We start from the raw sequence: 288,358 nt of genomic DNA on the forward strand, positions 1-288,358 counted from the left end.
TCTACATAGCTGCTTAGTGGCAGTAATTGACACTCCTTCCTGATTTCAGATTGCCTTCTATCCTGAGATTACCAGTACAGAATGGTATGCTATATGTGCAACCCACAGAGTATTGTACCGTTATACTTTATGACACATATGCATATATATACCTTTACATAGCTGCTTGGTGGTAAATGGTAATAATTGATTAAACTTTCTAGATGTTTGCTTTATGGGAATTCCAGAAACATGTGGATATGGAAAAATCCTATTCAGTGCCTCATACAAGATAAGCAAAGTATAACCTTCACTTATTTTTATAACTCTAAACATACATTTAATGAATGTAATAAATTATGTCCATATGTATGGTTCACATATCCAAACAAATGAATGGTACACATAAATGGGACATACTTTATCTGTTTGCAAGAAAAATGGAGAATATATAAGGTCAGACAGGAGAAATAATGTCACTTTTTGTTAGATACTTTGCAGAAGAGTTGCTTTGTAACAAACATTCATAATTTGTATGTCAAAAAAGAAAATTCCTCTATAGTAATAACTGAAATATTCCTTTATCAGCATTAACTTTTCAGCACATATGTGACTTTATATGCCAGTCAATATCTTAGAAGTTTTCTTTATGAATAGAATTTAACTGTAAGATTTGTCTATAAATCACTTTCCAGTATTTGAAGCCCATTTTATGTCCTTTCTAATATTTGTTTATGAGCATGTTCAAAGAAATAAGACAAATCTTGGACGTTGTACACATAACTTACATTTAAATGTGTTTCTCACAATTTTTCTATGAGTCTTTGCAAGACTATCCATTTTTTCTATGTAATCTTCATACGATTCATGCCCATTTTTATTGCATCTCCAAAGGGAGTGAGGCAGTTATAGTCTGCAGTGTCCTTGCAGACCAAAGAAAATTGAGCATAAGGGTACATGTATTGGCAAGTATTGCAAAGAATTGACCAGCAATCTGAAAAAAAAGGCACAGTAATACACTGAAAAAAATAAAAAATAAAAAAAAAATAATAAAAAAAAAAAAATATATATATATATATATATATAAACTGCAATGATGCAATGGAAATTGAAAAAACTTTAACCACTTGCCGACCAGCGCACGACGATGTACGTCGACAGAATGGCACGGGCAGGCAAATGGGTGTAGATGTGCGTCCCTTTAAATTTGCCGCCCTGCCATCGGGGGCGCGCCGCTGGCGGCACGCTCCCACGCTGGTCGGGACCCCCGTGAGTCTGGTCGCGGGACCCGCGGACTCGATCGCCGCGGGCATCCCCGCGATCGTCTCACGGAGCGGCCGAATGGAGAAGTGCCGTTGTAAACAACATTTCTCCATTCTGCCTAGCAACTAGTGACGCTGATCTCTTCTCCATGTGATTGGAGCAGAGATCAGTGTTCACTAAATGAAAGCCCAACCCCCCCACAGTTAGTAACACACCCCTAGGAACACTTAACCCCTACACTGCCACCCACTGGTTAACCCCTTCACTGCCAGTGTCATTTACACAGGAATCACTGCATTTATATAGCAGTGATTACTGTATAAATGACAATGGTCCCAAAAATGTGTCAAAAATGTCCGATAGGTCCCCCACAATGTCGCAGTCACAATAAAAATCGCTGATCGCTGCCATTACTAGTAAAAAAAAAAATAATAAAAAATTATTAATAAAAATGCTATAAAACTATCCCTATTTTGTAAATGCTATAACTTTTGCGCAAACCAATCAATAATCGCTTATTGCGATTTTTTTTTTACCAAAAATATGTAGAAGAATACATATCGGCCTAAACTGAGGGAAAAAAATGTTTTTTTATATATTTTTGGGGGATATTTATTATAACAAAAAGTAAAAAATAATGCGTTTTTTTCAAAATTGTCGTCTCTATTTTTGTTTATAGCGCAAAAAATTAAAACCGCAGGGGTGATCAAATACCACCAAAAGAAAGCTCTATTTGTGGGAAAAAAAAGGACGTCAATTTTGTTTGGGAGCCACGTCGCACGACCGCGCAATTGTCGGTTAAAGCGACGCAGTGCCGAATCGCAAAAAGTGGTCTGGTCTTTGACCAGCAAATTGTTCCGGTCTGAAAGTGGTTAAATAAGGGATGTAAGTTGCAAAGAATCTCAAGCTATGACATAATGATCATATACAGGCTGGAGGCTTCATTGAAAACATAACATCAATCTACACATGAACACTGCCAACTTCAGGCTGCAGTGGGATCTGCAATGCACAATGTTTAAAGTGAAAATTATGTGCAACCCTTTGCTGAAAAGATCCAGAGGGTGGCTGGAGATGCTAAAAGTAGTATTGTTACTCTGTTGGAAACCGACTGGAAGCTGTGAGTTTCCGCAGCTCAGACTGTCAGTTCTAGCTTGTGTACAATGAAGGAAGCTATACTTGCTCTCCCCTTCCTTTGTCTTCAGCCATTCACAGAAAGCCATGTATTTTTTTCAATGAACATAAGGCTTTTTTTTGAATAGATAAGGAGAGCAGTCACCTCTCACTCATTCACAGAATGCCCTTGATTAAGTGAAAAAACATGGCTTTCTGTAGTTAAAGAGAGAGGAAGGAGAGAGCTAGTGACACTATGGGGGTTATTTATGAAAGGCAAATCCACTTTGCACTGCAAGTGCACTTGAAAGTGCAGTCGCTCTAAATTTCATGCCCTGTACACACGAGCGGAATTTCCCACTGTGTGTATGCCCCATCAGACTTTTTACGTTGAAAATTCTGACGGACCTAGAAAGAGAACATGTTCTATATTTTTCCGACTGAACCAATTTCTATCAGGAAAACCGCTCGTCTGTATGCTGTTCCGACGTACCAGAAATTACGCATGCTCTGAAGCAAGTACGAGACGAAAGCTATTAGCTACTGGCTATTAAACTTCCTTTTTCTAGTCCCGTTGTATGTGGTGTACGTCACCGCGTTCTTGACGGTCGGAATTTGGTCTGATCACGCAAGATAGCTTGAGCAGAATTCTGTTGGAAAAAACTTCAGAGTTTATTCTGATGGGAAAACCGGTCGTGTGTACAGGGCATGTGGGGTAGATCTGAAATGAGTGGAAGCTCTGCTTATTTTATCATCCAATCATGTGCAAGCTAAAATGGTGTTTTTTATTTTCCTTGCATGTCTCGCTCAGGTCTACAGTGACTTTACTTTCAAGTGCACTTGCAGTGCAAAGTGGATTTTCCGTTACTAAATAACCCCCTATGATTTCTTATACACAAGTAGGGATGAGCTTCGTTTTCGAGTCGAACATACGTTCGACTCGAACATCGGCTGTTCGCCCGTTCGGCGAATTCCGAACATTATGGGCCGTTCGCGCCAAATTCGTGTGGCGTAACGGCCCACAATGCACTGCGTCATCGCAATGCATTGCTGGCTCATGATTGGCCAAGCATGCACTGTGACCCCGCATGCTTGGCCAATCACAGCGCCAGGAGCGAGGAGAGCCATGATTGGCCACAGGCAGGATGCCTGTGGCCAATCATAGCTCAGGCTGTGTAGTACACGCCCCACACTATATAAGGCCGCCAGCGCGGCGGCCTTGTGTAGTGTGTTAGCGTCTGAAGCAGTTAGTGGGTATTCTATGTACCTTCAACACAGTACACACCGATCGTTATCGGCCGATTTTCGATCTTGCTCTTCTGTAGTGGTTGTTGTCTGCTTGCCCTGACCGCAGTATACACCGCTATATTCACCTCACCTATATAGCTAGTGATCTATCTTTTATAAAAGAGCTTGCAGTCAGTAGTGTTAGGAGCTTGTGCGTGCTGTCTGCGTGCTCTGTACCCAGTACACACCGCTATATCCACCTACATAGCTCTTCTCTATTTGAGCCCACTTGCCATCTGCAGGAGTTATTGGAAGTTGTGTGTGCCTCCAGCACAGCACAGTATACATCTGTATATACCCCTTTTTCTCTGGTGTTCTATAAAAAAGACATCTGCAGGAGTTAGTGGGTGTTTTGTGCCTCCAGCACAATATACACCTGTATCTACTGTGGCAGCAGGCAGGTGAAGTCACCTGGTTGTATCCAGGATGGTAAATATGTGTGTCCTAGATTCAGGCTTTATGCAGACTTTTACAATTCGAGGGGAAGAGTTAATGAGCCCAGCTGAAGTAAGTGGGCTCATTAAGGCCTCTACAAAAAACCCCAGCATGCATAGGGAGATGCTCCATCCTGGAACCAGTTTTGTGTGTATAGACTGGGGAGTCTGAGATCTGTTCTGTGTGGTGAGTTAACGCCTGTGTGGCAAACCCCTACAATAGAGACAGGGACTGGGGCAGCACAAGGCTGTACCCAGTTGTTAGACAGGGAGTCTACGTGTGTAGTTAGAGGTCAAGCTGACCAGGATTTATTTTCTTGTTTTACTTTGTTTGGCTGTTATATGTATCACTGCATGGAGCATAAATAAACCGGATCTTTTGTTTTTTGAACCTACACCGCTGTCTGCTGTGCCTGACTTTGTGTTGTGAACCCATCCAGGGGGTCACACACACCCGCTGCCGAGCTAACCCCTCACAGTTGGTGGATAATTTTGGCACTTTTTTTTTGTTAAGGCCAGCATGGAGGAGATACTGAGACAGCTGGCTCTAGCAAATGCAAACCAGCAACAAGCAAATGCAAATCAGCAGCAAACAAATGCAGGTTTACAAAAGAGCCTTGCAGCCCAGCAGCAGATAAATGCAACTTTGCAGCAGAGTTTGGAAAATCAGCAGAAGGCTCACCAGCAGAGTTTGGAAGCTCAGCAACAAGCCCAGCAGCGATCTGAAGCTCGCTTCATAGACCTGTTGCAGAAGCAAGAGCAGAATTTTCAACAGAAAATAGAGACATTAATACAGCAACGTCCGCAGACCAATGAAGCAAGTGGTTACAATAATACCGCATCCTTTGGTGTGAGCCGTTTACTGACAAAAATGACTGGAGAGGATGATCCGGAGGTGTTTTTGACCACATTTGAAAGGACTGCTGAAAGGGAAAAGTGGCCTAAGGAGCAATGGGCTGGACTGGTGGCCCCTCTGTTAACTGGGGAATCGCAGAAAGCTTATTATGACCTAGAGCCTGACCAAGCAAAAGACTATGTGGTGCTAAAAGCAGAAATATTGGCACGGCTGGGTGTCACCCTGGCCGTCCGGGCTCAGCGTGTGCATAACTGGACTTTTCAGGTTGGAAAACCTCCCAGGTCTCAAATGTATGATCTCATTCACCTGAGCAGGAAGTGGCTGCAGCCAGAGACTTTGACTTCACCAAACATTGTGGAACGTGTGGTTATGGATCGTTTCCTGAGAGCTCTTCCTACTGCCATCCAAAAATGGGTAAGCCATGGAGACCCAGAAAATGCAGATAAACTTGTGGATCTGGTTGAGAGGTACTTGGCTACAGAGAACCTGACCACCTCTTCCAGGGACTCACGGACTTTCCCCCCTAAGACCAGATCATCCCCAGTGGCGGGTAAGATGACTCCAAGGCGTGAGGGTGGAGAGAGTGAGAGGGTGGGAGTTCTACCTAAGGTCTGGCGGGAGCAGCCCAGGAAGCCCATGCTGCAAGAGGCAGCGAAAAAGATTATTTGCTACCGCTGCCGGCAAGAGGGACATATTGCAGCCAATTGCCCAGTTGTGGATGAGCCTATGCAATGTGACTTTATAAGGGAGAGACGTCAGTCGCTGTTTGCGACAGTTGCATGCACTGCCATTCGGGGACCTGAGAAACATTTATGTAAAATGTGTATTAATGGTAGACATGTTGATGTGTTGCTAGATTCAGGTAGCCTGGTAACGTTGATAAAAGCTGAATTAGTTACTACAGAGGTCTCTGGGAAGAACAGGGTGGCTGTTATTTGTGTGCATGGGGACACCCGAGAGTATCCTGTAACTTCAGTGTTTTTTGAGACCCCCAAAGGTAACCTCTCTCATCAGGTGGGGTTAGTGGCTCACTTACCACATGATGCTATTGTGGGAAGGGATTTTCCAAAATTCTGGGAACTCTGGGATTGTCCTGAGGCCCCCATTGGTGCCCCTATAAACCAGGAAGATGACCAGAATTCCTCTGGGAGTGGTGAGGACTCTCCTGAATTTCCCTTGTCGGTATTGGCGGGGGAAACTCGAGAAACTGGGGAGGAGCCAACATCCTCAGATGAAAACATGCCGTCTGTCGAGTTTTCGGATCTTGAGGTTCACAGGGAAAATTTTGCCACAGAACAGTTAAAAGACCCCACCCTAATAAAGGCACGGGAAAATGTGGTGAAAATAGATGGCGAGTTAGTGAACCCAGATAAGACTTGCCCTTATCCTTACTTCACTATGGAAAGGGACCTGCTATATCGAGTGGCTCAAAGGGCAGAAGAAACCATTGAGCAACTTGTAGTGCCCAAACCTTACAGGAAGTTGGTGTTAGAATTGGCTCATGGACACATTCTGGGAGGTCATCTGGGGACAGAGAAAACCAGAGAGAGGGTACTGCAGAGATTCTATTGGCCTGGGGTCATGAAGGAAATAGAAAAGTATTGTTCCTCCTGCCCTGTGTGTCAGAAGTCGGCACCTATGCCACATTTCCGTAACCCACTGGTACCTCTTCCTATCATTGAGGTCCCCTTTGAGAGGATCGCAATGGATTTGGTAGGTCCAATAATGAAGTCTGCTAGGGGGCATCAGTACATTTTGGTTATTTTGGACTATGCCACCCGTTATCCGGAAGCAATTCCTCTCCGAAATACCTCGGCCAAAACCATAGCCAAAGAGCTATCTCTTGTTTTTAGCCGCGTGGGTATTTGTAAGGAACTGCTTACGGACCAAGGTACACCCTTTATGTCCCGGGTTATGAAAGAATTATGCAAGTTGTACAAAGTGAAGCAATTGCGTACATCTGTGTATCACCCCCAAACAGATGGGTTGGTTGAAAGATTCAACAAAACCCTAAAACAAATGTTAAAGAAGGTGGTGGATAGAGATGGAAAGAATTGGGATTGTCTAATACCCTATCTGATGTTTGCCATTAGGGAGGTACCCCAATCCTCTACGGGTTTCTCACCCTTCGAGTTGCTCTATGGGAGACACCCAAGAGGGCTGCTGGATATCGCCAAGGAAACTTGGGAAAATTAGAGTTCTCCTCACAGGAGTGTGATTGAGAATGTCGCCCTGATGCAAGATAGAATTGCACAGGTAATGCCAATTGTAAAGGAACATTTAACCCAAGCGCAGTTAGCACAGCAGAGAGTGTACAACCGTGGGGCCAAGACCCGTACTTTTTCCCCGGGGGATAGGGTCTTGGTGCTAGTCCCTACGGTTGAAAGCAAATTTCTGGCCAAATGGCAAGGTCCATATGAAGTAATTAAAAAAATTAGTGAGGTGAACTACAGGGTTAGACAACCAGGAAGGCGAAAGCCGGAGCAGATCTATCACGTCAATCTGCTGAAAGCCTGGAGGGATAGGAAATCCCTAGTCGCAGAGACTTTGTCACAAGTACAGCCTGATTGCTTAGTTCCTGAGGTTGGAATAGCAGACACCTTATCGAAACCCCAACAACAGGAGGTTAAAGAGTTTGTACTTCGTAACAAAGAGATTTTCTCTGAGCTTCCGGGACAAACATCTGGCGTAGAGCATGACATTATCACCCCGCCAGGAGAAAGGGTAAAACTAAAACCTTATAGAATACCAGAGGCCCGACGGGAGGCAATACGTGGGGAGGTTCAAAGGATGCTGGAATTGGGTGTGATAGAGGAGTCCCAGAGTGACTGGTCCAGTCCTATCGTACTAGTGCCAAAACCTGATGGGAGCTGGCGGTTTTGTAACGATTTTAGACAATTAAATAAAGTTACAAAATTTGACACCTACCCCATGCCACGTATAGATGAGTTGATTGACCGGCTGGGAACAGCCCGATATATGACAACTCTTGATCTCACCAAAGGGTATTGGCAAATTCCCCTGGCCGAGTCGGCCAAGGAGAAAACTGCGTTTGTAACCCCAGATGGGGCATTCCAATATAAGAGAATGCCGTTTGGGTTACAGAATGCACCGGCAACATTCCAGCGGAAAATGGATAAGATTCTGAGGCCCCATCAGAAATATGCTGCAGCTTACCTGGATGATGTGATTATCCATAGCACAGACTGGGTCTCACATTTGCCAAAAGTACAAGCAGTCCTAGACTCTATCCGGGAAGCTGGGTTTACGGCCAATCCAAAGAAGTGTACCATTGGACAGGAGGAGGCCAAATATCTTGGGTACACTATTGGGAGGGGGGTGATAAAACCCCAAGTCAATAAAGTCGAGGCCATACAGAGTTGGCCACGTCCCAACAGCAAGAAACAGGTACGAGCCTTTCTGGGAATCGCTGGCTATTATCGACGATTCATTCCCCATTTTGCTTCTCAGGCTGTGCCCCTCACCAACCTGACAAAAGGGAAAGAGTCGGTTATGGTTAAATGGTCCCCAGAGGCTGAGGAAGCATTTCAGTCCTTAAAAACAGCCTTATGTAGCCAGCCAGTGTTGTACTCACCAGACTTCTCTAAGGACTTTGTTGTACAAACTGATGCATCAGACGTTGGGTTAGGAGCAGTGTTATCCCAGGTCTGGAACGGGGAAGAGCACCCAGTCATTTACCTCAGCAGGAAGTTAAAGTCCCATGAGGTAAATTACTCCACGATTGAGAAGGAATGTTTAGCAGTGAAGTGGGCTCTAGATTCCCTTCGGTACTATCTGCTAGGTAGGCACTTTGACCTGGTGACTGATCACGCTCCTTTAAAGTGGATGGCTCAGAACAAGGAGACCAATAGAAGAGTAAATAGGTGGTTCCTAGCCCTACAGGAATTTAACTTTACAGTTAAGCATCGCCCTGGTGTTAAAATGGGGAATGTGGATGCTTTGTCTCGGATACATGCGTGTCTGACTGCTGGTGTTACAACCCCAAGGTTGAAACAAGAGGGGGGGGTATGTGGCAGCAGGCAGGTGAAGTCACCTGGTTGTATCCAGGATGGTAAATATGTGTGTCCTAGATTCAGGCTTTATGCAGACTTTTACAATTAGAGGGGAAGAGTTAATGAGCCCAGCTGAAGTAAGTGGGCTCATTAAGGCCTCTACAAAAAACCCCAGCATGCATAGGGAGATGCTCCATCCTGGAACCAGTTTTGTGTGTATAGACTGGGGAGTCTGAGATCTGTTCTGTGCGGTGAGTTAACGCCTGTGTGGCAAACCCCTACAATAGAGACAGGGACTGGGGCAGCACAAGGCTGTACCCAGTTGTTAGACAGGGAGTCTACGTGTGTAGTTAGAGGTCAAGCTGACCAGGATTTATTTTCTTGTTTTACTTTGTTTGGCTGTTATATGTATCACTGCATGGAGCATAAATAAACCGGATCTTTAGTTTTTTGAACCTACACCGCTGTCTGCTGTGCCTGACTTTGTGTTGTGAACCCATCCAGGGGGTCACACACACCCGCTGCCGAGTTAACCCCTCACACTACCCTTTATTGCTGTTCTCTAATAGAGCTATCTGCAGGGCTTAGTGGGTGTTGTGTGACTCCATTACAGTATATCCCTTTATCTCTGGTGTTCTATAATAAAGGCATCTGCAGGAGTTAGTGGGTGTTGTGTGCCTCCAGCACAATATACACTACCCAACTGCTGTTTTACCCAACTCCCTTCAGGCCATTACCATGTCTGGAAGGCCAGCAAGGAGAGGCAGACAGGCGCGAGCCGATAAAAGAGGGCAAGCAGGCTCTGTGTCTAGAGACAACAGTGCTGGTCGTGGACGTGGTGCATTGTCATCAGCACATGGCCATGGGACACGCTTGTCCTTCTTTTCGGCAGCTGGACATGTTGAGCCGCAACATGCCAACGACTTGGTAGAGTGGATGACCAAGCCCTCTTCATCCTCCTCATCCTCTCTCACCCAGTCTCAGGGTACTAGCAAAGCAGCTGCCAACGCATGGTCTTCCCTCGTCTCAATGTCATCATCAGTGACTCCTTCCCTAGACCCACCACGTCCTCCTGAGGAGTCTCCTGAACTCTTTGAGCAGTGTTGGGTACATGCTCCAGGAGGATGCCCAGGGTTTTGTAGGCTCTGATGATGACACTCAGCTAGAGGAAGGCAGTAGCGTGAATGCAGAGAGAGGTGATGTTCAAGAAGGACAGCAATCTGGCAGTCATGTTCCACAAGCTGCAGCATACTGCCACGTTTGCTACAGCGATGAAGAGGGAGGGGATGATGAGGGCACTGACTCCACATGGGTGCCTGGTAGGAGAGAGGAGGAGGAGGAGGCACATGTCCAACGAGGCAGGATGCCCTCCGGGGGCCAGCTTAGGGGCAGCACACCGACTGAATCACACCGCAGAGCTCCGCCTGTGCAGGGCGCTGCCTCTGCGCGTTATTCTAAAAGTTCTTTGGTGTGGGCCTTTTTTGAGACGAGTGCATCAGATCGCACCGCTGCTATTTTCAACATATGTCTCAAGCGTATCTCGCGTGGCCAAAACATCAGCCGCTTGGGCACCACATGCTTGACCAGACATATGTTGACCTGCCATGCAGCTCGTTGGCAAGCGTACATCAAAGACCCACACCAAAGAACAAAGCGGACCTCTCCTTGCTCCTCATCAGCTGGCATCTCCAACCCCACTAGACCTTCAGTCCTCTCTGAAACCTGCTCTGAGAGGAATGAAGGTGTAGAATTAGGTGTGTCACAGCCAAGTGCTTCCGGGCACTCTGCTAGCAGTACACCCACGTCCGATTATAGCAGGCAAATGTCCCTGCCCCAGCTGCTGGACCGGCGAAACAAGTTCACTCCCAGCCATCCACATGCCCAGCGGTTAAATGCTAGCTTGGCTAAATTGCTAGCACTTCAACTGCTGCCTTTTCAGTTGGAATGTGCGGTTCCTCAGTGGCAGGTCCCCAAACGCCACTTTTTCTCACGGAAGGCGATTCCGGCTCTCTACCGGCATGTGGAAGGCAATGTCCTTGCCTCGCTGGACAGGGCGGTCAGCGGTAAGGTGCATATTACCGCTGACTCATGGTCCAACAGGCATGGACAGGGACGTTACCTGTCTTTCACGGCCCATTGGGTCACTCTTCTGGCAGCTGGGAAGGATGCAGGACAAGGTGCAGTAGTGTTGGAGGTTGTTCCGCCACCACGCCTCCAAAATGCTACTATTGGTTGTGACACACCTCTCTCCTCCACCCCCTCCTCTTCTTCTTCCTCCATGGCCCCTTCCAGTGCTCTGTCCTCAGAACCAGTGGTGCTCCGTAGGCGTTCCAGGGGCTACACAGGTACGCAGGCAAAATGATGCCAGGCCGTGCTTGCGCTGGTTTGTTGCGGGGGACAGGAGCCACACTGGGGCGGATGTTTTGTCGGCTCTGCAGGGGCAGGCCGAGAGGTGGTTGACGCCACGCCAGCTTAAGCCAGGAATGGTGGTTTGCGACAATGGCACCAACCTCCTCTCCACCCTCCGACAGGGACAACTGACCCATGTGCCCTGTGTAGCTCACGTCCTTAACCTGGTGGTGCAGCGGTTCTTGGGCAGGTACCCGGGCTTACAGGATGTCCTGAAGCAGACCAGGAAAGTCTGTGTGCATTTCCGCCGATCATTTAATGCCTGTGCTCGGCTGGCTGAGCTCCAAAAGGAGTTGAACCTGCCCAAGAACCGGCTTATATGTGACATGCCCACCAGGTGGAACTCAACGTTGACCATGCTGCAGCGGCTGCACACGCAGCAGAGGGCCATCAATGAGTACCTGTGCGACTACGGCACCAGGACAGGGTCAGGGGAGTTCGGTTTTTTCTCACCACGCCAGTGGGGCATGATCAGGGATGCATGCACTGTCCTGTCACCGTTTGAGGAGGCCACAAGGATGGTGAGCAGTGACAGTGCATGCATCAGTGACACTGTACCTTTGGCCACCTCTTGGACCATACGCTGTGTGGAATAATGGACAGGACACTTGAGGCAGAACAGAGGCAGGAAGAGGAGGACTTCCTTGCCTCTCAAGGCCCCCTTTATCCAGACAGTGTTCCTGCTGTGCCACCCATCACACAGGAAGAGGAGGAGGAAGAGGAGGAGGAGGATGATTGTGTCAGCATGGAGGTGGAGGCTGGCACTCAGCATCAGCAGCAGTCTTGTAGGGATGATTTACAGTCCCAAGAAACATGTGGACTTGTACGTGGCTGGGAGGAGGTAGCTGCGGATCATGTTGTCCTTAGTGACCCAGAGGACTCCGGACCGAATGCCTCAGCTAACCTACGCTGCATGGCCTCCCTGATCCTGCAAAGCCTGCGGAAGGATCCTCGTATTCTTTGGATCAAGGAGAGGGACCATTACTGGCTGGCCACTCTCCTTGATCCACGGTACAAGGGTAAGGTTGCCGACCTTATCTTGCCATCGCAGAGGGAGCAGAGGATGAGACATCTCCGGGAGGCCTTGCAGAAAGGTCTGTGCAACGCGTTCCCAGAGACTGGGAGGTTACAAACTCCTGGTCCTGGACAACGTGTTGCTGAGGCATCGGTCAGAAGGAGCGGTGGAGAAGGTGGCTGTCTGACTGATGCTTCAGACAATTTTTTAGTCCGCAGCCCCAAGGTATGATCGGTTCCAGCACCCATCGCCAGCGTCTGATTTACATGGTGCAGGAATACCTAGGGGCAAGGTCAGACTTGGACACCTTTCCCACCGAAAATCCTCTGGCTTACTGAGTCTTGAGGATGGATCACTGGCCAGAGCTTGCACAGTATGCAATTGAGCTACTGGCCTGTCCTGCATCCAGCGTTCTTTAGGAACGCACCTTCAGTGCTGCTGGTGGCTTTGTTACCGATTACAGGGTGCGCCTGTCCACTGAATCAGTTGATCGACTGACCTTCATCAAGATGAATCAGTCTTGGATCACCCACAGCTACGAAGCACCTGAAGCTGATGTAACCGAATAATTTTTTTTGAAATATCACATCCCTTCAAGACTGCCTATGCTGATGCTGAGTGACTGTCCTGTTATGTTGATTGTCTATCCTCTTCCTCCTCCGCTGATATGTTGGAAGAACATTTCTGGTTCTGGGTGATGCCATCAGCCCAATTTTTCTGCCCCTGTTTAACAGGGGCATTTAATTACAATTTTTGATGCAATGCTTTGCAGCAGGGCTAATTCCTGCAATAAAAATAGAGTATATGGGAGAGGTTGCCGTGTCGTGGCACCAGCACCAGTGCCTAAGGCCCAATTTTTCTGCCCCTGTTTAACAGGGGCGTTTAATTACAATTTTTGATGCAATGCTTTGCAGCAGGGCTAATTCCTGCAATAAAAATAGAGTATATGGGAGAGGTTGCAGTGTCGTGGCACCAGCACCAGTGCCTAAGGCCCAATTTTTCTGCCCCTGTTTAACAGGGGCGTTTAATTACAATTTTTGATGCAATGCTTTGCAGCAGGGCTAATTCCTGCAATAAAACTAAGGTATATGGGAGAGGTTGCAGTGTCGTGGCACCAGCACCAGTGCCTAAGGCCCAATTTTTCTGCCCCTGTTTAACAGGGGCGTTTAATTACAATTTTTAAATATAAAAATATAAATAAATATTTCACAGGAGGGCCCGTTCCTGTGCCCACCCAGAGTAACTGTGAGGACTTATAGTGTTGTGGCACCAGCACCACAACCACCAAAGGTCAATTTTTCTACCACTGTTCAACAATGGCATGTAATTACAATTCTTGATATAATCGTTCACAGCAGGGCGCTCCAGCGCCCACCAAGAGTCACTTTCAGGGCTTACAATGTTGTGGCAAAACCAACACCTTGTTCCGCCATTTCTGCAGAGCATATAGGGCAGGCCCCTACTTTCAAACATCCAACTTACAAACATCTCCTACTTGCAAACGGAAGGAGACAACAGCAAGTGAGGTGAAAAAAGATGGACGACAAAACAAATTATACAGGGGTGATAACCCTTCCCTATGTTTTCCAAAAAGCTTAAAAATCGTTTTTTTGACTGGAGCTACACTTTAAAAATGTACCAGTTGAAAATTACAAACAGATTCAACTTAACACAACAAACCTACACAGTCCCTGTCTTGTTTGCACCGCCTGTATACTGCTGTTCTGAGTATATAGGGTCTGGGGGCCACACGCATTTCCTTTTTTTAATATGGGTACGGGGTTCCCCTTAATATGCGTACAAGACCCAAAGGGGCTGGTAATGGGCAGGGAGGGCTACCCATGCCATTTTTCTCAATGATTTTCAACCATATTGCAGGAACCAGATATAACATTAAAACCGCAAGCAGTTTTAAATGATGTTATTTCCGTTTAATGTCATTTTGTGTAGGGACTGTTCTAAACACGGGAAACACGTGGCACTTCACAGGCATACTACAGACACCCCCCAGGCACGATATTTAAAGGAATATTTCACTTTTTTTTCACTTTAATCGTCATTAAAATCAGTGCTCCCACCAAAACGGCAATTTTTAAAAACATTTTAGTCATTGACCCATGTCCCCTGGGGCAGGAGCCAGGTCCCCAAACCCTTTTTAGGACAGTATCTTGCATATTAGCCGTTAAAATTAGCACTTTTCATTTCGAACGTTTGAGTCCCATAGACTTCAATGGGGTTCCAACGTTCGTACGAATTTGGGGTCTGTTCGAAAGTTCTGGTGCCAACCGAACCGGGGGGGGGTGTTCGGCTCATCCCTACCCAGCAGTCCTTTTAAAACTTATTTTTTTGTGTGTCAGGTTCTGTTGCTGTGTTGTTGCTTTTTGTTATTTTAGGGTGTTTCTTTGCTTTTCTTAGTTTTTTCCTCAAAGGTTAATTTCACCTTTAGTAAAAAACAAAAACAAAAAAAAACAAACATAATTTTGCAGGTACAAAAAATAGCACCCATGATTACTGGATCCCGAGTGAAAGTCAGGCTCCTGCAAGTATTGCCGATAGCTCTCTGCCCACTGCCTATTGATAACTACAAGTGCATCTGCTGCAGTAGCAGTGACACCAGTTTTATATGTGACAATTTTATATGTGCAGTCCGTGAAATCAGGTGTCAGGAAATGCTCACTCTCCAGCAGGATGGGAATTCTTGTCAGTAAGCTGCCTATGCATACATGCAGGCGCATCAAAGTGCCCATGTCTGCACACACCGGTGATTGCCCACAGATGCCCAATATCAGGACTGGTGCAAAATGTATTATTTAAAGTATTGAGCTCCCTGTGATCATTGTTCCTGTGCTTCCTGGTTGTCCCTGGATATTTCCTTGACTCTCATGACCATGACCTCATCTTGCTGCTTGACTTCACTCCCGTTCGACCTCCCGTATATGACCTGGCTTCCCTCAAGACCCTGCTTTTGTTATCTGCTCTTCATCTGTGCATGACCCTGGCTTGTCACTGGACCCTGCCTCTGTTACTTCTGCCTACCTGTGTATGACCCCAGTCTGCCTACTGACTACATCTTCTCTCCCAGTTGTCTGAATGTGTACATCCTTGGCTCAGTTTTTAGACTATTTCTTTCTGCCTACTAATATCAGATCCTGACTAACCTGTCTACCAGATCTGCCTTCCGAGTCCTACTCTGCACTTCTATGCTACTAGTGCAGGGGCTGCCTATCACAATTGATCATGAGGTGTCCTTCTGCTGCATCTATCACCATCTCCACAGAGCATCTTTAAGGATAACCATCTGCTGTTCAGGTCTCTGGCACCCATGCAACCCTGAGCCCCACACTCCTGTTCTCACCTTCAGGTGTGCTTGAACAAGAGCTGCAAAAGCCCTAAATCACTTCTTATATATCACAGGATGTCAGATCACATTTTTACTTCCTGCTTCCTCCCTGTCCTTTGTGTGTGTTTTTGCATGGATTATCATGGCTGCATTGTCGTTTTTTTCTAGCTGCAGCCACAGCTACTGCTGCAGTTTTGCTGAAAGAGGAAGCAGAGGAAGAGGGACAGGAGAGGAAGTGAGGATATTGGGTGCATCCAGTGATTTCCAATAGGGAGCAGAATATGAAGCAATTCACATTTTTACCATTAACAGAGCTAATAAAGGGTCTGGAGAATATTAGTTATGAGGAAAGGTTGCAAGCACTGAACTTATTCTCCCAGGAGAAGAAACGCTTGAGAGGGGATATGATTTCAAATTACAAATACCGTACTGGTGACCCCACAATAGGGATAAAACTTTTTTGCGGAAGGGAGTTTAACAAGACAACATGGCCACTCATTAGAAGAAAAGTGGTTTAGCCTTAAACTGCGTAGAGGGTTTTTTACTGTAAGAGCAGCAAGGATGTGGAATTCCTTTCCACAGGTGGTGGTATAAGCAGGGGGCATCGATAGTTTAAAAAACTATTAGATAAGCACCTGAACGACCACAAAATACAGGGATATACAAGGTATTACTGACATATAATCACACACATTGGTTAGACTTGATGGACTTGTGTCTTTTTTCAACCTCACCTACTACGTTACTATGTAACTATGTCTCCTGAAGGTCAGCTGCCATGACAGCTAGATGCAATTGCATAAATAGACAAAATGAGACAGATAATCTTTACGTTGTGAATGTGCCGTTCATTTTTGAGTATTATGTTTGCGAATGATTTCAGGCTATGCGTATCTCTTTTTTTTTTTTACAAAAATGTGTATCAGAACTGAAGATAACATTTAAAAAAACAGCCGAATTTGGACTTGTGTTTTTCTTTTGTTTTTTTGATAATACAATTATTTTCACACATAGCAAGCCAGCTATAGTGGAACTACAAATCAAATGAGGCATTGCAAGGCTGACAGTTATACGAGGTTGAGACATGATGGGACGCCAATTATGCAGATGTGTCCTAAATTTCTAAACAAAGGGCTATTTAATCTCCTTCATTGAACAGCAAACAATTTGGGGTGTTTCGTGGCAAATTTGAAAGGCTGCGGAACACTTTGTACAAGTCTATGGGAGAAATCTAAAGTGCTAATTTTAAAGGCTTATATGCAAGTTATTGTCATAAAAAGGGTTTGGGACCTGAGTCCTGCCCCAGGGGACATGTATCAATGCAAAAAAAAGTCTTAAAAAAATGCAATTTTTTAGGGAGCAGTGATTTTAATAATGCTTAAAGTGAAACAATAAAAGTGTAATATTCCTTTAAATTTCATACCTGGGGGTGTCTATAGTATGCCTGTAAAGGGGCACATGTTTTCCGTGCTTAGAACTGTCCCTTCACAAAGTGTCATTACAGCAGAAAAAAAAGTCATTTAAAATCACTTGCGGCTATAATGAATTGTCGGCTCCCCGTAATACAGAGAACAGTCATTGAAAGTCATTGATAAAAATCCCTCCAGCGCAGCACATCCATCCTCTGTCTCCACCGGAGACACTGCGGGGATCCCGGCAGCCTGCCACTTCTTATATGAGGAGGGCGGGACCACCCATCACCTGACTCCGCCCCCTTTTGACGACGCAAGGGGAGAGCCCGGCTTCCCCAATGACGTGCGGGTGACCCCGCCCCCTCTGATGGAGCGGAAACCTGCATTACATCAGAGGGGGGCGGGGTCATCCGCACGTCATTGGGGAAGCCGGGCTTTCCCCTTGCGTCAGAGGGGGCGGGGTCAGGTGACGGATGGCCCCGCCCTCCTCATATAAGAAGTGTCAGGCTGCCGGGATCCCCTCAGTGTCTCCTCCAGTGGAGACAGAGGATGGATGTGCTGCGCTGGAGACTTTCAATGAATGTTCTCTGTATTACGAGGAGCCGACGATTCATTATAGCCGCAAGTGATTTTAAATGACTTTTTTTCCTGCAGAAATTACACTTTGTGCAGGGACAGTTCTAAGCATGGGAAACATGCTCCCCTTTACAGGCATACTATAGACACCCCCCAGGTACGAAATTTAAAGGATTATTACACTTTTATTGTTTCACTTTAAGCATTATTAAAATCACTGCTCCTGAAAAAATGTCAGTTTTTAAAAAAGAAAATTGCATTGATACATGTCCCCTGGGGCAGGACCCAGGTTTCCAAATACTTTTTATGAAAATAACTTGCATATTAGCCTTTAAAATTAGCACTTTTGATTTTGAACATTCGTGTCCCATAGACTTTAATAGGGTTCTAAAGTTCACACAAAGTGCAAACCGAACCCGGGGGGTGTTTGGTTCATCCTTAGTGACAACAATGACAAAAAAAGTGTACATTGGAACTTTGGCACATGCATAGGTATAGCCACTTACATTTTACCTCTGTCTGCTTCTTGGAAAATTAATTGTGGATAAAGCTCTTTTGCAGTTTTCAGCCATCCCTGGTCCCATTTTTGATGATCCTTGTACTGTGGATCAGCAGGACTGTAGAGGTATGGTCTTGGCCTCCTCAGGCTGAGAAAAAACTCAGTCTTCATCAAGTCTCTTTATGTAAAATGTGGAACTTCCTGGTTGTTCTCAGGGCAGCCTGGGAAGTTTGTTGTTAAGGGGAGGTGTTTGAGCTCAGGCTGGTTTAAAAAAATGCAAAATTAATCAAAAATCCATAACAAATGCATTACTTGCATCTTTGATGTGGTTCCATTCAGGTCTTTGGAACCAAAATACAACCTGCTGCCAACCTGCTGCAGGAAAAAAAGTCCCTGCCCCTTTGCAAAAATGCAGAGGCACAAAAAAAGCATAGATATGAACATATCTCATAGGAAACCATGTTAAATGGTCTGTAGTATGTTTCTATAAAAAGTATTAAAAAGATATAGAAGTGAACCAAGCCCAAATGTCCATACAGGCATAATAACTGTGGTGAGAAACTGTCACAATTTATCCATATTTAGTCTTTAAAAGAAGACAGAAATTGTAGATTCAATGGTGCAGTCTAATTTATGTTTCCAAAAATTGGTGCCTATCTGATAAAGGCTTAAAAGGTGTCTTTAAAAATAGTTACATTTTATGGTCTTCAAACTAAGAAAGCAGCTCTTTTTTATATGTCTAAACTGCTTGCTCTCTCCCTCTGGAATACTGAAATAACATAAAGGCTTCAAGAAGTCCACATGAAATCTTTGTAAGTGTTTAGGTTCAAGATCTGAGAGAAAAAAAAAACATCATCCCCCCACCACCACCACTTCCATCTCACTTAGGCCGCGTACACACGGGCGGACTGTTCGCCCAACCTTGTCCGCTGAACAGTGTTTGGGCGGACAGTCCGCTCGTGTGTGGGCTTTCAGCGGACAGTTTCAGCGGACAGTTGGACGGACAAAGTCTTTCGGAAATTCCGAAAAACTGTCCGCTGAAACTGTGTTTGCGCGAACAGTCCGCCCGTGTGTGGGCTTGTCCGCTGTACTTTTGAAATGAGCGGACTGTTCCCGCTCGGAAAGTCCGCCCATTTCGAGCGCGTGTACAGGTAGGCGGGGCCCGCGAAGGAGACGTCGCGGGCTCCGCCGCCTGGAATGGGCTTAAAGGGGAAGCCCAACGCCGAAAAAAATCGGCGTGGGGGTTCCCCCCAAGTCCACACCAGACCCTTGTCCGAGCACGCTACCCGGCCGGCCAGGAAAGGGGGGCGAGCGAGCGCGCCCCCCCTCCTGAGCCGTACCAGGCCGCGTGCCCTCAACATGGGGGGTGCCTTGGGGAAGGGGGGGCCGCGCGGCCCCCCCACCCCAAAGCACCTTGTCCCCATGTTGATGAGGACAAGGGCCTCTTCCCGACAACCCTGGCCGTTGGTTGTCGGGGTCTGCGGGCGGGGGGCTTATCGGAATCCGGGAGCCCCCTTTAAGAAGGGGGCCCCCGGATACCGGCCCCCCACCCTATGTGAATGAGTATGGGGTACAATGTACCCCTACCCATTCACCTGTGAACTAAAGTACAATAAAAAACACAACACAGAGAAAAAATATTTTATTGCACAGCTCCGGGGGTCTTCGGGGGTCTTCTCGCCGGACTCCTCCGCTATGTGTGTGTAGCTCTTTTGCTAGCGGAGGAGTCCGGCTTTCTTCCTCCCCGCCGCCGGCCTCTTCTCCCGACTTCGGGGGTCTTGTCCCCCTCTTCGGTTCTTCTGCCGGGCCACCGCGCCTGGTCCGGTGGCCCGGTCTTCTGTCGCCGTCTTCCGTTCTTCTGTCGCCGCCTTCGGTTCTTCTGCCGGGCCACCGCGCCTTCTTGTAGCTCTTTTACAGGCGGTGGCCCGGTCTTCTGTCGCCGCTGTCGTCGCCGCCGCCTTCCGTTCTTGTTCTTCTTCTTGTTCTTCTTCTTCTTCTTCTCCTGGAGATGTTGACTCGACGATCTCTCCGGCCGGAATGCCAGGGACACGCTCCGCTGCCACTTATATAGTGACAATGGGGCGGTGTCACATGGTATATGTCACATGGGTTGGTCACATGGGTTGATGTCACATGGGGACTATGACATCGTAAGGGGGCGGGGTCACCATGTGACCAACCCATGTGACATATACCATGTGACACCGCCCCATTGTCACTATATAAGTGACCGCACAGCGCGGCTCTGGCATTCCGGCTGGAGAGATCGTCGAGTCAACATCTCCAGGAGAAGAAGAAGAAGAACAAGAAGAAGAACAAGAACGGAAGGCGGCGGCGGCGGCGACGACAGCGGCGACAGAAGACCGGGCCACCGCCTGTAAAAGAGCTACAAGAAGGCGCGGTGGCCCGGCAGAAGAACCGAAGAGGGGGACAAGACCCCCGAAGTCGGGAGAAGAGGCCGGCGGCGGGGAGGAAGAAAGCCGGACTCCTCCGCTAGCAAAAGAGCTACACACATAGCGGAGGAGTCCGGCGAGAAGACCCCCGAAGACCCCCGGAGCTGTGCAATAAAATATTTTTTCTCTGTGTTGTGTTTTTTATTGTACTTTAGTTCACAGGTGAATGGGTAGGGGTACATTGTACCCCATACTCATTCACATAGGGTGGGGGGCCGGTATCCGGGGGCCCCCTTCTTAAAGGGGGCTCCCGGATTCCGATAAGCCCCCCGCCCGCAGACCCCGACAACCAACGGCCAGGGTTGTCGGGAAGAGGCCCTTGTCCTCATCAACATGGGGACAAGGTGCTTTGGGGTGGGGGGGCCGCGCGGCCCCCCCTTCCCCAAGGCACCCCCCATGTTGAGGGCACGCGGCCTGGTACGGCTCAGGAGGGGGGGCGCGCTCGCTCGCCCCCCTTTCCTGGCCGGCCGGGTAGCGTGCTCGGACAAGGGTCTGGTGTGGACTTGGGGGGAACCCCCACGCCGATTTTTTTCGGCGTTGGGCTTCCCCTTTAAGCCCATTCCAGGCGGCGGAGCCCGCGACGTCTCCTTCGCGGGCCCCGCCTACCTGTACACGCGCTCGAAATGGGCGGATTTGCCTCCGCCTTACGTGGGCGAGTCCGTTCATTTCAAAAGTTGAGCGAACTGTTTGCCCAACCTTGTTCGTCAAACAGTCCGCTCGTGTGTGGGCAAGTCCGCTCATGCACATTTTGAGCGGACTGTTTGATGAAACTGTTTGCCGAACAAGGTTGGGCGAACAGTCCGCCCGTGTGTACGCGGCCTTACTGTTCTATACAGCTCCATACAGACTTTCACTTAGATAGACAGGAAAAACTACAGCAGTGCCCCCAACCATAGACTTGAGTACATTCTGTATTAAATAAAAAAAAGTCTTACAAATGTAAAACGAATTAAAAAATAAAAAGATATTAACCTAACAGAGGGAACTTCTATAATGCAAAAGAACCATTCTACTGTAAAATGTCCTGCGTAGATATTCTAATGAATATGTAATATCAGTGGTGGAAATGAAGATGTTTCCATGGCAAAACAATAGGGACAACAGGACCCTACAGTCTCAGTACTAATGATAAATTAATTGCAAGTATGAATGTGTTTAATGTCATCTTAAAGCAACCAAAGGAATGAAAGTGCTCAGCCCAGTAAATTCACGTCACATTTAGATGGTTTCCACCAAACAAGCAAAAGTCAGTTGTATAATTTTCTGTATTTTTTTGCATCTTTAGCTGGTTGGTCAATATATGGGTGAATAGTTACTGTCTGTGCATGAATTGGTTTGGCCTACATATGTCAACATTTTGATACCTTATTTTAGGAAGAATGTATTATGGAAATTTAAAATTTTGTACTGAATCTCTGAAGAAGAAATTTGTTTCAACGCTGTTTCAAGAAAAGGGAATGAATCTAAAAACTCCCTCTCAGATGTTTCTTTGCTATCTGTGTGCCTTTGGAGAGATTTCCCTTTATTTCCTGTCCTATAAACACAAGAGGAATTAAGAGATACCTGTAAAGATTGAGATAAATTCCCTACTAGGCAGATTTGCCCGCTGAAAGATTTCCCCTCGACTTCTGTTCCAATGAGAGAATAAGCCCAACAAAGACACAAACAGCAGTAAAACTTGACAAGTGTTCTAAGCCCTCAACATTTTCTTCCACTATTGATTGCTAGCACGGTTCTGTATTCTTCCACTATGTATTTCGTTTTTAATATTTTTGCTATAAGCGATCAAGAGCATGTGAACATTGGTTTAACAGAAGCTATACTCTGCCTTGAAGTTAGTAGAGTTTTGATCTTCTCTGGAACAAATTTCTCAACTACTTTCCGTTCTACATTACTTCATTACACAATGTTCTAACCAAGTTAAATGAAATGAAGTACAATACATTTGGTTTATGTAAAATAAAAGCCAAGGGTATGTGTGACTATCTGTATTAAAGAACTGAATATAAACATCCAAGTGATTCCATCTGCTGCTGCTCATCCACTACGTGATCTCAAAAGCATTTAGTATTGTCACTTGAATACGTTGATCCTTATTATTTCCTGAAATAACCAGCAAAAACTTTTAAAAATTGAAAAGCATCTGTGAAAATGCTGGGACTGATTTTAATGAATACCAGCTTTTGAGCATTTTTTTGGCAGCTGTGCTGTAAAGGGGTTCCAACAATATCTGATTTTGCAAAAGTCCACAAAATCACTTTGATTTTCATAAAAAAGTACATTCAGCACTAAATGTGCAACAGCTTTGTTAAAAGTGTCATCTATTTTGCTGGAATGATCGTTTTTTTTGGTGAGTGGAATTAATCAATCGTTTAGGAGTTGTGGAGATCTCAGTAAGCTCCTGTTAAAAAATAGATTTTTTTTTCTTACTGTGACAGTTGTATGTCCCAAAGATTTATTTAACAAATTGTCATGGTATAAGAAACAAATCAATCGTAAAGTGTTTTTACAACTTCTTCAGAATATGTTAATACTGTACTTTGATATGCATTGTCTGGCCTCAGGTGATATGCAATCCCAGGTCATGTTTGATCGCATTGTTACATAGTTTAAAAAATGAAAAAAGACACAGGTCCTTCCAGTTCAACATGTGTGTGTTTGTGTAATTCCTATACATTCCTATAGCTTTAAGAGTAAAGAACCCTTTCTGCAATCTAACGCTAAACTTCCTTTTTTTGCACCTTAAATCACAATTGTGTGACCACTTCAGGGATCTTAGAGTAAACAGTTTATTACAGCTAGTGAAGTCACCTTTGATATATTTTTACATTCTAATCATATCTCCCTCCTCTTCAGAGTGCATAACTGTAAACCTATGCAATCAACCCTCATAGCTAATCGTCTTCACCAGCCTTAATTTTGTTGCCCTGCTTAAGCTCTTTCTAATTTAAAGTGGTTGTAAATGTAGAAAGTGTTTTTTTTGGTAAAAAAACCTTCTGTGTACAGCTCCCTCATGCCCATCTGCCCCTTATCTGTACCTGCGTCCCTTCTCAATTGAGCAATGTGCCCCAGAGCAGCAGCTCTCCGCTCTCTCTCTCCTCACATGGCATGTCCATAGGGTTAATAGATGCAGACAGCATGGCTTGTGATCAAGCCTGCAGGTGTACCACAATAAGAAGCGACTTTCTATAGTGGCACACTGAGAAGAGGAGGAGCCAAGTGCGACAGCCGGGGGCCCGAGAAGTGGAGGATCAGGGTTGCCCTGTGCAAAGCCACTGCACAGAGCAAGTAAGTATAACAAGTTTGTTATTAAAAAAAATCACTTTAAAGAAGTTGTAAATCCTAGTCTTGAAATTTGAACGGAGCACATACTGTATATCTGCTGTGTTTATTCATCTCTCTCCAAAGCTCTAAGTGTTGCTTTCCTCATGTGCTTTGTTCCTTTCCTCCAATCAGCTCTCACAGATGCAGAAGGATTTCATCACAAATCTGCACTTTTGAAGGGTTGTTGACAAGAAAACTCTGCAGATTAACAAGTATAATGTATGAAGGAGGATTTGTTTAATCTCTGTGTAGACATGTGCACTGACAAAAAATTTGTTCATTTTCATGTTCGTTTCATTCGTTTTTTTGCTTTTTTCGGAAATTCGGAATACTGAATCTCGTCTGCCACATACTGTAGTAACTCGATAAAGAATGATGTGGTCCAAAGCACCAAAAGTAATTGGCCTCCATCCCAAATTTTAGACAAAGAAAAGGGAAAGTGGTCAGCGGGACTTTAAATGAGGCTAATTACTGTATAAAGTAAACATGTAGGATACAAAACAGTGTTTCTTTTATGGGTTCCAACAAAAAAAGGGGGAATTTGAGTGAGAGATGTATACCAAAAGCAGTCTTGGCAAAGAACATTTTATTATATCATGTAAAATCATAGAAAATATATAAAAAGCTCAAATCCTAAAATCAAGAGTCCACTTATTATATATAGCAGTGCTTAAACATGCGAGTCTTGTTCAGAAGACCTTCATTCAGTGCTCATGAAATAATGGTTATTGGATACAATTCAGTTTGTGAAAAGGAGAGAGATACAAACAGATTCCACCTCATGTTCCACCTTTTGTGCTCCAAAACGAGAGCCCCCTTTGGGGATACACTCACCAAAATTCTAAAGCATTTGAGCCTTCATGATATCAAACAAATTACTCCTTGGCCGCTAGATGTCTCAGTAATGGGAGGTCCGGTGTTTTTCATATAAAAGACAAGAATGTACCACTCGCCATGAAATGGAAGCCTTTATCCAGCGTCTAGAACATGGTTTCCACAAGGAGATTCAATCTGTACATAAAGAGCTACAGGCAACTGGGGAGAAAATAACAGAAGTTGAACGTTCTGTAGACAAATTAGGGGAGCATGTACAATCTCATGAACAGCGTATAGATACCCAGGAGTCTCATATTCATACACTATTTCAATTATGGGAGGACCAAGACAATCGTAATAGAAGAAATAATATTAGGATTAGGGGACTGCCAGAATCAGTTAGAAATGAAGAGCTTGCTATAACAGTTAACCACATTTTTACCTCACTGCTGGGGAAACCAGAGGAATCAAATTTGGAACTTGATAGAGTACATCGGACAGTGGGACCACGTAAACTAGATCCAGATAAACCAAGGGACATAATATGTCGAGTACATTTCTATAAGGACAAGGAGGAGATTATGAGAAGGGCAAGAGAGAGGGGACGAATTAATGTTAATGGAGCAAATATACAATTGTTACAAGATCTATGTCAATTTACTTTGGAGAAGAGGAAGGCGTTAAGGCCTCTATTAATAATGCTGCAAGATCGTAACATTGTATATAGGTGGAATTTCCCCTTTCAGCTACAAATTAAGAAAGATGGCAGGTGGCTAAATTTACGTGATCCCTCTGATATTCCCGCTATACAAACTGCCTTGGGTTTACATGATCTTCCATTAATAACTTGGCCCAAGACTTATACACAGTTTAGAAGACCGGAACCCCGGGAGGACAATAGAAACAATCAATCAGAAAACCCAAAATCTAATTAGGCAGAGTAAAACAGCTGGCGAATTCAAGTGTTATTTGAGTAATAACTATTTAATCTAACAATGAATTGAGAATTGTCTTTTCTTGGATTATTATTATATTTGTTTATGGATGCCCATTGTTACTGTACAGAGCCTCCCTAAGTGCTCCATAGCTCTTTCCCCTTATAGGAATCACCGTCCCTCAGGTAGGGTTTGGTGTTTTTTTTGGGATAGATCCCATATTGGGTGGGGTTTTTTTTTTTTTTTTTTTTTGGTAATTTAGTTAACGTTCCCCTGGGTAACTTAGGGATCGGGGAGAAGGAGCTTCTCCAATTTTAGAGAGCACAACTCTGTAACTCTTGCGCCGGGGGTGTGGGGGTCTTTTTCTCTTTTTTTATCTCTCTCTCTTCCCTCCTGTTTCTTTTTCCATCCTTCTTCCTTCTTTCTTTAGTCCACTCAGAATTTGATATGGCAGCGATTTTTCCCTCGCCAGTATCACTAAAATTATGTACCTACAATATTAAAGGTCTTAATAATAAATCAAAAAGAGGTCAGATTTTATATAGTTTGCATAAAGCTAAGGTAGATATTATACTCTTTCAAGAGACCCACTTTCGAAGTGACAATATTCCTGTGTGTTCTCGTAAACACTACTCGCAATGGTTCCATAGCACTATGTCGAGTTCAAAATCAAGAGGGGTCTCTATTGCTTTTCACAAGCGCTTACCAGTTCAGAATTTGGAATATAGAGCTGATTTAAATGGAAGATATCTGTTTCTTAAAATCCGACTGTGGGATAAAATTTTCACGATTGCAAATTTTTATATTCCAAATTGTGATCAAACTAAGGCAATTGTGAGTTATCTAGGCCTTCTAGCAGATTTTGCAGAAGGTACGGTTATCGTGGGAGGAGATTTTAACTTAGTACTGGACCCTTCACTAGATACGTCAGCTCAACGATCAAATATTTCATATTCTCGTTTGCGGGCACTTAAAAACAAACTTTTTGAACATAGGTTGATGGATCTCTGGCGAACCTTAAATCCTAAAGATCGTAACTATACATATTTTTCTTCAGCGCATAAAACATATAGTAGAATAGACTTTTTTTTAACTGGTCCTAAGTTATTGGAATGGAACCCCTCTGTAGAAATCGGGTCATTTATTTGGTCCGACCATTCACCAGTATTCTTAACAATAGTACCCCCTCAGACTCAGGGTACTAATTGGTCGTGGCGTTTGAATGATACACTTATGCAAGATCAAATCTGTCATAAAGCAATTACAGAGGCGATTGATAATTTTATCTCCGACCATGAACAGGATGAAACTGCCTTACCCTTGAAATGGGAGGCTTTAAAGGCAGTAATACGAGGGGTGTTTATTCAACATGGTTCTCGTCTTAAAAAAGAAAAATCAAAAATTATCGAAAATACGTTATTGAAGCTCCATTCTTTGGAAACTCGACATAAAACCCACTGTTCTCCAGATATATCAGCCAATATTTTCTCTACGAGGATATCTTTACTACAGTTATTCAAATCATCTCAGAGCTCATACCAACAAAGACGTGCAGTGGGAAGATATAGATCTGAGAATAAGTGTGGGAAAATGTTGGCTGATATGTTACACCCACGTCAACCACAGACCTTTATACCAAGTATAAAAAAATCATCAGGGGAATTGACATCTGACCCATGTGAGCTTCAACAAACTTTTAGGGAATACTTCTCAGCCCTCTATAATTTGACCCCATCATCACTAGGGGAGGATGAGGGAGTTGGAGACAATATTATGGGGGAATATGTAAGGGAGAATGCTATTCCGACAATAGATAGTGCTACTGGGGAATCTTTGGATTCTCCATTTACACTTGAAGAGCTACTAGAAGTAATTGCCAATACTCCAACAAATAAGAGTCCAGGCCCTGACGGGTTTACATCAAAATTCTATAAGACGTTTAAAGAACATATAGCTCCGTTTATGCTTCAAGTGTTTAACTCTATTTCCTTTACGAACCAATTTTCAACACAGACTCTGGAATCTCATATAACTCTGATTCCCAAACCAGAAAAGGATTTGACACTTTGTTCTAGTTTCCGACCCATATCATTGATTGGGATAGATTTAAAGATATATGCTAAACTGATTGCACTCCGTCTTCAACCATTGCTTCCAAGCTTAATACATACAGATCAGGTAGGATTTATTCAAAGTAGAGAAGCACGTGATAACACGATTAAAACTTTTTTGTTGATGAACTATGCACAAAGGGCTAAAATTCCAGTATGCCTTCTCTCAGTTGATGCAGAAAAGGCATTTGATCGGGTGGGATGGCCCTTCCTAAAACATTCTTTAATGCAAATAGGACTGGGGTCAAATATATTCCATAAGATCATGGCATTATATACTAAACCGGTAGCTAGAATAAAAATTAATGGTTCATTAACAACAAGTTTTAATATACAAAATGGTACTCGTCAGGGATGCCCGTTATCCCCTTTACTCTATGTTATAGTAATGGAATATTTAGCGACGGCTATTAGACAGAACTCTTCCATTTCTGGAGTTCAGATAGAACAGAGGGAAATAAAAATGGCTTTGTTTGCTGATGATTTATTACTTTATATCACTAATCCACACATTGCAATTCCTTCTGTTTTGTCTGAATTCCAGCGGTTTGGGAAACTGAGTAATTTCAAAGTAAATATATCAAAATCAGAAATCCTTAATGTGTCGCTCGTACCCGAACAGGTTAAAATGTTGAGAGCTAATTTTAAGTTTAGGATTTGCTCTACAGCTGTAAAATATTTAGGTGTTAAAATCACCCCAGACTCAAACCATTTATACTCAATGAACTATGTTCCTCTCCTGCAACGTACCCTACAAGATCTAAAAAAATATGATGTTAAGCAATATTCATGGTTTGGGAGAATTAATATATTAAAAATGGATATAATACCGCGTTTTTTGTATTTTTTTCAAACTATCCCAATTGGTGTCCCCAGATCTTTTTTTTCCACTTTACAATCGGCTTTTACAAAATTTATTTGGGGACATAAAAAACCAAGATTACAAAAGAAATTATTATCATTACCAAAAACGAAAGGAGGTGCGGGTGCACCTGATCTATACTTCTACTATGCTTCGGCTGTTCTGACTAGACTGGTGGACTGGTTTTATTGTTTGGAAACCAAACAATGGGTAAAAATAGAACAAGGGTTGAATCAATTGGATCTAAAGGCATTGCCATGGTTAGACTTGTCTGATAGCAATTTAAATCGTGAGCTGTTAGAATCTATGCCTTCTCTCACATCTCATGTGTTGAATGTATGGGGCAAAACAGCTATAAAATTGGAACTTTCTTCTTATGTAGGACCTATGACATCTCTATTTGGCAACCCTTTATTTCCACCGGCATTAAATAGGACAAGTTTTCTTATATGGAATAGGGAATCCCATTATAGACTGAGTAATATTTTATGTCAGGGGACTATTCCGTCTTTATTAAATTTATTCCCTACTCAGCGACCAACACCTATGCAAATGTTGGAGTTTTGGCAGTTGCGGTCATTTTGGTGTACAATACGATCAAGTAAATCTCTGGGTAGAGATTTAACACAACTTGAAACTATCCTGACACAAGATCAAAAACCAAATCATGTTATATCAGTACTGTATAAGATGTTTATTATTAAAAATCACCCGGAGCCCCCAGAATACATAAGTAAATGGGTTAATGAGATCAACGCTCAAATTGAGGTTGGGGAATGGGAGAAGGCATTTAATTTTTCTCACTGTCTATCACCGTCGATTAAAGCACAAGAGACGAATTACAAACTGCTCTCAAGATGGTACTGGAGCCCAGTGACACTTCACCGTATATACCGAGAAAAATCGGATATATGTTGGCGGTGCCATAGAGAAAAGGGCACATTGCTCCACATATGGTGGGAATGCCCCCTAATTTTTAGATTTTGGGAAAAGCTTATGCAATTATTTACAACAGTCACTGGGGAGGCAATCCCGAATACACCACAAATCACCCTCCTCTCTATGTTACCAAGAACATATAAAAATGTTAAAAAGAATCTACTAGGATACTGGTTGACGGCGGCAAGAACTGTGATACCGCGGCACTGGCGATCAATCCAGTCGCCTACGATAAATGAATGGGCTCTAGAAATGGATAATATAGAGAGAATGGAGATACTCTTAGCACAAGAATTAGATACATATGAAAGGTGCCTCTTGGTTTGGACTCCATGGAGACAACATAGGAAATTGGTAAAAGATTAAGGAATTGGGAGGGGGGAAGGAGGGGTCCGTGGAGGAGAGAGAAGTGGGGGAGGGGGAGAGGTTAGATATACAATATCCCCCTTTCCTCATCTTTGTTGGTGTTCTTTTTTTTTTTTTTTTTTTTTTTTTTTTCTCCTGGGGAGGGAGGGGGAGGGAGGGTAGAGGAAATAAAATAATAAATGTGATTATTATGCATGTAATTAATACATATGTCTGAATATTGTTTAATTGTATGTAATGCTTTATAATAATTGAAAATAAAAATAGAATTGGAAAAAAAGAAAAAAAAGAATGTACCAACATAGAGTGATATTGCTTTAACCTTTTTATTAGAACCACCCATATAAATAAATTATGCGTACCAAACAGAATAGGAACAATCGCTTTAAAAAATGTGTACTGTGCCTTTTTTCCTTGTTTCGATATACCACAGCCACCGCGGACGTCCGCTCTATAGATTGGTTTACTTCCTGGTGCCTTGGTTATTCAAAACTCGGTGCATGGAACGCACACGTCACTTCTGGTGTGTATTACGCCCTGACGCATTTCGTCATTTCCGACTTCTTCCGAGGGCGCAAGGATGCCCATATGCGCTACGAGGCCCAATGACCGCACGCCACAGCTAGAGTGACAGGGATATGATCCAATCGGAATCACGTCCCTATTAGGGATGAGCTTCGTGTTCGAGTCGAACGTACGTTCGACTTGAACATTGGCTGTTCGTGCGTTCGGCGAATTCCGAACGTTTTGGCCGTTTGCGTCAAAATTCGAGTGACGCGCGCGCGGACCACAATGCACTGCGTTGGCGCAGTGCATTGCTGTCCGATGATTGGCCAAGCATGCACTGTGACCCCGCATGCTTGGCCAATCGCAGCGCCGGCAGCAAGGAGAGCCATGATTGGCCACAGGCATCCTGCCTGTGGCCAATCATAGATCAGACTGTGTAGTGCACGCCCCACACTATATAAGGCCGCCTTTAAGGCGGCCTCCTGTAGTGTGTTACTTTGCATCTGAAGCAGTGGGTGTTCTGTGTACCTTCAACACAGTACACACCAATCGTTTTTGGCTGATTTCCTATCTTGCTGCTGTGTAGTGGTTGTTGTCTGTGCCCTGACTGCAGTATACACCACTATATTCACCTCACCTATATAGCTAGTGATCTAGCTTTATCCACTTAACAACTGCCCATTGCCGATTAACGGCTTCAGGGCGGTTGTTTAACTCAAAGAGGGGCCGTTAATTAATGGCCTCCCAGAATTCTGCTCTCGCGTGCCCCGAGGTGTGCGCACTCGAGAGCATCCGTGACCGCCGGGTCCATAGGACCCGGCGCATCACGGTAAACGGCCGCTCATAGCGGCCGTTTACCACGTGATTGCTCCGTCAAATGATCATGTTATGTCGCCTGTTCCTCCCTCCCCTTTCTGTACCGATCGGTACAGCGGAGGGGAAAGAGATCGGTGTCAGCAGCGATGTGGGCTGCATCTGCAGTGCCCACATCGCTGCTCACCGAATTTAACCCCTCAATTCCCTGCCAATACTCTGCAATACCAGTGCATACTCTGCAGTACCCTGCCATTACTCTGCAGTACCCCGCCATTACTCTGCAGTGCAGTACCCCGCCATTACTCTGCAGTGCAGTACCCTGCCATTACTCTGCAGTACCCCGCCATTACTCTGCAGTACCCCGCCATTACTCTGCAGTGCAGTACCCCGCCATTACTCTGCAGTGCAGTACCCCGCCATTACTCTGCAGTGCAGTACCCTGCCATTACTCTGCAGTACCCTGCCATTACTCTGCAGTACCCCGCCATTACTCTGCAGTACCCCCCATTACTCTGCAGTAACCCCCATTACTCTGCAGTACCCCCCAATACTCTGCAGTACCCTGCCATTACTCTGCAGTACCCCGCCATTACTCTGCAGTACCCCCCATTACTCTGCAGTAACCCCCATTACTCTGCAGTACCCCCCAATACTCTGCAGTACCCGCCATTACTCTGCAGTACCCCCAATACTCTGCAGTACCCTGCTATTACTCTGTAGTACCCCGCCAATACCCCGCCAATACTCTGTAATACCCTGCCATAAATTGCCATACCCAGCCATACTCAGAGATACCCAGCCATACTCGGTGATACCCTGAAGTACCCAGCCATAGACGCCCCCCACCCCTCACCGCCCTCCGGTGCTTCTACCAACTCGCCAGTACGATCAAAGCCAGAATCTTTTTTTTTATTTTTTATTTCAGGCTTCCCAGCCTAGAGGTGAGATGTGGGGTCATATTGACCCCCCAGATTTCACTGTAAAGAGGACCTGTCACCCCATATTCCTATTACAAGGGATGTTTACATTTCTTGTAATAGGAATAAAAGTGATCAAAAATATATTTTTGGGAAAAAAAATGTCAAACTAAAATAAAGTAAAATGAACAATAAAAAAATAAAATAAAAATTAAAGCGCCCATGTCCCCATGTGCTCGCATGTGCCACACATGTGAGGTATTGCCGAGAATGTTAGAGCGAGAGCAATAATTCTAGTCCTAGACCTCCTCTGCAACTCAAAACATGTAACCAGTAAAAAAATATTTAAAGCGTCGCCTATGGGGATTTTTTAAGTAGCGACGTTTGGCGCCATTCCACGGGCATGTGCAATTTTGAAGAGTGACATGTTTGATATCTATTTACTCAGCATAACTTCATCTTTCACTTTATGCAAACATTGGGCTAACAAGTGGTTAATAATAGAGCTTGCAGTCAGTAGTGTTAGGAGATAGTGCGTGCTGTCTGCGTGCTCTGTACCCAGTACATACCGCTATAATATAGGGCAGGCCCCTACTTTCAAACATCCAACTTACAAACATCTCCTACTTGCAAACGCAAGGAGACAGCAGCAAGTGAGATGAAAAAAGATGGACGACAAAACAAATTATACAGGGGTGATAACCCTTCCCTATGTTTTCCAAAAAGCTTAAAGATATTTTTTTTGACTGGAGCTACACTTTAAAAATGTACCGATTGAAAATGACAAACAGATTCAACTTAACACAACAAACCTACACAGTCCCTGTCTTGTTTGCACCGCCTGTATACTGCTGTTCTGAGTATATAGGGCCTGGGGGCCACACGCATTTCCTTTTTTTAATATGGGTACCGGGTTCCCCTTAATATGTGTACAAGACCCAAATAGGCTGGTAATGGGCAGGGAGGGCTACCCATGCCATTTTTCTGAATGATTTTCAACCATATTGCAGGAACCAGATATAACATTAAAACCGCAAGCAGTTTTAAATGGTGTTATTTCCGTTTAATGTCATTTTGTGCAGGGACTGTTCTAAACACGGGAAACACGTGGCACTTCACAGGCATACTACAGACACCCCCCAGGCACCATATTTAAAGGAATATTTCACTTTTTTTTTTTCACTTTAATCGTCATTAAAATCAGTGCTCCCGCCAAAACGGTAGTTTTTAAAACTTTTTTTTGCAGTGACCCATGTCCCCTGAGGCAGGAGGCAGGTCGCCAAACCCTTTTTAGCACACTATCTTGCATATTAGCCATTAAAATTAGCACTTTCCAATTCGAACGTTCGAGTCCCATAGACTTCAATGGGGTTCTAACGTTCGTACCGAACGCGGGGGTCGTTCGCAAGTTCTGGTGCGAACCGAACCGGGGGGTGTTCGGCTCATCCCTAGTCCCTATCTACACCACCGCAACTGTAAACAATCAAGGACTCCGTGTGTCTAGTCATAAAGCCATCCACAAGCCTATCCAGGATATACAAATATAAAACTTCATATGATAACTATATATGATCCTAGGTAAAAATGAAAACATTTCATGTAAACATCTATAATTATACATATAGCCTATTCTTACAGGCAAAATTACAGAATGTCGGGCTCGCCACTGTTTATGCGGGAGCAATCCATTTAAAATCAATACAAAAACATATATTAAAAAATATATTACACCATGGTAATATTGACACCATGGTAATAGGGATAACATAAAGTAAAAACAAGTCCTGCACAACATGGGCCACTGGAAGGGCTGAATGATGTTAAAAAGTCTAGAGTAAAACAAAATAAGAAACATAAAATCATTTGTATGGACATCATACATCTATGTAAGCCCAACGTGTTTCTTTGGGGTATACCAACACTTCAGGGACGAATTCAATGGTGATCTATAAGGAAACATAACTATATGGTATAATATTGTAACTGAGTTATAGGAATAAATAATGTGTAAGGGACAGGATGGACATCCCTATAGGTACTCACATCAGCTGCATAGATGTAAACAGAGGATCAAAGCCGTTAAACAGGTCTGGCGTGGGGGCTGAGGTAGAGACATGTGGACAAGCAGGGAGCACTGCAGATTCACCAGGGTAAATGTGCTATTTTGGGTGATAGTGAGCCAAAACTTCTGTGAATTGAGATCAGTAATATATATTGAATGTATGGTATTTTATTGATAGAGTGTGAAAAGCCCATACACCAGGTCAGATGAAGGGAAGAACTAAGCATAGATGAAAAAAAGATACTCAAAAAACACCAAATGGGAAAGAGAAAAAAGGAAAAAAGTATGTAGAAAAGAAGGAGAAGAAAATTATATCCTTAGTAGTGATGAGCTTCGTGTTCGAGTCGAACATACGTTCGACTCGAACATTGGCTCTTCGTCCGTTCGGCGAAGTCCGAACATTTTGGTCCGTTCGCGTCAAATTCGTGTGGCGCTCACGGCCCACAATGCACTGCGATGGCGCAGTGCATTGCTGGCTCATGATTGGCCAAGCATGCACTGTGACCCCGCATGCTTGGCCAATCGCAGCGCCAGCAGCGAGGAGAGCCATGATTGGCCACAGGCAGGATGCCTGTGGCCAATCATAGCTCAGGCTGTGTAGTGCACGCCCCACACTATATAAGGCCGCCAGCGCGGCGGCCTCGTGTAGTGTGTTGGCGTCTGAAGCAGTGGGTGTTCTGTGTACCTTCAACACAGTACACACCGATCGTTTTCGGCCGATTTTCGATCTTGCTGTTGTGTAGTGGTTATTGTCTGCGTGCCCTGACCGCAGTATACACCGCTATATTCACCTCACCTATATAGCTAGTGATCTATCTTTTATAATAGAGCTTGCAGTCAGTAGTGTTAGGAGATAGTGCGTGCTGTCTGCGTGCTCTGTACCCAGTACATACCGCTATATCCACCTACATAGCTGTTCTCTATTTGAGCCCACTTGCCATCTGCAGGAGTTATTGGAAGTTGTGTGTGCTTCCAGCACAGCACAGTATACATCTGTATATACCCCTTTATCTCTGGTGTTCTATAATAAAGGCATCTGCAGGAGTTAGTGGGTGTTGTGTGCCTCTAGCACAATATACACTACCCAACTGCTTTTTTACCCAACTCCCTTCAGGCCATTACCATGTCTGGAAGGCCAGCAAGGAGAGGCAGACAGGCGCGAGCCGATAAAAGAGGGCAAGCAGGCTCTGTGTCTAGAGACAACAGTGCTGGTCGTGGACGCGGTGCATTGTCATCAGCACGTGGCCATGGGACACGCTTGTCCTTCTTTTCGGCAGCTGGACATGTTGAACCGCAACATGCCAACGACTTGGTAGAGTGGATGACCAAGCCCTCTTCATCCTCCTCATCCTCTCTCACCCAGTCTCAGGGTACTAGCAAAGCAGCTGCCAACGCATCGTCTTCCCTCCTCTCAATGTCATCATCAGTGACTCCTTCTCTAGGCCCACCACGTCCTCCTGAGGAGTCTCCTGAACTCTTTGAGCACAGTGTTGGGTACATGCTCCAGGAGGATGCCCAGTGTTTTGTGGGCTCTGATGATGACGCTCAGCTAGAGGAAGGCAGTAGCGTGAGCGCAGAGAGAGGGGATGCTCAAGAAGGACAGCAATCTGGCAGTCATGTTCCACAAGCTGCAGCATACTGCCAGGTTTGCTACAGCGATGAAGAGGGAGGGGATGATGAGGGCACTGACTCCACGTGGGTGCCTGGAAGGAGAGAGGAGGAGGAGAAGGAGGAGGAGAAGGAGGAGGAGGAGGAGGAGGCACATGTCCAACGAGGCAGGATGCCCTCCGGGGGCCAGCTTAGGGGCAGCACACCGACTGAATCACACCGCAGAGCTCCGCCTGTGCAGAGCGCTGCCTCTGCGCGTTATTCTAAAAGTTCTTTGGTGTGTGCCTTTTTTGAGATGAGTGCATCAGATCGCACCGCTGCTATTTGCAACATATGTCTCAAGCGTATCTCACGTGGCCAAAACATCAGCCGCTTGGGCACCACATGCTTGACCAGACATAAGTTGACCTGCCATGCAGCTCGTTGGCAAGCGTACCTCAAAGACCCACACCAAAGAACAAAGTGGACCTATCCTTGCTCCTCATCAGCTGGCATCTCCAACCCCACTAGACCTTCAGTCCTCTCTGAAACCTGCTCTGAGAGGAATGAAGGTGTAGAATTAGGTGTGTCACAGCCAAGTGCTTCCGGGAACTCTGCTAGCGGTACACCCACGTCCGATTATAGCAGGCAAATGTCCCTGCCCCAGCTGCTGGACCGGCGAAAGAAGTTCACTCCCAGCCATCCACATGCCCAGCGGTTGAATGCTAGCTTGGCTAAATTGCTAGCACTTCAACTGCTGCCTTTTCAGTTGGTAGACTCGGCCCCCTTCTGTGAGTTTGTACAATGTGCGGTTCCTCAGTGGTAGGTCCCCAAACGCCACTTTTTCTCACGGAAGGCGATTCCGGCTCTCTACCGGCATGTGGAAGGCAATGTCCTTGCCTCGCTGGACAGGGCGGTCAGCGGTAAGGTGCATATTACCGCTGACTCATGGTCCAGCAGGCATGGACAGGGACGTTACCTGTCTTTCACGGCCCATTGGGTCACTCTTCTGGCAGCTGGGAAGGATGCAGGACAAGGTGCAGTAGTGTTGGAGGTTGTTCCGCCACCACGCCTCCAAAATGCTACTATTGGTTGTGACACACCTCTCTCCTCCACCCCCTCCTCTTCTTCTTCCTCCATGGCCTCTTCCAGTGCTCTGTCCTCAGAACCAGCGGTGCTCCGTAGGCGTTCCAGGGGCTACGCAAGTACGCAGGCAAAACGATGCCATGCCGTGCTTGCGCTGGTTTGTTTGGGGGACAGGAGCCACACTGGGGCGGATGTTTTGTCAGCTCTGCAGGGGCAGGCCGAGAGGTGATTGACCCCACGCCAGCTTAAGCCAGGAATGGTGGTTTGTAACAATGGCACCAACCTCCTCTCCGCCCTCTGACAGGGACAACTGACCCATGTGCCCTGTGTAGCTCACGTCCTTAACCTGGTGGTGCAGCGGTTCTTGGGCAGGTACCCAGGCTTACAGGATGTCCTGAAGCAGGCCAGGAAAGTCTGTGTGCATTTCCGCCGATCATTTAATGCCTGTGCTCGGCTGGCTGAGCTCCAAAAGGAGTTGAACCTGCCCAAGAACCGCCTTATATGTGACATGCCCACCAGATGAAACTCAACATTGGCCATGCTGCAGCGGCTGCACATGCAGCAGAGGGCCATCAATGAGTACCTGTGCAACTACGGCACCAGGACAGGGTCAGGGGAGCTCGGTTTTTTCTCACCACGCCAGTGGGGCATGATCAGGGATGCATGCACTGTCCTGTCACCGTTTGAGGAGGCCACAAGGATGGTGAGCAGTGACAGTGCATGCATCAGTGACACTGTACCTCTTGTCCACCTCTTGGAGCATACGCTGCGTGGAATAATGGACAGGGCACTTGAGGCAGAACAGAGGCAGGAAGAGGATGACTTCCTTGCCTCTCAAGGCCCCCTTTATCCAGACAGTGTTCCTGCTGTGCCACCCATCACACAGGAAGAGGATGAGGAGGAGGAAGAGGAGAAGGAGGATGATTGTGTCAGCATGGAGGTGGAGGCTGGCACTCAGCATCAGCATCAGCAGCAGCAGCAGCAGTCTTGTAGGGATGATTTACAGTCCCAAGAAACACGTGGACTTGTACGTGGCTGGGAGGAGGTAGCTGCGGATCATGTTGTCCTTAGTGACCCAGAGGACTCCGGACCGAATGCCTCAGCTAACCTACGCTGCATGGCCTCCCTGATCCTGCAAAGCCTGCGGAAGGATCCTCGTATTCTTTGGATCAAGGAGAGGGACCATTACTGGCTGGCCACTCTCCTTGATCCACGGTACAAGGGTAAGGTTGCCGACCTTATCTTGCCATCGCAGAGAGAGCAGAGGATGAGACATCTCCGGGAGGCCTGGCAGAAAGGTCCGTGCAACGCGCTCCCAGAGACTGGGAGGTTACAAACTCCTGGACCTGGACAACGTGTTGCTGAGGCATCAGTCAGAAGGAGCAGGGGAGAAGGTGGCCGTCTGACTGATGCTTTCAGACAATTTTTTAGTCCGCAGCCCCAAGGTATGATCGGTTCCAGCACCCATCGCCAGCGTCTGATTTACATGGTGCAGGAATACCTAGGGGCCAGGTCAGACTTGGACACCTTTCCCACCGAAAATCCTCTGGCTTACTGGGTCTTGAGGATGGATCACTGGCCAGAGCTTGCACAGTATGCAATTGAGCTACTGGCCTGTCCTGCATCCAGCGTTCTTTCGGAACGCACCTTCAGTGCTGCTGGTGGCTTTGTTACCGATCACAGGGTGCGCCTGTCCACCGAATCAGTTGATCGACTGACCTTCATCAAGATGAATCAGTCTTGGATCACCCACAGCTACCAAGCACCTGAAGCTGATGTAACAGAATAATTTTTTTTGAAATATCACATCCCTTCAAGACTGCCTATGCTGATGCTGAGTGACTGTCCTGTTATGTTGATTGTCTTTCCTCTTCCTCCTCCGCTGATATGTTGGAAGAACATTTCTGGTTCTGGCTGATGCCATCAGCCCAATTTTTCTGCCCCTGTTTAACAGGGGCGTTTAAGTACAATTTTTGATGCAATGCTTTGCAGCAGGGCTAATTCCTGCATTAAAACTAGAGTATATGGCAGAGGTTGCAGTGTGGTGGCACCAGCATCAGTGCCTAAGGCCCAATTTTTCTGCCCCTGTTTAACAGGGGCGTTTAAGTACAATTTTTGATGCAATGCTTTGCAGCAGGGCTAATTCCTGCAATAAAACTAGAGTATATGGCAGAGGTTGCAGTGTGGTGGCACCAGCACCAGTGCCTAAGGCCCAATTTTTCTGCCCCTGTTTAACAGGGGCGTTTAAGTACAATTTTTGATGCAATGCTTTGCAGCAGGGCTAATTCCTGCAATAAAACTAGAGTATATGGAAGAGGTTGCAGTGTGGTGGCACCAGCAGCAGTGCCTAAGGCCAAATTTTTCTGCCCCTGTTTAACAGGGACATGTAATTACAATTCTTGATATAATATTTCACAGGAGGGCCCCTTCCTGTGCCCACCCAGAGTAACGGTGAGGACTTATAGTGTTGTGGCACCAGCACCACAACCACCAAAGGTCAATTTTTCTACCACTGTTCAACAATGGCATGTAATTACAATTCTTGATATAATTGTTCACAGCAGGGCGCTCCAGCGCCCACCAAGAGTCACTTTGAGGGCTTACAATGTTGTGGCAAAACCAACACCTTGTTCCGCCATTTCTGCAGAGCATATAGGGCAGGCCCCTACTTTCAAACATCCAATTTACAAACATCTCCTACTTGCAAACGGAAGGAGACAACAGCAAGTGAGATGAAAAAAGATGGACGACAAAACAAATTATACAGGGGTGATAACCCTTCCCTATGTTTTCCAAAAAGCTTAAAAATAGTTTTTTTGACTGGAGCTACACTTTAAAAATGTACCAGTTGAAATTTACAAACAGATTCAACTTAACACAACAAACCTACACAGTCCCTGTCTTGTTTGCACCGCCTGTATACTGCTGTTCTGAGTATATAGGGCCTGGGGGCCACACGCATTTCCTTTTTTTAATATGGGTACAGGGTTCCCCTTAATATGCGTACAAGACCCAAATAGGCTGGTAATGGGCAGGGAGGGCTACCCATGCCATTTTTCTCAATGATTTTCAACCATATTGCAGGAACCAGATATAACATTAAAACCGCAAGCAGTTTTAAATGGTGTTATTTCCGTTTAATGTCATTTTGTGCAGGGACTGTTCTAAACACGGGAAACACGTGGCACTTCACAGGCATACTACAGACACCCCCCAGGCACCATATTTAAAGCAATATTTCACTTTTTTTTTCACTTTAATCGTCATTAAAATCAGTGCTCCCGCCAAAACGGCCATTTTTAAAAACATTTTAGGCATTGACCCATGTCCCCTGGGGCAGGAGCCAGGTCCCCAAACCCTTTTTAGGACAGTATCTTGCATATTAGCCGTTAAAATTAGCACTTTTCATTTCGAACGTTTGAGTCCCATAGACTTCAATGGGGTTCTAAAGTTCGTTCGAATTTGGGGTCCGTTCGAAAGTTCTGGTGCGAACCGAACCGGGGGGTGTTCGGCTCATCCCTAATCCTGAGTAAAATAGTGAAGGAACCGAAGAGAAAGAAGAACAAAGTGCTAAAAGTATAGGTGAAACCTATGGTGATTTATCTTGTTGGTTCACAAGGAAATGAGGAACCAAAATCAACAGATGAATGTTTGCATATGAGGTGTTGCCAGAAAGACAAACACCAAGTGAGGTGAATTTAAATGCTCCCAGCTGATACAGCATGCCCAGTGTCAGCCTAGCTGGAAAGAAAAAACATCTCTTGCGGTGCGACATCAAAAGGTGTCACACACAGAGTGGTGACCTGGTGCCGATGCAATAGGGAGCATCCAAACCACCACCTCCATCCACTACAAATGGGGAGGAAGGGAACAGGTGAAAGAAGGAGTGGCGCCAAAAATCACATTGCAGCTCCCAAGGAACAGACGAGCAAATGGCCCAAAATTCCATGCACACTCTAAGCAAACCCTACCATGTGGAACAGGGTGATATAAGATATAGTGGATCGAAATAAAGTATAAAATATATATATATATGCATGAGTAAGTCATGAGAGTTGAGAAAATATAAAGTATAATAAAGCCACGATTGGGTCTATCATGGATTGCAAACATTCAATTGGAACATGCTTTGCATACTGCTGAATGGTTACATCCCTATAAAAATATATTAATAACATTTTAGAATTTGCCATAAAATGCATACACCCATGTGATTCTACCCCTAAATAGGAACAAAGAAAATGATAAACAGGGAATTAGTGGAGGCAGGGAATAGTGCCGTCCCTACACGGCGCAAGTGCGCCCCTGGGGCATATAAAAATATACCCCTGGTTCCCCTTTATGAGCCAAGTGGCAACAATTGGTATATGGTGAACCAGACCAGGATGTAGAGATGCTACAACCAATGCCTAATTCATATCCCTGAATAATTTGGCATTAAATTAATTCACTGAAACTGAACTCTTAATTCCAACCTCTATATCATTCATAAAAAAAAATCATAATTCATTCCTAAAAAAATTGAATAGCATTTGCCCCAACATAGAATGCTGGGACACATTCACCCACAACATAACTTTAGACCAGAGGTCTCAAACTGGTGGCACTCCAGCTGTTGCGGAACTACAAGTCCCATCATGCCTCTGTCTGTGGGAGTCATGCTTGTAACTGTCAGCCTTGCAATGCCTCATGGGACTTGTAGTTTCACAACAGCTGGAAGGCTGCAGGTTTGAGACCCCTGCTTTAGACCCTTTACAATGAGTTATTTATCACTGCTCTCTGGACCCATTTATGTAACCAGTTTTCTATTCATCTACATACAATTTCATCAACCAAGTTTTTTTTTTTAAATTAATCATTCATGTGGTACTGTATTAATTATTTAGCAAAATTTAGATAAACCAAGTTAACTGAACTTCCACCATTCAATTTGTCCCTTCCTTCCACATGGAATGATAACAGGTTGGTCTGATAATAACAACTTTGATAAATCTATGCTGGTTGTCACTTATGATATCTTAATTTCTGAATAGAGTCCCTTACCTTTCAATCAAATACTCTACATGCCATTAATGTTAAGCTGATTAGTCTATTGTGTGTGTAAGAAAATTAATAATGATAATATGTACATAAAAATTCTAGAAATATTATTCAACAATAAAGTTCACCTGTAAGTTTGAAAGGTTGTTTGTCGATAAAAGCTCCTTATCATTTATTCTTCTGAGCTAGTGAGGAGTAGAGGTGATCGCTTTACATTTACTATTGGTATCAGGACAAGCATGCACCTCATGCTCTGGAACAGAGGGATATGCTTTCCGTTCTACTTTGTGTGGTGCCAAAAGCAATATAGCAGGTCGCTGTGGAGCTGAATGAGGTAGAGTTATGAGTGTTAAATTGAGAATTGGCCTATTGGCAAATGCGCAGAATGGATCCTTTTGTTGTATTGTCTACATAGGAAATTGAGACTGAAAGCATTATTTTTGGGATGTCCCCAGGTTGAGGCTATTGCAAGACCATCCCTATCTGTGCATACCCTATAGTTACTTGAAAAAAAGCAATATTGCCCCACCCACTTAATGTCCAGCAGTGGAAATGTTTTTTAAGAAGGTGGAGGCAGATGTCTCACAATTTCTACTTGATGGGACTGTCTCAGAATAGCTGTCTTCCAGTACCTCCGATACGGGCAGGCAGTTACTCAAGGGCAGGAAAATCAATGGACTACGTGAGTGCTCACTAGTGCCCTCACAGTTTATTAGAACTACAAGCCATCAGCCGCAATGGCTAGTGTTACTTATAGTCTATTAATTCACAGATAACTGTTATTGAATGATGTGACTATGTGGGTATAACCCATCAGGGCCACTCTGTTTTCAAATTGTGACAGTGAGTTCAGGGAGAGGATCCCTCGACCACTGTCACAAGGGGAAGGGGGATCAAGGGGAGAGGGAGTGTGTCCTGTAGATGTCATATGTTACACCCTAAATATGGGTGTATTATGTAACATGTTTAGAAGGGTGAACGTAGCCTTTAAACTGCCTGGAAAAGCTTGGAGCTTTTACACTCAGAATCTGAATGGGAGAAGACCTCTGCTCACTGGTTCCGTTTCACCAAAGGTCTGGCCAGAGAGAATCTTATTCTGCTAGAGAGATGTGAATGTCTGTTGCAGCATAGCATTGGCTGAAAATGCAAAACACACATGCCTCTGTCATGAGGACACCGGAGCTTGTATCCAAAGTCTGCAGACACACCACTATTCACTGAGGGCTTCAGGGAGAGACTGAGGGGGGGGGGGGGGGTTTCTGAGGAGCACCAGCAAAAAACAACACTAATTGTCCATGCACAAGAAGAGTTTTTTTAATTAAAAATGTTTTAATACCTTTTAAAATGTTTGTTTACATTTTTTTTTATAAGAGTGTGTGTGTGTGTGTGTGTGTGTATGTATATTGTAGCAGGGTGACCCCATGTTACTCAGTAAATTGGTGGTTTACTCCAGATTTTGGGGGAAGCAAGCACACTGATGGCTCAGGTGTGTGCTGGCTTCATAATAGAGCCAGAGTTAGAGGTCAAGAGGCCACCCTCACTGTGTCTGAGGGAAGCCGTGTGAGATGCTGCCATGCATTAGGGTGTTCAGATTGAGCAGAGGAAGGTCCAGGCCTGAGAGGAAGTCCATGTAGGACGGGAGCAGCCAGGAAGCTGTAGAAAGATTTCAGGAAGGACAAGCACAGCTGGGGAGCTGCAAAGAAAGATACAGAGCTAAAGTAGTGTCTGCGCATAACCCTAGGATGTGTTTGATGGTTATCCACCCCGGGCCAATAATGCTGTGCATTTTGCAGGCCCCTCTATCCTGGAACTGAATCCTTTCCTATCCATGGTCTCTGGTGAGTCTTTTGGAATATCTTTTGATGCAGTACTTTTTCATGGTCTTAATCTTTGCTTTAGGTTCAGATTTTTCCACTGGCATACTTTACTACATCTAGGCATCCTTATATGGGGATGTTTTCTCTTTGAGCATATTTAATTTCATTCCTTGGGCTATTTAATATATAATGTTTTTGCAACTGGGTAAATTTACCATGTGCAATGCTTAGGCACACTTTTTTAACCCTATGCAGTGCTATGCTAGCTACATTTGTAATGACCTTATTGACTTAATGTGCCCCTTTAGTTGTTTGAAAGGACCATTAGTCCCAGGTTTTTGCTCAATATCCTTATGGTATACATGCTACCTGTGCTACCACATAAGAGCATTCCTGTGGTCAACTTCCAATTTACTATACAATTGTCTAAAAAACTATTTCTGTTTTGTTTTTATTTTTTTTATCAGACCGGGTCTGGCTTTCTTGCTGACTGTTCCTTGGCTGTGCTCCTCAGGAGTCCTTGTCTTGTACTCCCACATAGGTGCATGTGTGACAATGGTCCTCCTGACACTATGTTGGATGTCATTTTCGGTGTTTTTAATCTAGTTGGCTGATGTATACAGTCAGTATTTGTCAGGAAGGACAAGCCAGTAACCAAAATGTCAGAAGAACATCTGTGCTTGGATTTCCAGTAAGAAGAGCTTTGTTCCAGTCTTCTTTCTGTAAACATGGAAGCGATGTCACAACGTCACTTCCGGTTTACTCGGCTGCCAATGGTGCAATTTAAAAAAAAAACAACAGTATTCAGAATTGCTGTTTTTGGCAATCTGAATAATTTGAAGTGCAAAGGGTCTTTTAGACCCCCAATCCCTCCACAAAGGGTACCTGTCACCACTTATTACTGTCACAGGGGATGTTTACATTTGTTGTGGCAGCAATAAAAGTGATACTTTTTTTTAAAAGTGACAATGTAAAATAAATAAATAAATAAATAAAATAAATAAGAAAAAAAAATGTTTAAAGTGCCCCCCGTCCCAGCTAGCTCACTCAGCAAAGAAAACGCAGGCGTAAGTCACGCCTGCATATGTAAACAGTGTTCAAATCACACATTTGAGGTCTCGCCGTGATCATCAGAGTAAGAACAATAATACTAGCACTAGACTTCCTCTGTAACTCGAACCTGGTAACCGTTATTTATTTTTTTTAAATGTAGTCTATGGCGGTTTTTTTGGTACCATAGTTTGCCGCCATTCCATGAGTGTGCGCAATTTGAGAGCATGACATGTTGGGTATCTACTCAGCGTAACATCATCTTTCACATTATACAAAAAAATTGGGCTAACTTTACTGTTTAGTTTTTTTTTAATTCATGAAATTGACTTTTTTCCTAAAAAATTGCATTTGAAAGACTGCTGTGCAAATAGAGTGTGACATAAAATATTACAACAATTGCCATTTTTTTCTCTAGGGTCTCTGCTAAAAATATATATAATGTTTGGGGGTTGCGCTCCTAATATGTACAATAAAGTAGTGATTATAAATCAAATCGATAATACTGTGTCCAGTATATAACAAACAACCAGTATGTTCTTTCATAAAGTGTCAAAGTGCTAATCAAATATAACATGAAAAACCAATGTATATTACTACATAAAGTGCCAGTGTGCTAATAAATAAAAAGTGTCTAAAATATATTAGTGTATACACAAAAACCACATGCAAAACATATGTGGACAAGTATGGACTCACATATAAAAACGTAATTGTGTTCCAATCCTCAGCAAAGTAAACAGGTATAAACACTAATCGTCCAACAAAAAAATATATAAGAAAAATAAAAAATATATAAAAAATATAAATAAATAAAGTCCAGGCCAACAAAAGTGAACAGTTGTTCAATCAAAGTGCAAATAAAGTGAATATTTAAAACAGCAGCCTATGAAAAACGGTGATCACTACAACCAGGTGACAGTGTGATTTAAAATACTGGTGATCTTTCGGTGTCCACAGCACCCACAGGTATAAAAAATAATTACCTTACTGCTGTAAGGCAAACAGCATGTAGGGAGTGACGGGATAAGGACCCTTAAGGTGGACTGACTCCTGTGTAATCCTCCTATTCAGAAGGCTTTATGTTCAGGAAACCGTTTCCTTTCCTTCCGGTAGTAAATCTCGGGGGCTACATGAAATACTCATAGGAGAGGAATAGAGCCTTCTTCACCTCGCTCAAGCCAGCCTTACCGTGCTGACCCCAAAAATTTCGGTCTTTTTTCATTTATAGTGCAAAAAATAAAAACCCCAGAGGTGATGAAATACCACCAAGAGAAAGCTCTATTTGTATGAAAAAAAGGCCAAAAAATGTATTTGAGTACAGTATTACATGACTGAGTAATTGTCATTCAAACTGAATCTCCTCAAGGCGCTGCGAAGAGCTTAGTTGTCCATCATCTAGAAGAGGAAGGTCTTGAGTTTTTTTCTAAAGGCCAGATGGTTTTCTTCCAGGCGGATGTTGGTTGGTAGAGCATTCGATAGCCGAGGTCCTTGGACAGCGAATCTCCGATCCCCCTTTGATTTGTACCGGGATTTGGGAACGAGGAGGAGGTTTTTGTTAGATGATCGAAGACTGCGGTTTGGTGTGTAATGATTTATTTTCTCAATTAGGTACTGAGGAGCGTCTCTATACATGCATTTGTGGGTGAGGCAGAGGGTCTTGAATGTGATCCGATTCTTTACGGTTAGCCAATCTAGGTTCCTCAGGGAAGGGGAGATTGATTCCCAGAGTTTTTTCCTGTTATCAGCCTTGCCGCCGTGTTTTTTATAAGTTGTAATCGCGCAAGTTGATGTTGGAGTAATCCTATGTAAAGTGAGTTTGCGTAGTCAAATCGTGAATTAAAGACTGTTCCAACTACCACTGCTTTGTCATTCTTTGGGACAAAAGGGATGAGTCTGCGTAGCAGGCTTAGCAGATGGTGAGAACCACTGACTACTGCTCCTATTTGTGCATTCATTGACATTTGTGAGTCAAAAATGACCCCGGGACTCTTGACCTTGGTCTTTGGGGAGATGGTCTGCCCAAAGATGGCGGGTGGTGTCCAGGAGGTCTTGGTTACGGAATTATAGTTTGAGTGTAGCATAAGAAGCTCTGTCTTTGATTCGTTGAGTTTGAGGGAGTTGGTGTTCATCCAGTCTTCTATTAAATTGAGGCAATTTTCTAGTTGTTGGTGATGGTCTCTTTGTCCGGTGATACGGAAGTAAAGTTGCGTGTCGTCAGCGTACTAGTGGAAGCAGAGGTCTGAAAATCTGATGATTTGAAGGAGTGGGCGGATGTATATGTTGAAGAGGACTGGTGACAAGGGCGATCCTTGAGGGACACCGCAAGCGACGGCCCGGGATTCAGAGGAGAATTCTCCTAGTTTTACTGTCTGTGAATGATTTCCTAGGAAGGACGTGAACCATTGAAGATCTGAGCCTTTGACTCCTGCAACTTCTGTGAGACGGAAGAGTAGAGTATTGTGGTCTACTGTATCAAACACTGCACTGAGGTCTAACAGTACCAGGAGACATGACTCTCTGTCATCCGCTGCTTCAAGGGCGTCATCCCATATCTTGAGGAGGGCTGTTTCTGTTCCATAGCCCGGGTGGAAGCCTGATTGCAGCGGGTCCAGGAGTTTGTGTGTATCCAGGTGGAGTTGTAACTGTTGTACTACAGCTTTCTCCATGATCTTGGAAATGGCATTGAGGCTTGTTATTGGCCTATGGTTGTTTTGGTCCTGAGGGTCGAGGTTAGGTTTCTTTAGCAGGGGTTTGACGATGCCTTGTTTGAGGGCGCCAGGAACGATCCCTTCTTGGAATGACCGGTTTATGAGATGCGTTATAGTGGGAGCCACGATGTTGGAACATTCTTTCAGTAGTTTTGTGGGGATGATGTCAATTTGTGATGTATTGTCATGGAGTTTATCGATGATGTTTTTAGTGGTGTCCGCGGTAATTGGGGTCAGCGAAAACTTTGGCGGTTGTGGGATGTTGGTGTAGATATCCTCTTTTTGCTTTTGATGGCTGAGGTTGGCTGTTTTCTTCTGATAAATTGTTTTCCTGATGGTTTCGATTTTGTCGATGAAAAATTCTAACAGTTCATTGCAGTAATTTTGGTTTTCGTTTGCTGGGGGCTCTAGGCATACCGGGATTGATTGATTGACTATTTTAAAAAGTTCCCGAGGGCGGTTTAAGGCCATTGAAATCGTATATGAGTAATGATCCTTTTTAGCTTTGAAGATTGCTTTGTGATAATTTTCCGTGAGTCTTTTGTAGTTTGAGTGGTTTTCCTTGGTGGGATTTCTTCTCCATGTTCTTTCAGCTCTTCTGCGTTCTTGCTTTAGTATAGAGAGGGAGCCATTAAACCATCCCGAGTATTTTTTCCTGATGAGAGTCCTGCGTTTTGGGGCTACTGAGTCTGCCGATTGTAGTAATGCCTTGTTCAGGGAGTTGAGTGTTTTCTCTGATGAATGACTTAAATTCATTGTAGTTATCTTCTTGGATAAAGTGATTTTGAAGGTTTCAGAGTACAGTTTCTTCTGCGATCTGGTCCAATGCGTTGTTGTTGCAGGTTTCCATTTTTCGTGGGTGATGTTGGAGGAGATTTTGAATTTGATGGCGTGGTGGTCCGTCCATGGCAATGTCATGTTGTTGAGTATGTTGATGTCAATATTTTGTTTAAAGATGAGGTCCAGGGTGTGTCCTGACCCATGTGTGGGAGTCTTTATCAGTTGCTGGAGACCCAGTTCTTCCAGTTGATTGATGCAGGCGGTCGCTATAGGGTCTTGGGGCTCATTTGCCCAGAGGTTAAAATCTCAGAGTGCCAGGAAATTTTTGAATTTTAGGGTGTGTATTGCAATGAATTCCATGAGGGGTGAAAGAAGATTGGATTTTGGTCCCGGCGGTCTGTAGCATAGTAGAATGTGAGTGATGTCATGGGGTGTTGATTGAAGATGTAGCGTCAGTGTCTCCATAAAAGGCACTGGGTTCTCTGAAGATGGTTTGGTGAGCACCAGGTGAGATTTAAAGATCACTGCTAGGCCTCCTCCTTTTTTTCCTTTCTGGTGCTCGGTTAGGATCCAGGTTCTTAGGCACCAATTCGGTGAGGATGGTGTTGCAGTCAGGGGTTAGCCAGCTTTCAGTGATGAAGAGGCAATCTATGTTGTTCTCGGTGATGAAGTTGTGTACTTCCAGTCTGTGTTTGACTGCAGACCTGGTGTTAATCAAAGCGCATGCTAATTGTTGTGGTTGAGTAGATATCGTCCTGTGTTTGATGGTCGCTTGTTGTCCGGTCTTTAGTAGTTGTTCTTTTTTAAGGATTTTTTGTATGTAAGATGGCAATGTTGTGGTGGTATTCCTTAGTCTGTGGAGAACTTCTGCTGAGTATTTGAAGTGGCACATGGTCCGTGGATGAGGTTGATGGTACTAGGGGTCCTAAGATGATGATCCTGATCAAGGTTTTAACCTGATGTTGAGCTAGTTATCAGACTTGCCGCTGTGCTATGGCTATTAGTAAGTGTGCAAGTTGATCTTGGGTCGCCTGTGCGGAAGGAGTTTTTATATTTGGGTCGTGAGTTACTGGCTGTTCCAGCTACCTTTGCTTGAGGCGAAGATCCTCGCCCAGAAGAGAACCTGCTGGTGAAGCTGAATGGTTGTCCTAAAGAGGGTGTGAAATGGACACGGAGGAGATGGTGGAGGGGGGTATGGGCCTGCTAAACCTACTGCCCTCCCGTTGATCCAGAGGAAAACCCCAAGCTGTGCCGGCCAATCGCACCAGTGGGGAAAAAATTCCTCCTGACCCCCGGAGGTGGTCGGATGACAGCCCCTATATTAAACCACTGGGGGGATGTGAGCTTACCTGGTTGTGGTGACCCTGGTTGGATGCGAGGTGGTCCGGTTGTGGTGGTCCTGGCTTGCTGTATCACCTGGCGCCTCTGGGGAGCGGTCCAGTTGCTACATGCAGCGGAGTCTTTAGTATGGAGGGGCCCTTCGGCCTGCTGGGAGGATGGAGGTAGGGTAAGCCGGGAGGTGAGTTTGTGTGGGCTGGGGCTCAGCCGCAGCCTCCGGTCTACATAGTCTAGCTAACTAGAACATTGGAGGCGACCAAAGGTGGCTGCGGTGTTGCCCACCTTAAGACAGATGGGAAGGGGCTACCGGGTTTCTTTAGGATCTGCTCCGGGGGGAAAGGGGGTCCTGTAAAGTAAATTTGAATATCAGAGGGGCTGGGTGGACCAAGATGGCTGCCGGGCTAGGCCGGGAGCCCGGGCTAACCTAATCCCACGTCCCTGCCAGGCGGAGTGGTAAGTGAACCAGACTAGGCCGGAGCCACGGTGTTGCCTGAGCACCTGCCCGGAGCGGCTGGCAGGCAGGCCGCGGCGTAGGATTGAGGGAAGCAAGGGAGCGAGGTGGTTCGGGTGGCTAGGGGGATTGCTTCCTAGACCCCCGTGCCCGCTGGGCCACTATCCTTGCTATGATTGCCGGTACGGCTGTTGGAAGGTCCCAGGGAGAGCTGGGAGATCTGCGGGGAGAGCTGCGGCTGCAGAGGCTAGAGCTTGGGACAGAGCCTTTGTCAGCATGTCTGCACGAGAGGGAGAGACCTAGGTACCTGCTCGATGACCCACACCTGCATACCTTCAGTGGAACCCTGATGGTACTCCTTAAAGTGTCTAGGAATTGTTAAGTTGAGATTACTCTCTAACGATCTTCGGTGTACTCTGAACCTTTTCCTGAGTGTCCGGATTGTGCGAACTGCACCAATGCCCAGGAATGCAGCCACATCAGTGCCCAGGAATGCAGCCACACCAGTGCCCAGGAATGCAGCCTCACTAATGCCCAGGAATGCAGCCTCACCAGTGCCCAGCAATGCAGCCTCACCAGTGCCCAGGAAGGCAGCCACACCAGTGCCCAGGAATGTAGCCACACCAGTGCCCAGTAATGCATCCTCGCCAGTGCCCAGGAATGCAGCCTCGCCTGTGCCCAGGAATGCAACCTCACCAGTGCCCAGCAATGCAGCCTCACCAGTGCCCAGCAATGCAGCCTCACCAGTGCCAAGTAATGCAGCCTCACCAGTGCCTAACAATGCAGCCTCACCAGTGCCTAACAATGCAGCCTCACCAGTGCCCAGGAATGAAGCCTCACCAGTGCCAAGTAGTGCAGCCTCACCAGTGCCCAGACATGCAGCATCACCTGTGCAGAGGATCAGAGATGAGAGGAGAGCTGGTGTTCTGCCAAAAATGGTTGGATCATCACACAAACCCCTCAGCACACCTCTATACCCCTGCACACTTCTGTATCTCCAAAATAACCCCTGTACCCCTAGCAACACTTCTGTACCCCAGCACACCTCTGTACCCCTTTGCACATTGCTGCACCTCCTACACATACCTCTGCAGTTCCCAGAATCCTCTATACACCCATAGCACACCTCTGCATCCCCACACAGCTCCGCACCTCCAAGAATCCTCTTTATCCCTCAGTATGCCTTCACAAGCCCAGCAAGCCATTGTAACCCCCCACACATACACGTCTGCATCCCTCCAGCACACCATTGTACACTGCAGCAAGTGAACTTAGCACCCCACACACCCCTAAGGAACCTTTCACATGGGGCAGACTTGTCAGTGGAATCCATTTGCTCAGTGGGGGATCTCTCCCCTGATTACTGCTGAGCAAGTGGGTGACATGTCAATGTCCGCTCTGCTGATGCAGAGCAGACATGGACAAAGCAAGCCGCTCTCTATGAGGCTTTGGGATGGAAATGGATCACCTGTCCATTTCCATCCGACTGTCATTCAATCTGATCTGCCAGGATCAGATGGTGGCAGGTGTTAGAGGACACAGGTCCACCACTCCAAAGAGTGCTATGAATGGTCTGATCGGGTCTGCCTGAAAAATGGACAGGCATATCCAATCAGTCCACCAGTGTGAAAGGGGCCTAACATATCTGTGCTCTGTACCCACTCCACCTCCAACCCAAAGAACATCTCTATACCCCCCATTCCACACTGTCATCCCATGGTCACTCAATGGGAATGTTGATGAGAGTCTGTGGTCAGCATCTGCCCCTGCAGTGCAGATTACTAATATTGCAGTCAAGTATGCAGTGGGGGGAGGTGGAAAGGGGCGATCAGTAGCACTATGGTTACGGTACCCGTGGCCTGTGGAATCTCCCTGGGGCTATTGGTTCTCTTCTTGGGTTTATACAGTCAAGAAGGGAGGGAAACAAAACAAATCAACATGGGAGGAAAGTGCTGGACCAAAGAAATGAAAATGTGCCTCTAGTAAGTAAAGTATGTGTTTAATTCCATAGGTAATAGGGATGTAGAGAAATGTGGTAAACAGCAATCTACTGGAACACTCTTGCTGATACATGCCTGCGTCAGAGGTCCTTCCCATCTCCACTGTACACTCGGGAAGAGAACTACTAGTCTCAGGGAGATCCTGCAGCCTGCGGGTACCATAGAGCTGCCGATCGCCCCCTCCTACCTCCCCAGCTAAATACTAAACTGACAGCCAGAGGTGCAGAAAGAGATGCCCGGTCTTGGCCCCCCTCTGCTGCCCCTCCAATCCGGGGACAGAACTTGGGACAGACAGGCTTCGGGGACAGTGTCCTCATCTGGGGACTGTCCCCGTAAACCAGAGATGTGTGGTCACCCTAATGAATTTAAAGCAGAGTCTATCTGAAAAACACATTGAGAGCAACCTACCTAGCTATCCAAAATGCAATATACAGTACTTACCCTAAGGCAACAATGCTTGGTATACATAGATGTGAAATGGAAGTGTCACATATGGCTAATGGGTGCTGGATGGGGAGACATGTGAATAAAAGGTGCTATAGTTACTATATTTGGTATTCTTTTTTTACTATGCTGGCTTTCTTTAAGTGATATTAACCGGTTCCCTACCAGCGCAAAAAATAAAAACCGCAGGGGTGATCAAATACCACCAAAAGAAAGCTCTATTTGTGGGGGGAAAAAAGACGTCAATTTTGTTTGGGAGCCACGTCGCACGACCGCGCAATTGTCAGTTAAAGTGACACAGTGCCGAATCGCAAAAAGTGGTCTGGTCTTTGACCAGCAAAATGGTCCGGTCTGTAAGTGGTTAATAAAAAGCTATACTTACAGTATACATATGATATTTGTAATTGGGGGTACCTAAAAAGTCTGCTATTCCTTTATTTTGCATATTAATGAATATTGCGAATATTGTGAAAGTTCACATTGTAAATAAATACCCAATCACATTTTAGGAAATAAGAAATCACATTATTTTTGCTTGCACATGATTGGATGATAGAAGCCATTCACTAAGCTTAAGGAAAGTGTCATTGCAAAGTGAAAATTCCCTTCCAATTTTAACAACATGAGTTCGACTCGAACTCGAAGCTCATTCCTATCCTTGTCAGCAATTTCAGCCTTCCACACACTCGCAGCTCTCCAAGACAGGTGTATTCACCAACTTCTCCTCACTAACACACCTAACACTACTTCCTTTCTTTAAGAGCTGCTTTCTGGAGGCTCTTGATCCTGTGTGTGCTGGAATCAATGTAGTCAGGGGTGGAGACCCTTTCCCACCCGATTATCACTTCAGGGCCTCCAAAATTCCATGTCCCAAATATCTCTCTATTAATACAGAGAAAACTGCTAGTCACTCTTCTCCTGATTAAGGCTATTCCTAGGAATTCCTCACCCATCCTGGATGACCCCTGAATACTTCCATGCTTCCCTTAAAGGGACCATAACCCACATAGCATGGCATGGCATCCTGTACATATCCCCCACCTCTGCCTCAATGCGGAGGTGTTGGAGGCACCATTCGACACCATACAATGGACTCGGGAGAGGGCATCCTCATTCTGATGTTGTTTCCCGGGTCTGTGCTCTACCACAAAATTAACCTCCTGGAGAGAAAGGAACCACCTTGTCACCCTGGTATTGGTGTGCTTGTTCTGTCTCATTCAGGTCAATGGGGCATGGTCTGAAACCAGGCAGAACCTTCTGCCTAACAGAAAGTACTGTAGTAAGTCCAGAGCCCATTTCATGGCAAGACACTCCCACTCCACCACCGCATAGTTTTTCTCCGCTGTCGTCAGCTTCCTACAAAGAAAAAACATGGGGTGCTCTTCCCCCTCTTGAGATAGGACCGCTCCTAACCCCTTGCTTGAAGCATCTGTTTGCACCACAAAATCCTTAATAAAATCTGGAGCCATGAGCACCAGGTGCGGGCACAATGCCATCTTAAACTTCTGAAAAGCTTCTTTGCATCGACATTCCACTTTATCATCACTGACTTTCTACCTTTAGTCAAGTCAGTCAAAAGTGTAGCAATGGTGGCAAAGCTGGGGAAAAACCTCCAGTAGCAGCTAACTATGCCCAAAAACGCTCTGACCTGCTTTTTGGTTAGGGGACGGGGCCAGTCCTGTATGGCTTCTACTTACTCATTTGAGGCTTCACCAGCCATTTACCCACAATGTACCCTAGGTACTTGGCTTCCTTCATCCCAACTGCACACTTCTCAGGATTGATGGTGAACCCTGCTCTTCTCAAGGAGTCTACGACTGTCAGGGCTGGCTTAACCCTTCCTTCTCTGGGCTGGCTGCTCAGCTGTCGGCTAATTGCCAGCTCTCATCTCTCTCCACAGTTACCCAGCTGTTCCTGATCCTGCTCATCTGATCCGCCTACTTAAAGCTGTCCAGCTCACTTCATCTCTGCCTTCACCTTGGTCACATCACAAGAAACCATCTCCTGCGGTTCTGTTTAAAGACTGGTTTGCTGACATCCCTTCTGGCTCCTTATCCTGCTTTCTGTTGCTCCACTTGAATCCCTGACTTCTGGCCTGGCTGATTACCAGATCTGGTTACTGAACTTTGGACTGGCTGACTACTCGATCCGGTTACTGGACTCTGGCTATGCTTTGACTATGCTTACTCTATTTACCTTTTTATTTTTATTTAATAAACAAGTGGGATTTAATTGTACTTCTGTCTCGGTCTGACTCATGGTTTCTGACAACGACTGCCTGAACCCGGGGAAGATGGGACTCCCAATCAGTGCTGAAAATGACTATGACATCCAGGTAGACGGAAGCATATCGTTTTTATCAATGGCCCATTGGAATGTGGCGGGGGCAGAGTGTAGACCAAATGGCATCCTTTTGTATTAATGGAAGTGGCCTTCCCGGGAGGAGAAGGCTGTTTTCTCCTGGCTTCTTTGGTTAGAGGAATCTGCTAGTACCCTTTTGTGAGGTCCAGCTTGGTGATATACCTGGCAGGACCCAACCTCTCAATTAGCTCATCTACCTAGGGCATGGGATATGCATCAAACTTGGAGACTGCATTCATTTTTCTAAAGTTGTTGCAGAAGCGAAGAGTGCCATTGGGTTTAGGTACCAACGTGATTGGACTCGACCACTTGCTCTGTGATTTTTCAATGACTTCAAGCTCAAGCATTATTTTCACCTCTTCAGACACTGCCACTCTATAAGCTTCTGGGATACAATAAGGCTTTCACCGGATTTTACGTTGGGCTCAGTTACAATGTCATGCTCGATGAAAATGGTGAGACCAGGCAATTCTGAAAACATGTTCCTATTTATTTGCAGAAACTCTTTCGCTTGTTGGGTTTGGGGCCTAGACAGGGTAGCAGCAACCTGCACCAGGTCAACTCTTGCAGGGTCCCTTGACTGGACACCTACCACCACGGATACCGACTCTCTGTCTTTCCAGGGTTTTAACAAATGTATGTGATAGATCTGGTATGGTTTTCTTTTACCTGGCTGGTGTACCTTGTAGTTCACCTAACCCAACTTTTCTACAACCTCCAACGGGCATTGCCACTTGGCCAAGAACTTGCTCTACACCATGGGTATTAGAACAGCCACCTGGTCTCCTACTTGAAACTGTCTGACTTTAGCCGACTGGTTGCACACACTTCTTTAGGCATCCTGAGCCTTCTGCAGGGCAGGGAGTAACATATCCCAATCCTTCTCGCCTTTCTGGACCAATCTTTTTAACATGGATTTTAGAGTTTTATTAAACCTCTCAACTAGGCCATCAGTCTGCGGGTGAAAGACAGACAGCCGCAACTGCTTAATCTGAAACAGTTTGCGCAAGTCCGCCATCACCCTTGACATAAAAGGGGTGCCCTAGTCCGTCAGTATCTCTTTGGGGAACCCAGTTCATGAAAACATTTGAAATAATTTGCGGGAAATGGCCTTAGAGGAAGTTTTTCTTAAAGGGACTGCTTCTGGATACTTACCGTATTTATCGGCATATAACAGGCACCCCAAGTTTAGGAGGGAATTTAAAAGAAAAAAACTTTTAGGAGGGAAGTTTAAGGAAAAAACACTTACATTTAAATGCTCATCAATGCAGCCTTGTCAGTGTCATTTGCAGCCTTGCATTGCAGCCTTATCAGTCATTTGCAGCCTTGTCAGTCATTTGCAGCCTTCTATTGCAGCCTTCTATTGCAGCCTTGCTGTCATAGTTATGCAATAGTTTGTCTGCTTACCTGTTCCCATGTGTTCATCTAGAGACCAGCCGACCCTCACCTGTCTGCTTTTGTAATCCATCCTCTGGCATGGCTCCACCCTAGCTCCTATCAGGGAGCTCTATATTAACCTGTGCACTGCAGGCCAACCCTGCTGATCAACCTTTGTGTGTTAGCTTCCTGTTACCTGCCGTGTGCTCTTCTGTTGTTCCGTTACCGACTTTGGCGTGTCCTTGACTATCCCTGTTTGCCTGTGATCCTGACCTTTTGGCGTGTCCCTGACTATTCCTGTCTGCTTGTGGCCCCGACCTTGGCTTTGTCCCTCACTATCCCTATCCTCCTGTTGCCTACTGTGGGTGTGAGCTGGGGGACCCTGGGGGTCACGATCTGGAGCCAGTTGCAGCCAAGTCCATCCTCACCACTAGAGGCGCTGGTGAACACCTGCTCGCTCTTAGACTCCGCCCCCCCAGGTAATCTTACGCTCTAATCCCAGTGGGATCTGTCCCCCGTCTGCAGCAGTCAGCCGAAGGGTCCACAACCTTGCGGTGCACTCCTGATCCCTACGGTGTGCATCTGTCACCTCGCTTCAAGGTGACCTGACACTTGCCAGTCATTTGCAGCCTCGTTAGTGTGTTTGCCGTTTAAAAATGTCACCGCCGAGATACAGAGCGGATGTCCTGTGTATCTCGGTAGCGCTCGGTAGTTCTCGGCTGTTCTCTGCGGCCTTCAGGTATTTTCGGCCGCAATCGTCAGCTCTCTCCTATTTTCGGCCGTCCTCGCCTATTTTCGGCCGAAAATAGCCGAGAACGGCCGAAGATAGCCGAAAATACCCGGAAGCCGCATAGAGCGGCAGAAGGGATTGGAAACAGTGGGGGATCGGTGTATAACATGCACCCCCGATTTCCCCCCGATTTTAGGGGGGGAAAAGTGCATGTTATACGCCGATAAATATGGTAGTTGTGTAGTCTAGGGTGACTAATATATATTGGTGCCCCCTTGCTGACTTTACCAGGGGTCCTATGAGATCTATAGTGATCTACTCACATGGAACCTCAATAATTGCCAAGGGTACCAAGGGGTTTCTATAGTGAAACATTGGAGCAGTTAACTGGCAAGTGGGACAAGATGCACAATATCTTTTAACCTCGGCCTTCATCCCTGGCCAGTAAAACCAGTCGGTTATCCTGGCCTCTGTTTTTTCCACCCCCAGGTGTCCTCCCAGTGGGTCGTTGTGGGCTAGATCGAGTTGCATTTGCCTATATGGCTGGGGAACCAGCAACTGGTCTACGGTTTCCCTCTGCTTTCAGGCACTCGATAAACCAAGTCCCCCCCATGCAAAATGGGGAAACCTCTGATCTGCACCTGGTATTTGTGGGAATCCATCAATAACAGAGACCTGCTCTCGAGCATTGTCCAAGGTGGGATCCTGTAACTGGGCAGTGCCAAGCACATCCCTGGATAAAGCCAGGTCTGGGTACACTGGCCTTTAGGATGTTTCCCCTTCACTGTCCTCAACCAGGAACTACGACCAGGAGAGTTCCTCGTTATCTTCCCCCAGCATAACCTGTAATGGGGATACCCCACCCCCTCAGAGGTCAACTCGCTTTTGAGACCTGAAACAGGAACATTATCACCCAAATTAACATTTTCTGCAATGTCATTATCAATGACATGTATCTCCACATTAGGAGGGGTGTGTTGTGGGGGGTTCAAGCCCTGACACCTCAGACTCTGTCCCTTCCAGGCCCAGTGTCCCCAGCCCTCTTGGCTGTCCTGGCAGTCCACTCTGTGACTGATTTCATAGTTCATGAAACAGTGGACAGTCCCGCTCCATTATGATGTCATATATCAGACTTCTTACCAGCCCAACTTATTGTGTCACCGAGGTACAGCCATAGGAAATAGTCACCAGCACCATGGGGTACTCTCTGGTGTCTCCATGGATACACACTACCCGTAGAGTCCTACTTACTGGGCCGAGTCCAGTAAAGCCTTGGCAGGGAGGTGGTTCATCCACACTTCATACTCAAATCGTCCTGCAGCCAGATCCAGATGAGTGGCACATGCTCTTTGGACATAGAAGGAGCTTCTCCAACCAGTCCCACAATCCATAGGACAATCCTTGGGACAACAACCAACCTCTGTGGTTCTGCGGAAGATGATGCAGGTTTGCGGGTTCCAACATCTGGCAGGGCATCACTCCTAGGTGCTGTGGCTGGCCTTATTGCCCTTGGTGTGGGTTCCCGATGCTTGGCAGGCCCGAACAGTTCCTTCACCACTCTGTATCTTTCAACCAACTCTACCAGCTGGTCAGCGGTTGCTGGGTCTCCATGGCTTATCCAGCACTGTAGGTCATCTGGCAAGGACCACAGGTTCCAGTCCATCACCACCTGTTCCACCATTTGCGGGCCTGTCAACTTTTCTGGTAGCAGACATTTTTTAACCAGCTGTACCAGTGCGGGCATTTGGGTCCTGGGTGGTCGGTCAGGTTTGTATCTCCAGTGGTGCACCCACTGAGCCTGGACCGGTATGGTCACTCCCAGGCAGGCCAGGATCTCTGTCTTCAAACGTTCATAGTCGCTGGTGTAACAAAAGGGAAGATAATGCCAGCCCATTGATCACAGCCACCCCTCTTTCTCTGCTATCCTCTCAAAGGTAGTGAAAAAGGCCTCTACATCATCAATGGGTATCAGTTTTTGCAAGAAATGATTGACCTTCAGAGAGACTTGGTTGCCAGCGGTGACAACCGCTTGTCCTCGTCCCTGAGCCAGACGCTGTACTGCCTCCTGCAAGGCAGCCACCTGTGTTTGAGTGGACTCCTGCTGGGCAGTAAACTGGGCAGCTAGCAACCATGTGCTTTCCTGTTGTGCAGCTATAGCCTGTGCCTCGGTCTGCTGCTGCTGAGCCATCGCTTCCTCATAGCGATAGTTTGCTTATGTTGAGGCTTGCTGCTGGGTCACGGTGGCTTGCGTCAGTGCCTTGATGATAGGTACACTGTCTCTTTAAATGTCAGTTTTCATTTTTAAACGGCTTTAAACATTGCAGGACGTTCGGTAGGGTGTACACCTGCCAAACACCCTCTCGGGTGTTGGACGAACGGTCTGAGCAGCAAATGTTTGGCCCGGGCCAAACTGTTCATCCTGCACTAGTGCTTGGAGTCCTTGTGCTTACAAGCCAAGATTTTTTACCCAGCCTTTATTGGTGACCCATACACTGTATATTTTCTGGCTCAGATGTTTGCCCTTGAAACTCTCCCTGCAGCATTCACAAAATGGTTCCCCCTGCTGCTCCCTATGGTTAAGCAAGAAGCCCCTTTGTAAATAGATTTGTGCCAAACATATGTGCATCCAAGCAGACCTAAGGCCCTAAGGCCCAATATCATAGATCTAAAGTTAAGCATTTTCGTCCAACTGCTGACCAATAGATACTTAAAGGCAACTATCAAAAAGCTAATTACCAAGGATCTGAGGTTTTTAGCCATACCAGTCAACATTAGCTCCAGAACAAAGGGTCTCCTACTTCTTGAACCTGGTAGATGTTTTAAATGCTTGAAACCTATTTAGAATGTAATATTCATTGTAACTCTTTTAAAATGTGTAATTACATTTTTTCAAAAATAATCATTCTGAGTTTAGTTTAACACAAATATATAGTGATATTAAAGTGTTGTAGATATTTTAACAGTAAAAAATACAAATGGAACAGTCAAATTACAATGTTGATATCAGGGTTTAATCCTGCAGTCTCCAAACTTTACTAATGATTATTTATTATAGCCAGATATAGCTGTAAAATGAAATTCATCTTTAATATTACGGAAAACATTTGTGATTAATGTTACTGCATCTGCTGGAAACGCTGTGAACATTTTTTTAATGGGATGATTTTCTCTGAACCACAAGCTGAGTGGAAGGAATATTGACACATTAAGATAAACAAAAAACGCAAAGAAAAAAATTTGACTAACTTGATTAAAATGATGAATTTAGCTATAGCATACACATTCTTTGCGTAAATCACTTCAGTATTGATAATGCTGACAGTAATGAGCATGGCATTGAATTTTTATGGGGGATACCTTATTGTTGTATTGAAAAATATTTTTATGATATGCTCTGAAGGACAAAAATAACAAGAATTCAAGCACTGTTATTTGTTTCCATCAGAACTCATCCTTAATTACCTTGTGTTCCCTTCCACATAGCATACTAAAATAATAAAAGAAAACGATTTCTTACATTATAGATGTTTCTCAGAAGAAGACCTCATGACTTATTTCAAGGATTTTTCTACAATGTCAGTGTGAATCTGTCCCAAGGACATGCTCAGTCTCCTCTCAGTAACATACAATGCAAGAATCCAAGCCTCCTAACCCTTTGTTAGGACACAGTGTCCAAATCTGGGAACACGAAAAAAGAGAAGTATGGCCAAACATTTTTGGCCATACTTCTCTTGTGGGTAACAGAAATGCACTTTCTTGTGCTCTCCAGTGGTAGAGAAAAAGCCCACTGTCTGTTGATGTCACAGAGCAGCTCCAGGCTCTTGAAAGTTCCAGACCACATTGTCAGGATCCATCCAGTTTGACAGCTGTCTCAGCCTCTCAGCGCACCACTGAGAGCCTTAGCCAGCAGCTCCCACCCCCTCTCCAGCTCAGCACTCCAGTGGAAGCTGGAGGGGCAGAGCAGCGAGTGATGATTGGCAGTCACCACTCTCTGCTCTGAAAAGATTGAGAACTGAATGATCAGCAGTCATGTGATTGCTCAGCTCTTGGCAGGGAACAGCTACATATGCAAATTATGTTCTGTGCTAAAGTGCCTAAATAAAACAAAATTAAAGTAAAGTGTCCATTAATCAATATTTGAAAAGTGTTGCAAAAAGGAAGAATGCAATCTTCATTAAAATAAAGGAAGGGACTCAATTCTACTTACCAGTTAGATATGACTCTTTTGGGGATATATCTGGAGGGTTTTGGGGAAATTTGGATTTGGTCCATCTTTCACTGGTTGGATAAAAATGCTCTATGACAATCCTAGTGCCAAGCTTAGAATTAATAAGGAACTCTCGGATAAGATTGAGCTGGAGAGGGGGACGAGACAGGGGTGCCCATTGTCACCCCTGCTCTTCGCCCTCGTGATGGAACCATACTATTGGCCATCTTGATAAGATCAAACTCTGAGATAATGAGAAGAAAAAATTGCGTTATACGTGGATGACATCTGCTCTTCCTGGGGGATATGGGGCAGTCGCTGGCAAAACAATGAGTATAGTGGAGGAATTTGGTAGATTTACAGGGTTAGAGGTAAACTGGGAGAAATCTGAGCTCCTACCGGTGGACCCTATTAGAGACTTAAGAATACCAGGAATGTCACAAGTGGCAGTAGTGGATACATTGAGATACTTGGGGATATCCTTGACGAAAGACCCCAATCAATATATAAGTAAAAACCTAATACTATCACTGACCAAATTCAGACAAAAAATTAACATCTAGAAACGGTTTCCCTTGTCGGTTGCAGGCAGATGCAGTCTAATTAAGATGATGTGGCTGCCACAACTATTGTATTTATTGCATAACTCTCCAGTCTAGATATGCAATAAATGGTTCAACAAAATTTAAACCCTTTTCAGGGAGTTAATATGGAAAGGGGGACACACCAGAATCTGACTTCGAACAATGCATTTGCCGAAAGGGGAAGGAGGCCTGGCAGTACCTCATTCCAAGAGTAATTATCTATCGGCTCAGCTGCAACATTTAATGGGATGTGACATTCCAGGAAGTGGCACCCCTAATGGAAAAATAATGCTAACCGGAGCTTTACACAATACAATCATTGATGCGTTAGAGGCGGACTATTTCTGTTATAGGATTCCAACAATAAAAATTATTTTAAAAAAATGGAAAACGAACGGGGGCGTGGCTTGGCCAGCGGCGAGGATGGCGGCGCACTAGCTGAGCTCCGGGGAGAGAATCGGCAAAAGCCTATATTGTCCAGCACTAGCAGCCTGTCATGGGTCGGAAAACCCAGCTCACCCCTCACTCCAGTGCCCGGAGGAACCTGTCCAGTGGTACCGCACGGAATATCAAGGAAATCTTCCGTTCTCAATCTATGCAGAGACAGAGCGGGCCGGACCAGATGGCGCCGGAGCATGGCGAAGAGGAAGACTTCAGTGAGGATTCCCAATCCGCTACAGAAGATGCAGGTAGGAGCCTCTCGAACCCCTCCAAACCCCTCACATATGAACATATGTCTGGCTTTGCGGCGGACATCAAGTCCACATTCTCGGCTGCTATCACGGATTTAAAATCCAACCTGCTTGTCCTCACGGAAAAGATCTCAACGGCAGAGGCAGCAGGGAAGCGTAGAGACAGGGAGATACGGGCCTTGGAATCTGTGGCAGAGGCACACTCATCCCACTTTATTGAAATGAACCGCCATTTAGAGGATTTGGACAACCGGGGGAGGAGGAACAACATTAGGGTACGGGGGATACCCGAATCGGTAGAATCAGAACAGATAGTCCCAGCGTTGCAGAGACTTTTTAACAGCCTATTGGACCGACAAGAGGACACTGCAATAGAATTCGTACGTGCGCACAGGGCACTTAGGGCGATTCAGAGTTTTCCCCTCAAGGAGAATATAATGAGAAGAGCCAGGAGGAATGATCGCATAATTTTCAACGGCGCCTCCATTATGCTTTTTCAGGACTTGTCCCAAATCACTTTGCGCAACAGGAGAGCTATGCGCCCCCTACTGGATGTTCTCAGGGAAAGAGAGATCCGGTACTCATGGCGCTTCCCCTTCGCTCTGGTAGTCATGCATGGAGGTAAGCAGATCTCTCTTCGTACCCCCCAAGATCTTCCAGATTTTTGCGATGCCCTGCATATTGACTTGGTGCCCCTACCGGAATGGTATCAAGAATTTCAAGTGCCATTGGGCAACAGGTCACCTCCCAGCTCACCTCTATCTACCCCAGAGAAACGCATGACGAAGCGATCGAGGAACAACAAAGGCAGCCATCCCTCCATGGGGACTTCTAACGCCAGACCCACACCTTCTAGGCCCAGGGAGGAGGTCCAAGGCTAATTTACTTTCAGGTTCCATGATCTGTCACTAATCCTGGGGAACTACTTTATTGCCCATCTAAGTTACTAAAACTCGGGAGACTATGCCATATGCCTTTGAGGAAATAGGGCCTCATTGAGACACTGCAGATTTCAAGTTGTCGGCTCCTTTATCTCGGTTCTTGTTTTTTTTTTGTTTTTTTTTACTTGCTTAGAGGGTGGTCCAGGTGCTCTATACCAGGCAAGCTACTGTTAATGCGATAACGGCCACCGCCGAAGAGACCATCTTTGATGCTGGACTCAAGTCTTGAGCAGAGGACATGTAGCACCAAGATGCCTTTGACTTTGTTGGAGGTCCGAGAGAAGACATACCATGTTAATTTTCTTTCGGTAACTTATAATGCAAACCCAGGTGTTCAGTGCCCTGCAATTTTGGGCTGCTAAACTCATACTGTAGAACCTCTCCTTATGGGAGGTTATGTTTTGATGACAATCTTCTAATTTCATTATTTGGTTGATAATTGGCTGATTCTCTCCCCTATACCAGCGCAATTATAGTTGACATTTACAGGTTTTGTTGGTATTCTTGTACCTGTACTGTCTGGTTATTTACTGGATGTATTTTTCATTTTGGTTTGGTTGACTTAACAGCCGCAAATTCAAGTCAGCTCCGTGGATAGCACACTGAATGAATGAATGAAATACTTATATAGCGCACAATGCGAACTGAATCGCCTCTAGGCTACGCTACGCTATCTGGTCTGACCCACGCTCCTACCAAGCCTCTCTGGACCGGGACTCTCTCCGATCCTTAGGGAGGCTGATTTACCACCCTGTTAGTTGGGCTCAGCTGACAGAGGTTTTATAATAAGTTGCTTATTAACTGGGGACAGTCTTCTCCTTTCGGCTGTTCCTATCTCTCTTTTCCCTGCTACATCTCATCCTACCTAACTCCTCTTTTTTTTTCTTTCCTTTTTTTTTCTTTCTTTTTTCCCCTTCCTCTCCCTTATCATTCCTGCTTCTTTTTCTCTTTTCACTCTCTATCTGATTCGCCTCTTTTCTACTATTAGCTTTTTATGGGAATACAATACCAAGGAGTGAGATAGCCTTATTGAGGGTTGTGTAACTACCGATTTCCACTTGTCTTGTGATTTATACCGTTGTAGGTTGAATTTGTCTTGACCATTCTGGGGTGTCTCTGAGTCACACAGCTAATAAATGGCTTACGCAGCATTGGGACGCATGCCCATGGTAATCTCACACAATGTGAAGGGACTGAACATCCCAGAAAAAAGAACCGCAGTGCTCAGAGAACTGCAAAGGGGTAGGCCCCAATGTGTCATTTTACAGGAGACGCATTTTGTTTCTCGCCAGGCGCATAGACTGACAAATAAATTCTTCACGAGAGCCTTTCATGCAACGAATGTTCTGTCAAAGACAAAGGGTGTCTCGATCCTCCTGGGGAAAGACACCCCCTTTGTGGTGTCCGAGACGTTATCGGACCCGGAGGGTCGCTACATCTTCCTGAAGGGCTCCTACAGGGACAGACCCCTCACTCTAGCCAATGTTTATTTCCCCAACACGAATCATCTCCAATTTTGTAGGCGCCTGGTGAAGGAGTTACAGGGCTTCGCGTCGGGCTGTATCATTCTAGGAGGGGATTTTAACATCCCACTAGATCCCCTGGCGGACACTTCCACGGGGAGGTCATGTGTCACTTTCCAGGTTTTGAAGAAAATCAAACGTCTTTTACAAACCCTGCAATTAGTAGACGCCTGGCAACCTGCTTAATCCAGAGGGAAGGGATTACACGTACTATTCGATCCCACACAATAAATATTCCCGCATTGATTATTTATTTGTGACACAACGTGACCTGCCGGTGGTTAGTGCAGCCAAAATCGGTGCACAGGCCATTTCTGATCATGCCCCCATAGCGGTTTCTATGGATTTCAGCAGACGGAGACAGACATACAACACTTGGAAACTAAACCCTTCCCTCCTGACTGATCCTACGACTTTGCCCCTGATCGTGACGGCTCTCAAGGAGTTATTCGCAAATAATGACCTACCGGATACAGACCCTTTACTGCTTTGGGAAGCGCACAAATGTACTATTAGGGGGGTATTAATCAAGCTAGGGGCAATACGAAAATGCGAACGAGAGAAAGAGATGAAAGACCTTCTTGAAAAAATAGGCAGATTAGAAACATTCCACAAGCGCACGTTATGCGAGAGAACGGCCACAGACTTACTGAATACTAGGAAGCAGTTTCTGGATCTGTTGCATATGAAAGCTAGGCGAATGCTCTTTTTTAAGAAAAAGATATACTACGAAGGGGGAAATAAGGCAGGCAGGCTGTTAGCCAGAGCCCTGAGAGAACATAATTCCAGCCAGACCATAAACGGCATCCGTAATGCGAAGGGCTCCCTAGATGTGAATAACGATGACATTGCGGCCCATTTTCATAAATACTATACTGGGTTATATAACCTACCCCCTCAATATAGACCCAAAGGCCTAGAGGGAAATAGATCCCAAATTATTGGAGAATTTCTACGAGAGAGCGGTCTCCCCACTCTAGGAGAACAAGATTTAATATCCCTTGACGCACAGATTTCAGACAATGAAATTGAACGGGCAATAACTGACTTAAAGACGGGGAAAAGCCCGGGGCCAGATGGCTATTCGGCCATCTATTACAAAACTTTTTTGGATGTTCTCTCCAATCCCCTAAAAAAGGCTTTGAACTCCCTGTCCTCACCTCGGAAGGTCCCCCCTGAGTTTCTGTCGGCCCACATAGCGGTGATACCCAAACCTAATAAAGATCCGTCATCATGTGCGAATTATAGGCCAATCTCTCTCCTAAATCTGGACCTCAAAATCTTGACCAAGATCCTGGCTAACAGACTGAGCCCCCTTTTGTCGGAGTTGATGGGTCCAGAACAGGTTGGCTTTATGCCAGGGAGAGAGGCCAAAGACAACATTATTAAAACACTTTTACTGACGCAGGCGGCGGATGCGGAGAAGGCCTTCGATCGCGTGGCGTGGGATTACATGACGGCCACATGCAGACAGGTGGGGCTGCAGACCCGGATGATGACCTGGATCTCTGCTATATACCAAAATCCCACTGCTAGAGTGAGGATTAATGGCTCCTTGTCAGAACCAGTAAGCATTGCGAATGGAACCAGACAAGGTTGCCCTTTGCCACCCCTTTTGTTTATTTTATCTCTCGAGCCGTTCATTAGAGCAATCAATAATGATGGTTCGATAAGAGGATTCAGGGTGCGGGACAGGGAGTTTAAAGTTGCGGCTTACGCCGACGATTTGATGTTTTTTTGACAGATCCGCATACGACGATCCCCAATCTACTGAAAGCATTTACAAAATTTGGCTATATGTCTAATCTAAAAATTAACTATTCCAAGTCTGAGGCCTTGAGTGTGGATCTGACCCTGGAGGAATTAAATAGAACCAAGCAAAATTGCCCCTTCAAATGGGAGGCTGTGGCACTTAAGTACCTGGGGGTTTGGGTGTCCCCGGACACCAAAAAAGTTTTCGAACACAACTTTTCCCCACTACTGAAAACGATTGAAGGAGACCTAGGATCCTGGGGTTCGGGGTTGTTCTCACGGTTCGGGCGTGCGGCAATCCTGAAAATGTCGGTGTTGCCCAGGGTGATCTACTTGTTTAGAGCGTTACCAATTCATATCCCCAGAAGTTTCTTTCACAAACTAAATTCTTTGGCCCTACGTTTCCTATGGCAGAATGGGAGAGCGAGGATCAAATATGCTTTATTGAGGAAACCCAAGGTTATGGGGGGGATGGGGCTGCCTGACTTCAAGAAATACCAGTTAGCAGCACAAATTACAAGGATAATTGACTGGCACTGTCACGGGGCTGACAAGGACTGGGTAAGGTTGGAAGATATGCTAACAGAAAACAGATTGCGCTTTTCTCCATGGATTACTTTGAGCAGTCTTAAGGGCATGATCAGTTTGAATCCCCTGACGGAGACTACGCTAACAGTACTACACGCAAACACGAAACGGTTCGCTGTGACTACCCCCCTCAGCCCTTTAACACCGCTCCAAGACAATTCTGATTTTATTCCAGGAATAGGGAACGCCCTTTTTCATAATACAGACTCTGCCACCTCAAGACTGGTGAAAGATTGCTTAGCTCGAGGCAAAATGAAAGACTTAGAGACCCTTAGGAGAGACTGGGGGGAACCATCGTTTCCCCTATGGACTTACTTCCAGACCAGGAGCTTTGTTACCTCCCCAAAACACAAACAACACTTCACTAGACAGATGACTGATTTGGAGGAAGTCTGTGCGTCTGGCGAGAGATTACATAGGGCGACCTCAGTGGTCTACAGTTGGCTACAGAATATGACTGGACATGCGGATGATAGACACAGGAGCAAATGGGCTCATGGGCTCCAGAGGAGCATTACGGACTCTCAGTGGGGGGGGCGCCTGTGCACTGGCCCACAAGTGCTCTATTAGCACAAAAACACAGGAAACATGCTATAAGCTGCTGACACATTGGTACCACACCCCTGACAAACTGCATAGATGGTTCCCACAGGTCCCAGCAATGTGTTGGAGATGCCAAGGAGAGGTGGACACTCACGCATATTTGGTGGAGTTGTTCTAAGCTGGCGCCCTTTTGGGATGAAGTGAGAAATTTGATCACACAAATCACAGATACCTCGACCACTTTAGATGTGGCTTGCTGTCTCCTTCACATTGTTGACGTTCCCCTGAAGAGATACAAACATTCTCTGCTTAAACACCTCCTCAACACAGCCAAGACACTGGTGTCGTTGCACTGGCGGTCCCCCAGAGCCCCAACGGTGCTTGAGTGGTTGAATAGAGTGACTGAGACGTACACTATGGAAGAAACAGTGGCTCAAGCCAATGAATCAGTGGAAAAATGTCATGCTACTTGGACACCCTGGATAGTGTTCCGTTATTCCAAAAAATTTGCTGATCTTCATAGAGACAACTGAAATATAAGAGGCTAAGTCAGACATTCTTATCCTACCCTTTCCTTTTTTCTTTAGTTTCATTAATCTTTATTGTTTTCTCTCTTAGAACTCTTAGAACTCAACTGAGAATAATGTTAGAACAATGGCACAGTACATCTGAATGACATGAAGCTTTTGGCTTTGTTTTTACAGTTTGGTTAAAATATTCAAAACCTCATTGACCTTACCACCCCCTGTGATATATACTGCATTATTTCATAGTACGAGTACAGAAAAGAGATGGGGTATAGAAATGGTACTCTGTTAAATGTATTTATTTATGGATGTTCTCAGTTGTACTATTGTATTTCATGTTAATGCCTTTTCTTTAACTCAATAAACGCTTTTGATGTGAAAAAAAAAATGGAAAACTTAAAAAACAGATGGGATATACTGGGTTAACTGAATATACCCTTCTTTGGAACAATAGGAATGTGCAGGAAATCCTCCCAATAGGAAAGGCTAGAGAATAGGAAACACAAGGCATTAAAAGGTTGAGACAGTTGTATGATGGTAACAACTTAAAACAATTCTTGGACCTGAGACGGGAATTTAACATGCCACAATATTAATTTTACACTTATTTGCAGGTGGGGCACGCTCTTGAAGTCCAATTTAGGACACAGGCCTTAGAGTGGAACAAAATGCCATTCTTTCAAAATATACTCCAGGCAGGCACAACTAAGGGACTTATATCTGAATTATACGGTCAGGTAAGCAAAAGAGTTAACATCGGATTGAAATCCCGTAAGGAAAGGGAGAGATGGGAAGAGGATATAGAGAAAATAACAGCAGTGGAGGAGAATCCTAGAGATGGGACCGATGGTATCGGTCTCGCCCCTGCATAAGGTATCCCATCTGATGTTGATATACAGAGCTTATTACACTCCCAAGCGACTGTTTAGTATGGTAGAAGGTCAGGTGACAAATCTTCCAGATGCCAGGAGACCGGAGATCTTATACATATGGTATGGAGATGTCCAAAGCTGTTCCGATACTGGGAGGGAGTGCTTAACACCGTGGGTGAGATATTTGGAATAACCCTGGAGATGGAGACTGTACTATGTATACTGGGATATAGGAAGGAATGTGAGGAGAGGAAGAGCACCACAGTTGCAATTTTAAGATGCTTGTTCCAAGCCATAAAAATTATAGCAATGAGATGGCAGTCAACGACACCCCAGGCAGTGAGGTACTGGATTAGAGTAGTAAATGAGACCATCTGCAAAGAAAGAGCAGTTTATACAAAAAGAGGTAACCTCAAGGAATTTGAGAGGTTGTGGAGGCCCTGGTTGGAAAAAATTGGTTCCCTTTTGTAGAGCGGAAAATATACAGTAGGATTGGAGAACCATTAAAAATAGAGCACAATAGGAAAACTGTATATTAGACAATTTAGTTGCAACATGTGTTTTTTTTTTCCCAATAAGTGAAGATATGTGAAATGAAAGAACTGGTTGAGAGAAATGATCTATGAATTTAAAAAGATTGAGACTAATTGAATATCAATGGGGAAGAAGAGAGGGAAGGGGATAATGAGTATTGACAAGTATATAATAGTGGAACTAGGAGAAAATTTGTTTCCCTCCATCTTTTTATTTCTCTCCCTTTTTTTCCCTAGTTCTCTTTTTGCTGTGTTTTACTTATTGACTTTATGATGAAGGTAGTGGCTTATTTTGTTACTGAACTTTTAATATTCGAAAGAAAAATGAATAAAGAATAAATAAAAAAAGATATGACTCTCTATCTTTAAAAGTCATAAAACACTTAATGCATACAGGTCCACGATCCCAGCCTCCAATGTCTCCCTCTGCAAGAATGATTCTCTTTCCAGGGAATAGTGGCTCAGGGCTCAGCTACTGATCATTAGTAAATGCATGCAGGCGTATACAGTACCATTAAAGAGAGAACCAAAATTCTGAGTTACAAATAAAACTGTACACATCCGGTTCACTTCCACACTTCTCATTTGGATTTAAAACAACAATTATTTACCAGGGTGTTTTTTTTGGGATTAAACAAAAGATCAGTATTTTCTCAGATATGGACAGATCAAAGGGGAAATATGGTCATATCATATAATAGTAATTTAAACTGTCCCTTGCAACAAAACAGAAGATTAGTTTGGCACACAAAAGTAAAACTTGTTTAAATTACACATTTAATAACATGTTATGTCAGGCAAGTTTTTGTTAGTGTTTTACCTATGTTAATGTACTGTACTGGACACCCTATGCTTGAGCAGCGCAGAAGAACATTGGGGGGTTATTTACGAATGGCAAATCCACTTTGCACTGCAAGTGCACTTGGAAATGCAGTTGACGCTTTGCTCCAATCTAAGGGGTAGATCTGAAATGAGTTGACGCTTTGCTGCTTTTATCATCCAATCATGTGCTACCTAAAATGTTGTTTTTTATTTTCGTTGCATGTCCCCCTCAGATCTATAGCGACTTTACTTCCATGTGCACTTGCAGTGCAAAGTGGATTTGCCTTTAGTAAATAACCCCTATTGTGACATAGAGACTTCTTCACTGTTGGGAACCTAAAGACGTAGTAAATGGCTGTTTTTGTTTTGCTTTTTTTTAATCCAGTAAGGCAATGCCATAATGTGCTAGTATGCATTGCAACCGCTTGCAATCGCTAACCTCTCTATGAGTTTGTGTATTTATACCCCTAAAGAAGAATGACACTCAAAACATGCCAGGCTGCTTCTACATCAAGACTGTTACACTTAATTAAAATTTGAATTATTTATGCGGTTTTGTTCATCTATGGTCTAAGCCTTCAGTGTATGTTTTGAGAAATGGTTTTAAGTTTTTTAATAAATATGTTGTTTTTGTACATACAACATGTATTTTCTGTTTTTTAATAATTTTTGGTTCTGTCAGAGCTGGCTTAGCCCTTCCTCCTCTGGGCTGGCCACTCAGCTGTCAGCTAATTGCCAGTTCTCTTCTCTTTCCACAGTTACCAGCTGTTCCCGTTGATGCTCGTCTGACCTGCCTATTTAAAGCCTTCCTGCTCACTTTTTCATTTGCCTTCGCGTTTGTCACATCACAGGGAACCATCTCCTACTGTTTGTTTCAAGACTGGCTTGCTGACATCCCACCTGGCTTCTTGTCCTGCTTGCGGTTGCTCTCCTTGGATCCTTGACTTCCGGCCTGGCTGATTACCCGATCTGGTTAATGAACTTTGGACTGGCTGACTACCCGATCTGGCTACAGGACTCTATGCTTGACTACGTTTTTTTCTATTTACCTTTTTATTTTTATTAATAAACAAGTGTGATTTGATTGTACTTCTGTCTCAGTCTGTTTCATGGTTTCTGACAGTACGCGAAGGCCATGAATTCAGAAGATACAGTCAATCCACTTGTTGGTAATATTTTTTCCAGATTGGATGAGCAAGATCACCGCATTGATCAGTTTGCCTTGGCTTTACAAACGCTCCTGAATCGCACGGCTCACCTGGAATCCCCCACGGTGGTTGCTCCGGTACAACATGAGTCGCAAGCCATCCCAGCTGCTGCACCAGTCTCTGTGCAGGCACCCGCCTCGAGTATTACCTCTATAAGAGGTATGTCTGGTTCTGCTCCACTTCCCCAGCGATTTGGGGGCGATCCAGTTCAATGCAGAGGGTTTCTCAATCAGGTTGATATATTCTTCGAAATGCTGCCCCAGGCGTTTCCCACGGACAGAAGAAAAGTAGGTTTCATGATATCTTTGCTTTCTGAGAGAGCCTTGGCCTGGGCTAACCCTCTACGGGAGACGGAAAAACCTGTTGTCTTGAGCTACCCTAAGTTTGTGGCCTCCTTTAAAAGGGTTTTTGACGTTCCGCTTCTGCTGACAAGTGCCTCATGTCCATCAAACGGAGTACGAGAACTGTTGCCGACTACACCATTGAATTCCGTACTCTGGCAGCAGAGGTTGCTTGGAACAATGAGGCCCTCGTGACTGCTTTTTCTCATGGTCTCTTGGTTTCCATCAAGCATGAGATAGCAGCCCGAGATATACCCACTGAGCTGGAGAGCTTGATCTCGTTTGCCACCCTCATTGACTCCAGACTCAGAGAAAGACTTTCTCTTAAGGAGCGCTTGCGGAAGCCTCCTGTATATTTGCCTCTGAGCTTTGTAGTCCCACCCATGCCTCACTCACCTCCCATGCCTCCCACACCTCCCATGCCTCCTGGTACCGAGTTGGTCAGTGAGGTTGAACCCATGCACCTGGGCTTCACGCATCTCTCTGCGGATGAGAGAGCCTTTAGGAGGAGGGAGAGATTGTGCTTTTATTGTGGCCAGGCAGGTCACTTTTTGAAGTCTTGTCCTACCCGTCCAGGGTACACCCGAACCTTGAGGTCCTGTCATGGACAGACCTTAGTTGGCATTGTTTCGTCCCCAGTTATCCAGAAGGATAAGCCCCTAGTTTATCCTTCTGGTCAAGCCTCTGACTGATATGACCAGAAAGGACAGTAACCCACAGAGTTGGTCTCCGGAGTCCATTAAGGCCTTTGAGACTCTCAAGGCTGCCTTTGTTTCTGCTCCTGTGTTGGCACATCCTGATCCTACGTTGCCTTTTATCCTAGAAGTTGATGCTTCTGAGACGGGAGTTGGCGCCCTTCTGTCTCAACGTCCTAACTCTGAGAGCACTATGCATCAGTGTGGCTACTTTTCCAAGAAATTGTCACCTGCTAAGTGCAATTATGAGATTGGTGACAGAGAGCTGTTGGCGATCATTTTAGCCCTGAAGGAATGGAGACATCTCCTTGAAGGTACCACTATGCCCATTCTTATTCTTACTGACCATAAGAATCTTACATTCTTGTCTGAGGCTAAGCGACTCTCTCACAGAAGGGCGCGATGGGCTCTTTTCTTGTTGAGCTTTAATTACATTGTCTCATTCTTACCCGGTACTAAGAATGTAAGGGCTGATGCCTTGTCACGACAATTTTCCTCCACTTCCAAGTCGGAGTTGGTTCCGGTTCCTATGATTCCTCCTGATTGTATCTTGGCTACGTTTCGCACCAGTCTTACTTCTCCTTTGGGTAACAAAATTCTTGCTGCTCAGGTCCATGCTCCTCCTGATAAACCTTATGATCGATGCTTTGTTCCAGAGAGTCTCCGTACTGCAGTGCTCCAGACTTACCATTCTCCCAAGGCAGCTGGCCATCCTGGGAAAAATAAACTCATTTGGGCCATCTCCCAACAATTCTGGTGGCCTAGTCTATGGGCTGATGTTACTGCCTTCGTAGCTGCCTGTCCCGTGTGTGCTCAGAGTAAGATTTCACGACACCTTCCAGTGGGCCTCCTACAACCCATACCCAATGAAGAGAGGCCCTGGACTAGGGATGAGCCGAACACCCCCCGGTTCGGTTCGCACCAGAACTTTCGAACGAACCCCAAATTCGTACGAACTTTAGAACCCCTTTGAAGTCTATGGGACTCGAACGTTCGAAATTAAAAGTGCTAATTTTAACGGCTAATATGCAAGATACTGTCCTAAAAAGGGTTTGGGGACCTGGCTCCTGCCCCAGGGGACATGGGTCAATGCCTAAAATGTTTTTAAAAATGGCTGTTTTGGTGGGAGCACTGATTTTAATGATGATTAAAGTGAAAAAAAAAGTGAAATATTCCTTTAAATATGGTGCCTGGGGGGTGTCTGTAGTATGCCTGTGAAGTGCCACGTGTTTTCCGTGTTTAGAACAGTCCCTGCACAAAATTACATTAAATGGAAATAACATAATCTAAAACTACTTGCGGTTTTAATGTTATATCTGGTTCCTGCAATATGGTTGAAAATCATTGAGAAAAATGGCATGGGTAGCCCTCCCTGCCCATTACCAGCCCCTTTGGGTCTTGTACGCATATTAAGGGGAACCCAGTACCCATATTAAAAAAAGGAAATGCGTGTGGCCCCCAGGCCCTATATACTCAGAACAGCAGTATACAGGCGGTGCAAACAAGACAGGGACTGTGTAGGTTTGTTGTGTTAAGTTGAATCTGTTTGTAATTTTCAACTGGTACATTTTTAAAGTGTAGCTCCAGTCAAAAAAACAATTTTTAAGCTTTTTGGAAAACATAGGGAAGGGTTATCACCCCTGTATAATTTGTTTTGTCGTCCATCTTTTTTCATCTCACTTGCTGTTGTCTCCTTCCGTTTGCAAGTAGGAGATGTTTGTAAGTTGGATGTTTGAAAGTAGGGGCCTGCCCTATATGCTCTGCAGAAATGGAGGAACAAGGTGTTGGTTTTGCCACAACATTGTAAGCCCTGAAAGTGACTCTTGGTGGGCGCTGGAGCGCCCTGCTGTGAACGATTATATCAAGAATTGTAATTACATGCCATTGTTGAACAGTGGTAGAAAAATTGACCTTTGGTGGTTGTGGTGCTGGTGCCACAACACTATAAGTCCTCACAGTTACTCTGGGTGGGCACAGGAATGGGCCCTCCTGTGAAATATTATATCAAGAATTGTAATTACATGTCCCTGTTAAACAGGGGCAGAAAAATTGGGCCTTGGGCACTGGTGCCACCACACTGCAACCTCTCCCATATACTCTAGTTTTATTGCAGGAATTAGCCCTGCTGCAAAGCATTGCATCAAAAATTGTAATTAAACGCCCCTGTTAAACAGGGGCAGAAAAATTGGGTCTTAGGCACTGGTGCTGGTGCCACCACACTGCAACCTCTCCCATATACTCTATTTTTATTGCAGGAATTAGCCCTGCTGCAAAGCATTGCATCAAAAATTGTAATTAAACGTCCCTGTTAAACAGGGGCAGAAAAATTGGGCCTTAGGCACTGGTGCTGGTGCCACCACACTGCAACCTCTCCCATATACTCTTGTTTGATTGCAGGAATTAGCCCTGCTGCAAAGCATTGCATCAAAAATTGTAATTAAACGCCCCTGTTAAACAGGGGCAGAAAAATTGGGCTGATGGCATCACCCAGAGCCAGAAATGTTCTTCCAACATATCAGCGGAGGAGGAAGAGGATAGACAATCAACATAACAGGACAGTCACTCAGCATCAGCATAGGCAGTCTTGAAGGGATGTGATATTTCAAAAAAAATTATTCGGTTACATCCGCTTCAGGTGCTTGGTAGCTGTGGGTGATCCAAGACTGATTCATCTTGATGAAGGTCAGTCGATCAACTGATTCGGTGGACAGGCGCACCCTGTGATCGGTAACAAAGCCACCAGCAGCACTGAAGGTGCGTTCCGAAAGAAGGCTGGATGCAGGACAGGCCAGTAGCTCAATTGCATACTGTGCAAGCTCTGGCCAGTGATCCATCCTCAAGACCCAGTAAGCCAGAGGATTTTCGGTGGGAAAGGTGTCCAAGTCTGACCTGGCCTCTAGGTATTCCTGCACCATGTAAATCAGACGCTGGCGATGGTTGCTGGAACCGATCATACCTTGGGGCTGCGGACTAAAAAATTGTCTGAAAGCATCAGTCAGACGGCCACCTTCTCCACTGCTCCTTCTGACCGATGCCTCAGCAACACGTTGTCAAGGACCAGGAGTTTGTAACCTCCCAGTCTCTGGGAACACGTTGCACAGATCTTTCTGCAAGGCCTCCCAGAGATGTCTCATCCTCTGCTCCCTCTGCGATGGCAAGATAAGGTCGGCAACCTTACCCTTGTACCGTGGATCAAGGAGAGTGGCCAGCCAGTAATGGTCCCTGTCCTTGATCCGAAGAATGCAAGGATCCTTCCGCAGGCTTTGCAGGATCAGGGAGGCCATGCAGCGTAGGTTAGCTGAGGCATTCGGTCCGGAGTCCTCTGGGTCACTAAGGACAACATGATCCGCAGCTACCTCCTCCCAGCCACGTACAAGTCCACGTGTTTCTTGGGACTGTAAATCATCCCTACAAGACTGCTGCTGCTGCTGCTGCTGATTAGGGATGAGCTTCGTGTTCGAGTCGAACACATGTTCGACTCGAACATCGGTCGTTCGTGCGTTCGCCGAATTCCGAACGTTTGGGCCGTTCGCGGCAAAATTCGTGTGGCCCACAATGCACTGCGATGGCGCAATGCATTGCTGTCTCACGATTGGCCAAGCATGCACTGTGACCCTGCATGCTTGGCCAATCGCAGCGCCAGTAGCGGGAAGAGCAATGGTTGGTCACAGGCATCCTGCCTGTGGCCAATCATAGCTCAGACAGTGTAGTGCACGCCCCACACTATATAAAGCTGCCTTTCAGGCGGCCTCGTGTAGTGTTTGTTAGCATCTGAAGCAGTGGGTGTTCTGTGTACCTTCAACACAGTTACACACCAATCGTTTTTGGCTGATTTACTATTTTGCTCTTGTGTAGTGGTTACTGTCTGTGCCCTGACCGCAGTATACACCACTATATTCACCTCACCTATATAGCTAGTGATCTAGCTTTAATAATAGAGCTTGCAGTCAGTAGTGTTAGTGCGTGCTGTCTGCGTGCTCTGTACCCAGTACATACCACTATATACACATACATAGCTGTTCTCTATTTGAGCCCGATTGTCATTTGCTGGAGTTATTGGAAGTTGTGTGTGCCTCCAGCACAGCACAGTATACAGCTGTATATGCCCCTTTAACTCTGCTGTTTTCTTGTTATTGTCTGCGTTTCCTGACCGCAGTATACACCGTGATATTCACCTCACCTATATAGCTAGTGGTCCATCTTTAACAATAGAGCTTGCAGTCAGCAGTGTCACTCAGGAGATAGTGTGTGCTGTGTGCCTGCTCTGTACCCAGTACATACCGCTATTATCCACCTACATAGCTGTTCTCTATTTGGGCCCGATTGACATCTGCTGGAGTTATTGGAAGTTGTGTGTGCCTCCAGCACAGCACAGTATACAGCTGTATATACCCCTTTAACTCTGCTGTTTTCTTGTTATTGTCTGCGTGCCCTGACCGCAGTATACACCGTGATATTCACCTGACCTATATAGCTAGTGGTCCATCTTTAACAATAGAGCTTGCAGTCAGCAGTGTCACTCAGGAGATAGTGTGTGCTGTGTGCCTGCTCTGTACCCAGTACATACCGCTATTATCCACCTACATAGCTGTTCTGTATTTGGGCCCGATTGGCATCTGCTGGAGTTATTGGAAGTTGTGTGTGCTTCCAGCACAGCACAGTATACATCTGTATATACCCCTTTAACTCTGCTGTTCTATAAAAAAGGCATCTGCAGGAGTTAGTGGGTGTTGTGTGCCTCCAGCACAATATAAACTACCCAACTACTGTTTTACCCAACTCCCTTCAGGCCATTACCATGTCTGGAAGGCCAGCAAGGAGAGGCAGACAGGCGCGAGCCGATAAAAGAGGGCAAGCAGGCTCTGTGTCTAGAGACAACAGTGCTGGTCGGGGACGCGGTGCATTGTCATCAGCACGTGGCCATGGGACATGCTTGTCCTTCTTTTCTGCAGCTGGACATGTTGAACCGCAACATGCCAACGACTTGGTAGAGTGGATGACCAAGCCCTCTTCATCCTCCTCATCCTCTCTCACCCAGTCTCAGGGTAGTAGAAAAGCAGCTGCCAACACATCGTCGTCCCTCCTCTCAATGTCATCATCAGTGACTCCTTCCCTAGACCCACCACGTCCTCCTGAGGAGTCTCCTGAACTCTTTGAGCACAGTGTTGGGTACATGCTCCAGGAGGATGCCCAGTGTTTGGTGGGCTCTGATGATGACACTCAGCTAGAGGAAGGCAGTAGCGTGAGCACAGAGAGAGGGGATGCTCAAGAAGGACAGCAATCTGGCAGTAATGTTCCACAAGCTGCAGCATACTGCCAGGTTTGCTACAGCGATGAAGAGGGAGGGGATGATGAGGGCACTGACTCCACGTGGGTGCCTGGAAGGAGGGAGGAGGAGGAGGAGGAGGAGGAGGAGGCACATGTCCAACGAGGCAGGATGCCCTCCGGGGGCCAGCTTAGGGGCAGCACACCGACTGAATCACACCGCAGAGCTCCGCCTGCGCAGAGCGCTTCCTCTGCGCAGAGCGCTTCCTCTGCGCGTTATTCTAAAAGTTCTTTGGTGTGGGCCTTTTTTGAGACGAGTGCATCAGATCGCACCGCTGCTATTTGCAACATATGTCTCAAGCGTATCTCACGTGGCCAAAACATCAGCCGCTTGGGCACCACATGCTTGACCAGACATATGTTGACCTGCCATGCAGCTCGTTGGCAAGCATACCTCAAAGACCCACACCAAAGAACAAAGCGGACCTCTCCTTGCTCCTCATCAGCTGGCATCTCCAACCCCACTAGACCTTCAGTCCTCTCTGAAACCTGCTCTGAGAGGAATGAAGGTGTAGAATTAGGTGTGTCACAGCCAAGTGCTTCCGGGAACTCTGCTAGTGGTACATCCACGTCCGATTATAGCAGACAAATGTCCCTGCCCCAGCTGCTGGACCGGCGGAAGAAATTTACTCCCAGCCATCCACATGCCCAGCGGTTGAATGCTAGCTTGGCTAAATTGCTAGCACTTCAACTGCTGCCTTTTCAGTTGGTAGATTCGGCCCCCTTCCGTGAGTTTGTACAATGTGCGGTTCCTCAGTGGCAGGTCCCCAAACGCCACTTTTTCTCACGGAAGGCAATTCCGGCTCTCTACCGGCATGTGGAAGGCAATGTCCTTGCCTCGCTGGACAGGGCGGTCAGCGGTAAGGTGCATATTACCGCTGACTCATGGTCCAGCAGGCATGGACAGGGACGTTACCTGTCTTTCACGGCCCATTGGGTCACTCTTCTGGCTGCTGGGAAGGATGCAGGACAAGGTGCAGTAGTATTGGAGGTTGTTCCGCCACCACGCCTCCAAAATGCTACTATTGGTTGTGACACACCTCTCTCCTCCACCCCCTCCTCTTCTTCTTCCTCCACGGCCTCTTCCAGTGCTCTGTCCTCAGAACCAGCGGTGCTCCGTAGGCGTTGCAGGGGCTACGCAAGTACGCAGGCAAAACGATGCCATGCCGTGCTTGCGCTGGTTTGTTTGGGGGACAGGAGCCACACTGGGGCGGATGTTTTGTCAGCTCTGCAGGGGCAGGCCGAGAGGTGGTTGACGCCACGCCAGCTTAAGCCAGGAATGGTGGTTTGCGACAATGGCACCAACCTCCTCTCCGCCCTCCGACAGGGACAACTGACCCATGTGCCCTGTGTAGCTCACGTCCTTAACCTGGTGGTGCAGCGGTTCTTGGGCAGGTACCCCGGCTTACAGGATGTCCTGAAACAGGCCAGGAGAGTCTGTGTGCATTTTCGCCGATCATTTAATGCCTGTGCTCGGCTGGCTGAGCTCCAAAAGGAGTTGAACCTGCCCAAGAACCGCCTTATATGTGACATGCCCACCAGATGGAACTCAACATTGGCCATGCTGCAGCGGCTGCACACGCAGCAGAGGGCCATCAATGAGTACCTGTGCGACTACGGCACCAGGACAGGGTCAGGAGAGCTTGGTTTTTTCTCACCACGCCAGTGGGGCATGATCAGGGATGCATGCACTGTCCTGTCACCGTTTGAGGAGGCCACAAGGATGGTGAGCAGTGACAGTGCATGCATCAGTGACACTATACCTCTTGTCCACCTCTTGGAGCATACGCTGCGTGGAATAATGGACAGGGCACTTGAGGCAGAACAGAGGCAGGAAGAGGAGGACTTCCTTGCCTCTCAAGGCCCCCTTTATCCAGACAGTGTTCCTGCTGTGCCACCCATCACACAGGAAGAGGGTGAGGAGGAGGAAGAGGAGGAGGAGGATGATTGTGTCAGCATGGAGGTGGAGGCTGGCACTCAGCATCAGCAGCAGCAGTCTTATAGGGATGATTTACAGTCCCAAGAAACACGTGGACTTGTACGTGGCTGGGAGGAGGTAGCTGCGGATCATGTTGTCCTTAGTGACCCAGAGGACTCCGGACCGAATGCCTCAGCTAACCTACGCTGCATGGCCTCCCTGATCCTGCAAAGCCTGCGGAAGGATCCTCGTATTCTTCGGATCAAGGAGAGGGACCATTACTGGCTGGCCACTCTCCTTGATCCACGGTACAAGGGTAAGGTTGCCGACCTTATCTTGCCATCGCAGAGGGAGCAGAGGATGAGACATCTCCGGGAGGCCTTGCAGAAAGCTCTGTGCAACGCGTTCCCAGAGACTGGGAGGTCACAAACTCCTGGTCCTGGACAACGTGTTGCTGAGGCATCAGTCAGAAGGAGCGGTGGAGAAGGTGGCCGTCTGACTGATGCGTTCAGACAATTTTTTAGTCCGCAGCCCCAAGGTATGATTGGTTCCAGCACCCATCGCCAGCGTCTAATTTACATGGTGCAGGAATACCTAGGGGCAAGGTCAGACTTGGACACCTTTCCCACTGAAAATCCTCTGGCTTACTGGGTCTTGAGGATGGATCACTGGCCAGAGCTTGCACAGTATGCAATTGAGCTCCTGGCCTGTCCTGCATCCAGCGTTCTTTCGGAACGCACCTTCAGTGCTGCTGGTGGCTTCGTTACCGATCACAGGGTGCGCCTGTCCACCGAATCAGTTGATCGACTGACCTTCATCAAGATGAATCAGTCTTGGATCACCCACAGCTACCAAGCACCTGAAGCTGATGTAACCGAATAATTTTTTTTGAAATACCACATCCCTTCAAGACTGCCTATGCTGATGCTGAGTGACTGTCCTGTTATGTTGATTGTCTATCCTCTTCCTCCTCCGCTGATATGTTGGAAGAACATTTTTGGTTCTGGGTGATGCCAGCAGCCCAATTTTTCTGCCCCTGTTTAACAGGGGTGTTTAAGTTCAATTTTTGATGCAATGCTTTGCAGCAGGGCTAATTCCTGCAAAAAAACTAGAGTGTATGGCAGAGGTTGCAGTGTGATGGCACCAGTGCCTAAGGCCCAATTTTTCTGCCCCTGTTTAACAGGGTGTTTAAGTACAATTTTTGATGCAATGCTTTGCAGCAGGGCTAATTCCTGCAATAAAACTAGAGTGTATGGCAGAGGTTGCAGTGTGATGGCACCAGTGCCTAAGGCCCAATTTTTCTGCCCCTGTTTAACAGGGGCGTTTAAGTACAATTTTTGATGCAATGCTTTGCAGCAGGGCTAATTCCTGCAAAAAAACTAGAGTGTATGGCAGAGGTTGCAGTGTGATGGCACCAGTGCCTAAGGCCCAATTTTTCTGCCCCTGTTTAACAGGGGCGTTTAAGTACAATTTTTGATGCAATGCTTTGCAGCAGGGCTAATTCCTGCAATAAAACTAGAGTGTATGGCAGAGGTTGCAGTGTGATGGCACCAGTGCCTAAGGCCCAATTTTTCTGCCCCTGTTTAACAGGGGCGTTTAAGTACAATTTTTGATGCAATGCTTTGCAGCAGGGCTAATTCCTGCAATAAAACTAGAGTGTATAGCAGAGGTTGCAGTGTGATGGCACCAGTGCCTAAGGCCCAATTTTTCTGCCCCTGTTTAACAGGGGCGTTTAAGTACAATTTTTGATGCAATGCTTTGCAGCAGGGCTAATTCCTGCAATAAAACTAGAGTGTATGGCAGAGGTTGCAGTGTGATGGCACCAGTGCCTAAGGCCCAATTTTTCTGCCCCTGTTTAACAGGGACATGTAATTACAATTCTTGATATAATATTTCACAGGAGGGCCCCTTCCTGTGCCCACCCAGAGTAACTGTGAGGACTTATAGTGTTGTGGCACCAGCACCACAACCACCAAAGGTCAATTTTTCTACCACTGTTCAACAATGGCATGTAATTACAATTCTTGATATAATCGTTCACAGCAGGGCGCTCCAGCGGCCACCAAGAGTCACTTTCAGGGCTTACAATGTTGTTGCAAAACCAACACCTTGTTCCGCCATTTCTGCAGAGCATATAGGGCAGGCCCCTACTTTCAAACATCCAATTTACAAACATCTCCTACTTGCAAACGGAAGGAGACAACAGCAAGTGAGATGAAAAAAGATGGACGACAAAACAAATTATACAGGGGTGATAACCCTTCCCTATGTTTTCCAAAAAGCTTAAAGATATTTTTTTTGACTGGAGCTACACTTTAAAAATGTACCGCTTGAAAATGACAAACAGATTCAACTTAACACAACAAACCTACACAGTCCCTGTCTTGTTTGCATCGCCTGTATACTGCTGTTCTGAGTATATAGGGCCTGGGGGCCACACGCATTTCCTTTTTTTAATATGGGTACGGGGTTCCCCTTAATATGCGTACAAGACCCAAATAGGCTGGTAATGGGCAGGGAGGGCTACCCATGCCATTTTTCTGAATGATTTTCAACCATATTACAGGAACCAGATATAACATTAAAACCGCAAGCAGTTTTAAATGGTGTTATTTCCGTTTAATGTCATTTTGTGCAGGGACTGTTCTAAACACGGGAAACACGTGGCACTTCACAGGCATACTATAGACACCCCCCAGGCACCATATTTAAAGGAATATTTCACTTTTTTTTTTTCACTTTAATCGTCATTAAAATCAGTGCTCCCGCCAAAACGGTAGTTTTTAAAACTTTTTTTTGCAGTGACCCATGTCCCCTGAGGCAGGAGGCAGATCGCCAAACCCTTTTTAGCACACTATCTTGCATATTAGCCGTTAAAATTAGCACTTTCCAATTCGAACGTTCGAGTCCCATAGACTTCAATGGGGTTCTAACGTTCGTGCCGAACGCGGGGGTCGTTCGCAAGTTCTGGTGCGAACCGAACCGGGGGGTGTTCGGCTCATCCCTACTGCTGATGCTGAGTGCCAGCCTCCACCTCCATGCTGACACAATCATCCTCCTCTTCCTCCTCCTCATCCTCTTCCTGTGTGATGGGTGGCACAGCAGGAATACTGTCTGGATAAAGGGGGTCTTGAGAGGCAAGGAAGTCCTCCTCTTCCTGCCTCTGTTCTGCCTCAAGTGCCCTGTTCATTATTCCACGCAGCGTATGCTCCAAGAGGTGGACAAGAGGTACAGTGTCACTGATGCATGCACTGTCACTGCTCACCATCCTTGTGGCCTCCTGAAACGGTGACAGGACAGTGCATGCATCCCTGATCATGCCCCACTGGCGTGGTGAGAAAAAACCGAGCTCCCCTGACCCTGTCCTGGTGCCGTAGTCGCACAGGTACTCATTGATGGCCCTCTGCTGTGTGTGCAGCCGCTGCAGCATGGCCAACGTTGAGTTCCACTTGGTGGGCATGTCACATATAAGGCGGTTCTTGGGCAGGTTCAACTCCTTTTGGAGCTCAGCCAGCCGAGCACAGGCATTAAATGATCGGCGGAAATGCACACAGACTTTCCTGGCCTGCTTCAGGACATCCTGTAAGCCCGGGTACCTGCCCAAGAACCGCTGCACCACCAGGTTAAGGATGTGAGCTACACAGGGCACATGGGTCAGTGGTCCCTGTCGGAGGGCGGAGAGGAGGTTGGTGCCATTGTCGCAAACCACCATTCCTGGCTTAAGCTGGCGTGGTGTCAACCACCTCTCGGCCTGCCCCTGCAGAGCTGACAAAACATTCGCCCCAGTGTGGCTCCTGTCCCCCAAACAAACCAGCGCAAGCACGGCATGGCATTGTTTTGCCTGCGTACTTGCGTAGCCCCTGGAACGCCTACGGAGCACCGCTGGTTCTGAGGACAGAGCACTGGAAGAGGCCATGGAGGAAGAAGAAGAGGAGGGGGTGGAGGAGAGAGGTGTGTCACAACCAATAGTAGCATTTTGGAGGCGTGGTGGCGGAACAACCTCCAACACTACTGCACCTTGTCCTGCATCCTTCCCAGCTGCCAGAAGAGTGACCCAATGGGCAGTGAAAGACAGGTAACGTCCCTGTCCATGCCTGCTGGACCATGAGTCAGCGGTAATATGCACCTTACCGCTGACCGCCCTGTCCAGCGAGGCAAGGACATTGCCTTCCACATGCCGGTAGAGAGCCGGAATCGCCTTCCGTGAGAAAAAGTGGCGTTTGGGGACCTGCCACTGAGGAACCGCACATTGTACAAACTCACGGAAGGGGGCCGAGTCTACCAACCTAATTCTACACCTTCATTCCTCTCAGAGCAGGTTTCAGAGAGGACTGAAGGTCTAGTGGGGTTGGAGATTCCAGCTGATGAGGAGCAAGGAGAGATCCGCTTTGTTCTTTGGTGTGGGTCTTTGAGGTATGCTTGCCAACGAGCTGCATGGCAGGTCAACATATGTCTGGTCGAGCATGTGGTGCCCAAGCGGCTGATGTTTTGGCCACGCGAGATACGCTTGAGACATATGTTGCAAATAGCAGCGGTGCGATCTGATGCACTCGTCTCAAAAAAGGCCCACACCAAAGAACTTTTAGAATAACGCGCAGAGGCAGCGCCCTGCACAGGCGGAGCTCTGCGGTGTGATTCAGTCGGTGTGCTGCCCCTAAGCTGGCCCCCGGAGGGCATCCTGCCTCGTTGGACATGTGCCTCCTCCTCCTCTCTCCTACCAGGCACCCACGTGGAGTCAGTGCCCTCATCATCCCCTCCCTCTTCATCGCTGTAGCAAACCTGGCAATATGCTGCAGCTTGTGGAACATGACTGCCAGATTGCTGTCCTTCTTGAGCATCCCCTCTCTCTGCATTCACACTACTGCCTTCCTCTAGCTGAGTGTCATCATCAGAGGCTACAAAACACTGGGCATCCTCCTGGAGCATGTACCCAACACTGTGCTCAAAGAGTTCAGGAGACTCCTCAGGAGGACGTGGTGGGTCTAGGGAAGGAGTCACTGATGATGACATTGAGATGAGGGAAGACGATGCGTTGGCAGCTGCTTTGCTAGTACCCTGAGACTGGGTGAGAGAGGATGAGGAGGATGAAGAGGGCTTGGTCATCCACTCTACCAAGTCATTGGCATGTTGCGGTTCAACATGTTCAGCTGCCGAAAAGAAGGACAATCGTATCCCATGGCCACGTGCTGATGACAATGCACCGCGTCCACGACCAGCACTGTTGTCTCTAGACACAGAGCCTGCTTGCCCTCTTTTATCGGCTCGCGCCTGTCTGCCTCTCCTTGCTGGCCTTCCAGACATGGTAATGGCCTGAAGGGAGTTGGGTAAAACAGCAGTTGGGTAGTGTATATTGTGCTGGAGGCACACAACACCCACTAACTCCTGCAGATGCCTTTATTATAGAACACCAGAGATAAAGGGGTATACTGTAATGAAGTCACACAACACCCACTAAGCCCTGCAGATGGCTCTATTAGAGAACAGCAATAAAGGGTAGATACAGGTGTATATTGTGCTGGAGGCACAAAACACCCACTAACTCCTGCAGATGCCTTTTTTTATAGAACACCAGAGATAAAGGGGTATATACAGATGTATACTGTGCTGTGCTGGAGGCACACACAACTTCCAATAACTCCTGCAGATGGCAAGTGGGCTCAAATAGAGAAGAGCTATGTAGGTGGATATAGCGGTGTGTACTGGGTACAGAGTACGCAGACAGCACGCACAAGCTCCTAACACTACTGACTGCAAGCTCTATTATAAAAGATAGATCACTAGCTATATAGGTGAGGTGAATATAGCGGTGTATACTGCGGTCAGGGCAAGCAGACAACAACCACTACAAAAGAGCAAAATCGAAAATCGGCCAATAACGATCGTGTACTGTGTTGAAGGTACACAGAACACCCACTAACTGCTTCAGACGCCAACACACTACACAAGGCCGCCGCGCTGGCGGCCTTATATAGTGTGGGGCGTGTACTACACAGCCTGAGCTATGATTGGCCACAGGCATCCTGCCTGTGGCCAATCATGGCTCTCCTCGCTGCTGGCGCTGTGATTGGCCAAGCATGCGGGGTCACTGTGCATGCTTGGCCAATCATGAGCCAGCAATGCACTGCGATGACGCAGTGCATTGTGGGCCATGAGCGCCACACGAATTTGGCGCGAACAGCACATAATGTTCGGAATTCTCCGAATGGGCGAACAGCCGAGGTTCGAGTCGAACGTATGTTCGACTCGAACACGAAGCTCATCCCTACCCTGGACTCACCTGTCTATGGATTTCATTGTGGAATTCGCCAACTCCCAAGGCAACATTGTTATCCTTATGGTGGTTGACCGGTCCTCAAAGATGTGTCATTGAATTCCACTTAAGAAGTTGCCCACCTCTAAGGAACTGGCTTCCATTTTTGTTCGGGAGATCTTTCGCTTACATGGGCTACCCAAGGTGATTGTCTCAGGTAGGGGCAGTCAGTTTGTCTCCCGGTTCTGGCGAGCCCTTTGTGCACAGTTGGGAATCCAGCTTGCGTTCTCTTCTGCGTATCGCCCGCAGTCTAATGGGGCCGCAGAACGAGCCAATCAGCCCTTGGAGCAATTCCTACATTGCTATATTTCTGACCATCATAACAACTGGTCTGACCTATTACCTTGGGCAGAGTTTGCTCACAACAGTGCCTTGAATTTTGCCTCCCGATTGTCTCCATTTATGGCGAATTATGGTTTCCAACCTTCCATGTTGCCTGACTCATTTGTTCCGCAGAGTATTCCTGCGTTAGAGGAGCATCTCCATGGTCTTCGTTCCACTTGGGTACAAGTCCAAGAGGCTTTGCGTCATGCTAATGATAGGGACAGACTCCATGCTGACCGCAGACGCCTGCCTGCGCCTTCCTACCAGGTTGGGGACAGGGTCTGGCTGTCATCTCACAACCTCCGGCTTCGTGTTCCCTCACTGAAGTTTGCACCTTGGTTTATTGGGCCACTCCGTATCCTTTGCAGGATTAACCCAGTAGCTTATGCGTTGGATCTTCCTCCTAGTATGCGCATCTCTAATGTGTTTCATGTCTCCTTATTGAAACCGTTGGTCTGTAACCGATTTACCTCCTTTGTGCCACATCCTCACCCTATTCTGGTTGAGAACCATGAGGAGTATGAGGTACAATCCATTGTTGACTCCTGTAGGTTCCGTGGGCGCATACAGTACCTGGTGTATTGGAAGGGGTACGGTCCGGAGGAACGCTCCTGGATTTCATCCTCTGACGTACATGCCTCTGTTCTCCTCCGTGAGTTCCATAGACTGTTTCCCCTCAAGCCCAGTGGCCCTCCGAGGGAGAGGAGTCATTGAGGGGGGGGTACTGTCAGGGCTGGCTTAGCCCTTCCTCCTCTGGGCTGGCCGCTCAGCTGTCGACTAATTGCCAGTTTTCTTCTCTTTCCACAGTTGCCAGCAGTTCCCGATGATGCTCGTCTGACCTGCCTATTTAAAGCCTTCCTGCTCACTTTTTCATTTGCATTTGCGTTAGTCACATCACAGGGAACCATCTCCTTCTGTTTGTTTCAAGACTGACTTGCTGACATCCCACCTGGCTTCTTATCCTGCTTGCGGTTGCTCTCATTGGATCCCTGACTTCCAGCCTGGCTGATTACCCGATCTGGTTAATGAACTTTGGACTGGCTGACTACCCAATCTGGCTACAGGACTCTATGCTTGACTACGCTTTTTTCTATTTATCTTTTTATTTTTATTAATAAACAAGTGTGATTTGATTGTACTTCTGTCTCAGTCTGTTTCATGGTTTCTGACAGGTTCCAAGTCCCATACACCCAGGATACAATTTGTTGGGTAGACTATTTCTGGGATGTTGGCACCCTAATAGCCTACAATCACACCAGTTATCTTCTGCATGTTACAGAGTTACATAGTTGATAAGGTTGAATAAAGACACCAGTCCATCCAGTTCAATCAGTGCATTACTTTACACTTATCAATAATAAACCTAATTTTCCATGTACAGTAGTTGCCCATCCCTATATTTTATCTAGGTCTCCTTTTAAAGTTTCTATATCCTGTTGTAAACTTATTTCCCACTTTATATTGTCAGCAAACACTGAGACTGAACTTTTTATTCCAACCTCTATATAATTTATCTAAAAAGTTAACAGAATTGGTCCTAGGGCACCACACTCACACATACAGACCATTCACAAAATATGCTATTTATCACCACCCTATGAACGTGCTCCTTTAACCAGTTTTCTGTTCAGGTACTCATATTATCATCAACACCAATAGTCCTCGATTTGTAAATGAAGTGTTTCTGTGTTACTGTATAAACTGCTTTGGTGAAGTCGAGATACAATACACCACGTCCAAAGGCCTTTCTCTATCCAAATTACAGCTTACCTCTTCAAATAATGTTAAAAGTTTTGTTTGGCAAGAAAAATCCTTCATAAATCCATGCTGGTTACTACTAATGATTCCATTTTCATATGCAAATTCATGGATATAGTCCCTTATCTTCTCTTCCAATAGTTTACATACTATTGATGTTAGGGTGACTGGTCTGTAGTTGCCAGGTATATATCTTGGCCCTTTTTTAAATATCGATACCATGTGAACTTTTCATCAGTCAGCTGGTACCATTCCAGTAAGTAAAACGTTCTTTTAGAAAGATTAGGAATAAATTCCTAATAAAGATTAAGAATTAGGAAAAACATATTAGGAACACCTCTTCCATTTTATTGACCAAACTCCTGGCATTTATAAACATATCTTTTAATTTTGTATGGTCACATATTTTCTCTTTGTGTGTACTGAATAGTGATGGATGAACTTCCAACGGGATGTTTCGCGAACGCGAACCGGGAACGCGGCCAAAAGTTTGCGAACCGCAAAGTGTGTGGCGGACCCCATTGACTTTAATGGCAGGCGAAACCTTAAAAACCTACAGGTCATATTTTCAGCCACAAAATACTTACTAGCTGTGCACACATAGTCCCACCACATGGACACTGACATAACAAAGGTATTAAGGGAATCTGGGATCGACAACGACAAGCATTCTTTTTTTGTCTGTGAAATTTTGACAATTCAGGAGCGCATGAAGGCCATGGAGGAGAGGCAAGGTCAGGCCAGGCTATGAAGGGGGTGCAGGAGATGATCAGTGCCACAGTCAGGGCAGCGCAGTCCTGTGCCAGTGTCCCAATGTCCCAACCTGTGCTTGAGCCTCTCCCTCTGCCCGGCTCTTACCCCCACCTATGCAGGGCTCCACTGTGGTGGTCCAGAGGTGCCAGTCCAGTGCTGATCCTCAGCCATGGTACTGGCACTGCCTGCTGATTGGCTTCTCCGCTGCTATCTCCCTCACTATCTGAAACCAGTAACGCGATAGAGACTGAGCACTGACACCAGCACTGTGATAGAGACCACTGACACCAGCACCGAGATAGAGAGCACTGACACCAGCACTGAGATAGAGAGCACTGACACCACACCAGCACCATGATAGGGAGCATTGACACCAGCACCGAGATAGAGAGCACTGACACCACACCAGCACCGTGATAGAGAGCACTGGCACCAGCACCGAGATAGAGAGCACTGACACCAGCACCGAGATAGAGAGCACTGACACCAGCACCGAGATAGAGAGCACTGACACCAGCTCCGTGATAGAGAGCACTGACACCAGCACCGAGATAGAGAGCACTGACACCAGCACCGTGATAGAGAGCACTGACACCAGCACCGAGATAGAGAGCACTGACACCAGCACCGAGATAGAGAGCACTGACACCAGCACCGGGATAGAGAGCACTGACACCAGTACTGAGATAGAGAGCACCTTTGTGAACCTAATAGTAATAGCTAGTGATTAAACTGACTGTCCCTGCTCCACACAGCGTCCTGTCCCTACACTGACAAAAGACAGCTGCAGAATCGGTCAGCAGTCAAGTATAGTAGGTTTTCTATATTTGAAAGAAAGTATATTATACGTGTACAACCCTATATACTGTACACCTATACCAGTCCTTAAAAGGACCTTTGTGGACCTAATAGTAATAGCTAGTGATTAAACTGACTGTCCCTGCTCCACACAGCGTCCTGTCCCTACACTGACAAAAGACAGCTGCAGAATCGGTCAGCAGTGCACTCAGCAATCAGCAGCACAGCAGTCAGCAGCAGTGCATCAGAACCCTATATACTGTACACCTATACCAGTCCTTAAAAGGATTTTTGTGGACCTAATAGCTAGTTATTTGTGTCACTACAGTCTGTCCCTGCTCCACACAACAACCTCTCCCTACACTGACAAAAGACAGAATGTAAAATGGCGGTAGGGGGAATGTCCAATTGTCCATGTGCTGAAATGTTTCAATTGGCTGTCCTGTACCCCATGATGGATGTATCATCATGGGTCAAAGTTCTTTCAGAATGTAAACGCATATGTCCGCCGCTGCGTGAAAAGGCACCAGAAGTCCGCCAGTTTGCCGAATCGCGAACATGCAAAATTCGATGTGAACCGACCGCCGGGCGAACCGCAAGGCCATCCCTAGTACTGAAGCTGCAATAGGATTCTGCCAGCCTACGTGCATTGATATTAGACAATGAAGCTATACTACCAACACTGACCACAAAAGCACCCTTTGATCCTTGCTCACTGCCTGGGATAGCATCCTCTAATCCCTTCCCCCACCACCTAGTTTAAAAGTTCCTTTAACTTTTTGGCCACCTTCTTTCCCAACAAAGCTGCATCCTCCCCATCCCTGCTATAGAGCCAGTAACCGTCTGACAATACAGCTCATTTGTCCAGGAATCTTTACGTTTACTAACAGCCAAATTTGAAAGGAAATTCCAATACCTGTAATTGAATAGTTAGTAATAGTTAAGTTATTATTAGTTATTTATTATTTCAGATTTACGGGTTTTTGTTACTTCGGATATTTTCTAATTAATGAATTTCTAATCTATGCACTCACCAGATGGCAAGAAATAACAAGCCTTGATCTGTTGTTATGTAATATGGTGACACCCTGTTCAGATTTGTAGGTGGCTTGGTAGACTCCAATGAGGACAGACTGGGTGCAAAATAAGCTCACCAGTGGGAGCCCAAATGATGCTCTTATAGTGTATTATTTATTGGAATAAAAAGTACAAATAGTGCTGCAGCATAAAAACATGCGTAAGCCAAACAGGACTTACAAGGGTGGCCACCGTTCCTACCATGAGGACAAGGCGGCAGTAAGGTCCACATGTAGGCCCACCCCAACATGTTTTGTGTGCATGCACATCTTTAAGAGATCCGCCTATCACCTGATCCTTGTGGTTAGAACCCGCGCTCTGCTCACTGAAGACTAAGGCCGCGTACACACGGGCGGACTGTTCGCTCAACTTTGTCCGCTGAACAGTGTTTCAGCGGACAGTCCGCTCGTGTGTGGGGCTTCAGCGGACAGTTTCAGCGGACAGTTTGACGAACAAAGTTTTTCGGAAATTCCGAAAAACTGTCCGCTGAAACTTGGTTTGAGCGGACAGTCCGCCCGTGTGTAGGCCACTTTCGAAATGAGCAAACTGTTCCCGCTCGGAGGAAAGTCTGCTCATTTCAAGCGCGTCTCCAGGTAGGCGGGGCCCGCGAAGGAGACGTCGCGGGCCCCGCCGCCTGGTATGGACTTAAAGGGGAACCCCAACGCCGAAAAAAATCGGCGTGGGGGTCCCCCCCAAAGTCCACAACAGACCCTTGTCCGAGCACGCTACCCGGCCGGCCAGGAAAGGGGGGCGAGCGAGCGCGCCCCCCCTCCCGAGCCGTACCAGGCCGCGTGCCCTCAACATGGGGGGTGCCTTGGGGAAGGGGGGGCCGCGCGGCCCCCCCACCCCAAAGCACCTTGTCCCCATGTTGATGAGGACAAGGGCCTCTTCCCGACAACCCTGGCCGTTGGTTGTCGGGGTCTGCGGGCGGGGGGCTTATCGGAATCCGGGAGCCCCCTTTAATAAGGGGGCCCCCGGATACCGGCCCCCCCACCCTATGTGAATGAGTATGGGGTACAATGTACCCCTACCCATTCACCTGTAAAATAAAAGTACCCAAAAAAAAAACACAACACACGAGATAAAATATTTTATTGCACAGCTCCGGGGGTCTTCCGTCTTCGGGGGTCTTCTCGCCGGACTCCTCCGCTATCTTCTTGTAGCTCTTTTGCTAGCGGAGGAGTCCGGCTTTCTTCCTCCCCGCCGCCGGCCTCTTCTCCCGACTTCGGGGGTCTTGTCCCCCTCTTCGGTTCTTCTGCCGGGCCACCGCGCCTTCTTATAGCTCTTTTACAGGCGGTGGCCCGGTCTTCTGTCGCCGCCGCCTTCCGTTCTTCTGCCGGGCCACCGCGCCTTCTTATAGCTCTTTTAGAGGTCTTCTGTCGCCGCTGTCGCCTTCCGGTCGCCTTCCGTTCTTCTTCTTGTTCTTCTTCTTCTTCTCCAGGAGATGTTGACACGTCGCTCTCTCCGGCCGGAATGCCAGAGCCGCGCTGTGCGGCCACTTATATAGTGACAATGGGGCGGTGTCACATGGTATATGTCACATGGGTTGGTCACATGGGTTGATGTCACATGGGGACTATGACATCGTAAGGGGGCGGGGTCACCATGTGACCAACCCATGTGACATATACCATGTGACACCGTCCCATTGTCACTATATAAGTGGCCGCACAGAGCGGCTCTGGCATTCCGGCCGGAGAGAGCGACGTGTCAACATCTCCTGGAGAAGAAGAAGAACAAGAAGAAGAACGGAAGGCGACCGGAAGGCGACAGCGGCGACAGAAGACCGGGCCACCGCCTCTAAAAGAGCTATAAGAAGGCGCGGTGGCCCGGCAGAAGAACGGAAGGCGGCGGCGACAGAAGACCGGGCCACCGCCTGTAAAAGAGCTATAAGAAGGCGCGGTGGCCCGGCAGAAGAACCGAAGAGGGGGACAAGACCCCCGAAGTCAGGAGAAGAGGCCGGCGGCGGGGAGGAAGAAAGCCGGACTCCTCCGCTAGCAAAAGAGCTACAAGAAGATAGCGGAGGAGTCCGGCGAGAAGACCCCCAAAGACGGAAGACCCCCGGAGCTGTGCAATAAAATATTTTATCTCGTGTGTTGTGTTTTTTTTTTGGGTACTTTTATTTTACAGGTGAATGGGTAGGGGTACATTGTACCCCATACTCATTCACATAGGGTGGGGGGCCGGTATCCGGGGGCCCCCTTATTAAAGGGGGCTCCCGGATTCCGATAAGCCCCCCGCCTGCAGACCCCGACAACCAACGGCCAGGGTTGTCGGGAAGAGGCCCTTGTCCTCATCAACATGGGGACAAGGTGCTTTGGGGTGGGGGGGCCGCGCGGCCCCCCCTTCCCCAAGGCACCCCCCATGTTGAGGGCACGCGGCCTGGTACGGCTCGGGAGGGGGGGCGCGCTCGCTCGCCCCCCTTTCCTGGCCGGCCGGGTAGCGTGCTCGGACAAGGGTCTGTTGTGGACTTTGGGGGGACCCCCACGCCGATTTTTTTCGGCTTTGGGGTTCCCCTTTAAGTACATTCCAGGCGGCGGAGCCCGCGACGTCTCCGTCGCGGGCCCCGCCTACCTGCACACGCGCTCGAAATGAGCGGACTGTTGCCTCGTGTGTGGGCGAGTCCGCTCATTTCAAAAGTTGCGCGGACTTAGTACGACGAACAAAGTTTGCCGTATTTGTCCGCTCAAAAAGTGCCGTGTGTGAGCGTGTTCATTCATTCAAAAGTTTGAGCGGACTGTTTGACGAACTTAGTTTCGGCAGACAGTCCCCGCGTGTGTACGCGGCCTAAGAACCGAGTGATCAGCAACCTTTGATGTCTTAGTTCTCAGTCTTAGAGGCAGCGAGGGACAGATGCAGCATGAGTGAGGCATAAGCTAGGTGAGTATGTAAACTTATATTTTATAAATCCCTAAATTCTCTTTTAAGATATTTGTCACTTGATTCTCAGATCTCATATTTATAATACCTGATACATATTTCCTTTTTGAATGGGAATATAGTCTTTTTAAAAACGTCAATATTATATGGTAATAAAATAGACTATTTTAAAATAATTTTTAAATGTATAAATGTATGTGAGAAAGTATGTTACTGTGTTAGACATACAATGCTAGGTTAAGAACAACATTGTGACAAAGCAACTTTTTCAGCATTAGAGAACTTATTGGGGTGAAATCAGTAAAAGTTACAGTATTCTGTTACATTTTGCAAAATAATGGTTCACTTAGCTTAGTAAATAAACTTAGTAAACTGTACTGACTTTAATCAACCAATTTTGTTGTAGCAAATACCCTGTTTTGGATTTATCTCACACATGATTGGTGATTCAAAGTGAACACAGGTTCACTTTATTTACTAACATTCATTTTACTAAGTAAAAAAAACTTTATTACTTTGGTAAATCAACTGCACTGCATACCCTAGATTGCTGTTACATTTTTAAACTTTTTCTTTCTAATGGAGCAATAACGTTATAAATAATATGTAAAACAGTGATATTGGAAAATTCTTGGAAATAGGAAGGAGGAAATTTCACTGTAGTCATTTACAAAAAAGGGTAAATTCTAGGAAATGGAAAAAAGCGATAGAGTAAAACATTGATGAATATGTTCATTCTTTTAAAAGCTGTTTTAATCTTTCAGGGTGGTCCTGGCACATTAGAAGAAAAAGAAAAAGTTCTTAAAAAAATCAAATTATTGTTGACCTACACTAATTACGTGGCACCAAAACTAATTAAACTTCTGTATATTACCATTCTCTGTTGTATGTGCAGCCTGCTACTTGCATGATTCATTCATTATAGAAAAAGAATAAGTTATTTGTCTTTAAGCATTGCTTATTAAAGCTGTATGTAGGGTGGGCAGCAGCATTCATTGCAGGGCTGTATCAGAGGCACAGAGCAGAAGTCGGAAGAGACAAGCTTATCAGAGGCTAAAAAACAGAACCACATGGCTAAGATTACTGTGACTTGGGGCCTTGTTTGAATTCTATGACTCAATGTAAGGCAGCCAAAGATACTTGGCCTTTTCAGCTTCCTGTGACCAGCTATTGACAGCCCTAATGTTTAGGTTGCGTGCCATAGTCTGATTACTATAAGAACCAATCTTAGCTGGCATTCTTTTTTGTAATTGCTATTCTTTTATCAATCACTAGTATAGTTTTTCACTAGTATGTTTTTGTTGTAGCAGCCAAAAGTATCAAGAAAATGTTGAAGTATCCACCATTACACTGGGAATTGTGTCACATGTAAATGGTGATAGTGTGTAAAGCAGATCTAAAGAAAAAAATAAAGAAAGTAAAAATAACATCAACTCCCTGGCTATTTTTTTAAACAAACATAGGTTCATTTATTAATGAGGTACATTTTTTTTAACAATACAGAATGTCCAAAAGGAAGTTCTGCTAATAAAATGTTAACACAGATGTCTTAAAGTGATTGTTAACCTTTTTCTATTTATTTTCAAATAACAGACATATTATACTAATCTGCTCTGTGCAATAGTTTTGCACAGAGCATCCCAATCCTCTTCTTCTCATGTCTGCTGCCAGCACTTCTGGCTTCTCCCCACTGCCAAGTGGCCACCATAGCAATCCACTTGCTATGGGGGCACTCATGCAGGCTTATTCCCAGCTTGATCTGTGTGTCCATAGACACACAAAGCATGGCTCAGCCCCTCCCTGGTTGTGATTGACAGCAGTGGAAGCCAATGTTAGAACATTTGTTCTGTTGTTGAGAGTTCCAAGTGTCACTCTGGTATCTTTTCTGTCCCAGCATGCCCAAATTCTACATTTATGCAAGTATGTTCAGAAAATTGCCATGACCAGACTTGCCAAGCAGGCTGCCTTCTTTCAGATGAGCCATAAAACTGCTTATGTGTGAGCCCTAAACTATGCCTATGGGGAAGAGATATCCCCACCGTAGCTAGTACACTGGACAGTGGCGGAATTATAGGGGTCGCCAAGATCGCCATGGCGACCGGGCCCCTTGCTGCAGGGGGCCCTTGAGGGCCCTCTACACTCTTCCATAGGAGGGGAGGCTGAGAGGAGCTCCCCAATTATCAGCCGAACTGAAATCGGCACTGTGCGGGGAGCTCCTCACATTAGAGTAAAGTGTGTGTGCTCTTTGTCTCCCCCTACAGTGCAGTACCCGGCAGGAAGAGCCAAGGTAAATGTCTGACTAGCTACTGTATGTGTTTATATGTGTGTGTGTGTGTGTGTGTGTGTGAGCATGCTTGTATTTGTGTGTGTGTGAGCATGCTTGTATTTGTGTGTGTGTGAGCATGCTTGTATGTATGTGTGTGAGCATGCTTGTATGTGTGTGTGTGTGAGCATGCTTGTATGTGTGTGTGTGTGTGAGCATGCTTGTATGTGTGTGTGTGTGTGTGAGCATGCTTGTGTGTGTGTGTGTGTGTGTGAGCATGCTTGTGTGTGTGTGTGTGTGAGCATGCTTGTATGTGTGTGTGTGTGTGTGAGCATGCTTGTATGTATGTGTGTGTGAGCATGCTTGTATGTGTGTGTGTATGAGCATGCTTGTATGTGTGTGTGTGTGTGTGTGTGTGTGTGTGTGTGTGTGTGTGTGTGTGAGCATGCTTGTATGTATGTGTGTGTGTGTGTGTGTAAGCATGCTTGTATGTGTGTGTGTGAGCATGCTTGTATGTGTGTGTGTGAGCATGCTTGTATGTGTGTGTGTGTGAGCATGCTTGTATGTGTGTGTGAGCATGCTTGTATGTGTGTGTGAGAGCATGCTTGTATGTGTGTGTGTGTGTGAGCATGCTTGTGTGTGTGTGTGTGTTTGAGCATGCTTGTATGTGTGTGTGTGAGCATGCTTGTATGTGTGCGTGTGTGTGTGAGCATGCTTGTATGTATGTGTGTGTGTGTGAGCATGCTTGTATGTGCTTGTGTGTGTGAGCATGCTTGTATGTGTGCGTGTGTGAGCATGCTTGTATGTGTGTGTGTGTGTGTGTGTGTGAGCATGCATGTGTGTGTAAGCATGTGTGTGTGTGTGTGTGAGCATGCATGTGTGTGTGTGAGCATGCTTGTGTGTGTGTGTGTTCATATATGTATGTGTATGCATGCATGTGTGTGTGCGCATGTATGTGAGTGTGCATGTATGCATATGTATGTATGTGAATGTGCATGCGTTTATCAGTGGCGGTGCATCCAAAAGGGTGCACAGGTGCCGCCCCCTCTCCAGCCAACCCGTCTATGACCAATGGATAGATTCATGCATAGCATAGCATGAATCTATCCATGGCCACCGCTGCCACCCCCATATTTAGGTGTCTGGTCCCTTTTGGGGTTCCAGGCACCTGAATTACAGCGGCGGGGGTGTTTTTGCAGCACCTGGTTAGAGCCATGGGCTCTAATAGGCTTCAAAATAGGTGAACTGCGAGCGACGCTCACAGTCTACCCAGGTGTGTTAGAAAAGTGAATTAATATTCACTTTCCTAACACTGAACCGCCTCTCCACCAATCAGGTGTGCGGGTCTGTTACCCATCACCTGATTGGTTGAAACAATAGGCGCAGCTATTGGACGCCTATCAGGAGGAGAGGACGGGAGATGAGGATGGCAGGAGATGCATGGAGGACCCCGCTTATGGCCATTACCCACTGCCCCACCAAGACAGGGTAAGTAGTGGGCAGACAGCGAGCGGGTGGTGGGGATTCACAGTGGCAGCATTTGATGGGCACACCAACAGCATTTGATGGGCACAGTGGCGGCATTTGATGAGCACAGTGGCAGCATTTGATGGGTACACTGGCAGCATTTGATGGGCACAGCGGTGGCATTTGATGGGCAGAGTGGCAGAGTTTGATGGGCACAGTGGTGACATTTGATGGGCACAGTGGTGGCGTTTGATGGGCACAGTGGTGACATTTGATGGTACAGTGGTGGGGTTTGATGGTACAGTGGTGGCGTTTGATTGGCACAGTGGCTTTAATTTATGTTTTTTAAATCGGTTCCTTTATATGCAGCCACCCACTTGGGACTGGGCCCTGGTGTTCCACCATCGGGCTTGGAGAAAAGAGCCCTGTCCGGAGGTCGGGGGGGGGGGGGGCCCTCCAAGGTTTCCTGCATCGGGGCCCTGAAGGTTCTAGTTACGCCACTGACACTGGATATATAGCGGATTTATGATATTGAGGAACTAATTATCCCTCCAAGTCATAGTTGTTTAGTGACTTAGTATCAAAATTTTAGATTAGAGTGGAGATACCTTGGTGGGAGCATTAACATTTATAGATGTCCCTTTCTTGGAGAAAATGTTACATTTGTAATTTGACACTTTGATCACGTATATCCCTCAGATCTCTGATGATCGCATAGCTTCCCTGTTATCCACTGAGGCTTTCGTAGTAGGCTTTGGATGGTTGGGTATGCACTTTATTCACAGACATAATTAGCTTATATTCTTAAACTGACTTAATCCTAACATTATATTACAAACTGTAGGTGATATGTTGTTACTGATTATATAAAACGGGGGGAGGGGTGGGGGGGTGTTGTCTTAATTTACATTTTGATGTCCTATTCAGGATATGTATAAAGCAAAAAGAGTGGGCACCATGTAAAAAACAGTCTGCAACTGAATATATCTGTGCACAACAAACTGTTTTTCTGCTGTGTTTACATCAATTATAATATTAGAAAAAAAAATTCTCTGATTACACAAATATAGAGTACAATCGAAAGTTAAAATGGTTCTAAAGCCTATACTTTTTTTACTTGAATGCATTCCTTGCATTAGGTAAAAAATATTTAGCCATCCGAATCCCCCATCACCGCCACTTTCATTCGATACAGCGCAGTGCATGTCTGCAGCTCTTCTCTCCCTTCACTTCCTATTCCTGTCAATGAAAGCCAGTGATGAGGGAGCTGGAGGCAGGCCAAGTCCCTCTGTATATGTCAATAGATGCAGGCAGCGAACCTGTACAAGTGTCCCCATAGAAAGCTGATTTCTATGTAAGCACTTACCAGAGGGGAGGAGCCAGGAGCGCTGGCGGGGTGGAAGTGGAGGTTCGGGGCTGCTTTGTGCTATTCCATTGCACAGTCCATGTAGGGATAAACCTGGTTGTGTTTTTTTTTTTTTTAAACATTCAAGCTTTACAATCACTGTACCTAATACAGTTGTTTAACGCATACAGTTGTTTATAAAATTTATGAGAAAATTTTTGAGAAAAATCACACCCAGTGTCCGCAAATAGCATTCAGTGCTCCAAACTTTCCAGAAAACCAAAAGTGACAACTTCTTACTAGAAATATATGACCTCTGTATTACAGAGATCCAATGCACTTGTGAAATGGGTCAAACCTTGTCGGATTCATTGTATGTTTCCATGTATGTTTTCTTCTGGAATACAGCCAATATCCTAGAATGTACAGCTCGCCTCTATGTTTCCTTCTGCAATACAGCCAATATCCTAGATTACACAGCTCGCCTCAGGTGTATTAGGAGGAAAAAAAGACCTACAAGTATCTCACATTTTAATACATTTTTTGTTATATCTTTAATTGTGACAACACTGAAGAAATTACACTTTGCTACAATGTAAAGTATTGAGTGTACAGCTTTAATAACAGTATACATTTCCTGTCCCCTCAAAATAAGTCAACACAGCCATTAATGTCTAAACCGCTGTACAAATTATGCCCAAAGTGTCAATATTTTGTGTGGCCACCATTATTTTCCAGCACTGCCTTAACCATCTTGGGCATGGAGTTCACCAGAGCTTCACATGTTGCCACTGGAGTCCTCTTCCACTCCTCCATGATGGTATCATGGAGCTGGAGACTGTGTGCTCCTCCACCTCCTGTTTGCGGATGCCCCACAGATGCTCAATAGGTTTTAGGTCTGTAGACATACTGCCAATGTCCATCCCCTTTACCCTCCGCTTCTTTAGAACCTGTCCTGTTAAACCACTGTATGGTCTTGACCACCATGCTGCAGCTCAGTTTCAGGGTCTTGGCAATCTTTTTATAGCCTAGGCCATCTTCGTGTAGAGCAACAGTTCTTTTTTTTCAGATCCTCAGAGAGTTCTTTGCCATGAGGTGCCATGTTGAACTTCCAGAGACCAGTATGAGAGAGTGAGAGCGATAACACCAAACTTAACACACTTGCTCCCCATTCACACCTGAGACCTTGTAACATGAACGAGTCACATAACACCAGGGAGGGAAAATGGCTAATTGGTCCCAATTTGGACGTTTTCACTTAGGGGTGTACTCACTTTTGTTGCCAGTGGTTTAGACATTAATAGCTGTGTGTTGAGTTATTTTGAGGGGACAGGAAATTTACACTGTTATACAAACTGTACACTCACTACTTTACATTGCTGCAAAGTGTCATATATTCAGTGTTGTCACATGAAAAGATATAATAAAATGTTTACAAAAATGTGAAAGGTGTACTCACTTTTTATGAGATACTGTACATGGGGTATTAATGCTAAAACATATTGTAGCACTTGTGTGTTGAAGTCAAGAATTCAGTGTTCACAACTTTCCAAACCACCAAAAGTGTCAGCTTCTTACCAGAAATATATATTATTATATTATATGTCTATATTATATAGAGATCAAATACGCTTGTGAAAGGGGTTAAACCTGCTGTATGATTTAACGTGTGGAAACCAATATGAACAAAGTGGTGCATTGAGCTGGAGAATAAGGAGCCAGTGAAGAGGGGTGGGAGGGAATGGAACTTTGAGTTAAAGTAGGACAGTCCATTAGAAATCCATCCTGGGGCTACACTGTGGCTACCAGCTTGAGAGAGAGAAGCGGCTAAGTGTAAAATGTATGGACAAGCATGTATTCTAGCCGCAGGTTACTGTTCCAAATTCTTAGCACCTGTTCTGAGTTCCTAGTGTCTGTTGCAGTAACTGGTACCTTTGCCAGCTCCAGTGTGTTTTTCCTGTGTACCTCATCCACATCCAGCATTCCTCCTTCAGTATGTCTCCTGTGCACTCCAGACAGCATTCTGTCTCCCAGCTCCTCCATCAGGAGATATAATAAAGACTAGGTGCCCCTTAGACTCTTGCTCCCCAAGCCCACCGCCATCAAGTATGCAGGCTATACAGAAATTTTACAAGCCTCTAATCTATGACAGCCAATTACTGTATTTGCTCTTGCATTGCTAGGTTACCTCTCTTGCTCAGCTAGGGACACTTTTGGGAATCCTCCTTACGCATTGTGGCCAGCAGTTCACCTTCTTCAGAGCACCTTCCCTGTTGCCTTGTTTTTTTCCTTGAACTGACATCCCCTGTACTTACCCCATCCATCTGCTGTCTGCCCAACCCCTGGCCAGTATTATAGTTTTCCTTCAACTTTGCCATGTTCCAGCCTGCTTTGATGAGATTCACAGTCCTGATGTCTGGGTCAGTCTACTGTTTATCCAGTGCTGGGGGTACTTGCTGCTTGGTCCAGTTTGCGATTTATCCAGTATGCTCCTTTGTTGGGGTATGCAGTCTTAATGCATGGTTTGGTTCGCTATTCTTCCTGTATGCTCCTTTGCTAGGATTCATGGTTCTGCTTCATGGTCATATTCTCTTCTTACTCCTGAATGCTCCAGATCCACGTTACAGCAGGTTCTGCAGTTTTAAGTCTCTTTTTGCAGCATGGTCCCTGTCTATACCGCTGCCTCCAACCCCCCCCCCCCCCACTCATGAAGCAGGGTGAAGCAGGGTGAACCTAATAGTCAAGAACTGGGATAAGCGTGCAACTAATTCCAAACCTTAATCAGGGAGTCCCTGGCAGGACACCTGCTGACCTTTAGATCCCACATTCTGGGGGTTCCCATGTCATCTGCTAACATGTGGGTTCACTACAATCACATTCATGATATTGATATGTTATTTATTTTTTCATTACTTGAATAGTAATTAGGTTCAGCCCTATCTACTCACCAACTGACTGCTTCTATCTTCCTAGAAATATGTAGATCTCTGTGGGGTTGATTTACTAAGACTACGGAGTGCAAAATCTGGTAAAACTGTGTATGGTGGCCAAGCAGCTTCTACTTTCAGCTTGTTGAATTAAGTTTTGACGATAAAGCCTAGAAGCTGATTGGTTTTTTATGCAGAGCTGCACATGATTTTGCACTCACCAGTTTAAATCAACCCCACTATGTTTTAGCTAGTGAATGGGGTCCAGTCATTCTCTGAATTATTCAACTGTGTATATGTTGTAATAAAATAATGTAGACTATTCGCAGAATATTGGAAATAACTCAGCCGAAGTAGCGCAATTACATGCAAATGATACCATATATATATATATATATATATATATATATATATATATATATAGCATTTCATACATGAAAGAGAATGTGTGACATTATACATTGCATTACAGAAATAAAAAAAAATATAGAAGAAGTAAAATGTTTTGTGTTTTACGTATTTTCAGGTAGAGTGACTAAACTACAGAAACAAGTGATCATTTCTGTTAATATGTTTCATTACTTTGACTATAGAATGTATCATCCAAACATATAGTATTTTGCTACATTAAGTATTCACCTCTTTGGACTTTTCCCAAGTGAAATTAAAATGTTATTGAGATTCATTCTAGGTAGCCAAAGTATACATGTATATATATATATATATATATATATATAAAGTTTCATATTATTTACAACCAAAAAATTGAAAAATTTGGCTGCATAAATATTCACGCTCTTTGCTATGAAGCCCCTTGATAAACTTTGATGCAGTCAATAGTCTTCCGAAGTCACACAGTTAATGGTAATTTATTTAATGAAGTCAACCTGTGTGCAATTAAAGTGTCACATGACCCAAAAAAAATATACCTTTTCATGAAGGCCTCAGAGTTAGTCATTTGCAAGCATATCTATGCAAAGACTGTTATACCGACCAAACTATCAAACCAAGCCTCTGATATTCAAACAAGCCCTCAAGAAGCACTAATCAGAGTTACATTTAAAAAAAAAGTCCCACATTTTGAACATCTTTCCAAGGAACATTGAATCCATTATTAGCAAATTGACAGAACATAACGTAATAGTTCTCTGATTAGAGGAGACCATCTACCAAGCTCAGTCACTGAATAAGGATGGTATTACATAGAGATCCACTAACGGGCCAATAAAACAGCTAAAGTTGTGCAGATTAACATCTGAGATAGGGAAAACCGTTCAACTGACAACTATAACCTTTATATTCCACAAAGTTAAGAGTTTCAAAAATCTAGTAATTTTTGGAAATTGGTGGAATAATCGTTGGATCAAATCCATTAGGTGAATACCAAATGTGAGATTGGAACTCAGCAAAAATATTAAAGGCATGGCAAATATGTGAAAAAAATGTTCCCTGGTTTTCTAACATTGAAGTTTAACTTTCAAAAAATATTGTGAGTTGCAGAAAGACAACAGTACTCATCACCCTGAGAACACCATTCCCATTCCTAAAATTCATGCATTAGCGTCATGATGTTGGGATGCTTTTCATCTGTAGGACTCAGAAACCTGTCTGGATTGAAGGCAGATGGATGAAGCCTTATCTAGAGATACCGTATATAGAAAAATGTGGGTATTTTTCAATCTGTAGGAGTCTTGAGTCAGGGGTAGGTGTTTAATGTCTAGCAGGACAATTACCTTAAATACGCTAATAGTGGAGTCTTCCTCCCCTTTATGCCAGGGATAGGGCAGTCTTCCTCCCATTAACATCAATGATAGGGAAGACTTTCATCTACAAATACCACTGTATTCTGCTTGTTTTGCTGTATGTTTACTACTCCTAGACACTGCACTCTGTAACTTAATAATACATACTTTCAGTTCTTAAATCAGAATTCCATGTATGGATTTTTACACATAGTTACATTGATCCAGTTCGGACAAAGGTAAATATGCATGTTCCATACTTGGTCAATGCCTGTGGAAGTAGAGACTCACTGTAGTAGCCACAACTACTACAGTAATCCAGGTTCTCGTCCAGGCTCCAAGTGGCTAACCTGCTGCATAGCGAACAGAGAGGGTCTCATTTAATTAGCATGACCAACATTCAGAGAACACCTTGCATTTTTTTCAATTGATGCAAAGATTTTTTTAGATTGGAGATTGCAGATTGCTGATAGAGCAACCCTCTGTGTTCAATATGCAGCTGGGCAACTGCTGGATATGGCTTGCTTAGCTTCCTTAAGGTTTGACCAGGTATGGATCATGCTGGACCAGTTTATCTATGCAAAAAAAAAAAAAACACCTGGAATTCAGCTTGCAGTACATACAACTACTAACAGGTGGGGGCCCCAGGAACTTGAACATACTCGTACTTCGTAGTGTACTTCCTGGTTTAGAGCCGCGTATCCATGCACCTCCTGTTGACCTGTGCTGTGATTGGACACAGCACAAGTTTGTCAACAGGTTACAGCCAATTATTGTACCTGGATGTCTGCTGATCAGCTGTGGCCAATCACAGCACAGAGATCACAGAGATCTATGTGTTGGTAAATATAACACACAGATCTGGCTGGATTTCTCCCTGCTATCAGTTACCTTTCAGGACTGAAAGAAAAGAAAGACCCAGCCAGATGATCTGTAAGTAAAATCAGCACACATACAGTTGCATACACTTTTTAGGCACACAGTTAGCTCCTTGATTGCTCTCCTCATCACTCCTGTCACCCAGCCAGTGTCATTAGTACAGTGTATAATATTATCACTAATAACTGTATTAGACATCAGTGTCAGTTAGTCAGTTAGTGTCCCTCCCAGCTAGTGTCAGTTCACACCAGAGTACCCACCACACTATCACTGTCACACTATAAATCGCTGATCACCAACATTACTAGTATAGTGTCTGTACAGGTCAGTATCTTGATCAAAACAATCAGAACCATACCAGACCTGACAGATTTGGGGGGGGGGGGGGCTACACCATTTTTTTTCTAAATTTGGTGCAGGCTTCCCCTTAATTTCCATATCAGACCCAAAGGGCCTGATATGGATTTTAGGGGGACCCCCATGCATTTTTTTTTCTTTAATTTTGATTTGGGGTTCCCCTTATTATTCATACCAGACCCAAAGGGACTGGTAATGGAGGGGGATCCTATGCTCTTTTTTTCAATCATCTGTATCTATATTGTCGGGACCCAACAATTCATTAGAACCGTGATCAGTTTTAAATGACAATTTTTCCTTTAGAAATGTCATTTTGCTGTGGTAATGTTCTAAACACAGGAAAAATGTGCCATTTTACAGGAATATTGTAGACATCCCCCAGGCATGATATTGAAAGGAATATTTTAAAGGAATATTTCATTTTTCTTGTTTCACTTTAAAAATCACTGCTCCTGAAAAAAATGATGTTTTGAAAAAGATTTTTTGCATTGATACATGTCCCCTGGGACAGGATCCAGTTCCCCAAACACTTTTTATGACAATAACTTGCATATAAGCCTTTAAAATTATCACTTTTGATTATTCATGTTCATGTCCCATAGACTTTAATGGTGTTTGTGTGTTCTGCCAAATTTTTTGCCTGTTCACATGTTCTGTAGCGAACCGAACAGGAGGGTGTTCGGCTCATCCCTAGTCCTGAATACCAAAAAAGGCCCTGGTCATGAGGGGGGTAAAACCTTTCTGCCAGTCAGGTGGTTACACTTTATCTACCTCTCTTGTGCATTTGTTTATGAATGGAAAAGTGGTGGATGCTTTTTTCTGCAGAAAACAATGGCACTGCAGAAATCATCATTAACCACTTAAGGACCGAGCCTCTTTTTGAAATTTGTTGTTTACAAGTTAAAAAACAGCTTTTTTTCTGCTAGAAAATTACTTAGAACCCCCAAACATTATACATTTTTTTTCTAACACCCTAGAGAATAAAATAGTGGCCATTGCAATACTTTTTGTCACACCGTATTTGCGCAGTGGTCTTACAGTCTTTTTTAAGTAAAAAGTAAATTATATTGTGAAAGATAATGTTACACAGAGTAAATCTATACCCAACATGTCACGCTTCAAAATTGTGCCCACTGGTGGAATGGCGACAAACTTTTACCCTTAAAATCACCATAAGCGACATTTAAAAAATGCTACAGGTTGCATGTTTTGAGTTACAGAGGAGTTCTAGGGCTAGAATTATTGCTCTTGCTCTACCAATCGTGGCGATACCTCACATGTGAGGTTTGAACACTGTTTTTATATGCGGGTGCTACTCACGTATGTGCTCGCTTCTGCACGCAAGCTCGGTGGGGTGGGGCGCATTTAAAAATTTAATTTTTTTTCTTATTTATTTTACCTTTTATTTTTTGTCTTTACACAGTTTTTAAAAAAAAAAAATGGTGTCACTTTTATTCCTATTACAAGGAATGTAAACATCCCTTGCAATAGAAAAAAAGCATGACAGAGCCTCTTAAATATGAGATCTGGGGTCAAAAAGACCTCAGATCTTATATTTACACTAAAATGCAATAAAAAAAAATTGTAATTTAAAAACAATTTAAAAAAAAAATGTCCCTTTTAGAGCTATGGGCTGAAGGGACGTTTTCCCCTCACTCGTCTCCATACCCAGCAAGGGTGAGGATCCAATCGCCTCCACTGCTGCCAATGGCTCCGGTAAACGACGGAGGGCACCGGAGCGTGGCGGGAAGGGGGCCCCTCTCCTGCCGCCAATAAAAGTGATCTTGCGGCGAATCTGCCACAGACACCACTCTTATAGGAAAGCCGGGGGGGGGGTTTCAAACTGTCCTGACATTTTATTGGTTGTGTTTTTCAGCAAAAAGTAAGGGAGGGCTGCATGGCAAAGTAATTGTCAACGCACTGAAAACTTACAAATAGCCTGCTAATTAAAGGGGGATTATAGGCATGTCTTGAAGTGAATAAACTGCTTTTTTACAGTGTTGTCTGTTTGTCATGGATTATAGCAAGTGATTTAAAGGCTAATTTGGTAGATAATGATGAGAAAGTTAAACTCAAGTGACACAAAAACCAACATATTTGTAATGGGACATAGAGATATTTTGTGTCACTGTCACCATCACTATCGCCATCAGCATGCTCAAACAGTGTTTCTTTTAGCAAAAGGGAAATAGTGAACCTTTTCTAAAATTAGAAACTTTTACACCCAAAAAAGAGTAAAGTTCTGGAATATGCATGTATTTCTGTCAAATACTGTGCTCATAGTCTGTTAAGTGATATGATAATGACTACAGCAATAACAGCATCCTGGCCAGGTCACAGTAGCCTACTGAGGGTTTACTTGATAATCATGCAAATTAATGAGTAAATGCTTTTGTTTCCTGTGCACAAGTTCCATGATGGATAAATGGATGGATGGATGATGGATGACTGGCTAGTGGCTATTGTTGGAAGGAGCATGCTGGAAGGCTACTGTGTGTAATAAAGATGTTGGTTCTATATTTTCTCCTTGGATAACTTTCCATCACTGCTGGATGAAATAGTTTCTATGCAAAAGAAGACTAGACACAGGAGCCACAGTAGAGGAAAAGTGGGTAATGAAAATTAATAAGAGAAAGGCCTACAGTGACAGAATCATGTGAGTTACATTCAGTTAGGGGAATGAGTCTAAGAGCTGGTTCATACAGGGGCAACACGACTTGCAGGCCGACTCTGTGAGGCGACGTGGATGCGACCTCAGCGGCGCCTTGAAAAACAACTTCTATATAGAAGTCAATGCAAGTCACTGCAAGTCGCCCCCAAAGTAGTACACAAATTTTTTTCTAATTTGGAGCGTCTTGAGTCGCTCCAATTAGAATGGTTCCATTGTACAGAACGGAGCGCTACTTGTCAGGGGGCTAACTCGCCTGACAAGTCGCCCCTATGTGAACCGTCTCTAAGAGAAGGTGGTTGGAGAACCTTTGTACAGTGGTAAATCAGTGCTTCAGTGCTAATGAATCCAGTTGCTTAAAAATCCAGACCATGTCATATTCACCAGATGGTAAGAAACTAAAAAAAAAGGGTTATAAAATTAGGTAATCACCAAGTCAAACAACTCATATTTCAAAAATATTTTCATATTTTCATATTTTCAACCATGCAACTCTCCATCTCCGTCATCCCAAAAGACAACATTAAAATAGTGCCATCATAAACTGAATAAGCCTGACAATAGTTTAAAATCATTGGGCTTGACATTTAAAACTACTCACTTACAGAACTGGAATATGGTGCATAACTATAAAATTCAACCTGAAATCCTCATTTAATGAAATTTATTGGGCATGGTAATGTGGCGACTTTGAGGTTGATTTACTAAAGGCAAATCGACTGTGCACATTGCAAGTGCAGTTGTTCCAGAGCTTAGTAAATAAAGTAAAGCTTTACTTTGCAACCCAATCACAAGCAAGGAAAATAAAAAAAACTGCATTTTTGCTTGCGCATGATTGGATAATGGAAGTCAGTAGAGCTTCTGCTCATTTAACCACTTGACCACTGGGCACTTAAACACCCTTAATAACCAGACCAATTTTTAGCGTTCGGTGCTCTCACATTTTAAATGACAATTACTCAGTCATGCAACACTGAACCTATATGACATTTTTGTCCTTTTTTTCACACAAATGGAGCTCTCTTTTGGTGGTATTTAATCACCACTCGGTTTTTTATTTTTTGTGCTATAAAAGAAAAAATACAGAAAATTCTGTAAAAAAATAATTTTTCTTTGTTTCTGTTATAAAATTTAGCAGATTAGTAATTTTTTCTTCATACATTTTGGCCAAAATTTATACTACTACATATCTTTGGTAAAAATAAGTACAAATTGGTGGATATTATTTGAAAGTTATAGAGTCCACAAGCTATGGTGCCAATATCTGAAAATTGATCACACCTGAAGTACTGACAGCCTACTTCAATTCTTGAGACCCTAACATGCCAGAAAAGTACAAATACCCCCCAAATGACCCCTTTTTGGAAAGAAGACATTCCAAGGTATTTAGTAAGAGGCATGATGAGTTTTTTGAAGTTGTTATTTTTTCCCACAATTCTTAGCAAAATCAAGTTTTTTTTACTTTTTTTTTCACAAAATTGTCATATTATCAGTTTATTTCTCACACACAGCATATGCATACCACAAATTACACCCCAAAACACATTCTGCTATTACTCCCGAGTACAGGGATACCACATGTGTGAGACTTTTACACAGTGTGGCCACATACAGAGGCCCAATATGCAGGGAGCGCCATCAGGTGTTCTGGAGCACCCAGGACAATTCTGATATTTCTCTCCTACATGTAAAAATCATCATTTATTTGCTAAAAAATTACATAGAATCCCAAAACATTATATATGTTTTTTTTAGCAAACATCCTGGATAATACAATGGTGGTCGTTGCAACTTTTTATGTTGCACGGTATTTGCGCAGCAATTTTTCGAATGCTTTTTTTTGGAAAAAAAAACAGTTTTGTGCTTAAAAAAAACAAAACAGTAAACATTGCATAATGTGAAAGATGAAGTTACGCTGAGTAAATAGATACCTAACATGTCACTCTTCAAAATTGCACACGCTCGTGGAATGGCGCCAAACGTCGCTACTTAAAAATCCCCATAGGCGACGATTTAATTTTTTTTTACTGGTTATATGTTTTGAGTTACAGAGGAGGTCTAGGGCTAGAATTATTGCTCTCGCTCTAAAGTTCTCAGCGATACCTCACATGTGTGGTTTGAACACTGTTTTCATATGTAGGCGGGACTTACGTATGCGTTCGCTTCTGCATGCGAGCACATGGGGACAGGGGCGCTTTAAAAAAAAATAAAAATGTTATTGTTCATTTTACTTTATTTATTTTAGTTTGACATTTTTTTCCCCAAAAATAAATTTTTTGATCACTTTTATTCCTATTACAAGGAATGTAAACATCCCTTATAATAGGAATATGGCATGACAGGTCCTCTTTACAGTGAGATATGGGGTCAATAAGACCTCGCATCTCACCTCTAAGCTGGGAAGCCTGAAAAAAAAAGATTCTGGCTTCGATCGTATTGGCAAGTCGGTAGAAGCACCGGAGGGCGGGGCGGGAGGGATGTCTATGGCTGGGTATTGCAGGGTATCACCGACTATGGCTGGGTATGGCTGGGTATCTCCGAGTATGGCTGGGTATCTCCAAGTATGACTGGGTATCTCAGAGTATGGCATTGCAGAGTATTGCGTTGCAGAGCATTGCAGGGTATTGGCGGGTGTTGCAGAGCATTGCAGAGTGTTGCAGGGTATTGGCGGGTGTTGCAGACCATTGCAGAGTGTTGCAGGATATTGCAGAGTGTTGCAGGGTATTGCAGAGTGTTGCAGGGTATTGGCGGGTGTTGCAGAGCATTGCAGAGTGTTGCAGGGTATTGGCGGGTGTTGCAGAGCATTGCAGAGTGTTGCAGGGTATTTCAGAGTTTTGCAGGGTATTGGCAGGTGTTGCAGAGCATTGCAGAGTGTTGCAGGGTATTGGCGGGTGTTGCAGAGCATTGCAGAGTGTTGCAGGGTATTGGCGGGTGTGGCAGGGTATTGCAGAGTGTTGCAGGGTATTGCAGAGTGTTGCAGGGTATTGGCGGGTGTTGCAGAGCATTGCAGAGTGTTGCAGGGTATTGGCGGGTATTGCAGAGCATTGCAGAGTGTTGCAGGGTATTGGCGGGTGTTGCAGAGCATTGCAGAGTGTTGCAGGGTATTGGTGGGTGTTGCAGAGCATTGCAGAGTGTTGCAGGGCATTGCAGAGTGTTGTAGGGTATTGCAGAGTGTTGCAGGGTATTGCAGAGTGTTGCAGGGTATTGGCGGGTGTTGCAGAGCATTGCAGAGTGTTGCAGGGTATTGGTGGGTGTTGCAGAGCATTGCAGAGTGTTGCAGGGTATTGCAGAGTGTTGTAGGGTATTGCAGAGTGTTGTAGGGTATTGCAGAGTGTTACAGGGTATTGCAGAGTGTTGCAGGGTATTGGCGGGTGTTGCAGAGCATTGCAGAGTGTTGCAGGGTATTGGCGGGTGTTGCAGAGCATTGCAGAGTGTTGCAGGGTATTGGCGGGTGTTGCAGAGCATTGCAGAGTGTTGCAGGGTATTGGCAGGTGTTGCAGAGCATTGCAGAGTGTTGTAGGGTATTGGCGGGTGTTGCAGGGTATTTCAGAGTTTTTCAGGGTATTGGCAGGTGTTGCAGAGCATTGCAGAGTGTTGCAGGGTATTGGCGGGTGTTGCAGAGCATTGCAGAGTGTTGCAGGGTATTGGCGGGTGTTGCAGAGCATTGCAGAGTGTTGCAGGGTATTGGCAGGTGTTGCAGAGCATTGCAGAGTGTTGTAGGGTATTGGCGGGTGTTGCAGGGTATTTCAGAGTTTTTCAGGGTATTGGCAGGTGTTGCAGAGCATTGCAGAGTGTTGCAGGGTATTGGCGGGTGTTGCAGAGCATTGCAGAGTGTTGCAGGGTATTGGCGGGTGTGGCAGGGTATTGCAGAGTGTTGCAGGGTATTGCAGAGTGTTGCAGGGTATTGGCGGGTGTTGCAGAGCATTGCAGAGTGTTGCAGGGTATTGGCGGGTATTGCAGAGCATTGCAGAGTGTTGCAGGGTATTGGCGGGTGTTGCAGTGCATTGCAGAGTGTTGCAGGGTATTGGTGGGTGTTGCAGAGCATTGCAGAGTGTTGCAGGGTATTGCAGAGTGTTGCAGGGTATTGCAGAGTATTGCAGAGTAATGGCAGGGTATGATGGGGTTAATTTTCAGTGAGCAGCAATGTGGGCACTGCAGATGCAGCCCTTCAGAGCTGCTGACACCGATCTCTTCCCCCTCCGCTGTACCGATTGGTACAGAGAGGGGGAGGGAGGAACCGGCGTCATAACATGATGCCGGTTTGTTTACAAGTGATCACTCCGTCATTTGACGGAGCGATCACGTGGTAAACGGCCGGTTGTTAAGTGGTTAATAAGCTCTGCAGCAACTGCTCTTGCAAAGAGCAACTGCACTTTGCAAAGTGCATAGTCTATTTGCCTTTGGTAAATAGACCCCATTATGCTAATGTAATGCTCATTAAACCACATCTGTTTGTACTTTTAAATGCTTTTAATAACTTTTCAAGCTGTTTGTGCAGCTAATATTTACATCGGTAATTGTGATATAGGTGTAGAAAAAGGTATTTTTGGTACATGGATTTTTTGGATCATGCAAAGAGTTTAAATTTCCCTTGGATCTACATCCTCTCTCCCCATATTTAACATTTGATTGTTCTAACCAAGCAAATTCATTTAGCTAATTTATATTGCTCAGATAGCTCTCAACCTTGAAAATATGCAGGAGGAATTCATACCAAGTTTCAAAGAGATATATTTCTTGTATTGTCTGAATATACAGTATGTGGACACCTCTACTTATGCATTTAAGACCAAACCCGACACAGATCTTATAGCAAGATACTGGCCATCCACAATGTACAACTCTCTGTACTGTATGTAGGAAAAAAATGAGCATTCTATACTCTGGATACCCTGTCAGCAGTTTTAAGTAGAGCTGCACTTATACTAAAAAATGTAATGTAACATATAAACAGTAACTGCTGCACAAGCCATTTTGTTATGTAATTTTATTAAAAATGAGCATTCCATCTTTTATTAGCCACTACAACCTTTAGAAAATGACAAATAAGTAAAATGTTGTTTCATCATAACAGCCAGAAATCCTCCTGCACTCTGTATCCAGAGTTCCCTTTGAAGTTCTATTTCCTGCTTTTGATGTTCCATAAACATATAAAGTGTCCATCCACCAAAATAGTGTCCATTCTGTAATAAAACATCTATAAAATTGGTACAACTCACAAAAAGAGCACTCAACTCAGAGTTAGGTACAGCAAGTATAGATGTATCACAGGATCCCACACCATTAGCGCTTCCTGCTTTGTTGTGTGCAGTCTTCCCTTTGTGATGATGTCACAATTCTAAGCTCCTCCCAATGCCCAATCAATGTTCACTTTATTGGAGTCACTTTAGCACAGAATGGATTCTGAAAGGTTACACAAAATACTGCATTGGGCTTCATTTTTAACACTGTTTTATTGAATATCTCCTCTAACACAAGCCCAAGAGCTTTCCTAAGTATTGGCTAATAAAAATCTCTGAATATATTAAATTTTCTTTGTGTATTTGTTTATTTTACTTCCAGATATTTCTAAGAATAGGTAAAAATTAGAGTGCAATCTTTGCAACATGTACATTAATCATTTTACTCACTGCAAAGGCTTTTATTTGACTCCTTCCTCTTGGTCTACATGGAAGATCATAGTGTCCTCACATTAGTGGTCAGACTAGTCACATCAGTCAAACTCACAGAGAACCGGTGAGCTAAATTTGGAAAATGGTACACTCGGAATAAACAAAGATATAACAAAGTTGAACCTTTGTGACAGACAGTCTGCACAGGGCAATCTTGTTTCTAAACATAGTAGCTATTTCTGCCACCCTCCCCTCAAGGCAGTGAAGACAATTATTGCCAAAACAAATAAACTAGTGTCTCACTACCTAAGTCATTTACTAAACACTTAGTCTAGGACCTTCCACCATTACGTAGAATCTACAGCTTCACGGGCACTGTAACACAGTATTCAATGAGCAGCAGATGGATGTCAAGTCATTTTGATGGATTTCTTTTTAAGTAAGGATTGAAAAACCTGGCAGTGTCTGCTCATGGCTCCAGCTTTGTAATTATTATATGTTAAATATGCTTGGGAGCAATCAGCTTGCTCTAAATTATCCCTTAATTACGAACAAATAAATTACAAGTGAAATCTCTGTGCTTGAAGTTTGTTTTCACTTAAATGGTTAGAATAGCACTGAAAGAAGAAAAACATCAATTATTATAGTAATATATATATATATATATATATATATATATATATATATATATATATATATATATATATATATATATATTTGAATTTGAAATGTATTTAACCATATTTAAATAAACATTAGCATCTTACTACATTTTTTTTATTAAGCCCCATACACATCATATTTTCTGCTGATTTTTTCCTTCAGATTTACCAAAACCATATAATATGAGGTCAAACCTTGGGAGTTTCAATTTGTATGAAAGCAGGCAGGCCCTTGCACTACATGGTAAATCTGAAGACAAAAATCAGCATTTTCTCAAAAAGACAAACGTGAATGATTGAATAATGTAGTACCTATCATATAGATGATGATATAGTGATAATTTTATTTGAAGCCAACACTATCTAAAATTTGCTAACCTTCTTTCCTGTATTCTTTTTTTAAACATGTCTGTTAGCCATATTTAACCACTTAAGCCCCGAACCATTTGGCTGCCTAAAGCCAAGAGGACTTTTTACAATTTGGCACTGTGCTGCTTTAACTGGTAATTGCGCGGTCATGCAATGCTGTATCCAAACAAAATTTGCGTCCTTTTGTTCACACAAATAGAGCTTTCTTTTTATGGTATTTGATTGCCTCTGCAATTTTTATTTTTTGCAATATAAACGGAAAAAGACAGAAAATTTAGAAAAAAAAGATATTTTCTACTTCTAAGAAAAATCTAATAATCTCAATTTTAGTCATACATTTAGGCCAAAATGTATTCAGCCACATGTCTTTGGTAAAAAAAAATGTCAATAAGTGTATATTTATTGGTTTGAGCAAAAGTTATAGTGTCTACAAACTAGTGTACATTTTCTGGAATTTACAAAGCTTTTAGTTTATGACTCATTTCTTGAGGTGCTAAAATGGCAGGGCAGTACAACCCCCCCAAACCCCTCCCATCCCATTTTGGAAAATAGACACCCCAAGGAAATTGCTGAGAGGCATGTTGAGCCCATTGAATATTACAATTTTTTGTCCCAAGTGATTAAATAATGACAACTTTTTTACAAAAAGTTGTCACTAAATGATATATTGCTCACACATGCCGTGCCACACCTCCTACAGCGCTGGCATCACGGCTTTATGTATCCTAGCAGAAAACGCTGTTGCTGTCGAGATAAATAAATCCGTGCTTCAGCTGAATGGCGTGCCTGAAAACAAAAAAATGGCTAACAATAAAACACAGTAAAGTATAAAAAAATGACATACCAGAAAAGCAAACATAATAAAACATAATAACAATAAAACATTGCAGAATAGAATACAGTAAAAGAGAGCAGAACAATAGAGAGAGAAAGAGAATAGAGAGAGGGAGAACAATAAAATAACAACTATTTTTTAATTTGTATTTTTTTGTGTTTTTTTACTTTTTTTTTTTGTAACCCTAGCGGTTGTAACTGTAACGGTACCAGGCCCGGGTCTCTCAAAATACGAGGGCATCTTGGGAGACCCTGTGAAAGTGCCTCTCATTCAGTCGGCTTACTGCATTTGGATTGGGAAGGTGAGGTGGAGCACCGTCTGGAAACAGAAGGGCTCTGACGATCTCTTCCTGGAATTTAAGTAAGGACCCAGTCCGTCCTGAAGCTCTGTATAGCACATGAGCGTTCAGCAAAGCCAATTGAAATAAATAAACAGACATTTTTTTGTACCAGTGTCTGGTCTTACGGGCCACTAGGTATGGCACCAACAACTGGTCATTGAGGTCCACTGGTCAGACACAGAGGGGTTTCTCCACAACACCAGTCGCCGTAGGAATTTGAACCGTCGTGTCTGCATGAAGTGAGGAAAGAACAAAAACATTCTTATTATCCCTCCACTTCACAGTGAGCAAGTTATTACACTTCAAGCAGGCTCTCTCCTCCAACCTCAAGATTGGAAAGCCCCATCGCTTAGATCGCACGGTGCCACACATGCGCCAATCTGATTAAACAAGTGACTAAAAAGTGGCACACTCATGTAATAATTGTGCACATACAAATGGTGCCCCTGTCTGCATAAGTGTGACACCAAGTCCCACACAATCTTGCCAGCCCTCCCTATGTAATCTGGGCAGTTTGGCATCTCTACATGACTATCTCTTCTCTCGTAAACCATAAAATTACATGTATAACCTGTGGCCTTGTCACAGAGCTTATACATCTTGACCCCGTATCTGGCATGCTTGCTGGGAAGATACTGTTTGAAAGACAAGCAGCCAGAAAACGTAATCAGGGGCTCATCAACACAGACAACTTGATGGGGAGTAAACAAGTCTGCAAAACGTTGGTTGAAGTGGTATACAAGGGGATGAATTTTGTAGAGCTGATTGTATCCAGGGTCTCCACAAGGATGACAGAGTTCATTGTTATTGAAATGCATGCAACCGCAAGATCTGCTCGTATTGTGCCCTGGCCATGGAGGCAGAGAACATGGGCATATGGTAAATTGGGTCAGTGGACCAATATGACCACAACATACTCATTTTTACTATGCCCATGTTGAGGGATAGGCCCAAAAAGGTCTTAAATTCAGAAATCGTAATTGGTTTCAAATCTCTGGCAAGGAAGGACTGGGTATTACCGGCGATGAATTGACCAGCATACAAATTACTTTGGTCCACAATAGATCTATAGAGAATAAAACAGCAAATTAAAATCAAGTGACATAAAATCAACTGATTCCACCTGAATGCCGGGTTGGCCAGTGAATGGGGGAAGTACGGGTGCTGCAGAAGTGATGGGTTCTTAATTAGGATTGGCGAATTCAGCAGGAAGGGCACTATGGGATTGACGGGCCTGTCTTTGTTTTCTTGGTGGCAGTGGGACACTACTTGTGCTTGTCACCTTGCCAGCTTGAACTACACTTATGGGACTCGTCACATCACCACGTGTTACTGCAGCGCTGGTTTGACTACGACCAGGGTGTATTAGGCTGCTGGTGCTTGCCAGTTCACCAGAAGGATGAGCAGCACTAGTACTTCTCTGCTCCATACAAGAGCCCTGCGGTTCTTGCACCTCAACAGCAGAAGAAAATTGGTGTCTGGTACACCTGACCTTGGCAGGGACCACAACTCCGTCGTCAGAGCTATCTGTCATGGGGCCACTGTCTTCTACAGGATCGTATTCTAAGCCTGAATCTGACAGATGAGTGACTTCCTCTTCACTATCTGTCATGCTCAGAAACGTGTAGGCCTCTTCACTAGTGTACCTTTGATTTGCCATTTTGGGCTCTAAATTTACTGGTACACTAGTGAGACTCACAGGTAAAAAAAGCTCCTAGGCTGTCAGCAACTGTATCAAATGCTACAAAAAAAACTGTTAGCAATCGCAGGGATCAGGCCTGACTCTGCAAACTCTGCAGTCTGTGTTGTGTTTTGTGAGTGACAGTGATCGATCGATACTGCACTTGGGCTGGGCTGGGCTGGGCCTGGGGGGAGGAGCAAAACGCAGGTGCTAGCAGGTAGTGATGGCCGAACGGTTCGCCCGGCGGTCGTTTCGCGGCGAATTTCCGACTTTCGCCGTCCGCGGGTTCGAACGCCTTTTTCCGTCGTTCGCCCCGGCGGACTTACGTGTTTAATGTATACAAGAACTTTAACCTTTCGTGACACGTTTATCATGTGTTACAGGACAACCAATTGAGACATGACAGCTCATGGACACTTGGACATTCCCCCTAACCTATAAATACACCCGATCCGGTGGCCATTTTACATTCTTTCTTCTGTCACTGTAGGGAAAGGATCCTGTGTGGAGTAGGGACAGAGAAAACGCTAGCTATTTGGTACACAAAAGTTCTTTTCAGGACTGGTATAGGTGTTAGGTCAGCAGCCTGAGTTTCTTTTGTCAGTTTAGATAAAGGGACAGAGCGCTGTATGCTGCTATTTTAGGGACAGCTCAGCCAGATTAGTCTTTCTTCATCATCATCATCATCATCATCATTAGCTGTTACTATCAGGTCCACAAAAGAGCTGTTCCAGCTAATCGTTCCAGCCTACTCTTTTTTGCCAATTTGTATAGGGACAGGCAGGAAGCAGTGTGTCAGGCAGTGAGGATAATTTTAAAGACTTGCTGTTACTATTAGTTCCACAAAGGTTCTTTTCAGGACTGGTATCAGTGGTACGGTAATAGGCTTGTACACGTATAATATTCTTTCTTCCAAATATAGAAAGAATATTATACTTGACTGCTGCCCTTCTGCTGCAGTCTGCTAATCATTCACAACTCACTTGTTCCACAAAGCTCTTTATCAGGACTGGTAACTTGGTCTGTCTAGGGTGCTACGGTACATAGGCTTGGGTGCGGTACAGTCTGCTGTTCTGTAAGGACCGCTATCGGTCCACAATACATAGGGTTGCCGTGCACTACTGCTGACCGCTGCCCTATACTGCAGCAGTCCTTCATTGGTATAGGGACTGACGTACAGTCTGCTAATCACTAACACACAACCTGCTTGGTCCACAAAAGTTCTTATAAGGACTGGTAACTTGGTATAGGGTGCTACGGTACATAGGCCTGAGTGCGTTACAGTCTGCTGTTCTGTAAGGACCGCTATCGGTCCACAATACATAGGGTTGCCGTGCACTACTGCTGACCGCTGCCCTATACTGCAGCAGTCCTTCAGCGGTATAGGGACTGACGCACAGTCTGCTAAACACTAACACACAACCTGCTTGGTCCACAAAAGTTTTTATAAGGACTGGTAACTTGGTATAGGGTGCTACGGTACATAGGCCTGAGTGCAGTACAGTCTGCTGTTCTGTAAGGACCGCTATCGGTCCACAATACATAGGGTTGCCGTGCACTACTGCTGACCGCTGCCCTATACTGCAGCAGTCCTTCATTGGTATAGGGACTGACGTACAGTCTGCTAATCACTAACACACAACCTGCTTGGTCCACAAAAGTTCTTATAAGGACTGGTAACTTGGTATAGGGTGCTACGGTACATAGGCCTGAGTGCGTTACAGTCTGCTGTTCTGTAAGGACCGCTATCGGTCCACAATACATAGGGTTGCCGTGCACTACTGCTGACCGCTGCCCTATACTGCAGCAGTCCTTCATTGGTATAGGGACTGACGTACAGTCTGCTAATCACTAACACACAACCTGCTTGTTCCACAAAAGTTCTTATAAGGACTGGTAACTTGGTATAGGGTGCTACGGTACATAGGCCTGAGTGCGTTACAGTCTGCTGTTCTGTAAGGACCGCTATCGGTCCACAATACATAGGGTTGCCGTGCACTACTGCTGACCGCTGCCCTATACTGCAGCAGTCCTTCATTGGTATAGGGACTGACGTACAGTCTGCTAATCACTAACACACAACCTGCTTGGTCCACAAAAGTTCTTATAAGGACTGGTAACTTGGTATAGGGTGCTACGGTACATAGGCCTGAGTGCGTTACAGTCTGCTGTTCTGTAAGGACCGCTATCGGTCCACAATACATAGGGTTGCCGTGCACTACTGCTGACCGCTGCCCTATACTGCAGCAGTCCTTCAGCGGTATAGGGACTGACGCACAGTCTGCTAAACACTAACACACAACCTGCTTGGTCCACAAAAGTTTTTATAAGGACTGGTAACTTGGTATAGGGTGCTACGGTACATAGGCCTGAGTGCGTTACAGTCTGCTGTTCTGTAAGGACCGCTATCGGTCCACAATACATAGGGTTGCCGTGCACTACTGCTGACCGCTGCCCTATACTGCAGCAGTCCTTCATTGGTATAGGGACTGACGTACAGTCTGCTAATCACTAACACACAACCTGCTTGGTCCACAAAAGTTCTTATAAGGACTGGTAACTTGGTATAGGGTGCTACGGTACATAGGCCTGAGTGCGTTACAGTCTGCTGTTCTGTAAGGACCGCTATCGGTCCACAATACATAGGGTTGCCGTGCACTACTGCTGACCGCTGCCCTATACTGCAGCAGTCCTTCAGCGGTATAGGGACTGACGCACAGTCTGCTAAACACTAACACACAACCTGCTTGGTCCACAAAAGTTCTTATAAGGACTGGTAACTTGGTATAGGGTGCTACGGTACATAGGCCTGAGTGCAGTACAGTCTGCTGTTCTGTAAGGACCGCTATCGGTCCACAATACATAGGGTTGCCGTGCACTACTGCTGACCGCTGCCCTATACTGCAGCAGTCCTTCATTGGTATAGGGACTGACGTACAGTCTGCTAATCACTAACACACAACCTGCTTGTTCCACAAAAGTTCTTATAAGGACTGGTAACTTGGTATAGGGTGCTACGGTACATAGGCTTGAGTGCGGTACAGTCTGCTGTTCTGTAAGGACCGCTATCGGTCCACAATAGATAGGGTTGACGTGCACCACTGCTGACCGCTGCCCTATACTGCAGCAGTCCTTCAGCGGTATAGGGACTGACGTACAGTCTGCTAAACACTAATACACAACCTGCTTGGTCCACAAAAGTTCTTATAAGGACTGGTAACTTGGTATAGGGTGCTACGGTACATAGGCTTGAGTGCGGTACAGTCTGCTGTTCTGTAAGGACCGCTATCGGTCCACAATAGATAGGGTTGACGTGCACCACTGCTGACCGCTGCCCTATACTGCAGCAGTCCTTCAGCGGTATAGGGACTGACGTACAGTCTGCTAAACACTAATACACAACCTGCTTGGTCCACAAAAGTTCTTATAAGGACTGGTAACTTGGTATAGGGTGCTACGGTACATAGGCTTGAGTGCGGTACAGTCTGCTGTTCTGTAAGGACCGCTATCGGTCCACAATAGATAGGGTTGACGTGCACCACTGCTGACCGCTGCCCTATACTGCAGCAGTCCTTCAGCGGTATAGGGACTGACGCACAGTCTGCTAAACACTAACACACAACCTGCTTGGTCCACAAAAGTTTTTATAAGGACTGGTAACTTGGTATAGGGTGCTACGGTACATAGGCCTGAGTGCGTTACAGTCTGCTGTTCTGTAAGGACCGCTATCGGTCCACAATACATAGGGTTGCCGTGCACTACTGCTGACCGCTGCCCTATACTGCAGCAGTCCTTCATTGGTATAGGGACTGACGTACAGTCTGCTAATCACTAACACACAACCTGCTTGGTCCACAAAAGTTCTTATAAGGACTGGTAACTTGGTATAGGGTGCTACGGTACATAGGCCTGAGTGCGTTACAGTCTGCTGTTCTGTAAGGACCGCTATCGGTCCACAATACATAGGGTTGCCGTGCACTACTGCTGACCGCTGCCCTATACTGCAGCAGTCCTTCAGCGGTATAGGGACTGACGCACAGTCTGCTAAACACTAACACACAACCTGCTTGGTCCACAAAAGTTCTTATAAGGACTGGTAACTTGGTATAGGGTGCTACGGTACATAGGCTTGAGTGCGGTACAGTCTGCTGTTCTGTAAGGACCGCTATCGGTCCACAATAGATAGGGTTGACGTGCACCACTGCTGACCGCTGCCCTATACTGCAGCAGTCCTTCAGCGGTATAGGGACTGACGTACAGTCTGCTAAACACTAATACACAACCTGCTTGGTCCACAAAAGTTCTTATAAGGACTGGTAACTTGGTATAGGGTGCTACGGTACATAGGCTTGAGTGCGGTACAGTCTGCTGTTCTGTAAGGACCGCTATAGGTCCACAATAGATAGGGTTGACGTGCACCACTGCTGACCGCTCACCTATACTGCAGCAGTCCTTCAGCGGTATAGGGACTAAGAGTTTTGTCACAGGGTCATTTAAAAAATGACATGCAGAGGAAGAGGCAGGCCCTTCCGCAGGGGTGGTAGGGGTAGGGCAGGAGCAACAGGCTTGAGCCAAAGTGGGAAGTTGCAGAAGGTGCGTTCAATTACTTTAAAGGATGCACCAGACTTGGTTGAGTGGCTCGCTCAGCCTTACTCTTCTGCACCCTCCTCATCCTCTCGATCTGCACCCTCTTCTTCACTCTCTGCTATGTGCACCCCCAAAGACACTACCACCAACAACACGACCACCACCACCACCACCACATACCTTCCGCTTGAGTCACTGGAATTATTTTCCGATCCATATCAAGAGGACATTTCTGATGCGCAGCCACTCTTGGTATTGGATCAGGAAGAGGAGGTAGCAACAAGCGCTACTCAGCAGTCTGACGCCAGTACCCAGATCAGCCCAAGGAGGAGGTTGGTCCCCGGTGTTGCTGCCTACTCTACTTATAGCGGTGGGGAAGGTGACGTTGATGATGACGTGTCTAGTGATGTCACGTGGGTGCCCACAAGAGAGGAAGAGGAGGGGAGTTCAGAGGGAGATATGGACCAGCAGATAGGGAGGAGAAGCAGCAATGACTTACATTGCACAGCAGGGACAAAGCAGACTGCAAATGTATCAGGAGCGAGTCATCGACCATGTACGGTCACATCTGGCGCTCCCAGGACACCGGCACATGGCTCCGCAGTGTGGGCTTTTTTTAACGTGTCCGCTGCTGACAATAGCGTTGCCATCTGCAATCTTTGCAGTCAACGCGTTAGTCGCGGTAAGCCCAATACTCACCTAGGGACGACCGCCTTAAGAAGGCACATGAGCAGCCATCACCGAGCCCAGTGGGAGCAACGGAACACACAAAGCCACACTGCAGGCTCTCACCGTCCAGCCTCGTCTTCTACTTCTCCTTCTCCTCTCTCCTCACAATTGTCCTCCACTCCACCTTCCATCACGCCAAGCTCACATTTTTCTGCAAAAAGGCAGGCTTCCGTGGGCCTAATGTTTGAGCGTAAAAAAATGATGACGCCGGATAACCCTCTTGCCCAACGGTTGGCGGCTGGCTTGTCAGAACTCATAGCCCGCCAACTACTGCCATATAAACTGGTGGACTCGGAGGCCTTTCGCAAATTTGTGGCCATTGGAACACCACAATGGAAGGTCCCAGGAAGGAAGTATTTCTCAGAGAAGGGCATCCCAGAGCTATATGGCCATGTTCAGCGGCAAGTGAATGTATCTCTGGCACACAGTGTCGGTGCCAAGATACATCTGACCACAGACACGTGGTCTAGCAAACACGGGCAGGGAAGGTATATCAGTTTTACTGCCCACTGGGTGAACCTTCTGACGGCCGTCAAGCATGTAACCCGTGGCACCCGTGTAGATTTGGTTTTACCGCCACGGATTGCATGCAGGCCTGACTCTTCTTCTCCTCCTCCTACTCCATCCTCCTCCCTCTCCTCCTCAGCTGCCTCCTCCTTTTCCGCTGCTAGCGTCTCTTCCACTGCACCGCCCAAGCTCCCCAGAACCTATTCCACATGCCAGGTGAGACGTTGCCATGCCGTGCTGCGTCTGTTGTGCCTGGAAGCAAAGAGCCACACTGGCCCGGCACTCCTTTCAGCTTTGCGTTCACAGGCAGATGAGTGGCTAACACCGCTCAATTTGACAGTTGGTAAAGTGGTGTGTGACAACGGTGCCAATCTGCTTAGCGCATTGAAACAGGGCAAAATCACGCACGTGCCGTGCATGGCACACGTCTTAAACTTGGTCGTGCAGCGATTCCTTGTCAAATACCCTGGGGTCCAGGACATCTTGCGGCAGGCAAGGAAAATCTCGGCCCATTTCAGAAGATCTTACACGGCCATGGCTCGCCTTGCTGACATTCAGCGGCGACACCATCTGCCGGTCAGACGTCTTATTTGCGATTGCCCGACGCGATGGAACTCAACCTTCTATATGCTTGATAGGCTGCTCCAGCAGAAACGTGCAGTTAACGTCTACCTGTATGAACTCTGCGAAAGAAACGGTTCTGGGGAGCTGGGTTTTTTTTCACCGCGCCAGTGGCTGCTCATGCGCGACACATGCAGACTTCTGCGGCCATTTGAGGAGATCACCAAACTGGTCAGTCGCAGCCATGGCGCCATCAGTGACATGGTACCTTATGCCTTCTTTCTGGAGCGTGCATTGCGTCGTGTCATTGATCAGGCTGTGGAGGAGCAGGAGCGGGAAGATGAGGAAGTCGCAATGCTGGATGAATTCCCAGGGGGGGCTACTCTATCTGAGACAAGTCAACAACAGGAGTCTGATGAGGAGTCAGAGGAGGATGGTGCCGGGGCGGATGAGCAGGAGCAAGAAGAGCATGCTTTAAACCTTTCTGGGATCCCTGTTGTGCGAGGATGGGGAGAGGAGAATGAAGAGGACGACATTATCCTGGATGATGAGCAGGAGCCAGGCCACCACACCGCTTCCACTTTAGTGCAAATGGGGGCCTTCATGCTCCAGTGTTTTAATAGGGACCCCCGTATAAAAAGCATGAGGGTCAAGGACCAGTACTGGGTGGCAACGTACTTAGACCCCCGGTACAAACACAAAATGGCGGAAATGTTACCGCCGTCGCAGAGGGCTGTCAGAATGCAGCACTTCCAGGCCTTGCTTCGAGAAATGCTGCATTCTGCTTTTGCGTGCGCTGGCAGAGGAGCAATTCCCACTCCCAGAGAAGGATTTGCGGGTACCAATCCAACAGCGCCTGCAAGAAGAGGCCGGTTTGAAGATGTGTTGGTGACTTCGGATATGAGGTCATTCTTTCAGCCGACCCATCGACAGGTGTCATCCGGATCCAGCATCAGGGAACGCCTAGACCGTCAGGTGTCCGACTACATTGGGTTAACGGCCGATGTGGACGCTCTGAGGAGTGATGAACCCCTAGACTACTGGGTGGGCAGGCTTGACCTCTGGCCAGAGCTTGCCCAATTTGCAATCGAACTGTTGGCTTGCCCCTCATCCAGTGTCCTGTCCGAAAGGACGTTCAGCGCAGCAGGGGGGATTGTGACCGATAAGCGTACTCGCCTAGCTCACCACAGTGTTAACTACCTCACATTTCTAAAAATGAATGAGGCATGGATCTCGGAGGAATTCAACACATGTGATCAGTAGACCATGTATATGTCTATAAACAATTTTTGGAATCAAGCACACAGACCTTCTTAATTCATTTGGCTCACTTCCCTGACCCAAAAAAGCACACCGTACTATATGCCCCTACCCTCCTCTTTGAAGAGGTTGAGCGGTGTCATATTTCTACTGGGGCTGCTTATTATGAGGGGTTCCCACCATCCCTGTGCTGTGCTGACTTCCTCCTGGGTGTTCTTATTATGAGGGGCTCCCACCATCCCTGTGCTGTGCTGACTTCCTCCTGGGGGTTCTTATTATGAGGGGATCACACCATCCCTGTGCTGTGCTGACTTCCTCCTGGGGCTGCTTACGGTGCTGCTGTCAGCGCTGTATGTCACGGAGCTGCTGTCAGCGCTGTATGTCACGGAGCTGCTGTCAGCGCTGTATGTCACGGAGCTGCTGTCAGCGCTGTATGTCACGGAGCTGCTGTCAGCGCTGTATGTCACGGAGCTGCTGTCAGCGCTGTATGTCACGGAGCTGCTGTCAGCGCTGTATGTCACGGAGCTGCTGTCAGCGCTGTATGTCACGGAGCTGCTGTCAGCGCTGTATGTCACGGAGCTGCTGTCAGCGCTGTATGTCACGGAGCTGCTGTCAGCGCTGTATGTCACGGTGCTGCTGTCAGCGCTGTATGTCACGGAGCTGCTGTCAGCGCTGTATGTCACGGAGCTGCTGTCAGTGCTGTATGTCACGGAGCTGCTGTCAGCGCTGTATGTCACGGAGCTGCTGTCAGCGCTGTATGTCACGGAGCTGCTGTCAGCGCTGTATGTCACGGTGCTGCTGTCAGCGCTGTATGTCACGGAGCTGCTGTCAGCGCTGTATGTCACGGAGCTGCTGTCAGCGCTGTATGTCACGGAGCTGCTGTCAGCGCTGTATGTCACGGAGCTGCTGTCAGCGCTGTATGTCACGGAGCTGCTGTCAGCGCTGTATGTCACGGTGCTGATGTCAGTGCTCTGTATTACGGTGCTGCTGTCAGTGCTCTGTATCTCCTGCACCCTCTTGTTTGCCTACCCTGGTCCCTGACCTTCCCTCTCCTCCATTGCCTTCATTAGCTCCATAGTCCTGAATTGTCAGAACAATTTCCCAAATAAAAAAAAAATGCTTGTAGTTATCGATCCCAAATTCACCTCATACATGTATTATGCTATTGTCCAGGTGGTGGGACTACGTGCTACCCCCTAATAATTACCCCGTGGCCGCAAATTCGACCTAAAGGTTTGCGAAATTCGCCTCCCATTGAAGTCAATGGAGCCCGCGGCGAACGGTCGTTTTCGCGAACGTTTGTGTCCGTTCGCGTTTCGCGTTCGCGAAACGTCCCGTCGGAAGTTCGTCCATCACTACTAGCAGGTATCTGGGCTGATCCCACTAACACTGCATTTTTGGGAACCCTAAACTGTTGGGGATGCTAGTATAGATCTGATCAGATCAGATACTGATCCGTTCAGATACTATACCACTAAGGGAGGTGTATGCTGTGTGCGTAGATGTTAGAGGTACTGGCACCAATCTGACGCTGCCTGGGGTGACGCAGACCCTAACTGACCCTAAAACCTAACTGATATCACCCGCCGGGTGATCAGGGGCTTAAACTTTTATTGGGTAATAAGCAGTGGGTATAAAAAAACAAACTAAATAACCAGCGTCACCCGTAACATTTATATGGTGATCACTGATGAAAGGGGTAACTAGGGGGCAATCAAGGGGTTACCTTTATTAGGTAGTATATGGGGGTACCTGACACTATAAAAAGCCATCGGTGAACCCAAATACCTACCTGGCTAACTAGCGTCACCTGTGACACTAATACAGCGATCAGAAAAAAGATTGCTTAGTGACACTGGCGACAGGGGATGAAAGGGTTAACTGAGGTGATCAAGGGGTTAAATCTTTGTTAGGGGGGTGCCCTAGACCTAAAGGGGCCTACCACTAACTGTCCTAACACTTAAAACAGTCAAAAATGACACCAATGCAGTAATCAGTAAAAAAATAAAAACTGCTATTGGTGTCACTGTGACAGGGAGTGACAGGGGTGCAGGGGGAGGGGGGTGATCGAGGGGGTTTATGTGCCTATGTGTGCTAGTGTTAGTGTTGGTGCAGACTCACTGTGATGTCTTCTCTCCTTGGGTGCCGGAACGAAAAGGAGAGATGACATAACTTCCTCTGCTTCTGTTTACACTTCAGAAGCTTCTGAATCGATCATGAGGGAGAGGCTATGAATCAGTGGCCTCCCCCTCAGGACAGATCGCTCCTGGAATGATGCCGACAGCCTCGCAATGCGCCCCCCGACCGCGGGAGGGGAGTAACGTACCCACACGTTACTCTGCCTGCCTGTGCCATTCTGCCGCAGTATATCTGCGTGAGGCGGTTGGCAAGTGGTTAATAAAAAAAAAATCCTAAGTCTACATTGTCTGTGCTCAGTGGCCTGAAGAAACTGAAAAATATGTTGGTTGTGATCAATATATATATATATATATATATATATATCTATATATATATCTATATATCTATATATATATATATATATATATATATATATATATATATATATATATATATATATGTGTGTACATTATTTCACAAAAGTGAGTATACACCTCACATTTTTGACACTTTGCTACAATGTAAAGTAGTGAGTGTACAGCTTGTATAGTGTAAATTTGCTGTGCTCAAAATAACTCAACACGCAGCCATTAATGTTTAAACCGCTGGCAACAAAAGTGAGTACACTCCTAAGTGAAAATGTCAACAAATTGGGCCCAAAAGTTTAAATATTTTGTGTGGCCACCATTGTTTTCCAGCACTGCCTGCCAGAGCTTTACAGGTTGCCACTTGAGTCCTCTTCCACTCCTCCATGACAACATCACAGAGCTGGTGGATGTGAGCCCTTGTACACACGGTCGGACATTCTGACAACAAAATCGACAAATTTTTTCTGATGGATTTTGTCCGAAACTGGTGTTGCATACACACGGTCCGACAAAGTTGGCGGAAAATCCGATCGTTCAGAACGTAATGACATTTTTACGTTATGACGGGACTACGTTCAGGCTAGTAGCCAATAGCTTTGGTCTTGTAATTTGATCTGAGCATGCGTGGCAATTTGTCCAATCGGAATTCTCTACAAACGATCGGACAAAGTCCGATCAGATCATGTTGTCGGAAAATTTTATATCCAGCTCTCAAACTGTGTTGGTCGGACATTCCGACTAAAAAAGTCTGATGGAGCCCACACGCGGTCGGATTATCCGAAAACACCGTCCGATCAGACATTTTAGAGACCTTGCGCTCCTCCACCTTCTGTTTGAGGATTCCCCACAGATGCTCAATAGGAGTTAGTTCTGGAGACATGCTTGGCCAGGCCATCACCTTCAGTGGTTGTCCTGGAGGTGTGTTTGGCCAAGCACATGGCAACAATTCAGTGCATTTAGGCACCTAGAAACCAATCATCAGAATGGGGAAGAAAGTGGATTTAAGTGACTTTGAACATGTCATGGAGGTTTACAGAGAATGGTCCATAAAAGAGATTACATTTAGTGAGTGCCAGTTGTGTGGTTGAAAATGCATTGTTGATGTCAGAGGTCAGAGGAGAATGGGCAGACTGGTTTGAGATAATAGAAAGGCAACAGTAACTCAAATAACCACTTGTTACAACCAAGCTATGCAGAATACCATCTCTGTACACACAACACATCAAACCTTGAGGCTACAGCAGCAGAAGACAACACCAGGTGCCACTCTTGTCAGCTTGAAACCGGAGTTGCATAGACTCACCATAATTGGACAATAGAAGATCGAAAAAATGTTGCTTGGTCTGATGAGTCTTGATTTCAGCTGCGACATTCAGATGGTAGGGTCATAATTAGGCGGAAACAACATGAAAGTATGGATTTATCCTGCCTCATATCAACAGTTCAGGCTGGTGGTAGTGGTGTAATGATGTGGGGGATATTTTGCTGGCACACTTTGGGCCCCTTAACGCCATGGCCTACCTGAGTATTGTTTCTGACCATGTTCATCCCTTTATGACTACAGTCTCATGTCACAAAGCTCAAATCATCTTCAACTGTTTTTTTGAACATGACAATGAGTTCACTGTACGCCAATGACCTCCACAGTCACCAGATCTCAATCCAAAAGAGCACTGTTAGGATGTGGTGAAGTGGGAGATTCACATCATGGATGTGCAGCCAACAAATATGCAGCAACTGTGTGATGCAATCATGTTAATATGGACCAAAATCTCTGAAGGATTTTTCAAACACCTTGATGAAACTATGCCACAAAGAATTAAGGCAGTTCTGAAGGCAAAAGGGGGGACCAACCTGGTACTAGCAAGATGTACCTAATAAAGTGGCCAGTGAGTGTGTGATATATATATATATATATATATATATATATATATATATATACACAAGGTGTGTCTACAAAGTTTGGTGAATGATATCAGAAAACAAACAAAACAGAAGATACAAACAAGTTACCTCTATTGGCCTTTAATATAATTGCCATCCTTCACAACACACTTTTGGGAACGTTCATAAAGCCTCTGGAAACTGTCAGCAAAGGCCTCTCAAGGAATCAATCACAGAATTGCTGTCACACATTCTTGGATTGCTGCCACATCTACTAAATGTGCACATTTCATGACGCTCTTCAGGCAAGGAAATAGAAAGAAGTCCGCAGTCACCAGATCAGGGGAGTAAGTTGGGTGATCAAGAACAGGTACGCCGCTTTGATTGCGGATCGAAATGGTAGCACCAGGTCTCATCCTGTGTGACGATGGTTCCCAGAAAAGATGGATCCTGGTTACACATGGTAATGAAATCATTCATTTGTTTTGCTTTCTGTTTATCTGTCAGCTTGTGTGCCCAAACTGGGAACAGATCTACCACTTACCCAAATATTCGCAGACAACGGTGTGCATCGTGTTTTTGCTAATGCCCAATTCCTCCGACATCAATCATAGAGTCAGTAGCCTATCTTGTGCTAGCATTTGTCACACTCACTCGGTGATGTGAGGGGTCCTGCTTATCGACAGCGGTTCCGAATGTGGCTCATCCTCAGTCACTTCCTTCCCATCATTAAAGCATTTGAAACAGTCATAAACACATTTTCCGCTCACAACTTCTGTCCTGTACACTTGCATCAACATTTCATGCATTTCTGACCCAGGTATTTCTGAATAGAGATTGGAATATGCTCCTGGGCCTTGGGAAGCAAAATCCAATGTGCCCTCAAGTGCCATAGAGATATATTGTGAAGGTGACAGGTCGGTCCTCAGTGTTAATGCTAGTGGGCAGTGGTCTGGGAGGCCGCTCAGGACATAGTTGATTTCATGCAAATCAGCCAAAATAGATGTGTTGAAATAGGGTCTAATGTTGGGATGTTTCCACTGTCAAACTTCCATGAGATCTGTGGCTAAGGCCAAGCTGGTAAATCATCGGTAAAGTTTTTAGTGAGATCGGGACAATCAAGGGATGGGTACATGGTGGTATCAAAGTCACCCATAAATAGCAATTTTGCAGGACAATAAGGAGTCACCTTCTCCAGGATGACATATAGAATATCAGCAGAAAAAGGGGAAGGCAAGATATACATTGAAAAACACATATCTCTGATTCCAGAGAGCAAATATCAAGACTACATACTTGCTGTATTTGTATGAAAACTGGGGATCCATATGAACACCATCAATCACAGAGGGAACAGATTTGCTAATCAATATAGTGACACCCCTGGAGAAAGAAGAATATGTAGCGCGAAAGGCCACACTGAAACATTAGTGCCTTCTTGTGGAATTGAGTCCATTCCAGGAGAGAATCTTGAAGGACTTTAGAGTGCTGCTAGACATAGAATAATCCTAGATTAAATATGAGTAACATATTCAGCTGGGGTAGGGAGGACCAGAAGGGCAGCTAGAACTGTGAAAGCCAACACACCAAAACAACTAAAGAAAGAAACATAAGTAAAAATTAACCAAAATGAACTCCCTGCCTGCACACCACATGACTACTCCAAGGCAAACAATGATAGGGCTTATTCCCTAAACATTAGAAATATAATTTAGTCCCAAAAACTCAGAGGAGCCTACCGCTAGAGGGGCTTCAAAAAGTGGGGGAATCTGCTGCAGCACAGATGTAAGTAGATTGTGCTAGCAATACCTGACCCCGCCCTCTGACGCTGGAGAGGGAAGCCAGGGGTTCCCCAGTGACGTGTGGGTGACCCTGCCCCCTCTGATGTAACGCAGGTTTCCGTTACATCAGAGGGGGCGGGGTCACCCATACGTCACTGGGGAACCCCTGGCTCCCTTCACCAGCGTCAGAGGGGGTGGGGTCAGGTGACGAGTGGCCCCACCCTCCTAATATAAGAAACGTCAGCGCTGGGATCTCCGCAGTCTCCGCAGTGGAGACAGAAGAAGGATGTATGGACAGCGCTGGACTGAGAGATCCCCCGTCGCTGGATATGATCATCCATCACTGGACCCCGGAGATTCGTCGCTGGATAGCAAGAGTGGATTAGCACCGCTGGAATCTTTTTTTTATTTTTTTTATTTTTAATAAAGGAATTTTTCAAAAGTGTGTTTGTCTTATTTAACCATTTTGACACTTTCTTTGTGAAATGGTAGGGGTACTTTTGTACCCCCTTACCATTTCAAACAGGGGGGATCTGGGGGTCCCCTTGTTAAAGGGGGCTTCCAGATTCTGATAAGCCCCCCGCCCGCAGACCCTCACAACCACTGGCCAGGGTTGTGAGGATGAGGCCCTTGTCTTTATCAACATGGGGACAAGGTGCTTTGAGGGGTCACAGACCCCCAGGGCATCCTCCCAATGTTGAGGGTATGTGGCCTGGTACGGTTCAGGAGGGAGGGGGGGCCGCTCTCTCGTCCCCCCCTCTTTTCCTGCGGCCTGCTAGGTTGTGTGTTCGGATAAAGGGTCTGGTATGGATTTTTAGGGGGACCCCCACGTCAATTTTTTTTTTTATTTGATGCGGGGTTCCCCTTAATATCCATATCAGACCTGAAGGGTCTGGTATGGATATTTAGGGGGACCCCACGTCAATTTTTTTTTAAAATTTGACACGGGGTTCCCCTTAATATCCATGTCAGACCTGAAGGGCCTGGTAATTGAATTTAGGGGAACCCCCACGCTTTTTTTTTTTTTTTATCAATGAATGAATGAATTGTCGGCTAATACAGAGAACACTCATTGAGTGTTCTCTCATTGAGTGTTCTCTGTATTACGGGGAGCCGACAATTTAGACGCAAGTGATTTTAAACTACTTTTTTTCAGTTCTAAGCAGCAGAAACATGCGCCCCTTCACAGGCATACTATAGATACCCCCCAGCTACGAAATTTAAAGGAATATTATACTTTTATTGTTTCACTTTAATCATTATTAAAATCACTGCTCCTTAAAAACGGTTGTTTTTAAAACTTTTTTTTGCATTGATCCATGTCCCCTGGGGCAGGACCCAGGTCCCCAAACACTTTTTAGGACAGTAACTTGCATATTACCCTTTAAAATGAGCACTTTAGATTGTGAACGTTCGAGTCCCATAGACTTTAATAGGGTTCTAAAGTTCACACGAAGTTTAGGTCTGTTCGCAGGTTTTGGTGCGAACCGAACAGGGGGGTGTCCAGCTCATCCCTACTAGTGGCCTAGAGTGTGCCCCAAGTCAGGCTGAGGCCATGGCTGGATGTGTCAAAAAAAAAGTGCATTGTCATTCCCTCCAGTACACAGAGCCTGCTAGGGTACAGCAAGCAATATTTGAAGCCCTTGTCTCTGAGGCATTTTCGGACCTCTGCGAAGAATCATCAACCTTGCTGTATTTCCAGAAAGAAGTCTGGGAACAAGGAGATATTCACCTTTTCAAAGGACAAGTCCTGTGCTTTCCTGGTAAAGGCAAGGAACATGTCACAGTCTCTGCGGTTGATGAGCCTGATGTGTTGGTGAGCCAGGGATACAGGAGTTAGGCAGTACCTGGTGAACTTGTTCAACCACAAATGTTGGTGAAAGGCCTTTGAGGTTCAGCAGGCTGGCGAAGAAGGATTCTGCAAATACTGCTGGGTTAGACCCTATAGCTCATTCTAGGAGTCCCAGCACCTTCATATTATTGTGACAGAAGCAATTATTGAATGCTTGTTCTTGTAAGGCCTTGACCTGCTGTTGGAGCACACACAGTTCTGTGGAATCTTACTGGAGCACATCCTCTACCTGAGAAAAAGCAGTCTCGGTATCTAAAAGCTGTGAGCAAAAGTTGCCCGGGTCATTTCTGATGAGGCTATTGTTAGTGGATAAGGAGTCTATTTTGGCAGTGAAAGTCTCCTTGTAAGTGTTTATTGCAACAAGCATGTCAGCTCCTAAAGGGTTTGCTGCAAGCTTCTCCTTCTGGGGCAAGGATGTGTGCTGTGCAGCTTGAGACTTCTGGGAACACACGGGAGGCAGAGCAGAGAGCCCAGATGGTCGAGAGGGAGCCCATTGTGGTTGGTCTGAGGATGGGTAGGAGAGTGAAGCTCAGTGGCTGTATGTCTGCTTGACTTTACATCCTGGCCATGCCCCTGTGGGCACCACATCCTAGTATTATTAGAAATCCTAATGTTTTATACCCACAATACATTTTTGAGGTGCACCAGAAGAAAGCCACACCAATACAATATTAAAAGGTTGGGGGAAATACACTCCCTTTTACAATTTTATTAAACTAGACAGAAACCAAACTACCAATTCATAAAAGAGACAGAAGGGACATAATTGGCATCCCCACTGTAATTTTACACCATACATATATTGGGTAAATGAATGGTTCCCAATATGGGGTAATAAATATAACATCCGCTTTGGTAGTAAACTTTGCTCCTTAACATGTTTTGCAGGTATTGATGACATGCAGATGTGTGGAGCATACAGGGACCCTCAGCTTTCTACCCAATAGTAGCCAACCAGGACAGGAGGTAGTTGGAAAAGAAAATATTCCATCTGCTGTATCACAATTTTTTTGAGGAAAATTACTAGAGAGCACAAGGGACGTATTATGTGGTGTTACCCCACATACTAATACTCAGAATGAGAGGTTTGCCCTATAAAGAAATACAGAAGTGTCCTCCTATTCCGTATTTCATTATAAGGCAAACACTAATGTGGGGTAACACTAATGTGTTTTTTTTTTTTGGGCAGGTTGAGGGCCTCTATCATATAGAGGAAAATAGATTTTTAGTTTTCTCTGGGATTGTTAAAACCCCAGTACTGGAGCCCTGGTATTTTGTAGAGACTTGGGAGGGATGAAGTCAGAGGAGTTAATGCCTACACAGTACAAATGAAGTCTGTGGCAAAACAATCAGAGACGCTAAAGCCAGGTACACACTATTATTTTTTTTTCGTTCAACCCCGCAGGTTGAATGAAAAAAAAACTGTCAGCTCCAGTTGGAGGGCCTGTACTAACCATGCAAGGTTAATTCAACAATCTCCCCCGCTGAGCTGTTGTGTTCTGACAGGGGGGTGGCCCTCCCCCCCAGCAGAACACTCTGATCAACGTTCTCTGCCATTGGCTGAGAACGCTGTTTGGGAGTCGGTTGGATCCTGGTTTTCAAGCATGCAAGTCCGACAGAAGCCGGCCAAAGGGACGTGGCCAAAAGCATTTGACACAGTTCCCCATGCACGGCTCATGGGTAAGGTAAAGTCTATAGGCTTGTAAAGATCAATTTCTAAATGCATAGAAAATTGCCTAAAAGACAGAATTCAGAGAGTAGTGGTTAATGATTCTTACTCTGAATGGTCTAAGGTTATCATTGGTTATCAGTGGTGTACCCCAAGGTTCAGTGCTGGGACCCTTACTTTTTAATAACTTTATAAATTATATAGGATCTGGGATTAAAAGTAACATTTCCGTCTTTGTAAATGACACTAAGCTTCGCAGTGGAATAATGTCCTTACAGGATGTCTCCAATTTACAAGCCAACCTCAATGCAAATTAGGTTTAATGTTGATAAATATAAAGTTATGCACTTGGGGGCTAAGCATATGCATGCATCATACATAATAGGGGGAGTGCAACTGGGGGAATCAATGGTGGAGAAGGATCTGGGGGTTTTGGTAGATCATAAGCTCAATAATAGCATATAAGGGCAAGCTGCGGTTTCCAAAGCGAGCAAAGTATTTTCTTGTATTAAGAGAGGTATGGACTCCAAAATAGATATCATTTTGCCCCTGTGCAAATCATTAGTAAGACCTCATCTGGAATATGCAGTTCAGTTTTGCGCACCGGTTCTCAAAAAGGATATCGGGGAACTGGAGAAAGAGCAGAGAAGGGCAACCAAACTGATAAGAGGCATGGGGGAACTCAGCTATGAGGAAAGATTAGAGGAACTGAATGTATTCTCTCTTGAGGAGAGGAGATTAAGGGGGAATATGATTAACATGTACAAATACTAGACATGTGCATTCGTTTTCATCCGAATGCATTTTCGTCTGAATTTCAGGTATTTTGGTTTTGACAAACGATAACGAAAGCACAGAATCCGAAAAACGAAAGATCCGATGTAAATAAATGCTTTATTTTAGTTTTCGTTGTTACAACAGTTCGATATAGAATAGGAGATTCAACGTGACAATAACAATCTATGTCTATAGAACCTGTGGTCGAATGTGCCTAACCTTACCTCTATTAGTCCAAGATTATATAGAGAAAATATTCGACAGAGAAAAAAGATTTGACAGAGAGAAAATAATGGATTAGCACCGCTGGAATCTTTTTATTATTTTATTTTTATTTTTAATAAAGGAATTTTTCAAAAGTGTGTTTGTCTTATTTAACAATTTTTTACATTTTCTTTGTGAAATGGTAGGCTACTTTTGTACCCCCTTACCATTTCAAACAGGGGGGGCTGGGATCTGGGGGTCCCCTTGTTAAAGGGGGCTTCCAGATTCTGATAAGCCCCCCGCCCACAGACCCCCCACAACCCTGGGGCCTTCTCCACATCAACATGGGGAAAAGGTGCTTTGAGGGGTCATAGACCCCCAAAGCATCCTCCCAATGTGGAGGGCATGTGGCCTGGTACGGTTCAGGAGGGAGGGGGGCCCGCTCTCTCGCCCCCCCTCTTTTCCTGTGGCCTGCCAGGTTGCATGCTCGGATAAAGGGTCTGGTATGGATTTTTAGGGGGACCCCACGTCAATTTTTTTTTAAATTTGACGCGGGGTTCCCCTTAATATCCATACCAGACCTGAAGGGCCTGGTAATTGAATTTGAGGGACCCCCACGCTTTTTTATTTATTTATTTTTTTATCAATGACTTTCAATGAGTGTTCTCTGTATTACGGAGCCGACAATTCATAATAGCTGCGAGTGATTTTAAAGGACTTTTTTCCTGCATAAATGACTCTTTGTGCAGGGACAGTTCTGAGCACAGGAAACATGCGCCCCTTCACAGGCATACTATAGACACCCCCCAGGTACGAAATTTAAAGGAATATTACACTTTTATTGTTTCACTTTAATCATTATTAAAATCACTGCTCCCGAAAAAACTGCCGTTTTTTAAACTTTTTTTTGCATTGATTCATGTCCTCTGGGGCAGGACCCAGGTCCCCAAACACTTTTTAGGACAGTAACTTGCATATTAGCCTTTAAAATTAGCACTTTAGATTTTGAAAGTTGGAGTCCCATAGACTTTAATAGGGTTCTAAAGTTCACACGAAGTATGCTATATACTAGCTCCGTCTAATCTTCTTTATACATTCGACAGACACCATAAGCCTTCAAAGACAGATTCGACCGTAATTCATGTGGATTTTCGGACTAATGCAATTTTTGAACGAAAAAGAAATAAATAAAAACGAATTTCGGGAGTAACTAATAAATAAATTTTTCGGACGAAAACGAAATTCCGAATCAAAATATTTTACTCTGCACATGTCTAACAAATACATAAGTCATCCATATAGTGAACTTGTTGTTGAGCTAACTAGGTGTGTCTCCAAAAACACACAATAGATGCATAAATTACAAGGGGGTCACCGCATACAGGCATAATTATTTGCTCCTATTAGCATAATTATTTTCTCCTGGTAAAGAAAAATGAAGCGACTTCAGGCCCTTTTAATTACTGGCTTGCACTATGACATCAAAATGGAGATTTGTCGAGGTGGCGTGTCTGGCCTGGATCCAAGTTGACCACATAAGGGCTTCTCTCAGCGGCACGCATTGGCTCTCCAGCGACATTATCAGCCCACCCACTAAGTGACTTGCCTCACTAGACTCCTGGGATTATGCCAAGGAAAAGAAAGGAGGAAAGAAGGCCACAAAAATGAATGGCCTTCTTCATACAGCAGCCACATGGTGACAGGCATAATGGCACCGGCTTCTCTCCACCAGAGGCCGCCTGCTCTTTGCCCCAATCTTCCTACATAGGCTCACCAGGGAGCTGCAACCCCACCAAGGCAAGACTCCAGCAGTCTTACAACTCCACTCCTGCATCAGGCAGCCCGGAAAAGGCCAGATTCAGACTGGATGGTGAGCACAGAAGGCAAGAGGTGAGTCCTGATGGAACAACAGGGAAAGATACAAGAGATCTGCCTAACACCATAGAAGAATTTCCCATTAACACTAATCAGCCAGTGATGGACACTGTCCTTAAGGACATGCTCATTTCCCTCAGATCCTCCTAACAATCAGATCTAGCCTCCTATATGCACTGATTCAGATCTCCAAGCTGTTGAAAATAGAGTGGAGCATGTTGAAACAAAAATGTGTTTAATGATCTGATTGATGCAAACAACAAAGATTAAGATATGGAGCGGGTTAAGGCCAAATTATCTGACACAGAGGACAAATCAAGGTGAAAGAACCTCAAAATTAGAGGGGTCCATGAGAATATTCAGCAGGACAGCCTCCACTCATACCACAAACTTGTTCCAATCCATCCTTACTGATGCAATGGAATTGGATAGGACAATAGATAGAATACATCGCCTGCCAAAACCCTCATACTTACCTGAAAAAACCCCCAGGGATGTAATTCTACGACTGCATTTTTTCCAGATAAAAGAAAAAATCATGTCAGCTGCCCACAACAGATCACAGATTCCTTCTCAATCTTCAGATCTGCAATTTTTTGCAGACCTGTTGCAGTATACACTTAAAAAATGAAGTAATCTCAACCCCTTAATGAAATCTCTTCCTAATCATCAAATCAGCTATAGATGGCGATACCCAACAAAAATGATGGGGGGGCGTGGCCTGCAGCGGAACCGAATGGAAGCTTGATCCCAGAGCTCCTGCTTCCCCGCGGATATAACGGCGACAACCAGCTATCAGGACCCCGTTTTTTGACAACTGCACCTGCCGTTTCAAGAGGGGCACATCTATAGAGCATGATGGGCAAACGAAAAGGATTGCCGAAGCCACAACGGCTAATGGATTACTTCCTACAGCCGCGACATGGAGGTAGGCAAGATGGCACTGACCCTCCACCCTCATTGATCTCTAAGAGCCGGCTGAAACAGCTCACCAGCACATCATCCCCTAGAAATAATGACCCTTACAGTGACCAGACCTCCCTCCCAGCATCCTCTCCCTTGGGGAGCCCAGCTAAAGCAAAACTAAAGCTGGATGGCACTGGATGCAGCCCCGCGCTGAGCCCGGTGGTAGATTCTGAGGATGACACCAGGGAACTCCATGACTCTATAACTAACTATCCCACTACGAACCAGCCTTTGCTGGACACAGTACTCAAAGATATGTTAGTCTCACTGAGAAGCATGCTTCAAGCGGATATGATGAGCTGTATGAATAGACTCAGCGGGGAAGTAAAAGTAGTGGAAGATAGAGTGGATCACATAGAAGGCAAGATGGGGGAATTCGCATCCACCATAAACGACCTAGTGGACACCCTCGAGGAACAGGAGGGGGAATCAACCTGGGTGAGAGATAAACTGGCAGACATTGAAGACAGGTCCAGGAGGAACAACCTCAAGATTAGAGGTATCCACGAGTCAGTTCAAGCCTCAGACCTACGCTCCTATGCTACTGACCTCTTTACCTCCCTACTACCTGATCTCTCCGCCATTGAATTAACCATAGATAGGATACACCATCTGCCAAAACCGACACACCTCCCAGAAAAAACCCTAGAGATGTGATTCTCCGCATGCACTTTTACCATGCGAAAGAGCAGCTAATGCAATGCGTTCGCAAACAAGAACAGCTCCCACCGCAACACCAACATTTGCAGTTTTATGCTGATTTGTCACAGCATACGTTTCAAAAGACGGAGAAACTTGAATACGATAACAAAAGTTTTAAGAAATACCCTACCGTTGGGGATACCCCACCAAAATCACAATTACTCACAAGGAACGACCATTTGTAGTGGATTCCTTGGAAAAGGGTATCGCCCTGCTGAAAGAATGGGGGATCCTTCCTGGCGCTAGAGATAACAATGCGGATACCTCCAACCGTCGACTACCCAGCCCAGACTGGAAGAGAGTAACACCAAAAAACGCCAGCTCACACACCTAATTGTTACACAGACGGAGTCATCATATATCCCTAACTGGGAAGCAGGATAACCGCTAGGCCTGAACTCTTACCCCGAATCACTTGAGCAGCACTTAGTTGCATACGGACCACCCCTAATCTTCCATGGGGTGGCTTAGCTCTATGTTGGGTTTTACCATGTTCACTTGTTCTCTTTTTCTAAGTTATGTTTGTAATACCTGGACTTTCTTTTTTTTTCTCTCTCTTCAAATTTTGTTTTTCTTTCGGAGCCATACCAGCACTCTCCTGATCTGCAGCTTACTTCAGGTGCGCCCACTCATCGCACAGATAGAAGTCACCACAAGCAACCTGAAGAACGATACACTCAACGAATCCAACCCCGGCCTAACTGTGAGTACCTTTGTTACGGCTTAGCCACTTCACTCCCCTTGGGACTTTCAAAGGGGTGTTTTAGCTCTCTTTCCATGTACAAAGTACCCAAATCCATCTTCACCACCATCCCTCTCCATGGCAATACATTTTTTGTCTATTAACTCTAAAGGGCTTACCCACCCCATGAAGAGAAAATCTATGTGGAAGGAAGCATTATCTAATGGATCGGACATCCTTTGCGCCCAGGAAACCCACTTTTGTCAAAAATCTGCACCAGTCTATAAACATAAAAATTTCCCACACATTTTTTTTGTGAATGCCAATTCTAAAACAAAAGGTGTTATGATAGCAGTCAAGGACTCTGTAGCATTCACTCTACATAGGGAAATTGTAGACCCTCAGGGTCGCTATTTGATCCTGATCTGTGATATCAATCAAGTGATGTACACCATTGTGAATGTTTATGCCCCTAACTCCCAGCAAATCCGCTTCTTTCACAAAATTCTGAAAAAGGTCGGAAAATGCAAAAGAGGCTCTCTATTGTTATGTGGTGACTTCAACATAGTACCCGATCCGTCCATCGACACAACGTCCAAACCTAAACGTCTGACTACTCCTCTGTGCAGAACATTGCATAAAGAAGGTATATTTGACGTATGGAGATGTCTACATGTGGCTGAGAGGGACTTTACGTTTTTGTTTACGCCCCCCACCACACGTATACGAGGATAGACTTATTTTTGGTCGATCAACAAACCCTAAATCTAAAGCAGTGTCTGCCTCTATCAACACTATTACATGGTCAGACCACGCGTCAGTCACGCTATCTTTAAGAGACTCATCCACATTCGAATCTATCCCTCTTTGGAGGGCGAACTCCTATCTTATGCAACTACCAGAAAACAAGGCACAGATCGAGGACCACTTGAAGGAATTTTTTTCCCTTAATGAGCCCTCGATGCATAATAGATTTGTACTTTGGAATGCCCATAAGGCATACATTAGGGGTATTTTCATCAAGCTAGGGGCTAGGACGAGGAGGCAGCGGCAACAGAAACTAAGTGAAATTACAGACAAGATTTGTGACTTTGAATCTAAAAATAAACAGAACTCATCCCAACTTTTGACTGATAAACTGAATAGACTGAGACATGATCTGAGAATCCTCTTAATGGAATCATTTGAGAAACAGACAAAAAGACTTAAAATGACATACTACACACAGGGTAACAGGGCTGGGAAACTACTCGCACACCAAATCAAAGGACATAGACAAAAATCAAAAATCCCATACATCCTTCATCCCGTAGACAAAAGAAAATTGCAACACCCTCAGGACATTGCCAACGCATTTAGTGCTCACTATAGTTCCCTTTACAATTTAAAGGACGAGACTGATACTATCCAGCCTACACCCACACTAATCAATGACTTTCTACAGCAAATATCTCTGCCCACACTTTCCCTACAACACTTAGCCCCTGTACACACGGTCGGAGATTCTGCCAACCAAATCCGTCGGATTTAGTCCGACGGATTGTGTCCGAAACTGTTGCATACACACGGTCGGACTAAGTTGTCGAAAAATCCGATCTTTCAGAACGTGATGACGTAATTTCGTTACGATGGGACTACATTCAGGCTAGTAGCCAATAGCTTTGATGTAGGAATTTGATCTGAGCATGCGTGGCACTTGGTCCGATCAAAATTCGCTACACATGATCGGAGTATGTCCAATCGAACCAGTTGGTCGGGAAATATTTCCAACATGTTGGAAAATTGGGTCTGACGGATATTCGGACGGAATCAGTCTGATGCATACCACACACAGTTGGATTATCCAACGACACGGTCCGATAGGACACATTATGACGGATTCTCCGACCGTGTGTACAAGGGCTTAGAACGACTCAATACACCTTTTACCTTAGAAGAAACTCTCAAGACAATAGACTCACTCCCCAGTTCAAAGTCCCCAGGCCCCGGCGGCTTCTCCGGGGAATACTACAAATTATTCAAACTGCTTCTGTTACCTCATCTGACTGAATTATTTAACAATGCCGTGGCCTCCTCCTCCTTCCCACATGAAATGCTGAGCGCTGTCATAGTGACTTTGCCGAAGCCGGGGAAAACGCCGGACACTCCAGACAATTTTCGACCCATATCTTTATTAAACACAGATGTGAAACTTTATGCCAAATGAATAGCAAACCGGCTAATAGACATTCTACCTTGCTTGATACACCCCGACCAAACTGGGTTTACGAAGGGACGTCAGACCTCGGATGCTACGAGGAGACTGATGAACATCATCCATTTGGCTGGAGCCGGACAAAGGCCTTCTCTGCTCCTAGCTCTGGATGCAGAGAAGGCCTTTGACAGAGTTCACTGGGCATATTTAAGTAAAGTTCTGAACAAATTTGGCTTCTCCGGTATGATTTTATTAGCCATAATGGCTTTATACTCGAATCCCTCAGCCAGGGTATACACCTCGGGTGTGCTCTCCAACCCTTTCCAAATAACTAATGGGACACGTCAGGGGTGTCCTCTATCCCCACTAATTTTTAACTTAATCTTAGAACCCCTGGCAGCATATATCAGGTCCCACCCCAATATTACTGGGTTTAAGGCCCAGAACTCTGAACATATGATTAGTTTGTTCGCAGATGACATTATTTTAATGCTCACAAATCTGGAAAAATCCCTGGCTTCGGTACATGATACTCTAAAAATGATTAATGCATTGTCTTATTATAAAGTTAATGAGAGTAAATCTTATATACTGGGGATGGGAGTGGATAGAGGTGTGCAGACGAAAATCAGTGCACAGTTTCCATACAAATGGAGCGAGGACGGCATAAGGTACTTGGAGATCACCCTGACCTCCACTACTAAAGATTTATACACTAGCAATTACATTCCCTTTTTAAAATCTTTACCGTCTAAACTACAAGATCTAGACTTATCTGGTCAGGTCGATTAGCAGCAATAAAAATGATAATATTGCCACAAATGCTCTACCTATTTAGGTCTCTGCCCCTCCCTGTCCCCAAATACTATTTCACCAAGGTGCAATCTACCATAAACAACTTCCTATGGAAAGGGACGAAAGCTAGGTGGGCCTTTAAAAGTTCAATAGCATCAATAACAGCCGGGGGGGGGGGGAATGTTCAGATTCATGATTATTACATAGCCTCAATCCTAGTACAAATGAAGGCATGGTTCCCTGATTCACCCATAACAAGATGGTGGGAACTTGAAGAAAGCCAAATCCCCAACAACAGTCTATATGACTACCTACTGACAAACACATCCAACATTTCCCACATCAAACCTCTGGCTCCCTCCATAATAGCATCTCTATGGGCTTGAAAGTTACTCCTTAACCAAACCTTCACAACCCCTACCTCTCAATTAAAAATTCCTATTACCAGTCTTGCTGGGCTCATCCCCAACTTGCAAATATCTCATTGGCTGGAGAAGGGCATCACTTACATAGACGATATTAGGATAGGACCAGCAATAAAGACATTCCGAGCATTACAAATCGAATATGGCCTAGAGGAGTCTGATAAATACAGATATATGCAAATTAAGCATCTTCTCCACTCTAATAACCTTCCAGATACACAACTCCCCTGGAGGATTGTTTTATATCTTACTAAACCATCTACCACTATAAAGGGGTTCTCCTTATTCTACAATACCCTTGATGATAAGTTAACATTCAACAAGACCCCTAATATTAATGCATGGGAAAAAGACTTAGGTAAAACGTTCACGGTAGATCAATGGCGAACGGCACTGCAAACAACCTACGCCTCCACCAAATGTATTAATTTATGGGAAATGACACAAAAAATATTACGACGTTGGTACCTTACCCCATATAGGGTCTCCAAATTTGCTCCCAATACCTCCCCACTCTGCTGGAGACAATGTGACCATGCTGGCACCTTGTATCATATTTTCTGGGAATGTCTGAAAATACAAACACTCTGGGGCAAAGTATTTTGTATATGCTCACAAATAACAAAGACCTACATCCTCATTAACCCGGAACTGGCCATTTTATCCTTAAACATAGATTTGATTCCCAAACCTACTAGAACGATTGTATCCCATCTACTTCTAAGCACCAAACTGGTTATAACACGACACTGGAAAGATCATAATGTACCAACGTTAAAGGAAGTCATTATGACCACTGACACCCATGCCATGTATGAAACCATGTTTGCTTCAACCCGGGGTAAATTTCTCATAGCTAAAATGAACTGGAAACCGTGGACTGACTGGTTTAATAACACAAAACTGATATGATCCTAACCCGATAATGCCCAAAACTTAAATGACAGTATAAGCGAAACTGTGAAATGGCTCCGAAGTTACGGCTTTTTTTTCTTTCTTTTTAATTTAATATATATTATTTCATTTTACTTTGGGTTATAATTTTTACTTATTAACCTTCTTTTAGGTTAAACATCCATTCTCCTTAATTTATTGTATGTTTTTCTTCTCTTGCCTGCATGGCATCTTGCTCGTTGACTGTTATAGTTTACATGACGAGTAACAACACGTTGAAATAACTTTGTTGATTTATAGTGCAACACCTGCATTGTAGACGTATATAAAATATGCACCAATACATGACATCCGCTTTGGAGTCTCACGGATAAGATGGTGATGCTTAACATTGTGGGATAGAGATTGCCGAACTAGGGGAGGATGGAGGTATTCCCTCACTAGGCACAGCGAGTACCCACTAGGGGTGCCGGAGGGGAGGCCTCCTATTCATAATGGGGAGCTTGTTAAGTAAATGGAATGTACATGTAAATCCCTAGACAACCGGATTTGTCGGGTGATGTACTGAGGAACCATCTTTTCTGTTTTTCTCTATAATGCATATAGGTTGACCATGTTATTATACACCACAAACAGAAACGTTGTATTTGTGTATGTATATATATATATATATATATCTTCATGTTAAACTTCAATAAAAATCCATTGCAATTAAAAATTACCATCATGCACGAAGGATCCACCCATGTGGTTGGCACCTTGGAAAAAGGTCTATCCCTCCTAAAGGCATGAAATATAATCCCTAAACCACAAGGATCAGCAGCACCTGGGAGGAACACTCAACCTGTAACCCCAGATTGGCACCTGGGTCACAGCAAAAAATTCACACAATCACGAATAACTTCTGGATGAGATCTTAATCTTGATTGCTTTACCTCGAGTAGCAGAAGTACCTTACGGACCCATTTCTGTTTAACTGTTCAGTTATTTACCCCTCCTTTTCTCTGAGCAGCATGAATGCTGCACCTAGGTTTAAAAAGCCTACCTTTCACCTCTCTGTTCTAGGAGACTTGCAGCCTGTTCATTGATACCTTTTATTATGCAGGTTTTTTTCCTCTTTTCTTTATATTTTTCTTTTTTTGTGTACATCTTTTTTGTGCCACAGTCTTCAACTGCACTAGAAGCAGAAATCCAACAGACCCTACCTGTGCTCACCGCTATACTGAGAAGAATTCTGTCAGGAAATACCGACTCCAACCACTAGAGTTCATCCGCTGCTTACTGTGAGTAGAATGAAACACCATCACAATCCTCTCAAATACATTAGAACATTATTATGGGCATAACCCTTTTATCAATTAACAACAAGGGTCTTAACCACCCTGTCAAACACAAATCCCTCTGGCAAGAAGCTGTGCAATACAGCGGCATCCTTTGTGTTTAGGAGATTTCACTCCAACACCAAGGCTCCCCCAAAATGTACCCATAAAAATTTTCCCTGTTTTCAGGGCTAATGCTGACACCAAAAAGAGAGGAGTGATGGCAGCCATCAAGGAAACTATTTCCTTTAACCTCCTAAAAGAAATCAAGGACCCACGGGGTCGCTACCTCATCCTCATCTGTGAACTCGACTATATATACCCTAGTGAATGTATATGCACCCAATGTTCATCAACTATGTTTTCTAAATAGGTTACTGCATTTAGTCCACAAGGAACAGAAAGGATCTTTGATAATATGCAGAGACAAAAACACCACAGTTATAGCAGGATTCATCTCTTCCTTGTGGATAGATGCATACTGCTGAAGGCAAAATCAATAGAAATAAACTCAAAAGATTAAAAATGTCATATTACGCCAATGGCACTAGAGCCAAAACTCTTAGCTCAGCACCTACAACAGGATCCCTTTCATCATGTATCTAAAAAGAGATAAACTCTTGCATCCCCAAGCAATAGCAAACGCTTTTAGTGATTATTATGAAACACTGTACAATCTAAATTCGGATGTTGGCACATCTCAGCCCACCCTAGAAATTATCATAAATTTTCTTAACAACCTAAAAATCCCCCAACTAACTTCTTAAAGCTTACAATCCCTAAATTCTCCTTTCACAAATAACGAAATATCTAAAATTATAGATTCTCTACCCAACAACAAATTGTCGGGTCCAGATGGATTTACAGGAGAATATTATAAAACATTTAAACACATCTTAGCCATTTACATGAAGAACATCTACAACCATGCTGCTGCCTCTTCTGCCTCTTCTGCCTTCCCTCCTGAGATGCTTAAAGCAATCATAGTGACTCTGCCAAAGCTGGGCAAAAACCCTGTCTCCCCCAAAACTTTTGTCCAATTTTATTATTGACTAAAGGCCTAAAAATATATGCTAAGCTAATTGTCACAAGAATGGTTGATGTCCTGCCCCAACTTATCCATCCAGATCAATCTGGTTTCACTAAAAACCGTCAAACTATTGACGCCACTCGTAGACTCATTAACATTATCCACATTGCCAACCAGGAAAAAATGCCTTCTCTATTCCTGGCGTTGGATTCAGAGAAGGCGTTTGAGAGCATACATTGGACATATCTGGCCCACACACTATCTGCCTTTGGATTGCAGGGCTCAATTTACTCAGCCATAATGGCCCTTTACACCCTAACCCGTTTCCACCCTGGCTTTGGCCAATCATGGCTCTCCGTTTTTTCTGGGTTGTGGTTGGCCAAAGCATGCAGGTCATAGTGCATGCTTGGCCAATCAGCAGCCAGCAATGCACTACGATGCCACAGTGAATTATGGGCTATGACACGCCACACGAATTTGGCATGAACGGCCCATGAAGTTCGGAATTCGCCAAACGTGCAAACAGACGATGTTCGAGTCGAAAATGGGTTCGACTTGAACACAAAGCTCCTCTCTATACAGTAGTAATAAAACAAGTATATGTCTCTGAAATAACTGTCAACTGTCTCTCACTACTCCAACTCAAATAAACACAGACAAAAAGCTGATGGAAAAGCTGTAAGGGACAGACACATTCCCATGCCTTATTATTAGCCATATTCTACTACTTTACCACAGTTCACAGTTCATGCAATGACCTGTGGGGGTTCATTTTTGTTGTTTAGGGAAACATTTAAGTTAACTGCAAACAACCAATAACCTACCCTGGTGGCAAACCCAAACCTCATTCCTAGTTAGCATTGCCAGTTAAAAAAAAACAAAAAAAACACTGGAGCTAAAAAACATACAATGTAGTCTGCTGATTTCAGTTTTAGGGGAAAAAAATGCCAGCTGACCAAATTTTCAGCTAGCCATGCATTATACTAATAATACATAAATTAGCACTAGGAATAAGGTTCAGGTTTGCCATGATCATGGATTTTCAGAGAATTCTGCAGGTTTTACATTTATGGTCCTGGCAAATTCTTGGGAAATTTTGCCAGGATGAATTGTTGGCTTTAGTTAGTGATCACTTTTAGCTGCTCTCTCATCATCTGCTGCAAGGCCTTCCTTAAAAAAAAAAGTGGGCTTTGGTTGCAGGGGGTGATAATTTGGGGTTTCATTCCGTTTGTGGATGTATTGTTTTATTATTTTATGTTATGATGTTTTTTAGTTTTTATTTTGGGGTGCTCCAAGCTCAGCATTCGCTTGTGGCTAACTTTCTGTTCTTGGAGCTGCCTTTTGTTCACAGCACACCACTGCTTAGTTTCAACAAAAAATAAATAACCAGAAAACAGTGTGTACTTTAACTAGCTCACATTAAAATCACTTACATTCATTGCATTTCCACAGTAATGGGGATCTCTTTGCAAGGGCTACCCTCCCGTTCATCCAGGAGCCAAGACGCCCATATAAGCCAGCATATACCCGAGATTTTCTGGGCGCGGCCTAGAGGACCGGCGTCTGACTCACAGGCAGCGCCGCATGAGACATCACCGCATGGCAGGGGGACTCCTAGATCCAGAAGCCGGAGCCCGCAAACACAACCCCTGGACCCACTGTCATCTCAAGCGCTCAGTCTGGCAGATCTAAAAGCTATGACTGCGGACATTAAAGGAGCTCTGGCAGCTGCTGTCTCCGAACTGCGCGTGGACTTTCAATCGATGGTCCTGAGGGTGGAAGAAAGAGAAGAGACACAAGCCCGCCATGACACTACTCTCTGCCGGGTACAACAAGTCTCCGAATCCCACGCGATCCACCTCAGGGATATCAATCGCCACCTGGAAGACCTCGACAACCGTGGAAGAAGACACAACGTTCGGGTAAGAGGTCTTCCAGAATCCATAGAACCTGCACAGCTTGCACGCTCTGTCACGGCCATTTTTAACGGCCTTTTAGAGAGGCCCCCTGACACACCTATCATCCTGGAGCGCATACACAGGGCCTTGAGACCCAGGGGAAGGGAGGCTGACCCCCCCCCCCCCCGGGATGTTATATGTTGCATAGCTGACTATATTTTAAAGGAGGAAATTATGCGGAAGGCCAGGAATGGAGGGCGGCTGCACCATCAAGGTGCTGAAATCAAATTATTCCAAGATTTGTCGGCCATCACCTTGCAGAGAAGAAGAGAGCTGAAGCCCGTTTTAGACCTATTGAGGGCACGCGCAATTCCATACAGATGGAAATTCCCTCTTTGCCTCTCTGTCACTTATAATGGCCACACTGTCAATCTCAGGGTCCCTGAAGATCTAGACCATTTCTGCAGCACTCTCAATCTGCCATCTGTTGAGGTACCTGATTGGTACAGTGATTTCCGTCTTTCATTGCTACGTAGAGCAGATTCCATGGAGGGCATAGCAGAGGCTGGCAACTTCAGCATCAGTAGGCGCAGGAGGGCTCACCCTCCTACCTCATCTCCAGGAGCACAAGGCAACCTACGTAATCACAGCCCCACGGCCTCTCCTGATCATAGAAAGCCAAGAAGATCATAATGATCCTTTCTACTATTGTCCCAGAATTACAGAACACAGTTTGCTGTACTCTGTTCACTGTTACTGCTTTTACCTGAGTATTGTACAAACTCACTCCTATGTAGTTACATTACTGTTCTGGAGACTTCCATTCCCCTCTCCATCTTAAACCTGCTATTGATTTAAGGGGACCTTACGGATGACCTTGCTCCAGAGTCTGCTCATGATGCACTTTGATAAGGACTTGTCCTCATAGATGGTACACGTTCTCTCTACCTCTTTTCTCCCACATCCCTTACATGGAACTTAGATAGACATCCAAACGATGCCTAGTTAAGAGATAAGCTGTTCCACCGAACTATACACCTGCTCATGACCTGGTCCCTCACATTTGGAGAAATTAGCCATGGATGTTTCACTGACTTAGCGTATTAACTTTTACGGAATGGAACATACTCAATTCTCTTAGACACCTACTTTTGCAATGGTTGGAATGCTTTCTTTTCTGATTTTCTCAGATTTTCTCTGATTTATGCTCAAATGGCCAGCTGGACACACACTGTGGGTATAAGTACTGTATCATTAATATCGGTAGATTACTCTTCTATGCCTTAATTTTATTCACTCTCACACCTGGTTTCCATGCTATCAGAGCATTGTAATGTACCTCACTTTATCGGGATGACGCTGGCAGCTAGACCCTCATGATATAGACATCAGCAGGGAGGAAGGACTCAGCATAGTTATTGCTTTTGCAGCAGAGTCAATCTTCAGAACACATATTTCTAAACTTTGTACGATCCGTCTGTTATTAAAGTTTCTTTCTGTTTTTCATTCCGGTATTAGATTTGCTGTTAATAAGATGACATTAAGAGCTCCATGATCTTCTCACTCAGTTTAGATCCGGGCTCGCCTTTTATGCAAACTTAATGCCTCCACTTGGTCTCCAACCCTGCTGATATTACGGTATGTGAATTGTATTTCCCTATTAATACCTCAGGGCCTATACCTACTTTCTTGATACTCTTCTTATTTTTTATTTTTTGCTTCTTATCTACAAACTTCCTAACTTACTGTGAAAAACAGATATACTTTACACGTCTGACACATCTGGACTTCCATTCCCCCATAACTATAACAGGCTCACTCCCAATTAGATGCAACCCACTCAACCCCTCTAAATTGAGCTTACCTGCTCCCCATACATACACACATATATACTCCCATTCTCCATCAAGCTCCCCTGCCCTCCCTCCTAACGCCTACAGCCACAAATACTAGCTGGTATCCCCCTCAATCCCTTTTGACCTCAAGGGAAATAGAGAATACACTCATCTTTGCTCGGATACCAATCACTCTCCACCACAGGAATCTCTGTGAGACTCCCCTGACCTCTACTGGTATTGTTTTACGTCGGGAAAGTTCTAAATATACTTCCTGACCCCAGTAATAAACTCACCCCACTCCATCTTTTACCACACCACTTACCATCAGCATACTTACTCGCATACACAACGATATCTCTCACGGTCTTGACTCCTCACCCTTCTTTATTTTTTTTGTAGATTATTCCCTCTCCCCCCGTACCTCCCTTTCCAACCCCCTTAGGTCTCCGCTACTCGCCGTCTACATCCCCATAGACCTACTCACATCTCGCTCATCATGCATCCTCGGAATCAATTCCACATATCAAGCTCCAGATCCCTCAAGATAGTATCTTTGAAAGCGAAAGGTCTCAACACCCCCCAAAAAAGATCTCGGCTTCTAGCTCATCTGAAATCTCTGAAAGCCGATGTCATCTTCATTCAGGAAACCCACTTTAGTTCTCAGGCCCCACCTAAATTTTCCAACTATCATTACCCACATGGTTATCACTCAACCACTCCGAATTCTAAAACGAAAGGTGTCTCCAATTTAGTGTCTAGAAGGACCCCTCTCCAAATAACAGATACTGTGATTGATAACCAAGGTAGATATATTTTCCTTAAGGGCTCACTACACAACAAACCTATCACACTTGCAAACATATATAGCCCCAACACAGCACAGGTCCCCTTCTTCAGGACAATTACAAATCAACTGGCTACATCCCAAGCTGGCATATTGATCCTAGGGGGCGATTTTAATGTCCGCTTGGATCCCCTTGTGGACACCTCAACAGGATCCTCTCACCTCCCCTATAGGGCCCTTAGACAGATCAAACTGACTTTCCAAAACCTTCTTCTCCACAATACCTGGAGGACCCTTCATCCGACAGAGGAGGATTTCACATTCTATTCTAATGACAAGTATTCTAGACTTGACTATATATTCCTGACCCAGTCTGATCTTCCTTACCTCAAACTTGTGACAATAGAACCTATGGTCCTGTCGGACCATCACCCCGTCTCGATTACGTTGACGTTTCCTGAAATACAAGACCGAACACATATTTGCAAACTAGATCCGACAATCCTGACTGATATTGCACGAACCTCACAAATTCGACAATGTCTCACTGACTATTTCATAGAAAATAACACGCCGGACACCTCTTTCATCACCCAATGGGCCGCACATAAAAGTGTTATAAGAGGGAAACTGATATCCATTTCAGCTGAGCTTACTAGAGAGCGAAAACGTTGTTTATCCGATCTTTACTCACAACTCAAGACACTAGAAGCGACACACAAATGTACACTGGCCGAGCAGACCTTCAACGATTTACAAAACGTTCGTTCTTCCATTCGAAAGGAGTTGGGGAAATCTATCCGGAAAAAATATATGCTTTCCCAGAAACAATTTTACGAGTTCGGCAACAAAAGCGGTCACCTTTTAGCCCAAGCCTTGAAAGCCAAACAGTCAAAAACTACTGTACATTCTCTGCATACTTCCTCTGGTAGAAAACTCACATCTAACGCGGACATAGCTAGGGAATTTGAATGTTTCTACTCTAACTTATATAATATTAAGAAATCTGACCCGTCCCCCTCATCTAGTCTCATTAGACAACGCACGATAAAAGGATTCTTAGATAAATTCTGCCCTAAAATTCGAAACCCTGACATCGTATCTGATCTAGATAGCCCTATCACTCAATTAGAATGGACGACTGCCCTTAAACAGACAAAAAATGGTAAGAGCCCAGGCCCAGATGGGCTATCCGCAGTATATTACAAGACTTTCTCAGAGGTTCTCCAAGACCCCTTTAGGAAAGCCTTCAATTCCATTTCTGACACTACACCTCTTCACCAAGACATGTTAGAGGCTCACATAGTAGTAATACCGAAAGGAGACAAAGACCCGACCAAGACTGAAAACTATCGACCTATTTCATTACTTAACGTTGATTTGAAATTATTCTCCAAAATTATTGCCAACAGAATTCTTCCACTCATCCCTAAGCTGGTCTCTTCTGATCAAGTTGGATTTGTTCCTGGCCGCGAGGCACGGGACAATACGGTTAAGGCCATCAACTTACACCACCTAATCAATACTACTGGGCAGAAAGGCTTCTTCCTCTCACTTGACGCGGAGAAGGCATTCAATAGGGTTGCATGGGACTACATGCACTGTGTTCTACAAACCATTGGATTGGGACCCCAGCTACTACGCTTCATTAATGCTTTATACCTCACCCCAAGGGCAAAAATAAGAGTGAACAATACCCTATCGAATGCCTTCTCCATACGGAACGGGACCAGACAGGGTTGTCCCCTGTCCCCAATTCTATATATCCTTACATTGGAACCTTTTTTAAATAGTCTAAGACATGACCCAGATATCACTGGAGTCCAGTCCAAATTAAGAGAATATAAAATCGCCGCATACGCGGACGATATCTTAATGTTCCTTACCAACCCCCTGATCACGATCCCATCTCTCTTAAAAGCATTTGGTTTATTCAACACGCTGTCCAACTTAAAAATAAACTTTGGTAAATCTTACGCTCTCAACATATCTTTACCTCATGATCTGGCTGAACAATGTAAACTCAACTTCCCATTTCAATGGACTAATGAGGCTATCACGTATCTGGGCATACAACTTACAAAAAATCTGAATGATCTGTACACTAAAAACTATTTACCTATCTTACATAAAATTATGATGGACCTAAAACAATGGAATAAACCAATTTTTTCTTGGTTTGGCAGAGCCTCCATTTTAAAAATGAACATCCTCCCCCATATTCTGTATCTTTTACAGGCTGTGCCGATAAAACTCCCACTGGCTTTCTTCAAATCGTACAGACAAGCATGTACAAACTTTCTTTGGAGTATGCGTAGACCCAGAATCAGTTACTTCCAACTTTCCTTGCCCAAAGACAAAGGTGGCATAGGCCTCCCAGATATCACCAATTATTATAAAGCCACCCATATGACGAGAATAATTGACTGGAATATTCACTCACCCTTTAAAGACTGGGTCAATCTGGAAGCGTCATTCGTAGACTCCCCACTTCATTCTCTACCTTGGATACAGCGCCCACACATATCCCCTTTGGTTAATTCCCACCCGCTTATTGCCCCAACCTTACAGTGCTTCTATACTGTCTGCACGCAAAATGACATCTCATCCACTCCTAGACCCTTGACCCCACTAAAACAGAATCCGAACTTCCCCCCAGGTATGCACGAATCCTTCCTTGTTAAACATTGGACACGAGAACCGATACTGATAAAATCCTTTTACAAAAATGGACGAATGCTCACAGCACAACAATTAGCTGCAGATATGCAAACACCTCCTATAGCCATGTGGACTTACCAACAGATTCGACATTATTTGCAATACACTAATAAACAAACTGACTGTGCTAGACCACTGACCCCCTTTGAGAAACTCTGCTCTTCACAGACACCCCTGACTCATCTCATCTCCTCGACACACTCCCTTCTATTTCAAGGATATATCCCTGGGAACTCTTTGGCTTGCAAGGCATGGGAAAAAGACCTGGAATCCTCCTTTTCCAGTGAAGATTGGGAGAATATATTCCTTAATATTCATAAAGGTACACTAAATGTTTCGACTCAGGAAAACGGATTCAAACTTCAATGTCGCTGGTATCGAACTCCTGCTCTGATTCACTCTTGGGATACTCAAACTCCGGATACCTGCTGGAGGTGCGAAAGTCACCGTGGCACTCTCTTACACTTGTGGTGGCTCTGCCCGGCCATACATCCTTTTTGGCAGAAAATACATGAGGTAATCGAAAAAATCACAGGTACAGTAATGCCCTTTACTCCAGCTCTATATCCTTTACACCACAATGTCCCCTTTAGAACATCTTACCGTAAATCCCTTACACTCCATCTAATCAGTGCGGCCAAGCAGTGCATCCCGACTCATTGGAAGTCTCCTACCATCCCCTCCGTCACAGAATGGCTCCGGAGAGTAGATAAAATAGCGAATATGGAAGAATTAATCCATATCAATAACGACACACCGACTAAATTTGGCTCGAAATGGCCTCCTTGGCAACAATCCACCTAATTAATCGTATGTCAGTAATGTTCAAATAACCATTGCCTTGTATTCCCTGGATTCTTCTCAGCTCCAATAGATTACTATCAATATCTGAGGTATCGCTTTTATCATATGAGACTACAGACGATCACCTTAAGTAAACCAAAATATGTGGACGGCGAGTGGCGGAGTACCTATGTACCTATGTACCTACCCTAGTTCATTACCTACTTTAGAATATCACACCCACCTTGGTCTTTCCCTGTAATTCTCTCCCCCACCCCCTTTATACATAGTCCCCCCCCCCTCCAAAGATCTTTACGCATCCAGAGTAGAAGGTGAAAACCCATTCTATCTCCTCTTCCTTTCTTCCATGATTTTTCTTCACTTATGTCTGATCTTGCTCAACTCAACATGGCAATCTAACAATGGACACACTGGTGAAACTTAAACCCCGCATATACGGGGGAAAACGTTCTGATCTTGCATGTACATTGAAGTTCCTACGCCTATCTTCATATAGATGAATATATCTTATGTTAATCTATGCATAAGCTGAGCGACATTATACTGTTTATACTGTTTGTTAACTTTCTGTAACGATTGCCTGTCATACGGTTTTAATTTTCTGTATGTTGTATTTTGGAAAACAATAAAAATCTTTTGGGAAAAAAAAATGAACTATTCTCCCTGGATGTCATAAAGTCCTTTGCCTAGCTTCGTGAACACTGGGACCTGCCAGAGGGAGAATGCTTCTGTTATACCCCAATACAAAACTGTCTTTCAGATATAGTCACATGTTGTACCAAAACTCCTCAGCACCTGACTTCTTTCAAAAACTGCTATAGGAAGGGCCTGTACTCTAAAGGCCTAGTGCCTGCCCTTTTCACGTTGCATATGGACTCTATGGACCCAAATAAGCGCACATATATTCGTAGGTGGGAACAAGATCTAGGCTTCACTCTTACACGGGACTGGAAAGCCATTTGGCTGGCCTCCTCCAAATGCTTGATTAATGTTCTCACTCAGGAAAACGCCCATAAATTGATGTCCTGCTGGTACATGACCCCTTATTGCCTGTCTATATTTCTTCCTAATGGTTCTCCATGCTGCTTTCAGGGCTGTACCGTGTAGGATACATTATTGCATATTTGGTGGACCTACCCTTTGGCCACCCTCTTCTGGATAAAGGTCTATAATATGCTTTGTTTGGGCTCCATACAAATCTTGCACGAGATTCATGATGGCCCTCCTACACAAACCCATCCCACACCTAAGTAAACACCAAAGAAAGCTGGTGGGGTTCGTATTTTCAGCAGACTGGCAGACCCTGGCCAGGGCCAGGAGATAAATTTCGCTGAAGTTAAACAATAGCTCCTGGGGACCGTGACACATCAAAAATGTACTTCTATACTTACTGATACCCATGCAAAGGAAATCAGAGACTGGGTGGATCATGTTGAGCACTTGAGCATTGACCGTTCTCTTCTCTCTTTGTAACTACCAACCATGAACCAGCAGAATGATGCCACTGGTTAGACCTCACGGACACCCCTTTCTCCCCCACCGCCTCCGCGACTTGTTCACCTTCCACTCTTTTCTCCCTTTCTCCACCTTTCTTTAATTTCCATCTAGCCTACCATTATTCTGCTTACAAAACCTGGATTGGATGGTGCGTGAGCTCCCAATTCCCCATATTAGGTTGATGTTTACTAGCTGACTGAGGGAGGTCTCCTCATGGGTTTGTAAACCTTGTGCCATTGTATCAAGCTGTGTATTATGTACGTCCCCATGAGAAACCTTGTCAACCCTCGTACTTTCGCACTCACCTCAAACTGTGCGGAGCTTCGCGTCCTTTGGTGTAATGCACTCCATAGTTTTGTATATGCAATGTATCTTACTTTGTTATACTTTGTTATAATGTACTTTAAAAATTCTATAATAATCTTTGTAAAATGGAAACATCCATAATATACTAACAGGATGTGCCCCAAAGACTTTGATGGGATTTTATGTTCCCTAGGGGAATATGGGGACATTTCATATTTCCTTGTTGTTATTGGATCACAGTATTTAAGAATGAATTCTAAGCCTGGTTATCTTAGCTGATTTTATTCAAAAGGAATGTCAATATAAACTGACCAAATTTCCTTAAGGGTGGTTGGTCAGATGTTATCAACTATTCCTGTATATACCACAGCCAAAACTTGGAAAAGTGAGTCTCATACCAGAGCTGTGCTATGCATGCATCTGGTTTGATCATCTTACTACGCTGCAAAGACAGAGGACTCCATGGCGAAAAAGCATCAATAGATCAGTATTCTTGTTATTTTTTCTAATATCATTAGATTTGTTATCTGTATCTGTCATTACCCAATAAATATTATACCTGAAAGTGTTTGTGTGATTTCTCTTTGCACATCTTGAATAAAACCACCAACATGTAAAACTGATAAAACAGATCAAACCTGGGCAGATTCATTCAGTACTTCCTAGAACTGCTTGAATTATACTTTATAAACTGTGTTAAAGAGACCCTGTCACTGTCACCTTCAAAATACAGGATTAATAGTTACAGTACTTTATGTCTCCTGCCTTTCATATCACTGATACTTGCTGTCTTCAGGAGCTCCACTAGTGGAAACATGTGACCATGAATATTGATGCCAAACAAGTACTGTCAATAAGCGATATAGTGTATATTCTGTTATTCTGTATGTACTTATTTTTTTTTTTAAATATGAAGTAACATTTAAGACATTTTTGACATTAGATTTGGTCTTTCTTTTTGGGATGTCAGTTTCAGTTTTTTACATTTCTACATGACCCATAGCTTCAATTTGTAACATACAACCATTGATTTTATACCTGTTTAACACTGGTGTTTATAATTTATTATAAATTAATGTTACGGTGAGACCAGTATATTTTAAGGTGTTTGAAGCATTTTATTGAAAGTATGTGGCAATAAATATATTTTTCTTGTCTAATATTTCGAAAATTTGTCATTTAGCAGCAATGCAATGAGTGAATGTTAACCAAAGAAAGTAATTATTATAAATCAAAATTTGGCTTCTTACTTTTCAAACTGCTCCAGCTTTTGAGCTTTATATATTTTTCTTACAATGTGAATTTGGAAAGACTTTGTGACCTATGGCTGGTCTACTCATAAATTGATTTGTTATGGTTTGAATAATAAACTACTAATAACACATGCAAAACTAATAAAACTGATTTATGGGTCATCACTCAATAAATCAAAGTTAAATAATTATAATACATTTTAGTGATTTGAGTGAAGAGATCACAACTTCAGACTGCCTTTGAGTAAAACTACTATTGCCTTAGACCATATACAGAGCTATAGAATTACCGTGTAATATATTGGCCAAGAATACAAGAAACATATAAAAATAAAAAACTCATCAAATTTAAATCTTATAATAAAAAGATTATTTAGGAAAGTTGGCATGTTCAGAAACAAGGCTTGTTTTTGCACTATTGGTAAGAATCTGCTACAGGTGTACATGGTACTTAGAAGGCAGTTACCACATATACTAATACAAACAAAGTTGCTTGGCTTCAGAGGTTGTAAAAACAAAAGTCCAAGAAGTTCAAATTTTACGAGGAAACTATTCTATGCATTTCACAAGGAATAATATATGTTGATATTTTTTTTAAATGACTTAGCAATATCATTTAAATACATCATTAAAGTATGGTAAAGCCAAAATATAAAAAGATAAAATAAAAAAGAGGTAACACTTACCTGCTCTGTGCAATAATATTAAACAGATACAATACTTTTGTACATTTCAGCAATTTTTAATATTACTGTAGGCTTTTCCCCTCTTCTTAGTGCCTCCTGTAGTAAGCTAAGTGCAAAGGGGGCACACGTGTTTGCGTGCACCCAATGTCTGTGTTTGTGGTGACATGGAACAAGGTAAGTGGTTAGGAACATGGTAGGACAAGTAGTGAGGCCATTTTTTTTTACCTTTTTTACCTTAATGCAGAGAATACATCAAGGTAAAACAAATGTAGATCTTAGTGCTGCTTTTTCTGGGAAGATGCATAACTGAAATTTCTTATTAACTATTCTCTAGATCAATATTATTATTGATTTTCAAAAGAAGAGGAAGAGGAGGAGATATAACAAAACAGTTGCCCACACATGGACTACATAAGAACAGTATATATGCCCCAGAGACAAGCAAGAGAGCCAAACAGAGAGGGCACTGCATCTGTGGAGAATGTTATGGTTCCATAAAGCTTTTGTGACCGTGGCGAGAATTTTGAAGGGTGTGTTGTGATAGATCAGGAAACAGTTGCAATGTGGAGTATCGATTCGGTAGGTTATCTGTTTGTCGAAAGGTTTACATGATTCTTTCTTTCATTTGGTAAAAATGCACCCTTAAGAGAGCACTTCAGGAGGTAAAAAAGATAGTTTTGTTAATCTGTGGATTCTATGTCCAGCTCAGTTATGTCCAGCTATGGCCAACAGTGATGGCACCAAAGTGGAAAATCGCACCTATGCATAGTGCTGCAGCAGGGTGGCGGGAACAGATCCAGGAACCCCTCAGATCTTAATATTGTTCCCCCTTGACCTGTCCTCCAGGTCTGCCACTTTCGCTTTAAGCCACACAATTTCTTCTGAATGTGCGGTATGTGAATTAACTAAGGTGTTGAAGGATGTGGTATATTCTCCCATGGAGGATTCTACATGATAGATTCAATCTCCCAGGACCTGCACTTTGGTGTGGAATTGTTTTACACAGGGCAGCAGATCAGAATGTAGGGAAGACCTTAGGGAGATTAACATCTCCTTCAAAGTGATATCAGAGATAGGCTGGCCCTGGATAGGGAAAGCATCAATGGGATCAGTAATGGGTGGAGGAGGCCCAGTGGAGGAAGCCTGTGCTGAACTCACCTCCATATCAGGGTCCCGTCAAGGTCATGTTCAGGCCCCAGTGGAGAGTCCTGGTAGGGCTTGGATTTTACTGAGGTGCTTGTTGATGGTGTGGAGGAACCCACTCCACTCTCTACTGTCCAGATTGCCTGTCTGGACATTCTCTGCCCATTCAGTAAAATGTTGTGGCCCCGCTGTGAGCTGGCAGTGGTGCTCTGTGGCTGGGGCGGCCATAGACCACCGTCATTTTGTTGTAGACCATGCTTTGTTGGCCAGAAGAAACCCGCCAGCTTGTAGGCATTGTGGCATGTGTGGTATGGTGTGCTAGATCGGGATGGTAAGGGGGTGATCTGATGTCCTCTGTGGGTGTCAAAAGTCCTTATGCAAGCAGATGTTCCCAGCAGCCAAGCGGAGGTACTAGATTAAGCGTCCAAGGCTCCCTAATTTTAGGAAATCTAGGCTGGTGAGAATACTTAAAGCTGACTATCCACACAAGGGAGGTAGATGGAGGAATCCTTCCTGCTATGCTATTGTATTCTGAAAGTAAGGACTCCTCTGTTGTCAGAATACACTGATCAGCACAACAGCCACTTTATCATTTGATAGAAGTCTAAGGATCAAATTTGGATGAACAGGGAGGGTCAACCAACAATCAAAATTCAGCCAGTCCCTGGGGAATTGGCTGAATTTCATTCCATGTGTACCCACCTTTAGAGTTTTTTGTAAATTACTAATTAGCAAGTAACTTATTCATGTGCATCTTAACTTATGCTAAATCAAATCTCATGTTTCTCTATGCTTTTGCGATCATTTGTTTTTGCCATAATAAAAAAAAGATGGTGAGCTTTTGTCGAGCTTCTGTAAGCCCGCAGCTAGGCGGTTCTGTCAAGTGTCATTCCAGGGTCCTTCAGAGTAGATATGTAAAACAGATTGTGAATAAGGCCAAAGCTTCTTGACCAAAAGGAGATCAATTTTGGGCCACTCCACCAAAATGGAACTTTCTGCCCACAACCTTTTAAATATTTGTCCTTGTAGGATGGGAGGGAGTTTGCTATTTGCGCTGATACCCAGTACCATTAAAAGAAACCTTTGTAAATGGATTCAAGTATTGTGGTGTTGAGGGAGCATTTCACTATGCTGGGCCAGGCATTGCTCCAGTCCTCAAGAGGTATTGAGTAGACATGTGCACACTGAAATATTTTGTTTTGGAATTTAGTTTTCGTCCAAAAAATACATTTATTTAGTTACTCCCGAAATTCGTTTTTATTTATTTTGTTTCGTTAAAAAATGCATTCGTCCAAAAATCCGAAATAATTAAGGTCGAAACTGTCATTGAAGGCTTATGGTGTCTGTCGAATGTCCTAAGATTTGATGGAGCAGTTAAACTGTACAACACCGCAATCGTACATTTACGGTCGAATGTTCCACCTACAAGCTATAGTAGAATTCTAATGTATGACACCAGTAATAAGTATATTTATTTATTATTATTACTAGTCAACCAACATAAGAATTCTTCTATAGCCTATGGACGGAGCATTTGATTATACATGTCCAAAAGCGACTGCTTTTTCAAATCTTCATATCGAATCTTTTCTCTCTATGTCGAATAATCTTGGACTAATAGAGTTAGGTTATGCACAGTCAACCTTTTTTGCTATTATCTCTATAATGTCGAATCTTTTCTCTCTATGTCAAATCTTTTCTCTCTATGTAGAATAATCTTGGACTAACAGAGCTAAGGTTAGGCACATTCGACCACAGGTTTGATGGACACAGATTGCTATTGTCAGTGTCATGTCGAATCTCCTATCTATATCAAAACGAAAATAAAGCATTTGTTTATGTCGGATCTTTTGGTTTTTGGATTCTGCACGTTTGTTATCGTTTGTTAAAGCGATAATGAAAATACCCGAAATTCGGAACGAAAATGCATTATAACCTGGATATAAGTTTAGGACAGCCTGGGGTGTGAAGGCAGACGTATGTGAAAACTTTGCTTAGAACAACTCAAATTTTTAGCAAGGACCATGATCCAGCATCTTTGAATTTCAGTTATCTGTAGTGTTCAGCCCAAAGGGATGTTCTGAATTCCTTGTAGGCCAGATCATGTGGGGAAATGTCAACAACAAAAGAAGTGACAGATGTGAAAATCCTTGCATAGTCTGTCAGACAAAGGAACAGGGGTTCTCCATCCCTGGTTGAAAAAATAGATTTTTAGTCATTGGTAAAAGAGGTAAGAAAAGGGACTGAAGTTTTCTGGAGTTCCCGATGTTCAATAATTTTAAACTTTAAAGCATCAATGGACTCAGCTAGCAGACTGGTGGATCCAGGTAGTGCAGAGTAGAACAGGACCACAGTTTGAAATGTCCCAAAAAAAAATCAACAACTAAAATAATGGCTACAGTAAAAATAGCTAGGCATGCAAACTTCAAAATAGGGATGGGCGAATGGTTCAGCCCGTTCGCCGAACTCCCGAATTTGCAGGGTGTTCGCCCCGACACCCTGCAATACACTGAGCACTGCACAGTGCATTCTTTGGCCTGATTGGGCAAAGCTTTGCCCAATCAGGGTGCAGTATAAACTGTTTGTTAAGGAGCAGAGCTGGGAAGCTGGCCATGCCGTCCTTAACAACCGATGAGTCATCAGCTGTCAATGGGTTTCTCCACTGACAGCTGAATAAAAGAAAAAAGTGGCGGTAAAAAAAAAAAAAAAAAAGAAAAATGGCATGGGATTCCTCCCAAAACTCATACCAGAACCTTATCCGGGCATGTGAGTCCTGCTAGTTACAATGTGCCTGCCAACTTCAGTTTGGCTAACAAGGGGTTACAGCAGCATGCCAAGGGATGGGCCTGCTTATCAGTTTCACAGATGCCAGCTTGTCTGAAAGCGAGTGGGTGGTACAAAGCTCTAGAGGAGACCCAGAATTCCCTGCTAGCAGACACCACAAGGCTGAGGAGCAAGATGGGGGAGTGTGCTCATGTGTTTCCAGAGATGACCTGGTTGCTTGATTTGCAGGAGCGAACACTGGTGGATACAGGTGTTTGGTTGGAGTATCGCAGGTGATTTGCCCTCGGGATGATTAAGGGGACAGAGCAACTGATCTTGCTCTGTCCAGAATGATGGATATCGAACACAGTGGTCAGTAACGTGATCTGGTGTGGTCATTGTGGCGAATGGCTCACACATCTTGCATACAGCCAGCAGGAGCCACAATAATACAATATGGACCTGCAGTCAGGACTGTGCTGCGTGCAGCCGCGGAAGTCTTGGAATATTGAATCGGGCCTGGAATCATCACCGAAAGGTGGGAGGAGTCTGAGCCTGGTGACTCCCCTGCGAACACCAGCAATATAAGGGAAGGGGAGTCTGTTTTGGACTGTGGCCTGGTCGGGGACCTGGCAACTGTAAGTACTGCCCAGCAGGAACCAGTAAAAGTCCCTGAAATGCCAACTGCGTCTATGTCCCTTGCCAGCTGGAAAGAGCCAATGTTGGAGGGAGAGGCGCACTCAGGTGAGCCGGATGGGGAAGGTGAGGACAGGGCCATAAATTGAGGTTCTCCCAGACTACTAGCCGAGTTTTGGGTCCCTGGAGAAATTAGCAGAGTGGTCATCTTACAGCAGCAGCTTGGAAGATGAGTGGGATACGGGAGGCTCTCAGGTCCTGGAGGGCCAGTCCGAGGGAGGAGATGTGCCAGACTTTGCTGAGGAAGCTGAAGAGGCTGCAGGAACCCCATCAGCAGCAGACAACATTTTTACAACAGACCTTCCATCACCCAGACTGAGCAGCTGAATACAGGCAGTGGGTCAAAAGGTCCCCCAAAATCTGTGTCCTGTCAGGAAAAGGGGAACCCAGAGAACTGAGATGGGAGAATGACCTAGTGTTGGTACAGTGGTGGCCCGTGCACTGTGGGTGCATGGGTGCCGCCCCGTCCATGTCCCTAGGCCCCTTTCAGGACACTTGATGCATGGATTCCTATGGTGGGGGTGGGAGGGGGTATTACTTTTTGAAGCAGCTGATTAGAGCCAGAGACACTAATAGGCTTCAAAATAGGATAGGCTTGGGGCACAGAGAGTGCTCCCTGATCCCACCCAATTGTGTGACGATAGCAAATACATTTTCACTATTTTCACACTAACCTACCTCCCCATCAATCAGGAGGCATAGCGTCAGACCTGTTTCCTGATTGGCCAAAGTTCCAGGCCACCCTATTGGATGCCTGACACTTAGGAAGAGGAGCGGACTCAGCGGAGGAGACGCACGCAGGAGCGGATGTTGCCACCACTTTGGTGCACTCATTGCACTGAGAGGAGCTGCTGCCTGGCAGTAAGTGCCAGGGGGGTCTGTCAGAGCCACGCGTGGGGGGTTGGGGGTGCTGCCAGAGCCGTGTGAGTGGGGTGGTTGATGGGCACAGTGGCTGCACATGATGGGCACAAGTGGCTGCATATACTAGGCACAAGTGGCTGCATATACTGGACACACGTGGCTGCATTTGACGGGCACAAATGGCTGCATTTGATGGACAAAAGTGGCTGCATATGATGGGCACAAGTAGCTGCATATGATGGGCACAAGTGGCTGCATTTGATGGGAACAGTGGCTGTGTTTGATGGGCACAAGTGGCTGCATATGATGGGCACAAGTGGCTGCATTTGATGGGCACAAGTGGTTGCATATGATAGGCACAAGTGGCTGTATTTGATGGGTACAAGTGGCTGCGTATGATGGGCACAAGTGGCTGCATTTGATGGGCACAAGTGGCTGCATATGATGGGCACAAGTGGCTGAATTTGATGGGCACAGTGGCTGCATTTGATGGGCACAATGGCTGCATATGATGGGCACAAGTGGCTGCATTTTATGGCCATAAGTGGCTGCATATGATGGGCAGAAGTGGCTGCAAATGATGGGCACAATGGCTGCATATGATGGGCACAGTGGCTGCATATGATGGGCACAGTGAGGCTGCAATTGATGGGCATGGTGAGGCTGCAATTGGGCATAGTGAGGGTGCAATTGATAGGCAGTTTCAGTATTTTTCAGTTTGTTTGCGCCCCCCCCAAAAATTTTGAACACCAGCTGCCACTGTGTGGGAGTATTTGCACATCCCCTAGCCTTTGTGGTTGCCAGAGTGTGGGAGACCTGGGCTTGATTTGAAGACATTCAGAAGGAATGGAGGCTGGGGAGAGCAATCTTCAAGGACAGATTGATGGTTGTGAAAGCAGGACGGCCGGCTAGGAATCAAACTGTCTCCATCGGGGAGAAAGTGGGTCGCTGGAGGAGACTGCCTGACCTGAAATTCTATGAGTGAGAGGACTGTTGACATGTACAGCCCACCATTGAAATTGCCACATGGACTGCTGGAAGGTTGCAGAATGTGTTACTTTTTCCCTGATTCTTTTGCACGATCAGACCGGCCTGCCACCCTGTTTTGTGCCCGATGGAAGGATGTTCCTGTTGCTGGATGCTGGGTGAGGTCTGATTCTTGAATTAACTCTTTAACTGGTTCCCGACCATGTCACGCAAATATACTGTGGCACAATGGCTCTCCTAGGCGAAATCCCATACGGGTACGTCCTACCCTTTTCCAGCCATGCCCGCTGCATGGCAGAGGACCCGATACTTGTGGCCAGCGGGCACGATCGCTGCTGGCCATGCGCGATCATGTACACGAGCATCAGCATGGGGATTTGAGACAAATCTCTATGCTGTTAGAGGAGAGGAACCATATCATTTGTTCCTACTAAGTAGGAAAAACGATATGTCTCATCGCCTAATCAATCCTATCCTCGTACAGTTAGAACACAGTGAGGGCACAGTGGGGGCACACGCAATTAACCCCTTGATCGTCCCCTAGTGTTAACCCCCTCCCTGCCTGTGACATTTACAAAATAATCAGTGCATTTTCATAGCACTGATCGCTGTATAAATGACAATGGTCCCAAAAAAGTGTCAAAAGTCTCCGATCCATCGCAATGTTGCAATGTTGCAATACAGCTAAAAATTGTAGGTCACCGCCATTACTAGTAAAAAAAATAAAAATGCCATAAAAATTCCATAAATCGGGGGCGCATGCGCGGCGCTGAGCGAGTTGGCAGCCTAGTGTGAGAGCTCCGCACTGACCGGGAATTCATCAGCGCCCTGGGGGTTATATATCACCTTTTTCGCTTCAATTTTGCTACCCCCCAGGTCCCCTCAGCACGGTGCATGTCTGCCCGAAAGAAGAAAGCCCGCAAATCGAGCCAACATACGCTAACCCATTACCTCCTTCGGACAAGGGACAGCGGCGTGATGTCTCAAGATGGCGCCGATCGGGGTGGTCTCTCCACATCTCCGCCTTCCACGCCGCGGGCCTCTCCGGACCCCTTCCCTCTGCTGCCCAGAGCCGGTGAGTCTAACTCCCTCTCTAAGGCCGATTTGGACGCTAGCCTTGAGGCCATGTATGATAAAATGGCGGCTAAATTTCAGTCGGAGTTACACAAGACGTCCCACGTGCTATCGCAGGAGATTGCCGCTTTGGGCTCCAGAACGGAGAAACTTGAAAGTAAGCACGACGAACTAACTTTGGCCCACAATGAATTAAGCAGGGAACATGACAATCTGGCCTCTGCTTTCACTACTATTCAGATGCAACTCGAGGACCTTGACAATAGGAATAGGCGTAATAACCTGCGTCTGAGAGGAATCCCGGAAACAGAAGTGGACCTAATCCCGACGGTTATCCGCCTGTTTAAATCTCTCCTGCCCGAACACGAAGCCGTCGCTTTTAAATGCGATCGCATCCACCGTGCCCTTCGTCCGAAGCCTCCGGCCGACAAACCGCCAAGGGATATCATCCTATGCCTCAAAGATTTCCTAGTAAAGGAGGAGATTCTACGGGCTGCTAGGAATCAACCGTGCATTCTTTTTGATGACGTCCAAATTCAGATCTTCCCAGATGTCTCACCCGCCACCCTGGAACGACGTCGTTCGCTTAAGGAGGTCACATCTGCACTACAGTCCGCGCGGATTCGGTATAGGTGGGGCTTCCCGTTCAGACTGATCGTTCCACATAATGGCAGCACTTACTCGGTGTCTACGCTTCAGGATGGACAAGATCTACTGGTTAAACTGGGACTTCTGGAAGCCCTGGAGGTTCGTAGACCCCCGCTGACTCCTAGACCGGCCCCCATCTGGCAAACACCACCGTCACGGAGGGGTGGGAGGCGGATTAGGTATGGAGCTGGTGAACCGGACGGAGGAAGCCCTCGTTGAGGCCCGCTTCTCCTCTGCACTCCCCCCTGACTTCACTTTTTTGCTGACAATGGATGCAGGCATGCTTCCCCATTTTTCCTTTTACTCCCGGAACGGCGGCCTGTTGCTGCTGTCGCTTGGTGCAGTGACATGCTTCTCCCCCCCCAGCAGTTTTCTTACACATTTTTGTTTTTTTCTATTTCATTTTGTAGATGCACGCTGGGACTGAGACCTTGGTGTCTCGTGGTTACCTTTGGGTTTTCTGTTTCTCAGGCTGTGAGTCTCTCTTAGGGACTTGGGCCCCGATGCTCAATCTTCTGATGGTCATCGGTCCCCCTGCCAGCCTGACCCCCTGGTTAAAAGTTTTTGGACCTGGACTCTATGTGCTCTGGACTTGGTTTATGCTCCGGGGTACTGGTTTCCTGGGAAAGCTTTTCCCTCCCGATTTCTACGCCTTCTCTATATTTGCTTTTTTCCTTTTCTCTTTTCTCCTCTTCTTCCTCTATTCTGTTTGGTCTAGCACTTTTTCTACACTCTCTTTCCACACAATGCTATATATATGGCTGTATTTTTTTATGCTTGATATGGCTTTAATATGTGAATATGTACTTGGTAGCGGGTTGATGGCTGTGCCCCTATTTGCTCTCCCTCAGATTTGTCCCTTCTACTCTATTTTCCCCGACTATTTGTTGATGGTTGGTGCTTCCCAGATGCTCGTCCCCCACATTTTTGGTCATGGCAATTACATGTATGTCCCATAATGTTAAGGGGTTTAACTCCCCCATCAAGAGACGCAAGGCGTTTGACTTCTACAAGGGAGTAAATGCTAAAATTCTCCTCCTTCAGGAAACCCATTTCTCCCATAATTCCCACCCCAAATTTTTTCACAGGGACTTCCCACAGGCGTTCTACTCTCTGCACCACTCTAAGTCTAGGGGCGCAGCCATCTTCTTGCATTCCTCCTTTCCTATGGAGGTGAAACGCATCTATAGGGATGCTGATAGTAGATATGTCATTATCAAAGGTTTGATACACAACAGAGAACTGACTATCGCAAGTGTTTATGCCCCCAATGATGCCCCGGCTGCTTTTTTTAAGTCCTTCTTTTTGAAACTAGCCTCCTTCCACTCATCACACCTGATAGTTGGAGGGGATCTTAATCTGGTCGCTAATCCCGGATGGCTTTGCAGCTGTCTACTATAAAAAATTTGCTTCGGTTTTGGCCCCCAGACTCGCCTACTTTTTTAACTGGGTGATGAAGGGCGGTTGTTTTCCGGAGGAAATGTTACTAGCTACAATGTCCATGATCCCCAAACCAAACAAAAATCACGCACTTCCCCAAAATTATAGACCAATTTCCGTCATGAATAATGATTTAAAAATATTTAGTAGGATCCTTGCAGACAGATTGGCTCTTCAAATTCCCCGCCTTATCTCCCCATTCCAATCTGGTTTTATCCCCCACAGATTAATCACAGATAACATTCGATTGGCGACTAACATAATTCAAGACGCTAATATACACTCTCGGAGTCTTCTGCTTCTCAGTTTGGATATCCAGAAGGCATTCGATAGTGTCTCTTGGGCTTATCTTACTAGGGTATTGCGGAGGTTGGGCTTCTGTGGCGGGTTTTTGCACTCTTTCCACTCCTTATACAAAGACCCCAAAACTAGGATAAAGATCCCGGGCTGCTGCTCAGCCTTCTTTGATGTGGGAAGGGGTTCTAGGCAGGGGTGCCCTTTATCCCCCCTTCTGTTCGCCCTGGCCCTCGAGCCCCTAGCGATAGCTATTCTGAATAACCCCGATATCTCAGGATATACAAAAGGAACCTTAACTAGCAAATTCTGTATGTATGCAGACGACGTCCTGATGTTTCTGACTAACCCATTAGTTTCCCTTCCCAATTTGTTCGAGACCTTGTCGAGATTTGCTACTATTTCAGGCTTATCCATTAATATATCTAAATCTGAAGCCCTCCCCATAGGTATCCCCCCGCAGGAACTCTCTCACCTCAAACAGATATTTCCCTTTCATTGGCCCTCTTCCCACCTCTCTTATTTAGGAATAGCCCTCTCTAATGATTATAAACTCCTCTTCTCCTCCAATTATCCTCAGTTGTTTGCTAAAATTAAGTCCACCTTGAAATCTTGGTCTAACTTACACATCTCCTTTCTAGGGCGCATAACGGCTATTAAGATGGTTATACTCCCCCGTTTATTTATGCTTTTCGATCCCTCCCAATTAGGGTCTCAAAATCTTTTATAGACCGACTCCAATCATGTCTTAATAGATTTATTTGGCAGGATAAACCCCCCAGATTTGCGAGGGCTGTTCTGTACCGTTCTGCCTCAAGTGGTGGATTAGGTGTCCCACAGATTTGGATTTATTACCTGGCAAGCAGATTCTCCCAGCAGGCCCAATGGTCCATTAGGAACTCTAGGGTACCGTGGGTTCAGTTTGAGCAGAAATCCATACATCCTTTAGTCCTATCGAATGTTATGTGGTCCCCATATATATCGCATTGCCCTTACATCCATGAAAATCTTTGTGTTTTGGATGCCCTGCGCCTCTGGCATATGTATGGCAGTAAATACGGCCTAGTCCCTCAGACCCCAGTTGGGGTCTCTTTCTTAGGTGACCCTAGATTCATATCGGCTCATAATCCTGGTACCGCGTTCAGTATCTGGATTGAACTCGGCCTGGTTACTTTGAAGGATTTCCTAGTGGGCTCCCGTTTTGTCTCATTTCAGGAAATACAATCCCATCATCCCATCCCGAATTCAGAATTCTTCCACTATCTGCAGATACGCCATTTTTTCTCACAACATTACCCTGGCCCTTACACCCGTCCCCAAGGGTTTCTTTTTGAGGACATTTGCCTCACTGCTCCTAGGCAGCGGGGCCTTATCTCCGGCCTCTACGAGACCATGTCCTCAATGATTGCGACCGTAGGATTACCATACCATGCCAAATGGGAAACTGAACTTGGCTTGGATCATGACACCTTGGATTGGGACCGAGCCTGGAGGAACATGCGCCAATGCTCTAAATCTCTCTCCCTCAGAGAAACAGCTATTAAGTTACTTACCAGATGGTATTATACACCTCATCAGTTGCACCGCATGTTTCCCCAGGTCTCCCCCACCTGTTTTAGGGGATGCCCCTGTCCAGGTTCATTTAAACACATTTTTTGGGACTGTGCCCGTATTCAGCCGTTCTGGGGTTTGCTTTTTGATGTGATCAATAAGGTAGCTGGTTATACTATAGACCTTGATGTATCTCATGCCTTATTATTTGTTGCACCACCAGATACTCCTAAACCTTTGAGATGTTTGATTCATTCGATCTGCCTAGCCATGTTATGGTCCATAGCACTTAATTGGAAATCTCCCTCTCTGTCATTTTCCCAGATCCTCTCCCGTATAGACCTCATGATGCATGCTGAAAATATTTACCATACTTTGCATGACTCTATCCCTTTATACGATACTAAATGGAAACCGTGGTCTACCTTTAGACTCCTCTATTAACTGTGCTGGTCTCTCCTTCTCTTTGCTTTGCTATCCTGTTGTTTTCTCTCCTTTTCTTTATCCTTGTATGTTTCCCCCTTTTTTTTTCTCTCTTTTTCCCTCCTTTTGTCTCTCCTGGTTCTTCAGAAATATTTTTTCCCTTTCGATCCATGTGGTATTATTTATTTCGTAAGTTACCACTCAGGTTATTCACACTGATTTCATAGTGTCCTTTTTTGTTTTTTTTTGCTTATATTGCCATGTTCTCTCAATTTTGAACTTATACGATGTTCACTATGTAACTTGCATCTTTTGTTTTGTATGATTATACATGCTTCACCACTGTGTATCCTTTCTTCTGATTGTTATTTCCTAATAAACACTTTTGAAAACAAAAACAAAAAAATTCCATAAATCTTTCCCATAGTTTGCAAACACTATAACTTTTGCGCAAACCAGTCAATGCTTATTGCGATTTTTTTTTTACCAAAAATATGTAGAAGAACATATATTGGCCTAAACTGATGAAGAAACTCGTTTTAAAAAAAAATACAAATAAATTGGGGGATATTAATTATAGCAAAAAGTAAACAATATTGTTTTGTGTTTTTTCAAAAAAATTTTTGTTTATAGCGCAAAAAATAAAACCCTTCAGAGGTGATCAAATACCGTCAAAAGAAAACACTATTTGTGGGGGGAACAGAAAGCAAATTTAGTTTGAGTACAGCGGCAAACGACCACACAATTGTCAGTTAAAGCGACGCAGTGCCAAATTGTAAAAAAGTGCTCTGGTCAGGAAGGGGGTAAAATCTTCTGGGGCTGAAGTGGTTATGGAGCCTGATAGTCCAGGGAGGTGCTCCTCCAAACAGGAACTCCAAAGAGAACTGTTCACTCTGTTCATATTATGCTTTTCTGTCAGCGGGACAGTAATCCCGTTGACAGAACCTGATACAGATGATGAAAATTAGGGTTGCACCCATACCGATACTGGTATTGGTGCCACTACTAGGCATTTACACAAGTATCGGTACTCGTGAAAATGCACCAATACTTAAAATCAATAACTTCTGGCTCAATTGTTAGCAGGTTTAGAGGAGGTGGAGGATGTAGGATGACAGCATGGTCCTCAAAGTTGTGGGGCCAACAGTGCACTTTTTAAGGGCATTCTCCTTGACTTAGTAAAACTTTGCTGACTTCTATTATCCAATCATATCCAAGGAAAAAAATAAATAATATATATATATATAAATATGTATATTTTCCCCTTCACGTGGGTATTCTTTGCAAAGTGAGCTTTAACTACATTCATTAAGCTTAGGGAAAATTCCCCTGCATATATTAAAATCTTTTGCAAAGTGAAAGGTCAATTTCCCTATAGTAAATCAACCTCTAAGTCTATTACAGATTCAGGCTCTCCTCTCAGATGTTCAGAAAAAAATGGAAAAAAGTAGGAATTTTTTCCAGGAAAGGGTTAGGGACTTTTAGGAAGCCAATGCCGGGTAAGGTCATGTATTTCCATCCCTGGGGACTTACAATGATATCATGATTTGGTAAAATCATGAATATCCATCCCATATACATTTGGACAAAAGGGCGTATCTAAAAAAAGATAAGGAAGGTGGGACTTTGTATGAAGCACCGGACAGCAAAAGGGTACTAGGATGAATATACGGAATTTTATTGGAAAGCTCAGTTGAAATTTTAAACATACATAAAGTTGATAAACAGGTACATGCATAATAATTGGGTCATTTGGGTACAATCCATACAAATTGATGGTGATAACAATAATGAGCAATAAAAATGATAGCAATACAGTTAATAGTAGTAATACATTGATAAAGATACATAAAATTCCACAATTCATCTCAAGGGAAATAGATAAAAATGGTATTCAAATGGTATTGCCTGCAGGACCTATGGCCTCACTGAACCTGAGAGGATAAATTAATAATCATTTGAAAAATCTTGGTAGGTGGATAGGTACACGGCAACCGGTAGCTCTACGCGTTTCGTGGCTTTCACGCCACTCGTCAGGAGCAAGCACGTGTAAAGTCTGCAAGACATTACTAATGTAAAATGAGAAAAAAAAAAATTAACACAGGTGCGGAAGACAAGGTTGGGGGTAAAATGTAAAGCCCCAATAACCAAGGCATACCTGCTAAGGTTAAATGAGTTGCTGATATGGTGGCAGGGCCCCATAGATAGTCCGATAGTAACTCCCACCGGGAGCTGTGGTGGAATCCGACAGACTGGAAAGGGGGCAACACCCAGGGCAGGCACGGCAAGCGAGGATGCTCTATAAGGGGAGAACACGGTGTGATCAAAACCATAGGGGAAGGGGGTAAATAGAAAAGGGAGGGAAGGGGAGGAAGGGGAGAGAGAAAGGGGAGGAGGAAGAAAAGAGAAGAAAGAAGAAGGGAAGAAGAGAGGGGGAGGAATAGTGAGGGTATGGGGAGAGATGAGAGGGAATAAAGTGTGTGCACATGGTAGGGTGTGATGGGGGTGATGGAAAATGGACAAGGATAAGTGGTGGAAGAATGGGGGCCAGAAATAATAATAATATGGAGTGCAGGGGGACAAATTTACCTAATGGGGATGAAAAACCCCATATGGGGGAACCAAGGGGATCAGGAGTAGTCAAATTAAACTGGTATGTGTAGAGAGGGCCACGCATGCCGGGACCGCTCGGGGATCGCCCCTAAATAGACCAGGTGAGGGAGGTCCACCAATGGCACGCCGTGCACTGGAGGGCGGAGCCCCATGCGGCGTATTGCCGGAACTCCAGCATCGGCGCACAGTCACCTCCTCCATTGTACACGTGCATAGTAAACACACCCTGCACGTGGCTGCGTCACAGAGACGCCGCACGTACAGCGTGAGATGCGTGACATCGACGTGCAGTAACGGTGGTTCCGTCCTCCCCGGTCATAGAGGACGCAAAGGGGAGGAGAGGAAGCCCGGAAGGCACGTCGCAGCTCCCGGAACAGGAGAAAAACCAGACCACAGTGGCGCCCAAAATATATCCACCAACAGCAAACACAATGTCTACTATTAGACCTGTTTAGAATGTAAAATTAACATAGTTGGGAAAATAGCAAGTTAATATGATACAAAATTAATAAAGTAAGGTAGGGGACAAAACATAGGTCAGAAAGGGCAGGGAAGATAATGCAACTCGACTGGTAAAGCTAATCCGTGTGCTTCCATCCCTAATTATATTCAGAAAAAAATGGAAAAAAGTAGGAATTTTTTCCAGGAAAGGGTTAGGGACTTTTAGGAAGCCAATGCCGGGTAAGGTCATGTATTTCCATCCCTGGGGACTTACAATGATATCATGATTTGGTAAAATCATGAATATCCATCCCATATACATTTGGACAAAAGGGCGTATCTAAAAAAAGATAAGGAAGGTGGGACTTTGTATGAAGCACCGGACAGCAAAAGGGTACTAGGATGAATATACGGAATTTTATTGGAAAGCTCAGTTGAAATTTTAAACATACATAAAGTTGATAAACAGGTACATGCATAATAATTGGGTCATTTGGGTACAATCCATACAAATTGATGGTGATAACAATAATGAGCAATAAAAATGATAGCAATACAGTTAATAGTAGTAATACATTGATAAAGATACATAAAATTCCACAATTCATCTCAAGGGAAATAGATAAAAATGGTATTCAAATGGTATTGCCTGCAGGACCTATGGCCTCACTGAACCTGAGAGGATAAATTAATAATCATTTGAAAAATCTTGGTAGGTGGATAGGTACACGGCAACCGGTAGCTCTACGCGTTTCGTGGCTTTCACGCCACTCGTCAGGAGCAAGCACGTGTAAAGTCTGCAAGACATTACTAATGTAAAATGAGAAAAAAAAAAATTAACACAGGTGCGGAAGACAAGGTTGGGGGTAAAATGTAAAGCCCCAATAACCAAGGCATACCTGCTAAGGTTAAATGAGTTGCTGATATGGTGGCAGGGCCCCATAGATAGTCCGATAGTAACTCCCACCGGGAGCTGTGGTGGAATCCGACAGACTGGAAAGGGGGCAACACCCAGGGCAGGCACGGCAAGCGAGGATGCTCTATAAGGGGAGAACACGGTGTGATCAAAACCATAGGGGAAGGGGGTAAATAGAAAAGGGAGGGAAGGGGAGGAAGGGGAGAGAGAAAGGGGAGGAGGAAGAAAAGAGAAGAAAGAAGAAGGGAAGAAGAGAGGGGGAGGAATAGTGAGGGTATGGGGAGAGATGAGAGGGAATAAAGTGTGTGCACATGGTAGGGTGTGATGGGGGTGATGGAAAATGGACAAGGATAAGTGGTGGAAGAATGGGGGCCAGAAATAATAATAATATGGAGTGCAGGGGGACAAATTTACCTAATGGGGATGAAAAACCCCATATGGGGGAACCAAGGGGATCAGGAGTAGTCAAATTAAACTGGTATGTGTAGAGAGGGCCACGCATGCCGGGACCGCTCGGGGATCGCCCCTAAATAGACCAGGTGAGGGAGGTCCACCAATGGCACGCCGTGCACTGGAGGGCGGAGCCCCATGCGGCGTATTGCCGGAACTCCAGCATCGGCGCACAGTCACCTCCTCCATTGTACACGTGCATAGTAAACACACCCTGCACGTGGCGGCGTCACAGAGACGCCGCACGTACAGCGTGAGATGCGTGACATCGACGTGCAGTAACGGTGGTTCCGTCCTCCCCGGTCATAGAGGACGCAAAGGGGAGGAGAGGAAGCCCGGAAGGCACGTCGCAGCTCCCGGAACAGGAGAAAAACCAGACCACAGTGGCGCCCAAAATATATCCACCAACAGCAAACACAATGTCTACTATTAGACCTGTTTAGAATGTAAAATTAACATAGTTGGGAAAATAGCAAGTTAATATGATACAAAATTAATAAAGTAAGGTAGGGGACAAAACATAGGTCAGAAAGGGCAGGGAAGATAATGCAACTCGACTGGTAAAGCTAATCCGTGTGCTTCCATCCCTAATTATATTCAGAAAAAAATGGAAAAAAGTAGGAATTTTTTCCAGGAAAGGGTTAGGGACTTTTAGGAAGCCAATGCCGGGTAAGGTCATGTATTTCCATCCCTGGGGACTTACAATGATATCATGATTTGGTAAAATCATGAATATCCATCCCATATACATTTGGACAAAAGGGCGTATCTAAAAAAAGATAAGGAAGGTGGGACTTTGTATGAAGCACCGGACAGCAAAAGGGTACTAGGATGAATATACGGAATTTTATTGGAAAGCTCAGTTGAAATTTTAAACATACATAAAGTTGATAAACAGGTACATGCATAATAATTGGGTCATTTGGGTACAATCCATACAAATTGATGGTGATAACAATAATGAGCAATAAAAATGATAGCAATACAGTTAATAGTAGTAATACATTGATAAAGATACATAAAATTCCACAATTCATCTCAAGGGAAATAGATAAAAATGGTATTCAAATGGTATTGCCTGCAGGACCTATGGCCTCACTGAACCTGAGAGGATAAATTAATAATCATTTGAAAAATCTTGGTAGGTGGATAGGTACACGGCAACCGGTAGCTCTACGCGTTTCGTGGCTTTCACGCCACTCGTCAGGAGCAAGCACGTGTAAAGTCTGCAAGACATTACTAATGTAAAATGAGAAAAAAAAAAATTAACACAGGTGCGGAAGACAAGGTTGGGGGTAAAATGTAAAGCCCCAATAACCAAGGCATACCTGCTAAGGTTAAATGAGTTGCTGATATGGTGGCAGGGCCCCATAGATAGTCCGATAGTAACTCCCACCGGGAGCTGTGGTGGAATCCGACAGACTGGAAAGGGGGCAACACCCAGGGCAGGCACGGCAAGCGAGGATGCTCTATAAGGGGAGAACACGGTGTGATCAAAACCATAGGGGAAGAGGGTAAATAGAAAAGGGAGGGAAGGGGAGGAAGGGGAGAGAGAAAGGGGAGGAGGAAGAAAAGAGAAGAAAGAAGAAGGGAAGAAGAGAGGGGGAGGAATAGTGAGGGTATGGGGAGAGATGAGAGGGAATAAAGTGTGTGCACATGGTAGGGTGTGATGGGGGTGATGGAAAATGGACAAGGATAAGTGGTGGAAGAATTGGGGCCAGAAATAATAATAATATGGAGTGCAGGGGGACAAATTTACCTAATGGGGATGAAAAACCCCATATGGGGGAACCAAGGGGATCAGGAGTAGTCAAATTAAACTGGTATGTGTAGAGAGGGCCACGCATGCCGGGACCGCTCGGGGATCGCCCCTAAATAGACCAGGTGAGGGAGGTCCACCAATGGCACGCCGTGCACTGGAGGGCGGAGCCCCATGCGGCGTATTGCCGGAACTCCAGCATCGGCGCACAGTCACCTCCTCCATTGTACACGTGCATAGTAAACACACCCTGCACGTGGCGGCGTCACAGAGACGCCGCACGTACAGCGTGAGATGCGTGACATCGACGTGCAGTAACGGTGGTTCCGTCCTCCCCGGTCATAGAGGACGCAAAGGGGAGGAGAGGAAGCCCGGAAGGCACGTCGCAGCTCCCCGAACAGGAGAAAAACCAGACCACAGTGGCGCCCAAAATATATCCACCAACAGCAAACACAATGTCTACTATTAGACCTGTTTAGAATGTAAAATTAACATAGTTGGGAAAATAGCAAGTTAATATGATACAAAATTAATAAAGTAAGGTAGGGGACAAAACATAGGTCAGAAAGGGCAGGGAAGATAATGCAACTCGACTGGTAAAGCTAATCCGTGTGCTTCCAACCCTAATTATATTCAGAGAAAAATGGAAAAAAGTAGGAATTTTTTCCAGGAAAGGGTTAGGGACTTTTAGGAAGCCAATGCCGGGTAAGGTCATGTATTTCCATCCCTGGGGACTTACAATGATATCATGATTTGGTAAAATCATGAATATCCATCCCATATACATTTGGACAAAAGGGCGTATCTAAAAAAAGATAAGGAAGGTGGGACTTTGTATGAAGCACCGGACAGCAAAAGGGTACTAGGATGAATATACGGAATTTTATTGGAAAGCTCAGTTGAAATTTTAAACATACATAAAGTTGATAAACAGGTACATGCATAATAATTGGGTCATTTGGGTACAATCCATACAAATTGATGGTGATAACAATAATGAGCAATAAAAATGATAGCAATACAGTTAATAGTAGTAATACATTGATAAAGATACATAAAATTCCACAATTCATCTCAAGGGAAATAGATAAAAATGGTATTCAAATGGTATTGCCTGCAGGACCTATGGCCTCACTGAACCTGAGAGGATAAATTAATAATCATTTGAAAAATCTTGGTAGGTGGATAGGTACACGGCAACCGGTAGCTCTACGCGTTTCGTGGCTTTCACGCCACTCGTCAGGAGCAAGCACGTGTAAAGTCTGCAAGACATTACTAATGTAAAATGAGAAAAAAAAAATTAACACAGGTGCGGAAGACAAGGTTGGGGGTAAAATGTAAAGCCCCAATAACCAAGGCATACCTGCTAAGGTTAAATGAGTTGCTGATATGGTGGCAGGGCCCCATAGATAGTCCGATAGTAACTCCCACCGGGAGCTGTGGTGGAATCCGACAGACTGGAAAGGGGGCAACACCCAGGGCAGGCACGGCAAGCGAGGATGCTCTATAAGGGGAGAACACGGTGTGATCAAAACCATAGGGGAAGGGGGTAAATAGAAAAGGGAGGGAAGGGGAGGAAGGGGAGAGAGAAAGGGGAGGAGGAAGAAAAGAGAAGAAAGAAGAAGGGAAGAAGAGAGGGGGAGGAATAGTGAGGGTATGGGGAGAGATGAGAGGGAATAAAGTTTGTGCACATGGTAGGGTGTGATGGGGGTGATGGAAAATGGACAAGGATAAGTGGTGGAAGAATGGGGGCCAGAAATAATAATAATATGGAGTGCAGGGGGACAAATTTACCTAATGGGGATGAAAAACCCCATATGGGGGAACCAAGGGGATCAGGAGTAGTCAAATTAAACTGGTATGTGTAGAGAGGGCCACGCATGCCGGGACAAAGTCCCACCTTCCTTATCTTTTTTTAGATACGCCCTTTTCTCCTCTCAGATGGACAGGTCTGGGTCCTCAATCATGGGAAGTGGGGATAGCACCATACACAGGCCTAGTCATCTGGATCGAATGTTGTGTGAATAAACTGCACATCGAAATGAGCTCATGTTCCAGGCACAGTGCCACTGTTTCAGTGCCACTGTTGTCTAGGGGTAAAGGGCAGGTGCTGGAGTGTGAAAAGTGGTCTCCTAGCGATAACTGTGCTGGCCAATATGCCTGGGAGGTGGGCCAATATGCAACCACTTTCTTCCCCCTCTTATTAACATTTTGCAAGCAAGCATACACCTAATGGCTTCAGGAAAGGTTTCCAACTCAAAACATGGGTGCTGATTTATTTTGCTATGTGAATCTATGCTCACCTCACTCATCCAATCATGTGCAAACAAAAATTTTCGTTTTTTACAATTCTCTTGCAAATGATGAAATGGGTTTCAAATCGAACAACACCTCATTATCTTAATATACAAAGCTAAAGGTGGGTACACACTATAAGATCGGGCGAATGATCATCCGATTTTCCTTGTTGTTTTACGGCAAGTCGTAACAGAGGAAGGAAATAATAAAGAAAATTGTGCTACATGTTTTTGGTAAAAAAAATCCCAATAAGCGTATATTGATTGGTTTGCACAAAAGTTATAGCGTCTACAAACTATGGGATATATACTGGAATTTTAATTTATTTTTTCAAAAGCACTCCTTCTACTAGGGGCATATGTATGCAAGAGCCAGCCTGTCTAATGGCAAATTCAGCTCTATGTACTGGTCTTTTCAGGAACACCATATTCCCGTACGATTCTGGTGTGAACCGGCAGATGATGAAAGCAATATATTTGTTAAGCTATACCCACCTACAGGTGATATAGTTTAAAAGTGAACTTGAGTTATATTCTCTCTTTGGAAAGGTAATTACTACTTACTAAAGGAAGCAAATAACTAAAATTTTAAAACAAATGGGAAATACTTGTACTTAGTAAATAAATAATATTCTCTAATTTTACTTAATCAAAATAAGTCAGCAAATCACTTCACATAAATGTTAGCTTTTCCAAAATAGTTATTTTTTAAAATATTATTTTTTGCCTTTACGCTACCTTACATAGTTTGGTAGAGATGAAGAAAGGCATGCTCCAGTTATGTAAATAGGATTTAGGAAGTGCTAAGTCTAGTGATCATATCCTGCTCCTAAGACTTGGATTTTCTGTATTGCTTTCTAAAAGACAAAAAGCATGTGTGTCACCTGGAAGTGCTTATTGCAGTTTAGAGGAGCCTCCAAAACTAACAGGAAAAATGAAATTGCCTAAGTTACTAAGATTAAGAAAATTCTTAAAGTAGCATTTCTTAAATAAATGAGTCCTATTTAAGCAATATCGATTTAGAAATTCTTAAAATTAATTTTGATCAAATGCTATAGATAATTCTTTGGATGCACACAGCTCAGACAGTAAATTATACTAGGAACTGTATGACATGAGTTTTTAACGAAAACTTTGACTTTCACAGCATATTGGTGATCTTTGAGATCCTGTCCTCTTAAGCAAAACTTTACCTTTTGCAATTTTGTCATACATTTTGAAAAGCATTTATATTCATATGTCATTCACTGATTACATGTACTATGGTTTTGGTTTTAATAAAGCAAAACTCCAGTGAAAAAAGTAATAGTCTGGTGAAAGTTAACCACTTGCTTACTGGGCACTTAAACCCCCCTCAGTCCCAGACCAATTTTCAGCTTTCAGCGCTGATGCACTTTGAGTGACAATTACGCGGTCATACAACACTGTACCCAAATGAAATTTTTATCATTTTTTTCCCACAAATAGAGCTTTCTTTTGGTGGTATTTAGTTACAGCTCGGAGTTTTATTTTTTGCTAAACAAACAAAAAAAGATGCAAAAAAAAAAAAAAAAAAAATCATGTTTTAATAGTTTGTTATAAAATTTTGCAAACGGGTCATTTTTCTCCTTCATTGAAGTGCGCTGATTAGGCGGCACTGATAGGCTGCATTGGTGGGCACTGATGGGCTGCATTGGTGGGCACTGATGGGCTGCATTGGTGGGCACTGATAGGCTGCACTGGTGGGCACTGATAGGCATAGTTAAGGCGGCACTAATAGGCACAGATAAGGCGGCACCGATGGGCACAGATAAGGCGGCACTGATGGGCAAAGATGGGCACAGATAAGATGGCATGGATGGGTGGCACGGATAAGTGGCACGGATGGGTGGCACGGATGGGCACTGATAGGTACCACAGATAGATGGGACTGATGGGCACTGATAGGTGGCACTGATAGGTGGCTCTGATAGGTGGCACTGCTGGGCACTGATGGGCGGCACTGCTGGGCACTGATGGGCGGCACTGGGGTGCAGCACCTTTGAGGCAGATTTTGGGTGGCACTGTGGGTGGCACTGTGGGTGGCACTGTGGGTGGCACTGTGGGCACTGCTGGGTGGCACTGTGGGCACTGCTGGGTGGCACTGTGGGCACTATGGGCACTGCTGGGTGGCACTGACAGGGGGGCACTTACTTTATTTCAGGATGGCACTGCGGGTGGCAGGTGGGCACTGGCAGGGGGCAGGTGTCCGCTTGAATTGCTGGCCGTGATCGGGACTGATGTCCCGAACACGGCCGCCGGCGATCGGCTTTTTTTTTTTCTCCTCGCGCTGTCAGCGCGAGGAGGAATACTAGCCGATTACCGGCTCCGTTTTATCACATGATCAGCTGTCATTGGCTGACAGCTGATCACGTGATAAGGGGTCGGGATCGACCCCTTACACGGATCGGTGATCAGGCGAGTCTCACGGACTCGCCGATCACAGAGCGCGCCGCGCGCGCCCCTCAGGGGGCGCGCAGGCCGCTCGTAACCGGGACGACGTCAATAGACGTAGTCCCGGCAATCTAGGTCCGCGCTAATGCCGTCATTCGGCAATAGCGCGGATCCCAAGTGGTTAAACTCCACTTTCATGGGAAAAAATAGCAAATAAAAAAAATAATAATATAGCATATACAATTGCGACACAAGTCAAATTGTAATTGAATGTTATTAAAAATTAATTTTCCTTTTCAATTTGCAGCTCTGTAATTTTCCATAATATGCAATGCAATATGGCTACCTGGAGGTGTTTTTTACACAGAGCATAATTTCCTGCTTGTGTGATTGGCTCACTGATTTTTCCAAAGGTCTGCACTAAGAAACAAGTTAGATTTCAGTAGTGGTCTTTTTGGTATTCGGCCGAAAGAAGAAAATCTGCCGATAATGACACCAAAAAGGGGACGGGGTCCGCCCCGGGTGCAGAATGTTGCGGGGGTGTCATCTGTCCTCCCCTCCCTCCTCCTCTCCTCCCTCCTCCTCATGCAGAGTGGCAATCTCTGTGTGTCACAGAGCTGAATTGTCTGGGAGGCTATAATAAGAATATCCCTCCTCCTGTGATAGACGGCACACTGATCCAATGCCAAGACATTGAATCAGTGTGATCTGTCACAGGAGGTGGGAGATTGTTACTGTGGCTGCCCGGCCTAGAATATTAAAATCCAGCTCCATGACAAAGCGGGAGATCGCTGCTCTGATCCGGGCACTGGTGAGGCTGAATCTGACAGGTAGACTGCATCTGACAGGTACTGGTGAGGCTGCATCTGACAGGCAGGCTGCATATAACAGGCACTGGCGAGGGTGCAACTGACAGGCAGACTGCATCTGACAGGTACTGGTGAGGCTGCATCTGACAGGCACCTTTGAGGCTGCATCTGACAAGCACTGGTGAGGCTGCATCTGACAGGCACCTTTGAGGCTGCATCTGACAAGCACTGGTGAGGCTGCATCTGACAGGCAGGCTGCATCTGACAGGCACTGGTGAGGCTGCAACTGACAGGCAGACTGCATCTGGCAGGCACTGGTGAGGCTGCATCTGATGGGCACTGGTGAGACTGCATATGGCAGGCTCTGGTGAGGCTGCATTTGATGGACACTGATGAGGCTGCATTGATCTCTTGTATCATGTCGGCAGTCTATGACCATCTTCTGTATCATGTCTGTTAGAGGTGCACCAAATAGATTTTTTTTCTAGTACTCTTAGCAGTGCATTTAAGTTTAAGTAAGAGATCGCAGACATGATTCAAGAGATGGTTAGGGACTGTGGACATGATACAAGAGATAGTGAGAGACTGAGGACATGAGACAAGAGATGGTCAGAGACTGCATACTGCATTTTTATTGAGCTTTTCTTGCACTAAAGGTGCCAATAATGGCCAAGAATAGATTCATATTAATTTAAATTGATGATATTAATTAAAAAGTTGAAAAAAATACAATTATATATAAAAATATAAATATTTTTAAAAACTGTCATTTTCGGTTTTGTTTTCTGCACCAAAATTTCCATTTGGTGCACCCTAAAGCCGCGTACACACGGGCGGACTGTATGGCCAACTTAGTCCGTCAGACAATCCGACGGACAGTCCGTCCTACTTTCGAATGAACGGACTTGACCACACACGCGATGACGTGTACAGCACGTACGACGGGACTAGAAATAGGAAGTCCAATACACAGCAATGCAACCTTTCGCCGTGTAAATCCTTTCTGAGCATGCGCCATACTTAGTCCGTCGAACTAGCCTACTCACGAGCGGATTGTCCGCTGAAACCAAAGTCTGACGGACAATATTACGGAAATTCCGAAATACTTAGTCCGCCAGACTGCACGCTGAAAAAGTCAGCTGAAGCCCACACACGAGTGGACTGTCCGCTGAAATGTGTTTCGACGGACTAAGTTGGCCAGACAGTCCGCCCGTGTGTACGCGGCTTTAGATTTCAGGCATCCCCTGCAACAAAAATTTAATTTTTGGAGAGCTACTCCCAATAGGAAATCACATCTAAAGAAATGCAGACCCTGCAGTTATCCTCATCAAAGCCCTGCAGGTGCAGCAGCTGATTAATAATTATGAAACCACTCCCATTAGATTAACTTTTCACATGGACACAAACAAACGAACAGTGATTTCTTCAGAAGAACAGAAGGTAGGAATCTGAAACAAAGTTTGTTAAAATCCTTGCAATGCACAGAGATCATAATCCATAAGCCATAAAGTTCATTCTGAAAAAAGTCCTTAAGGCAGAGCAGCGCTTTCAAATTGTAAGGACGCCTATTGATAAAGATGGAATGACGAAACACTAGGCATGACTACATGGCTTGCTGCACTAGTCCACTGCTTCAATCTCCTCCCGGGAATCACCACAGACGAACAGATCTTTATGAGCGGTGAGAGAGTATCGAGTGACGGTACACAGTGCTATGTTTTGTTGAATGCTTTCTTTTAACCGTTGTTTGTAAGTGCATAGGGTTAAGGGGGAGCTGAGTAACGCTATGAGGATAGTTTTCATTTATGTTTGTGCCCATGGAACTACTTATGGTCATATGAGTGATAATAATGTGAATTAGAGTGCACTAATTGCAGTACCTGTCCCAGTGAACTATTTGAGATAGCCTAAAAGACAGCCCCTTGATATTACTGTCTGGGCATAACATAACCAAAGCGTGTTTTGACATAACTCTAGCAAGTGCATACCCTAGGGGAGTGGAATAACGTGGTGTGGTAAAGGTGGATTCTCCATACACCTGACGATTTCCTATGAACTATTGCCCAAGCATGTTGACCGGATTTGTCTCACTGGATGTTTTTCACTATACTGCCACCTAACAGTGTACGATTTATCATTTGAAAGCGTTGCTTTGCCTTGAGGACTTTTTTTTTTCGGAATAAACTTCATGGCTTATGGATTATGATGTATTGTATTAATATAGCGGCTGCTAGTTTCAACCAACTTTATTAAAAGTAATTAACACTCATATATAGTGAAGTGCCAGATAAGTGACCCTGTTTACTTTACTTTGAATGAACATAGATCACCCAGAGGGAAATGTTTTTTTTTTTCTCAACAAAAGTGGAGTTACTCTTTAACATATAAAAGCAGCAATACCTACCTAGAATCCATTGCTGTTCCATGCAAAAAAGTCCTCTCCTTCTCTACATGATGCTCCTCTTCTGAATTGAATAATTAAATTCATTTCATGTGAACCCAGACTGTCCTTGATCTGCCCCTAGAGATGTAGCATCATACTGGCTTAGGCTGACAACCAGAGCAGAATCTGTGATGTCACTGGACCAGCCAGAAGACTGTGGATATAAGGTATATATATTTGATTTAATAGACACAAGTGGGAGCTTTAGGGAAGGGGAACAGGGATGTCCCTTTGACAGAGCTGGAGACTGGTCTTAACTGGGGAAAAAAATATGTTAAGTTCTATAGCACTGAAATGATGAAGGATTGCTAGAACAGGTCACTAAATCTTATTTGGGTGCCAAATAGAATAAATTAACCTGCTAAAAATAAAACCGGACAATCGAACACACGTAATTTATCAGTGTAGATTACACCCTTGTTCTTGGATACAAGTAACATTTTTAAGCCAGAAAGGGTGCATCTGAGGTTTTGTACAGTTGTATTGCCTAAAGTTAGCAGACAGATTTGTGAAGTCATTTAGACAGTAAAGTACAAGATTATCAATTTGCCCTTTTGATAAGCCAGCAGAACAAGTGTTAATCACATTCATGCCCTTATCACTTGCCAGGCTCAAAAAAGCAGGACATTTTACCTCGTTGGAAACATTCTAATTTATTTTAAGTATCCGTTCAGTCAGTGATTCATCCTTGTTTGGTGAACAACATTTGAAGATAATATTTCTTTTTGTATTCATGGGAAAAATCATGGCATCCTATATTTGCCAACAGTCTATTTTGTGCGTACCTATTAATCAAACTTTATTTAGCATAGGAAAAGTCATAAACACTGCAATCTATGTGTATCAGTATCTCTATGCTCTGCTAAGCTTTTAACTACAAACATAATATAAACACAGAGGAAAAATCCTGTTAACTCACATATAAAGATACATGAATCTAATCCACAAACTTTCTATAACTAAATATAGTGCATCAAGAGAAACTGCAGCAAAATGTATTTTGGTAAAAAAATATCTTTGAAAAACATACAGTTGTACAGGAATGCTATTCTGTAGATTTAAAAAATATATATTTTGACATCTATTGGTAGCTCTTTTTAACCACTTGACCATTGGGCACTTAAACACCCTTAATAACCAGACCAATTTTCAGCTTTCTGTGCTCTCACATTTTGAATGACAATTACTCAGTCATGCAACACTGGACCTATATGAAATTTTTGTCTTTTTTTTTCACAAAAATAGAGCTTTCTTTTGGTGGTATTTAATCACCGTTTGGTTTTTTATTTTTTGTGCTATAAAAGAAAAAATACTGAAAAATTCTGTAAAAAAAATGAATTTTTCTTTGTTTCTGTTATAACATTTAGCAGATTCGTAATTTTTTCTTCATAAATTTTGGACAAAATTTATACTACTACATATCTTTGGTAAAAATAAGTACAAATTGGTGGATATTATTTGGTCTTTGTGAAAGTCCATAAGCTATGGTGCCAATATCTGAAAATTGATCACACCTGAAGTACTGACGGCCTATTTCAATTCTTGAGACCCTAACATGCCAGAAAAGTACAAATACCCCCCAAATGACCCCTTTTTGCAAAGAAGACATTCCAATGTATTTAGTAAGAGGCATGATGAGTTTTTTGAAGTTGTCATTTTTTCCCACAATTCTTTGCAAAAATCAAGATTTTTTTTACTTTTTTTTTTTCACAAAATTGTCATATTATCAGTTTATTTCTCACACACAGCATATGCATACCACAAATTACACCCCAAAACACATTCTGCTATTACTCCCGAGTACAGCGATACCACATGTGTGAGACTTTTACACAGTGTGGCCACATACAGAGGCAGGGAGCACCATCAGGTGTTCTGGAGCAACCAGGACAATTCTGACATTTCTCTCCTACATGTAAAAATCATCATTTATTTGCTAGAAAATTACATAGAATCCCAAAACATTATATATGTTTTTTTAGAAAACACCCTGGAGAATACAATGGTGGTCGTTGCAACTTTTTATCTTGCACGGTATTTGCACAGCAATTTTTCAAATGCTTTTTTTTGGGAAAAAAAAAGTTTTGTGCTTAAAAAAAAAACACAGTCAAGTTAGCCCAAGTTTTACACAATGTGAAAGATGAAGTTACGCTGAATAAATAGATACCTAACATGTCACTCTTCAAAATTGCACACGTTCGTGGAATGGCGCCAAACGTCGCTACTTAAAAATCCCCATAGGCGACGCTTTAATTTTTTTTTACTGGTTATATGTTTTGAGTTACAGAGGAGGTCTAGGGCTAGAATTATTGTTCTCGCTCTAACGTTCGCAGCGATAGCTCACATGTGTGGTTTGAACACCGTTTTCATATGTGGGCGGGACTTACGTATGCGTTCGCTTCTGCATGTGAGCACATGGGGACAGGGGCGCTTTAAAAAAAACATTTTTTTATTGTTCATTTTACTTTATTTATTTTAGTTTGACATTTTTTTTCCCCAAAAATAATTTTTTTGATCACTTTTATTCCTATTACAAGGAATGTAAACATCCCTTGTAATAGGAATATGGCATGACAGGTCCTCTTTACAGTGAGATATGGGGTCAATAAGACCCCACATCTCACCTCTAGGCTGGAAAGCCTGAAATAAAAAAAAAAAAGATTCTGGCTTTGATCATATTGGCGAGTCGGTAGAAGCACTGGAGGGCGGCGGGAGGGGGGGGGGGGATGTCTATGGCTGGGTATTGCAGGGCATCACCGACTATGGCTGGGTATTGCAGGGTATCTCCGAGTATGGCTGGTATCTCCGAGTATGGCAATTTATGGCAGGGTATTGCAGAGTATTGGCGGTCACGCGGTCACGGATGCTCCCGAGTGTGCGCCCCAGGGGGCGCACGAGAGCGGAATTCTGGGAGGACGTCATATGATGGTCTCACAGAGTTAATCAACCACCCTGTAGCCGTCATTCGGCTATGGGCCGGTTGTTAAGTGGTTAAAGAGTAACTCTGCTTTTGTTGAGAAAGGATTTCTACATTGCAAGGATTTGCAAGGATTTTAGCAAACTTTATTACAGATTCCCGCCTTGTGTTATCCTAAAGAAATAGCTGTTTGTTGTGTTCATGAGAAAAATAAAGGTGAATGAGGGTGATTTCCTAATTATCAACCAGCTGCTACACTTGCAGGATTCTAATGAGGAAAGGGACAGAGTCTGAAACCCTTTCAACGCTATTTCTCTTTGGCAGTATCTCCCCAAAAATGTTATTTTAATTGCAGGGCAAAATCAGACTTGTATCTCAGTGCAGACTTCTGGGAAAATCAGTAAGCCAATCACACAAGCAGGAAATTACATTTCTGAGGGGGGCGTTCTCTACACCATCTGTATACAGAATGACTCCAGGTAGCCATATTGCATTGTATTTTACAGAAAGTTACAGTGCTGCAGATTGAAAAGGAGAGGTTATTTTTAATAATGTTCAATTACAATACGATTTGTGTTGCAGTTGTATATGCTACATTACTTTTTTTTATTTGCAATTTTTCCCACAAAAGTGGAGCCACCCTTTAATAATCCTAAAGTGCATTGTGTTCATAAAATAAAGCTAGCTAAAAAACAAATAGAATAACAATAAACCCCAATAATTAAATGTTCGCTTTTATCAATGTCCAATCAAATCTTCAATTATTTGTAATTTGTAAAAAGTGTTGACCTTCCTTCTGAAATGGATACTCACCAAATTCTGTGGACTATTATATTCAATGGTCAATTTTAACTTTAAATTACCAATCCACACTGTATGGTATACATGTCATATGTATGTCTCAACCACACCACACAACATATTACCACCAACAAACAACCAATAAGAATCACACTCAGAGTAAAGTGTGCTATAATAGCACTACAATAAGGATCTAATTGAAGCTGAATGTACTCCACTTCAACAGTGTCTTCAGAGCAGGATATTATATAAAATGTAAAAGGTATCCAAATCTGCTTTAAAATAAATTAATCCAGCTCTACTTCACACTTGTATGCTGGCCATAGATTAATCTTTTTTTTTCATGAATCCAATGGGCTGAATAAAAAATAGTAAATGGATTCCTCCATCTACACAATCAAGATTGATGAAGGAATCCTCCCTGCTGAGACATAGTATTCTGACAGCAGGGGCTTTCTGCTGTCAGAATACACTGATCAGCAGCTAGAGCTCATAAAGAAAACATTTTTTAACAAGCCCAATTAATAGAAGTCGATCTAATGATCAAATTTAGTCAAGTGAGTTTTGTCCGGTTCCTGCTGAACCGACCAAATGTCGATCCATCTATGGCCATCTTTCTGTGCCCCCTGAAGTGGATGAACTTGCCAGACATGATCGATCACTACAGTTTATGGTTAAATAGCAATTGATGGAATCAGTTTATGACTTTCCCATTTGATCGATTTTATCACTTAAATAAATTTGCCATTTAGAATTCTCCTTAAGTTAATATATGCATAATGAGCTGTGAGCAGGGCTCATAGAGTATATATAACTGGTGCTGTAATAGCATGTCTCTGTGAGTATGTTTTTGGTTTGTTTTATCCATTAAATGTTTTCCGTTTTACACTATGGAGATTCTGTGTTCTCTTTGTACTTTTTTCACATGTACATTGACCATCATTGGTTCAGTGCATAGCTTCTGTGGAGAAAGACTTAGGGAACAACGGGAAGGTAAAACTGAAATGATAAGAAAAAAAGAGAAAAAAGCCCTCCCACTGAACCAGTGCTTAAAGTGGTTGTAAACCCTTACAGACCTGTTTTACCTACAGGTAAGCCTAGATTAAGGCTTACAGGAGGGACATGTCACATGAGGGAGTAAGTGCCGGACTACTGGCACAGGGGAGTGCTGCCAGTGCCGCACTCATGGGGGGAGGGATGGGAGGCTAAATAAGTGCCACGCTGCCAGGGAGGTGTTGTTTGTTTGCTGCCCTCCCAAAAGACGAACCCACCAACCTCCACTGGGCACAAGCCATGCCGCTGTGCCTTGCACTCTGCTCATAGCTCCTGCCTTACACTGTGACCACAAAAAAGAATCAGTCACACCACAATTAAACACCACAATTAAAGTATATCTAGGTAGAGTTTATTAGCACAAACAGCCTTGTCTACACTATAGATTAGAACATTAGAACATTGTGTGAGGGTGTTAGCTCGGCAACGGGTGTGTGTGTGTGAGACTCCCTGGATGAGTTCACTACACAAAACACAGGCACAGAAAACAGCAGTAAAGATGGAAAAACAAAGGCGAGGTTTATTTACACTAAATACAATGAACAAAAGACAGTTAGACAAAAAGAAACATGAAAATAAATCCTTGCCAACTTAGCCACTTACTACACACAGTTTTCCCTGGCTATCAGCTAGGTGCAGCCTTGTGCTGCCCCCATCACCCCATCACCTATCTCCCTATTAAAGAATCTTGCCACACAGACGTTGTCTCGCCACACAGACAGGTATCGAGCTCCCCAGTCTAAACAGTCACAAAACTGGCTCCGGGATGGAACAACTACCTAAGCATGCTAGGAGTTTTTGTAGAGGTCTTAATGAGCCAACTTAATTCAGCTGGGCTCATTAACGCTACCCCTGTAGGCTTCTCAGCACTTCCCCCTAGTGGTACAAATCTGCATAGAGCCTGAATCTCGGACACACATATCTGCCATCCTGATTGCAACCAGGCGATTTTACCTGCCTGCTGTCACAATTGGCACTTATGCTAGATGTGCTTAAATAAAATTTTTGGTGCATTTTATAAAAAAGAGATAAACTATTCTGTGTTAACCGCTTGTCAACCGCCCACGGTCATTTGACGGCAGAAGAATGGCTCCCTCGCGCAAATCGACATAGCTGTACGGCAGCCGCTTTAAGGGATTTAGGGGGTACGGGTGCCCGCCACGGTTCTGTGTCACACACGATCACACCTGACAGAGCCAGAACGAGGATCTGTGAGCGTAAACACACAAATCCCCGTTCTGACAGGGGAGAGGAGACAGATCGTGTGTTCCTAGTATACAGGAACACTGATCAGTCTCCTCCCCTTTGGAGTCCCACCCCCCCCCCCCCCCATAGTTAGAACTCACTGAGGGAACACAGTTAACCCTTTGATCGCCCCCTAGTGTTAACCCCTTCCCTGCGAGGGACATTTATACAGTAATTAGTGGCTAGTTATAGCTATGCTCGCTGTATAAATGTCAGTGGTCCCAAAAAGTGTCAAAAGTGTCTGATCTGTCCAAATATAAATCGCAGATCACTGCCATTACTAGTAAAAAGAATAGAAAATAGTAAAAATGCCATTAATATATCCGCTATTTTGTAGACATTATAACTTTTGTGCAAACCAATCAATATACGCCTATTGTGATTTTTTTTTACCAAAAACATGTAGAATAATACATATTGGTCTAAACTGTGGAAAACATTTGATTTTAGTTTTTTTTTTTTATTTGGGGATATTTATTATAGCAAAAAAAAAATATTGGGGGTTATTTACTAAAGGCAAATCCACTTTGCACTACAAGTGCACTTGAAAGTGCAATCGCTGTAGATCGCTTTAGATCTGAGGGGAAGCTCTGAAATGACGGGAAGCTCTGCAGATTTTATCATCCAATCATGTGAAAGCAAAAATGCTGTTTTTTTTATTTTCCTTGCATGTCCCCCTCAGATCTACAGCTATGCACTTCCAAATGCACTTGCAGTGCACTTGTAGTGCAAAGTGGATTTGCCTTTAGTAAGTAACCCCCATTGTGTTTTTTTCAAAATTGCCACTCATTTTTTTTGTTTATAGCGCAAAAAAAAAAAAACGCAGAGGTGATCAAATGGCACCAAAAGAAATCTCTATTTTTGGGGCAAAAAGGATGTAAATTTTGTTTGGGTACAGTGTCGCTCAACCGCGCAATTGTTAGTTAAAGTGACGCAGTCCCGTATCACAAAAAATGGCCCGATCAGGAAGGGGGTAAATCCATCCGGGGCTTAAGTGGTTAATCAGCATGAAGGCAGTTCTGATTTGAATGCGAGGTTTTGATAAAAACAAACATTTAACCCAATCTCACAGTCAGCTGCTACTGAGATCTGGTATTGCTACATATCAACACAGGTACAAGGGTCTGCTATGCGGGAGTCTGCTCCTTCAGAATATGATACACTGAACACTGTAAACAATATTGAGATTAGTGTTGGGTAAGGCTAATGTGGTGCTGTGAGAATAAGGCATTCATCAATGTTACAATAAAGTGCATTACAAAACTCAGATTTACACTTAAACGACAAGCTGCTGAATATTTGATTCTTGAGTATTTTGGATTTCTTGTTTTTTTTAAATTGGTCATTGTATTCTGTCCATATATAGTTGTATGAGAGTTATTTACAGGTTCAGCCTCCTGGTACTTTGTGCTAAACAAATACACGGCACTGTTTAAGAAGCTTAAGATCTGAGAGCATATTACTTCAACATTATATTACTCAACAGCGTTGAGGAAGAATTAAACAAAAGGTCTTAAAATTCTGTATGTCTAATTGCATTAAGTAACAGATCTGTGTGTGTGCGCGATAAATGTTTCTGAAGATCACAAGGTGCTGGTTGCAAAATGAAATGGAAAGCTTTTTCAACATTTATTACTTAATAGCTTGTACAGCAATTATACATGTTATATCAATATTTTAATGAACATAGAGATTTCTTTTAAATACAGAACCCATTCTGAAAAACATGAGATTATCTTGAAATGAAGTAAGTTTTGTATCATTACATTATATAGGAAATTAGGTTGATTAGCTAGACCAGATGGTCCATATCTGCTGTCAACTAGTATTTATGTATCTGTGTATCTATTATCTTATGGAGGCCTGAGGCTCAATATGCACTCTGTGCTTGGATTAACTCTTCATAAAATCAGCTTTACAGAATAAATGGAAGTCCCTATCTCCTGTGTTTTGTGAGTGCTACTTAATAAGATATCTTTATGCTTTTTTTTCCTCATCATTTTAATTTTACAATGCATCATTAGGTATGAGATATTTGCTCTTCTACTTATAGATATATTAGAAAACAATAAATTAAATATGAAACATAAGTGCAAAAGTGCATAAGTGCTAAAAAAAGAATTTTCATTTTCCACAATCAGGGAAAGTATTATTATTATTCATGATCTATATAGCGCCAACAGTTTACGCAGCGCTTTACAATGTATAGGGGGGACAACACAATTACAGTACAATACAAAAGGTACAGGAGGTACAAAGTACATTGCATACCTTATTATATATATAAATATTGAGAAGTTAAAAGGTTTGTCTGTATCCAGCTCAAATATTCTAGCTAGGAACGGATGCTAACATTGAGAATGGGGTATCTGTATCTTTTATTTGTGTGTCATGTATAAAGCAAAATATACTTTAACAGCAGTAGCAAAATTATTTTACCTCCTGAATTAAAAGTACATCCTTTGAAAAACTTGAATCTATTGCAGAACTTTACATACAGTACATTCAGATTTAACCTATTGTCAGGGAGGCTGAAATTTAGTTCTTAGGGTAGGGGCATATTTATCAATTTGCAGATTTGTTTTTCTGTTATAAATCCTCAGGTTTTTTTTTGTTGCATTGGTTACTCATGTATTTATTAGCTAGAATTGGTGTCTGAGCCTAGGATCTGCAACTGTTTATTGCCAGTGCCACCATCAGATAAAATGTATTTCAAGTTTAATTTATTGGTTTACTCAAGTTCTTTATATTTTCTAAGCTGGGAATTTTAAACTGAGACTAGAATTTAAATGCAGTCCACAAAACAAGACTACCAGTTGGCGATTGAGTTTTCTGGGAAGTCCTGAAACCTAAATATTTTTTTCTTTTGCACCTGCCACATTTAATATTTTAATTTGTCTGCCATCTCGCAAAATTTGTCCCTGCAAAAGTGATGGGGGATGGTGGATTAAATAATGTGACTTAGAACATGCAGTAAATCTGTCTGATTTGCAATGAATGATGATTTGCTAGGTTAGTGGACCTAATTTGCTACTGAATTAATTAAATGGACCAAAGTGTCACTTACCAATTCACTTCCTGTCTAGAGAGTAGGGATAAGCCTGCTGTTCAAGTCGAACATTGGGTGTTCATTTGTTCTAAATTAAACCCAACATATGGGGCGTTCGCGTAAATTCGACTCGAACATCGGATGTTCCTTGGTTCTAAAACAAACCAAACATATGGGGCATTCACGTAAGTTCTAAAACGAACATCGGGTGTTCGTTTGTTCTAAAATGAACCGAACATATGGGGCCTTTTGCGAGAAATTTGAGCGCTGCGGAATGCCCTATAATGCAAGTTTGCAGTGCGGAATGTGAGTTCGCAGTGCATTGCTTATGATGTTTGGCCAAAGCATTCACCTGACCTGCATGCTTTGGAAAATTACAGCGCGATCTGCTGAGAGAGCCATAATTGGTCAAAGGCAGGGTGGACTTCGGGGGTCTTGTCCCACTCTTTGGTTCTTCCTGCCGGGCCTACGCGATTCTTCTTACAGCTCTTTTACTAGTGTTGGCCTGGTCTTGGCACTGTCACCGCCTCCTTCTTCTTCTTCTTTGTCTTCTCTTCTTCTTGTTCTTCTTTCCGATGTTGACATGACGCTCTCTCTTGCTGCAATGCCAGGGACGCCGCGTTGTGCGGCGACTTATATAGGCATAAGGGGTGGGGTCACCGGGTGATGTCACATGATGACCCCGCTCCTTATGATGTCACTGTCCCGGAGGAAAAGCACCCCTCCATGTTGAGGGCACGTGGCCTGGTACGGCTCAAGAGGGGGGGTGCTCGCTCATCCCCACCCCCTTTTCCTGACCAGCCAGGCTGCGTGCTCGGATAAGGGTCTGGTATGGGCTTTGGGAGGACCCTCATGTCGTTTTTTCGGTGTAGGGGTTCCCCTTTAAATCCATACCAGGTGATGGGGCTCAAAAAGTGTCAATCTCGCTGATGGAGGCAGCGACATTCACTTCCTTAGCTAGTCCTGTCTACCTGGAGTCACGTTCAAAATGAACGGACTTTACTCCGTGTGTACAAATCCGTTCCTTTCAAAAGTCCGGTCGTGTGTGCGTGTGTGTGCAAGTCCGTTCATTTGGAAAGTCCGACAGACCTCCGCCAGATAGTCTGATCGTGTGTACGCGGCATTAGTATCCATACGAGACATTTTTTTTCCTTTATAAATGCAATTTTTCTGTGGGACTGTTATGAACATGGGAAATGCGCTACTTTACAGGCAGACTAAGGGGACCATCCAGGCACAATATTTAAAGGAATATTTCATTTTTAATGTTATTAAAATCACTGCTCCTGAAAAAACTGATATTTTTAAAACTTTTTTTGCATTAATAAGTGTCCCCTGGGGCAGTACCCAGGTCTCCATACACTTTTTGTTCCATAGACTTTAATGGTGTTTGAATTTTCACACAATTTTTTTGTCTGTTCGCATTTTCTGGTGCAAACCAAACCGGGGGTGTTCGTCTCATCGCTACTGAAGAGTGCGAGTGATCCCCGAAAAAACACACCTCATACTTCCTTTTGCTTACCCTCTGAAATCCAGTGGGGATACTACATTTAATGTCTAGATGGGTATGAGGCCCTGACAACATTGGTCTAGTAAGAAAGTTATTTACATTCCTATTAGGTCCTAACCTATTTATGAGCTAAAGTACTTCCTTATTAAGTGTACCATAATTATAAAGCATAGTACAGGGGGTATGCAAACATTGTCAACCTTCATGCCTCTACCTCTGGGAGTCATGCCTGTGGCTGTCAGAATCTTGCATTGCCTCATGGGACTTGTAGTTCCTAAAGTGGATGTAAATCCGATTTCATAAAATTTGAGCTAGGCACATATATCAGCAGTGTTTTCTTATCTCTCTTCAAAGCACAAAATCCTGTGGGTTTCTCTTGCTCTGTTCTTATGTTATCAGCTTGATAACTTCTGAAAAGTTCTCGGACACATGATACAGCCATGCTGAATTTTGTATCAGGGGAAGTGCTATAAATAGATTAGTAAAAAGTTGCTTTACTCACAGGACAGCTCTTAAAGTCTCTAGCTATGTGGAGGGAGATGCATGCCTTTTCTCCAATCAGCTGTCTCCTAGTGTAATCCAAGACTTCTCTCACAGTGCAGAATGAGGAAGTGAAAATTCTAACATGATGTGCACTTTCTAAACAGTATAATAAAGCTGAAGACAGCAAATATACACCACCTGTGTGCAATCTAAGTGTCACATGTTCTGTCATTACATATACACGCCTTTTTGAAAGGCCCCAGAGGTTGCAACACCTAAGCAAGAGGCACCACTAACCAAACACTGCCATGAACACCAAGGAATTCTTCAAAAAAAGTAAGGGACAATGTTGTTGAGAAGTACAAGTCAGGGTTAGGTTATAAAAAAATATCCAAATCTTTGATGATCCCTAGGAGCACCATAAAATCTATCATAACCAAATGGAAAGAACATGGCACAACAGCAAACCTGCCATGAGACTGCCGCACACCAAAACTCACAGACTGGGCAATGAGGGCACTAATCAGAGAGGCAGCACAGAGACCCTGGAGGAGCTGCAGAGTTCCACAGCAGAGACTGGAGTATCTGTACATAGGAAGACAATAAGCCGTACACTCCATAGAGTTGGACTTTGTGGCAGAGTGGCCAGAAGAAAGCCATTACTTTTAGGAAAAAACAAAATCTCACGTTTTGAGTTTGCGAAAAGGCATATGGGAGGCTCCCAAAATATATGGAAGAAGGTGCTCTGGTCTGATGAGACTAAAATTTTACTTTTTGGCCATCAAAGAAAACGCTATGTCTGGCGCAAACCCAACACATCACATCACCCAAGGAAACACCATCCCCACAGTGAAACATGGTGGTGACAGCATCATGCTGTTGGGATGTCGGGACTGGGAAACTGGTCAGAGCTGAGGGAAAGATGGATGGTGCTAAATACAGGGATATTCTTGAGCAAAACCTGAACATCTGTGGTCAGACTTAAAGATTGTTGTTCACAAGAGCAAACCATCCAACTTGAAGGAGCTGGAGCAGTGTTGCTAGGAGGAATGGGCAAACATCCCAGTGGTAAGATGTGGCAAGCTCATAGAGACTTATCCAAAGCGACTTGGAGCTGTGATAGCTGCAAAAGGTGGCTCTACAAATTATTGAGGGGTTGAATAGTTATGCACTTTGAATTTTTCTGTTATTTTGTCCTATTTTTTGTTTGCTTCACAAAAAAAAAAACATCTTCAACATTGTGGGCATGTTCTGTAAGTGAAATGATGCATATCTTCAAACAATCCATGTTAATTCCAGGTTGTGAGGCAACAAAACTTGAAAAATGCCAAGGGGGTGAATACTTTTACAAGTCACTGTATGTAGGGAGATTTTTTTCACCTCTGTGTATCATCTGAGGCTGTCCACTTCACTGGGTGTATGTGAGGGTTTACATTCACTTAACCAGCTGGAGGGACAAAGGTTGGCTACCCCTGGTAAAGTACTTCCTCACTAGATGCTATTCTAAATATGGTGTATAGTGCTTTCCTATTAGGGGCTATCCTAATAAGAAGGTAAATTCTACCTTACTAAGGTCGTGATCACAGAAGGCTGCAATCAAAGATGATCTGTAAAGTTCCCTATTATGATAGATGAAATTAATATTTGACCAATGTGATTTGCCTTTTTGTCTCATGTGCCTTAAATAAGTTACAATAACTTATTTTTGGCTTGAAAAATCAACAAAATATAATTTGATGAGGGTGCCCAAATCTGGAGGGAAAATAGTGAGCATGGCTTTGTAATGAACAGTAAGAATGGCATTAGAGTAGAACAAAGCTTTTCTGTTTCTACAATGGCCTTCAGGCATCTGAGATACTCACATGCAACTAAAACCTATACTGTACACCAAAACAGCAGTTTCTCTGAAAGCATAGTGAGGCTTTATTAGGAGATATTTTAGATGTAAATATTTCTTATTTTATTTTTGCTTAATGATTAGGGCTGTGGAACGCTGGTGCAACCAACATCTTTTCCTAAAAATAAATTTCACAGGCACTCCACCTATATTTGGATTGATGATAATTTTTTTACAACATGATAAATAGCTGTTTTGAAGGTTAGAAAACTCTAATTGACAAACAAAAATGCCAGTATGCAGAGTTATCCGAATCTTGATAAATATGTCCTTAGTTTTAAAGGAATGTGAGCCATCGCAATGTACTAATGACCCACATATGTATTTTGTTACTTAACTGACATGGTTATATATTTTTATAAAATCACATATTAGTGAGCAATATATAAGGATATTCTCCATCTAGATTAGAAATCATATCATAATCTTTATCACATTTCCCATATAAATTGCTAAAGACAGGGATATTTATAGATTACAATATACTGTAATTTATTATAGGTCAGAGCAAAATTGTTCTGCTGAGAATGTCAAATAAATTGCACTTTGTGTTGTGTCACTGAACAATAGAAGGGTCCTGTCATATAATCTTTATTCTCATAACATGAAACCAAGGTTGTTAACTAAAAGTTATCCTGTTTTTTAATTCCTTCTGTTTTCTACTGAGAAATTTAACAGTGGAATGCTTAAAAAACAATGTTGTCGTAGAAAAAACTTTCCTGATAAAAACACAGATGCTGATGTTGCACTTTGTTCTGCACTCCTGTGACCCTTGTTCAGCCGACAGCGGGGTAAAGCCCATTGTTGGCAGACATGATTTAGCCTGTCTAAACTCTGGAGAGATCTTGACTTTTTTGTTGGGATCCACCCAGATGCCTGACCAGTAGCTAGCACAGCCTCACAATGCACTGCTGAGAGCCTGAGCCAGCTGCTCTCTCCTCCCTACAGCCAGTGCTCCAGTGAGCACATTTTTATGCCCAATTAGATAAATAAGAAAAAGAAACAAAAACAGCAAAAAGATATCCTCAAATCTGATGGAGTATCAAACAATAGTCAGCAATACCATGTCTGTTGTTTGAGATTGAATTGCTTTGTGTGAGTCATGGTCCACACATACAGATCATATACCACTAATCTCCACTTGTCTATTCTTAGGAAGCTATGGGATTGCACTCGGCACTGTTTTCCCCTATCCCCAAAAGCAATCATTACCAAAATAATAATAAGACAGATATGACATGAATTGGCCATAGCAGTTTTATAGGTTTAGAATAAAATGATATCTTTCAACAACCATATTACAAATACATCAATTCAAATTATCACTTTCAATATTGCTTAGCCGCAAGGACTCAAGATAATTAAATTACATCAGCTTATAACAAAAGTCCCCTTTTGATGCAAAAGTGACACACCACATAAAGTGATCCTGACAGGAAGAATGGTGGGTAGCCCTTTTTGCTTTACCCTGGCCAACGCCAGCATACCTATGGCAGTGGGCTCTTGATATACTAAGCACCACTGCTTCTAGAAACTTCTAACAAATCCTATTGCCCAATTTTTACCCGCTCAAGGGTGAATAGAAATATTTATAGGGACAGTACCAGCCCCTCTCTTTTATCTAGCTATAACACACAGCAGCTCCAGATGAAGTCCCAGTGACAAAACATGTAGGGAGGAGCTACCAGCGTCTTTGCATTACTTACGGTTTTGAGCCGTGGAGTGCAAACCATCCCGGCTTCCTGTATCTTGAAGCTCTGTATCAATGCATTATATAATTACTGCATTATATGTGAGTACGTTTCCATCTTTATATAATAAATTCTACATTTTAAACAGTAATACACTATGGAGATGTCTCTCTCTTCTGTATGTGGGAGTTACCTTTTGTTTGCTACACAGTGGCACATACTGTGAAAGCGCAATATCCCTGTGTGGGGCGAATGGTTGCCAGTGAGTGCATTTCCTATAGGGTATCCATAAGAAGCACTGAGCACAGTTTTGAAGAGCACCTGTCACTTTTTTTCATTTTTTTTTTCATTGATTTTTGCATTTTGCGTCATAATGACATATGGACTATTTTTGAACACAGTATATATTATTTCAATTACATACATGGGAGTATCATTTAGGCACGCATTTGAAGGGCACATGTCACTTTAATATATGTTTTATATTTTTAAGCAAATGCACTGTTCACATACTGTTTTTTTTCTTTTGTATCTGACCTGATGAGCCACACTAATGCTAAACAATAGCACATCAGATTGCTGTATTAGCACACAGGTCACATTTGCACATATTTGGTTCACACTAAATATTTTGTTCTCCGTTCTGTTTTTGTTTCTGCTTTTAGTCTTAATTCTGACATATATTACATTTGGGATTTCTTGAAAGCTGCACCCCAGAACAGCGCCACTTCTACCTCCCCTATTTTATACATTCATAAATACCATAAGGCCGCGTACACACGCGCGGACTGTTCGCCCAACTTTGTCCGTCCAACAGTTTCGGCAAACAGTCCGCTCAAAATTAGCATGGACGGACATGGCCACACACGACGAACGAACAGTCCGCTGAAACCGTGCGCGATGACGTGAACGTGCCGTACGTCGGGACAAAAAATACGACGTCCTATACACTGCATTATAACTTTTGGCGTGTAAATCCTTTCTGAGCATGCGCGGAACTTAGTTTGTCGAACAAGCCTACACACGGGCGGACTGTTCGCTCAAACAAGGTTTCAGCGGACAGTTTTTCGGAATTTCCGAAAAACCTTGTCCGTCCAACTGTCCGCTGAAACTGTCCGCTGAAAGCCCACACACGAGCGGACTGTCCGCCCAAACACTGTTCAGCGGACAAGGTTGGGCGAACAGTCCGCCCGTGTGTACGCGGCCTAACATTTAGATTCCCATCTACCCAGTTTCTTAAAGAAAGTCCTGTCTCATTAAGTCCTATTTTAGCTGCTTCCATAGCAGCCCTTTTAAAACATTTCAAAACTGGATGTGAACCGGAACAAAATAACGCTTGTGTCTATATTTGCACAGTGTATTCCACTTGCAATGTTTCTGATTAAATGCCTAGCAGACATTTTTTTTGTAGGAAAAACTGCTATTAGAGGGCAGCTGTTTAGACTAAGGAGCTTTCTGAGGGACAATTAAATTGAGCCAGAGGCCCACATCCTTCATGCCCCGTCTTAAGATAAATAGACATTTTTTGCCTGATGGACTAAAACCTCTTAAATTTATATAGGCTTCCAGCACATTTTTAAGGTGCTGAAACAATCTGCTACACTTACTTGGGTGCTCTTCCCCAAGGACACTAGCAAAAATACAGTAGGCCTGCAGACAATTGTGAAAAGATCTTGAAATGGGCCTATGACTATCATCCTCCCCCCGTTCCTCAGATTTTTTATCATTTAGATATAAACTCTTTACAAGATGGAATAAGGAATAATAAATCCAGAAACTCCCCTTTCCATATTTTTTTTACTTTCACATTCATCGATAAATGTAGCCTAATGGAGAAATTTCACATGGCAGCAGTTCTTTTAAACAAGTCTTGGGAACTGAAGGGTTTACCACAGTGGCAGGTACAGAAAATTAAGCACACAATGAAGGGTTAATGTGAGTGAGAATGCTAATGGCAGTATTCTCTACTGAAAAACCAATAGACACTGAAGAGTTAATAGTAGTAGCTGCAGGAGACTATACAGATATCAGCAAGAGGTACACTGGCTGAATTTCAGAGTATATTACCTCATTTAGACAGAGAAGTCATTCATCTATTTAGCATCTGCAACTCACTATGTGGACTGGCAGATGCTGTCAGTGTACTAATGGAGGAGTGACTTCATATCTATCAAAAACTTTGGATGACCTACCTGGATGTCCTCTTCGAGGAGCCAAAGCGCATTTGGCACTGGGGGCATAGCCTATCTCACAGCAGAAGTGACACTCACCCCTAGTCTCCAGCAGCAATTTTGGATGGGCGAAGAATAATAGCCATGCCTCCTCCTTCCCACATGGCGGCCAAGTCCGCCCTCAGCGCCGACAATGCCAGGCTCTTCAGCGCTGCTCAGGGGTTCCAGCTCCTGACACGCTGGTCTCTTCTGCTCCAAAGGTCTTCTGCACCGCAGCCAATGGAACTGGTGTCATTCTCCCACTGCTGCTGCTCTTCACCTCCCCTGGGCTGGCTGAGGTTCAGGGTTTGACATGCTGGCCTCCTCCACTTCCCCTGGCGGCTGGGGGTCTTTGGGCCCCTCCTCCAGACACCTGTGTAGCCACTCATCTTCGCTGCTGGCCATCTCCCTCACCAGAAACTTCCTGAGAAGTGACTTCATGGCCAGGGAACAGTTATGCCGCGTACACACGATCAAACAAGCGGGTGGAAAAGTCTGGCAAACTGAAGTCCGCCAAACAATCCCCCCGTGTGTAGCCTCCGGCATACTTTTTTGACCCGAAAGTATGGCGGACTTAGAATGTAGTTTTACACTCCAATCTTCCCGCCGGACTCGCATTTCGGCGGACAATCCGGCCGTGTGTATGCCAGTCAGCCGTACTTTTGAAATGAACGGACTTTTCCCGCCCGGAGAAAAGTCCGCTCATTTCGAGCGGGTCTCCAGGTAGGCGGGGCCCACGAAGGAGACATCGCTGGCCCGGCCGCCTGGTATGGACTTATAGGGGAACCCCAACGCCGAAAAAAATTGGCGTGGGGGTCCCCCCAAAGTCCACAACAGACCCTTGTCCGAGCACGCTACCCGGCCGGCCAGGAAAGGAGGGACGAGCGAGCGCCCCCCCTCCTGAGCCATACCAGGCCGCGTGCCCTCAACATTGGGGGTGCCTTGGGGAAGGGGGGCCACGCGGCCCCCCCACCCCAAAGCACCTTGTCCCCATGTTGATGAGGACAAGGGCCTCTTCCCGACAACCCTGGCCGTTGGTTGTCGGGGTCTGCGGGCGGAGGGGTTATCGGAATCCGGGAGCCCCCTTTAATAAGGGGGCCCCCGGATACCGGCCCCCCACCCTATGTGAATGAGTATGGGGTACAATGTACCCCTACCCATTCACCTGTAAAATAAAGTACAAAAAAAAAACACAACTCACAAGATAAAATAATTTATTGCACAGCTCCGGGGGTCTTCCGTCTTCGGGGCTCTTCTCGTCGGACTCCTCCGCTATCTTCTTGTAGCTCTTTTACTAGCGGAGGAGCCCAACATTCTTCTTCATCGCAGCGGCCTCTTCCTCCGACTTCGGGGGTCTTGTCCCCCTCTTCGGTTCTTCTGCCGGGCCACCGCGCCTTCTTATAGCTCTTTTACAGGCGGTGGCCCGGTCTTCTGTCGCCGCCGCTGCCTTCCGTTCTTCTTCTTCTTCTTCTTCTTCTCCTGGAGATGTTGACTCAACATTCTCTCCGGCCGCAATGCCAGGGACGCGCTGTGCTGCGACTTATATAGGGACAAGGGGCGGTGTCACATGGGTTGATGTCACATGGGTTGGTCACATGGGTTGATGTCACATGGCGACAGTCCCAGCATCCTCCGGGACTGTGACATCGTAAGGGGGCGGGGTCACCATGTGACACCAACCCATGTGACATCAACCCATGTGACACCGCCCCTTGTCCCTATATAAGTCGCAGCGCAGCACGTCCCTGGCATTGAGAGAGAACGTCGAGTCAACATCTCCAGGAGAAGAAGAAGAAGAAGAAGAACGGAAGGTGGCGGCAGCGGCGGCGGCGACAGAAGACCGGGCCACCACCTGTAAAAGAGCTATAAGAAGGCGCGGTGGCCCGGCAGAAGAACCGAAGAGGGGGACAAGACCCCCGAAGTCGGAAGAAGAGGCCGCGGCGACGAAGAAGAATACCGGGCTCCTCCGCTAGTAAAAGAGCTACAAGAAGATAGCGGAGAAGACCCCCGAAGATGGAAGACCCCCGGAGCTGTGCAATAAATTATTTTATCTTGTGTGTTGTGTTTTTTTTGTACTTTATTTTACAGGTGAATGGGTAGGGGTACATTGTACCCCCTACTCATTCACATAGGGTGGGGGGCCGGTATCCGGGGGCCCCCTTATTAAAGGGGGCTCCTGGATTCTGATAAGCCCCCCGCCCGCAGACCCCGACAACCAACGGCCAGGGTTGTCGGGAAGAGGCCCTTGTCCTCATCAACATGGGGACAAGGTGCTTTGGAGTAGGGGGGGCCTCGCGGCCCCCCCTTCCCCAAGGCACCCCCCATGTTGAGGGCACGCGGCCTGGTACGGCTCAGGAGGGGGGGTGGCGCTAGCTCGCCCCTCCTTTCCTGGCCGGCCGGGTAGCGTGCTCGGACAAGGGTCTGTTGTGGACTTTGGGGGGACCCCCACGCCGATTTTTTTCGGCGTTGGGGTTCCCCTTTAAGTCCATACCAGGCGGCGGGGCCAGCCTACCTGGAGACGTCTCCTTCGCGGGCCCCGCCTACCTGGAGACGCGCTCGAAATGAGCGGACTTTCCTCCGCGTGTGTGGGCGAGTCCGTTCATTTCAAAAGTAGGGCGGATATTACGGCGGACTTAGTACGCCGTATTAGTCTGCTGAAAAAGTACCGTGTGTGGGCAAGTAGCCCGTTCGGAAAGTCCGACGGACAGTCTGGCGGGAAGTCCGCCAGACTAAGTACGTCGAACAGACGGCTACGTGTGTACACGGCTTTACAAGTACTATAGCTTTTTTGCTCTATTCTGGCCAACGGCAGCATACCTATGGCAGTGCGATCTTTATATACTGAGCCCCAATGCTTCTAGAAACTTCCAACAATTCTATTGGCCAATTTTTTCCTGCCTAAAGGTGAGCAGAAATATTTAAAGGGCCAGTACAACAAAAATGGCAGTACATATTAAATTCCATATTAAGGCCCAAAAACTTGGGGAAAGGGCAGAGGCAACCCCATTAGGATGTTCCCAAATAAATTGTGCCCTCCTTTAACAAGAGTATGTGGAGTGTACTGGGCTTATTTCTGCTATGCCTTAAAAGTCTAGAAACTGTCTTCATTTTAAAGTTTCCAATAGATAAACATTCCTTTCTGCTCATAGCAAATGATCAGTATCTCCTTCTCACTGCAAATATAATTGGGAAAATTGGATTGGTTACCCGGGCCTTTTCTGGCACTTTTTGTTCACATGTAACAATCAGTATTTTTTGCTAGAATATTACTTAGACCTCTCAAACATTATATATATATATTTTTTAAAGCAGAGGTCCTAGAGAATAAATTGGTGGGTTTTGAATTTTTTTTTATGTCACACAGTATTTGAACAGCGTTTTTTTAAATTCAGTTTTGTGGGAAAAAATACACTTTTTTAAATTGTAATGCAAAAAAAAAACCAATGCATAACCCGATTTTTTGTAAAATATAAATATGATGTTACACTAAGTAAATAGGTACCAAAGATGTCACATTTTACTATCCATAGGCAATGCTTCAGGGGCCTTTACAGATTACCATTTTAGATTTGCAGAGGAGGTCTGATGCTAGAATTACTGGCCATAATCTGACGTACACGGTGATACTTCACATGTGTGGAACAATCGCTGTTTTCTTGTGTGCGGGACTGAAACACCTGTAGCGCGTGAGCATGGGAGGAAGGAGACACTTTAAAAAAAAAAATGAATTATACATTTTTTCATTTTTGTATTTTTACAATGCTGCTTTAAGTTTTTTTGCTACTTTTATTTCTGTCACAAGGAATGTAAACAGTCTTGTGACAGCAAAAAGGCATGTGACAGGTACTCTTTATGTCCATAAGACCTCCAAACCCTCCTCTGAACCAAGATCAGTGTTTTTGAATCCTTTCAATTAAAAAAAAATAGCGCCAATTGTAAACCGGAAGTGATGTCATGTCAACGCTTCCAGTTTACTATTACAAACAGCCAATCAAAGCCGATCCTGCATCAGCCGCTTCAATTGCTATTACAAGAGAGCTGACAACTGGCCCTAAAAACAATACCGGGTGATGCCTGCAGTTGCAGGCATCATCCCGGTAAAACCACCGAAAAAGTCCAGCAACGTACTGGTACGTCGCTGGATGGGAAGTGGTTAATTTGTTTATTACAATCTGTATAAATGACACCACATATGATCTGCACTGGTTAAACAGCATTATGTATGTATTATATTAATTAATGGGTATCTGCTTACAGATTAATACACTACTTCTCTCTTCTCACCAAGAAGAGAAATGGATCACCAAGAGGTTTTTCAACTAGTTCCAAAAGCCAGAAAGAGGAGCATGTTACTGAAAACTGGCTTGATCCTTGCCTAATCAGCATATTGGCAGTCAGAGGGAAGACAAGATCAGTCTGGGTATTGCTCCCTTAGGTATGACAGACACATATGGTATTCAGCTACTAAAAATATCAATGGGACATCAAATAAGCTCCATAAAGTAACCATTTAGAAAACAAGATGGAGTTTCTAGAAGGAGGAATACGTAGTACAGAATGTTGCTATGGGATTAAACTAACTAAATGGCTAAAGTTTCCTAGAGCACTGCATATCATGTTATAATTTTTTTTAAATAAAATGCTTGTTACCTTTTTTAACAATTAACTGTATCCCAATGCTGTTGATCTCATTCAGTCTCTTTGAAGTCTATTCTTATCTACATGCATGTAGTCCATTGATGGTGGTTCTGATGGAGCCAACAATGTTCATGACACTTGTCACCCTACTCCAGGAAAGCATTGCAAAAACTTTCATGGTAGGATTACTAAGTATTTTTTTTAAACAAAAGCTGCATATTTAAAATGACCAAAAGTGACTGAAAATTACTTTTGAAATTACAGTAACATGTCAAATTAATGAGATTTTAGTGACTGGGTTTACTTATACCCGCTATTGATTTTTCTAGTACTTCATGTGGACTTTAAATCAGACAATTCAAATATCTGAATTCAGCAATAATTTAATAATACTACTATAATATTGTTCTATATTGTTTTGTTTTTGCTTATGAATTAAATTTAAAAAAAATAATAATAACATCAGTTTGTTATGTGTTATGAATGATTCCCCCAAGGTAAAAAACATGGAAATTCCAGGACTTTCTAAAGTATCATTAATGCGTAAAATAAATAACTGCTGTTTGCACAAATAATGTGCTATATGATGGAATAAGCAGAAAAATGATACCATATGACGGTCAGGGTAACATAGCCATTAGAGAGGATTTATATGTAATAATATTAGATACAAAGTAAGATGACAGTTTTCTTAATGAGCTGCTGATCTGTGAAATGCTGAGACATTTGCAAATATACATAGACATGGTAGATTACTGTCATGTGTCTCCAAATAGATGCTGATGTGCTAGAAATGAGCTCAGACAATGAAGTTTTTAACTTGTATTTAACAAAAAAAATTCAAAAAACAATCATGTGGTGTTGTCCAAGGAAACCAGTCAGATTTCATAAGTTTAGTTTGGTCAGTTCAATATTAATATTTGCTTGGCTCCAGTGGATTATTGTATTTTTGTCTCTGCAGGAATGTCTACTTATCTTTGTTTGTTTATGTTCAGTTACTTTTTAATCTTTTTCCATTATTTTTCTTGAACTTAGCAGCAAAATTTTTCATTCTTAATAAATAACCACTATCTCTTAGGAAATGGCATTTCAGATGGAATGGCAGCTATTTGTCCCAGCACCATTTTAAAACAATATTGGGAATTGGTTGTTCCTCTGGTTCCCTGCAGGCATGTAAGTGGGAACTTTAGGCACAGGGTGGTCGCCAACATCCAGGACTAGACCTAAGAGCTGAAATGATCAACTCCTGGGCTTTGAATCTTGCTACACAGTGCTTTAACCACGTACATAAAGGGGCACTTAAATCCCCCTCCTATCCAGACCAATTTTCAGCTTTCATCGCTGTCGCACTTTCAATGACAATTGCGTGGTCATACAACACTGTACCCAAATGAATTTTCCCCCCAAATAGAGCTTTCTTTTGGTGGTATTTGATCACCTGTGCGATTTTTTTTTTTTATGTAAAAAGACCAATTTAAAAAAAAAATAATTAAAATTTTATAATAGGAAATTTTTGTCCGTCATTCGTGTATGCTGATGAGGAGGCACTGATGGGCACCGATAGTTGGCAGTGATGGGCACTAATGGGTGGCAGTGATGGGCACTGATTGCTTACACTGATAGGCAGCACTTCTAGGTGGCACTAATTGACACCACTGGTGGGCATTGATAGGTGGCACTGGTTGGCATTGATAGGTGGTACTTGTGGGCATTGATAGGTGGCACTTGTGGGCACTGTTACTCTATAAATGAGGCATAATTGCCTCTTCCTTTTCGGGACCAATGTCCCTTTAAGATAAGCCGGTGATCAGCTTTTTTTTCCTCCTCCGCTGTCAGCATGAGGAGAAAAAAAACGATCATGAGCTTTTGTTTACATCATGTGATCAGCTGTCATTGGCTGACAGCTGATCACATGGTAAGGGGCCGGGACCGGCCCCTTACTCGGATCAGTGATCACCTGAGTCTCAGTGACTCAGCGATCACATATGACGGCCTCCTGGGAATTCACATCGGTGCTGTGGCCGTCATTCGACCATAGTGTGGATGTCAGGTGGTTAAAGAAGCCCTCGTAATAGATCACTTTCACTGCTGTCCCAGGTCTCAATAATGACTTCGGAGGATCTGGATGAAATTTTCATTTACTGCACAAATATGAAATGCTCAAAGAAATGAATGCAATGTAATTTGGATTTTTCTTGTTCATATTGTTTATTAGTATAACATAGGTAGAATAACAACAAACAGGTAAAGGTACCTGTGTGAGACATGAAAGATTAACATATAACTGCACATGGTTGGGTGAACAGCCTTAAAGCAAACATAGTAACATCACAAGTGTGCCAAGTTCCACATAGCAAAGGTTAGGAGACATGTTGTTTATGCATTTAGGTGAGTGCCCGGGGGGGGGGGGGGGCATAATTTTAAAATCGCTAGTTTGCCTAGAGATTTGGGGACCGGACTATTGCTCACTCTTTGGTGCTACTGAGTGGCGAAGCAGGCGTGGCTTACACCATGATTTCTCATGTTTCATACCAATCTACCTGGGAGGTTGATTAGACCAGCTGATGTAATTTGGATTTTTTACTAGTGGCAAACTTGCTATTGTGTTAATCTGTGTCTTTGTCAACCCAATCAAATCATATCTTAATGTCCTGCTAACAGTTTATGCAAATGGTTTTTTGCCCTGGTTGTATTGCAATGTAGTGAGAACAAATATCTTCTAAAGTAAAATGCACATGTTCACTTTCAGATTTGTCATTTTGCTATGTTATATAGAGTTTAAATATATGTGATATATTTTTCACCGGCAGACTTTGACAGACATTTTTTGGGGTAAATGTGGATTATTTACAAAAGGCAAATCCACTTTGCACTACAAGTGCAAACTACAAGTGCAAAGTGCACTTTAAATTGCACTGAAAGTGCACTTGGAAGTGCAATCGCTGTAGATCCAAGGGGGACATGCATGGAAAATAAAAAACTGCATTTTAGCTTGCACATGATTGGATAATAAAATCAGCAGAGCTTCCCCTAATCTCAGATCTACCCCTCATATTTACAGCGCCTGCACTTCCAAGTGCACTTTCAGTGTAATTTCAAGTGCAATTTGCACTTGTAGTGCAAAGTGGATTTGCCTTTCATAAATAACCCCCAATATCTGTAAGTGAGCAAATTATGTAAATGTTATGTTGGTTAAAAATTACAGGAAAATATATATTTTTCACTATTTGCTTCCAAAAAATAAAATTATATTATGCATATTTGGTTCTAATTTAATGCCCTGAAAAATTATACATCTAGATATACTACAGTCAGTACACAATGGGATTTATTTACTAAAGCTGGAAAGTGCAAAATCAGGCTCACTTCTGCATAGAAACCAATGATCTTCTAACCCCAGCTTGTTCAATTAAGCTTTGGTAATAAAACCTGGAAGCTGATTGGTTTCTATGCAGAAGTGAGCCTGATTTTGCACTTTCCAGCTTTAGTAAATAAACCCAATTGTGTACTTAAAAGTGGGGTATGTCTGTAAAAGACTTATTGTACAGATTTTAAACATTTCCAAAATGAAAATGAAAAAAGGCTCTGGGCCCTAGGGGATTAAGAGATGAAAAGGCCTGGGGACTCAAGTAGTTAAACTGGTTCCTGAAAAAATGAAAGAAAATATTAGTGATCAGTTGCTTTTATGGGCTCGCCTTTGTGGTTGGTTTTTATGCATCTCTCAAGCACGCATTTCTGTTGTCCATCATATGAAATTGGTAGCAAGAAACAGAACTTCCAAAAATTATCACTGCAGTAATTTGTTACTTATCAACCCACCCTGTGAAATGTAGGAGATGTCTCCACTTATTAATGTAAATCTAAACCCATCCCCTAAAATCTTATAAAAGCTGTAATCTACTATGACAGTGCTGGGCCCTGCCACTGTGCGAGTATAGGCAGAAGACACACAGGGTTCCCAAAGATGCTGTGTCTAAGTGGAGAGGACTAGGTTTTCAGTTTTCTCTGGGTTTTGTAAACCTGGATCAGGGTCTGGAGCCTGGAGGCTTTGAAGTATTTTAGGTGAGAAGAAGCTGCCAATCCTGCGTTCAGGTCTTACCAGAGACCTGTAAGCTATGCGTGTGTTTAAGTGTGCAAAAGCCTTGTATAAACAAGGCATGGCCATAGCTCTGGGCTTCCTTCAGGAGACAGGTGTATGCCCACATTCTTCATCACATGTGGTCTTGTGAATTATTAAGCTCAGTGGTAGTAGCAATTTCAGTGAGTCATGCCAGCCCGAACTGTGCCAGCCCACATTTATTAAACAAAACAAAGGTAAAGCAAATGGTGAAAACCCCTGTATGGGAAACCCTGATGTAAGCATCAGGGTTTCCCACGCAAGGATTTTCACCATCAAAACAGGTATGACAAAATAATACCAAGCCACTTGCCTCTCTATTCAGCAGCAGTGCTGCTCTTTTCACTGGTCCCTCCGACCATCTCACCCAGTTTCCTGTCTTTCTGGGCTCTCCTGGCTCACTCAGCCTGTAGAAACAGCATCCTGCTGCACAGGCCCACTCCTTGGCCTCTCATTAGGAGATCTCCCAGCCCCCCCAGGATTTCTTTCTTTTCCGAGACCTTTGATTCCCACAGTTTCCTGGATTTTCCAGTCTCCCTGGACTCACATAGCTGCCTCTATCCTCTCAGTCCTGTGGGTAAGGAATCTCTTCTCCAACGTGGATTGCTGTCTCCTGAGCGGATCATCTCCCCTATCCCCCTTAAGGAGTATGCCTGTCTCCTGTTTGGGGCACACAACTATGGCCAAGCCTTGCTTATATGGAGTGTGCACACCTGTACACCCGCACAGCCTGCAATTCTCCATTAAGACCTGGAAACAGGATCGATGGCTTCTTCCCACTGAAAACACAAGTCAGCAGGTTCCAGACCCTGATCTGGGATTACAAAACCGGAAGAAAACGGAAAACCCAGTCTTCTCCGCTCAGACACAATACTCCAAAACCAATCAAGCTGTGTCTTTGAGGACTCTGAAACAAAAAGCTTTTTTAACGTTTTGGCACGATCTTAAACCCTAAATTGATTTTAAACCCTACAGCAAATATTTATTATTATTGTGTGCCAACAATGTTTGCAGTTGCAATTTTTTTTACATACATATTGCACATTCGCATTCTTCCCTGCCCTCAAGGAGCTTACAATCTAAGGTCCCTAACTCACATTCATACATACACATACTAGGGCCATTTTAGACAGGGACCAATTAACCTACCAGCATGTCTTCGGAGTGTCAGGGGGAACCCATGCAGGCATAGGGAGAACATACAAATTCCAGTCAGGTAGTGCCATAGTTGGGATTCACATTGATGACCCTAGTTCTGCCAGGCAGAAGTGCTAACCACTTAGACACTGTGCTGATATGATGGTTGCATTAATTTTCTTTTTTAAGCTTTCTTTCTTTCCTGGCGATCCAACCAGTAAGTTTATTGCTTTAACATAACAACCTATCCTGCAGATGTGGCAGTTAGAGGGTTGAGACAAACCATTTAACACTAACAGGGGTGCTTACAATAATCAGCATTTATGTATTTATTTATTTATATATTTATTTATGTAAAACCTTTATCCCAAAAGGAAGAAAAACAGTTGCTGTAACATTTATAATGTGTTAGCTTGAATTTGGCTTCAATTTGTTAGTTTATCTTAATCTGCTAGTACATGTAACACTCCCCAGGTTAAAATTGTTACTGCCCAAAGTAGACATGTGGAATTCATTTCATTCTGAATTAGTTTTTTTAACAATTTTCGAAAAATTAGTTAATTCAGAAACATCCGAATTAACAAAACCCATTTAACAAATTTTTACAAATATTCGGAAATTCGATAGTCAAAAATGGGTAAATTCGTAAATTTGCAAATTCGTAAATTTGAAATTCGAAAAATCTGAAGACCTAAAAGTTTGAAAATCTGAACTAATAACTAACTATTAAAATATAGGTATTGGAATTTCCTTTCAAATTTGGCTGTTAGTGAACGTAACAAATAAAAAATGTATCCAAAGTTACAAATTATCCAAAATAAGGAATGTTGTATCTAAATGAATGGTAAGTAACAAATTAATAATTATAAATAACAATAATAATAAAACCTTTTTTTATTATTATTATTTATTATTAATTCGTTTAGATGTGGCATTCATTTGTTTAGATGCGGCATTCATTATTTCGGATAACTCGTATGCGTTACATTCACTAACAGCCAAATCTGAAAGGAAATTCCAATACCTATAATTTAATAGTTAGTTATTATTTTAATAGTTATATATTATTTCAGATTTTCAAACTTTTGAGTCTTCAGATTTTCGAATTTCAAATTTATGAATTTACAAATTTATGCATTTTTGGAAAAATTTGTTAAATGGGTTTTCGTTAATTCAGATGTTTCCATATTAACAAATTGTTATTAGTTAGTTAGTTATTATTTAGAATCGCTCTTTCACATTTTCTGATATTCTTTCTAATTTTTGGATTTTCGAATCTACAAATTTACGAATATTCAAATTTACGAATTGCAATCATAACGAATGACCCAAAAAACAAAAAAAAACAAATGAAACGAAACCTAACAAATTTTTCTTCAGTCCACATTGTTAGTCCAAAGGTGTCTTTTTTACACCTTAATCCAGTGTAGATACTCTAATATAGGAAGTGTGTTACTGGACAGGGAAAGAAGATGAAGTCACGAGATGTTACATAACGCGTAGGGATTGGCTGGAATAGACGCACACCGGAAGTGATGTAAGAAGTTGCTGAGCAACGCCAATTCTGTTCTCTTTTTGTTATACACGTTTTTAATGTAAGAGTCCACCTGGATAATTAATAAATATGATGTTTGGCCCTTAATACACTACACTATTGGAGGCTTTTTTTCTTTTTCCTTTCTCTTGTACTGAGGTACTTTTGTACTGGAATAAATTGGGACAGCTTAGTGGATTATCCTTTCCATTGGAGGAATACATATGAGTCCATCTGCAGCGTGTACAAGTTGAAAGAGGTGCCAATAGACGATAGTGGAGACCCTTAATTGTTTGTGGATGCAATTTATTTCTGTAATTAATGTGAGCATTCTGGGAGACTTAACCATTAACAGGCAATTTGTGGAATACCTATGGACATTTATATGCGTTTTTGCCCACTCAACTTCACATATATCGGATCCATTATTCTACAAACTCAGCAGAAGTATATTATATTTACTATTATTTATTATTTATTTTTTAGAGAACTATTTGATCTCAATATACATTTATGTGATATTTCTTGTCATTTCACGTGATTTAGGAATATTTTGGACACTTATTGCACTTTTTCACATTTATATTCATATTTAAATATTTGACTCCACGTGGAGATATTTTTCAGATTTTTTATATATGTTTGGTTATTTATCCATAGTGATATTTATTTTTGCGCAAGATCTCTTTATATAGATTTTATAGGTGTTACTGGACAGGTCACTAGGTGCAGCCACCACATCTAATAATTGGTAGGCTGCAATATATTCCATTTTGGGTTTAATACGGCCTTCCGTCTCTAGTCATATAGAAGATATTTTTATTCACAATGACGGCGATGTTCACATGTTTTCACTGCAATTGCTCACTTTATATTTTTAATGTTACCTGGATCTTCATTAGAAATGTCTTGTCTATTTTCATCAGCTCACTGTATCTGCATTTGGTTATAATGTCAGAAAGATGGACATTTTGTTTACACACCTAAACATCTTTACAACCGTATGGGGAGCCAAGCAGAGATATCCCATAAGTGATATGAACTTTTGACATGTAAATACCAGCAACTTGTCTGTATGATGCAATGCTTCAAAATAGCAATGTCATCATTTCTTTGTGTTGTTCTGATATGGAAAATCTTTTCTGTAGCTGAAGGACTGTTGTTCAATAACATGGCGATTCTGAGAAAGCTGTTGAAATGAACTTTAAATTGGCTTTAACATTCTTTTTCATCCTAACTGCAATTAGTATACTGTTAAAGGTGAACTGATTTTTGTTTCTTCACTTTTGCATAGAATGGGGAAGAATTAGAAGTCCTGTGAGGTTTCACTTCCTGTCAAGGGCTCACGGAGGGAGATGACCCCTTGCTTGCCTTCCCAGGAGCAACACAGATGGAAGTAAAAATGTTTTTTTTTTTAAGTTAGGTAGAAGGATGCTAGAACCCCTGTCAATGTTCGCATCGTTGTCTGTTTTCCTAGTGTGGTTTTTACTTCACTTCCTCTGCCGCGTACACATGATCGGACTTTTCGACAGCAAAAGTCCAACGGAACTAATCCGTCGGACAATTCTATCATGTGTGGGCTCCATCTGACCTTTGCTGTCCAAAAATCTGACGGACTTTACAAAATAGAACATGTTTCAAATTTTTCGGGCGGAACTCCGCCTGACCCAGTTTCTATCAAGAAGTCCATTCGTGTGTATGCTAGTCCGACTGACAAAAAACAACGCTAGGGTAGCTATTGGCTACTGGCTATGAACTTCCTTATTCTAGTCCAGTTGTATGTCATCACGTTCGAATCCGTCGGACTTTGGTGAGATTGTGTATGGCCAAGTCCGTTCATTTGGAAAGTCCATCGGAACTCCGCCGAAAGTCCATCTGGAAGACCGTCGGACCTAGTCCATCAAAAAGTCCGGTTGTGTGTACACGGCATCAAGTAAAATGTTTACTCCAGGACATGAAGTGACAGGAATATTCTCCAAATGCATTCCAGGTAGTAGTAATACCTGAAAGGGAGTTTAATCATTTCCCTGTACAAAAAAAGTAAAAAAAAAAAAGTAATGGGTATACACTTTAACCGCTTGCCGTCCAGTGCATGCCTATGTATGTCGGCAGAATGGCGCTGATAGGTAAAAGGGCATACAGGTACATCCCCTTTAAGAAGCTGTTTTGCGTGCACGCGCCCACTCTGTGCGCTCCCCGTGACCGCGGGTCCCAGGGACTCGATGTCCACTGGGTGCCCGCGATCATGCCACGGAGAGGTAGAACGGGGAGATGCTTTTGTAAACAAAGCATTTCCCCATTCTGCCTAGTGACAGGACAGAGATCACAGCTCTCTGTCATCGAGAGCAGTGATCGCTGTCCTGTGCGTTGAAGCTGTGTGTTGAAGCCCAGCCCCCTCACAGTTAGAATCACTCTCTAGGACACACTTAACCCCTTCACTGCCCCCTAGTGGTTAACCCCTTCACTGCCAATGTCATTTACACAGTAATCAATGCATTTTTATAGCATCGATCGCTGTATAAATGACAATGGTCCCAAAATAGTGTCAAAAATGTCTGATGTGTTCGCCACAATGTCGCAGTCCCGATAAAAATTGCAGATTGCTGCCATTATTTATTAAAACATTTTTTAAAATAAAAATGCCATAAACTATTCCCTATTTTGTAGACACTATAAATTTTGCGCAAACCAATCAACATATGCTTATTGTGATTTTTTTTAACCAAAAATATGTAGAAGAATATGTATCGACCTAAACTGAGGAAAAAAATGTTTTTTTATATATATATTTTTGGTGGATATTTATTATAGCAAAAAGTTAAAAATACTGTGTTTTTTTCAACATTGTTGCTTTTTTTGTTTATAGCGAAAAAAATAAAAACCGCAGAGGCGATCGAATACCACCAAAAGAAAGCTCTCTTTGTGGGAAAAAAAGGACGTCAATTTTGTTTGGGTACAACATCGCATGACTGTGCAATTGTAAGTTAAATCGACTCAGTGCTGAATGGCAAAAAGTGCTCTGGTCAGAAACGGGGTAAAATCCTCCGGGGCTGAAGTGGTTAAACCATGAGACAGTCCAACCTTTGAAGCAGCCATTACACTTGGAATATTACAGGCAGACTTGGCAGACAGATTTAGCGGACTTTTTTATAACCAAAGTCAAATGATGATAATCATATTTGTAGTACTAGTGTAGATACATAGTTTAATGCAAAGAAAAACAATGTATACAAATGTGATAAAAAAAAAAGGGAATGCCTAGGCTCATAACCAAAAACCATACTCCAGAGAAAACAATCTTCAGGTTTTTTGGGGATAAAAATACTGTCCGTTTTTATTGCTTTCTACCACTGGAAGAAGGCATGGTATGGTTCAGAAGGCAGAGCCACAAGCCCCTCACCACCCCTGGGCTCCTCTGGCCAGCCAGGCTTCCTGCTTGAATAAGGGTCTAGCATCCACATCAGACCCTCATAATAGATAAACATCTGGCATAGATGAAGGAAATCCTCAGCCATTTGTTTTCAAAGCTGCCAAAGCTTTCATTTGTCAACAATTAAATTGTGCTTTTCTTTTCCTTTATAACTATCTGTTACTGTAATAGGTTGTATACATCATAGAGATGCATCACTTCACTGGCAGGCTAAGGACATCTTCCACCCTATAGCAGTTTTACTTCTACAGGGCGGCAGCTGTGCACAGGATCACGTATATATATATATATATATATATACGTGATTCTGCATTTCTTTCTGCAGTGGGCACACATGCACCGCTGGTGAGCTGCTTCTGCTGTGATTGTTAACAGAAGATGCCAATCTGCATGTGCCGGGCATTCATTTGATTTAATCTGGAACACGCCGATTGCAGGTAAACAACAGAGAACGGTGATCTGCCTAAGTAAACAAGTTAGATCACTGTCTGACAGGTTGGAAAGCAGGAACTAGAATCTATTTCTTCCCATAGTAAAAGCAGCACATACAGTACACATAAACACTGGCTAGGCACACAGTTAACCCTTTGATTGCCCTAGATGTTTAACCCCCTTCCCAGCCAATGTCATTAGAACAGTAACAGTGCATATTTTTAGCACTGATCACTGTATTAGTGTCACTGGTTCCCTCAAAGTGTCAGAAGTGTCAGTTTATGTCTGATTGTCCACCGCAATATCATTGCAGAGTCACTGATCAATGCCTTTTGTAGTATAAACAAAATCCATAAATATATCCCATAGTTTGTAGATGCTAATAATCTTCTGGTAAACCAGTGACTATACGCTTGTTGGGATTTTTTTTCTTTACCAAAAATATGTAGTAGAATACATATTGTCCTTAATTTATAAAGACATTTTTTTAATTGAATATGCTTTATAGCAAAAAGTAAAAAATATATTTTTTTCTCAAAAATTTTAGCTTTTTTTGTTTATTGTGCAAAAAATAAATAATGCAGTGGTGATCAAATACCACCAAAAAAAAACATCTATTTGTGGGAAAAAACTACCTAAATTTTATTAGGTTACAGCATTGCATGACTGCATAATTTTCACTTAAATTAATGCAGTGCCATGTCGCAAAAAGTGACCTGGTCATGGAGGGGGGTAAATCTTCCAAAGTAGTTAAGAGATTTTGATGTTGACTTGCTACTCTCTGCCAAGCTCTCTGCAAAAACTTTTTTTTTTGGCGCATGTCTTCCAGGGCAGTGCCCAGCCCCACATACCATTTGTTTAATCGTTTTTTTAATCAGTATTGTCAAAAATGAACATTAATATAACTGCCATAATGATTACAAATTAAAAAAAAGGTTTTAAAACAAAGAAATTCTACTAGTGTATGGTCAGCTTTAGTCTGAGTTCTGCATCTTTCAGGGTGGTCTCAGAACTAGGAGCGAGTAGGAACTATCTATACAATTGTGTATATATAGATATATAAATATATATTAACAGGTATTATAGTTACTTGCTATTTTTGCTATTACTTGCTATTTGTTATTTTAAAAACACAATTTTTCGTTTTGTAAAAGAGCGTTACAAAGCAGTACATGCAACAGAGTTATCTGTTATAACGACAAACATATGAATCACATTATTCCATATGTGTATACTGAATCTGTATATTGTAAGCATCTATATAAAAACACACTATTAACCTATGCATGTGCAAGTCCTACGTAATTCTATTAAACGGGCAAGTGTATTTTCAGTATGTAGATATGTTGTGTTATTATTGTAGTGTTTCCCTTTAAGACACTTTTTATAAGAGTTTCACGATTTTGCTAGCTTACTATTCAATTTTAAGAACTGTTGAAATATAATACCAGTTACATAAAGAGTGTATTGCTTATATAGTTAGCAAGGTTGAATAAAGACACCAGTCCATCCAGTTCAACCTGAGTGAGTGTGGGTGCATGTCTACAATTATCCCTATTTATTTAAGGTACCCATATAGCACTGTCAATTTACACTCCACACATACATTGCACACTCACATCGGTCCCTGCCCTCAAGGAGCCCACAATCTAAGATCCTCAACTCACATTCATATACTACGGCCAATTTTGGACAGAAGCCAATTAACCTACCAGCATGTCTTTGGAGTGTGGGAGGAAACACATGCAGGCACAGGGAGAACATGCAAACTCCAGGCAGGTAGTGTTGTGGTTGAGATTCAAACCAGCGACCCTTTTTACTGCTAGGCGAGAGTGCTACCTACTACATCACTGTGCCGCCAATTAATTATTAATTATTTAAGTCCAAATCATTTGGTGGAGGGGGGAGTATGGTGTGGGGTTGTTTTTGAGGGGTTGGGCTTGGCCCCTTAGCTCCAGTGAAGGAAACTCTTAAGGCGTCAGCATACCAAGACATTTTGGATAATTTCATGCTCTCAACTTTGTGGGAACAGTTTGGGGATGTCCCCGTCCTGTTCTAACATGACTGCGCACTAGTGGACAAAGCAAGGTCCATAAAGACATGGATGAGCGAGTTTGGGGTGGAGGAATAAGACTGGCCTGCACTGAGTCCTGACCTCAACCCGATAGAACACCTTTGGGTGAATTAGAGAAGAGACTGCGAGCCAGGCCTTCTTGTCCACATCAGTGCCTGACCTCACAAAGGTGCTTCTGGAAGAATGGTCAAAAATTCCTATAAACACACTCCTAAACCTTGTGGACAGTCTTCCCAAAAGAGTTGAAGCTGTTATAGCTGCAAAGGGTGGGCCAAACCAATATTGAACCCTACGGACTAAGACTGGAATTCCATCAAAGTTCATGTGCGTGTAAAGGCAGGCATCCCAATACTTTTGGTAATATGGTGTACTGTCTATACCATAGTTTGTGGTCTCTATAACTTTCTATAACTGACATACTAAATAATATACACGGATTTGAGTTATTTTCACCAGTGAAATACATCAAACTACATTTTGGCCTAAATTTATGAAGAAAGATTATTTATTTGCAAAATTTGATGACAGAAACAAAGAAAAGCATGTGTTTTTTGTGGTCTTGTTTTGTTTATTTAGCAAGAAATAAAAAAAGCAGTGTGAAAGAAACTTTTTTTATGGGTACAGCGTTGCATGACCGTGCAATTGTCATTCAAAGTGTGACAGCACTGAGCACAAAAAATTGGCCTGGGCAGGAAGGGGGTTAAAGTGCCCAGTGTTGAAGTGGTTAAAGGCCAATGTAGCTATGAAAGCCCAAGGGAAAGGTCTCAGTCTTCATTTGTGGTCAATAGGCAATAACACACTTTTAATGCACTACTATAATCAGGGCCGTTTTTAATGCAGGGCAAAAGGGGCAGCTGCCCTGGGCCCTGCCATTGTTGTGGGGCCCAAAGCAGCTGCCTCATACTTGTCAACTATCCTGGTTTAAATTTCCTCATCCCTTGAGGTTTTAGTCCTATGCTGTGTCCCAATATCTCAGTGTGAAGTGCTGCTACTAATGCTGCCCAGCTCTGCCCTATTGTTGTGTACAGATGATTCACCTGCAGACTCTGTTTACAGGTAAATTACTGGCATTCATATGTAAATAGTGGCAGCATGCATTTGTAAATAGCGGCGGCTGGTGGCATTGATATGTATATCATGCCCCCCTGAGGTCATATCCACAGTAATCTCTAGCAACCAATCAACAAGCAGAAATCATGTGCTGTAACCTCTAATAACTAATCAGTGAGCCGTAATGTGTGCTGTAACCTCTAGCAACCAGTCAGTGAGCGGTAATAATACACTGTAACCTCTGGCAACCAATCGCAATAGCTGCCTGATCTGATTCAGTAAACTGATTTTGAGTCTAGCTGCTATTTATTGTATGTCTCAGAGCAGGTGGAGAGCAAAACTGCATGGGGGGGGGGGGCAAGAAAAGTGTTGCCCAGGGTCCAATCAATATTAAAGATAGCCCTGACTATAATATAAGATTAAAAAAAAATCCATAGAAAATGGAGGTCCCCTTCTCAAACTTTTTCAAGCTAAATTCAAAATATATGTTTTACTGTGGTCTATTCTTACTTAGTGAGGATATAATTTATGCTGTAAAGATGTAGTAATAAATCTCTTCTGCAGAAAAATTGGGGTCCCTTGGGTTTTACATTTCAGTTTGATTTTTTTCTCTCATTTATCACATATTTCTGACCTGCTATTCCTAAAAACTGATAAGCATATAAAGAATGCTGGTTGACCTAGCCTAGAATGGAATGCAAGTAAGGCAGACTAATTGCACAAACTCTACAGTAACTGAAATTGTTGATGGGTTTGCCTGTGGTTTGCTGACAGTCTTATGAATGCATCATTCTGGAAAGTGAACTCAGTTCTGTAAAGGCTATAAATAAATAGCTGGCAAATCACAAACATGACTCATATCACATGGTGGAAAAAAAATCCCTACCTTAACAAAACACATGTCCAGGCACTGGGAAAAATAACTTATTGGTTTCTTTTTTGTAAAGATTTGCTACATCAGATTCAGATAACAATCTACATAAATCTATGGATTTACCATTTCGGCCTTATTCCATGAATTTTAGAAAGCTACAGCTAACCATAACATTTTGAATCTTCGAATGCCAGTAAGTATGATGTGTCCCCTGTTTATTCTTGTGTTTATTTTTGTAATTAATGTGTAATGTTTTAATTGTAATACAGAAAAAAAATCCCAATATATATTTACTCACATATATATAAGTTGGTAATTACCTTGCAAATTGAAAGTAAATCCAATCCCCTAAGCAAAATAGTTTTGGTCGCATTCATATTTCTACACTTTTTCCATTTAGATTTAGAAAGGACTTTGCATAAGTGACTAACAAATAAAGTCTAACTTCAGATAACACAATCCAAAAAATGACAGATATTTTTTTTTCCTTTTAGAATAAAGGTTTTAGGTAAATTATAAAAAGCTGACCATTGTAAACACCCTTGTCTGTGTTAAATGGCTTGTCTGAACCGTCTAATGGCCCCTTTTGCTAGACTGCTAGGTCAAGTAGGTTGAAAAATGACATACTTACTGGCAGGATCAACAAGTAATAAGACTTTGTTACAGTAAGGACGCAGAAAAACAAAGATTGCTATGTCGATGAGACATCATATATGTAATTTTCATATGGGTACAGTGTTGCATGTTGTCATTCAATGTGTGACAACACTGAAAGCTGAAAACTGGCCTAAGCATAAAGGGGGTGAAATTACCCGATATTGAAGTGGTAAGGGAAATGGTGCAAATGGTGCCACTATTTTCTTCTATTCATCCTGCTGTAAAACTTCTTGTGTAATTATGGGTTCAGCTTCCACTGCCTTGGACTCACATCCTTGTGACTGTAGTTGTAGTTTTAATCCACCTGCTTCATTCTCCATAATACAGTATAACTGAATATAACATTCATTGGGAAGAGGTAAAACCCTAATATTGACCACGTTGGATAAGCAAGTCATTAATAAACAGTGCATAGATTTTGCCACTACTATCTTCTAAAAAGTAAAAGAAACTGATGAGTGGTTTATCTTTCAAGTATTTTTTTAAACCTGAAATACATTCTCTTCGGTTTCTTGGTATTATAAGCTAGAAATGTGGGACATTTTTTTCAATGCCCAAGGAAAACAAAATAATAGACCATCACGTTTTCATTAACCCACCTGACACCTTGTTTTTTTTTATACTGGATTACTAGTGGTTACCAGACACTAGATAAAGCTAGCTTAAACTCAAAAGAAGACACATTCTCTAAATATATTTTTATATATCTTTTATGCCAAAATACACTAAATGTGGTGCATTTGGGACTTTCAACTAAGGATGAGCCGAACACCCCCCAGTTCGGTTCGCACCAGAACCTGCGAACAGACCTAAACGTCGTGTGAACTTTAGAACCCTATTAAAGTCTATGCGACTCGAACGTTAAAAATCAAACGTGCTAATTTTAAAGGCTTATATGCAAGTTATTGTCATAAAAAAGTGTTTGGAGACCTGGGTCCTGCCCCAGGGGACATGTATCAATGCAAAAAAAAGTTTTAAAAACGGCTGTTTTTTCGGGAGCAGTGATTTTAATAATGCTTAAAGTGAAACAATAAAAGTGTAATATTCCTTTAAATTTTGTACCTGGGGGGTGTGTATAGTATGCCTGTGAAGGGGCGCATGTTTCCCGTGCTTAGAACTGTCCCTGCACAAAGTACCATTTCTGCAGGAAAAAAAGTCATTTAAAATCACTCACGGCTATAATGAATTGTCGGCTCCCTGTAATACAGAGAACAGTCATTGAAAGTCATTGATAAAAAAAAAAAAAAAAAAGCGTGGGGTTCCCCCAAATTCATTTACCAGGCCCTTCAGGTCTGGTATGGATATTGAGGGGAACCCCACGTCAAATAAAAAAAAATGACGTGGAGTTCCCCCCAAATATCCATACCAAACCTGAGGTCTGGTATGGATTTTAAGAGGAACTCCATGCCAAATTTTGAAAAAAAAAATGGCAGGGAGTTCCCCTTAAAAATCCATACCAGACCCTTTATCCGAGCACGCAACCTGGCAGGCTGCAGGAAAAGAGGGGGGGCGAGAGAGCACCTCCCCTCCTGAACCGTACCAGGCCACATGTCCTCACCATTGGGAGGATGCTTTGGGGTCCCCCCCAAAGCACCATGTTCCCATGTTAATGAGAACAAGGGCCTCATCCCCATAACCCTGGCCGGTGGTTGTGGGGGTCTGTGGGCAGGGGGCTTATCAGAATGTGGAAGCCCCCTTTAACAAGGGGACCCCCAGATCCCAGCTCCCCCTGTTTGAAATGGTAACGGAGTACAAAACTACCCCTACCATTTCACAAAGTGTAAAAAATAGTTAAAAAAGACACACACACTGTTGCAAAAGTCCTTTATTAAAAATAAAAAATAATTTTTTTTTTTTTTTTTAAATTTGAAAAAATTTAAAAAAGATTCCAGCGGTGGTAATACACTCTTGGCCTATTAGCCTTTAAAATTAGCACTTTAGATTTCTCCCAAAGACTTGTACAGGGGGTTCCACGGCTTTTCGAATTTGCCGCAAACTCCCGAAATTGTTCACTGTTCCGTGAACAGGCGAACAGGCAATGTTCGAGTCGAACATGAGTTTGACTCGAACACGAAGCTCATCCCTACTTTCAACCTGTACTGTCTACTGTATTAATGGTGGTCAGATATTATAGTAAACAATAATCTTAGAAATAATGTTCATTATTTAATTCCTCACTGTCAATAATTCTATCTGTTACACAATCTTCACTGTATGTTAATCTCGAGGCTCCTGAAAACCCCCAGAATCCAATAGTTTGATTTTGGGATCTGCAATTCTATTTTTAAAGGGTTTTTAAAGTCACTATGTACCCCATCCGGTTTAGGCTACCAGTAACAATAGTGTAGGTTTTTTTTTTTTTATGAAAAGGCTAAATAACTTTTCTAATATCGCAGCTGTGTTGTCACGTCATCCCTCTGTGCTGATCTTCCTCGATTTATGGAGAGAAGCAGGAGGGGCCGAGATTCCCCTGTGACGACAGCCAGCCAGCACAGCAGGATCACGTGACTGCACAGTGGTGGTTTGGGAAATTATATTTAACTTTTTCATTCTAAATAATCACATACGCTATGGCAGATGGTAGCCTAAACTGGAGGGGGTACATGTATTTCTGCTGCATATTGCAGCTCAATAGCAGTGAGCAAGGAGCTGCTCTCACGCTGACAGGGAGGAAGGAGGAGAGGGGAGAGACTATCAGAGCCTGTCAGAGGAGAGCAGCAGGATGACAGAGGCACGTAAACTGACCACGGTAATCATGGATCAGCAGCCATGCTTACCGTGGTCAGCACAGATGGGGGCAACTAGGTTTTTTACAATATAGGAAGCAAAAAAAAAATTCCATAGCACAAGCACAGTGTTATAGATCATGCCTTAAAGGAACAGGATTTTTTTTTTTTTAGGGTTACAAGGTTACAACCACTATGGATGTAATAACATCAGGTAATATGTGTATGTTTTACATACTCTAATATTTAGACAATGTATCTATAAGGGCCTTTTCACTTACCCTAACACAAATAAAGCATGATACCCCTTCTCCATGGAACTTAAGCAACCTTCCTTAGCCATCCATCACTCATAGTTCAATATTGAGGAGCTCATTGTTATCCAGATTGTCAGAAGTCATAAATGTACTTACTGATTTATATTATTTCTACATATATCAATTGTTTGTTATATGAATAAATAACTGTATTAGTCATTATTATTATAAGAGGGGTGGCACCTCTGTGCATTGCCCCCTTCAACATAAATGACAGCTTGAAGTCTTTTGTGGTATTTGTGGATGAGGCTCTTTCTCTTCTCAGATGGTAAAGCTGCCTATTGCTCTTGGCAAAAAGCCTCCAGTTCCTGTAAAGTCTTGGGCTGTCTTGCATGAACTGCTCATTTGAGATATCACCAGAGTGGTTCAATGATATTGAGATATGTCCCCACTGCCACCTGTCAGTGCCATCTGCCCCCAGTGCCACCTGTCATCAGTGCCATCTGCCCCCAGTGCCAACTGTCATCAGTGACATATGTCCCCTGTGCCACCTGTCATCAGTGCCATCTGTCCCCAGTGCCACCTGTCATCAGTGCCATCTGTCCCCAGTGCCACATGTCAGTGCCATCTGTCCCCAGTGCCACATCAGTGCCATGTGTCATCAGTGCCACATAGTGCCATCTATCATCAGTGCCACATCAGTGCCATGTGTCATCAGTGCCATCTGTCATCAGTGCCATATCAGTGTCATGTGTCATCAGTGCCACATATTAGTGCCATCTGTCATCAGTGCCATGTATTAGTGCCATCTGTCTTTAGTACCACCTATCAGTGTCACGTGCCATCTGTTATCAGTGTCACGTGTCATCAATGGCAGGTATCAGTGCCATCTGTCATCAGTGTCACGTGTCATCAGTGCTATGGATTAGTGCCATCTGTCATCAGTGCCACGTATTAGTGCCATGTGTCATCAGTGCCACATATTAGTGCCACGTGTAAGTGCCATCTGTCATCAGTGCCACATATTAGTGGCATCTGTCATCAGTGTCACATGTCATCAGTGCCACATATTAGTGGCATCTGTCATCAGTGCCATGTATCAGTGTCACATGTCATAAGTGCCACGTATCAGTGCCACCTGTCATCAGTGCCACCTCAGTGTCACATGTGATTGTACTGGTGCTCCAGGCCCTTCAAAAGTGTAATAGGTAGACAACAAGTTAGATGTGTAATTTATGCTCCTAGAACACCTGACGGTGCTCACTGCATGTTGGGCCTCTCTAAGTGACTAGGCTGTGGAAAAGTCCCACACAATACTCAGGAGGAGTAGCAGAATTTATTTTGGGCCATTATTTGTGGTATACACAAGTGAGAGAAATAACCAATTACAATGACAATTTTGTGGAAAAAAAATCTTAATTTTGCAAAGAATTGTGGGAAAAAATGACAACATCAAAAAAGCTCACGATGCCTCTTACTAAATACCTTGGAATATCTACTTTCAAAAAAGGGGTCATTTGGGGGGTATTTGTACTTTCCTGGCTTGTTCGGGTCGCAAGAAATGAGATAGGCCACCAGTACATCACGTGTGATCAATTTTGTATGATTTGCACCACAGTTTGTAGACTCTCTAACTTTCACAAAGACCAAATAATAATTTGGGTTATTTTTTACCAAAGATATGTAGCAGTATAAATTGTGGCCAAAATTTATGAAAAAAAAAAAATAATTTGCAAAATTTTATCACAGAATCAAAGAAAATTTGTTTTTTTTTCCAAATTTTCGGTCTTTTTTAATTTATAGCGCAAAAAATAAAAAACCCAGAGGAGATCAAATACCACCAAAAGAAAGCTCTATTTGTGGGGAAAAAAGGACAAAAAAATCATTTGGGTACAGTATTACATGACTGAGTAATTGTCATTCAAAGTGTGAGAGCACCGAAAGCTGAAAATTGGTCTGGGCAGGAAGGGGGTTTAAGTGTCCAGTTGTCAAGTGGTTAATAGCCATTCAAACCCCTTTGTGTCAACTTGTGTGCATGTTATCAGGCCAAAATCACCAAGGTGTCTAAACTTTTGATCAAGGTAATTTGGGTAGTTTCTGTTGCCATTATGATTTAAAAAGAGCAAACACAGTTGATTGATAATAAATGGTTTCAGCCAAACACTAACCATGAGTGAAAGAAATGTTTTTGTGTTATTCATATTCTCTTAAAAATAGCCAAGAAATCATACATTCTGCCAGGGTATGTAAACTTATGAGCACAACTGTATATTTAAAAAAAATATTAAACAGAGGACAGAATAGGACTTAGCTTCATGACCATACAAGGTTACAGTCTGAAGATATAAATGTAATGGTATGTGTAAATGCGAGAAAATATACTTGACCTAGCATTCAGCAGTTCTGTCTTTTTACCTTATTTTATCTGTGCTGATGTATCAACAGAAATGTAACTAAAATCTTTCTTTAGAAATTATAAAGGTTCCAATGATGGGACACTGATGTAAAGACTATAATAATATAAACATAAGAAACAAAGCTCATACTGATATCCCTTATTAATATTTACAGGCAAGCTCTTAAACCATTCTTAAGGTCTATCACGTGTCTATACAGGCTGATGAAGGAGATGTGGTTAAGCTTATGAACTGCGACCCGATTGGCTCACACGGTGTTTGGACTGACAGCTCCTCTCATTACTCCAGCTGGACACATCATCTTTGGGTGGACATCAGATTTCTGGATGTACCATCATGGCCACATAGGGCAGCCTAATGCCAGTCTCCCTGCATGGTCTCCAGGCTTATCTTGCTCCCCACCACAGCCAGCTTTCTTCTCCATCAAGGAATACCACACAGCTCCCAGCTCATTACAATCCACTGTGGACTGTCATCCTCTCTCTCCCCCTCACCCTCTTTTGAGTTCTATTTGTTTTTTATGGTATTTTACTTAATAAATTGTGCTATACTCTACTGGTTTGGTGCTTTCTTCCCTTCCCTTCACATTTTACAGATTTTGGATTTACAGCACACAAATGAAAGCAGCCTTGCCAGCACCACAGTGCCAGCTATTTTCTGCTAGCTGACATTTTTATTCCTATACCTCTGGGAATAAGTATCTTTCAATACCTCTTTTTTTACCTGGTATATGACAATTTATCACTATAGGATGGGCACAGTGTCAGCGTTGTAGTGTTTTTTGGGTTATGTCTCTATCACATGTCCATGCTTATACAATGCCATTTTTAGAGAATCTCATTTGTGTTTTATTTAGTTATTCTTCATTATGAATTCACTCTTTGTGTGTTTTTATGTATATGTATAAATTGGTCACAACTCCAAAAATGTTACTGAAAAGCTCTGCTTTACATGAATTCAATTACAACATCTTATTACAATTATTCTGCAGGACCCAAACACCAGAGCATATGGATTATGCTTCTGCCATTCCAGAGCCCGCTCTGATAGAAACTACAATTTAGAATGAAGAAGATGGTCAAGCAGATGATTATTGACATGCACTGGAAGCTATTCTCCTCTGTAGTATTAAATCATCTGTGGGGCACCGTGCCAAAAAAACTCTTCATTTCCTTTTAGTGACTTCTCACTGCCCTGACTTGAAGTTTAATAGAGAAGGAAGGACATGATGTCGTTTTAATGACAGGAAACGCATGGCTTCCAAATGAATAAATTCCATCACTAGCTGCCACAATGTGTGCTAATTATTTCCTTTGATAAATGAAACACTATAAAAGTCTAAGGATGGATATGTGCAGGTTACAGTGATAGACTGAGGACTGCCATTTACAAGCTGATCATACAAATTTGAAAATTTAACTTGAAAAATGAAATCTCATTTGTACAAAAATATCCAGTAGTGCCCTCAACAACATGTCACCACATGATTAAACTGAATCCAAACAAGCGGAATTGGAAGTTCAAATGCAGTGAAAGCTATGAATGACACACTACAGTATATTGTTTTAAAAGCAAGAGGTTAAGAATAACTAAATATATTACTCTAAATTAGTTGAGTAAGTGAAACAGTAATAGAAAAACAAAAGAACATTTTTTTACAGCATTTATAGAGATAATAGACTATATTCACACGAAATATCAAACAAAATTAAAGGAGAAGTCCAGCCAAAGCTCGTTTGGCTGGACTTTACCTATAAATCACAGGAGTGCTGTTCATTTTGCACTCCTGTTACCATTTTCAGCAGAGAGTGGGCTGAAGTCCACTTCCTACTGACATCACAGAAGTCAGTTCAGGCACCGCGTCATCACGGCAATAAAGTCTGGATCCACCAGGTGCTTGGACTGACACCCGGCTCAGCCTCTCAGTGAGCTTCTGAGAGCCTAAGACGGCCGCCCCCGTCCCCCTCCAAGGCCTAGCCCCCTAATGAACGAAGAGGGAGCAGAGCAGAGACCTGTCACTGACAGTCTACAGCTCTCTGCTCTCGAAGCTCTGAAAACCGAGCGATAGGCAGAGGCGCCAGGAGACCAAGGTAAGTATGATTCCTAAAAAAAAAAAAAAAAAAAAACCTTTACTTCTCTTTTCAGAGATAAAAATACTGTAGGTAACATTTCCTTAAACTTATTTAAAGTGAAGATACAGTAGGTCAGGGAAAAATTACACTTTAATCAATTCCGGACCACCGCATGACAATATACATACTAAATTTGAAGTTGGGTATCGTTGTTATGACACAGCTAGCTGCCATAACCCCAGTATTCTCTTCTTCGGCTGGCGGTCTGGTTTCTGATAATAGTGGTCTCTGCAGCAGATTCACCGCAAGATAACGTGCCCCCTTCCCGCTGTGCTCCGGTGCCCTCTGCCGCTTACCGGAACTGTCGGAGGCGATCGGATCTTCTCCCTTGCTGGGTTTGGAGATGAGTGAGGGGAAGATGGCGGTCTCCATACCATTGCTGGGTGGAAGCAACGTCAAAACATCACTTCCGCCCATAGCTCTTAAAGGGACATTTTTATTTTTTATTTTTTATAAATGACAAAAAATAATTTTTTTTTATTGCATTTTTGTGTAAATATGAGATCTGAAGTCTTTCTGACCCCAGATCTCATATTTAAGAAGCCCTGTCATGCCTATTATAAGGGATGTTTGCACTTGTAATAGGAATAAAAGTAACACAATTTTTTTTAAAAGAACAGTGTAAAAATAAAAAATAAAAGGTAAAATAAATAAGGAAAAAAAATATTTTTTTAAACGCGCACAGTCCCGCCAAGCTTGTGTGCAGAAGCGAACACATACGTGCGTAGCAACCTCATATGAAATGTTGTTCAAACCGCACATGTGAGGTATCACCATGATCAGTAGAGCAAGAGCAATAATTCTAGCCCTAGAACTCCTCTGTAACTCAAAACATGCAACCTGTAGAATTTTCCACGAGCGGACACAATTTTGAAGCATGACCTGTTGGGTATCAATTTACTTGGTGTAACATTATGTTTAACAATATAAAAAAAAATTGGCCTAACTTTACTGTTGTCTTATTTTTTAATTAAAAAAGTGTATTTAAAAAAAAAAAAGTGCGCTTGTAAGATCGCTGCACAAATATGGTGTGACAGAAAGTATTTTATAGTATTTAACGACCGCCATTTTATTTTCTAGGTGTTAGAAAAAAAAAGTATAATGTTTGGGGGTTCTAAGTGATTTTCTAGCAAAAAAAACTGTTTTTAACTTGTAAACAGCAAATCTCAAAAAGAGGCTTGGCCTCTAAGTGGCTAAAGCTCAGTTTAACATCAGGATAAGGTTTTTAATTTCTGCCATGTGACAGTAATTTTCAAATCTCATTGGTAATTGAAAATTACTGTCACTTTTTTGAAAAGTTGTACTTTTGTCCTGTTGTTGGTTTATGAATTTGGTTGCTAGTATTTCATCCTCTGGTTGTTATGCCTCCTCGAGTGTATGTGTTTAGTATGCTGACCATGCCAAATAACTTCCCTTTTGCTCTATGATAAAAGTACTAACTTTTTGTACACTGAGCAATTAACAAATTATATTTAATAAATTATTAATGAATGTTGACACCTGTATTTCAAGTGACATTGAACATCCCAAAGAGTGCAAACATTCATAAGGACTCGTAAGAATTATTTTTTTTTGGTTTTTGAGTTTTAATATGCTTTCATAAATTATTTCCAAAATCACACATCAAAATAACTACTAATTACTTACCAACACAATATTTTTTTTACTAGTCCAAGCGCTCATTCATGTGCAGGGGAATACAATGAAAGTACTTCTGCCTTGATTGAAAAAAACAGGTTAATGGATTATATTAATAGAAGAAAAAACTTCTTTATCAAATCTCCTAAATTAGGTGGCCTATTTTGTGAATAATTGAAGGGGACAAATATAGATGTGTATAGTTCCTAAAATCCACTATGATCCAAATCACTGGCTTCCTATTCATTCAAGGGGTTTCTTACCAGTGTAATTTTTTGTTTCTTTTTTAATGGCTTTAAATATATTTTAACAGTTGCACCTCTCTTCTAAACAGTAGCACCCTATAACATCAGGTAACAAAATGTCTGCAACATTGTAAGCCGTTCAATACATTGATACTAGCCTTTTGCCTTTCAGTATGGGGGGGGGGGGGGATGCCTCAATAAGACGGACACAATTAGGTCCAGCCTCAGTTCAGTGGCCTGGTATTAATTAGTATTGGCCCAAAAGAGGTTAAGGAATCAAGAAGTTTATCCAAATGGTACTTGCCCATTGGAGGCGAGTAATGTGTTACTCCTGCCCCTGGTGAACTAGTAAAGTTGTATGTTGTATCCCTAACCTGTTCACAAAGAAAGGATGTTTCTTTTATTTGAAGTGTAAAAAAAATATGAAAAAAGATTACCCTTTCTCTTATTTACCAATTTAGAACACGTGAGTGTGTGTTAAGTGTTTATGTACTATATGCTGTCATGGTCCACTACCATAGGCATGTGCAAAGGGTGTGCTCCTACAGAAATGAATGTGCTGGGGCCATATATATGTAGACACACACATAAACGCATGTGTGTTTGCACTTTGGGGTGCACACCCTAATGAAAAAGGCTGCACACACCTATGTCCACTGCTAGGTGCAAAATACATTTTGCTCAGCTGCCAATTTGTTCAATCTGCTCCTGTAGTCTCATATAATCACTTTCCTCTAGCTTTCTTATATATATATTCTCATACTGTATAAATGAAGCCTGAGAATAATGGTAAGTGATTTAGATTTTTTTATGAAAAAAAAGAAACAAAAAAAAATAAAATAACAGAGCCATGGTATGTTTAATATTTTACAACAATTGATGCAAAAAAATTAAGTTAACTGTCACACCTGTTCCTAACCAGCCCAATCCTAGCATTTCCCTCCAACTTGTAAACATCTGTATTTTTTTGCTAGAAAATTACTTAGAACCCCCAAACATTATATATGTTTTTAGAAGAGACCCTAGAGAATAAAATGGCAATCATTTAAATTTGTTACATTGCCTTGAAAATGTATTCATAACCCTTGAAATTTTCCACATTTTGTCATGTTATAACCAAAAACATAAATGTATTTTATTGGGATTGTATGTGATAGACCAACTCAAAGTGGCACATAATTGTGAAGTGGAAGGAAAATGATAAATGGTTTTAATTGTTCTTTACAAATAAATATCTGAAAAGTGTGGCGTGCATTTGTATTCAGCCCCCCTGAATCAATACTTTGTAGAACCAACTTTCACTGCAATTACAGCTGCAAGTCTTTTTGGATATGTCTCTACCAGCTTGGCACATCTAGAGAGTAACATTTCTGCCCATTCTTCTTTGCATAATAGCTCAAGCTCTGTCAGACTGGATGGAAAGTGTCTGTGAACAGCAATTTTCAAGTCTTGCCACAGATTTTTGATTGGATTTAGGTCTGTACTTTGACTGGGCCATTCTAAGACATGAATATGCTTTGATCTAAACCATTTAATTGTAGGTTTAAGTCTATGTTTAGGCTCGCTGTCCTGCTGGAAGGTGAACCTCAGCCCCGGTTTCAAGTCTCTCACAGGTTTTCTTCTATGATTGCACTGTATTTGACTCCAGCCATCTTCCCATCAACTCTGACAAGCTTCCCTGCCCCTACTGAAGAAAAGCATCCCGCAACATGATGTTTCACGATAGGGATGATGTGTGCAGGGTGATGCACAAGTTTTCTGCAACACATAGCATTTTCCCTTTAGGCCAAAAAAATACAGTTATGGTCTCATCTGACCACAGCACAACTAATAGTTGTCCTTTGGACAGATTCTCCCACCTGAGCTGTGGATCTCTACAGCTCCTCCAGAATTACAGTGGGCCTCTTGGCTGCTTCTCTGATGAATTCTCTCCTTGCCAAGCCTGTTAGTTTAGGTGGACGGCCATGTCTTGGTAGGTGTGCAGTTGTGTCATACTCTTTCCATTTTTAGGTGATGGATTGAACAGTGCTCTGTAAGATGTTCAAAGCCTGGGATATTTTTTTATAACCTAACTCTGCTTTAAACTTCTCCATAACTTTATCCCTGACCTTTCTGGTGTGCTCCTTGGACTCCATGATGCTGTTTGTTCACTAAGGTTCTCTAACAAACCTCTGAGGGCTTCACAGAACAGCCGTATATATACTGAGATTAAATTACACACAGGTGGACTCGGTTTACTAATTAGGTGACTTCTGAAGATGATTGGTTCCACTAGATTTTAGTTAGGGGGATCAGAGTAAAGGGGGCTGAATACATATACACATCACACTTTTTAGATATTTATTTATAAAAAAAAAAAATGAAAACCATTTATCATTTTCTTTCTACTTCACAATTCTGTGCCACTTTGTGTTGGTCTATCGCATACAATCTCAATAAAAAATATTTACATTTTTGGATGTAACATGACAAAATTTGGAAAATTTCAAGCAGTAGCAATACTTTTTCAAAGAACATTGAGGCACTTTATATCACTCTGTATTTGCACAGCAATTTTCAAATACAATTTATTTGGAGAAAATACACTTTAACCACTTGCCGTCCGTGCTATAGCCGAATGATGGCTACAGCATGGACCTGAATTTCTGGGAGGCCGTCATATGACAGCGTGAGGAGACAAAAAGCCGATCACCGGCTTATCTGCAAGGGACATCGGTCCCGAAGAGGAAGATGCAATTATGTATGCCCACCAGTACCCCCTGCCATTGCCACCTGCCGGTGCCCACAGTGCAGTGCCCACCAGTGCCACCTATCAATGCCCACAAGTGGCACCTATCAATTACCTGTTTTCAAAATTTTATAACAAAATCTTTTTTTTAAATTCAGTTTTTTGAATTTTTTTAACAAAAAATAAAAACCGCACAGGCGATAAAATACCACCAAAATAAAGCACTATTTGTGAGAAAAAAATTATAAAAATTTCATTTGGGTACAGTGTAGCATGACTGCACAATTGTCATTCAAAGTGCATCAGCACTGAAAGCTGAAAATTGGTCTGGACAGGAGGGGGGTTTAAGTGCCCAGTAAGCAAGTGGTTAAAGACTTCTCATGCAAAAAAAAAAGTAAAGAAAAAGTATAAAATATGATGTTATGCAGAGTAAATAGAAACCTAACATGTCACACTTTAAAATTGTGAAGGTTTGTGGAAGGGCGCAACCTAAAAATCCCCTTAAGTGACTTTGTAAAAATGTTTACTGGTTACCAGTTTTGAGTTACATGTGAGATCTAGTGCTAGAATTATCACTCTCACTCTAACGTTCATGGCAATACATCACATGGGTAATGTATTAAAAAAAATGGCAGTGTTTACATCTGCCAGAGGTGGAAGTGACATCATGATGTCGCTTCCAGCCTCCCAGGGTCATAGAGATGGCCGCAGACCATCCAGTCCTTGGCCAGTTCTGTGTAAACCTTGTGCCACTGCCGGATCAGATCTTTGGCTTCCTGATCACACGGGAGAGCCCAGAGAGGTGCCTGTAAAAGCAATCCAGCAGTTAATAAGCCCCTAGGATGGCTTTTACATTGTATGGAATCACTGGATGAAAAAAAGTCCACAAAAAAAGTATCACTCAAAGTCCACAACGTCATTTGTTAGTAGTAAGGTTGAATAAAGACACCACTCTAACCTGAGCGGTGTCTACAATTGTCCCTATCCCTGTACATTGCACACTCGCATCACTCCCTACCCTCAAGGAGCCCACAATCCAAGGTCCCCATTCTTATACTAGGGCCAATTTACCATATTTATCGGTGTATAACATGCAGCGGCATGTAAAACACACACCCCAAGTTTAGGAGGCAATTTAAAAGAAAAAAACTTTTAGGAGGGAAGTTTAAGGAAAAAAAACTTACATTTAAATGCTCATCAATGCAGCCTTGTCAGTGTCAATTGCAGCCTTGCATTGCAGCCTTATCAGTCATTTGCAGCCTTGTCAGTCATTTGCAGCCTTCCATTGCAGCCTTGTCAGTAATTTGCAGCCTTCCATTGCAGCCTTGCCAGTCATTTGCAGCCTTCCATTGCAGCTTTGTCAGTCATTTGCAGCCTTCCATTGCAGCCTTGTCAGTCATTTGCAGCCTTCCATTGCAACCTTGTCAGTCATTTGCAGCCTTCCATTGCAGCCTTGTCAGTCATTTGCAGCCTTCTCTTGCAGCCTTGCCAGTCATTTGCAGTCTTGTTAGTGTGTTTTCCATTTAAAAATGGTGCCACCGAGATACAGAGACGATGTCCTGTGTATCTCGGCGGCGCTCGGTAGTTCTAGGCCGCTCTCGGCTATTTTCAGCCGTTCTCGCCTATTTTCAGCCTTAATCAGCTATTTTCGACCACACTCAGAAAGCCGAAAGCCACCGAGAACGGCCGAGAATGGTCAACAATAGCCGAGAATGCCCGAAAATAGCTGAAAATAGCCAAGAACGACCGAAGATAGCCGGAAGCCGCAGAGAGCTCCAGAAGGGTATAGAAACAGCGGGGGATCAGCGTATAACACGCACCCCCGATTTCACCCTGATTTTAGGGGGAAAAAGTGTGTGTTATACGCTGATAAATACGGTACCTACCTGCATGTCTTTTGGCATGCAGGAGGAAACCCACGCAAGCACAGGGAGAACATCCAAACTCCAGGCAGGTTGTGACATTGTTGGGATTCGAAGCAGTGACCCTTTTTACTGCTAGGCGAGAGTGCTACCAACCACACCACTGTGTAGTTGTCATGCAGACGGGAAGTGGTTAAGAAAACTGGATTTTTTTCTAGGACTTGCTTGGGTATTTAAAGTAAACAGAGCTTTCTATTTCTTGAGTTTTAAACTCCAAAGTATTGTTATGATTGAAATAAATAACATCATTATGCAATACATTGAACCCATAGGTAAATGTAATAAAATCTGTTATAAAAAATGATAATAGTAGTGTTTATTGTTATTAACTTTAGAATACATTTTAACAGAGAGCAGAGTAACTTTACCTATTATGAACAATTAGGCTGGGTGCACACTAGCTGGCGCCGCCACTCACTGCAGGGGGGTCTGTTTGTCTCTGTTCTCCATTTCAGGTACGAATCAGGTCTGAATTTTTGCCTGAATTTGGATCTGAAACCTATCCAATAAATAGAAAGATCCCCTAACAAGGATATCAGAGTCCCCCCCCACCCCCCCCCCCTCCCCCAGGCAGACCAAAATATGAGTGAAAAATATATTACAAATTTATTCACAAAAATGATACACAAAATTGTTTTACAGAACAGTATAAAAATCCATACATATATCAATGCGTGGAATCATACATATAAATATATAGTCAACACAACATCAAAGGTTTCATATATGGTTTTATAATGTGAACTCCAAAACGCCTGACACGTTTCAGAAACATATATCCCCTTCTTCAGAGGCATATCTAAGGAGAACAAATAGCTGTAGTCATTTATTCGTAAATGAACAAAACAACTGAGAATACATCTCATATCAAGAGTAAATAGTTGTGTGTGAGTATATATATACTGTAAATGATAAAGATGTTATCTGCCAGAATTATTGATAGATCGCCCAACGGAGATGCACAGCCAGAAAGTGCTAGGGACCCATAGGTGGCCCGCATCAAACCTGCATATAGGTCTTATATTATGCTGTTGGGAGAACAAACAATCTCCATGTGTGGTGTCTAGGCAGTTGAACAGCACCTGAAACTTAGCCAAAGACGCACAGGACCCTTTTCCAGTGCAGATTGCAGCCGGCCCCAAGGTGTGTGAACTGACTCCATTGGAAACCTGCATCCAATTTGCATAAGTGTGAACCCAGCCTTAAAGTTGAACTCCATGCAAACAGCTACAGTATATAAACAGGTGAAATGCATATAAAGGAGCTGCTTGCCAGTCAAACAACTTTTATTACTGCACATCCAGTCCTGAGAGTTACATAGCTCTGTCACACAGCATAGTTCGGTAGATAGCATAATTTTAACAGTTACAGTTATAGACTTTAAAGGGAATACAGGGGGTGCCATCCACATCCTTTTGATTGAACAAAGAAGGAGCAACAGAAGACTTTAGAGGTCATCTCTCTGCTTCCTCTGCTGTATTCTCCTATCAGCATATTGTTTGTCAGCATGCTTGCGTGTAGCACACCCAACTGACTCCCAGTCCTACCCCTCTCTTTCCCAGTCTGAGTGCTGCTGTATAGGGGAGTCAAATTCAGGAATTTGCTCTAGTTGCAATTAAAAAAAAATCTATTGATTTATTAATAAATAACTAGCTGCTTTAGGCCCCTTTCACACATGCGGACATTATGTCCATATTTCATCCATCCGTTTGCAGATGAAATACGGACATACATGCATCCCTATGGGATAGCGGGTGTCTGCGGATGAACATCCGCAGACACCCACTATCATCCACCTCCGCTATTGTCCGATTCTGCAGACTTAGGAAAATCTTATTTTTCCATCCGTCTGCAGAGCGGATCGGATGAACACGGATAGAGGAGAGCGGAGAGCTGACATGGTGGTCCCTGCACAGTGTGCAGAGACCGCCCTGTCCGCCGCCGGCTCAGCGGGGACAACGGAGCGATCCCCGCTGAGCGAGCGGATCATCACGGGGCAGATCATTACTGATCCGCCCCGTGTGAAAGGGGCCTTACTCTCTGTCTTCTATATATGCCTGAAGTTCAGCTTCAAACAATTCAGGATCAAAATCCCCATTAAAATTAGTATTATATAAATAAAAAAGACAAGCAACCTTTGGTTTCTCCTATAAAATCTGAAAATTGTTTATTGTGATACACGTTGTTTGCTGTCCTATTTGGTACATTTCTTAAAAAGCACATGGCTTTCCTCAAAACATATCAGAGGTTAAAGGGAAGAGGAGTAGAAACAGCACAGATGTTAAATAGGAAATTTCCATGAATTTTTCCTGTGTTCATCCAACAAATGGCAAGCTTAGAAATATTGATGTTTAGTTCTAACTAAGGCAGGTGTTACAGAATTACAGTACAAATTGTCATTACAGGTGAAGAAAAAAAAACAGAATCCTTTCAAATGTTGTATATTTTACACAAGAAGCAAGAAGCTGTCTGTTGACCCAATTTAGGATTTTTTTTTTGTCAGATTGTTCTACAAATGAGGTGAAAGTAAGTTTATATTACACTATAGTATAATGCTTTTTCAGTCACAGGAAACATTTTGATTTATGGGTGAACATTTTTTAACTAAATAGACACATCCATGGTGAACCACAGTTCAACAGAAACAGCTGTAGGACATTCTAAGCTGCCAACTTTTTACTGCAATAAAAATAAACTCACAAAACTGAGAATTCTTGTAACTGCTGGATTACCTCTACTGATATGCTAAACAGTACACACCTGAAGGTACGGTATATGTGTCATTACTCTTGGAATTTGTCATGCCATTCCATAGAAAATCAAACGTTTCCAGCCACGTGTTTATTTCCTCCATACCTCCAACTATTTAAAGTTTTTCTATAAGTAATTCAAATCATGTTTATTACATAATAAAGAGCCCAGTAACCTCATTACAGTAAGCCAAAATATTTAAATGCACACGCGTTACATAAAACATAATTATGTTTTTTAACGTGTATGTAAACCCCAAATCTACAGTATTTTTCAATATGTTTGGCATCATGCCTCACTGTATACAATTTTATTAATAAAATAATTAGTTTTTTTTTTTTTTTTTACCTGAAGATCCTGTCAGTAACAGCACTTCATTTTTCAAGCTGGCAGTGCTAAAGCAAACTACTTCACAATTAGCTACAGCCTGCCATGTGCACTACTTAAGTTGCAGGTGGCATGAACAGAATCATAGGCAGCCCAACAGCAACTAAGGACTCATTCACATGGGCATACTTAAGCTAACACCCAATGTGAGGACCATGTCCATGTATGGCAGTCCCATTCATGTCAATTGAGACACAGCAGCTGCACAGATACACCTGCTGCTTCCAATGTGTGTGAGTGCGGGTGCAGGTCCCTAATGCAGACAGTGTGAATTCAGATGACAAGGACCTGCTCCCACACTCAGTGCCTTGAAAAAGTATTCATACCCCTGGCATTTCCCTCCAACTTGTAAAAATCTGTATTTTTTTGCTAGACAATTACTTCCAAACAATATATATGTTTTTAGCAGAGACCCTAAAGAATAAAATGGCAATCATTTAAATTTGTGACAGTGAAAATTAAAAAATCAGCGCTGCACCTACTCTTATATGAGTGTATATCCATAATCATCACACATAAATATATGTACAAATTAAAGTGCTATACAAAACTAAATATGGCCAATTGGCCAATTAAAGTGCTATGTGCCAAACTACAACATAGTGCATTCAATAAATCATAAAAAATACTATCATAAAAGAATATGCACGTGAAGTCCATGTATAAATATCCTCTGTTGTCAGAGGAAATTCATCCAAATGTGCCCTCTACACATAAAATGTTAATGACAGTGAAAAAATATATCACTGATGTGCTTGGAATAGTTCATCAAACATGCGATTTATGGTAAACTATAAATATCAGGTGTGATTCAGGTGGTTTCTTGTGCTCCTCCTGGCTCCCCACTCACCAGATGAAGCAGACAAAAAAGCCTGTATGTCACAGATGTTCTCCGTCCACCGGATAGGTCAGTGTGCTCCGTCCACTAGGTAGGTTGGTGTATTGGTATATTCTTCTCTGGGAAAAAAGTATCGCTCCTCCTTCTCCACTATATTGTAGGTCCTGCACACAAGTTTCAGGCTCAGATCTCTTCTAGTAGGGTCTCCTGCTGGCAGGTGAATATCCAAACAAAGGCGCTTTCTCTCCCTCACTCAGTGCCTTTTCTTGGCACTGAGTGAGAGAGAGAAAGCGCATTTGTTTGCTGTGTCCCCCAAATGGCTTCTCGCAAACTGCAAACGGGACTTCTTATCGCTTTCTTTCAATAATAGCTTTCCTCTTGCCACTCTTCCATAAAGGTCAGATTTGTAGAGTGCACGACTAATAGTTGTCTTGTGGACAGATTCTCCCACCTGAGCTGTGGCTCTCTGCAGCTCCTCTAGAGTTAGCATATGGCTCTTGGGTGCTTCTCTGATTAATGCTCTCCTTGTCCGGCCTATCAGTTTAGGTGGGCGGCCATGTCTGAATTAGAATTAGGCTTGAAAAACTTAGCATTAATAAGTCACCGGGACTAGATGGCTTGCACCCAAGGCTCCTTAAGGCTCCTTAAGGAACTCAGTCAAGTAATTGCCAGACCATTGTTCCTAATTTTTACTAACAGTCTACTGACTGGAAGGGTACCAGCTGATTGGAGAAAAGCCAATGTAGCACCAATATTTAGGAAAAGGCTAAAATAATCCCTGGGAATCACAGACCAGTTAGCCTAACATAAATTGTATGCAAGCTCTTGGAGGGGATGATAAGGGACTATATACAATTTAGTAATGACAACGATATCATTAGTAGTAATCCACAAATTCATGAAGAATAGTTCTTGCCAAACCTTCTATGAGCTGCCATCTAGATAAAGGAAGGCCCATAGATGTGGTGTATCTGTATTTTGCAAAAGTATTTGATACAGTTCTCCATAAATGTTTACTGTACAAAGTAAGCTTGGCATGGACCATAGGGTGAGTACATGGATTTAAAACTGGCTACAGGGGCAAGTTCAGAGGGTAGTGATAAAAGGGGAGTACTTGGAATAGTGGAAAGTGGGGTCCCCCCAGGTTCTGCCCTGGGACCAATCCTATTTAATTTATTCATAAACAACCTGGAGTATGGGATAAACAGCTCAATCTCTGTATTTGCGGACCATACTAAGCTAAGCAGGGTAATAACTTCTCCACAGGATGTGGAAACATGCAAGAAGATCCACACAAATTAATGAGGTGGGCAACTACATGGCAAATGAGATTTAATGTAGAAAATATAAAATAATGCATTTGGTTGGCAAAAATATGAATGCAATCTACTAACTAGGGGGCGAACCTCTGGGGGAATCTAGGATGGAAAAGGACCTAGAGGTCCTAGTAGATGACAGGCTCAACAATGGCATGCAATGCCAAGCTGCTGCAAGCAAAGCAAAACAGAATATTGGCATGCATTAAAAGGGGATTAACTCCAGAGATAAAAAAATAATTCTCCCACTCTACAAGACTCTAGGCCGGCTGCACCTGGAGTATGCTGTCCAGTTCTGGCACCAGTCCTCAGGAAGGATGTGCTGGAACTGGAGAGAATCCAGAGAAGGGCAACAGAACTAATAAAGGGACTGGAGGACCTTACTTATGAGGAAAGGTTATGAGCACAAAACTTGTTCTCTCTGGAGAGGAGACACTTGAGAGGGGATATGATTTCAATGTACAAATACCATACTGGGGACCCCACAATAGGGATAAAACTTTTCAGGGAACAACACAGTCCTATCGGACATTGTCCATCGGAATGTCCGACCGTGTGTACAAGGGCTAAGAGCAGTGGTTAAAAGATTTATTACAGGAACATGGGATTAAAAACACTTACAAGAGAGTAAGATGTCATAGGCATATAATGATTAGTCCTCATGCGTAATCTTCGTCTGACTGGGGGAGAGAGAGAGAGCTGTCCTGCAGCTGTCAGGGTCCCTGGTGAAGTGGATTGGCCAGGAGGTGAAGATGCAATGAGGTGGCCCGGTTCTGGAACAAAGCTGGAATGCACGCTGCCGATGTAACATCAGGGGTAGGTGGTGGGTAGTAACGCCTTTCAGAGCATGCACGGCTCCTTCGTCAGACTTCGTGCATGCTCTGAAACGTGTTAAAGCCCACCACCTTCACCTGATGGTGCATTGGCTACGTGCATACAGCTTGGTTATTTTAACCACTGCACTTAGAGGCACCTTTCACTTTTCTTTATGACCCTTCAGAGCTGTTTATTCACTACAAAGCACTGCCTTCAGTGCCATCTCTCCACTGTTACAAAGGATCGGACACCCAGCCTCACTAGAGCGCCGTCATCGCTGTATCTTTCTATAGGTTTGTATTCAGAGCTAGATTCTTACAGTGAGGATTCCCTTTTGCCATCACATGACACACCTGACATGCTCAATATACTTTAGGCCTCCTCACTAGTGTACATTGTTTGGGGCATTTTGGGTGCTAAATTTACAGGTACTTAGTGGCGACTAAGGGAAAAAGAGCTCCTGCCTAGCAATTAGGGACTGTTTTCATGCTAAAATAAAATGAATCACTAGTGCTAGCAGAGATCAGGCCTGATCTTGCTAACACTGTGGTTTTGTATACAATATATCAGAGGTGGTAGTGATCAGAAAAATTATACAGACACTGCAGTTTTTTGTTTTTTTTTGGGGGGGGGGGTCAGGTGGACTAAATGCAAGTGCTGAGAGTGATCAGTGCTGATCCTGCTAATGCTGCATTTTTGGGGACACTATACTATTGGGGACATTAGTATAGTTCTAATATTTATTAAAATACCGATCCGTTCAGACACTATACTTGTAATGGCAGTGATCAGCGACTGATAGCGTGACTGCAATCTGCAACTAGCTGACCCTGTCGCCAATGACACCAATACAGTAATCAGTAAATAAATATTGTTCACTGTAGCAATGACAGAGCAATCAAAGGGTTAACTGGAGGGTGAGGAAATGTGCCTAACAGGTGAGTTCAAGTACAAATGTGTTGTTTTTACTCACACAGGATCTGCTTTCTTCTCTCCCTGGCCAATGACAGCACAGATTAGCAGGTGGCTTACGCCTGCATGCTCCCAATCCTGAAGATGGGCGGCAATGTACCAGTATGTTGTACGGCCTGCCTGTGCTGCTTGCCCACAGTAAAACTACTGTGAGAGGGAGGAAAGTAGTTTAAACAGAATGAATTAGAGGGAAAATGTTTTAGAAACAATTTAAATGTATTTTTTTTCTTTCTAAATGTAATTTTTACTTATTTACTTGTACAGGTGTGGCACTTGACAGACAGGTTTAAGGCATACCACCAAGTGTCATTTAATGTCCACTACCTCGTTCCTCTGCTATCAACATGAATTACTTATGAACATTTTTCCTCACACCATGAGGTAAATAAGTGACAGGGGACAGAACTTCATCACAAAGCCTGTGAATGACAGACTCAACTCCGTTCCTGTGCGGTGAAAGGCAGTGTAAAAAACCTGTTACTGCAAGGACACATAGAAAACAATGTTTTCTGTGTGTCCCATTCACGCAACAATGCAGCAAGGAACTGTGCTGCAGCAAGCTGCAGTAAAATGCAGACAACAAAAAAAAGGAGTTGTGCGATGTGCTGAATCACGCACTACACTGCTCTCTATCGCAGTCACATACAAACAGCTGCAGGAGAGGTAGAGCGTTCTTGCAGCTCAGCTGTCCATTCTTGTGTGAAGTGGCCCTTAGAGTATTTTGAGATATTGAGGCCAAATTACCAAAGAAGTTAAGAATACTCACGCAACAAATTGTGTGAAGGTTCATTTCAATTATCCAATTACCTGAATAAAAAATACATGTTTATTTACTTCATCTGTACTTCATTAGATAATTAATGTCAACATTCACACAATTTATAGTATAGAACTGTCAAATTCTTTAGTAAATCATCTATCAATTCTAATATTCTATCTAGTATTCCAGGCTTTTATGAGATAATATGACAGAATTTTGGGATAATGTAGTAGATTTCTAGGATACCATGTAGGATTTTTTTTTATGTGGTTTGATAAATCAGGCTCAGAATTCTGACAAAATATTTACAAGAGCAATGATATATTATCTCAGAGAGTGCCAACATATTATCTCAGAATTGTCATGTCGAAATAATCATAGTTTAGTTTATTACCTGCTCCCAGGGCTTTTTCATAATTTACACCAAAGGTCCAGTATAACACACATTTTATTTACAGTAAAAGAAGTTAATACATATGCGATTTGATTTTGAGGCAAAATCATATGCAAATTTCCTAAGTCTCGAGACTTGTTTTTTTTTAAATAAAAACACATCATACAACAGAGATCACAAGTTTTTATAGTTAAAAGCTTTAATTTTATTACAAGGTTGTTACAGTCGTCATAACTTGGACAACCGACATATGTAAATTTTCTCTTCTGACAGTTAATCAGTTTTGTTCACATGTGTAGATTTTCTTAGACAAACACAGAGTGTACTATTTATTATAACATCTTGGCCAAATTATTTTATGCAAAAACAGCATTGCATCCTCGCATCTTACAAAGGTCTTTGTTATTATGTAAAGATGCATTTTTAAATAAACCATTAAAAACACAAAGAAGCAGACTTGTCTTGGTTAAGGTTTTGGTTGATGATTGAGTGTTACTCACCAAGCTGCATTTTGACCTTTTTTTTTAAAGCTCCGGCAAAATAATCTTTTACCAAGCCATTACCATTGTTAATAAAAGTACTTTTATGATGTGCCATTAGGATCTGTAACTGTAAAAAGCCAGAGGAAACTCTTTTTTTATTTATTGGGACTTGATATTTCATGGAGGTAGGAAAGAAAGAACATTAGGATGACATTTATTTTAAGTTTTCAGAAAAAAAGGCAACACTGTTGCACATGTTACTGGGATCCATTCCCTGGAATACAAGCACACTGTTGGGTCTGTTGATCCTTTATTCAATAGGCTTATTTTTATGGAAATTCCCATGCAACCAGTTTGGCCTTTCATCTACAAATCTTAGAGCGTTTTATGTTGTTGAGGCCAAGTATACATTAACTTATTGAGATTCAGTCCGATCAATCCGTGTTAGTTGTGTTTTTCTCAAAAGCCACTTAAAAATAAATCCTTCAAGGCAATGTTCTTTAGGCTCACTTTTTCATTATTTCCAGAGGCAAAAGCTGGCAAGGCAATTTATAATTCAATTTTTGCTAAATCCACAACACCTAATATATATGTCAGGCATTTCAACGGCAGAGTACTTTGGGGATAGGTGATAAATTGTGGCGATTATAAATGCAAGCTGTTCTTTCAAAGATTCAGTAAAAAAAAGAAGTAATAGATTATTAGAAACATATAATGTAGTTCCAGATTACATTGAAGTACAAAAGACAATAGCAAATATGTTTTCGGTTGCGGTTTATAGTTTTTTTCAGGAGACAGGGAAAAAATTGGTTAAAGAGATTGTAATGTAGACCACGATGGCAACTATTACTGTCCAGTAGTCTTTTAGCACTTTTATATCTCTAAAGCCACAATAACTAAATGAATCCCAAGCAAAGAAGGCTTTCAATGGAACCTGAAGTATGGCCCTTATAACTTATCTGGCCACCAGAATGTGAAAAGAACAAATATTATGTAATTCCTTTTCATCTTTGAAATATCTACTTTAAATTTAAGAGATATTTTTATTTGAGACAGTTACAAATAAACTGTTTATTATTAGAGCTGAACAAAGCTCAAACCTTTTCTAGCATCTAGTTTAAAAAATAAACTTTGTGAGTATTAAAAGAAGAAATGAAATGATATCAGTAATAATGCAAGCATCACAATACATTCCACTGACAGTATTCAGACTAATGACTAGTTTCTGTGTGTTTTTTTTTAATATGTAGAAATCATTGACATTTTACAATGCTTATATCAGTATCTATTTTGTCAAATATATTTTTCTTATAGTGCTTTTATTTTAGCATACCAATTATATTTATAGCGGGGCTATAAACTGGTTTGCATATACATTGACTTGAAAAAATATTCATACCCCTTGAAATTTTCCACATTTTGTCATGTTACAACCAAAAGCGTAATTGTATTTTATTGGGATTTTATGTGATAGACCAACGCAAATGGGCATATAATTGTGAAGTGGAAGGAAAATGAGAAATGGCTTTCAACATTTTTTACAAATAAATATCGAAAAGTGTGGCATGCATTTGTATTCAGCTCCCTTTACTCTGATCCCCCTAACTAAAATTGGTTTCAGAAGTCACCTAATTGGTGAATAGAGTCCAACTGTGTGTAATTTAATCTCAGTATAAATACAGCTGTTCTGTGAAGCTCTTAGAGGTTTGTTAGAGAACCTTAGTGAAAAAACAGCATCATGAAGTCCATGGAGCACACCAGACAGGTCAGGGATTCAGTTGTGGAGAAGTTTAAAGTATGGTTAGGTTCTAAAAAAATATCCCAAGCTTTGAACATCTTACAGAGCACTGTTCAATCCATCATCTGAAAATGGAAAGAGTATGGCACAACTGTAACCCTACCAAGACATGGCTGTTCACCTATACTGACAGGCCGGGCAAGGAAAGCATTAATCAGAGAAGCAGCCAAGACGCTCATGGTAACTCTGGAGCAGCTGTAGAAAGCCACAGCTCATTTGGGAGAATCTGTCCACAGGACAACTATTAGTCATGCACTACCCAAAGTGATGCAGTGAATTGTTTTGGCATTAATTAGCACTATTGCACTCTATGAAGTGTTCGCACAGATAAGAAAAAAAAAACACTTGATTTATGTATTCATTTATTGATTGAGAATATGCATTATAATGAATGATTTTTATTGTAGCTAGGTATGATTAATAGCACTGCACTTATTAGGGTAAATCAATTTGTGGATGGTATGTGAATCATAAAGGAGTGCTGACTTTCTAGCATAGAAGATAGTAATTCTAACAGCAGCACTGGAGGATTATCAGAAACTATTTTTGAGTCTTATCTTCCAGTAAGGCTTCATGTACACTGCTGCTGGTAAATGGATATTTAGGAGCAGTTGGGCATTTTTTTCAGCTGCCCCTGAACTCTCCTTTATGTACCTTATCAGTACATGTGCACAGGGTCATTTATAGTCGTCTCTAGGCAGCCGTGTTTAGCCATGTTTCGTTTACAGGCGTTTTTCATTTTTGACTATTTGAGAAAAAAATGCTTTTAAATGCAAAAGCGGCTAAACGCGGCATGTAAATGTGGCAAAATAGACGTTTTCAAATGTTGTTTACTACCTGTCAAGTTAAATCATTCAGGAGAGATTTTAAAACATCTTGTGTACATTAAGCCTAAAAGTTACCTCTATAAACAGTTGTGAACACTTCCACCCCTTTGTTATGGAGTGATACAAAAAGAGATGTTTTGTAGTCCTCATATAGTTCCAGTCCTATGGTAACAATGATTCTCTTCCACAGATACACTACAATGGGTGAGTGTCACTCTAGGGCTAGATGTGTGTTACTGGCAGAATCACCCAGTAAACAAAGGGAAAAAGCCAGAAAAAAAGAAAACTGATGAAGCTACTATATCTGAGGCCTGGTAAACTACAATATACTACATTTTTGTTATTGGGTTTATATACACTTTAAGCACTTTCTGACAGCCCTATATCACATTTACTGCTACAAGGCAGCTCCACTGTATAGGGTCACGTATATATATATGTGTGATCCTGCAAGTCCAGGTATCAGGTGCAAGTGTGCGCCGCCACCACCTCTGGACACTGCTGATCACAAGCATGAGGTGCGAGGCAAGGAGAAGAAAGCATATGTCATTAAGATAGCATCACACATTGGAATGATGATCATATATAGGAACAATATTATTTTGGAACCTGAAGTCCCTGGAATCACATTAAAAGTAAAACAGTTGTTGCTGAAATTCAAAATATGTAAAAATATGTATAAAAAATCACAGTTTTTTTGACAAGTGTCCTCTTGCTCTTTTTGTAGCTTTTGCAATGCATTGGGCTGCATTGTCTTACACTGGCCATATACTGGTAGATTTTCTTATCAATGCTCGCATGAAAATGTTGCCAGAGAATTTGATAATGTCATCAAAGACTTGGCAAATGTTGTTCCCAAGTACAAACTTTTGTTTGAAATTTTTCATCCTGCTTCTTTCATTCTTTTTCATCACTATGGTCGAAAGGGATTATCAGTTTGACCCCATTAACCAATGGTTAATTGAATGAATGTTCTGAAAATTTCTTTAAAAAAAACATTTTTACTGGTGTATGGCCAGCTTTAGAATGCTTGTTTTCTTCCTGGTAAATGTACCCCTTATGGCACCTTTATATGATTATTAGCATGTGCACCATGTGGATTTATCAGATTGCCCAGGCTCATATAAATAAACTAGGATGTGGTCACAGGGCTTATATAAGTATGGGCAATATCATGAGCGTAGAATGCAGTACTAACCATCAGACAAATTTGGAATGGAAGAAAAAGGCAAGAGACAATCAGTAAACACACATTCCATAACTGATTTTAATCTGAATCGTACAAATATCAGTGCATAGTAATTGCTTTTCGACATAACTTGTCACATTTTCTTCAAATGGATTTGGAACACAGAAAATATAAATATTCACCTAGTACATACCATGATATTTCATAATGTCTGATTTTTATGACTATTTAAGTTGCTAATGCTGTTTATCTCATGTTCCAGCTTATTCATCAGTTATGATAAGAGAATAAACATCTAAAAAATATGAGTGGGATATATCCTTTCATCAGTTCCCCTATCCTCCCTTATGGATACCATGTCCTTTCTGAAGTACTCAGTGAGGTCACTACATGAATGAAATATATGTCTTATGTTTTAAAACTTGGGCGTTCTAATTCTTCCTTTACACATGTTCATGAAATGTCTGCAACTTCCCTCTTATCAAACATGTAAATTATAATCATAATTTAATAACAGTTTGGTTTGTTTTTAAAAATCTGCATTACTAAACTAAAGGGACGTGTATGCTTTAACATTTGGTTGGTTATTAGATGTGCTTGTAACTTGTGTTTGAAAGGTTCTAACAGAGCTGGGAGAACCCCCAAAAATTGCAAATCAAGCATCTTGATGCTTCAAATTTGAATTTAGAAATTAACTTGCAGTGTAAGTGCACTGCAACTCATTGAATCTATTAACATGAAACGATTTGAGTTTTATGAATATGTCCTTCAGACCACCATTCACAAATGGTTTTACAAGACCTGTAACTATTATACTCTATGTTTACACTTTAAGGTATTTTTATTTTTATATTAAATACATTTTAAATGGTTTATACAAAGAAAGTTTTCATATAGAGGTTCATGTGGTTGATGGCTTATTTGTATAAATTGGAAGTTAAAGCCCCACTGCTGTGAGGTTTACTTTAGTTATATACATTTTTGGGTATGTCAGCATTCACAAATTATATGTAAGAGAAAGGTTGTACCTCATACATACATTCTGATTGAAAATGGGTATAGTTCAAAATAGGGGGATTATGGAGGTACAAGTACTTAAGTTTGTGGGATAGAGGCCTGAGTTTTTAGGGCATCGTGGGCATGAGGTGCATTTGCACCAAGGGTTTAAGATGGCTTGGTTCCATTGGTTTTATATAGTATAAGATGGAGGTGCATCATTTGCCTGTAATTGTGGTAGACCATAGTTTTGATATTTAGGTAAACCAGGGGCCTGAGATAGTGGTGGCCCATAGGTCTGAGCTGGTGGGCTATTATAGGTCCAAGCTGGTGGGCCACTATCAGTTCCAGCTGGTGGGCCACTGTAAGTCTGACCTTGTGAGTTACTATAGTTTTTGAACTTTTGGCTTACTATAAATCTGATTTGGAGGGCCACTATAGACCTAAGCTGCTATAGCACCATAGGTGTGAGATGCTGGGCTACCATAGCATGCAGCATAGCTCTGAGTTGGAGGGACAGGAGACTGTGATGGTGGTTACCTACACTGAAACGTCAAAATAATCATCATTTTCTAAAATTTCACTTCAGAAACTAGAACTGGATGAACCTTTTCCATCTATAGGATTACATTTTTTACAAATAGATAGTACTCAGCCTGCTTTTCCTCATGTGCTGCCATAAGCTTTTTGACAACATTAGAAGTCTCACATGATTCCTGGTAAAAGCTCTTTTATATAACGTCTAGCTATTTATCTTTGTTGTGTTTTGGAGATGATTATAAACACTTGCTCATCTTTTAGCCTTTCTGACTTATGAATCCCATATACCATGCTCTTCTTCATCTCTTGTATTACTCTGTACTTTGCAAATGTATCATCATTGGTGCAGATGTTATGAATAATCATGTTTGTAATATGTATGTAATGATGGTTTCTATTTGTTGCTTTTCACTAATGTAGCATTCACTAACATTTGATCCTAAGACTGGGTTCACACTGGTGTGAACACATACATAACAATTGATTCATGCTGCATTGCTGTGAAGATCACAAGTAATGTTTGTGCTATGCAAATTTAGGCATACAGTTTGTATGGCTGAATTTGCATGGCATTTGGACCAAAATGGTACAGGAACAATTTTTTGGTCTGCACTGGAATTGAATCACATGGGTTTTCACACCCATGCAATCCCATTCCTGTACCATTTCACAAGTTCGCACTGCAATCTGGGCACAATTAGCCATTTCCCCTCCCCTGTATGATGTGACTCATTAGTGTTACAAGGTTTCAGGTGTGAATGGGGAGCAGGCATGTTAAATTTAGTGTTATCGCTCTCACTCTCTCATATTGGAAGTTCAAAATGGCACCTCATGGCAAAGAACTTTCTAAGGATCTGAAAAAAAAATTGTTGCTCTATATAACATGGCCTAGTCCCCGTTCTCTCATAGGTTGTACAACCATTAGTTCCACTCCAGTTACTCCTCATATGCTAGGGGAGTCAGTATCTTGATTCCCCTTGGTATCCAATGCTCATGTATACAACAAACTGTAGATTCTTTGGGTCAATATATATTTCTATGTTCTGTGCTAGAAGGCCTACACTGTGTTTTCATAAATTTGTACATCCCTCTTCCACTCTCTGCAGAGGTATTAAGAACCAATGGCTTCCTTTTTGGAGAGTCACCCAGGTGTCCCTGTGCTGGTAGTTGACGACTAACAATATTCTAGATTTGTGTTTGGATACGCTTTCGCCCACTGCTTTGCAGAGTCCACCTTGGAAATTATCGCCCTTTTCAAGACTGCTGGCGGAGATGGAACTGAGAGATGTATGGAGGGCTCTAAATGCTATGGTTAAGAAATTCTCCTGTTATTCTGAAACTCATGTCTTTCTAGGATTGACTTAGGCCTGGCTAATGAAGAGATGCTCTGAGTGGTTTCATCGGCCGACTATGAGCCAAGAACCATCTCTGTCCACTCTCCTTTGTGGATTAAATTGGCCATGCAGGGGCAACCGAAACAAGTATATTGGAGAATAAATCCTTTCTGGTTTGAACTATTTTCTAACCCTGATCTGGTTCTAGAGGCAATGACCCATTTTTCCACTGTAAATGAGAACACTGTTTCTCTAGATGTACTTTGGAATACTCTTAAGGCCTTTTTAAGGGGATAGTTTATTTACCTTATATCTACTATTAAAACTGGAACTAGGGAATGGTAATGCACTGTTTTACCAGAGGCTGCTAGAGCAGAATGCAGTTATGTCATGCAACCTACTGACAGTACTAAAGGTTCATAGTTAGCAGTGCAGAAACAAAAGCTGAAAACAATCGCTTTTTCCAGCAGCAGACTTTCTTTGAGGAGGGAGAGGGTACAGGCTATATGCTTGTTATGATGGTGAAAGCTAATAGGTGCTCTTATTTTATTCCTGCTCTCACTAAACCCTCAGGGGAACTTACCACTTCACATAATGATATTCTGCACACCTTTAGAGACTTCTATATGGATACTTACTCTTCCAAAGCCTCCTCTACCTTGGAGGATGTTAATCTATTCCTCTCCAAAAGTCCACTCCCTCCTTTACACTCTTCTGACAGGTCTATGCTAAATGCCCCTCTCACAATAGATGAGCACAGTATAGCTTTTGCTCTTTCGACTCCTGCCAAATCTCCGGGTGCTGATGGGCTGCCAGTGGAGGTCTATAAAATATATGCTGGGGTCCTTCTACCTAGATTGTGTAGGATCTTTCTAGAGGCTTTGGAAATGGGACATCTCCCTCCCTCTATGAATGAGGCAGTTATTGTACGTATACTGAAGCCTGGTAAGGATAGCTAATCTCCTGATTCATATAGACCCATCTCCTTATTAACAACTGATGTAAAATTACTGGCACGAGTACTTGCAACCCCTTTAGCTAAGGTAATCTCTAAACGTATCCATGGAGACCAGTCTGGGTTTACACCAACTAAAGCCACAGCCTTAAACATACGCCAATTGTTCCTCAATCTCCAAACTCTTGTCAACAACCCTGGAAAACGATTTTGTCACTAGACGCAGCCAAGGCGTTCAACAATGTTGAGTAGCCTTATCTGTGGGAAATGTTGGCACAATTCGGTTTGGGGAATGGATTTATTAAGTGGGTCAAATTCCTGTACTCTAATCCCATTGCTATGCTTCCTATCAATGGGATATCAATCACTTCACAGAGGTACACAACAGGGGGCCAGTTGTCAACCCTGCTGTTTTCCCTGGCCATAGAGCCGTTAGCTGCTGCTATTAGGGCTTCCTCTAACATAGTGGGGTTTAAACGTGTCTTGACTGAAGATAAGGTATCCATGTACACTGATGATACATTACTATATTTTGGAGATATGGAAGCCTCTTGGCACAATGCCATGGCATTGATATCTAGGTTTGGTGCCCTCTCGGGTTTCTCCATTAATTGGAGTAATTATGTTTTGCTCCCTTTAGATGGCCCTCTATCACCTTCCCTGAGTAACATTCGTGATCTAAAAATAGTTACCTCCTTTAGATACGTTGGGGTGCAAATTACGGCTGATCTAACAGAATATCTACAGTTGAATTTACTTACCCTTCTTAAGCAATTTCAGCTTAAATGTACTATGTGATGTAAGCTTTCCCTCACAGTGATAGGTAGAGTAAACCTAATAAAAATAGTGCGGGCTCCTCAATTGTTATATATTATTATATATCCTACATAACACCCCACAATCGATACCTCGGTTTATGCGCATTGATGCTCTGTTCTATGATCTCATTTGTTGAAAATAGCCTGCCAGAACCAAATTGACTACTTTGCAACATGGTAAAGATCAGGGAGGATTGGCAGTGCCTATTCCTAAACTGTGCTTTTTGCCTCTCAGCCACAACATATGGGTGGGTGAGGACTCCCTGACTCTGCAGATCCCATAAGTAAATCTTTTTAGGAAACTCTTTGAAGTCATTGCCTCTGTCTCTTCTGAAATGGGAATTTTCAATATACCGCAGGGAGATCCAACCTTTACATTGATGAAGAAAGCATAGTCTTAACCAAGAAATATTTAGGCATCCTAGGCTTTCCTAAAGAAATTCCTCTATGGATAAACTCTTACTATAGAGCTCCTTACTCTTGAAGGGTTTCAGCCTTGGGAGGATGTGGGTTATAAGTAGATCTCTCAAATTTATCATCAGAATGTGCTAAAGTCCTTTATGGAATCGCAGGAGGAGTTTGTCTAACCCAGAACAAAACTGGATCAATATCTTCTGCTGCGACATGCTTTACAGACTCAAGCCCACTTCCCTCTGGTTTTAGCGGAGCATGCCTTGGTTGAAGAGGAGATATTGGCCAGGAGCAGAAAGGGTATGATCTCCAGAGTATACTCAACCCCAACCTCTAGTGCTCATGACCCCACCAAGCTACTATGTAGAAGTAAATGGAATAAATTTGGGACCAATGCTTACAATCCATACCCTTGTGTTCAGTTTCTCCCTCTTATAAATGATCACAACTGTTCATATTATACAGGTCTTACCGTATGCCATTGCAGCTATTCCAATAGGGTCGAAGAGAGTCTCCCTTAGGTCCCAAATGTGAGAGACAGGAAGGTGATCTGATTCATTTGCTGTGGAGATGCCCGAAATTTTACAGATACTGGGAGGGGGGTCACAGATACTACTTCCAATGCATTAACACTAAAAATGCAGAATGATACATTTGTTTTTATCCTGGGGGCGATTGTTAAGGAGATGTACCCTGCTCCACTTTATATCACAAATATTAGGCTGTTATATATAGCCCAAAAACAGATTGCTAGGTGGTGGTTGTCCCCTCAAGCTCCTAGAGTCAAGCAATGGACTGGTTAGGTAAACTCCCTTCTAGTGAGTGAAAAATGAACATACCAACACAGGAGAGCACATTGTAAATTTTACTCCATATGGCAATGCTGGCTTGAAACTCCAGGACTTGCTCCATCCCAATTGATTTTGGACCTACTGTTACAGATGTAGGAAACAGATATGTCATCCTATAGCTTGATATACAGCATGCTGCTTAGAAGATCTCTGAAGTGTCTCTGTTCAACATATCCCTTTAGTGAGGTTTGTTCATTAATTATTAAGTAGGGGAGTGCAGGTAATGGACATGATGTCAGATTAGGACCAGTACTTTTGTTGGGGGTATGTGTATATATGTGTATATATATATATATATATATATATATATATACAGTGGGGCAAAAAAGTATTTAGTCAGCCACCAATTGTGCAAGTTCTCCCACTTAAAACGATTAGAGAGGCCTGTAATTGTCATCACTGGTATACCTCAACTATGAGAGACAAAATGTGGAAACAGATCCAGACAATTACATTGTCTGATTTTTGAAAGAATTTATTTGCAAATTATGGTGGAAAATAAGCATTTTGTCAATATCAAAAGTTCATCTCAATACTTTGTTATATATCCTTTGTTGGCAATGACAGAGGTCAAACATTTTCTGTAAGTCTTCACAAGATTGTCACACACTGTTGCTGGTATGTTAGCCCATTCTTCCATGCAGATCTCCTCTAGAGCAGTGATGTTGTGGGTCTGTCACTGGGCAACACAGACTTTCAACTCCCTCCAAAGGCTTTCTATAGGGTTGAGATCTGGAGACTGGCTAGGCCACTCCAGGACCTTGAAATGCTTCTTACGAAGCCACTTCTTCATTGCCCAGGTGGTGTGTTTTGGGATCATTGTCATGCTGAAAGACCCAGCCACGTTTCATCTTTAATGCCCTTGGTGATGGGAGGAGGTTTGCGCTCAAAATCTCATGATACATGGCCCCATTCATTCTTTCATGTACACGGATCAGTTGTCCTGTTGCCTTTGCAGAGAAACAGCCAGGCACGATGTTGCCACCCCCATGCTTCACAGTAGGTATGGTGTTCTTTGGTTGCAACTCAGCATTCTCTCTCCTCCAAACACGACGAGTTGTGTTTCTACCAAACAGTTCTACTTTGGTTTCATCTGGCCATATGACATTCTCCCAATCCTCTTCTGGATCAACCAAATGCTCTCTAGCAAACCTCAGATGGGACCGGACATGTACTAGCTTAAGCAAGGGGTCACGTCTGGCACTGCAGGATCTGAGTGCCTGGCGGCGTAGTGTGTTACTGATGGTAGCCTTTGTTATGTTGGTCCCAGCTCTATGCAGGTCATTCACTAGGTACCCCATGTGGTTCTGGGATTTTTGCTCACTGTCCTTGTGATAACTTTGACCCCGCGGGGTGAGATCTTGCGTGGAGCCCCATATTGAGGGAGATTATCAGTGGTCTTGTATGTCTTTTCCATTTTCTATTTATTGCTCCCACAGTTGATTTCTTCACACCAAGCAGTTTGCCTATTGCAGATTCAGTCTTCCCAGCCTGGTGCAGGTCTACAATTTTGTTTATGATGTCCTTCGACAGCTCTTTGGTCTTCACCCTAGTGGAGTTTGGAGTGTGACTGTTTGAGGTTGTAGACAGGTGTCTTTTATACTGATAAGTTTAAACAGGTGCTATTAATACAGGTAATGAGTGGAGGACAGAGGAGCCTCTTAAAGAAGAAGATACAGGTCTGTGAGATCCAGAAATCTTGCTTGTTTGTAGGTAACCAAATACTTATTTTCCACCATAATTTGCAAATAAATTCTTTCAAAAATCAGACAATGTGATTGTCTGTATTTGTTTCCACATGTTGTCTCTGATAGTTGAAATATACCTATGATGACAATTACAGGCCTCTCTCATCTTTTTAAGTGGGGGAACTTGCACAATTGATGGCTGACTAAATACTTTTTTGCCCCACTGTATATATATATATATATATATATATATATATATATATATATATATATATATATATATATATATATGTAGCGGGGTCTCTTTAAGGACTATAAAACTACTGTTCCCAGAACCCCGCTGGTTCCCAGGATGTTTGGAGTTATGCCCCAGAGACTCATGGGGGAGGGCATATAAGGAGGGGGATAGGCCTAGTTCGCTCTCTTTGGACACCCCCCCTCTCCTAGCAAGAGGAGGTCTGTGCTGAACTGCTGGAGGCACAAGGCCTGAAGCCTGGGCCTTGTGCTCTTTTCCAAAGAGCCCTCTGCCAGCCTAGCTGCACCTGAAAGACATTTTCTCATCCTTGCTGCAGTACACCAGAAGGATTGAAGACTCGGAGGTCGGGGGATTCCTGTTCCTAGACGAATCGGCGGAGGAAACGGACTTGGACTTGTCCGGGTGGTGAGAGCTGTTTAAAGACAGATACTTTATCTTTATTATTCGTTTGGATTACAAAGTTGTTCTTCAAGTGCACCACCGAAAGATTGCTAGCAAATATTGTTTCACTGGACTTTCATCTAGATCAGTCAGGCCTGACTGCATAGGTAGATAGTGCTGGGTGTTAGTTTACCCATGCGGGGAAGTAGCTGAAAAAGGGCAGCGCTAGAGTTGCATAGCAATACTTTATTATGCTGATTACTCTGTTTATCTTTATTACTGGTTACTGCAGGGACCTGCTTATGTGTTGCAAACCAAATGTTCGATTCATGTTATTCCTTTTATAAAAACAACAAGTAAAGTCAGTTATATACTTTCAAAGATTGTCTATGAGCTTGAGTTATCCACCCACGCACACACACATATTTAGAGTATAAGCGATTTAATGTGTATTGCTAGATACTAACTGTGCCAGAGTGGGTAGAGCAGATTGCCGGGGGGGTTGGCGGAGCTGTGCTCAGGGCCCAAACCAAACTTGCGGCCCTCTTAAGTGAGGGTATCGCTATACGTGGGGGCTCGTAAATCCGGGATTTCTGAGACAGCGGTGAACACGCCAGAGGTACCGGCATGGACCCACAGGGAGTCAGAGCGTGGTGTGAAGCGGCTAAGGCCGACCCAAGTCAGTCAGTGGTCATTAGCCTCCCAGGGGAGAAATGGTCGACTGAGACCGTAGAGGAGTTAATGAAGCCAGTGTCCCCAGACCATGAACCATGGGTGATGGAGATAAAATCAGACCCAGACATCTCATATCAGTACACGCTAGTGGAATACTGGGATGGGATGCCGGAGGCTTGCAAGCGCAACTGTGTACGGACACAAGACAACAGATCCTATAGGTCGGCGCACGCAACAAAGGAGGAGCCATCGCCAACGGGATCACCGCAGGCTGCGGCCCGTACCTCACCCGAGAGTCTCAGATCAGCACCGGCCACCCTTAGCGCAGAACTGTGTGCTGTCCTGGGGGAGATTGTGGCCCAGTGCAAGAAGGATCCCACAGATTACCCGATGTTGGGGTACAGAAAACTCCGGATGTTTTCAGGGAGGAAACCTGTACCTTCGGAAGAAGAGGGATTTGAAGAGTGGTTAGATAGCGCAACTCAGGCACTAGAGGAATGGGAAGTTCCAGAGCGCAGAAAGAAGCAGAGGATTGTGGAAAGTCTAAAGGGGCCTGCTCTAGAGGCCGTACGCAACCTGAAGATGAGCAAGACAGACTGTAATGCGCAGGAGTACCTAGATGTATTACAGAATGTGTTTGGTGGGACAGAGAAAATCTCTGAGCTTGCTTATCAGTTAGAGCATTGCTACCAGGAGAAAGGTGAAAAACTATCAGACTACATGGGACGTTTAGATAAAATCCTGCATAGGATGATCCTAAGGAAGGGGATCAGCCCAGGGAAAGTAGATGAGGCCCGTGCTCAACAGGTACTGAGGGGAGCTCAACCCATGGATCCTATTGCATGGACACTGCGTGCCCGACAGGATGGGAAGAATCTGGAGTACACTGACCTCATCCGAATGATCAGAGAGGAAGAGGCCCTACTGGAAGAGAAAAGGGAAGAACATCTCACCGAGCCCGTCAACCAACCGGTAGCAATAGTTGCACCGGCCATGACTCCCGCTAGAGATAAGGAGGTGGACACTTTGAAGTTACAGATGTCCCAGGTGATGGAGATGTTGACTGCTATGATGGCGAAAGGTCAAGGGGAGCCGAGAAACCAAGTCCTAGGAAGGAGTTGTTTCCAGATACACCAACACCAAGCCCCACTCGAGACCGAGAAGAGATGCTATGCTACAACTGCGGGGGCAGTGGCCACTTCGCCAGTAGATGTTCCAGTCCCAAGAAGAAGAAGAAGACAGATAACCGCCAGCCGGCGGGAAACTCCAGAGGGCCCCGGTGAGGGAGTCAACCGGGTGCCCATGCCTTTCAGTGAACTCCAAACTGAATAGAAGGAAGAGAAAGAGAGAAAACCAGACCCCTTAGAAGGAATGTCTACAAATAAGAAACAATAACATCCCTCAGCGGGTTTGTACTCCCATTACTGTGGGGAGGGTCAATGCATACCAGGCTCGAAAAAGAATAAAGTCAAAAACCAACTGGATGAAGACGGGTCCCTAGAAGAGGGTGGCCTCAATCCGGCCCTACCCAGAAGAATTGGTCGGCCCGTCCCCCACTGTCTCCATCCAGGTGGAAGGAGTCTACACGAAGGCCCTCCTGGACACTGGAGCTCAAGTGACTTTGTTGTACAGAGACTTCTATGATAGGCACTTGAGCCATTTGCCTATACAGAAGATAGAAGAGCTGGAGATATGGGGCCTGGGAGCTCAGAGTTTATCCTACGATGGTTACCTGCCCATAAAGCTGACCTTCGATCCATCTGTGGCGGGGAAAACAGAGGTGTTTGACACTCTGGCAGTTCTGACCCCTCTAGTGAAGACGAGAAACCATCAAGATCCCAATATCCATCCCATGCTGAAGACAGCCTACCAATGGTTGGTCCTAGAGCAGAAGACCCCAGGAGAGGGGATAGGGAAGGTGTGGAGACTTGGGAGAGAAGGAGTGGTGCTGCAGCCCGGGGAGGTAGCCTGCCTCAGGGCCACGGTGAAGCTTACCTGGGAGCAGCCTGGCCCCTTTGTCATGCTGGAATCCGATCCAAGGGAGGACCACTCAGGCCTGGAAGTGATACCGGAAGTGATTCCAATCAAGGCCCTGAAGAAGGCTCGAGGAAGAGTCCCAGTGAGTGTGAGAAACCCTACGGAGAGACCCATAGAGATCCCTGCCAGGATGCTGTTGGGGCAGGTGAGTCCTGCGGCCCCAGTCAGCTGGTCAGAAGTAAAAGGAACGGGTGAAGGAGGAGATGTTTGGGAAAAACTTTCCGTGGAGAACCCGGACCTACCTGGAGCCTGGAAGGAGAGAGCCAAGGCCCAGCTGACTAGATGGGAGAGGATTTTCTCAAAGGATGAGTTTGATGTGGGATGTGCCAGGAGTGCCACCCACCGAATCCGCCTCCAAGAAGACAAACCCTTCAGGGAAAGGGTTAGGCGGGTCCCTCTAGCTGATCTGGAGGATCTGAGGGAGCAGCTTGCGGAGTTGAAGAAGACTGGTGTGATTCGGGAGTCTAGAAGTCCCTATGCCTCCCCCATAGTGGTGGTCAGGAAAAAGAATGGGTCGTTGAGGCTTTTTATCGACTACAGGAGGACCATCCCTGACCAGTATACCACACCGAGAATAGAGGATGCCCTACAGAGTTTGTCTGGTGCCAAGTGGTTCAGTGTAATGGACCTCAAGAGTGGGTACTACCAAATCCCCATGCACCAGGAAGACCGAGAGAAGACAGCTTTCATAACCCCAGTGGGATTCTTTGAATTCAACAGAATGCCTCAGGGCCTGTCTGGAGCCCCTGCTACCTTTCAACGCCTCATGGAGAAGACCGTTGGAGACATGAACCTCATAGAAGTCCTTGTGTACTTGGACGATGTCATTGTCTTCGGGAAGACTTTGGAAGAACATGAGGCCAGGTTGGAGAAGGTGTTGAGAAGACTCAGCGAAGAGGGACTCAAGCTTTCTCCCGAGAAGTGCCGGTTTTACCAATCCTCTGTGAACTATCTGGGACACATAGTGTCTGAAAAGGGAGTGGCTACAGACCCTGAGAAGTTGGAGGCAGTTACCTCTTGGCCAAGACCGACAACAGTCACAGAGCTCAGATCTTTCCTGGGGTTCTGCTCCTATTATAGAAGATTTGTGGATGGGTTTGCCCGGATTGCCAAGCCACTAAACGAATTGCTCAAGACTGAAGGAGAAGAGGATGGCTTGGGACCTAGGAGGGCCGGTGAGTCGGTTCAAGATCAGTGGAACCCAAGGTGTGAAGAGGCTTTCCGAACCTTGAAGAGGAGCCTTACCACGGCCCCAGTCCTGGCCTATGCCGACCCCACCAGACCATATTTGCTACATATCGATGCCAGTCATGAGGGCCTAGGCGGAGTGCTCTATCAAGAGTATGAAGAGCAGCTGCGACCAGTGGCCTATGTGAGCCGGAGCCTGACTCCCTCGGAGAAGAACTACCCCACTTATAAATTGGAGTTCTTGGCCCTCAAATGGGCAGTAGTAGACAAACTGAAGGACTATCTCTATGGGGCAGAGTTTACCGTAAAGACAGATAACAATCCTCTGACCTACCTCTTCACTACTGCAAAGTTAGATGCAACTGGACACAGATGGTTGACTGCATTATCCGGATTCAACTTCAGTCTAAAGTACAGACCAGGGGCTGGAAATAGGGATGCAGATGCCCTGTCCCGAAGATCTCATGTCATGGTCAATGACTGGGAAGACTGGACCCAGGTAGCACCGGAAGGAGTGCGAGCACTCTGTCAGGGTGCTGAGTTTCAAGCAAGAGGGGGCTCCAGAGCAGAGGAGATAGGAGTCACCGCAGTGGGAGTCCCTCAACCGTACTGTGGGGTAACTCAACTAGCAGAGGAACTCCTGCCAAAGCTGTCCAGAAAGGAGCTGAGCTATGACCAATTGGAAGACCCCATGGGGAGATTGGTCCTTGAAGCTTTGGAGAACAAGAATCCAGAGGGACTTCGACATCACCCTTCCAAGGAGGCTCGCCTGCTGAGGAAAGAGTTGGATAAGCTACAAGTACATCAGGGAGTGGTCTACCGAAGGGGCCCCTCTGATAACTCAGAAGATAAGTGGCAGTTGTTTCTCCCAGAGAAGCACCGAGAGACGGTACTAATTGCCTTACATGACCAGCATGGCCATCTAGGGGCGGAGAGAACTTTCCAGCTTGTCAGAAGCCGGTTCTATTAGCCCTGTATGAGGGCAGAAGTGGAGGAATATTGCCATTCTTGTGCACGATGCATCCAGAGGAAGACTCTACCCCATCAAGCTGCCCCAATGGGCCACCTACAGAGTCAGGGTCCAATGGATCTGGTGTGCATTGACTTTCTCTGCCTCGAACCCGATTTGAGTGGATTGGGAAATGTTCTGGTGGTAACCGATCATTTCACCCGTTATGCCCAGGCTTTCCCCACCAAAGACCAAAAGGCCTCCACTGTGGCCAAGGTGCTCATGGAAAAATACTTTGTCCACTATGGATTACCACAGAGAATCCACTCAGACCAAGGAAGGGACTTTGAGAGTCGTCTGATCCGGAACCTACTGGACTCATTGGGAGTAGAGAAGACCAGGACTACACCTTATCATCCACAAGGAGATGCCCAACCTGAGAGGTTTAATCGGACCTTACTAAACATGCTTGGAACTCTAGAGACAGAGAAGAAGCAACACTGGAGCCAACACATATTAGCTTTGGTGCACGCTTACAACTGTACCACAAGTAATGTGACGGGTTACTCCCCCTACCGGCTCATGTTTGGGAGAGAAACAAGATTGCCGGTGGATCTGGCCTTTGGCATTTCCCTAGACCATGCCTCTGCTACCTCCCACAAGGGATATGTGGACCGACTTAGACACAATTTGAAAGTGGCCCATGAATGAGCTCAGGCGGCCTCGGACCAAAGGGGAGCCCGCAACAAGAGGAACTTCGATCTGAAGGTTCGAGTGCAAGACCTGCAGCCTGGGGACCGTGTACTGCTACGCAATCTGGGGATCCCTGGGAAGCACAAGCTTGCTGATAGATGGAGATCGGAGCCCTATGTCATTTGCAGAAAGCTACCTGGATTACCTGTGTATAAGTTAAAACCAGAGGGGAAAGTGGGGCCCTTGAAGACTTGGCACAGGAATCATTTGCTCCCGCTTACTGAAGCAGTCAGAATACCTCCAGTGAGAAATCCACCTGAATCTGTTTCCATTCTGGATACCCCGGGACCTAGCACTTGGTCTCAGACCTCCCGGGTTAGAGATGGACAAGATTCCCAACGAGGTGAAGGTGGAAGAGGAGAGCTTGAGTGGCTGTGGCCTTCATCAACTCCAGGAAATTCTGCCATAGATCTCCCACCTACTGAGGATACACAGGATGGGACGCTGAACCCAGAAGCTACAGAGTTCATTCCATCTAGTGGTGTGCCTGAAGGCTGGGAAGATATCCCTAGCAATTACTCAGAAGAGGAAAGGACCGATGTTCCAGAACCAGTGATGCTGTCAGAGTGTGTTCCTGAAGTAGAGCCTGTGGCACCAGAGCCTGAAGTCCCAAGAGAACAGAGAGCTCGCCGAGTTGTGAGACCCCCCAAGAAGCTAACCTACTCTCAAATGGGGGAGAGCTCTGAGGACTCTGTTGTGACTGCTAGAAGAAGTGCTGAACGCTCTAATCCCTCCACTGACCATTTGGTGGAGGGCAACCCCAGCTCACTCTCTGGCACAGTTAGGCAGGCCACTCATGCCAGTGTGACCTGTGGGACAGGGAATCCCACCTCTGAGTTCTGGTGGAAATTCCCTGTACCAACATCATACCCAGCACTTTCAAAATTGGTACAGGATATGTGTTAAAAGTTTATCTTTGGGGACCAAAGAGTTTAAGTGGGGGGAGTGTGTAGCGGGGTCTCTTTAAGGACTATAAAACTACTGTTCCCAGAACCCCGCTGGTTCCCAGGATGTTTGGAGTTATGCCCCAGAGACTCATGGGGGAGGGCATATAAGGAGGGGGAGAGGCCTAGTTCGCTCTCTTTGGACACCCCCCCTCTCCTAGCAAGAGGAGGTCTGTGCTGATACTTTATTATGCTGATTACTCTGTTTATCTTTATTACTGGTTACTGCAGGGACCTGCTTATGTGTTGCAAACCAAATGTTCGATTCATGTTATTCCTTTTATAAAAACAACAAGTAAAGTCAGTTATATACTTTCAAAGATTGTCTATGAGCTTGAGTTATCCACCCACGCACACACACATATTTAGAGTATAAGTGATTTAATGTGTATTGCTAGATACTAACTGTGCCAGAGTGGGTAGAGCAGATTGCCGGGGGGGTTGGCGGAGCTGTGCTCAGGGCCCAAACCAAACTTGCGGCCCTCTTAAGTGAGGGTATCGCTATATATATATATATATATATATATATATATATATATTTTTTTTTTTTTTTAACATTGGGGGTTGTTGTAGCTTAAGGGTAGAGCTTACCAGTGAGCGGAGTCCACGCCAGATATGCCGTTTTAAGGGCTTGTAGGCCCACTTTTATTAACCACTTGCCGCCCGCCCTATTACAAATTGACGGTGGCAAAGTGGTTCCATAATCCTGATCGGACGTCATATGACGTGATCAGGATTATGAGCCGCTGCGCGCCCCCGGGGGCGCGCATCGCGGTGATCGTTGTTGCGGGGTGTCAGTCTGACACCCGGCAACTACAATCTCGGTAAAGAGTCTCCAACGGAGACTCTTTACCACGTGATCAGCCGTGTCCAATCACGGCTGATCACAGTGTAAATAGGAAGAGCAGGTGATCGTCTTTTCCTCACTCGCGTCTGTCAGACGCGAGTAGAGGAGAGCCGATCGGCTGCTCCTCTGACAGGGGGGGGGGGGTCTGTGCTGATCGATTATCAGCACAGCCCCCCCGAGGATGCCCACACTGGACCACCAGGGACGCCACCAGACCACCAGGGATGCTAAGCAAAAGGTAATCCTCCCTAGACCACCAGGGATGCCAGTCAGCACAATGGATGCCAATCAGTGCCCATAATTGATGCCAATCAGTTCCCATGTGGCATCACTGATTGGCATGCATTATTGTTTGGCACTGATTGGCATCCATTAGTACAGTATAACACCAATGTTGCCTATGAGTGCCCACCTGTGCCACCTATCAGTGCCCACCTGTGCTGCCTATCAGTGCCCACCTGTGCCGCCTATCAGTGCCCACCTGTGCTGCCTATCAGTGCCCACCTATGCCCATCTGTGCCACCTATCCATGCCCATCTGTGCCGCCTATCCATGCCCATTTGTGCCGCCCATCCATGCCAATCCGTGCCAGCTATCAGTGCCAATTTGTGCCACCTATCAGTGTCCATCCGTGTCGCCCATCCGTGTCGCCCATCAGTGCCGCCTGTCAGTGCCGCATATCAGTGTCCATCAATGCCAACTCATCAGTGCCACTTCACTGGTGCCACATCATTGGTACCCATCAGTGCCGCCTTATCAGTGCCCATCAGTGTAGCCCCATCAGTGCCCATCAGTGAAGGAGTACCCGAGTACCTTTCACAGTTCATCTGAGTACCTGTCACAGTTCATCTGAGTATCCGAGTACCTGTCACAGTCCATATGAGTACCTGAGTACCTATCACCACCCTTCAGAGTACCCAAATACCAGTCACCAGGCCATCAGAGAAAAGACCAAATAATATACACTAATGTGGGTTATTTTTACCAAAGATATGTAGCAGTATAAATATTGGCCAAAATGCATGAAGAAAAATTACTAATTAGCAAAAATTTATGACAGAAACAAAGAAAAAGGATTTTTTTTCACAAAATTTACATTTTATTTTATTTATAGCACAAAAATAAAAAACCCACTAGTGATTAAATACCACTAAAAGAAAGCTCTATTTGTGTGGAAAAAAGGACGCAAGTTTCATATGGGTACAGTGTTGCATGACTAAGTAATTGTCATTCAAACTGTGAGAGCGCTGAAAGCTGAAAATTGGTCTGGTCAGGAAGGGGGTGTAAGTGCACTATATTGAGGTGGTTAAACATGTGTCCGGGATGCTCCTGTGTTCCACAGACCAAAAATGAGGTTCTGGAAGTGATGTAAGAAGCTCCATGTAACACATTTTGCCATTGTGACGTCATCAGGAGTGGCGCCATCTTACTCGAACCATCGCCGTATATACCCTCCTCCATACTAATTGCCAATCTTGAACCCCTTAATAAGCCTCATGAACTACAACATTCCAATGTGCTCCTATTGCACATCTAATATTTCAAGAGATTATCAAGGGACAAATGATTCTCAAATACTTCCCTAAATCCGCACTTATACTTCAATGTGCATAGATTAACCCCGTGTATATCATACATTCTATTCCATATACAGTATCTCATAAAAGTAAAGAGTAAATATTTTATTATATCTTTTAATGTGACAACATTGAAGAAATTACACTTTGCTATAATGTAAAGTAGTGAGTGTACAGCTTGTATAAAAGTATAAATTAGCTGTCCCCTCAATATAATTCAACACACAGCCATTAATGTCTAAAGCGCTGGCAACAAAAGTGAGTGCGTAGTTAGACTATGTAGAGGCAGTATAGGAAGGAAGAAGAAAATGAAGGGAACTAGGCTCTGGCTTCTTTAACCACTTCAGCTGGGAAGGATTTACTCCCTTCCTGACCAAGCCCTTTTTTGCGATATGGCACTGCGCAGCTTAACTGACAATTGTGCGGTCATGCAACGTTGTACCCAAACAAAATTGATTACCTTTTATTTTTTGAGCTATAAACATAAAAATAGCGACAATTTTGAAAAAAAGCAATATTCTATCCTATTCGATCCTATTGGATGCCTAACGCTTTGGCAGAAGAGGAAACAAGTGGACACAGAAGCCGCAGCAGCAGACAAAATTGGCTGCATTTGATGGGGCAAAATTGGCTGCATTTGATGTTGCACAATTGGCTGCATTTGACAGGGCACAGTGTGGCAGCATATGATGGGCACAAGTGGTTGCATTTGATTGGCACAAATGGCTACTTTTGGCGGGCACAAGTGGCTGAATTTGATTGGCAAAAGTGGCTGCATTTATCGGACACAAGTGGCTTTATTTGATGGGCACAAGTGGCTGCATATGATGGGCACAAGTGGCTGTGTATGATGAGCACAAGTGGCTGCGTATGATAGGCACAAGTGGCTGCATATGATGGTCACAAGTGGCTGCGTATGATGGGCACAATGGCTGCATTTGATGGGCACAATAGCTGCATTTGATGGGCACAATGAGGCTGCAATTGATTGGGGGTTCAGCATTTTTCAGTTTGTTTGCACCCCTCAAAACATCATGAGATAAAAAAATAATAATATTGAGGGAGAAATGAAGAGACTATTAGAAATAGCTAATAAATATAAGGTGTTAAAATCCAATACAAAAAAAAGTATGAGAAAAGACTAAAGACCTATGTCAAAGGGGGGAAAGACAGAGACAATTTAAATGACAAAGAAGCTAGGTACCTAGTCCCTGAGTCAGCCAGAACTACAGTAATATACTATATACCCAAGGTTCAAAAAAATCATCAGAAACCCCCAGGACAGCCCATTATAAGTGTGATAGATTCACTGTTGTCCCATCTGGGAGCGTATATTGATAGTTACCTATAGCCTTTGCTCTTAGAAAGTAAATCTTACTTGAGGGATAGCAAACAACTAATATCACTGCTTAATAATATAAAAGGAGTAGATAACTGTGTATTGGCCACTATAGATGTCAGTTGTCTATACACTAATATTGTACAAAAGGATGGCTTAAGGGGAGTTGACTGGGCCTTACATAAACAGTCTGACTCGAAATAAGAACAAATAGAGTACATTCTGGAGGGTCTTAAAATGGCCATGAAAAGTGACTATTTTTGGTACCAGAATAATTATTATATTCAAATGAAAGGCGTGAGAATGGGTGCCAAATATGCCCCCAATGTCGCAAACTTGTTTACAAGTAAATGAGAGGAAGAGGAGATATACAGTAAACCATGGCCGCAGTTATTTTAGAAAAGATTTATAGATGACATAATGGTCATTTGGGAAGGCACAGAGGAATGATTACAAGATTTCATTATGAAAATTAATAGAAACCGGTATAATATATCCTTCTCTCGGGAATGGAAAAAGAACAGTATTAATTTTTTGGATTTGGTTGTTTTTAAGTATAATGGGAATCTGTATAACAAAACCTTTTACAAACAGATGTATAGAATGGGATATGTACTTACCTCCAGTTGCCACCACCCTAAGTGGATTGGCAACATTCCTAAGGGATAGCTGATGAGGATCTGCAGGAATTGCCATTTTGATAAAGATTTTAACCACTTCAGCCCCGGAAGAATTGGCTGCTCAATGTGCTGATTTAACTGACAATTGCGCGGTTGTGCGATCCTGTACACAAACAAAATTCACATCCTTTTTTTCCCCACAAATAGAGCTTTCTTTTGATGGTATTTGATCATCTCTGCGGTGTTTATTTTTTGTGCTATAAACAAAAAAAAGCAACAATTTTGAAAAAAACTAAATACATTTTTTGCTGTAAAAAATAGCCCCAACTTTTTTTTTTAAAAAGCGAATTTTTTCCTCAGTTTAGGCTGATATGTATTCTTCTACATATTTTTGATAATAAAAATCGCAAAAAGGATATATTGGTTGGTTTGCGCAAAGGTTTTAGCGTCTACAAAATAGGGGATAGATTTATGGCATTTTTATTATTATTATTTTTTACTAGTAATGGCGGCGATCTGCGATTTTTATTGAGACTGCAACATTATGGCAGACACATCGGACACTTTTGACACATTTTTGGGTCGCTAGACAATTATACAACGATCAGTGCTATAAAAATGCACCTATTACGGTATAACTGTCACTGGCAGGGAAAGGGTTAACACTAGTGGGTGATCAAGGGGTTAACTGTGTTCCCTATGTGTGTGTTCTAACTGTGGGGTATGGAACTGACTATAGGAGATGAGAGATCGTGGATCCCAGCTCATAGGAACTCACAATCTCTCTTCTCTCCTCTTCTCACAGAGCTGGGATGTGTGTGTTTACACTCATATGTCCTTGTCCTGCCTCTCCTGCCCAGGATCGCTCATGGCCAGCGGTGATAGCAACCACCGGCCACGAACATCAGCACCCCCACTGTGCCACAGCTGCACACACGCCTGCTATGCCCCTTAAAGGGACCGACGTATAGCTACGATGGTTTGCGGGATCATGCCAACCAGCCACAGTATAATGACGGCGGCTGGTTGGCAAGTGGTTAAGCTGAGCAGGTGGAGTTATTAGTGGAGAGATTCCAGAAGAAAGGGTACAGTAGGAAACAACTAAGTGTTTTAAAAAAACAAGTGAAATGTATGGATAGGAATATTCTGCTAAGGCAAATGACTAACAGAGACACTAGTACAGGGTATGAGGTAGCTTTTTAAATAGGTTTTAATAGACCGTATAGGAAAATAGAAACGATTACAAAAAAAATAAAAAAAAACTGGCCTATTTTAAAGAAAGATAAGGTTTTAGTTAAAATTTTACCCGATAAACCTTTAATTATTTATACAAGTTTATTTATACAAAGTTTATATATACAAAAAGTCAAGAATCTTAGAAATAAACTTGTGCACAATGAAATTGACCCACCGAAAAGTAATGTCACCTTTTCAGGTCAAAAAGGATTTTTTCCGTGCAATTAGTGTGTCACTTGCAGAACAAATTTTCTTCTCATGTCACTCATAAAGAATAAAATATTTAAGAGTTTATTAGATTGGATAGCACTTATGTCACCTACATTATTGAATGTCTTTGTGGCCTTTAATTATGTAGGTAGGACAATGAGAAAACTTAGCACTAGGATAGGTGAACATATTAATAATAATTGAAAAAATGTTACAAAACACATAGTCTATCCAGGTACTTTAAAGAATTCCACAACAGAGACTCTAGACGTATGCATTTTTATGGGATAGATAAAATGAAGGGACACTGGAGAGTAAATAATAAAATAATTAAAGTGTTTCAGAATGAAGAAAAATAGATCTTCGAGTTAGATACATTATACTGGGGGGGGGTTGCTTAATGTGCATATTGGTCTGCATTATTTTATTTCTAATTATTAGTGGTCTTGTTTTATATTTATTTGTATTCTTATTTTCATTTCTATTTGATTTTTATTTTAGCCATTTTTATTCCTATGGTTTTTAGTGTGCCCTATGGTGTAATTTTATATGTACATTTTAAAGGGTTCTGTATGGATAGGTATATGTGGGGTTAATTTATACATCACAGTATAGGTGCGGGCCTAGGGAAGTATTTGAAAATGATTTTCTCTTAGATGTGCAATAGTGGTGCATTGGAATGTTGTAGTTCATGAGGCATATTAAGGGGTTGAAGATTGGCAATTAGTATAGAGGAGGATATACATTATATGGTGATGAGTGGAGTAAGAAGGCACCGCTCCTGATAACGTCATGATGACAAAGCGCATTGTGCGGAGCTTCTTACATCACTTCAGATCTGTGGAGCACAGGAGCATCCTGGACACATGTTTAAGCCTTTCTGCTTGTGTGCACATAAAAGCCACACATTGATGTAAGTGAGCCAAAGGTAGAAAAAAGGTCTGTGTGCTTGATTAAATAAATCGTTTATAGAGTTATGCATATACATGGTCTACTGTTCACATGTGTTGAATTCCTCCGAGATCCATGCCTCATTCATTTTTATAAATGTGAGGTAGTCAACACTGTCGTGAGCTAGGCGAGTGCGCTTATCAGTCACAATCTGCGCTGAACATCCTTTCAGACAGGACTCTGGATGAGGGGCAAGCCAGCAGTTCCATTGCAAATTGGGCAAGCTCTGGCCAGAGGTTAAGCCTGCCCACCCAGTAGTCCAGGGGTTCATCACGCCTCAGAGCGTCCATATCGGCCATTAACTCGATGTAGTAGGACACCTATCGGTCTAGGCATTCCCTGATGCTGGATCCGGATGAGACCTGTCGATGGGTCGGCTGAAAGAATGACCTCATATCAGAAGTCGCCAACACATCTTCAAACCGCCCTCTTCTTGCAGGCGCTGGTACCCGCAACTCTTTCTCTGGGAGTGGGAATTCCTCCTCTGCCAGCGCACGCAAAAGCGGAATGCAGCATTTATCAAAGCAAGGCCTGGAAGTGCTCCATTCTGACAACCCTCTGTGACGGTGGTAACATTTCTGCCATTTTGTGTTTGTACCGGGGGTCTATGTACATTGCCACCCAGTACTGGTCCTTAACCCTTATGCTTTTTATATGGGGTTCCCTGTTAAAGCACTGGAGCATGAAGGCCCCCATTTGCACTAAACTGGAAGCGGTGTGGTGGCCTGGCCCCTGCTCATCATCCAGGATAATGTCATCCTCCTTGTTCTCCTCTCCCCATCCACGCACAACAACAGGGATTCCAGAAAGGTTTAAAGCATGCTCTTCTTGCTCCTCCTCATCCGCCCCGGCACCATCCTCCTCTGACTCCTCTTCAGACTCCTGTTGTTGACTTGTCTCAGATAGAATAGCTCCCCCTGGGAATTCATCCAGCATTGCAACTTCCTCATCTTCCTGTTCCTGCTCTTACAAGGCTTGATCAATGACATGACGCAATACACGCTCCATAAAGAAGGCAACAGGTACGATGTCACTGATGGCGCCATGGCTGCGACTGACCAGTTTGGTGATCTCTTCAAATGGCCACAGAAGTCTGCATGCCTCGCGCATGAGCAGCCACTGGCGCAGTGAAAAAACCAAGCTCCCCAGAACCTGTTCTGCCGTAGAGCTCATACAGGTAGACATTAACTGCACGTTTCTGCTGGAGCTGCCTATCAAGCATATAGAAGGTTGAGTTCCATCGCGTTCGCCAATCGCAAATAAGACGTCTGACCGGCAGAGTGTTTCGCCGCTGAATGTCAGCAAGGTGAGCCATGGCCATGTAAGATCTTCTGAAATTGGCCGAGATTTTCCTTGCCTGCCGCAAAATGTCCTGGACCCCAGGGTATTGGACAACGAACCGCTGCACGACCAAGTTTAAGACGTGTGCCATGCATGGCACGTGTGTAATTTTGCCCCGTTTCAATGCGCTAAGCAGATTGGCACCGTTGTCACACACCACTTTACCAACTGTCAAATTGAGCGGTGTTAGCCACTGATCTGCCTGTGAACGCAAAGCTGAAAGGAGTGCAGGGCCAGTATGGCTCTTGGCTTCCAGGCACAACAGACGCAGCACAGCATGGCAACGTCTCACCTGGCATGTCGAATAGGTTCTGGGGAGCTTGGGCGGCGCAGCGGAAGAGACGCTAGCAGTGGAAAAGGTGGAGTCAGCCGAGGAGGAGAGGGAGGATGATGGAGTAGGAGGAGAAGAAGAAGAGGCAGGCCTGCATGCAATCCGTGGCGGTAAAACCAAATCTACACGGGTGCCATGGGTTACATGCTTGACGGCCGTCAGAAGGTTCACCCAGTGGGCAGTAAAAGTTATATACCTTCCCTGCCCATGTTTGCTAGACCACGTGTCTGTGGTCAGATGTATCTTGGCACCAACACTGTGTGCCAGAGATACATTCACTTGCCGCTGAACATGGCCATATAGCTCTGGGATGCCCTTCTGTGAGAAATACTTCCTTCCTGGGACCTTCCATTGTGACTTTTTTTTAAAAGTCACGTGTCTGTGACGCAACATGTCAGGGAGGAGCCAGGTGTCTTGTTCGTCACTTCCGGTCGCGGCCGAGACCGAAAGATTCGCTGTATACAAGCACGAGATTGTTTATTTAAATGTAAGTGTGGATTTTATATTTTATTAAATATTTTGGAATACTACACATGAGAGTCCCCCTTTCTTTCCCCTTGATCTGGTATACTATGCTTGGAATTTCTGGATAAAAGGGTTATTTGAGGAAAAGCCAGCATCATTTCTTACAAGCGCTTCTGACCCCGAGGGGTCTTGAATTGATGTGAGAGGCTGGGGGAAATGGGGGGTGCACTAGAGCACTGAAGATGGAGTGTGATAACTGCGGAGCCTGTTTGCACGTTTTAAAACACTGCATGAATAATTTTGAACTGTCACTGATAGAAATTGATCCATCGATCAGCACTGGATATTCTGGAACATTGGAGTTTTGATGGACTTTGTGGCTTATTTGCACTGTGATATTGTCACTTATTTTACGTAATTTGCACATTCCATGATTGTGGATCTATATTGCATGTTATATGGGTTTTTACACTTTAGTCAGCATATTATTATTGTTGCACTATTTATTGTGATGTACATTTATGTATAATTTATTGATTTTTTCACTGATTCATTAATTGAGAGGTTCACTATATATATTTTTTTAATATTTTTTTTATTATTTTTTTTTGTATTAGTTTTGTTTGTTCTAAATAGGTAGTGCTACATAACTTTCTTACAAAGATTGCAGATGGCAACACTATTGTCAGCAGCGGACACGTTAAGAAAAGCCCACACTGCAGAGCCATGTGCTGGCTTCCTGGGAGCGCCAGATGTGACCGTACATGGTTGATGCCTCGCTCTTGATACATTAGCAGTCTGCTTTGTCCCTCCTGTGCAATCTAAGTTCCGCCTGCTTCTCCTCCCTATCTGCTGGTCCATATCTCCCTCTGAACTCCCCTCCTCTTCCTCTCTTGTGGGCACCCACGTGACATCACTAGACACGTCATCATCGACGTCACCTTCCCCACCACTATAATTAGAGATCTCGGAGTAGGCAGCAACAGCGGGGACCAACCTCCTCCTTGGGCTGATCTGGGTACTGTCGCCAGACTGCTGAGTGGCAGTTGTTGCTACCTCCTCTTCCTGATCCAATGCCAAGAATGGCTGCACATCGGAAATGTCTTGTGATGGATCGGAAAAAAATTACTGTGACTCAAGTGGAAGGTATATGGTGGTGTTGGTGTCTTTGGGGGTGCACACAGCAGAGAGTGAAGAGGGTGCAGATCGAGAGGATGAGGAGGGTGCAGAAGAGTAAGGCTGAGTGAGCCACTCAACTAAGTCTGGTGCGTCCTTTGACGTAATCGCATGCACCTTCTGCAATTTGCCACTTTGGCTCAAGTCTGTTGCTCCTGCCCTACCCCTACACCCCTGCGGAAGGGCCTGCCTCTTCTTCTGCCTGTCATTTTTTTAATTACCCTGTGACAAAAGTCTCTCGAGAAGTGCAGTATGTATGTAGAAGAAGGTATATAACATCCTGCTTCAATCTGTCGTTTTTGGGGGCCACTGGTCTATTACACCAGTTATAATACTTTTTTAAATTGCGTTTGTCACTCTTTGTAGTATCGCTGCAGAACCACTCAGCAGTCACAATGCTGCAAAGTGGAAATGCACTATACTATGCTTTCTATATGTGCAAGTATTTTATACGTGTATTACACCCCCTATATACTGCACACCAAATAGTACACCTATACCAGTCCTTAAAAGGACCTTTGTGGACCTAGTAGCTAGTGGTTTGCAGACTGTCCCTCAGTCCCTACACTGATAAAAGACAGCTGCAGAATCGGTCAGCAGTCAAGTATAATAGGCTTTCTATATTTGAAAGAAAGTATTTTATACGTGTACAACCCTATATACTGTACACCTATACCAGTCCTTAAAAGGACTTTTGTGGACCTAATAGCTAGTGATTTGTGTCACTACAGTCTGTCCCTGCTCCACACAGCAACCTCTCCCTACACTGACAAAAGACAGAATGTAAAATGGCCACCAGATCAGGTCTATTTATAAGGTAGGGGGAATGTCCAATTGTCCATGTGCTGAAATGTCTCAATTGGCTGTCCTGTACCCCATGATGGATGTGTCATCATGAGCCAAAGTTCTTTCACAATGTAAACACATATGTCCGCCGCACAAACAGCACCAGAGGTCCGCCGGTTTGGCGAATCGCGAACACGCAAAATTCCCCGCAAACCGACCGCCGGGCGAACCGCAAGACCGTCCCTACTGAGGAGGGGGAGCACATGTGAAAAGAGCACCAGTATGTAAATTATAAGCACTTTAAGTATTTTAGAAGCTCTTGAATAAGTACTCTACCTGTCTGGGCTCTTTGCACAAGGACTTTTATTATATTAACCACTTCAGCCCCGGAGCATTTGGCTGGCTAAAGACCAGAGCACTTTTTGCAATTCGGTACTGCGTCGCTTTAACTGACAGTTCCACGATTGTGCAAAGTGGCTCCCAAACAAAATTGACATCTTTTCCCTATAAATAGAGCTTTCTTTTGGTGGTATTTGATCACCTCTGCGATGTAAATTTTTGTTGTGCTATAAACAAAAAAAGAGCTACAATTTTGAAAAAAGCGCATTATTTTTTACTTTTTGCTATAATAAATATATCCTCAAAAAATATCAAAAAATTTTTTTTTCCTCAGTTTAGGCTGATACGTATTCTTCTACATATTTTTATATAGCGTTTATTGATTGGTTTGCGCAAAAGTTATAGCGTCTACAAAATAGGGGATAGTTTTATGGCTTTTTTATTTTTATTTTTTTACTAGTAATGGCGGCGATCAGCGATTTTTATCGTGACTGCGACAATATGGCGGACACATCGGACACTTTTGGTGCTATTTTGGGACCATTCACATTTATACAGAGATCAGTGCGATTAAAAATTCACTGATTACTGTGTAAATGCGACTGGCAGTGAATGGGTTAACCAGGAGGGTCCGCTACAGGGGTTAAGTGTGTCCTAGGGAATGATTCTAACTGTGGAGGGAGGGGCTGTGTGTGACACAACACTGATCACCGCTCCGGATTACAGGGGGTTGTGATCAGTGACAGTTTCCCATTCTTCCTCACCGTGAAATGATCGTGGGTATCCCCACGGACATTGAGTCTGCGGGACCCCGTGGTCAGACTCACGGAGGCCTGCTATGCAAGCCTCGTGAGATCACGTACAATAACATGATTTCGTGCAGTGGAGCCAACCTGCCGCAATAAAACTGCTGCGGCTGGTCTGCAAGCGGTTAAAGACTGTAAATGATACTTCATGATATTTATACTTATATTGCACCATAACATATCATTTCAGTTGGAGGATTTTGAAAAGTATATCATTTTTATCACAGGGGGGGGTTTGGTAGATCTAGCAGGATATCGGGGTAAAGTTTATATGTGTTTCAGTATTTTTGCACTTTATTGAGAAATAATTAAGATTGTATTTTTCCTTTGCATTTTGCATTTTGATAAGCCCCCACCCGCAGACTCCCACAACCACGGGGAAGGGTTGTGGGGATGATGCCCTTGTTCCCATCAACATAAGGACAAAGTGCTTTGGGGGGACCCCAAAGCACCCTCCCCATGTTCAGGGCATGTGACCTGGTATGGTTCAGGAGAGGTGTGCACTCTCTAATCCCCCCTTTTTCTGCGGCCTGCCAGGTTGCGTGCTCGGATAAGGGTCTGGTATAGATTTTGGGGGGGAGCTCTATGCCATTTTTTTGTTTTGGCTCTGGGTTCCCCTTAAAATCCATACCAGACCTGAAGGGCCTGGTATGGATTTTGGGGGGACCCTATGCATTTTTTTAAAATTTGGGTGTGAGGTACCCCTTAACCTCCCTGGCAGTATGATTAGTTCTGGTTTTAGGTGCTGAAAGCGGTACAATTATTTTGCATGTAAATTTGGCGTTTTATATTGTAGTCCTGTAATTCTTAGGAATAACTCTCTCAAATCTGTTCATAGCAGACATCCCGGGCATGATAAAGTTTATAATATAATAAATAATAATAAAAATTATTCAATAATGTAATCAAATCCAAAAACACTGAAATTTGCTCATTTGCAGAATTGTCGCTGTCATTAGATTTAGTGTTTGATGACGAATTTCCCCACAAATCGCTATCGCTCAATTCTGCAAGTGATTATAATTTATTATCGCTGTTTTCTAGCTGGTCTAACATCTCTTTTGACATAAAGGGACACTTTTTGGTTGCTATGGACAATCTCCAAATTCCAGGCAGAAAAAACTGTATTTATAATATAAAAGTGCATGCAGGGCACTGCACAGACCCCTAGGGACAAAGGGGGGTGTATTTTTTTTATACAGTTCTGTAATCTGTAAGATTATAGTACTGTGTGTGTTTTGTGTGTTTTTACTTTTTTGAATTTGGCGCCGATCTCCGCTCCCGTGCGCCGTAACTTCGCAGGGAACGGAGCTCGGCGGCATTCGGGCACTGTGTGAATCGAGCGGAGGACAGCTCGATCACACAGCGTGGAGGACATCGCTGGATCCAGGGGACAAGGTAAGTAACTTCTTCCTGTGTCCTCCCTGTATCCAGCGATGCGATCCCAAGTCTGGCTCGGGGTTACCGCTTATGATACTAAAATCCCAACCCGCTAAGGAGGTTAATATCTATACCAGACCCCTGGTAATGAACTGGGGGGGACAGACCCATACCGTTTTTTTTCAATGATTTTTAGCTATACTGCCAGGACCCGATAATACATTACAGCCACAAGCAGTTTTAAATAACTTTTTCCCTTTAGACTTGAGGTGATTGTAGCCGTATTAGTGCAATTGTGACAGAGAAAAATTAGTACTGTCCGTGATACTTTTTTTATTTGCACTAACATACAATTTTTGAGGACTAGCTTTCGGGGTATGTCCTTGAAGAAGGGGACATACCCCGAAAGCTAGTCCTTAAAAATTGTATGTTAGTGCAAATACAAAAAGTATCACAGACAGTACTCATTTTTCTTTTTTCCTTTAGAAATGTAATTTTTGTGGTACTGTTATAAACACGGGAAAAATGCATTACTTTACAGGTATACTAAGGACACCCCCCCAGGCACAATAACTACTTCAATATAAGACACTTACACCCCCTTCCTGCCCAAGCCAATTTTCAGCTTTCAACACTGTCGCTGTTTGAATGACAATCTAGCGGTCATGTTAAACTGCACACAAACAGAATTTTTAGCATTTTGTTCCCACAAATAGAGCTTTCTTTTGGTGGTATTTAATCCCCTCTGCGCTTTTTATTTTTTGCTAAACAAATAAAAAAAGACTTAAAATTTTGAAAAAATATGTTTTTCATTTGTTTCTGTTATAAAATTATGTAAATAAGTACGTTTCTCCTTCACTGATGGGCACTGACGGGCACTGATAAGGTGGCACCGATGAGGTGGCACTGACGGGCACTGATAAGGTGGCACCGATGAGGTGACATCAATGAGGTGGCACTGATGGGCACTGATGGGCACTGACGATGGGCACTGATAGGCGGCACTGATGGGCACCACTGATATGCATTGATAGGCAGCACTGTAAAATGAACTACAGGAGCAAATGATCACATATACCACCCCTATAGTGCCACAGTTTGCATTCTGTCTACATTTCAGGAGTCTCCCTGTAGGTAGCTGTAGGGAGTCACCCTCAATCATATACAGGCAAAACAAGCAGCTCCCACAGTGAGTCATTTCTGCCTGTCTTGGGAGGCCAGAGGGTTTCCAGGTAATATCACTATGTACCAGGAGGTTACCCAAAGAGAGATCCCTCCTGTATATTAGTTGTGGACACTTGGAAATAAACTTACTGACTGAAGTGTCCTCCCTTAGCAAGCGCCAATGTGCTGAGCATATGTCTCTAACTTGACTAATCTTTTGGGTGTATTGTAAACAACGTCTTGTCGGGCCTGGTTCGTTGTCCCTTCTCTCATTATGTTGAAAAATTTGTGAGTTTTGATCACTGTCCCTTGCCCTATTATAGGCTTTAGTGAGCCACTTTCTAATATAGCCCCTCAAATGGAATCTATTCCTCAAGACCCTGGCTTCCTGTTCAAAATCACTATCTTCTGTACAATTACGACGGACCCTTAGATAATGGGCAAATGGAATGTTTCTGCATGTCTCTGGATGGAAGCTTTCTGCATGTAATAAACTGTTAATGGCAGTTGTTTTCCTGAACAGTTTGGTGTTGATACATCCCCCTCTATCCAGAGAGATACTCAAATCCAAATATGTAACCACAGGATGAGGACATTGTTGATATACCTGTACCAAGACAAAATCCTGGACAGGCACACTGATGACGCCCCCCCTCCATCAAGAAGCCAACTCTTCCAGTCTATCAAGTAGATGTTGGCATAAGCTGGGGCACATTTAATGGATTTGTGGACATTTGGAAGTGCACAGAAAACTGGTACTTTCGGACAGTCTACCTCAAGGTATACCACCATCTCCTTATCAATGAGACCATTGACCAAGTCACGGTCAATGATGGCAAACAATCTTTTTTGGTCCCATTCCTGATTAATACTGGGAATGAGAGTATACCCTTGTCTATTACTAAGTATACACTGACACATGATATATGTTCTAACGTGTATCAAAGAGATAATCTTTGATGGGGGACAGAAGGTAAGGCCCCTTCTAAGAGTATAGTCTGTGAATCTTTCAATTCATAAGAAGATAAATTCAGGACTTTCAGTGCATCTTGTCCCCCCCCTGGAGTCACAAATCTGTCCATCCTAAACTTCTTCATTACTGTGGTGATGAGTATGTGAGCATTGTGAGGAGGGGTCAAGAGTGTGGCATAGGGAGTCTGGGGGATTGTATAAATTGATCATTTTGGTCTATTGTGGGAGTCCGCCTTTTGCGCCCCCACCCCTTCTGCACCTACGGGCCCCTTCCATGTGTCTCTCTCACTGAGCTACCTCCAACCGCACCAACTTCCACTTGAGAAGTATAGGTGTTATCTAGATCCTCCAATGCTTTTAATCTGACTTTTCTGCTTATTACCAACCTTGTTAGGTAGACTCTGTAATTCCTATGGTAATTTGCCTGTTTGTTACCGTTGTAAGTGGAGTTCCATTTGTAGGCCTTATTCATAGTATAGGCAAACCTATCTCTCTCTAATTTGACATTTTTACTATTCATGATTTCCTTATTTATTTTTTCAATGGAGAGACATACAGTATCTCACAAAAGTGAGTACACCCCTCACATTTTTATAAATATTTTATTATATCTTTTCATGTGACATCACTGAAGAAATTACACTTTGCTACAAAGTAAAGTCGTAGGTGTACAGCTTGAATAACACTGTAAATTTGATTTCCCCTCAAAATAACTCAACACACAGCCATTAATGTATAAACTGCTGGCAACAAAAGTGAGTACACCCCTAAATGAAAATGTCCAAATTGGGCCGCAAGTGTCAATATTTTGTGTGGCCGCCATTATTTTCCAGCACTGTCTTAACTCTCTTGGGCATGGAGTTCACCAGAGCTTCACAGGTTGCCACTGGAGTCCTCTTCCACTCCTCCATGATGACATCAGGGAGCTGGTGGATGTTAGAGAACTTGCGCTTCTCCACCTTATGTTTGAGCATGCCCCACAGATGCTCAATAGGGTTTAGGTCTGGAGACATGCTTAGTGTCAGATCTGCCAGTAGATTCCAACCATCACTCCGGTTTCCTGACCAGTAGTCTTGTTATCCCAGTATCAGGTAGAGGGATGGTTGAGATCATGCAGCCAGTATAAAGGAACCGCAATAGATGACGCAAACAGCCTAACAAGGAACCAACAGCAAATAACTCATGGTTAATAGAGGCCTAAGACAGGAGCCCAGTAGGTGAAAGGACAATCCAAGACAGTGGACCAAGGCATAAGTACACAGGGGTCAACCAGAAGGCAGTGCCAGAAACAGGCAGGGTCGGCAACGAGAACAGCATAAATCCAAGGGGTAATTCAGGAATCAGAGTCAGGAACAAGCAAAATCAGCAACCAGAAACAAATAGCATCCACCAAACTAGCATGAACAGGAACCTATACTAGAGCAAGAACAGGAAAAGGAAGTAAGGATTTATAGGGTCACTGATAAGGTGACTACCAACAGCTGGCCCCAGGGTGGAGCCAACATTCAAACTATTGGAGTAGAACCTCACAAGAATTCTACCAAAAAGCAAGTTCCCTGGTGCTTCAGGCATTAGGAAACTGTCTGTGAACACCAGGTCCCAGGATCAAATCCTGGACATGGGGTGACAGTACCCCCCACACAAAGATTCCCTCCAACCTATTTTGGCTTGAATGGGTGCCTATCATGGAATGACTTGACCAGCCGTGGGGCATGAACATCATGAGCAGACACCCAAGTCCTCTCTGCAATGGAGTAGCCGTTCCATTCCACTAGATATTGTAATTGCCTACCCCTACATCGGGAATCCAGAATTTTGCTAACTTCATACTCTTGATGGTCATCCACAGAGACAGGAGAAGGACATCTAGAGGGTAGAGAGAACCTGAACCATGAACATCATGAGCAGACACCCAAGTCCTCTCTGCAATGGAGTAGCCTTTCCAGTCCACTAGATATTGTAATTGCTTACCCCTACATCGAGAATCCAGAATTTTGCTAACTTCATACTCTTGATGGTCATCCACAGAGACAGGAGAAGGACATCTAGAGGGTAGAGAGAACCTATTATTAACAAAGGGTTTAATCAAGGATACATGAAATGTATTGGGGATACGAAGGTGAGGGGGCAAGCAAAGTTTGTTGGAAGTAGATTCTCATTGAGATAACACAGCTTCAGTGCTTACTTCGGAGGTATCAACCTCCAAGAAAAATTGAGCAGATGGCTGAGGATGGTGGAGTACAGGAGCAGAGCAGAGGGCAGACTTTAGATTATTAAATGCCTCCAGAGCTTCGGGAGGCCACACAAAGCAGTTGGTCTCTTTCTTAGTGAGAGCAGTGATGGGAGCCAGAATCTTGGAAAAATTCTTGATAAACTTCCTATAATAATTATAGAACCCAATGAAACGCTGAATTTCCTTTAAAGGTCTGGGACATAGCAAGATGGCATTGAGCTTCTTGGAATCCATCTGGAAGCCTTCGGATGAAATTATGTAACCAAGGAAGGGTATTTCAGGTAGTTCAAAGGAGCACTTGGAATGTTTGGCATGCAACTTGTGATCCCTTAAACACTGAACAGTGCTTAAATGACAATGATGATGCTGTATAGTCTTAAAGCGGTACCATTATTTTGCATGAAAATTTGGCGTTTTATATTGTAGTTCTGCAATTCTTAGGAATAACTCACTTAAATCTGTCCAAACCAGAGTCTAGCAGACATCCCGGGTATGATAAAGTTTGAAAAATGAAATCATAAATTATAATATAATAAATAATTATAAATAATTGTACCAAATAATAATATAACAATAATAAAAATTATTCAATAATGTAATCAAATCAAAAACACTGAAATTTGCTCAGTTGCAGAATTGTCACTGTCATTACTTTTCAGTATTTGATGACGGATCTCCCCACAAATCGCTATCGCTCAATTCTGCGACTGATTCAAATTTATTATCGCTGTTTTCTAGCTGGTCTAAAACCATTTTTGATGTAAAAGGACAGTTTTGGTTGCTATGGACAATCTCCAGTTTCCAGGCATAAAGAACAGTTTTTATTACATAAAACTGCATGCAGGACACTGGGCAGACCACTAGGGACAACGGGGATGTGAAATATTTACATACAGCAATGTAATCTGTAAGATTACATTATACTGTTTGTTTTACTTTTTGAATTTGGCGCCGATCTCCGTCCCCGTGCGTCGCAGCGCTCGCAGGGCACGGAGATCGGCGATGTGATGCATCGAGCGAGACACGGCTCGCTCGTACAGCGGGGAGACATCGCTGGATCCGAGGGAGAAGGTGAGTAAACGTCCTCCTGGATCCAGCGATGCAGTCCCGAGTCTGGCTCGGGGATACCGCTTTTGGTATGAAAATTCCACCCCGAGCCAGACTCGGGAATACCGTCAGGGGGGTAAGCCCCATACACACTATCAGATTGTCTGCTGATTTTTTCCATCAGATTTACCAAAACCATATAATATGAGGTCCAACCTTAGGGGTTTCAATGTGTATGCAATCAGGCAGGCCCTTGTACTACATGGTACATGGTAAACCTGAAGGAAAAAATCAGCAGACAATCTGATAGTGTGTATGGGGCTTTAGAGTGAATGACATTCATGACAACAAAAGTGTTGAGAAGGTCTCTGAAAATGTTGTTTACGAACTCCTGGAATACTGTGGGGGCATTGCAAAGGCCAAATGGCATCACGCAACATTCATAATGCCCTCTACGAGTATTGAAAACAGTCTTCCATTTGTCTCCTGCTTTGATTCTGATGAGATTATAGGCAGAATGAAGGTCCAGTTTGGTAAAGATCTTAGATCCTTGAATACGGTCAAACAGCTCAGAAATTATTGTGCACTGTTGCAAGTTGTTTTACTATTTTGTTCTAAACTTGCTGCTTATTTCTCTAATTTTAGTAAATATTTGGATCCGTAATCCCTTCGGGTAGACACTCTCCTGTATATACTTACCAAACTAATAAATATTCCACCAAATTCAAAATTTCCTTTCAAAAAGGTATTTTAACCTGAAAAACAGTTTATTTTCCTCCTTCTCTTGTAAACCATCCTTAGAGTTACCCTCATTCTGTACTTTCAATTTACTAAACATTTCTTCTAAGAAGTGAGGATCCACAATAGGGGAGGAAAAAAAAAGCTGCTAACCAGCAACCATAAAATGTCCAAAATATTGGAGACCAATATCCTAGCCTAGGCCATCTTTATGTAGAACAACAATTCATTTTTTTTTATATATTCTTTATTTAAACTTCAAGGAGGTTACAGAGTCAAGTTACACATAGCTTCATAGTTACATACAGGTATTCATCAGTTCACAGCCAATCTTAATCTCTACCAAAATATATTGTTTCCCTGGTTTGAATAGCTAAAAACCCTTATTTATCACTACTGTTATTAGATATTCCACTTTCCCTCCTTTTATTTTAATTTTTTTCCCCCCTACCCTCCCCCCATACAAAAAAAAAAAAAAAAAAATTCCTCCCTTACCCATCCTGCCCCCCATGAATATAGATTTCTTAATCCCTCCACCTGGTAATTTCCTTATCTTTCCCTGTTCCCCAGCAGTTTCTTTCCCTCATCTGAAGAGAGGAAAGCATTCCATACCGCCCATATCTTGACATATTGTTCACTTCTGTCTTGGGCCGAGTATATTAAATCTTCCACAGCCCCCACCATCCTCACTTTATTTAACCACATTGCTATTGTTGGTGGTTTAGAATCTTTCCAAGAACGGGCGATACAACCCTTGGCCTCATTAACCATGTGACACAGTACCGAGCTCTTATATTTTCTCATTGGGATATGTGAGAGGTGCAACAGAAAAAAAGCCGAGTCATCCAATATTCGATATTCTGTAAATTTTTGCATAATTTTTTGCACGTCTCTCCAATACTGTTTGATCCTGGGACAAGCCCAGAAAATATGTAATAAAGTCCCCCGGCCCCCGTTGCACCTCCAACATTGATCTGAAGCTCCAGGGAAAAACCTCTGGAGCTTCGATGGAGTGTAATACCACCTTGTCAACAGCTTATAATTTAATTCCTGAATTCTAGTACAGATTGATGTATTGAACGAGAGGTATATCATCTTCTGACGTTGGTCTGATGAGAATGTCCTGTCTAAGTCCCTTTCCCACTTTGCAAAGCATGGCATCTCATAATTATCTGGGGGGGCTATGAGCATTATATATATCTTTGATATCGTTCGAGACATAGGTTCCTTCTCTTCACAGTATATTTCAAATCTAGTTAGATCTCGTTTGTAGTTTATTGCTGGACCTAATGACTCAAAAAAGTGCCGAAGCTGCATTGCCTGCCAGTCCTTCACTTCAAATTGGCCCCCCTGTTGAGTCAGTATGGTCACTGTTGGCCAGGAATTAGATTGCAGAAAGTGTGATACCTGCACATACCCCCTTTCCCGCAGACTCTTAAAGACCCTCCTCTCCATTCCTGGTTCAAAGCTGGGGTTGCCTAGCACCGGAACCAATGGAGAATGTGCTGACGATAATTTTGGGTTCTGACTAATTTTAGACCCTATTTGCAGTGTTGGACCTATAAGAGGGTGTTTTTTCATAGATTCCGGTAGTTTTGTATAGCACCAAATTGCTCTTCGAAGAGGTACTGTACACATTTCTTGCTCTAGTTCTATCCATATCTTAAATTCTGTGTGTCGGCACCAGTCAATAATCCTCCCAATATGAACTGCTTTATAATATTTAAGTAGATCTGGTACTGCTAAGCCCCCGTCTTTTTTTAACATGGTCATTCGGTTTCTACTGATCCTCGGTCGCTTACCTGCCCAAATAAATTTCTTAAACACCGTGTCTATTTTACGGAAGAAAGCAGGTGGGATTTCTATCGGTAAGGCCTGTAAAATATACAAAAATTTTGGCAAAATACTCATTTTGATGGAATTGCAACGACCAAACCATGAATGCCGTCCCAATTGCCAATTCTCTAACAATGTTCTGACTGCCTTAAAGAGCGGGGGGAAGTTCATCTTAAATGTCTCCTCTATCTTTACTGGGATCAATGTGCCCAGATATTTTAAGGCCGTCCCTACCCATTTAAATTTAAAATTGGGTTGTAACACTTGTTGTTTTTCCCGGGATAGAGCTACCCCCATTGCCTCTGACTTTGAGTAGTTAATTTTAAAATTTGCTAAAGCTCCATACTCTTCTATTTCCTTCATTAAATTTGGCAGTGAGATATGTGGGTTAACCAGTGAAAACAGCAGGTCATCTGCATAGGCAGAGATTTTATAGCTCCTATCTCTAACTTGCAGACCTCTAATATCTGAATTTAGTCTAATTTTGTTCAGTAACGGTTCCAGTGAGAGGGCGAACAGCATAGGAGAGAGTGGGCACCCTTGCCGTGTTCCGTTTGAGATTTTAATCGGCTCTGAGAGTACCCCATTAACTTTCACCAGAGCTTGCGGGGAGGAGTATATTCCAGAAATCCACTTTATCATATGCTCGCCTAGTCCCATATGCCTCAGTACTTCAAACATAAACCCCCAGTTCACCCTATCAAAAGCTTTTTCTGCATCTGTACTTAAAAAAATAGAGGGTGTTCTAGTTTGATTGGCATAGTGGACCAGGTTGAGTACCTTAACCGTATTGTCTCTCGCCTCCCTAGTAGGGATAAACCCTACTTGATCTCTATGTACCAGTTGGTTTAATAATGGTTGGAGGCGGGAAGACAACAGTTTGGTAAACAGCTTCAGGTCACAGTTTAGCAGTGAAATAGGCCGGTAACTCCCACACTCCGCGGGATCCTTCCCCTCCTTTGGAATTACCGAAATATGCGCTCTAAGTGCATCTTGTGGGAGGGCCGTGGCTTGGCCGATCGCATTAAAGACCTTTAACATATGCGTACCTAAAATTGGGAGGAAACTCTTATAATACTGGATTGAAAATCCATCTGGCCCCGGTGCTTTCCCCTGTTTGACTGTTTTCATTACTGTATTTAATTCCTCTATCGTTATAGGGGCTTCCAGTCTACTTCGTTCCATGGAGGAGAGTCTACATAGGCCTGCTGCAGATAGATACTCCTTCATTTTAGCCTGGGGTACTCGGGGTAGTGACAAGTTGTATAACGAAGAATAATATTCTCCAAATCTCTTAGCTATCTCACTGGGACTAGAGATCAGACGTCCATTTTCCCCTTTAATATGAGGGACATAAACCATCTTCCCCTTTTCCTTAAGTTTCCCTGCTAATGCTTTACTACACTTATCCCCTAGTTCATACGTTATTTTCTTACCGAACTGAATTGCCGCCTTCGCTTTACATCGGAGGAGATCAGTCAACTGTCTCCTCAGATGTGCCAACTCATTTCCTATAGATGTAGTTTGTATATTCTTGTGGAGAGTCTCCAACTTCTGAATTTCGTCTACTAGTTTTACCATCTGTTCTTCTCGTATTTTTTTTAATCTAGAGCCATATTTAATCAGCACTCCTCTCATTACCGCCTTATGTGCCTCCCATATCATGCCCGGGTCGCTTCCCGGGGTGTCGTTTATCTGGAAGTACATTTCCATTTCTTTCCCTACATCTTCCCGTATTTCGGGAATCTGCAACAGACTTTCATTTAGCCGCCATTGACGCCCCTTGGATAGGGCCGGGCACGACATGGATATCTGTAGTGTCACTGGTGCATGGTCTGACCAAGTTATATTTCCTATCTCTACTTTCTGTACTGATGGCAATAAGTAATGGGGTATCAGAAAGAGATCAATGCGGGAGTAAAGTTGATGCGGGTTTGAGAAGAATGTATAGTCTTTCTCTCCTTCATGTAACAACCTCCATACATCCACCAAATGCATCTCTTGCAGCTTCCGCACTATCTTCCCTCTGACACCCTTAGGGACTGATGAGACTCCCGCTGACGTATCTTCCTTAGGGTTTAATGGTATATTAAAGTCTCCACCTAAAATCACCTTCCCTTCTGCAAATTCCATTAATTTAGTCAGAGTTTTACTTATAAAATTATCTTGATGTACATTTGGCACATATACAGTGGCTAACGTAACTTTTGCCCCCCCTATTTGTCCCTTTATAAAAAGGAAGCGTCCATCTACATCTTTCCGCATATCCAGAAGAACCCAGGGTATCCGGTTTGAAATTAAGATGGACACTCCTTTAGACTTTGACACTTGATTATGTACATGGTATGCACAGGGGAAGAATCTATTCTGGAGATACGGGAGATCACTCCTTTTAAAATGTGTTTCTTGTATATACGCCACATCTGTACTGGATCTTTTTAATTCGTTAAGGAGCATCTTCCGTTTCTCCGGTATGTTCAGTCCTCTTGCATTTATGGAGGTTACCCTTATCCCCTCCATATTCAGAGGAATATAGAAAGGCAGTAATGAACAAAAAAAAAAAAACCCCAGATCTTTTCTAATCTAACCCTAACCCACCCCCTATCCTAACGGCCCCTAAGAGAGGCACCCAACTTTGAACCTCCAGTTATACGGCTCACGTGGGTGCAGACCTAATTAGGGGGTTGACCTGAATCAGCCAGAGTGCTCTACTCCTGTACCCTCCCACCAGTCTCCCCCTTTCTCATCCTTTATCCCTTTCTCCGACTGCACAGCGTATTTTATTTCCATGAAGGGAATAATTCCCTTCGTTTACTGTCACAATCCTCCTCTCTCCTTTCTTCATTTCTCATCTTCCTCCCCCTTCTATTCCTCTACCCCTTCTTTCCCTTTTTTCTTCCCCTTTTCTCTTCCCTTCCCTTCTTTCCCCTCCTCCTCATTCCCAAATCTCCTTCTATCGTCTTGTGCTCTTTTATCCCTTCCCCTATCTCTTCTCTATTTTCTTATCCATTGGTTTCTATTTCCTCCTTCCCCCCCTCCCCCCCCCCAGAACCCCCCTCCGACATTTCCCTCCTTTTTTCTGGATTTTTACTTCCTTCTTACTACATCCCTTTCTTTAACTACATTCCTCTTATCCCCTATGACTCCTACTCCTTCTATTTAACTACTCTCCAAGTCTACCCCATCCCATAGACCAACTAAACCCCCCCTGCAGTGGATACGTGAGTTAAAAACACCCTAGCCCCCCACCGCCCACCCCCCTTCACTATCTTCTACATCATTCCTCCCCCCCTCCTCTTTACCCCACCCCTAACTATTTCTTCTTCTCACTACTTTTCTCATAGTTTATTAAGTGTGCGTGTTATTTCCCAAAAAAAAGATTTCTTTTTCCTCCCTCTCCCCTCCCCCTTTCTCCTTTAGTGTCCTATATGTGTTCTTATCTTGTCCCTTCCTGTGTAGCGATCTCAATTTCCTAGACTGTAAAGTGACTAAATATCCAAACCCCCCAAAAAAAAAAAAAAAAAAAAAAACCCTCCCTCTACGATATAATGGAGTTTTCTTGATGGGTATATCTCATTACTCATTTGACCTACTGCCTATTTCCAGTTTATTGAAAATAAATTCTTTGGGGGTAAACTGGGGAGGGAGAGGGCCATCGTTCCCTACTTCTCTATTTTACCAAGGGGTCTATACATATTTCTTTATTACCTTATACATATTAGTATTAAATATCCTTCCCCCCCTTTTTGTTACCCCTTTTATAGACTTTTATACCCCCCTTCAATCTAAATCCCCCCTCCACCCTTAAAAAAAAAAAAAAAAAAAAACCCTTACCTCCATAGTGCCAGTATTACCCAGTATTACCCGTGTATATTCTCAAAATAGCGTGACCACAAAAGAAAAGAATATTATTAATATTATATATTTTTCCCCCCTGTGCTAACTCCCCTAGGGAAGAGTTGATAGGGAGCACTCCTTTATTTTGGATGCTCCCTCCAAACTTTACTCTCATCTCTGAACATCACAATACCTTCAAAAAAAAAATTCAGTCAATCAATCAAAATAAGGAATCATTTTCCATTTCTCTACCCCCGCAAACCAAAACCAAATGTGCAACCTCCCCCCCCCTCTCACACTACCCACATAGTAAACCCCATATTTCTGTGAAAAAAATCCCAATCACAGTCTTTCCATCCCCCCACCCCTCCCCCCCTCCTTCCCCCTCCTTTCCCCTCTCCCTCTCCTACAAAAAAAAAAAAAAAGGGGGACCTTCTACTAGTTTGATCTGGGGGGTGAGGCGGGGACTCCCCCAAAAAAAAAAGAAAAGGGAGGAAGATCAGGGCATTTCTTCCAAAAAAATAAGAGAGCTAAACAAGGAGGAGTACTTTTCTTTTTTTTTTTTTTTCCCAAGAGAGTCCAAAAAAAGAGAGTCCAGAAAACAGGGCCCCAGACAGAGTCTCATCCCCCCTCCTCTTATTAATCAACTGAGATTGCTATCTAATTAATTTCCCCCTCTTCTCTGGGGGTTTGAGTCCATCCCCCCCTTCGAGCGATCCTTATTTTTCAGGGGTCCAGTTATTGATTGGAGCCAGTTCGGTATCTCAAAAGCTTCTG

The sequence above is a fragment of the Lithobates pipiens genome, unplaced genomic scaffold, assembly GCF_037356315.1.
Source record: "Lithobates pipiens isolate NorthernLeopardFrog02 unplaced genomic scaffold, aLitPip1_a1.2 Scaffold_13, whole genome shotgun sequence".
NCBI lineage: Eukaryota > Metazoa > Chordata > Amphibia > Anura > Ranidae > Lithobates > Lithobates pipiens.